This window comes from Phyllobates terribilis, unplaced genomic scaffold (assembly GCF_046119375.1).
Source record: "Phyllobates terribilis strain yellow unplaced genomic scaffold, ASM4611937v1 Scaffold_4__5_contigs__length_816908805, whole genome shotgun sequence".
Lineage (NCBI taxonomy): Eukaryota > Metazoa > Chordata > Amphibia > Anura > Dendrobatidae > Phyllobates > Phyllobates terribilis.
Genome location: NW_027362764.1, coordinates 642,921,562 through 643,209,919, shown reverse-complemented (window position 1 = coordinate 643,209,919; position 288,358 = coordinate 642,921,562). Strand labels below are relative to the sequence as shown.

At 42.0% G+C, this 288,358-nt stretch overlaps 1 protein-coding gene across 2 annotated transcripts; it reads left to right on the top strand.

The window, feature by feature from the left end:
- Nucleotides 1-115,368: 115,368 nt before the first annotated feature.
- Nucleotides 115,369-273,079, top strand: SULF1 (sulfatase 1). Of its 2 annotated transcripts, XM_073679420.1 has the most exons (21): nt 115,370-115,634; nt 136,329-136,431; nt 195,475-195,705; nt 198,306-198,545; nt 202,462-202,613; nt 214,899-215,068; nt 226,053-226,203; nt 227,898-228,073; nt 229,361-229,489; nt 232,697-232,753; nt 234,933-235,062; nt 246,961-247,177; nt 252,047-252,317; nt 260,107-260,203; nt 261,464-261,558; nt 264,827-264,892; nt 267,077-267,249; nt 267,555-267,697; nt 268,083-268,206; nt 268,943-268,976; nt 271,919-272,090. In XM_073679420.1, the coding sequence occupies exons 3-21, from the start codon at nt 195,546-195,548 to the stop codon at nt 271,947-271,949; spliced, it is 2,616 nt and encodes an 871-aa protein (XP_073535521.1). In that variant the 5' UTR covers nt 115,370-115,634; nt 136,329-136,431; nt 195,475-195,545; the 3' UTR covers nt 271,950-272,090. The 2 variants fall into 2 exon arrangements, with proteins under 2 accessions (XP_073535520.1, XP_073535521.1); XM_073679419.1 differs by lacking the exon at nt 268,943-268,976 and having other exon boundaries at nt 115,369-115,634; nt 271,919-273,079.
- Nucleotides 273,080-288,358: the final 15,279 nt, after the last annotated feature.

Below are 288,358 nucleotides of genomic sequence, written 5' to 3'. Positions count from 1 at the left end.
TCAAATCACTGTATTATCTACTTTGTTGCCTTTTTTCCTTAAAAAAACATTTTGAGTGTCTCGCTGACTGTTCAGAAACAAATATATCTGTTTAAAAGAGTCTGGTGTAGGCCAGATAACTAGAACTGTGGTTTTGCAGTTCCACAGTTCAAATCTCTGTATTATCCACTTTTTTTCATAAAAAAAACATTTTGAGTGTCTCGCTGACTGTTCAGACACAAATATATCTGTTTAAAAGAGTCTAGTGTAGGCCAGATAACTAGAACTGTGGTTTTCCTCTTCCACGGTTCAAATCTGGGTGTAATCCACCTTTTTGCATAAAAAAAAACATTTTCAGTGTCTCGCTGACTGTTCAGACACAGATATATCTGTTTAAAAGACTATGGTGTAGGCCAGATAACTAGAACTGTGGTTTTGCAGTTCCACAGTTCAAATCTGGGTGTAATCCACCTTTTTCCATAAAAAAAAAAACATTTTGAGTATCTTGCTGACTGCTGAGACACAAATATATATGTTTAAAAGAGTCTGGTGTAGGCCAGATAACTAGAACTGTGGTTTCCCTCTTCCACGGTTCAAATCTGGGTCTAATCCACCTTTTTGCATAAAAAAAAACATTTTGAGTGTCTCGCTGACTGTTCAGACACAAATATATCTATTTAAAAGAGTCTGGTGTAGGCCAGAAAACTAGAACTGTGGTTTTGCAGTTCCACACTTCAAATCTCTGTATTATCCACTTTTTTGCCTTTTTTCCATAAAAAAAAACATTTTGAGTGTCTCGCTGAATGTTCACACACAAATATATCTGTTTAAAAGAGTCTGGTGTGGGCCAGATAACTAGAACTGTGGTTTTGCAGTTCCACGGTTCAAATCTCTGTATTATCCACTTTTTTGCATAAAAAAAAAACATTTTGAGTGTCTCGCTGACTGTTCAGACACAAATATATCTGTTTAAAAGAGTCTGGTGTAGGCCAGATAACTACTATTGTGGTTTTCCTCTTCCACGGTTCCAATCTGGGTGTAATCCACCTTTTTGCACAAAAAAAAACATTTTGAGTGTCTCACTGACTGTACGGACACAAATATATCTGTTTAAAAGAGTCTGATGTAGGTCAGATAACTAGAACTGTGGTTTTGCAGTTCCACGGTTCAAATCTCTGTATCATTCACTGTTTTGCCTTTTTTGTATAAAAAAAAACATTTTCAGTGTCTCGCTGAGTGTTCAGACACAAATATATCTGTTTAAAAGAGTCTGGTGTAGGCCAGATAACTAGAACTGTGGTTTTCCTCTTCCACGGTTCAAATCTGGCTGTAATCCACCTTTTTGCATAAAAAAAAACATTTTGAGTGTCTCGCTAACTGTGCAGACACAAATATATCTGTTTAAAAGAGTCTGGTGTAGGCCAAACAACTAGAACTGTGGTTTTCCTCTTCCACAGTTCAAATCTGGGTGTAATCCACCATTTTGCATAAAAAAAAACATTTTGGCTATGTGCCCACGATGCAGAAATGAAGCAGAAAATTTCTGCAGCATTTCTGCATCTCCCTGGCAGAAAAAACGCATGCAGATTGTGCATGCGTTTTTCCTGCAGAATACATGCGGATCCACATGTGGATTCACATGCGTTTCCGCATGCAGATTGACAAGCGCTTTCCAGGCGATAGCATCACTTGGAAATTGCTTGACAACTAGGTCACACTATATAAATCCATGCAAACGGCATGGATTTATACAGTGTGAACCGTAAAAATTAAAACAAATAAAGCTATACTCACCCCCGATGTCCCGGCGTGGCTGCAGCGCTGCTTCCTGGCTGGTTCCCGGCTGCCGGCATATCGCGAGACAGAGCGGTGAAGGGCCTGCGGTCACATGACTGTGACGTCACCGCAGGTCCTTCAGCGATGCCGGCATTCAGAGAGAAGCCTTCGGAAAGGTGAGTATAAACTTTATTTGTTATTTTATTCTTTTTTTACAGGTACAATGGTACCCAGGTCTGGATGAGAGTCTTCTCTCCTCCAGAACTGGGTACCATCCGCACATAGAGACACATAGAAGCCGCTTGTACAAATGTACAGTCGCGGTTTCTATGCGTCTCAATGCAAGTCAATGGCGGGAGTTCCACTGCGCTTCCGCAAAATTAAATGACATGCTGTGGATTTTTGCACGCAGCATAAACGCTGCGGAAAAATCCGCAGCATGTGCATAGAACATGCGGAATCCCCTTGGGGACCATGGGGTGCGGATTACCTAGTGTTTCACAAGCGTTTACGCTGCGGAAATTCCGCAGCTTAAACGCTTGAAAAACGCTACGTGGGCACCCAGCCTTTGAGTGTCAGGCTGATTGTTCAGACACAAATATATCTGTTTAAAAGAGTCTGGTGTAGGCCAGATAACTAGAACTGTGGTTTTCCTCTTCCACGGTTCAAATCTGGGTGTACTCCACCTTTTTCCATAAAAAAAAAACATTTTGAGTATCTTGATGACTGCTCAGACACAAATATATCTGTTTAAAAGAGCCTGGTGTAGGCCAGAAAACTAGAACTGTGGTTTTGCAGTTCCACAGTTCAAATCTCTGTATTATCCACTGTTTTGCCTTTTTTCCATAAAAAAAAACATTTTGAGTGTCTCGCTGATTGTTCAGACACAAATATATCTGTTTAAAAGAGTCTGGTGTAGGCCAGATAACTAGACCTGTGGTTTTGCAGTTCCACGGTTCAAATCGCTGTAAAATCCACTTTTTTGCATAAAAAAAAACATTTTGAGTGTCTCACTGACTGTACAGACACAAATATATCTGTTTAAAAGAGTCTGGTGTAGGCCAGATAACTAGAACTGTGGTTTTCCTCTTCCACGGTTCAAATCTGGGTGTAATTCACCTTTTTGAACAAAAAAAAACATTTTGAGTGTCTCACTGACTGTACGGGCACAAATATATCTGTTTAAAAGAGTCTGGTGTAGGTCAGATAACTAGAACTGTGGTTTTGCAGTTCCACGGTTCAAATCTCTGTATTATCTACTTTTTTGCCTTTTTTGCATAAAAAAAAACATTTTGAGTGTCTCGCTGACTGTACGGGCACAAATATATCTGTTTAAAAGAGTCTGGTGTAGGTCAGATAACTAGAACTGTGGTTTTGCAGTTCCACGGTTCAAATCTCTGTATCATCCACTGTTTTGCCTTTTTTGCATAAAAAAAAACATTTTGAGTGTCTCGCTGAGTGTTCAGACACAAATATATCTGTTTAAAAGAGTCTGGTGTAGGCCAGATAACTAGAACTGTGGTTTTCCTCTTCCACAGTTCAAATCTGGCTGTAATCCACCTTTTTGCATAAAAAAAAACATTTTGAGTGTCTCGCTAACTGTGCAGACACAAATATATCTGTTTAAAAGAGTCTGGTGTAGGCCAAACAACTAGAACTGTGGTTTTCCTCTTCCACAGTTCAAATCTGTGTGTAATACACCTTTTTGCATAAAAAAAAACATTTTGAGTGTCAGGCTGATTATTCAGACACAAATATATCTGTTTAAAAGAGTCTGGTGTAGGCCAGATAAATAGAACTGTGGTTTTCCTCTTCCACGGTTCAAATCTGGGTGTAATCCACCTTTTTGCATAAAAAAAACATTTTGAGAGTCTCGCTGACTGTTCAGACACAAATATATCTGTTTAAAAGAGTCTGGTGTAGGTCAGATAACTAGAATTGTGGTTTTGCAGTTCCACGGTTCAAATCTCTGTATCATCCACTTTTTTGCCTTTTTTGCATAAAAAAAAACATTTTGAGTGTCTTGCTGACTGTTCAGACACAAATATATCTGTTTAAAAGAGTCTGGTGTAGGCCAGATAACTAGAACTGTGGTTTTCCTCTTCCACGGTTCAAATCTTGGTGTAATCCACCTTTTTGCATAAAAAAAAAAACATTTTGAGTGTCTCACTGACTGTTCGGACACAAATATATCTGTTTAAAAGAGTCTGGTGTAGGTCAGATAACTAGAACTGCGGTTTTGCAGTTCCACGGTTCAAATCTCTGTATTATCCACTTTTTTGCCTTTTTTGCATAAAAAAAAACATTTTGAGTGTCTCGCTGACTGTACGGACACAAATATATCTGTTTAAAAGAGTCTGGTGTAAGTCAGATAACTAGAACTGTGGTTTTGCAGTTCCACGGTTCAAATCTCTGTATCATCCACTTTTTTGCCTTTTTTGCATAAAAAAAAACATTTTGAGTGTCTCGCTGAGTGTTCAGACACAAATATATCTGTTTAAAAGAGTCTGGTGTAGGCCAGATAACTAGAACTGTGGTTTTCCTCTTCCACGGTTCAAATCTGGCTGTAATCCACCTTTTTGCATAAAAAAAAACATTTTGAGTGTCTCGCTAACTGTTCAGACACAAATATATCTGTTTAAAAGAGTCTGGTGTAGGCCAAACAAATAGAACTGTGGTTTTCCTCTTCCACAGTTCAAATATGGGTGTAATCCACCTTTTTGCATAAAAAAAAACCATTTTGAGTGTCAGGCTGATTATTCAGACACAAATATATCTGTTTAAAAGAGTCTGGTGTAGGCCAGATAACTAGAACTGTGGTTTTCCTCTTCCACGGTTCAAATCTGGGTGTAATCCACCTTTTTGCCTAAAAAAAACATTTTGAGCGTCTTGCTGACTGTTCAGACACAAATATATCTGTTTAAAAGAGTCTGGTGTAGGCCAGAAAACTAGAACTGTGGTTCTGCAGTTCCACGGTTCAAATCTCTGTATTATCCACTTTTTTGCCTTTTTTGCATAAAAATAAACATTTTGAGTATCTCGCTGACTGTACAGACACAAATATATCTGTTTAAAAGAGTCTGGTGTAGGTCAGATAACTAGAACTGTGGTTTTGCAGTTCCACGGTTCAAATCTCTGTATCATCCACTTTTTTGCCTTTTTTCCATAAAAAAAACATTTTGAGTGTCTCGCTGACTGTTCAAACACAAATATATCTGTTTAAAAGAGTCTTGTGTAGGCCAGATAACTAGAACTGTGGTTTTCCTCTTTCACGGTTCAAATCTGGCTGTAAACCACCTTTTTGCATAAAAAAAAACATTTTGAGTGTCTCGCTAACTGTTCAGACACAAATAAATCTGTTTAAAAGAGATTGGTTTAGGCCAGATAACTAGAACTGTGGTTTTCCTCTTCCACAGTTCAAATCTGGGTGTAATCCACCATTTTGCATAAAAAAAAACATTTTGGCTATGTGCCCATGATGCAGAAATGAAGCAGAAAATTTCTGCAGCATTTCTGCATCTCCCTGGCAGAAAAAACGCATGCAGATTGTGCATGCGTTTTTCCTGCAGAATACATGTGGATCCACATGTGGATTCACATGCGTTTCCACATGCAGATTGACAAGCGCTTTCCAGTCGATAGCATCACTTGGAAAGTGCTTGACAACTTGGTCACACTATATAAATCCATGCAATCGGCATGGATTTATACAGTGTGAACCGTAAAAATTAAAACAAATAAAGCTATACTCACCCCCGATGTCCCGGCGTGGCTGCAGCGCTGCTTCCTGGCTGGTTCCCGGCTGCCGGCATATCACGAGACAGAGCGGTGAAGGGCCTGCGGTCACATGACTGTGACGTCACCGCAGGTCCTTCAGCGATGCCGGCAATCAGAGAGAAGCCTTCGGAAAGGTGAGTATAAACTTTATTTGTTATTTTATTCTTTTTTTACAGGTACAATGGTACCCAGGTCTGGATGAGAGTCTCCTCTGCTCCAGAACTGGGTACCATCCGCACATAGAGACGCATAGAAGCCGCTTGTACAAATGTACAGTCGCGGTTTCTATGCGTCTCAATGCAAGTCAATGGCGGGAGTTCCACTGTGCTTCCGCAAAATTAAATGACATGCTGCGGATTTTTGTACGCAGCATAAACGCTGCGGAAAAATTCGCAGCATGTGCATAGAACATGCGGAATCCCCTTGGGGACCATGGGGTGCGAATTACCTAGCGTTTCACAAGCGTTTACGCTGCGGAAATTCCGCAGCTTAAACGCTTGAAAAACGCTACGTGGGCACCCAGCCTTTGAGTGTCAGGCTGATTGTTCAGACACAAATATATCTGTTTAAAAGAGTCTGGTGTAGGCCAGATAACTAGAACTGTGGTTTTCCTCTTCCACGGTTCAAATCTGGGTGTAATCCACCTTTTTCCATAAAAAAAAAACATTTTGAGTGTCTCGCTGACTGTTCAGACACAAATATATCTGTTTAAAAGAGTCTGGTGTAGGCCAGATAACTAGAACTGTGGTTTTGCAGTTCCACGGTTCAAATCTCTGTATAATCCACTTTTTTTGCATAAAAAAAAAACATTTTGAGAGTCTCAATGACTGTACAGACACAAATATATCTGTTTAAAAGAGTCTGGTGTAGGTCAGATAACTAGAACTGTGGTTTTGCAGTTCCACGGTTCAAATCTCTGTATCATCCACTTTTTTGCCTTTTTTGCATAAAAAAAACATTTTGAGTGTCTCGCTGACTGTTCAGACACAAATATATCTGTTTAAAAGAGTCTGGTGTAGGCCAGATAACTAGAACTGTGGTTTCCTCTTCCACGGTTCAAATCTGGGTGTAATCCACCTTTTTGCATAAAAAAAAACATTTTGAGTGTCTCGCAAACTGTTCAGACACAAATATATCTGTTTAAAAGAGTCTGGTGTAGGCCAGATAACTAGAACTGTGGTTTTCCTCTTCCACGGTTCAAATCTGGGTGTAATCCACCTTTTTCCATAAAAAAGAAACATTTTGAGTGTCTCGCTGACTGTTCAGACACAAATATATCTGTTTAAAAGAGTCTGGTGGAGGCCAGATCGCTAGATCTGTCGTTTTCCTCTTCCACGGTTCAAATCTCCTTTTTATTACCCTTTTGCCACTGATAGTGCGAGTGTAAGCTATTTTACTTCATTTACAATGGGCAAGGGGCGTGGCAAGGGATGTGGAACTGGATGTTCTGGTGATGGTGCGTGCAGAGGACGGGGTTGTGGCCAAGGTGAAAATGTGCCACAACCAACAGCCACATCTTCTCGCTCCCAGTTCTTGACCGAATTACTAGGGAAGCACACAACAGCACCACTATTGCAAACTGATCAGTGTGAACAGGTTATTAATTGGATAGCAGATAATACTTCCAGGCACCTGGGCACCACCACCTCCGGTCTGTCTTCCACACGGTCAAGTGTTAGTAGCCGTGAGTCTCGAATGCATAATCCTCCTCACCCTGATGCTCCTTCCTCCCACCATGCCGAGTGTCATCAGACAGCAACTGATCCCACAGTTGGACACTCTGAAGAGCTGTTCACTGGTCCATTTCCAGATTTGGGCCCCTGGCCTGCTCTGCTTGAATTGGTGGAAGAGGAGATCCCATGTAGCGATGGCCAAATATTTGAACAGCCAAGACCACAGAAAGGCGACGCTGGCAATTTGTCACAAGAGGTGGACGATGACGAGACACAATTGCCACAAAGTGAGGAGGAGGACCGTGGTGCGGAAGTGGAAGAGGAGGAGGTGGTGGATGATCTAGTAACTGACCCAACGTGGCAGGAGGACACGCAGAGCGAGGCCAGTAGCACACGGGGGGGAGGCAGAGTAGCCCAATAGGCAGTAAGAAGCAGTGTAGTGGCCGCAGACAGAAGGTGGGCAACCGTTCCCCGTAACACCAACACGAGGGACGTTGCCAGTACAACCGGTAGGTATTCCAGAGTCTGGAATTTTTTTAAAGACTCTGCTGATAACCCCAAAAAGGCCATTTGTACCACCTGCCAGGCCAGCATCAGCAGGGGTGACAAAACTACCAGCCTGACCACCACCAGCATGATTAGGCACATGTCAGCAAAGCACCCGACTTTGTGGGGCAAACCCCAGGGTCCACGACCAGTGTCAGCGGGTGTCACCACTGCTTCTTCCGCTGTTGTGCGTGTAAGAGAACCCGCTGTTGTGCATGCAAGGCAATCCCCTGTCCATACTGCATGCAAAGATGCCCCCTCCTCTCAGCCTTCACTTGTTATGGCAGTTTCTCAAAAAACAGCATTAACATCCACATCCACGTCCCACTGCAGCATTCAATTGTCCATATCCCAGACCTTTGAACGAAAGCGCAAATTCGCAGCCAACACCCCACAGGCCACAGTCCTGCTTACGTTGGAAATGCTGCCTTTTAGGCTGGTGGAGACGGAATCCTTCCGCAACCTTATGGCGGTGGCCGTCCCTCGGTACTCGGTCCCCAGCCGACACTATTTTGCCCGGTGTGCCATCCCCGCACTACACAAGCACATGTCCCAAAACATCTGCCGTGCCCTCAACAATGCAGTTACTGGGAGAGTCCACCTGACAACGGACACGTGGACAAGTGCTTGTGGCCAGGGACGGTACATCTCCCTGAAGGCACACTGGGTAAACATAGTGGAAGCCGGGACCCAGTCGGACCTTGGGACGGAACACATCCTCCCCACACCGAGGATTGCGGGCCCTATGTCAGTCAGAGTTGCTCCCACAGTGTACAGCTCCTGCGCGTCATCCTCCTCCTCATGTTCAGCCTCCATCTCAGATATCACCACATCAGTTACAAGTTGGAAGCACTGCAGTACTGCCTCAGCCAAGCGGCAACAGGCTGTGCTGAAACTCATAAGCTTAGGTGATAAACCTCACACTGCTTGTGAGTTGTGGACAGCTGTGAAAGAGCAAGCAGATCTGTGGCTGACACCGCTGAACCTACATCCAGACATGGTCGTGTGTGACAATGGCTGTAACCAGGTGGCGGCTCTGAGGCGAGGCGAGATCACACACGTACCATGCCAGGCTCATGTGCTTAACCTCGTGGTTCAGCGGTTTCTTAAATCGTACCCCAAGTTGCTAGATGTGCTCGTCAAAGTACGCCGCCTGTCAGCTAATTTTCGGATGTCGGCTACAGCTTACGCCGCCCTTGCTGTGTTGCAGCAGCGTTTGCAGCTTCCGGCACACCGACTGGTGTGTGATGTCCCCACACGTTGGAACTCTACCCTCCACATGTTCAAAGGATTTGTGAGCAGAAGAGAGCAGTTGTGGAGTACCAGCTGCAACAAGGCCGTCGATATTCAGGTCAGACTCCACACATAAGACCTCAGGAGTGGACCTGGATGTCTGACATATGTAACATCCTGACAAACTTTGAGGAGTCCACCAAGATGGTGAGAGGCGATGACACCATCATTAGTGTCAGCATCCCACTTGTCTGTCTTTTGCAACGCTCTCTGCAGAGAATAAAAGAGGAGGCATTGCAGCCAGAGTATGATGAGATGAATCAAGAAGCCGTAGCGGGAGATTACACACAGCCCAGCCTCATCTCATCCCAACGTGCATTGGGGGATAATGAGGGAGAGGAAGAGGAGGAGGAAGAAGAACAGGAGCTGGTATCATGCGCTGTAGACGGTAGTACCTGTACAACTGTCATACCGTCGATTCAGTGTGGGTGGCCTGAGGACAGGGGGGAGGAGGAGGAGAGCATGGATAGTCGTCATCTTGGTGAGGACACGAAAGTCTTGCCCGTTACCAGTCTGGCACGCATGGCTGACTTTATGTTATGCTGCCTTAACCATGACCCTCGCGTTGTCAAAATGTTGGGTGACAGTCATTACTGGTTGGTGACACTTTTAGACCCCCGCTACAAGGAGAACTTTCACTCTCTTATTCCTGAGGTGGAGAGGTCTACAAAAATGGGGCAGTACCAGAAGGCCCTTGCTGCAGAACTGTTAAAAAAATTCCCATCTGAACACGCTAGCGGCAGAGGTCACAGTTCGTTGCCCAACCAAGGCGTACAGGCGAGAGAGATGCAACTCCAATCCAGCAGAGGCAGGGGAACACTGTCAACGTTCTGGGACAGTTTTCTGAGACCCTCCCAACTTAGAGGCCCTGAGGCGTGGGGTACTCTCACAAGGAGTGGAAAGTTTCAAAAGATGGTGAGGGAGTACCTTGCCGACCGTACCAGCGTCCTCCGTGATTCCTCTGTGCCTTTTAATTATTGGGTATCCAAGCTGGACACTTGGAATGAACTCGCTCTGAACGCCTTGGAGGTCCTGGCCTGCCCTGCCGCTAGCGTGTTATCGGAGCGTGTTTTTAGTGCCGCTGGGGATATTATAACTGATAAGTGCACTCGCCTGTCAACTGACAATGCTGACAAGCTGACCCTTATCAAAATTAACAAGGGCTGGATTGGGCCACACTTCTCATCACCACCAAATGAAAGCAGAGTAACTTAAAGTCAAATCCACTGTGCTATTTCGGGTGGTGTATTCCCATGCACCGCTTCAAACCCACACATGGGTATACGCTTCCTCATTTCGGCTGTTTTTTGCTCTTCTCCTTATCCTCAGCCTCCACCACCACTATACCACCAGGGTGACCGTGGTCCGTGTTGCCAGCATTGCAAGTTCCTCCGTCCTAATTTTTGGCAGCTTTTGCTTGGAAGGCATAGGCAAAGACTATGGGAGACTCACTCCACAATAATGGGAATAATGTTTTTAATATGCTGTACTGCATGGCTCTTGTAAGGGGCATTGCAAGTTCCTCCATCCTAATTTTTGGCATATTTTGCTTGGAAGGCATAGGCAAAGGCTATGGGAGACCGACTCCCCAATAATGGGAATAATGTTTTTAATATACTGTACTGCATGGCTCTTGTAAGAGGCATTGCAAGTTCCTCCGTCCTAATTTTTGGCAGCTTTTGCATGGAAGGCATAGGCAAAGACTATGGGAGACCCACTCCCCAATATTGGGAATAATGTTTTTAATATGCTGTACTGCATGGCTCTTGTAAGGGGCATTAAAACCATCTTGTTAAGCTACTGTGACCTCCACGTCTCTTCCAAGGGGCATTGATATTGTCTTTTTATTCCACTGCGACCTCCACCACTCTTCCAAGGGGCATTGATATTGTCTTTTTATTCCACTGTAACCTCCACTACTCTTCCAAGGGGCATTGATATTGTCTTTTTATTCCACTGGGACCTCCACCACTCTTCCAAGGGGCATTAAAACAGTCTTGTTAAACCACTCTGAGCTCCACGTTCTCTTCCAAGGGGCATTAAAACCGTCCTGTTAAGCTACTGTGACCTCCGCGCCTCTTCCAAGGGACATTAAAACCGTCTTGTTAAACCACTCTGAACTCCACGTCTCTTCCAAGGGGAATTAAAACCGTCTTGTTAAGCTACTGTGACCTCCACGTGTCTTCCAAGGGGCATTAAAACCGTATTGTTAAACCACTCTGAACTCCACGTCTCTTCCAAGGGGCATTAAAACCGTCTTGTTAAGCTACTGTGACCTCCACGTCTCTTCCAAGGGGCATTAAAACCGTCTTGTTAAACCACTCTGAACTGTACGTCTCTTCCAAGGGGCATTAAAATCATCTTGTTAAGCTACTGTGACCTCCACGTCTCTTCCAAGGGGCATTAAAACCGTCTTGTTAAACCACTCTGAACTCCACGTTTCTTCCAAGGGGCATTAAAACCGTCTTGTTAAGCTACTGTGACCTCGACATCTCTTCCAGGGGGCATTAAAACCGTCTTGTTAAGCTACTGTGACCTCCACGTCTCTTCCAAGGGGCATTAAAACCATCTTGTTAAACCACTCTGAACTCCACGTCTCTTCCAAGGGGCATTAAAACCGTCTTGTTAAGCTACTGTGACCTCCACGTCTCTTCCAAGGGGCATTAAAACCGTCTTGTTACACCACTCTGAACTCCACATCTCTTCCAAGGGGAATTAAAACCGTCTTGTTAAACCACTCTGAGCTCCACGTCTCTTCCAAGGGGCATTAAAACCGTCTTGTTAAGCTACTGTGACCTCCACGTCTCTTCCAAGGGGCATTGATATTGTCTTTTTATTCCACTGCGGCCTCCACCACTCTTCCAAGTGGCATTGATATTGTCTTTTTATTCCACTGTAACCTCCACCACTCTTCCAAGGGGCATTGATATTGTCTTTTCATTCCACTGGGACCTCCACCACTCTTCCAAAAACCATCTTGTTAAGCTACTGTGACCTCCACGTCTCTTCTAAGGGACATTAAAACCGTCTTGTTAACTCTGAACTCCACGTCTCTTCCAAGGGGCATTAAAACCGTCTTGTGTAGCTACTGTGACCTCCACGTCCCTTCCAAGGGGCATTAAAACCGTCTTGTTAAACCACTCTGAACTCCACAGCTCTTCCAAGGGGCATTGAAATGTTGTTTTTAATTACCTCTAACCTTCACGACTCTTCCAACAGGCATTGCATTTCCTCCTAATTTTAGTCAGCTTTTGCTTTTCAATGCATAGGCGAACACTATGGGAGACCCACTCCCCAATAATGGGTAGAAGGTTTTTAGTTTGCTGTAATCCACGCCTGTTTCAAGAGGCATTGCAGTTCCTCATAATTTTTGGAAAGACTTCCATTCACTGCTTAGGCCAACAGTGTACAGGAGACCCAGTTGCTATAAACAGAAAAAAAGGTTTAGTTAAGGCCCTCTGACCTCCATGTCACTTCCAAGGGGCATTGGAGTGCCTCGAAATTTTTGGTAGGCATTGCACTCACTGTATGCCCTATAACTGTGTAGCCGAACCGCTCCTTTTGGTACAGAAACATATCCTACAAGACATGTGTGGTTGACTGGCCTGATATTGATGTGAATGGTCCCTGTTCCTCCTGCTCTTTCTCCTTTGCCACCACCTCATCCATCATTCATCACCTGAAGCTTTGTTTTAACGGGAGTCATAGAACTGGGATAGTAGCAGGAAAACATCCAGCAATCCTCGGAGGAGGTAGGATATGCGCCAAAACGCTGACCACCTCAGGCCTAGCCGCTACTACATACATGCGCTTGTAGTCCAAGGAACAGAAAGTTAAGGAGATGGATGGCCTCATGATCATGAATAATTTACTCGTTGTGTAGGAGGCCAACCACTGCTGCTGTCTACCTTCTGAACTTTGTGTTGAAGCCTGATTGACCCAGGACCCGCAATCCTCTATGTCTGGAGGACGTGTTGCATCCCAGCGTCCAACTGTGTCCCGGCTTCCACAATATTAACCCAGTGTGAAGGCGTCAGTGACATGGACCATCCCTGGCCAAATTCACTTGTCCACGTGTTTGTGGTTAGGCTGTCCTTCCCACTAAATGCACTGGGGAGGGCACAGGTAATGTTTTGGTATGCGCGCTTGTGTATAAGGCGCACCGGGACAAATAGGGGCAGCTGGGGACCGAGTATGGACACCCGTCTGCCCCCTGGCGGCTGGGGACCAAGCGTGGACACCCGGCCACCGGGCGGCTGGGGACTGAGCCGACGCAGCCATGACGTGGTGGCCAGATTCCGCCTCCACATGCCTAAAAGGCCCAATTTCAAGTGCAAGCAAGCTGTATGGTATTGCAGCCTGGGGGTGGGTGGGTGGCAGGCTGCATACGTACGCTTGCATTGCAAGGAATGGGGGAGGTACAATTGAACACTGCCCTGGACAAGGACTTGCACGGGGATAGTTGCAAGTCTGCATCTTCTGATGCGGCAAGGATCACTTCTGATGGGCACACTTTTAGGCAGTGACCTGGGTGTTAGAGATGCTTCGAGGGGTCTTCCCCATGCTGTTCCCATGTCTTTTCAGCACTGTATGCATGTGTCACACAGCACATCGCCATTCCCGGTGAATGCATTTGTCACGGTTGAAAGCAATACAAAAGTGCAAAAACGCATAAAAAATGTTACTTGTGAACATAGCCCAAGGTGTGGAGGAGTATTTTTGTTTTTGGCTATTTATTTTACCTTATACACAAGTCTTTACCCTGGAAAGGATGTTCCTTAACATATTTCACAGGAAAGCAGTTTCAGTTTAGTTTTTGAACGTTTTATTGTAAGCCCGTAAAAGTGGCTTAATACCTCTGACCACGTTGTTGACAGCAGTGACCTGGGGGTCAGAAATGCTTCCTGGGGTGATCCCCATGCTGTCCCCATGTCATTTGAGCACTGTCACTATCGTTTTGGGCACTTTTTAGGCTTTCTACAGACTGCCGGGGGTGCCGCCGCAAAAATGCTCGGGTCTCCCATAGACTAACATTGGGCTCGTTGCTCGGGTCGAGCACCCGAGTATCACGGTGAGCTTGGCCCGAGCTTCGAGCACCCGAGCATTTTAGTGCTCGCTCAACACTAATGATAATGATTTATTTGTTTTACTTAGCTGCCATTATAGGTAAATTAGCAACATTTAAGCAAAGTATTGCTTAATGAGTGGTGTAGATAATGTGGTCCTTGCCATTTTCAGCCCCTCATGACCAGTGATCCTTTTAGCTTACCTGGCTGTTGAGTAGACTTCTTGGTTTTTCGTACATGATGTTATGATACCAAGAAGGCATCCTTTTCATTGCATGACAGGTCTATTTTCTGAAGTCAGACTTTGTTGCTTACCTTCAAATATCTTAAATCTAGATACAACTTCCACTGTTGGAAGGTCCATGTAAAGTTTAGTGGAATACCTCTGGGGGGGGCTCCTCTGAGAACAAAAGTATTTATGACACTTGTGCACAATAAATGCTACTTTGCAGACGATATGCGCTGATTTACATTTGTACCATACAAAGGCTTATGCATATCTTGCATAGAGATCAGGCCCATTAGGGATGGTCAGTATGGAAATTAACCAAATGACTCTATTGTTAGATTTCACCTGGAGCAATTTATAGCCCTGCTATAAAACTCTTTGATTGTGAGATGGGGTAATAAGTAGTTTACTTCCCTGTGGGCTGATCTTGATGGCACTGCTAAACTTCCACACATTTCTTTGTAAAAGAAGATTGGCAAATGATTTATATACTGCACCAAGAATAACATCACAGGTCACTGTGTACCTGTGCAATGGGGTTAAATAGCAATATATGGAAATTTCAGCATCTGGTTACAAACAAGTGTGTAAGATCATAGAATGGTAGAGTTGGAGGGGACCTTCTGGGTCATCTGGTCCAACCCCCTGCTCAAAGCTGTAAATGGCCACAAATCTTTTGATAATCATTTGTCTTCATTTGGTTATTATTACCTTTATAGCATGAAGATTTACAGTAAAGCCGACCTTACACATTACAAGATTGCTGGGCGACAGCCATCGCAGCCGACTCTCCCAAACTCGGCATCTTTCTTGAGACAGTTCCGTAAGTCCTCTGCCACTGGGCTCCTCCCTGCCCATTCAAGCCCAGGGCATCTTTAGTTTCACACAGGGATGTCCATACTGTGCGGTCTGCAATCTTTATATACGTATCAAGCTCTCTGTGCACTACTAGGCGTTTGCTCTTCAGTCTCATCCTCCCCCTTTTTGTTTTCTTAGTGTTTTACATTCTTGTCCAGTTTTTCTATATTTTACTTTTCTGCTGATTTTCTCATATGTCTTTGGCAGTACTTCAATATGGTTAATATTTCAAACACAGTGCTTCTCCCTGACTTTTTACACCTTTCATGTTCTACTATAGTATACTATAGCTCTTGTCCTTTTCCTTACCTGATCATGTGTTTATTTGTCTCACCCTCTGTTCACCATCTTCATCCTAAACTTCTTTCCTAAGTTTCAACTACCTTGCCCGCTCTCTTTTCTCATTTTCTTCCTTCATTTACCTATTTTACTCCTTGCATGTTTTTAGCTTTATTATGCAGTATGTGCTGATTGATATTTTTTCACCTTACTTTTACAGTGCAAAAAGAGATTTCATAACAACACTGATAAACCACATCACCTCCCCATTATGTTCAACGGATGTCTGAAATTTTCTTTAAAATGAACAGTTAATTTATCAGATTCCGTTTTGTTCTCATTCACATTATGTGTCATAATTGTCATTTAGACTATTATTCCTTTGTCCATACAGTATTTATCTGATGAAGGTCCAAGTAGGACCGAAACGTTAATCTTATGGACAGTTCTGGATAACAATAAAACCATCACGTTTTCATCTAATTTCCTTCTGATATTTTTCTTTTATCTCCCATACACAGGAGCGCTCTTTCTGATAAATTCTCCTGTGTTCTCCATGAGAAAGACAAGGACTGACACGATGGCCGACAGTTAATTCCGGAAGAACAATGTGATCAGCAGTCCGAAATTGGACATGCACGATCGCTGTCTCTACCGATCATCAGTTGGTCAGTGTCCCCATATACATTGGACTGTCACCCAAACCTGTCGATATTGGTGGGTTCAGCCGATATTAGTCTAATGTGTATGGGAGCCTTAAGTTCACAGACAGTGGTTATGAAAAGTTGAGACTGCTGAGGTATTTTACTACAGTAATAAATAACATGTTATCTAGTAATGACCAGTTTAAAGGAAAATGTGCATAAAAGGGTTTCAAGACTTTAAGGGTTTGTACTAACCATGGAACTTGTTCGATAACCACAAAATAGGTGATAACTTCCTGGTCGCTGGGTGACTGACTCGCCCCCAGGGCCATGGGGTACTCGGCAGCCGGGCCTTATGGCTGCCAGGGGACATCACGGTGGCTGGCCCGGACCGTGACCCAGGGCGGTCAGTGAAATGGGGGAATACTTTTATATGGGGTTTTGGGGATTTTTCGTGACGCCACCTGTGGTGTCTGGTGAGGATCACCAGCCCTGCAACAGTCCTCTGAGGCAGGTGTTAGGGCAGCTTGAGATGGAACGGCTCCCCACAGGTGGAGCAGGTCTCAGGGCAGTGTAGATAAATGGAGGAGCGCTAGGTGTTGTAGTGCAGGGAGGGAAATGGCACCGGCGAAAGAAAGGAGCGGAGGCAGCTCGGTGCAGTCATTCAAGATTTACTCACAGTTCTTAGACAGTCCACAGGTGCACTGTACTGGTGCAAGCCTCCCGCGTCGCACTGCGTTCACCGGGCAGGGGTTCAGTCCTTCCTCAGGCAGTTCGGGTGTACCTGGCAGAACCCCACTTTCTTATGTACCTCTCTAGACCGACTTCACGCTGGGTCTTACTCCCTCCTGCCCTACGCTTCCCACTGTGAATCCTGTTCAGGTGCTGCGAGGTCCCCCCTGTCCGTCGGAGTTGCACAGACCTGCTTGACCTTACTTGGATTGAAGTGGGGGTTTGGCTCCTGGCTATAGAAGTCAGAAGCCTTCGGTTTTTCCAGTCGAGGCCTGAAGCTGCACGACTGGGCCAGGGGCCGGTCCCCTTCTTGCGGCCTAGATCCTCCTGACACTTGGCAGGTTCGGGGTGTACGGGTGCCGCCTGCACTCGCCGTACTCCCCTAGGATCCCTTCTGTAGAACGGAGCTTACTCCCTGCTCCCCTCCTGGGCCTCAGTCCTGGGCCCTTGTAGTGGAGCAGAGCTCCTACAGAAACTCTGCTCCCAGACTGTTCCTCTGGACCACACTCTCTCTACTCACCCTTACTGTTAAGATGTCTACCTTTTTAAATATCTACTGTATGAGTGTTCCCATAAACTACTTCCTCCACCCACACCCACTACTGGTTCCCCCTAACTTTTGGGTTCCCCCCACCCCAGCTAGGGTCAGGGCTCAGCAGAAAACTACATTGCGTCTTGCCCCTCCTGCTGGCCTGGGGTAGTGTAGTGTTGGATGTAGGTGTTGGGGTTCCGTGCAGCACTCCCTCCTTACCTAAGAGAAGGGAAACACCACACCTCTGGGTGAGGTGCAGTATCTCTGTGGCGACCGAACCCTCAGGGGCGCCACATGACCAATTGCTGGGACCTTACTGATCCTCCTGAGAATAGGGCTGTGATGAATGAATCGGGGGTCAAACATCCACACCCATACTATGTTTATCCTCTATGGGACTGCTGGAAATAGTCAGGGCTGTATTTAGCTATCTCCCCCAGTCTCATAGAGAATTAATTTATTGGAGATGCACATAGTTGACTTCCATTCTATTCAGATGGGGCTCTGCACAATCCTGTTCTTGGGATCGGAGGAAATCCCAGTGGCCAGACCTCCAATGACACTGAAAAAACTGCTTCTGGGACACTTTGGAGAAATGGAATTTCCTGGATCAGCAATTGCAAAGGGAGCTGTCAGCAGAGGATCTTGATGATTGGAGTGCGCAAATTCAGCATGGCAGAACATTCCAGACAACCATTAAGAACTTCATTGATAGTATGCTAAGGTATGTAAGAGCTTGTATTTTTGCATGTAGTGATCATACTTAATAATGAATAAATTGAGATGTTTTGAAAATGTTGTTTCGATTTTTTCGTTTGCATATCATTAACTCTTCATGATATGGTGCTGCTCTGTTGACGTGAGTTGAAGTGAAGCAGGGGAATCACCATCTGAACTGGCAAAAATTGTCCCCATGCAGAACAGGCAGGTTCTATAGTTAGCAAAAAACTGCCTGTTATTTCTTAGCCCTATACACAAAAGTAATAAAAGTACCCACAAAACCACACATTCATTCACTGAACCTAATCAAATTATCTATTAAATTTTAACAAACAACATGAAAACCTCGGTGGCCCTGTTGGCGTTGCTCTGTAAACATGACATCAGCGGAAGACGGGTTCTAAGCTGCCACAAATCATCAACGGGCAGAACAGGCAGTGGGTTAGCAAATACCTGCCTTTCAGTTCTTAGCCTCATGCACAAAAATAATAAAAGTCCCGGATAACCTCTTTAAGAATAAACAGCCATGCTAGCAATCAATTTTAAAAATTGCAGCTTGTTTGTATGACTTCACGGTTTTCAGCCACACAATGGCCGTCCCATCTGACTTTGCCTAAAATTATGATTTATAGTCATGGTCTCTAAAGACAAACAATCAGTGAGGGCCGACCACTGATATGAAGGGAACACAGTGCATATAATATACTGAGTGCTTTTGAAAGCACTTGGTCGTGTTTCTTACATGCGATTACTGGCTGTACCATTGGTAGTACTTCATTTACTGCCACATGATGTGTCTGTACAGCACCATTGTACAATATTCTAGGAGAAAATACCTCTGCAATTTGGCATCCGATCTCAGATTAGGTTAATACAAACATCAACAAAAAAAAACCTGTTTCAAATTGGAAGGTAAAATATGGACATACACTTCTATAGGTGCCCTATTACTGTTCTGTACAGCTCAGAGCCCTTAGTTCTGTTCCAACTTTCCCAATAGTTTTGTTCAACCCAATGTAAACTGTACCTGTGACACTCGGTGCCCTCCATAATCCCACAGTCGACTAATTAGGGATAGATGAAAGTTTTTGTGTCCATTTGAGACAGGTTCTACCGGCTCATCTGTTATAACATTCACTGGAAACTAAAAAACAAATATATTGTATGTGCTTGGGGTCAACGACTGGACATATCAGTCATTGATGTATATGAGAACCGTGTGCATTACTGGGGCTCTGTGGCTGCCTTTCTCTCACACTATGTGCTTCTTAAAAGGCCAAAGAGGGAGAGATGCCTGGGAAGAGTTGACTAAACCCTCTTAACCTCCCCACCCCTTGACCTGCTCCTGACAGACATGAGTCATCTGTGTCCTACTTCAGCTAACGGTAACTTGCTTTCTGAGTCATCCATTGTTACAGTATTTAAGTGGAAGAATGCAAAAAGGTTACCAGACATTTTAGGGATACTTCTACACTAGTAGTATCATTGGTATGTTTTATTATTAATAATAATAATATTGCAAACGTTTGTATTTTACCTGTAATTGTCCTGTAAAAATGAATAGGATCTGTCAAATTACAATAATCTTCATTTATATACTTATTCCGCAGCACTTTATAATTCAGAGGATACGTGTATAAACAATTTCAGACATTGAGACATCTGTTCTTTTCTCTGCATGCTGGATCAAATTTTCATCAGAGTTTAGTCAGTTTGTCCACTTTAAGGCCACGCTCCCACAACGGTATTTTGGTCAGTATTTAACACCAGTATGTGTAAGTCAAAACCAGGAGTGGGTGAGAAATACAGAAGTGGTGACGTGTTTCTATCAGGCTATGTGCCCACGATGCAGAAATGCTGCATATTTTTTCCGCTTCTCCCTGGCAGGAAAAACGCATGCGGATTGTAAATGCGTTTTTCCCGCCAGGTAGAAGCGTTTGTCAAGCGTTTTTGCATGCATTTCTGCATTCGGGTTATCAAGCGCTTTTCCAAGCGATTTTAGTATCACTTGGAAAGTACTTGACAACTTGGTCACACTATATAAATCCATGCAACCGGCATGGATTTATATAGTGTGACCAAGTTAATAGTTAAAAAAAAGAATAAGAATGGTGAAAAATAAAAAATAAAGATTATACTCACCTTCCGATGGCCCCCGGTCTCCTTCTCCGATGCGTTCGGTCTCCCCGGTGACGTCGGCGGTCGCGTGACCTGTCACATGCCTCAATGACGTCATGTCAGGTCCTCACACCACCGTGAGCCGCCCAACACACTGCACGCATCGCTGAGGAGACCGGGGGACATCGGAAGGTAAGTATAATCTTTATTTTTTATTTTAAATTCTTTTTTTATACAGTTTCTAAGGTACCCAGGTCTGGATGAGAGTCTCCTCTTCTCTAGGCCTGGGTACCATCCGCACATTGAACCGTATGATATCCGCACGTGCACATGTAGTGATGCAGATATCAAGCGTTTCAATGCAAGTCAATGGCGGCAATTACGCTGCGTGTCCGTAAAATTAATGGACATGCTGCGTATTTTTCCGCAATGATAATCCGCAGCGGAAATTTCCGCAGCATGTGCACAGCACATGCGTATTATTATTGTGGACCATGGGGCACGTTTTACCAAGTGTTTTTTAAGTGTTTTCGCTGCGGAAATTCCGCGGCAAAAACGCTTGAAAAACGCATAGTGGGCATGCAGCCTTATACTTTTCCTCTAATTGTTCCACTCCTTTTTTCTCTTAGAATTACTGATGTCAAAAACTGACCAGATACTGATGTGTGCCCACTATGCGTTTTTCAAGCGTTTTTGATGCGGAATTTCCGCAGCGTAAACGCTTGCAAAATGCTTGGTAATACGTGCCCCATGAGCCCCAATGATAATCTACATGTTCTGTGCCCATGCTGCGGAAATTTCCACAGCGGATTTTACTTGCTGAAAAATCCGCAGCATGTCCATTCTTTGTGCGTTTGTGCATGCGGATTTGAGGTCCCAATGCATTTGAAAAGCGCAAGTCAAATCCGCATGTAAAAACGCGTCAAAAACGCGTGTAAAATCTGCAAGCGTTTTTACTGCCAAGAACATGCAGAAATGCTGCAGAAATTTTCTGCTTCATTTCTGCATCGTGGGCACATAGCCTCAATGTGGCTTTACAGTCAGTATTTTTCTCCTATGTAAAAAAAAACCTTGCAAATCTTCGGTCACTCTATGTGACTTCAGACTTGTGATTACTCACATCCTGCACGCTGTGAGGATTCTCCAGTGGCGACAACAGAAACGGTGGTCGCCATCTTTTATAAGTTAGTATATGTAAAGTTGCATCAGCCAGATGGGGGAATCCCCCATGATGAAGCGGTCATTTATACAAGCGAAACGTGCGTAGGGGACGTGGGGAATCTTCTCACCAGGCTGACGGTCCCATTGGCATCCATCTCCAACTACTGGGTATGTTCATGAGTCCAATTATTTAATATGTATTCTCACTTGAGCCTATTGATAACTACCAAGATGCACTAGGTACTATACCTTTCCTTGGACTCAGGGTTTAACTTATGGACTCATTAGATACTATCAGTATGTACTATGTATAGGAATGCCTTTGTGGCACAGTCACTATTCATTATACCACATTGTAATAGCCTCCACTGGTTACTCACAGCCTGAGGTCTGTGTTGATCACATTGTTGTGCATAAATGTTATATGGGTGTTTTTTGTTACTGATTTTAATCTTTATACGCAATAAAATTTGAATAATTGTTCTAAGCTATTGAAGGCTTCATTTTTTCTCTTTGTTATAAAGTATCAGATGTACAGTTATGAAGGGTTACTGAGTGCATGGAGTGTGTGAGAAACTGTTGAAATAAGGTACCGTGTTAGATTATAGAAGTGATGTGACATACCTGTCTAAAAAGATGTGTTTTTAGATCATGCTTAAAACTGTGGACACTGAGAATTAGAGTACTGTAACTGTCAAGAGTCATGCATTCCAAAGAACTGGTGCAGCATCAGAGGAGTTCTGGAGATGGGAGCGGGAAGTTCAGATTATGGAGGATGTTAGCCTTAAATCATTCACAGAAAGGAAAGCAGCATAGGATGAGAGGTAGAGAAAAAGATGATAAATTGTTTTCATATACTGCAAAAAACATTAGTGAGCACATGCCCCAAAAGATAATAGAATGCTAGAAAGAATACTCGGGGCTCATTCATTCAAATCTCCTTGAAATTTGTATTTGCTCGATATATTAGAAGTAGGAGCCCTTAGTTCTTGGAAGTTCTAGGAGCCTAGAAAATCAGTGAATCAAAGGCTGAATTATAGGTTGTCGCATCACAAAGATTGTCTGATTGGTGGGCTACTGTCAGCTATAATCCCTGCAGATCACTAAAGTGATTGGCAGCAATAAAAAATCTTGGTGCTACTCTCTTTCAGCTCTGCTCAAGTTTTTCTAGAATGCTAATAGTTTCTTAAAAAAAAACATTGATCACTAGGAAAACTCCTTTCAACTCTCCAATTGTTTTATTAGGTGATATAACTCCATTGCCATCATGTGTAGAAAATGTATCTGTGATACACAGTAAATTTATACCTATGATTTATAATCTCTCCCCATAAATCCATAAAAATTGATCTGTAATTTATCTCAATTGATTTCATTGGGATAAAATAAATTCACAATAGACATGTTGTCAGTTCTTTATTCTCTACAAAATGGATCTAAAAGTCAGATATGCAGAATTACCACCAAAGCAAGAACCTGTGTAGGCAGGGCTGGCATTTCTATACATGAAGTCACTGGAAACGCTTTTTTATATGAACTCAATAACTTAAAGCTTTCCAGTTATACTTGTGTCTAAATACAGATGTTTCATGACATATTAATACTATTTAATAGCTGGAGGTTTTAGAATTAATGTAAATTTTATAATGCATTAGGTCTCAGTAAAATACCTGTATTAATAAACATTATTAAGAGGAGGGATCATGGGTTAAATGATAAAACCATATATCTTGTAATTGCTGGAAGATATTTCTTGCTATTGTCAATGTGTAATGCTCATTTATCATTTTAAGAGCTGAGGTAATGCAACATTGTATAATTGAAACTGGAAATATTAGATAAACCTTTGGCTTTTACCTTTCATTTTAGATCATATATTAGGGATTATGTCACGTATAGTGTTCTGCATATATTGCTTCACGATTATTATGATATTTACCACCAGTAATGACCATAACCATCATATACCATATCCGTGACTCACTCTGTAGAATGGTAGACTAGCTCTTAAAACTCTTTTAAACAACTCCATTAAGTAAAAATTAAAGCTCTTCTACACCCCATTGTATTCAGTCAACGGATTGGCAGGGAGAAATCACAGGATCAAAGTAAACAGAAATGAAAGCTAATTGCACTTATTGCTCCACATTTTGAGAATATCTTGCCCTAAACTCAAAGTCTACTCTCTTTATTGGGACTTATTATGACATAAACCCTTTAGTATGACATGTATCTCATTCTAATTACCAAAAATGCTGTAATGCACACGCTCGGGCTGAGTGGCGTGTGCGTGTATATGTAGTGATTCTACTGGACCGTGCCGGAGAGTGAATGCCTGGAGGGGCGTAACTAAGTATCCACCCGCCTGGAGCGGTGAGCGAGAGAAGAGCAGGACAAGGCCGCCTGGAGCGGTGAGCGAGAGAAGCAGGACGAGACTGCCGGAGCAGCGAGCAAAGGGTCAGAGCAGAGCGAGACTGCCGGAGCAGCGAGCAAAGGGTCAGAGCAGAGCGAGACTGCCGGAGCAGCGAGCAGAGGGTCAGAGCAGAGCGAGACTGCCGGAGCAGCGAGCAAAGGGTCAGAGCAGAGCGAGACTGCCGGAGCAGCGAGCAAAGGGTCAGAGCAGAGCGAGACTGACGGAGCAGCGAGCAAAGGGTCAGAGCAGAGCGAGACTGCCGAAGCAGCGAGCAAAGGGTCAGAGCAGAGCGAGACTGCCGGAGCAGCGAGCAAGGCAGAGCAGGCAAGAACCGCTGGAGCGGTGAGCAAGGCAGAGCAGAGGGGACAGGGCTCTGTTCACACAGAACAGACTGGAAGGGAGAGGCAGAACCAGGTACACACAAGATACTTGCAATGATGTAGCGAGTGGACTCTAAACTCACAAACGGGAGTACAGGGACAACGAGTAGGAGTTAGGTACAGGATCAGATTCTGCAGGAAAAGGGAAGGTACGGACATAGAGAAAAACAGGTAACAGGCTAGGAGAGTATTCAGACAAGAATAGACACAGCAGCAAGATACAGGAGCGGTTCTAGGTATGCGGCCCCTAGAAGGCAGAACGAACAGGCTAGGAGCGTGTTCAGACAGGAACAGGCAAGATACAGGAACGGGTCTAGGTATGCAGCCCCTAGAAGGCGGAAAGAACAGGCTAGGAGCGTGTTCACACTGGCCTGGAAATACAGCCTCCAGGATAGGCAGAAGACAACAGGCTAGAAGATAGTTCAGACAGGACACAGTTCAGACACGGAAACTGATACCGCAAGGCAGGAAACATAGACAGTACCTGGCACATCAGTGACTAGACGCCAACTGACAGAACACAATGCTCAGGCATGGATTCCAGGGAGGAGCTGGGTTAAATACCAGGTGACAGACAGCAATAGGCTGAGGATGCACAAGGGGTGTGCCTGCAGCAGCTACAAGAAGCAGGAAGTGATCGGGCGCCGCCCTTAAGCAGCAGAAACAGAGGCAAGCAGACAGCATGGAGGGAAGCCAGGCTAGCAGACTGGACTGGAGATCAAGTGCGCGCTCTTGCACAGTGGGAGATGGACCACTATGCAAGGACGCCGCCAGGTATGTTACACATGCCTTGTAAGTAGAGAAGGGCAGATCTTTTGAAATTTGAATATCCTAACCTTGCTGATTTTTTTCCCAAAAATTTTATTTGAGGCGAATAAATTCAAGGGAATATTAATTCTTATAATTGAACTGAAAATACACGTAAGATACAGAAGTGAGGGAAAGAAGCCCGCTGACCATAAGAACTTACACTATACAGTAGAGAAAAACACAGAGGACCCCGCTGGCCATAAGAGCTTACAGTCTACAGGAGATAGAGACTCACCCAGTGACTCTAGAGATGGAAAATGACTCTGTCATACACACTGTGCTCCACTGGGACCCACTCATCTGTGACGGCCCTGGTACTGACCACCACTGTACAAGGTATGATAATATATAAGATGTCATGGCTGGAGAACAATATGGAGAGTCCTGTGTGGCAATGAAAATTAAGATTTGCCAACTCTCTGATGCTTCAGCAGTGTAAGAAGTTGGGCGAAGAAGTTTGTTCTTTTTTTAAAACCGTGAATCGAATCTCAAAATGTTCGAATTCGCATGAAACCATGAATTTCAGAAAATTAGACTTGAGCTGATTCACAGATCATTCCATTCACTTTTACTTGTAATGTACCCAGGAATTTGGAGGTCATCATATGGCACATCTGATCCCATTCTTTTCAACAGAATTAGAAGTCTTTTTTATGAGCTACTGAAAATTGTAATCCCAGTGAATGTGAGTGTCCCAGAAAGGCACTGTATGGATCAAGAAAACCGAAAAATAAATATACAAGTATGTGCCAGGACAGAAATAATGATTCCAAATGCATAATAAACTTTATAAGTTTAAATTCATAAAAACAACGGGTGTAAATAATCCCAGCATTACAGATAAAAAATTAATTAAGATTGGTGGGCGAGCAACTCTGGGATCCCAATAGTATCAGGCATTGTTTACACATAGTATAACATACAATTACAGAAGGGTAAAACATGTATATGAATCAGAATTAATTAAATATTTAAATATATATTCATAAAAAATGTGCTCAGTGCAAATATGTAAATAAAAGTATATCTCACAGAGAGGTCACAGCAGGTAATGGTAATAAATCATAAGCTCACCCACCAAACACCCGACACGCGTTTCACAAATGCTTCATCAGGGGTCTTTTTTATAGCAGAGTAATTTAGTAAAGAACCATAAGGTCAATGTTCTCCTAAATGAAAGGATGGATTTTTCATTTAGGTTTCTTGTATGCATCCAGCATGTTCCTCTACAGGTAGAGGAAATACAATTCCCTTACAGATGTATGCAAACACAGCCTAACTCATTTTATCCGAGTAAAGCAGGAATATTTTTCCAAACAATGCTTCTGCTTTCTTCTAATGAGATCTGCTCCCAAATCTAGCCAAGAAATGTGTAGTCCTCGCATGGCCAGTTAATACAGAAAAGTGAGAGTAGGTCCCAATAATTACCAGTTTGCATTTTAGGTGGAAAGTTCCAAAATGTCAATGACACAAAAAGACATATGAGAAAAGAAACACAAATCACTTCTTGAATAACGGCTAAAAGAGTTTTGCTTACAGTTTTTCCTGCTGATATAATAAACTCCAGATTGTACTTTTTTCTACACTCATTTTTGGCAGATCTGCAATAAACTAAAGTTGTCAAAATTACTCCCCAAACACTAGAGAGGAAGTTATCACTGATAGCCCAGACAGTTCATATGTTCTTATCTGGCTGTGATAAGTGTGTCGAAAAGGTAATTTTTTTTCTATATGGTATCTTTCTACTTCACTTTAAATATTTGAATTTATTATTTGAAGAATTCCAGGCACAAGTATATGTGTGGGAATCGCATATCACAATACAGTGGGACATCTGATATGGTACCGCAGTGCACAATATGGAGGAGTACATAAATGCAAAATAACAATCGTTAGGCCATGTTCACACATTCAGTATTTGGTCAGTATTTTACATCAGTATTAGTAAGCCAAAACCAGGAATTGGTGATAAATGCAGAAGTGGTGACGTATTTCTCTGATTGTTCCACTCCTGGTTTTGGTTTACAAATACTGATGTAAAATACTGACCAAATACTGAACGTGTGAACTTGGCCTTATAATGAGAATATTTTACAGGTTCAGGCTATGTGCCCACGATGCAGAAATGCTGCATATTTTTTACGCTTCTCCCTGGCAGGAAAAACGCATGCGGATTTTACATGAGTTTTTCCCGCCAGGTAGAAACGTTTGTCAAGCGTCTTTGCATGCATTTCTGCATTCGGGTTATCAAGCTCTTTTCCAAGCGATTTTAGCATTACTTGGAAAAGTGCTTGACAACTTGCTCACACTATATAAATCCATGCAACCGGCATGGATTTATAGTAGTGTGACCAAGTTAGTTAAAAAAAAAAGAATAAGAATGGTAAAAAATAAAAAAATAAAGTTTATACTCACCTTCCGTTTTCCTCCCAGTGTTATCTTCGCTGCGTCCGGTGTGTTGGGCGGCTCGCGCTGTTGTGAAGGACCTGCGGTGACGTCATTGAGTCATGTGATGGGTCACATGACTCAGTGACATCATGGCAGGTCCTTCACAACAGCGCGAGCATTGCAATAGACCGGACGGAGCAGACAAAACACCGGGAGGACAACGGAAGGTAAGTATAAACTTTATTTTTTATTTTAAATTCTTTTTTTTACAGTTTTCTATGGTACCCAGATCTGGAGGAGAGTCTCCTCTCCTCCAGACCTGGGTACCATCCGCACATAGAAACGCATAATATCCATGTGTACAAATATACTGACACGGATTAAATGCGTCACAATGCAAGTCAATGGTGGCAATAACGCTGCGTGTCCGCAAAATTAATGGACATGCTGCAGATTTTTGAGCGCAGCATAAATGCTGCGGAAAAATCCACAGCATGGGCATTGACATTGCGGCTTGTCATTGGGGACCATGGGGTGCGGATTACCAAGCGTTTCCCAAGCGTTTATGCTGCGGAAATTCCGCAGCATATGCGCTTGTAAAACGCATAGTGGGCACACAGCCTCTGGGTTGACCATGTAAATCATATAATGTATAAACCTAAATGGAAAGAGGTAGAGAGAGTGTTTATAAAAGCTCAATACACATTATGAGTTATTGCATATGAGAAATTTGTGGGGGTGGATTTTGATCAGTGTTTTTTTCCAGTTACATCTATTTTTAGCCTGTATGACACTTTTTACCATCAGCTTGTCATCCGTTTTTATTGTATGCCAAAATTTTTTTGCAACTTTTTCTTAGCGAACAGCACTAGAATGCAACACAGTTGGCGTCCATGTGCAGAGGTGCTTTTTTCAAGGACCCATTGACTTAAATAGGCAATTTAGATCAGCAAATTGGATCAAAATTCAACATGCCTCTGTTTTTTTATTTTGCAGACACAGGGTCCACATATGAATATGACCATAGACCAAGGATAACCAACCTGTGGCTTGGGAGCCACATATGGCTCACGGGCCCATGATGTGTGGTTGGCAGCTATCTGCCATGTTGGTGCATTAGCATTAGATCTAGCAACCAGCTATAAAGAGAAGGTCTCCAGACGGTGACTTTTGTGAGCAGCGCTGCATAGAAGAGCAGATCTGGATGTGAATATACTGGCAGGAACATGGGGGAGAGAAATATATATTGTAAGCTGGAGATAAGAAGATACTGATATATAGACCAAGTGCTTGAAGCTGGACGCAAGTGTGATGAGTGTGCATGATACGGGAATATTGAATGGGGGTTACAGTGAGAACCCTAGGATGTAAATATACTGAGTATATGGAAGGGGGCACAAGGTCTCAGTTTGCTTTCTGTGGGGAAACTTTGGCTCTCATCACACCAGTCATGGCTTGTTCTGAGAGTCATTACTATGGAGGAGGGATGGCTGGATGTGGCTCACGACCATCTCTTAAGAGTTGAATGTGGCTCTCAAGGTAAAAAAAGGTTGAGAACCGCTGCCATAGACTACAGAAAAATGAATAGAAGATGTACTTGAAACACTGTCATGTATATGAATGGGGTTTATATATATATTCCCATAAAATCTTTATTTTAAACAGTGACCTCTGGTCTTATTTGCAGATACAAATGTTTACCATTTTGTATGTGCTATGTATCGCCAAACTTAAATTCTGTCCAACTGTCCAGCTTTTATTACTTCCGTGTATTTAAAATATTTCACAATGCAAAGTGTATGTATTATTTATTGAACTGAATAATAAAATTGTTTAAAAAAACTTCTCTAAGTTTTTCCTTTCTGATGTTAACCCTTTCCATACCTGGCAATTTTTTTGTTTTTGTGCTCTCATTTTTTCCTTCTTTTATAACAAAAGCCAGGTTTTTTTTACATTTTTGGTTGACAGACATATGAGAGATTTTTTTTTGCAGGAGGAGTTGTAGTTTTGAACGACACCCGTCATTTTACCAAATATGGTACTGAACAAAAACAAAAAATGCAATTCCGTGAATGTTTCTTGAGTTTTGTTTTTTTACGGTGTTCTTTGCGCTGTATAAATGAGCTGGCAATATTATTATCAAGGTCAGTACAAATACAGCGATACCAAATTAAAAAATATTTTATATATACATATATATATACAGTACAGACCAAAAGTTTGGACACACCTTCTCATTTAAAGATTTTTCTGTATTTTCATGACTATGAAAATTGTACATTCACACTGAAGGCATCAAAACTATGAATTAACACATGTGGAATTATATACTTAACAAAAAAGTGTGAAACAACTGAAAATATGTCTTATATTCTAGGTTCTTCAAAGTAGCCACCTTTTGCTTTGATGACTGCTTTGCACACTCTTGGCATTCTCTTGATGAGCTTCAAGAGGTATGCAATGCAAACCAAAATAATCGATCCAGCACAGGATAAAAATCTTGACCTTTTTTTCAATATGCATTAAAAGTTTTACAAAACATTCATGTCCAATAGAACCACAAGTCTCAGGAGAAGCATTTCAGCTCTCTATTGGACAAGAAATGGAATGTTTAGTAAAGCTTTTAATGTATATTTAATAAAGGGCAAGGTTTTTATCACATGCTGAAACTTGTTATTTTGGATTGTAACGAATGCTTTTTATTGCATTTTTTTGGAGGAGTGCAGTGACCAAAAATGGCAATTCATTTAATTTGTTATTGTTTAATGTACAGTTTAAATACTTTTATATTTTGATAGATCAGACTCTTATGGACACAATGTTACCAAATGTTTATTTATTTTTTTGTATATGTTTTTATATTTTTTAAAATTTTGGGGGGTTCTTTAATTCCTCTTAGGCCCTCTTCACATGTCCGTGTTTCCAGTACGTGTGGCATACGGATTTTCACGGATTCCACACGTACCTATTATAACCTATGCGGCTGTGCATGTCTGTTTTTTATCGGCTGCATGGATAACAAGGGCCAATACAAGTCTACGGGTCCGAATAAAACAAGTCCAGCACACAGATGACTTCCAAGTGCCAGCCATGTGCTGTACGTGTTTAACATTGCAAAGTATAGGAGAAGCTTTGTCAGTTCTTTTTCTTTAGCCATACCGGAAAAACACTGATGGCACACTGATCCAAAACACTGAAGACACTGGTACTGTTTTTTCCTTTACCGGTTTTATAAGGATGTGTGAAGGGGGCCTTAGTGGACTTTAATTTGCATTCATGCTATATACTGCAATGCTATGGTATTGAAGCATATAGTATAGCTGATGTTCTCCTATGAAGCCCAGTCTAAAACTAGGGTCACACAGCCTTGATTCAATCATTCAAGAAAATTGGACCGATTATGCTAATGTCACTTGGAACAAACTCTGTCAGAGATTGATCCAAGTGTCACCTTAGTGTGATCCAATTCGCTCACATGAGAAAATCTAGGGCACAGGTGCGGAGAACACTGAGAACTTGAAGAAGTTGTCCACTACTTTTTCATTGATGCCCTATCCGTAGCATCAATGTTTGTTCGGCCGGGGTTCTGCACCTGGCACCCCTGCTGACTAGCCGTTATCAATGCTGGCAGCAGTGGTCGCTGGCTGGAAGGACTTACTTGCGGTGCTTGGCCGTCCATCTGTAGTTGCCGCCACGGGATACTGCACTTCCGCCTCCTATTCAATTCAATGGGAGGCGGATGTGCAGTACCCTGCAGCGGCCACTACAGATGTACGGCCAAGCATCGCGCGCAAGTACCTCCGGCTGGCGGCCGCCGCCACCGGCACGAATAACAGCTGATCAGCAGGGGTGCCGAGTGCGGGACCCCGGCCAATCAAACATTGATGCCCTATCCTATGGATAGGACATCAATGAAAAAGTAGTGGACAACTTCTTTAATTTCTCCATTTTCTGCATTATCTGTGTCCGTGATAATTGGACTGTCTCACACTCACTTATAGAACATCGGATAGCATTCAGCCATGTAATACACTCGTGTAAGGCTGTGCTTCACAGGGTGACTACAATGGCAGCCATCGGGGTGTTATCAGTGAATGAAAGCAACTTTTAAACGGTTAAACAGCAGCGATTAGAGCTAGCTCTGGTCAGTGCTGTTAGAGACAGATGCTGGCTCCAGAGCCCACTCTAAATTCCCTGAATGTGACTTGAGATGAAAATGTACATGAAAGATTGTTAAGGGATTAAAACAGCATTTTATGAGTCCCATATTTATTGTACATTTGTTATTGGGTAATTAACAGCCATTCTGACACAGCTTTCTAAAGTAAGTAGACCGGCCTCATCAGGTCCAAACATGTCTATTTTTTAATGTATATCACCTGCATCATGAAATATGGTGGCAGATCTTCTTTAAAATGAAAAACAAAACTCAAAAGACAATCGCAAAACTATATTATATTATTCTTTGTTGGATTGAAGACGGCATTTTGGACTGTCACTACGCAGAACACTCCACAGGCAGGGAAGGATTTGATGGACCTCATTCATTCATTCACTGCTGTGGAAAAAAGAAAGATGATCTCTGATAGTTTGCTGTGGACAACAAATACAATTTTACTGTAGGACAATTTTAATAAATGCGGCCCAATAAATATTATCCAATACAAACTACAAAAGAGTCTATCTTTTGTGGCCTACCCTGTATAATATGTATGTAGCACATCTTTGAACGCCATTTTTCAATGCAAATTAGTCTGGTGGTCTCAAAGAAATTTCACGTTGTAACATGTACCATTACAAGCTGCTTCTGCAAAAAAAAATGGTATATGCACTGAAAGATTAGATCTGTCGTACAGACTTCCCTCCAGCTCAAGTTGAGACTGATTTATAAAGTGCAATATTTTAAAACGTCTTCATACTCGTCAATTTCATGGTAAAGACAAATGTGTCTTGCAAACAGCGATGACACTACATGATCCATAGTCTATTGAAAAAAAAAAACTTTCTTTCTTCTCCATCGTAATGCGGAACTCCACGGCACAGGGATCATTTTACTATTGTGACTTGAAATAACAAAAAGCATTTTTAAAATGAGCCGACTAGGATTAACCTTTCCTGCGTCTCCTGAAATGTCACTCCCGGGCCAGTGATTATTTATACAATGTAATGTAGATGATATCTACCTTAAGATAAATTGTTTTTCTAAGGAACAAGAGCTAGAAAAACTCGAGTACGGAAATGTTACATTCTAAGATGGTTATTATAGGATGTAATCGAGCTTTATATTGTATAAATCTATTCTATTACAATACAAATATTGCCATTGGAATGATCTGTACCATAGTGTTTGTGGACTTGTAATTATGAGTAATGATTTTTATGTAAATATTACCATTTTAAAGCATAGTGGGATGACACTTCCTATTTTTAGATAACTTTGTAGCAATTATCTTAATTAGAGGGTAGGAATACAAGGAAAGGTATCACCTCTATGATAAAGAAGCAGACAAGAAAGGATCCACCAGAGACACTATAGACAATAGGCTATGGTTATAGGCCACCCCCTCCCTGTACAAGGACCTCCACACAGATCGTAAAGCATTTCTAGAAAACTTTCTTCACTGAGTGAGTTGTTTTCTATTGGAGTTTTCTCACAGTCAGGGGCCATTTTGGGGATCAGCCATGTGTATGGCTGCGACCATAATAGTGTACAGAAAATAAAGTAAAAATATATATATAAATACAATCAGAAAATAAAAATAGATTGAGACTAAATGACAAGTTTAGTATATATATATATATATATATATATATATATATATATATATATATACATATACAGTGCCTACAAGTAGTATTCAACCCCCTGCAAACGAGAGTAGGTTTTATGAACAGAAACATAAATCTTACAAACCAAAAAGTTATGTTGCTCAGTTGAATTTTATTAAATTTTAAACATAAAAGTGTGGGTCAATTATTATACAACCCCTATGTTTAATATTTTGTGGAATAACCCTTGTTTGCAATTACAGCTAATAATCGTCTTTAATAAGACCTGATCAGGCCGGCACAGGTCTGTGGAGTTATCTTGGCCCACTCCTCCATGCAGATCTTCTCCAAGTTATCTAGGTTCTTTGGGTGTCTCATGTGGACTTTATTCTTGAGCTCCTTCCACAAGTTTTCAATTGGGTTAAGGTCAGGAGACTGACTAGGCCACTCCAACACCTTGACTTTTTCCCTCTTGAACCAGGCCTTGGTTTTCTTGGCTGTGTGCTTTGGGTCGTTGTCTTGTTGGAAGATGAAATTACGACCCATCTTAAGATCCTTGATGGAGGAGCGGAGGTTCTTGGCCAAAATCTCCAGGTAGGCCGTGCTATCCATCTTCCCATGGATGCGGACCAGATGGCCAGGCCCCTTGGCTGAGAAACAGCCCCACAGCATGATGCTGCCACCACCATGCTTGACTGTAGGGATGGTATTCTTGGGGTCGTATGCAGTGCCATCCAGTCTCCAAATGTCACGTGTGTGGTTGGCACCAAAGATCTCGATCTTGGTCTCATCAGACCATAGAACCTTGAACCAGTCTGTCTCAGAGTCCTCCAAGTGATCATGAGCAAACTGTAGACGAGCCTTGACATGACGCTTTGAAAGTAAAGGTACCTTACGGGCTCGTCTGGAACGGAGACCATTGCGGTGGAGTACGTTACTTATGGTATTGACTGAAACCAATGTCCCCACTGCCATGAGATCTTCCCGGAGCTCCTTCCTTGTTGTCCTTGGGTTAGCCTTGACTCTTCGGACAAGCCTGGCCTCGGCACGGGAGGACACTTTCAAAGGCTGTCCAGGCCGTGGAAGGCTAACAGTAGTTCCATAAGCCTTCCACTTACAGATGATGCACCCAACAGTGGAGACAGGTAGGCCCAACTCCTTGGAAAGGGTTTTGTACCCCTTGCCAGCCTTGTGACCCTCCACGATCTTGTCTCTGATGGCCTTGGAATGCTCCTTTGTCTTTCCCATGTTGACCATGTCTGAGTGCTGTTCACAAGTTTGGGGAGGGTCTTAAATAGTCAGAAAAGGCTGGCAAAAGAGATCTTTAATCCACACATGTGAAGCTCATTATTCTTGGTGCCTGAACTACTTCTTAATACTTTAAGGGGACCAAACAGAATTCTTGTGGTTTGAGGGGTTGAATAATAAATGACACTCTGAATTAACTTTTAACGTTTAAAAAAAAAAAAATTTTCTGCAGTGCATTTCCCACTTCCAGGCTGATCTACAGTACAAATGTCACAATGCCAAGTTAATTCCGCATGTGTCAACCAGCTAAATCTGCAGGGGGTTGAATACTACTTATAGGCACTGTATATATATATATATATATATATATATACACTGTGTGCAGAATTATTTGGCAAGTTGTATTTTAGAGGATTATTTTTATTATTGATCAACAACTATGTTCTCAATCAACCCAAAAGACTCATAAATATCCAAGCTTTATATTTTTGGAAGTTGGAGTGTTTTTTTTTAGATTTGGCTATCTTAGGAGAATATCTGTTTGTGCAGGTAACTATTACTGTGCAGAATTATTAGGCAACTTAATAAAAACCAAATATAATCCCATCTCACTTGTTTATTTTCACCAGGTAAACCAATATCAGTGCACAAAAGTTAGAAATAAACATTTCTGACATGCAAAAACAAAAACCAAAAAAATTAGTGATCAGTATAGCCACCTTTCTTTATGATGACACTCAACAGCCTTCCATCCATAGATTCTGTCAGTTGCTTGATCTGTTTTCGATCAACATTGCGTGCAGCAGCCACCACAGCCTCCCAGACACTGTTCCGAGAGGTGTACTGTTTTCCCTCCCTGTAGATCTTACATTTTATGATGGACCACAGGTTCTCTATGGGGTTCAGATCAGGTGAACAAGGGGGCCATGTCATTATTTTTTCTTCTTCTAGACCTTTACTGGCCAGCCACGCTGTGGAGTAGTTGGATGCATGTGATGGAGCATTGTCCTGCATGAAAATCATGTTTTTCTTGAACGATACCGACTTCTTCCTGTACCACTGCTTGAAGAAGTTGTCTTCCAGAAACTGGCAGTAGGTCTGGGAGTTGAGCTTCACTCCATCTGTTAGAACCCTCCTGTTAGTTTTTTCTATTTTGCTGGTCACATGACTTTTTGCCTATATAATCCAGCTCCGCCCTCCTGGCCTTGCTGGACTTCAGTGTTACATTTACTCTTAAGCTAGCCAGGTGCCTTGTACCTTACTCTGTAGTTTGCTTGGTCTTTTGACCACTAGTACTTCTGTTTGTTTGTTTGTCTTTGCTCTGCTACAATTTCTGCTAGGAGGTGTCCAACTATATGCCAGTCCTTAGTTCTTGTAGGGACCCCTCCCTTATATCTATAGGTCTGCGTTCAGACTAGCCGAGGACTTAGGCGGATCTGTTCACAAGGAACAGGTCCCCCGCTGCATCGTAGGGAATCAGCTTAGTCCTATTGTAGGGACAGTTTTCCTATCTTTCCTTAGTGTTTGTAGCAGTTCATAACAGTAAGTCCAGCCTAAAAATAAAACACTCTATGGAAAGAAATCCTGATTTCAGCATGGTGTCGGTTCAGGAGTTGGCTCAACGCCTGCAGGGACTGTCTTTGGAGGTGCCCGAGCTCCAGCTACATGTGAGTAGCTGTCCTGGAGCGCATTTTGTCAAACCGAAGGTAGGACTGCCAGATTCTTTTTATGGTAAACGGCAAGATTTTTTTTCCTTTAAAAACGCTTGTTTATTATATTTTCGTTTAAGACCCAGATCCTCGGGGAATGAATCACAGCGGGTTTATAATGTCACTTTTGCGCAAAGAACCACAGGGATGGGCCTTTTCTCTACAACCTAATGATCCGTGTTTTAGATCTATGGAAGATTTTTTTTCTGCAATGGGGTTGTTGTATGATGATCCTGATCGAGTCTCATCTGCTGAAACTGAATTAAGACGTTTGAAGCAGAGATCAGGTGATGTGGAAAATTATTGTACATACTTCAGAAGATGGTCAGCTGAAGTGGAATGGAATGACTCAGCATTAAAATGTTTGTTTCTTGATGGTCTAGGTGAAAGGGTTAAGGATCTGCTGATTGCCTTCCCAAAACCTGGAACCTTGCAGGAGGCAATGCAATTAGCCATACGTGTGGACAGGAGACTGCGTGCTAGGAGTAATGAAGAGAAAAATACTGCTATGGCAGCTCCTAGTTTTCAGAGGGTCTGTTCGGAGGGTGGAGAACCGATGGAGATTGGGGCGATGTCACCCCACTCTCAGGAAAAAGACCGCAGGTTTGCTAAAGGATTGTGTTTTTATTGCGGTAAATCTGACCACTTTATTAAGAACTGTGTGCTTCGTTTGATCAAAGAAAAAAAAAAGAGGTCAGTTACGCCCGCATAGCTTGTTTAAACTCAAAAGGAGTATTTCTATCTGGATGCACCTCATTCCAGGAGGAGTTGATTGAATTTCGGGTATTTGTGGATTGTGGTTCTACACTCAATGTGATTGATGAGGGTTTTTTGGAAAAATTTAAATTAGAATCCAAATTTTTGTCATCTCCTATTTCTGTGGTTGCTGTTGATGGCTCTCCCTTGAAAGGTATTACTCACAAGGTTTTTGAATTTCCCCTCACCATTAATGGTATCCACCAAGAGAATTTGGATTTGGCGGTATTAAATAATTTGCCTGCTCCAGTGGTTTTGGGGTTGCCTTGGTTAAAATTGCACAATCCTGTACTGGACTGGTCTACCAATGAAATTAAGTCTTGGAGTCCTAAGTGTTATGATAGATGTTGCAACGGTCGCATTGCTGCTGTGGAAAGAGGGGAATTACCTGTACCTATTCAGGATTTTTGGAAGTTTTGCCTCCTCATAGGGACTATGATAGTACTATTGAATTTGTCCCTGGAGCAACTCTTCCCAAGAGTCGCTTATTTAATTTTACTATCCCTGAGAGAAAGGCCTTGGAGGAATACATACAGACAAGCTTGGCCGCCGGTCACATTAGACCTTCTAAGTCACCTGTGGCTGTTGGATTCTTTTTTGTAAAAAAAAAAGGACGGCGGTTTACGTCCATGTCTGGACTTTCGCGAAATTAATAAAATTACAGTACGCAATTTCTACCCACTGCCATTAATTCCTGACTTCTTCAACCAGTGGAAAACTGCTTTTAACACTCCAGTGGGTCATTTTGAGAATCTGGTTATGCCCTTTGGTCTTACCAACGCACCAGCGTTTTTTCAGAACCTTATCAATGACATCCTAAGACCGTTGATCGGTAAGAATGTGGTGGTGTATTTGGATGACATTTTGATTAGCGACAATTCACTTTTTTTCTAAGCTGGAGAAATGTGAGTTCGCTGTGCAGAGAATTAGTTTTTTGGGCTACATTATCTCCAGCGAGGGCTTTGAGATGGACCCGGTGAAGGTTCAGGCGGTTCAGGAATGGCCTAGGCCTATTCGTTTGAAACCAATACAGAGATTTTGGGGTTTCACCAATTATTACAGAAAATTCATTAAGAATTTTTCTATAATTGTTAAGCCGCTGACCGATCTCACCAGGAAAGGTGCAAATACGGTCCAGTGGACTACTGAGGCCATTGAAGCTTTTGTGTATCTCAAGGAGAGGTTCAGTTCTGCCCCCATCCTTATGCAGCCTGATGAGACCAAGCCTTTTTTGGTCGAGGTTGATGCTTCTTCGGTGGGGGTCGGTGCTGTTTTGTCTCAGGAAAACAAGGATGGAGTACATCCCTGTGCTTTTTTTTCAAAAAAATTTTCTGAGACCGAACTTAATTATGATGTCGGTAATCGGGAGTTGCTGGCTATTAAACTCGCATTTGAACATTGGCTTCATCTCTTGGAAGGTGCTAAATTTCCCACTCAGTTTTTTACTGATCATAAGAATCTGATCTATCTTGATGCTGCCAAGTGATTGAATGCCTGTCAAGCTAGGTGGGCACTTTTTTTTTCGCGGTTTAATTTTTCTGTTACTTACATTCCGGGTACTAAGAATGTAAAAGCTGATGCTTTATCTCGCAGTTTTTCTCCCATGGTTGGTACCGAGGAGGAGGAGAGCATTTTACAGGAAGGTGTTGTGATAGCAGCATTGGACTCCGTTCTGGAAGATGGGATTCTGAAAGCCCAGGAGGATGCCCCATCTAACACTCCCCATGGGAGGTTGTTTGTGCCTAGGAATATTAGGAGAGATTTGTTTGTGGAGTGTCATGAGTCTCGGTTGGCAGGTCATCCAGGAATTTCAGAGACTAAGAGACTTGTAGGTCGCAGTTTTTGGTGGCCTGGGTGGTAGAAGGAAGTTATTAAGTGGGTGCGTCAATGTACTGTGTGTGCTAGATCTAAGTCTTCACATGCTCCTGCTGCGGGGTTGCTTTGCCCTCTGGAGGTTCCTAGTGCTCCTTGGACGCATCTTGCTATAGATTTTATTACTGACCTTCCTGCCTCTGAGGGTTTCACTGTTATCTGGGTGGTCGTGGACCGTTTTAGCAAGATGTGTCACTTGGTTCCCTTCATCAAACTGCCCTGCGCCAAGACACTCGCTAAGGCTTTTGTTAAAGAAATTGTCAGGCTCCATGGCGTTCCTACCGACATTGTTTCCGATAGGGGACCTCAGTTCGTGGCTCATTTTTGGCGTGCCTTTTGTGACAGGTTGGGAGTCCATTTGTCATTTTCATCTGGTTATCATCCTGAGTCTAATGGACAGACAGAAAGGAAGAACCAGGATGTTGAACAGATTTTGCGTTGTTTTGTGGCTGACAATCAAGAGGGGTGGTCTGAGTTTCTGCCACTGGCTGAATTTGCTCTTAACAACCATACATCCTCTTCTGCTGGGTGTTCTCCTTTTTTTTGTTGTACTGGGAGACATCCGTTGTTTGGGTCATTCTCCAAATTGGTATCGGCTGTGCCGGAGGAGGAGAATTTTTCCGGTGATTTGGAGAGAGTTTGGACTGATGTACGTCGTAACCTTCAAGAGGCTACCAAAAAATCTAAGAGGTACTTTGACAGGAAACGTCAAGAGGTTTTGTTTACTGTTGGTGACATGGTTTGGTTGTCCTCTAGGAATCTGCGGTTGAAGATTCCTTCTAAGAAATTGGGCCCGAAGTTTGTGGGTCCGTTTAAGGTGCTTCAGGTAGTTAACCAATCTGCTGTTAGGTTGGAGGTTCCTACCTCCTGGAAGATTAATCCGGTGTTTCATGTTTCCTTATTGAAAAAAGCTGATGTTTCTGATAGGGACGCTACTGTCTCTGTTCCTCCGGGGGAGGAAGACGGTGAATATGAAATTTCTCGCATTCTTAATTCTAGATGGCATAGAGGGAGATTGCAGTATCTCGTCGCTTGGAAAAGTTTCGGTCCCGAGGATAACTCCTGGGTAAGGGCGGATGATGTCTCTGATCCTAGACTTGTCGGAGCGTTTCACAGGTTTCCTGATAGACCTGGGTCTGGAGGATCCGGAGGATCCTCATAGAAGAGGGGGTACTGTTAGAACCCTCCTGTTAGTTTTTTCTATTTTGCTGGTCACATGACTTTTTGCCTATATAATCCAGCTCCGCCCTCCTGGCCTTGCTGGACTTTAGTGTTACATTTACTCTTAAGCTAGCCAGGTGCCTTGCACCTTACTCTGTAGTTTGCTTGGTCTTTTGACCACTAGTACTTCTGTTTGTTTGTTTGTCTTGGCTCTGCTACAATTTCTGCTAGGAGGTGTCCAACTATATCCCAGCCCTTAGCTCTTGTAGGGACCCCTTCCTTATATCTATAGGTCTGCGTTCAGACTAGCCGAGGACTTAGGCGGGTCTGTTCACAAGTAACAGGTCCCCCGCTGCATGGTAGGGAATCAGCTTAGTCCTATTGTAGGGACAGTTTTCCTATCTTTCCTTAGTGTTTGTAGCAGTTCATAACACCATCCTCAACCCGAAAAGGTCCCACAAGTTTATCTTTGATGATACCAGCCCATACCAGTACCCCACCTCTACCTTGCTGGCATCTGAGTCAGAGTGGAGCTCTCTGCCCTTTATTGGTCCAGCCTCTGGCCCATCCATCTGGCCCATCAAGAGTCATCCTCATTTCATCAGTCCATAAAACCTTTGAAAAATAAGTCTTAAGATATTTCTTGGCCCATTCTTGACGTTTTATCTTATGTTTCTTGTTCAAAGGTGGTCGTTTTTCAGCCTTCCTTACCTTGGCCATGTCCTTGAGTATCGCACACCTTGTGCTTTTTGATACTCCAGTAATGTTGCAGCTCTGATATATGGCAAAACTGGTGGCGAATGGCATCTTGGCAGCTTCACGCTTGATTTTCCTCAATTCATGGGCAGTTATTTTGCTCCTTTTTTGGCCAACACGCTTCTTGCGACCCTGTTGGCTATTTGCCATGAAACGCTTGATTGTTCAGTGATCACGCTTCAAAAGTTTGGAAATTTCCAGACTGCTGCATCCCTCTGCAATACATCTCACAATTTTGGACTTTTCAGAGCCCGTCAAATCTCTCTTCTGACCCATTTTGCCAAAGGAAAGGAAGTTGCCTAATAATTAAGCACACCTTATATAGGGTGTTGATGTCATTAGTCAACACCCCTCCTCATTACAGAGATGCACATCACCAGATTTACTTAATTGGTAGTTGGCTCTCAAGCCTATGCAGCTTGGAGTAGGACAAAATGTATAAAAATTATCGAAGTGATCAAAAAATGCATTTGCCTAATAATTCTGCACGCGGTGTATATATATATATATATACTGCTCAAAAAATAAAGGGAACACTTAAACAACAGAATATAACTCCAAGTAAATCAAACTTCTGTGAAATCAAACTGTCCACTTAGGAAGCAACACTGATTGACAATCAATTTCACATGCTGTTGTGCAAATGCAATAGACAATAGATGGAAATTATTGGCAATTATCAAGACACCCTCAATAAAGGAATGGTTCTGCAGGTGGGGACCACAGACCACATCTCAGAACCAATGCTTTCTGGCTGATGTTTTGGTCACTTTTGAATGTTGGTTGTGCTTCCACACTCATGGTAGCATGAGACGGACTCTACAACCCACAGAAGTTGCTCAGGTAGTGCAGCTCATCCAGGATGGCACATCAATGCGAGCTGTGGCAAGAAGGTTTGCTGTGTCTATTAGCGTAGTGTCCAGAGGCTGGAGGCGCTACCAGGAGACAGGCCAGTACACCAGGAGATTGTTAGAACCCTCCTGTTAGTTTTTGCTATCTTGTGTTTTGCGGTCACGTGACCAGCTGCCTATATATTCCAGCTAAGCCCTTCTGGCTTTGCTGGACTTCAGTGTTGTTTTGACTGTCTCTCTAGTCAGGTGCTTCGGTGCCTATCTCTGTCAGTTCTTGGTCCTCTGGGACCTTTAGTACTTTTTGTCAGTTTGTCCTTTTTGCTCTGCAACAACTTCTGTTTAGGAGGTGTCCCATTTTTGTCCCAGTCCTTAGTTCTTTTAGGGACCCCTCACTTAATTCTATAGGTCTCCGTTCAGAATAGCCGAGGACGAAGGCGGGTCTGTTCACAAGGAACAGGCAGCCCGCTACATCATAGAGATTCAGCTTAGTCTTACTGTAGGGACAGCTTTCCCTTTTCTTTCCTTAGTTTATGTTGCTGATCATAACAGTAAGTCCAGCCCCAAAAAAAAAACTAAAAGGAAAGAAAATTCGGGGATCAGTATGGTTTCCGTCCAGGATTTGGCTCAATGCCTGCAGGGATTGTCTCTGGAGGTGGCCGAGCTTCAGCAACACGTGAGTATCTGTCCTGGAGCGCATTTTGTTGAACCCAAGGTAGGACTGCCTGATGTTTTTTATGGTAAACAGCAAGATTTTTTTTCCTTTAAAAATGCTTGTTTGTTATATTTTCGTTTGAGACCAAGATCCTCTGGGAATTAATCACAGCGCATTGGTTTTATTATGTCACTTTTGCGCAAAGAACCACAGAGTTGGGCCTTTTCTCTCCAGCCTAATGATCCGTGTTTAAGTTATGTTGAAGAATTTTTTTCTGCTATAGGGCTATTATATGACGATCCTGATAGAATCTCATCTGCTGAATCAGAACTTAGACGTTTGAATCAGGGGTCAGATGATGTTGAAAATTATTGCACACACTTCAGGAGATGGGCCTCAGAAGTTAAATGGAATGATTCTGCGCTGAAATGTTTATTTCTTGCTGGTCTGAGTGAAAGGGTTAAGGATTTGCTAATTGCATTCCCTGCACCTGAGACTCTGCAGGAAGCTATGCAGTTAGCTGTTCGTGTGGACAGGAGACTGAGGTCCAGGGTTCATGATGTAAAGACTCCTGTAACTTCAGGTCCTAGTTTCCAGAAAATCTGCTCTGACAGCGGAGAACCAATGGAGGTTGGGGCGATGTCACTCCACTCTCAGGAAAGAGATCGGAGATTCGCCGAAGGTTTGTGTCTTTATTGTGGTAAAGATGATCATTTGATTAAGTATTGTGAGCGTCGTTTAAGTAAAGAAAAAAAAAAGGTCAGTTACGCCCGTATAGCTTGTTTACGCTCTGCAGGAGTGTTTCTTTCTGGGAGTACTACTCTGCAAGGAGATTTGATTGAATTTCAGGTATTTGTGGATTGTGGTTCAACACTTAATGTGATTGATAAAGGGTTTTTGGAAAACCTTAAATTGAAATCCAAACCTTTGTCATCACCTATTTCTGTGGTTGCAATTGATAACACTCCTTTGAAATGTATTACTCACAAGACTGCTGCATTTCCTCTCACTATCAATGGAGATCACCAAGAAATTTTGGACTTGGTTGTTTTGGACAATTTGCCCTCTCCAGTTGTTCTAGGATTGCCTTGGTTAAGACTGCACAATCCAATATTGGACTGGTCTACTAATGTGATTAAGTCTTGGAGTCCGAAGTGCTGTGATAAATGTTGCAATGGTCGCATTGCGGCTGTTGAAAAAGGGGAATTACCTGTACCTATTCAAGATTTTTGGAGGGTTTTTTCGGAGGAGGAGTCACAAGTTTTTCCTCCTCATAGGGATTATGATTGCGCCATTGAGTTTGTTCCGGGTGCTACTCTTCCCAAAAGTCGCTTGCTTAATCTGACTATCCCTGAGAGAAAGGCCTTGGAGGAGTACATACAGACTAGCCTGGCTGCTGGTCACATTAGACCTTCTAAGTCACCTGTGGCAGTTGGATTCTTTTTTGTTAAAAAAAAAGGACGGCGGGTTACGTCCATGTCTGGATTTTCGTGAAATTAATAAGATTACTGTACGCAATTCCTACCCATTGCCGTTAATTCCTGACTTGTTTAACAAGTTAGTGGGGGCCAAGTGGTTCTCCAAAATTGATCTCCGGGGGGCATACAATTTGTTACGTGTGAAGGAGGGTGATGAATGGAAAACTGCTTTTAACACTCCGGTAGGTCACTTTGAGAATCTGGTGATGCCTTTTGGTCTTACCAATGCACCTGCATTTTTTCAGAACCTTATTAATGACATCCTGAGACCTTTGATTGGTAAGAATGTGGTTGTGTATTTGGATGACATTTTGATTTATTCACCAGATCTAGAGTCCCATTGGCAAAGTGTACGTGAAGTTTTGCAGATATTGAGTGATAATTCACTCTTTGCTAAGCTGGAGAAATGTGAGTTCGCTGTGCAGAAAATTAGTCTTTTGGGCTACATTGTCTCCAGCGAGGGCTTTGAGATGAACCCAGTGAAGGTTCAGGCTGTGCAGGAATGGCCTAGGCCTATTGGTTTGAAATCTGTACAGAGATTTTTGAGTTTCGCCAATTATTACAGGAAATTCATTAAGAATTTTTCTGTAATTGTTAAACCTCTAACCGATCTCACCAGGAAAGGTGCGAATACGGCCCAGTGGACTACTGAGGCCATTGAAGCATTTGAGTATCTCAAAGAGAGGTTCAGTTCTGCCCCTATCCTTATGCAGCCTGATGAGACCAAGCCTTTTTTGGTTGAGGTCGATGCTTCATCAGTGGGGGTCGGAGCAGTTTTGTCTCAAGAAAACAAGGGTGGAGTACATCCTTGTGCCCTTTTTTTCGAAAAAAAATTCGGAAACCGAACTGAATTATGATGTTGGAAGTCGGGAGTTGCTGGCTATTAAACTTGCGTTTGAACACTGGCGTCATTTTTTGGAAGGCGCTAGATTTCCCATTCAGGTTTTCACAGATCATAAGAATTTGATCTATCTGGATGCTGCCAAGTGTTTGAATGCCCGTCAAGCTAGGTAGGCACTTTTTTTTTCTTGGTTTCATTTCTCTGTTACCTATATCCCTGGTACTAAGAATGTTAAAGCCGATGCTTTATCTCGCAGCTTCTCTCCTACTATCGGTGCCGAGGAGGAGGAGAGCATTTTGCAGAAAGGAGTTGTGGTGGCGGCATTGGACTCCGTTTTGGAGAATGAGATTCTGAATGCTCTAGATGATGCTCCTTCTAACACTCCCCATGGGAGGTTGTTCGTGCCTAGAGCTTTTAGGAGAGATTTGTTTGTGGAGTGTCATGAGTCTTGGTTGGCAGGTCATCCAGGATTTTCGGAGACTAAGAGACTTATCAGTCGCAGTTTTTGGTGGCCTGGATGGCAGAAGGAAGTCATCAAGTGGGTGCGTCAGTGTACTGTGTGTGCTAGGTCAAAGGCTTCACATACTCCTGCTGCGGGGTTGCTTTGACCTCTGGAGGTTCCTAGTGCACCTTGGACGCATCTCACTATGGATTTTATTACTGATCTTCCAGTGTCCGAGGGTTTTACTGCCATCTGGGTGGTCGTGGACCGTTTTTGTAAGATGTGTCATTTGGTTCCATTCGTTAAGTTGCCCTGCGCCAAGACACTCGCTAAGGCGTTTGTTAAGGAGATTGTCAAGCTCCATGGCGTTCCCACGGATATTGTTTCTGATAGAGGACCTCAGTTTGTGGCTCGTTTTTGGCATGCTTTTTGTGACAGGTTGGGAGTCCATTTGTCATTTTCGTCTGGCTATCATCCGGAGTCGAATGGACAGACTGAAAGAAAGAACCAGGATGTAGAACAGTTTTTGCGTTGTTTTGTGGTGGACAATCAAGAGGTGTGGTCTGAGTTTCTGCCTCTCTCAGAATTTGCTCTTAGCAATCATACATCCTCCTCTGCTGGGTGTTCTCCTTTTTTTTGTTGTACTGGGAGACATCCGTCTTTTGGTTCGTTCTCCAAATTGGGGTCGGCGGTGCTGGAGGAGGAGAATTTTTCGGTGATTTGGAGAGAGTTTGTATCAATGTACGTTGTAACCTGCAAGAGGCTAACAAGAAATCCAAGAAGTATTTTGACAGGAAACGTAAAGAGGTCTTGTTTACTGTGGGTGACATGGTTTGGTTGTCCTCGAAGAACCTGCGGTTGAGGATTCCCTCTAAAAAACTGGGTCCTAAGTTTGTGGGTCCATTTAAAGTGCTTCAGGTTGTTAACCCATCTGCTGGATTAATCCTGTGTTTCATGTTTCCTTGTTGAAAAAGGCTGACGTATCTAATAGGGACGCCACTGTCACAGTTCCCCCTGTGGTGGAGGACGGCGAGTATGAAATTTCTCTTATTTTCAATTCTAGATGGCATAGAGGGAGAGTACAGTATCTTGTCTCCTGGAAGGGTTTTGGTCCCGAAGACAACTACTGGGTAAGGACGGATGATGTCTCTGCTCCTAGGCTTGTTAAAGTTTTCCACAGGAGGTTTCCTGATAGGCTTGGGCCTGGAGGATCCAGAGGATCCTCATAGAAGAGGGGGTACTGTTAGAACCCTCCTGTTAGTTTTTGCTATCTTGTGTTTTGCAGTCACGTGACAAGCTGCCTATATATTCCAGCTCCGCCCTTCTGGCTTTGCTGAACTTCAGTGTTGTTTTGACTGTCTCTCTAGTCAGGTGCTTCGGTGCCTATCTCTGTCAGTTCTTGGTCCTCTGGGACCTTTAGTACTTTTTGTCAGTTTGTCCTTTTTGCTCTGCAACAAATTCTGTTTAGGAGGTGTCCCATTTTTGTCCCAGTCCTTAGTTCTTTTAGGGACCCCTCACTTAATTCTATAGGTCTCCATTCAGACTAGCTGAGGACGAAGGCGGGTCTGTTCACAAGGAACAGGCAGCCCGCTACATCGTAGGAATTCAGCTTAGTCTTACTGTAGGGACAGCTTTCCCTTATCTTTCCTTAGTTTATGTAGCAGATCATAACAGAGACGTGGAGGGGGCCGTAGGAGGGCAACAACCCAGCAGCAGGACTGCTACCTCCGCCTTTGTGCAAGGAGGAACAGGAGGAGCACTGCCAGAGCCCTGCAAAATAACCTCCAGCAGGCCAGAAACGGTTAGAAACCGACTCCATGATGGTGGTATGAGGGCCTGACGTCCACAGATGGGGGTTGTGCTCACAGCCCAACACCGTGCAGGACGCTTGGCATTTGCCACAGAACACCAGGATTGGCAAAGTCGCCACTGGCGCCCTGTGCTCTTCACAGATGAAAGCAGGTTAACACTGAGCACATGTGACAGACGTGATAGAGTCTGGAGACGCTGTGGAGAGCGATCTGCTGCCTGCAACATCCATCAGCATGACCAGTTTGACAGTGGGTCAGTAATGGTATGGGGTGGCATTTCTTTGGAGGGCTGCACAGCCCTCCATGTGCTCGCCAGAGGTAGCCTGACTGCCATTAGGTACCGAGATGAGATCCTCAGACCCTTTGTGAGACCATATGCTGGTGTGGTTGGCCCTCTGTTCCTCCTAATGCAGGATAATGCCAGACCTCATGTGGCTGGAGTGTGTCAGCAGTTCCTGCAAGATGAAGGCATTGAAGCTATGGACTGGCCCGCCCGTTCCCCAGACCTCAATCCGATTGAGCACATCTGGGACATCATGTCTCGCTCCATCCACCAACGTCACGTTGCACCATAGACTGTCCAAGAGTTGGCGGATGCTTTAGTCAAAGTCTGGGAGGAGATCCTGCAGGAGACCATCCGCAACCTCATCAGGAGCATGCCCAGGCATTGTAGGGAGGTCATACAGGCACGTGGAGGCCACACACAATACTGAGCCTCGTTTTGACTTGTTTTAAGGACATTACATCAAAGTTAGATCAGCCTGTAGTGTGTTTTTCCACTTTAATTTTGGGGGTGACTCCAAATTCAGGCCTCCATTGGTTAATAAATTTGATTTCCATTGATGATTTTTGTGTGATTTTGTTGTCAGCACATTCAACTTGGTACAGAACAAAGTATACAATGAGAATATTTCATTCATTCAGATCTAGGATGTGTTATTTGAGTGTTCCCTTTATTTTTTTGAGCAGTGTATATATATATATATATATATATATATATATATATATATATATATATACAGTACAGACCAAAAGTTTGGACACACCTTCTCATTTAAAGATTTTTCTGTATTTTCATGACTTTGAAAATTGTACATTCACACTGAAGGCATCAAAACTATGAATTAACACATGTGGAATTATATACTTAACAAAAAAGTGTGAAAGAACTGAAAATATGTCTTATATTCTAGGTTCTTCAAAGTAGCCACCTTTTGCTTTGATGACTGCTTTGCACACTCTTGGCATTCTCTTGATGAGCTTCAAGAGGTAGTCACCGGAAATGGTCTTCCAACAATCTTGAAGGAGTTCCGAGAGATGCTTAGCACTTGTTGGCCCTTTTGCCTTCACTCTGTGGTCCAGCTCACCCCAAACCATCTCGATTGGATTCAGTTCTGGTGACTGTGGAGGCCAGGTCATCTGGCGTAGCACCCCATCACTCTCCTTCTTGGTCAAATAGCCCTTACACAGCCTGGAGGTGTGTTTGGGGTCATTGTCCTGTTGAAAAATAAATGATGGTCCAACTAAACGCAAACCGGATGGAATAGCATGCTGCTGCAAGATACTGTGGTAGGCATGCTGGTTCAGTATGCCTTCAATTTTGAATAAATCCCCAACAGTGTCACCAGCAAAGCACCCCCACACCATCACACCTCCTCCTCCAAGCTTCACGGTGGGAACCAGGCATGTAGAGTCCATCCGTTTACCTTTTCTGCGTCGCACAAAGACACGGTGGTTGGAACCAAACATCTCAAATTTGGACTCATCAGACAAAAGCACAGATTTCCACTGGTCTAATGTCCATTCCTTGTGTTCTTTAGCCCAAGGAAGTCTCTTCTGCTTGTTGCCTGTCCTTAGCAGTGGTTTCCTAGCAGCTATTTTACCATGAAGGCCTGCTGCACAAAGTCTCCTCTTAACAGTTGTTGAAGAGATGTGTCTGCTGCTAGAACTCTGTGTGGCATTGACCTGGTCTCTAATCTGAGTTGCTGTTAACCTGCGATTTCTGAGGCTGGTGACTCGGATAAACTTATCCTCAGAAGCAGAGGTGATTCTTGGTCTTCCTTTCCTGGGGCTTTCCTCATGTGAGCCAGTTTCTTTGTAGCGCTTGATGGTTTTTGCAACTGCACTTGGGGACACTTTCAAAGTTTGCCCAATTTTTCGGACTGACTGACCTTCATTTCTTAAAGTAATGATGGCCACTCGTTTTTCTTTACTTAGCTGCTTTTTTCTTGCCATAATACAAATTCTAACAGTGTATTCAGTAGGACTATCAGCTGTGTATCCACCTGACATCTGCACAACACAACTGATGGTCCCAACACCATTTATAGGGCAAGAAATCCCACTTATTAAACCTGACAGGGCACATCTGTGAGGTGAAAACCATTTCCGGTGACTACCTCTTGAAGCTCATCAAGAGAATGCCAAGAGTGTGCAAAGCAGTCATCAAAGCAAAAGGTGGCTACTTTGAAGAACCTAGAATATAAGACATATTTTCAGTTATTTCACACTTTTTTGTTAAGTATATAATTCCACATGTGTTAATTAGAGATGAGCGTTGTTCTACTCGAACTGTTCGCCAATCTCAAATTCGAGCTGTTTTGGGCGGTGTTCGAGCCGGTCGGCGAACACGAACAATTTGAGAAAAATTCGGCTGTTCGAGGTTATGTTCGATAACTGTTCGTGCACCAAAATCATAACTGGATTTTTTCTCAGTAATGATGAAAATTAATGTTAATACGCAGTTTGAGTGTACAGCGGGGCGGGGGGAGGGGCAGGGGATGGATCTCTGCAGGAACAATGAAGATCTCCATTTTTTTTTCTCTTTCCCGCATTTGCAGTGGGGAGGTGCAATCTGTCAGCCTATCAGCAGCGCACACACGGAGCGAAGTGCTTTTTTTCACACAAGCAAGGGCATGTGTGATTGGCAGTGTATGTCACATGTCCTTGCCCTATAAGACCAAGCCATTTTCCCCGTCGCCACCATTTTCTCACTGCTGCAGCTGCGTGTTAGACGGCACCGCTGTTGCTGTGTGCGCTATACCTTGTTAATTTCAAGCCAATTTTCGCACAAATATACAGATAGCTTGGGAGTAGGGAATAGTTGTGATTGCAGTCCTTTTAAGGACTAGGTTACAGCATTTCCTACGACTTTTATCAGGCAGGTCTGTGCTCTTAAATAGATAGATTGTGGGAGTAAAGACTAATTGTAATTGGAGTCCTTTTCAGGACTAGGTTACATGAGTTCCTATCAGTTTTTGCCAGGCAGGTCTGTGCCAGTGCTGTGCAAGTTTTTTTCACAGCATTTGGCTGAATCTAGCAAAGCTAATCCTTTTTGGCCTATTGCAGAGTGTGTTAGTCAGTGGAGTAGCCTATCTGTGTTGCAAGATATACCACCTGTGTATAGAATACCAATTTTTTTACTGCACCTAGTGAAGTAAAATCTTTTGGGCATAGCATCATTCTATTAGTCCATCTATACTGACCTCCATCAGGTTGCAAACTGAATATAATTTTTTTCTGCATCTAGCTCTGAAAAAATATTTGGGCTTCTAGCAGTGTGTGGGACTTGGTCTATTAGTCCATCTATACTGACCTCCATCAGGTTGCAAATTAAAAATAATTTTTTTCTTCATTTAGCTCTGAAAAAATATTTGGGCTTCTAGCAGTGTGTGGGACTTGTTCTATTAGTCCTTCTATACTGACCTCCAGCAGGTTGCAAATTGAATATAATTTTTTTCTGCATCTAGCTCTGAAAAAATATTTGGGCTTCTAGCAGTGTGTGGGACTTGGTCTATTAGTCCATCTATACTGACCTCCATCAGGTTGCAAATTAAAAATAATTTTTTTCTGCATCTAGCTCTGAAAAAATATTTGGGCTTCTAGCAGTGTGTGGGACTTGGTCTATTAGTCCATCTATACTGACCTCCATCAGGTTGCAAATTAAAAATAATTTTTTTCTTCATTTATCTCTGAAAAAATATTTGGGCTTCTAGCAGCGTGTGGGACTTGTTCTATTAGTCCATCTATACTGACCTCCATCAGGTTGCAAATTAAAAATAATTTTTTTCTGCATCTAGCTCTGAAAAAATATTTGGGCTTCTAGCAGTGTGTGGGACTTGGTCTATTAGTCCATCTATACTGACCTCCATCAGGTTGCAAATTAAAAATAATTTTTTTCTGCATCTAGCTCTGAAAAAATATTTGGGCTTCTAGCAGTGTGTGGGACTTGGTCTATTAGTCCATCTATACTGACCTCCATCAGGTTGCAAATTGAATAAAAAAAATTTCTGCATCTAGCTCTGAAAAAATATTTGGGCTTCTAGCGGTGTGTGGGACTTGGTCTATTAGTCCATCTATACTGACCTCCATCAGGTTGCAAATTAAAAATAATTTTTTTCTGCATCTAACCCAGCCAATAGTTTTGGCCTAATACCACAGTTTGGCCACTCAGCTCTGCTCGGTTACCATCCATTGTTTTTTTGTGCAAACAACTCCAGAGTTGTGAATTAGTTAACCACCAAAATGAGTGGAAAAAGGCCTGCTGCTGGTGGAAAGGGGAATAGGCGTGTTGGGAAGGGGAAAAAAGGTTGTGTCCGTGGGGTAGGTGCAGAAGAAAGACCATCTTCCAGCCAAACTAAAATGTCTACTTCTTTTAGCGGACAATGTGATAAGATCCATTTCTTACGGCCACGCCAATCGCTACAAATTCCAGATGAGGCACAAAAACAGCAGGTGCTTCAACGGATATCAAGTGCTCCTTTAAGTGGGCTCTCCTCCACATCAACTTCAACATCACAAATACTCCAGTCCTCAAAGGTGTCACCCAAATCGCACTTGCTTCCTCACAGCTCCCAAATCTCCAGCTGCCCGTCTGAGTATGAGGTAGAACAGATGGTTGAGTCTGCAGAGCTGTTTACTCATACTATAGCCTGGGAATCAGAGGTCGACTCCAGCGCTTCTGTGAATCCAGACGAGGAAATGATCTGCACTGATGCCCAGAATCTTTATGAGTCGGATCCAGGACCAGACGCAGAAGGTTCTGACCATAATGTAGACCCTCATTCCCAAACTGTAACTCCTGTTGGTGGAGACAATGAGGAAGACGATGATAAGACTCAAATACCTGATTGGAGCGACAACTTTAGTTTTTTGTCAGGGCAGGAACAGGTTGGCTCTGAGGACGACGGGTGTGATAACGCACAGGGTGATGATGATGAGGTCGGAGATCCCACTTACTGTCAACCCACAGTCAGCCAAGAGATGAGGTCAGCAGAGGAGGTGGAGGAAGATGCTAGTGACGACGAGGTCAGGTTGCGCCTTCCTGGACAGAGACGTAGTACTGGAAGCACGTCAACAACTGCATCCTCAAACACAACTCTGCCTCTCACCACAAGTCGTGGTGGCTCTTCAGGTCGCATGGGTGCTAAGCCTTGCATAGCCTGGGCATTTTTTCAGATCGATAAAGATGACCCAACTCGTGTTATCTGTAACATTTGTCAGCAAAAGCTAAGTAGAGGCCAAAAAATACATAGTTTGAGTACTTCATGCATGAACCGGCACATGGACATGAAGCATAAGTTGCAGTGGGAAGCTCAGTGTGCTACAATGCGGTCTAGCCGGCCGGGCCAACCACCGTCTGCCATATCTTGTGCATCCGCGGCCTCTTCATCCTCTGTGACTGGGGGGACAGCAGTCACACCTGTTTTGGGGCGCAGACCTGCCACCTCTTTACCCGCAACAGCCAGCGTGATTGGCAGGTCATCATTTTCTTTGGAGGTGGTAACACCAGCTGGTCTTGAGCGCTGTCCGACATCGATAGCACCACCTTTGGATCAAGGCAACCTAACATGTCCGCCTGCATCTTCCTCACAGACCGGCAGTTTGCCGGGGACACCCTTATCAACCCCGTCTAAGCACAATAGCCAGCCCTCGGTCCCTCAGATGTGGACAAGTAAAAGACCATTTCCTCCTAGCCATGAGAAAGCTAAGAGGTTGAATTTCACCATCTGCAAGCTCTTGGCTACAGAAATGCTGCCTTTCCGCCTGGTGGACACAGAGGATTTTCGAGACCTTATGTCCGTCGCAGTGCCCCAGTACCAGATGCCCAGTCGGCACTACTTCTCAAAGAAAGGTGTGCCTGCGCTCCACCAGCATGTCGCACACAACATCACCGCTTCTTTGAGAAACTCTGTGTGTGACAGGGTGCATTTCACCACAGACACTTGGACGAGTAGGCATGGACAGGGGCGTTACATGTCGCTGACTGGGCACTGGGTAACTATGGTGACAGCAGGACAAGGGGCTGCTGTCCAAGTCTTGCCGTCCCCACGAGTTGTGCGTCAATCCTCTTTATGTCATTTTTCCTCCACTGCTTCTGCCTCCTCAACCTCCTCTCGGTCTTCCACCTGCACCCAAAGCCTGTCTGGTCATGCCACAAGCTTTCTAACTGCGTAGAAGGGATCCTGCACACCTCCTTACTATGCTGGCAGTAGGGCTCAACGTCATCAGGCGGTTTTTACATTGAAATGTCTGGGAAATGTGAGTCACACAGCTGAGGAGTTGTGGTCAGCTCTGGAGAACCAATTTCATGAATGGTTGTCTCCACTGGACCTGAAACCAGGGAAGGCCGTGTGCGACAATGCTGCAAACCTGGGTGCGGCCCTTCGCCGGGGCAATGTCACACACGTGCCTTGTATGGCTCACGTGTTGAACCTGGTTGTCCAGCAATTTTTAGCCCACTATCCCAGACTAGATGGCCTTCTGCAGAGGGCACGGTCGCTGTGTGCTCACTTCCGCCGTTCACATCCCGCAGCTCAGCGACTTACATCTCTACAGAAGTCGTTGGGCCTGCCACTTCACCGGCTAAAATGCGATGTGCCTACCCGGTGGAATTCAACTCTGCACATGTTGCAGCGACTGTGGCAGCACCGACAAGCCCTGGTGCAATACGTTCTGACGTATAGCCTGGGCCAACGAGATTCAGAGGTGGGGCAAATCACGCTGGAGGAGTGGTCTCAGATCAGGGACCTATGCACCCTTCTGCACAGTTTTGAAATGGTGACGAAGATGTTTAGTGCTGACGATGCCATTATCAGCATGACTATTCCGGTGATTTACATGCTGGAGCACATGTTAAACAGAATTCGGAGTCAGGTGGTGGCACAAGAGGAGGTGGAGGAAGTAGAGGAGGAGGAGTTGTATGCGGAAGGGCTAACATCTGCAAGGTCCAGACGGTCGGCAGCACCAGGGCGGCAGGCATGTGAGGGTGGGGGAGATGATTTTACCAGGGCGCATGGTAGCAGCCAAACTAGTGAGGAAGGTGCAGGAGCCCAGGAAGAAGTGGAGGACGAACTGATGGAAGACTCATCAGATGAGGGAGACCTTGATCACATTTCTGTTGTGCGAGGTTGGGGGGAGAGGACAGAGGAAGGAAGCATGATTGTTACCTCGCCACCAACACAACAGGGACTTGGTGCTCCTGGATGCGCAACACACATGAGTGCCTTCTTGCTGCACTACCTGCAACATGACCCTCGAATTGTGAGAATTAGAAATAATCCTGACTACTGGGTTGCCACACTGTTAGATCCCCGGTACAAAAGTAAATTTGCAGAAATTATTCCTGCCATAGAAAGGGATGCACGCATGCAGGAGTATCAGCAGAGACTGTTGCAGAATCTTACATGTGCTTTTCCACAAAATACCAGTGGTGCACGTAGTGAATCTCACAGTTCCAACTTGCCAACCGTGGTCTGTATGGAATTGTTCAATAAAGGGCCCAAAATTAAGATAACATAGATGGGAGAGGTCTCTATGAATAGGAATTCCTAAGTATTTGATACCCTGTGAGGGCCAGGCAAAGGGAAAGTTGGACTGGATGGAATCCTATATGGATTTAGGGAGGGAGACATCGAGGGCCTCAGACTTCGCTGCATTGATTTTAAAATTTTACCATGTAACAAAGTGATCTATTTCAGCCATAACAGCAGGGATGGATATATGTGATTGAGTGATATATACTAGGACATCATCAGCAAATAGAGAGCACTTGTACTCGGTGCCTCCCACCTCAATCCACCTAATATTGGGGTTATGGCGAATTGATGAGAGCAGGTGCTCCATCACTAGGATGAATAAGAGAGGGGACAGAGGACATCCCTGCCTTGTCCCATTGGTGATTGTGAAAGGTGATGAAAATGTTCTGACGCACCCCCTGGGCCTTGGGACACCCGGAGCCGGACCCTTTTTGGTGGATGCTGGTGGTTGTAGTCTTCGTGGCGGCGATCCGGTTCCGTGGCTCAGGGCGGTCAAACCAGTGGCGGAACTATTTATGTGGTTTTGATGTTTAAATGTCCGACTACGCCACCCGTGGATTGCGGTCAGAGTGAACCGCCGCTACAGGGCAGACCGCTAAGGCTGGTGTTGTGGGTGCAGCAGAGCGTAGCATAACTCCCCACGGGAGGAGTATAGCCTCAGGGCAGTGTATGCGGAGGATGGGGGTGATGGTGCAGGGCAGCAGCAGTAACGACACGGAGTCAGTGATGCAGTTCAGGGCCTTTACTCACAGTTCTTATTATCCAGACCACGTCTGCAGGTAACGGCTGCCCACGTCGTACTGTGCTCACCAGGTGAGGGGCTCAGACAACTCCCAGATAACTTTGGAGCGCTTCACAGGACCCCCTTTGTGTGTCCTTTGTCTGGCCTTTCTTACCAACACTTCTGTCCGGCTGCCTCGGGCCTCCTCTTGGTAAACTTGGCGCCAGTTTCCCTGACCCTATGTGGTGCCTTCCTAGCGGGTGGAGCAAGGGGCTGCGCCACATAAAATGTCAGAGCCTCCGGTTTCTAGCTGAGGGTCGTTTCCTGCCTCCACTAGTTCGGGGACCGGTCTCCCCCTTTGGCCTGACCCCTCCACGCAGGTGGATTCGGGCGTGCGGTGGCGACTCGCCCGTCCGCACCCCTGGGATCCCTTCATTCCTCGTTCCTGGAGCCTTCTCCGCTCCTCTTCCTTCCTTCTCCCTCTTGCAGGCCTGGGCCTCTGTTACTAGGCCCGCCTCCGGAGCAGAGCTCATGCAGAGCCCCTGCTCCCTGCCACTTCTGCTCAGACTTCTCTGCACTGAACTAAGATGGTGCCCACCTTTTATACTCCCTTCTCAATGCACCCAGGAACTGCTTCCTCCCTGCTCCTGCACTGCAGGGTTCCCCTTCCTCAGTGTTCCCTCCCCCCACTCCAGCCAGGGACAGGGACTGTCGTGCCCATCTCAGGGGCATATTGGTCGCCCTGCCCCACGGCAATGTGGTGTAATGCATGCAGGTGTCGGGTCCTGATCCACACTCCATCCTTATCTGAGAGTGAGATATCACACCTCTGGGTGAGGTGCAATACGTCTGTAGCAACCGAGCCCTCGGTGCTACAGTTCCATTTATCTTCAGCCTAGGTGACGTATTGTGATACAGGGCCGTGATTTTGGCTATAAAAGGGTCCCCTAGACCCCTACCCGAAGCTTTTTAAGAGAATCATATATGGCGTGCCAGGAGACTCTATGGAATGCTTTCTCAGCATCCAACGAGAGTATCTACTTACAAATTTTTAACTGCATCTAGCCCAGGAAATACTTTGTGCCTAGTAGCAGTGTCTGCTAGTCAGCGGATTATCCCGGCTGTTAAGCAAGCTACACCACCTGTAGTTTGGACACTTAATTTTTTCAAAGGAAATGCTTCGGGACCACGGGATACTTAGTGAAGAGCATCAGGAGGCACCCCAAGGCATAGGGGCTGGGACTGGCACTAGGATGCCTTGCGGTGGACAGCCGAGCTCGATCCTTATAAAAGCTTTTTAACTGCAGCAGCTTTAGTGGACGCTACTGGAGCTGGAATTACGCGGCTGCTGGCATGAGACTTGCCCTCCAATAGATCCTTGTAAATGGATTTAAAGTGTATTCATTCAAATTAGAGGGACAATTTAAATTAAAAAGCTTAGAGCTGCCTCCACCACAGGGGGGCTCTCTCGACCCACCAGCGGACAGGCACCAGTATTGGGAGAGGGGGGCTGGCCGTCAGGGTTCACCGCGGCTCTGGCACAAACCCGGCGACACGGAGGTGGCACGGGCAGGAGCGGACTGGCCGTCTCGGCTTCTCACTTTTTGGATTTTAGAAGGGCATGACATGCCTATATCTGTGTCTCCCCCTCCTTTTACTCCTCCACCTCTTTTCTTTTCGCATGACTATATGTACTTGTCACTTTTCCATGTGTTAGTTGTGTCTTCTGAGCAGTTTGTCAGCTTTTGGACACCTTTGAAGGTGTTTTCTATGTGTTTCTATGTGTTTTTGTTTGCCTGCCATTGGTTTTAACGGTGTTCGAAGGTGTTCGACGAACAGTTCGACGAACAGTTCGGCGAACACACGGGTGTTCGACGAACCGAACTCGAACACTACGGGGGTGGCTCAACACTAGTGTTAATTCATAGTTTTGATGCCTTCCGTGTGAATGTACAATTTTCAAAGTCATGAAAATACAGAAAAATCTTTAAATGAGAAGGTGTGTCCAAACTTTTGGTCTGTACTGTATATATATATACATATATATATATATATATATATATATACAGGTATATATATACACATATATATATATATATATACTGTATATATACACATACTGTTTATATAAAAACAAAAATGCATATTCACCATATATTCATATATATACATGTAAAATATATATGTTATGTTTAAGCTATCAAGTTGATGTAAGTGTTTTTTGTATTTTAAGAAATAAAAGAATTGTAAGTGCTAAGTATATTTCCTGACACTGTTGTGATCTTGGATATAAAATCTTTACAGGATAATACATTTGTGGAGTTATTATATTACACTATTACCTGTATGTACTTCCTAAGTTCTCCCCATACTCCAGAATCTTCCCTAAAATGTTCCACCCAACATTGAAATATCTGATTAGAGGGACCCCAACTACTATGACCCTCACCAGTTCTAAATAACAAGCCTCTGATGTGCTCCGTGGGAATGCATCAGTGGCCATAACTCCTGTTAGGTGTCGGGCGTCTGCTGGATTCAAAATGGGTTCAGAACCATCAGTGGATTCTGTGGTTTCCAATTCCAGTCCAGCCGGGGCTGATGCTGCTCAGCATCGTCGTCAGTCCCAGCGCCTAGCTGGTGCACGAGATGTACAAGTTGTCTCTTGGGTCTTTGTTCCCAGCAACATGAAGCGTAGGTTGCGGAGGGAAACAGGGCTGCTACAGCCTAAGTCCAGGATTCACTACACTGAGCATGCTCATGACATAGCAGACCGTGATTGGTGGTTTGGGAGTCAGCTGATCCGCTGACCTGGCACCGCCTGATTGGTTCGAGGGTGACGTCACCAATAGTGCGACGGTGGGCAGGGCTTAATCTTTAAATAGCCCGCCCACAAACATGGCGGCGCGCTCTGATCATTGAGCTGTGATGGTGTTGTTGTGTGGACGCTTGGTCGTTTGGGCTCCACGTGTGCTTTAGCTTCTGTCAGGCAGGTTTAGCGGGGGATAGGCAGCCTTATATGGAGGGAGGCAGGTAGCTTCGTCTGACAGTCTTGCTCCTACAAAGGGGTCGCCATACACCCCGAGCAGTCTGCAGACGCCGTATTCCCGGCACCGCCTGTAAGCCACGTGGAGAGATACTCCTCAGTCCGGTAGCACGCCGGCTGGGAGCACGTATACGCCGGCGTGTATCACACACGCATCCTAGCACTTGCTGTGTAGTCCCTGTGCTGTAAACAGGGCTACAGATACATTATTTATCGCACATCTCTCATGCAGTCAACGGAGATAGTGCGAATCCCTATTCCCGTTCCGGTGTGCAGTAACACGGAAGGGATTGTTATTTCAGTTGGTTGTTTTACCTTCTTACCCGGAAGGTGTTCGGCCGCAGTCCTCCAGGCTTTATCGCGGACCCCGGGTTCGGTTGCTTTCCATTATTTAATAATGTTGTTTGCAACCGACCCCTTAACAACTCCATTCATTTTCATCCACGAAACACTGTACTGTCACGCCGGTGGTGAGAGGATGCCCAGTGTGTGGTGCAAACACAAGGGGAACACCAGAGAAGATGTACAAGGAAGGCAGTGGCGATAGGGAGGGGGAAGAGGGGTTACCTCCTAATATAAACCTGAGTCAGATCCCTGCACTCCCTATCGTCACTAGACAGGTCCTCCTCCCCCCATGCGCGATCACGTGCCTAAGCCCTCACTGGCCCTGAACACCCTGTCTAATGCGAAGGCCATCGAGACACTAGTCCCACTACTACAATAAGACAACATGAGGAAGGAAAGACAAACAGGTGGGAAAAGACACAACAAATAGCACTCCTCAGCTTATCCAAAAGGAAACTTTGTTGCTGCAACAGGAATGAACATCACAGCTTATCCAGAGACAGGCTCTTTCAAAGTGGTCAGTATAGAAGATCTATAACCGGCAAGTGATGAAGCTAGGAGTGGGCTTATATAGTGGAAGCAGGTGACCCCAGGGTTCTGTAGCTGAGTTCTAAAGCTACAAATTCACAACCAGAATGGAAATTGTCAAACCGGCTCCAAGGAGGACCTGCGATCAATTAAGAGTTGTGACCTTCTGATCCCAGATCCCCCCTTCCCCCGGGGGTCATATCAGGACGTGACACACTCGTGACATGTACTTGGTACTACCATAGAGAATGCATGAAGCTGTGAGGAGCATGAATGGCACCCATGACAAATTTGTCTTACACTACCAAATTGGGAATCTATCCGGCAATATTCAGTGTATATTATTGTACAAGCAGACTCCTATGAATCTGGAGAAAAAACTAAGTGCATTAAAAAGATTTTTTCAATTCACTTCTATTGAGAGAAGTTGAACTCATCTAGTCAGCATGAGACCACAAGTACGCAAATCACACGTATACGGTCATGTGACTGCCTGCTCGCCCTGTCACTGATGGGGAATCGTGACAGCATACACACCACACACTGTCACGATTCAGCAGTCTGCAGTCATTCAAGTCTGGACAAACCCTGCACATTTGTTGCAGAAATTTCTGCAACTAAGAATATTTTTATGAATTTAGTTTTCTTACTAGCAAGCATGGATTGCTACAAGCTTCAATCAGATTAATGCAATAATTGAAGACATTGTTGCAACAAATTTGCTGCATATAAACTTATTCTATATATTTACATAAATTTGTTATATAGGACATTGTCATATAGGACTGAGAACTGTCTTATACAGATAGTGTAATTAAATGCCTTAAAACTGGACCATTACCCTGTGGCTCTTTAACAGAATATAACAGAACTTTCCTGCATTTCCGTTCCACACCCTATGATATAGGGAATTATTGCATCCTTCTGAGCTTGTATTACAAGATTACTGGCCTCATGAGATATGAATAATAGTATGTTTTGCTCATTAATACCATAATGAAAAGAGTATTTCAAAAGCAAACGTACAATTCCTAATGCATGTGCAATGTGTCAAAAGCAAAATGGAAAAAGACCCCTGATGAAGCAGTTGAAGTATAATAACACTTGTTGGATTGTTTATGCTTTTTCCTGGAGTCTTGTTCACAGGTTAAACTTCACTGTGTGCATTATCCCTGCACTGTGACATTGCTGTGCTCATTATCCCTGGACTGTGACATTGCTGTGTGGATTATCCTTGCACTGTGACATTTCTGTGTGCGTTATATTTGCACTATGACATTGCTGTGTGCATTATCTCTGCCCTGTGATATTACTGTGTGTATTATCCCTGCACTGTGACATTGCTGTGTGGATTACCCTTGCACTGTGACATTGCTGTGTGCGCTATATTTGCACTATGACATTGCTGTGTGCATTATCCCTGCGCTGTGATATTACTGTGTGCATTATCCTTGTACTGTGGCATTGCTGTGTACATTATCCCTGCACTGTGACATTGCTTTGTGCGTTATCCTTGCACTGTGACATTACTGTGTGTGTTATATTTGCACTATGACATTGCTGTGTGCATTATCCCTGCACTGTGATATTACTGTGTGCATTATCCTTGTACTGTGGCATTGCTGTATGCATTAACCCTGCACTGTGACATTGCTGTGTGCGTTATCCTTGCACTGTGACATTGCTGTGTGCGTTATATTTGCACTATGACATTGCTGTGTGCATTATTCATGCACTGTGACAAAAGTGTGTTTCAATATATTGTAACATAACGTGTTTATTATCCCAGTATATGATGCTGTGTTTTAGCTACCTTTTGCAAGATCTATTTTTTCATTATTCTTGTAAGTGCTGTGACGCCACTTTGGTTCTTAACTGTTAGCTGTAATATTAATATGGTTCTTGTTCGTTGATAATATCCATTTTGTAACATCACTGTTTAAAATTATCCTTTTTTATTACTTCACAGAGTTTATTATCCTTGCATTGTGACATCAATGTGGCTATTATTACAGTGCTGTTATTTTACCTAGTAATTTCTTGTCTCGTTTGATATCACTGTCTTTATTACACCTGTACTGTGTCATGATCAAATAATTCAGTCACTCATTACTCCTTTGAAGTGACATCTTGCATTTGCTACATTATCGCTTGTTGCCAATTATCCCTTTACTGTGACTTTACTTAGGTTATAATCCCAACATCATTGTTTTATTCATATCAGTAGAGTGACATCACTGAATTTATAATCTCTGTACTGTGACATCATTATCTTTCCTTGTGTCATCTCAGTGTTTATTATCTCTGTCTTGTGACATCACTGTTTATTATCTCTGTACTGTGATATCACTGTGTGTATTATTCCCGTAATGTTGAATTACTTTGTGTGCTGTCCCTCTACTGTGACATCACTGTGTGTATTATCCCTGTACTGTGACAACACTGTGTGTATTATCCCTGTACTGTGACATCACTGTGTGTATTATCCCTGTACTGTGACATCACTGTGTGTATTATCCCTGTACTTTGACATCACTGTGTATATTATCCCTGTACTGTGACATCACTGTGTTTGTTATCTTTGAACTGTGACATCACTGTGTTTATTATCTCTGCACTGTGACATCACTATGTGTATTATCCCCGTACTGTGACATCACTGTGTACTATCCCTGTACTGTGACATCACTGTATTATCCCTGTACTGTGACATCACTGTGTATATTATCCCACTACTGTGACATCACTGTGCGTATTATCCCTGTACTGTGACATCTCTGTGTGTATTATCCCTGTACTGTGACATCACTGTGTGTATTATCCCTGTACTGTGACATCACTATGTGTATTATCCCTGTACTGTGACATCACTATGTGTACTATCCCTGTACTGTGACATCACTGTATTATCCCTGTACTGTGACATCACTGTGTATATTATCCCACTACTGTGACATCACTGTGCGTATTATCCCTGTACTGTGACATCTCTGTGTGTATTATCCCTGTACTGTGACATCACTGTGTGTATTATCCCTGTACTGTGACATCACTATGTGTATTATCCCTGTACTGTGACATCACTGTGAATTATCCCTGTACTGTGACATCACTGTGTATTATCCCTGTACTGTGACATCACTGTGTGTATTATCCCTGTACTGTGACATCACTGTGTATATTATACCTCTACTGTGACATCACTGTCTGTATTATCCCTGTACTGTGACATCTCTGTGTGTATTATCCCTGTACTGTGACATCACTGTGTGTATTATCCCTGTACTGTGACATCACTGTGTATATTATACCTCTACTGTGACATCACTGTGTGTATTATCCCTGTACTGTGACATCACTGTGTGTATTATCCCTGTACTGTGACATCACTGTGTGTATTATCCCTGTACTGTGACATCACTATGTGTATTATCCCTGTACTGTGACATCACTGTGTGTATTATCCCTGTACTGTGACATCGCTGTGTGTATTATCTCTGTACTGTGACATCACTATGTATATTATCCCTGTACTGTGACATCACTGTGTGTATTATCCCTGTACTGTGACATCACTGTGTATTGTCGCTGTACTGTGACATCACTGTATATTATCCCTACACTGTGACATCACTGTATATTATCCCTGTACTGTGACATCACTGTGTATAGTATCCCTGTACTGTGACATCACTGTGTATTGTCGCTATACTGTGACATCACTGTATATTATCCCTATACTGTGACATCACTTTATATTATCCCTGTACTGTGACCTAACTGTGTTTGTTATCTATGTACTGTGACATCACTGTGTTTATAGTCTTTGTACTGTGACATCACTGGATATACTATCACTGTAAGGTTTCATGAAGAGAGGTATATTCATGGCACTCATCACATAAACCTTCATCCAAGATTTCAGTCTATTTATATAAAGTGCATACAGAAATTATACTGCAGACAAATGTGCAGTCGCAGTGAATATTGCCGTGAATATACCTTTCCTCATGAAAGATTTTGTTGTCTTCTGATTTACACAGAGCACCACCCATTTGAAATGCAGAGACCTGTGGATTTTGACTATTTTATATATTACATAGTAGTGCCGACCCTTTTTTCTTGTGGTGGATCATTGTAATATTGTTTTCCCTATATTAGGCCGTTACTGTGTATATTATCTCTGTACTGTAACATCACTGTTTTATAACTGTACTATGATATCAATGTGTCTTAGAGAAAAATTGTAAAATCCATTAAAACATCTCCATAGAGGGGACATATCACCCTCACATTGAACATATGGGATTACTTATAACTGGGAAGTGAGAAAGAGCTGACAGTCCAACCTCCATTGAAGTAAGACCTCCTGCCTTCAACATATAATTATAACAGGGGATCTGCTGAGAGCCAGCCACCAAGTCAAGGATTCATATACTCAGAGGCAGAGAAGTAGAATTCCCCAGGCAGGGGCTTTCTCTGTTCAAAGGAATTATCTCAGACACTCTGAAGCCAGTGGTCAGTGATGAATATTGGAGTTTGCATCAATCCGATATTTATGGGAGATATATTTTCTGCATCGTGGCGAAGTGACGAACATAACGCATTGACTCACATCACCGCAAACACCTCCAACTTAATAGATGGATCAGATGGATGATGCTATGCATGCCATGTTTCATCTCTGTAGAAAGATAAAATCATGATAGGAAACATGACAACAATATTTCCTGCCTGGGACCTCCAGGGGTGAAGATATCCTGAAAGCTGGGGATCTCATAATCTTCTAAAGATCTAGCACATCCCAGACCCTCATATGAGCTCACCAATGGGAGGTATGTGGGCATAACCTTGATCTAATAAAAATCTGAGTTTGGGTTTTTGTAATTTTTCAGTTCTGGAAGACACAGTGCTCGGTGGTTCTGTCTGTTGCATGGATTAATCTTTGAGATAAGCATATTCTACTGGCAGGATCAGCCAGGTAGCCCCCAACATAACGGGATGCATATTATTCTAGTAGTGAAACATCATCGAGGCAAATTTACGTAGCAAAATCCTTCACAATTCTGTTACAAAGGACCTGAATCATTATTGGATATGCTTCTGTTTTTGTACAGTTCTTGGTGTTTTGCGCCCTTTTCTTTAGTTGCACTAAATTCATCTTTCAATTTACGCCTTCATTGATATCTGTTTTGTATCTGTTCACCTGTTTATTGTTTTAGTTCTGTAAAAAAAAAATAAAAATTTGGAGCAATTTTTGCAACTTTTTTTTTTTTTAAATGATGAAAGACAGAAAAAAGACAATTTTTGGCATTGCCGAAAATACATGAACAGTCTGCACCATTTTGATAAATTGAAAGCTAAAAACGTCAGCTAATACAACAGGATATAGAAGGAAGTGAAGGGAAAAAAGCCACAATGAATAAATTGGATCCAGAATGCACCAAAAATTGTGTGCCAGATTTGGTGTGCGAACAACCTTGCCAACAAATAAAGTTTTTTGTTTAGTTGGATAACTCCTTTATGAATATAAAATGATACAGTTTCATAAATATCATATTTAGAATATATGCATAATATGCATTCGTATTATCTTGCTAGTAGAACTATCTGATTATTTGTATTCTAGAAGTTTTCATTACATTGCTGAAACATTAAATGTTCAACAATGCCAACACCAAGTATCTGTACCATGGTATCAGGGGGTTTCAAACTGACAATATCATGGAGAACTCTTGTTACTTCCATATCTGGAAGGATAAAGAAGAACTGTCTTACATTGGTTCCACAAAGTCAGGTAAGACTCATGGGACGGAAGCTTCAGCCCACCTTAACCGCTTACTACATTGTTAAATACAATGCTGCTTTCATTGTTTATCTAGATGAGGGAACAAAGCTTGAGTAAACACTAAACATCGGTAAAAGAGGTTTAAGAGGCTGAAACAGATACCACATAATCACTTTCCAAAAGAATACAGAAAATGTCAGTGGGTGGGGGCCAAGGGTACAAGCTAAAGTCATCCCTTTAGCTAAAGTTATATTTTTCTAAAGAATTTTTATTAAATTAAAAAAATATTTTCCAAGATACATGTTTTGTGTAAAAGAACACAAATTAGCTCAATATAAAGTTTTGTGTAATAGTACACAAAGTAGTTCATAAAAATTACAGAGAAGACCTGCTGGCCGCGCTGTGTTGTATATTTAGGTATGATATTCCATGTGCATGTAAGTCAAAATAGAGGTATTCATAAGAAATTTCTCAAGGAGAAGCGGAGCGTTGATGTTCTCCCTGGGTTCCCAAGTTCTTTCCTCAGGACCAAACCCCTTCCAATCCACCAGAAAAAAGGTTCTCCCTCTTACCCTCTTGGTGGCCAGGATACTCTCCACTTCAAAGACGTCCTCAGCAGAAACCGGAGTAGGAGGAGTACCTGGATTGTCGGAAAAAGTGTTAAGGACAACGGGTTTGAGGAGGGATACGTGGAAGGAGTTGTGAATGCGTAGGGTGGCCTGGAGTTTTAATTTGTAGGCCACTGGGTTAATTTGCCTGAGGACTTCGAAGGGTCCGATGAATCGAGGGCCCAACTTGTAGGAGGGTACTTTGAGCCGCACATGTTTGGAAGAGAGCCAAACCTTGTCTCCCGGACAAAATTGAGGCGGATCCAGACGTCTCTTATCAGCATATCTCTTCATCCGCTCGGAGGACAGAAGAAGAGCGGACCTGGTACTCTCCCACATAGTAGAAAATTCGCTGACAAGAGAATCCGCGGTAGGGTTGTCAACAGAAGAGGAGACAGGAACTGGAATCCAAGGATGTTGGCCACCGACGATAAAGAACGGGGATTTGGAAGAGGATTCGCTCTCATGGTTATTATAAGAGAATTCAGCCCAAGGTAGGAGATCCACCCAATCCTAATGGAGGGCATTAACGAAGTGCCGGAGGTAGCTGGTCAGGATCTGATTGATCCGCTCCACTTGACCATTGGACTGTGGGTGGTAAGCTGAGTAGAAATCCAGGGTGACGTCTAGCAGCTTACATGTGGCTCTCCAGAAGCGAGAGGTGAACTGAACCCCACGATCCGACACGATGTGGAGGGGTAGGCCATGGAGACGGAAGATGTGGCGAATAAAGTCTTTAGCCAGCTCGGGTGCATATGGGAGACCAGGCAGGGGAATGAAGTGGGCCATTTTATAAAACGGTCAGCGACCACCCAAATGACTGTACAACTGGCATTAACAGGAAGATCGGTGATAAAGTCCATAGCAATGTGCTGCCATGGAGCAGCAGGTACGGGAAGTGGCTGGAGATGGCCAGCTGGTAGATGTCTGGGAATTTTGTTACGGGCACAGGATGAACAGGCCGCGACAAAGTCCACAGGTGAGCGCTCCCAGGTGAGCGGGTTAGCAGGTACGGCAGGTAGCAGGCAGGTAATTGGCAGGTGCTTCCTGGTCCGCAGGTGGACTCACCCATAGACAGACTGGCGGATGCAGGAGGCAGACTGTCGGGCTGAAGAGAAGACAAGCAGGCAAACCGGACTGGTAGTCAGGCTGGCAACGGGACCTGAGGGCTGAAGCAGAGGTGCGTATGCTTTGCAACAACTTTCCTCGGGCACCTCCATTTTGGAGGAGGTGCTTTATATATGGGAAGTCCTCCGGCTATTGGCCGGGGACTCCTTAGGACGGCGCGCGCGGTCCCTTTAAGAGAGGGGGAGCGCGCCCTAAGCACAGTGCCCGGGGAGGAGCGCGCGCCGGCAGCAGCGAGTGAAGGAGCGCTGGAGGAAGGTGAGAGGGACGGCGTCTCTGCCTAACAGGAGGCAGAGACGCCGATGCTACAACAATATTCAGTATGATACAAAAAAATAACAATGGAGAACATGACCTCATAGGTAATAAGGGGCATACCACTAAATATCAGTTGAGCAAAAAAGGAAGACCATAAGTGTTTCAAACACCCCAGAATACGACATAGTTAGGGCACAATGTGATGGCTAAATAAATTTGATACTTTATTGAATATATTTAAAAAGACACACATTGTATAAGTTCTGTATAATATCAGACATAACATGGGTAAATGAGGCAACAGAGGGTAGATAGAGACACAGAAGGTATCAGATTTAAACCAAGCCTACAACATATAAAGTCACATAGTCCAACCAAAACAGTCCATTGATCACAGCAAAAAGTGTGTAGGTAAAGTCACAGTAACATTGATTATATGGCCCATATAAGGTCCGTGCAGACAATCATAAGTCATATCCTACAACACACAAAGATGCAGATATCACATGGGTAGGGCTAAATAAGACATACTTAGTAAGAGGTAGGAGATAACCAACAGTGTCAGGGAAGGCCCCGACACGTGCTTCCATACTTCCTCAGGGGGCAGTGGTGGGGTGTGTGTGGATACAGGGCCTCTTATATACAGTTATATGAAAAAGTTTGGGCACCCCTATTAATCTTAAGCTTAATGTTTTATAAAAATTGGTGTTTTTGCAACAGCTATTTCAGTTTGATATATGTAATAACTGTTGGACACAGTAATATTTCTGCCTTGAAATGAGGTTTATTGTACTAACAGAAAATGTGCAATCTGCATTCAAACTAAATTTGACAGGTGCATAAGTATGGGCACCCTTATCATTTTCTTGTTTTAAATACTCCTACCTACTTTTTACTGACTTACTAAAGCACTTTTTTTGGTTTTGTAACCTCATTGAGCTTTGAACTTCATAGCCAGGTGTATGCAATCATGAGAAAAGCTACTTAAAGTGGCCACTTGCAAGTTGTTCTCCTGTTTGAATCTCCTCTGAAGAGTGGCATCATGGGCTCCTCAAAACAACTGTCAAATGATCTGAAAACAAAGATTATTCAACATAGTTGTTCAGGGGAAGGATACAAAAAGCTGTCTCAGAGATTTAACCTGTCAGTTTCCACTGTGAGGAACATAGTAAGGAAATGGAAGAACACAGGGACAGTTCTTGTTAAGGCCAGAAGTGGCAGGCCAAGAAAAACATCAGAAAGGCAGAGAAGAAGAATGGTGAGATCAGTCAAGGACAATCCTCAGACCACCTCCAGAGAGCTGCAGCATCAACTTGCTGCAGATGGTGTCACTGTGCATCGGTCAACTATACAACGCACTTTGCACAAGGAGAAGCTGTATGGGAGAGTGATGCGAAAGAAGCCGTTTCTGCAAGCACGCCACAAGCAGAGTCGGCTGAGGTATGCAAAAGCACATTTGGAGAAGCCAATTTATTTTTGGAAGAAGATCCTGTGGACTGATGAAACCAAGATTGAGTTGTTTGGTCATACAAAAAGGTGTTATGCATGGCGGCAAAAAAACACAGCATTCAAAGAAAAACACTTGCTACCCACAGTAAAATTTGGTGGAGGTTCCATCATGCTTTGGGGCTGTGTGGCCAATGCCGGCACCGGGAATCTTGTTAAAGTTGAGGGACCCATGGATTCCACTCAGTATCAGCAGATTCTTGACAATAATGTTCAAGAATCAGTGACAAAGTTGAAGTTACGTAGGGGATGGATCTTTCAGCAAGACAATGATCCAAAAAAACGCTCCAAATCTACTCAGGCATTCATGCAAAGGAACAATTACAATGTTCTGGAATGGCCATCCCAGTCCCCAGACCTGAATATCATTGAACATCTGTGGGATCATTTGAAGAGGGCTGTCCATGCTCGGCGACCATCAAACTTAACTGAACTGGAATTGTTTTGTAAAGAGGAATGGTCAAAAATACCTTATAGTTACATAGTTACATAGTTTATAAGGCCGAAAAAAGACAAGCGTCCATCCAGTTCAGCCTATTTCTTGTGCACTGCAGTTATTCCGCAGCGTTGATCCAGGGGAAGGCAAAAAAAAAAAACATGCAGTATAGGCCAATTTACATCATTGAGGAAAAATTCACTTCCCGACACCAATCTGGCAGTCAGATTAAATCCCTGGATTAATTAACTAAGCATAAGATGTAATTTTATTGTTCTCAAGAAAGGCGTCCAGGCCTCTCTTGAACTCATTAAGTGAGTTGGACATCACCACTTCCTCTCCCAGAGAGTTCCAGAGTCTCACGGCTCTGACCGTAAAGAATCCCCTTCTATGCTGGTGCAGGAACCTCCTTTCCTCCAGACGCATAGTGTGCCCCCTCGTCTTTGTCACCATCCTTGGTATAAACAGGTCATGGGAGAGATCTCTGTACTGCCCCCTGATGTATTTATACATGTTTATGAGGTCTCCCCTAAGCCTTCTCTTTTCCAACGTAAATAGGCCTAATTTTGACAACCTCTCTGGGTAATCTAGTCCCTCCATTCCCTTTATTACCTTAGTCGCCCTCCTTTGTACCCTCTCTAGCTCCAATATGTCTTTCCTGAGCACCGGAGCCCAGAACTGTGCACAATATTCTAAGTGCGGCCTTACCAGCGCTTTATACAGAGGAAGAACAATGTTCTCATCATATGCCCCTATTCCTCTTCTGATGCATGCCATGACTCTATTTGCCTTCGCAGCTGCTGCCTGACACTGGGCACTCCAATTTAATTTGCTATTAACCAAGACGCCCAGGTCCTTCTCCATGTCAGATTTCCCCAACGGTTTCCCATTTAATATGTATGGGTGACTGCTGTTTTTCTTTCCCATGTGCATGACCTTACATTTATCGGCATTGAACCCCATTTGCCATTTTTTGGCCCAACTCCCCAATTTATCTAAATCCTCCTGTAGCTGTGCCCTATCCTCATCTGTATTAACTACTTGACAAAGTTTAGTATCATCTGCAAATATTGCTATTTTACTATGCAACCCTTCCACTAGATCATTAATAAATATATTAAATAATATAGGACCCAAGACAGACCCTTGAGGCACCCCGCTAGTAACCCTGACACACCCTGAGCTTACTCCATTGATAACCACCCTCTGCTTTCTATCACTCAGCCAGCTATTTACCCACTTGCACACATTATCCCCCAGACCAAGCATTCTCATTTTATATACCTACCTTTTGCGTGGCACGGTATCAAACACTTTGGAGAAGTCAAGGTATACAACATCCACTGACTCTCCCCGGTCCAGCTGTGAGCTCACCTCCTCGTAGAAGGCGATCAGGTTTGTTTGGCAGGAGCGATCCCTCATGAATCCATGTTGATATGGAGTTAGACAGTTATTATCATTAAGATATTCTACAATAGCATCTCTAAGAAATCCTTCAAACAATTTACCCACAACAGACGTTAAGCTGACTGGTCTATAGTTCCCAGGGTCACTTTTAGACCCCTTTTTGAATATTGGTACCACATTTGCTTGGCGCCAGTCTAGTGGGACAGTCCCTGTCCATAAAGAGTGCTTGAACATAAGATACAGCAGTCTGTCTATCACATTACTTAATCCTTTTAGTACCCGGGGGTGTATGTCATCTGGGCCTGGTGACTTGTCTATTTTGATATTATTTAGGCGTTTCTGAACTTCCTCCTGGGTTAGGTGGGTGATATTTAGCGGAGGGTTTACTATATCACTCTGCATTTCCTCCGATAAATTGTTTTCTTTTGTGAAAACAGTGGAGAAGAAGCTATTGAGTAGGTTTGCTTTACCCTCGTCGCCCTCTATGATTTTACCCAGGTTATTTTTCAATGGGCCAACTCCATCAGTTTTAATCCTTTTACTGTTTATATAGTTAAAGAACAGTTTGGGATTCGTTTTACTTTCCTTGGTAATTAGTCTCTCTGTCTCCTCTTTTGCTATTCTTATTTGTTTCTTACAGATTTTGTTTATTTCCCTATAAGATATTAGCGCTTCCTCGCTGCCTTCTTGTTTAAGTTTACCGAAAGCCCTTTTTTTGTTTTTCATTGCCCTCTTGACTTCCTTATTTAGCCACATTGGCTTCCTCCTATTCCTAGCCCTTTTATTCCCATAAGGTATGTACCTTCTACAGTGACTATGTAGGACTGTTTTGAAAATTTCCCATTTTCTATCCGTGCTCCTATTACTAAAGATACTATCCCAGTCTATAAGGTGAAGGGCATCTCTTAGCTGATCAAACTTTGCCCTCCCGAAGTTCAGTGTTTTTGTGACTCCTTTGCTGGGCACCCTACTGAAGCACATGTGGAATTGTATAATGTTGTGGTCACTATTTCCCCCCGACCTGCACCTCAGTTATTCTGTCTGGCCTGTTAGTTAATATTAAGTCTAAAAGGGCCGTCCCTCTAGTTGGTTCCTGCACAAGTTGTGACAAATAATTGTCTTTGATAATTGATAGAAACCTGTTTCCTTTCTGAGATCTACAGCTTTCGGTTTCCCAGTCTATATCGGGGTAGTTGAAGTCCCCCATAATAATCACCTCGTTATTTTTTGCTACTTCGTCTATTTGTCTCATTAATAGACTTTCCGTGGCTTCTGCTATATTTGGTGGTTTATAACAGACTCGTATGATAATTTTATTATTGTTTTTTGCCCCATGTATCTCCACCCATAAGGACTCGACCTCCTCATTTCCCTCCCATACATCCTCCCATATTGTAGGCTTTAGACACGTCATTACATATAGACAGACTCCACCCCCTTTCCGACTTCTTCAATCCCTTCTAAACAGACTGTAACCCTGTAAGTTAACTGCCCAGTCATAGCTTTCATCTAACCATGTCTCGGTTATTCCCACTATGTCATAGTTACCTGTAGATATTTCTGCTTCCAGTTCATCCGTCTTGTTTGTCAGGCTCCTGGCATTTGCTAGCATGCAGTTTACACGATTTTGTTTTGTTCCAATCTTCTCCCTGTGGATTGCATTAGAAATTTTCTTACCTCCCTTCCAAGTATCTTGTCTTGGACCTTCTTTGTCGCACTTCATATCTTTCATTAGTATGTTCTCTGGTTGCATGTTCATGTCCGGCGTTTTTCTTCCCATCCCCTCTTCTTCTAGTTTAACGCCCTCCTGATGAGTGTTGCGAGTCTCCTGGCGAATGTGTGTTTCCCGGGTTTGTTGAGGTGTAGTCCGTCTCTGGCAAGGAGTCCGTCATAGAGGTAATTCACACCGTCGTCCAGGAATCCAAATCCTTGTTGTCTGCACCATCGTCTCAGCCAGTTGTTCACAACAAGGATCCTGTTCCATCTCCTGACGCCATGCCCGTCTACTGGAAGGATAGAAGAAGAAACTACCTGCGCATCCAGTTCTTTTACTTTCTTCCCCAATGCTTCAAAGTCCTTGCAGATTGTCGGTAGGTCCTTCTTTGCCGTGTCATTGGTGCCAACATGTATCAGAAGAAATGGGTGGACATCCTTGGAACTGATGAGCTTCGGTATCCTATCGGTAACATCCTTGATCTTCGCCCCTGGGAGGCAGCATACTTCTCTTGCGGTTATGTCCGGTCTGCAGATAGCTGCTTCTGTTCCTCTCAGTAGTGAGTCTCCCACCACCACCACTCTTCTTCCCTTCTTGGCTGTCCTTTTTCTTGTCGCTTCTGGGTGTTTCTGGGTACTCTTTCTTTTTTGCTTGCTGGTAGTTCCTCATCCTTAGGTGTGCCATCTTCGTCCTCCACAAGTCCTTGGAATCTGTTTCTCAGTTGTGTGGTTGGTGGTGTCTCCATGGTCTTCTTGCTTCTTTTGGTCACTTGCCTCCACTTGTCTGCCTCTGGAGGTTCTCTGACGCTTCCTTCACTTTCCGTGACCAGTAGTGACGCTTCTGTTCTGTCCAGGAAGTCTTCATTTTCCTTGATGAGTTTTAATGTCGCAATTCTTTCTTCCAGTCCTCGCACCTTTTCTTCTAAAAGAGCCAGTAGTCTACACTTCTGGCAGGTGAAGTTGGTTTCAGCTTCTGGTCGATCTGTGAACATGTAGCACATGTTGCAGCTCACCATGTAGGTTGTCACATCTGCCATGCTGCTCCTTGTCCCTGCTGACTTGATGTCTGTCTTCTTTCTTGTGATACCCTAGGATTAAACAAATTAAACCGTCAGGCGACCGGTTTGGCGATGCTTTCCAAGCAGCTGGTCCCGGCTGTACCCAACGATCTTCTAGCTGAAGGAGACTCTTCGCTTTTCCCAGAAGGCACCTGGAATATGCAAATTGTCCTCTTCAAGCTTCAATCCCTGGTTTGGCGATGCTTTCAAAGCAGCTGGTCCCGGCTGTACCCAACGATCTTCTAGCTGAAGGAGACTCTTTGCTTTTCCCAGAAGGCACCTGGAATATGCAAATTGTCCTCTTCAAGCTTCAATCCCCGGTTTGGCGATGCTTTCCAAGCAGCTGGTCCCGGCTGTACCCAACGATCTTCTAGCTGAAGGAGACTCTTCGCTTTTCCCAGAAGGCACCTGGAATATGCAAATTGTCCTCTTCAAGCTTCAATCCCCGGTTTGGCGATGCTTTCCAAGCAGCTGGTCCCGGCTGTACCCAATGATCTTCTAGCTGAAGGAGACTCTTCGCTTTTCCCAGAAGGCACCTGGAATATGCAAATTGTCCTCTTCAAGCTTCAATCCCCGGTTTGGCGATGCTTTCCAAGCAGCTGGTCCCGGCTGTACCCAACGATCTTCTAGCTGAAGGAGACTCTTCGCTTTTCCCAGAAGGCACCTGGAATATGCAAATTGTCCTCTTCAAGCTTCAATCCTTGGTTTGGCGATGCTTTCCAAGCAGCTGGTCCCGGCTGTACCCAACGATCTTCTAGCTGAAGGAGAATCTTCGCTTTTCCCAGAAGGCACCTGGCATATGCAAATTGTCCTCTTCAAGCTTCAATCCCTGGTTTGGCGATGCTTTCCAAGCAGCTGGTCCCGGCTGTACCCAACGATCTTCTAGCTGAAGGAGACTCTTCGCTTTTCCCAGAAGGCACCTGGAATATGCAAATTGTCCTCTTCAAGCTTCAATCCCTGGTTTGGCGATGCTTTCCAAGCAGCTGGTCCCGGCTGTACCCAACGATCTTCTAGCTGAAGGAGACTCTTCGCTTTTCCCAGAAGGCACCTGGAATATGCAAATTGTCCTCTTCAAGCTTCAATCCCTGGTTTGGCAATGCTTTCCAAGCAGCTGGTCCCGGCTGTACCCAACGATCTTCTAGCTGAAGGAGACTCTTTGCTTTTCCCAGAAGGCACCTGGAATATGCAAATTGTCCTCTTCAAGCTTCAATCCCTGGTTTGGCGATGCTTTCCAAGCAGCTGGTCCCGGCTGTACCCAACGATCTTCTAGCTGAAGGAGACTCTTCGCTTTTCCCAGAAGGCACCTGGAATATGCAAATTGTCCTCTTCAAGCTTCAATCCCAGGTTTGGTGATGCTTTCCAAGCAGCTGGTCCCGGCTGTACCCAATGATCTTCTAGCTGATGGAGACTCTTCGCTTTTCCTTCATCCAGGATACAGGAAATCATTAAAAGCTACAGGAAGCGACTAGAGGCTGTTAATTTTGCAAAAGGAGGATCTACTAAATATTAATGTCACTTTTCTGGTGAGGTGCCCATACTTATGCACCTGTCAAATTTTGTTTGAATGCAGATTGCACATTTTCTGTTAGTACAATAAACCTCATGTCAAGGCAGAAACATTACTGTGTCCAACAGTTATTACATATATCAAACTGAAATAGCTGTTGCAAAAACACCAATTTTTATAAAACATTAAGCTTAAGATTAATAGGGGTGCCCAAACTTTTTCATATAACTGTATGTGAACCAGAAGGAAAAGAGGTGGGCACTGACCAATAGAGGCGCATAGCGCCACGTGCCCCCGGACATTGGTGACAGCAGCGCGGTCTCAGGCGGCGTCCCGGAAGAGGGGAGCTCCCCCATTGACGTCACATGTTCCGGGACGCCGCCCATCAGAGGCCGCGTCACAGTCACATGACCGCAGAACCCGGCGCATGCGCATAAGGTCAGCCCACATAACCGCAGAGGGTGAGGTACCAATCATGGACATGCAGGGGACAAATATGGGAGAGAACACGAGGTTGCTCCCACATAGAAAAATAAATACCCCGCACATGATATATACTTTAAACAACATATATGGTGCACAACAGATCATATTGCAATGAATGTCCATAATGTAGATAGATGTCCATGTTCATCATGTCGCTTGTTCTTTTTAAAAGGAAATCGAGTTCCGTTTAAGTCCAAATATGTTATCTGTCATAAAGCAATAGGATGATACAGTATGAGGAGAAATTTAGGTGTTGGAGGTGAGGTAAATGTTTACCTAATTTGCATTTCACTAATTTACTGCCCAATGGGATACATTGGTAAATTAATTTAACATGATTATGATTATTTTGGTCAATTTATGAGAGAAAAAGAAAAGGTTAATCGAGACGTCCGTTATATTCTATGAACCCTTGAGTCATAATAACAGCAAAACAGACCAAATCCAGCAGGATTTGAGCATGAGGCTCCATTTTGCAATTCAGACGCTATCTAAAATTAGCTCCCTCCTCACAGTTGGTATATTCCAAAGAATTAAAGCTCACGAAATTTTGAGTCCACTCTAGTAAAGTGAGAGTAACCCTTTGTCCCTGTATCACTTAGGGAAACCATCTGATATGCGAATGACTTGTATTTGAGAAAAGTGTTATCTCTTTTACTGTCACTTTTTATGTTCTTTTACATTACTGATAGGTCCTCTTTAAATGATAGTTGACAACTTTTCACATATACAGTCATGGCCAAAAGTGTTGGCACCTTTGAAATTGTTTCAGAAAATGAAGTATTTCTCCCAGAAATTTATTTCAATTACACATGTTTTGTTATACACATGTTTATTTCCTTTGTTTGTATTGGAACAACACAAAAAAACAGAGAAAAAAAGGCAAATTGAACATAATTTCACACAAAACCTCAAAAATGGGTAGGACAAAATTGTTTGCAACTTTCCAAAACAGTGGGTAAACAACTTTGTTCAAGCATGTGATGCCCGTTCAAACTCACCTGTGGCAAGTAACAGGTGTGAGCAATATGAAAATCACCCCCTGAGGAAGCACGTGTGAAATGCGCGTTGGAGTGAGGGGCGGCGTGGACACATCTCCAGCATGAATTTGTGTCAGTACTCTTATGCACATTTTGGTGTTATATATTGCCTACTTCTATATACTTGGGCACTTATCTTAAACCTTTTACCCTCGAAGGTGGTTTGCACGCTAATGACCAGGCCAATTTTTACAATTCTGACCACTGTCAATTTATGAGGTAATAACTCTGGAACGCTTCAAACGGATTCCACTGATTCTGAGATTGTTTTTTTCGTGACATAGTGTACATCATGATAGTGGTAACATTTATTTGATATGACTTGCGTTTATTTGTGAAAACATCTAAAATTTGGTGCAAATTTTGAAAATTTCACAATTTTCTAAATTAGAATTTTCATGCCCTTAAATCAGAGAGATATGTCAATGTCACAGAAAATAGTTAATAAATAACATTTCTCACATGTCTACTTTACATCAGCACAATTTTGAAACCCTAATTTTTTTTTTGTTAGGAAGTTAATAGGGTTAAAAGTTAACCAGCGATTTCTCATTTTTCCAATAAAATTTATAAAACCATTTTTTTAGGGACCACATCACATTTCAAGTGACTTTGAGGGGCCTTTATGACAGAAAATACCCAAAAGTGACACCATTCTAAAAACTGCACCCCTCAAGGTGCTCAAAACCACATTCAAGAAGTTTATTAACCCTTCAGGTGCTTCACAGGAATTTTTGGAATGTGGAAGAAAAAAATGAACATTACATTTTTTTCACAAAAATGTTGCTCTGGACCCAAATTTTTTTATTTTGGCAAGGGTAACAGGAAAAAATGGACCCCAAAATTTGTTGTGAAATTTCTCCTGAGCACGCCAATTTCCCATATGTGGAAGAAAACCACTGTTTGGGCACACTGCAGGGTTCAGAAGGGAAGGAGCGCCATTTGACTTTTTGAATGTAAAGTTTGCTTGATTAATTAGCGGACGCCATGTTGCGTTTGGGAAGCCCCTGATGTGCCTAAACAGTAGAATCCCCCCACAAGTGACACCATTTTGGAAATTAGACCCCTCAGGGAACTTATCTAGATGTGTGATGAGCATCTTGAACCCCCAGGTGCTTCACAGAAGTTTATTATATTGAGCCGTAAAAATAAAATTTTCACATTTTTCCCACAAAATTGTTTTTCAGCCCCCAATTTTACATTTTTATAAGGGTAACAAGAGAAATTGCACCATACCATATGTTGGGAAATTTCTCCTGAGTAAGACAATACCCTATATGTGGGGGAAAACCAGTTTGGGCACACGGCAGGGTTGGGAAGGGAAGGAGCGCCATTTGACTTTTTGAATGTAAAATTTGCTTGAATAATTAGCGAACGCCATGTCTCATTTGGAGAACCCCTGATGTGCCTAAACAGTGGAAACCCCCCACAAGTGACACCATTTTGGAAACTAGACCCCTCAGGGAACTTATCTAGATGTGTGGTGAGCAGCTTGAACCCCCAGATGCTTCATAGAATTTTATAACGTAAAGCATAAAATAAAAAAAATAAAACTTTTAAAAAAAATTATCTTTTGGCCTCAAATTTTTTTATTTTTACAAGAGTAAGAGTTTAGAAATTGGGCACCAAAAACTGCTGTGCAATTTCTCCTAAGTATGCTGATACCCCATATGTGGGAAAAATACACTGTTTGGGCACACGGCAGGGTTCAGAAGGAAAGGAGTACCGTGTGACTTTTTGAACGCAAAATTGGCTGGAATCAAGAGCGGATGCCAGTGTTCGCTACTTGAGTTTGCATCGGGTACTTGGGCATGCACCATGTAACACGGGTGCTCGAGTGACATGCTTGAGTCCCCACCCTGCATGTTTCACAGTTGTGACACCCAAAAAAAACATGCGGAGATCGCTCGTGCATGGTAGGCAATCACTGCGAGTTTCTTTTTGCTGTAAAACAGCCTCGAAACATATGGGGCAGAAACTCGAGCATATCACTCGAGCACCAGCGATATGCGGTGCATACCCGAGCACCCGATGCAAACTCAAGCAGCGAGCACTTGCGCTCAACACTAGTCGCCATATCATCATCATTTTTTTCTTTACTTTTGAAAAAATCCCAAACCCAACACAACCCTAACCCCAACCCTAATACAACCCCAGCACTAAAAGAACTCTAGCACAACCCTAACCCTAGCACAACCCTAACCCTAACACAACCCTAACCACTACCTTAACATAACCCTAACCATAGCACAACCCTAACCCTAACCCTAGCACAACCCTAACCCTAGTACAACCCTAACCCTAGCACAACCCTAACCCTAGTACAACCCTAACCCTAGCACAACCCTAACCCTAGCACAACCCTAACCCTAGTACAACCCTAACCCTAGCACAACCCTAACCCTAGTACAACCCTAACCCTAGCACAACCCTAACACAACGCTAACCCTAGAGTTTATTTTTTACGTCGTTCTTCGTTTGGTATAAGTGATTAGACGACTTTATTCTTTGGGTCGGTGCGATTACAGTGATACCAGATTCATATCGGGTTTTTATGTTTGGCTGCTGTCACACACTAAAAGATCCTTTTTTTTTGCAAAGCCTAGTTTTTGCAATCATTTTTCCATGTTTAGGCCAACAGACTCATGTAAGGGCTTGTTTTTATGGGACAAGTTGACGTTTTTATTGGTACCATTTTTGGGCAAATGACATTTTTCGATTGCTGTCTATTCCGATTTTTGGGAGGCAGAATAAACAAAAACCAACAATTCAGGAATTGTTTTTTTATGCCGTTCCGTGTGTGGTAAAATTGATAAGGTAGCTTTATTCTTCGGATCAGTACGTTTAAAGCGATACCACATTTATATCTTTTGTTATGTTTTGCCGCTTTTACACAATAAAAACTATTTTATAGAAACAATTATTTTTTAGTTTTGCTTTATTCTGAGAGCTATAACTTTTTTATTTTTTGACTGATGGCGCTGTATGGCCGCTTGTTCTTGCGGGACAAGATAACGTTTTCAGTGGTACCATTTTTATTTACATTCGTCTTTTAGATCGCGTTTTATTCCATCTTTTCTTTGGCATCATTTTTTGCTTCATTTTTTTTTTTTACCGTGTTCACTAAAGGCGTTAACTAAGGGGACAGTTTTATAGTCAGGTCGTTCCGGACGCAGCGATACCAAATATGTGTACTTTTATTGCCTTGGGTTTTTTTTTTCAGAATCATATTTATTTATGGGTACAGTATATATATTTTTTGATTACTTTTTCATTTTTTTATATATATTTTTACCATTTTTTTATTTTGTTTTGACTTTATTACACTTTTTTTTACTTTTACACTCTGTCCCACTATGGGACTTTCATCTTTTTCAGGCTGATCACTTGTATAGCATAGGGATGCAGCAGCATCCTTATGCTATGCAGGCTGTCAGCCCCTGCAGACACAAGTTATATAGATCGTGCACTGAGCATGATCTACCTAACTTGCTGATACCTGGTGACCCAGATGTCATCATGATGACATCAAGTCACCATGGCAACGATCGGGACCCAGCCCGGGACCCCGGATACAAGGTAAGAGGGGCGCTCTTACCGCTGCCTGCCCGGAAATGCTGCAATCAACTTTGATTGCAGCACTTTGGGGGTTAATGTGCCGGGAGTGGTGTGGGACTGCTCCTGGCACATAGTACCGTGTGTCAGCTGTGAGAATCAGCTGACATCCGGCGGCGATTGCCCCGCACAGCTTCTGTGCGGGCGCGATCACATTGTGCCTAATAGTACGTACCTGGTCCAATATGCCCAGGGCACAGGGACGTACTATTACTGACAATGTCAGAAAGGGGTTAATACACCTGTTCCTATACCTTGCATGTTGTCCCTTTATGTGCACTAGCACTTTATATTCTGACGCATACAATATGTTCTGCTTTATGATCCAGCAATATGCAATTATTATTCAAGGCTGTTGATGTTTCCTTGCCTCTCCTTTTTAGCATTTATATTCTTTTGTCAGGTCTTGCATGTCTTTTTAACATTTGTTTTGTCAAGTGGTGTCTTATACAATAAATTGATATGACTTTAACCTATTATGGTATCCTTACCTCATTGTCCCAAATAGTTCTTTAGTTTACCAATATGATAATCAAACCTGAAACTAGATAAAAAGGGGAGAAGTTGACTCAATTTTGCATTGTGTATCTGTGTGTGTTACACTAAGCATGGAGAACAGAAAGAGGAGACGAGAACTATCTGAGGAACTGAGATCCAAAAATATTCAATATGCACTTATAATTCATACTCTCGCATAGTCACAAAAGAGTTATACTTTTAGGAGATTCAAATAAACATTAGATATTGCTGTAGAACAAATGATGGGTGCACATAATGACATCAAGGTTTACACAACCATTATAATATATTACTTACACGTGAATTGTTTGTACTGGTATATGCCTGGAGGTCTCCTTGGAAAGGAACTGCCCCGACGACGCCGTTTCGCTATATGCTTCTTCAATAGGTTGTGTAAGCTTTGACTCTTTTGTTACTATGCGAGAGTATGAATTATAAGTGCATATTGAATATTTTTGCCTAAAGATATAGGGAGAGACACTTGTCCAAATATTTTCTCTGGCACTTTATATTTGTAATATACTATATTTAACATTATTTATTTATTTATTGGAGCACTTCACATTCATATATTATTATTGTATGACTCTATCCATATATAGGAAGTGATACTTGTCCAAATAACTTTTGCCCTATATCTGATTGTACTGTGCATAGCACTGTTTAAAAGGAAAAAAGTTTGTCTTAGCACTTTATGGGAGTAATGCAATATTAGCTGTTATAGTCATTTACCACTTGGGATTGGTGCAATATTGGCAACTTGGTAGATATTTTTCCAAGAATAAGTAATGTTACATGTGTTTAAGCTGCTTTGGAAAGGTCTTCTTTGATTAGTTTTCAAGGTACCTGCTTTTACTTGTCTTTTATCATGTTCTTAAATTGTTGAAATAAAAATAATGATTTTATCAGATTTGTAGTATATCTTCCTTTAAAACCAAGTTTATATAACTGTGGTTTATGTGTGTAATATATCTATATTAGAGGAATAATGCTTGACCTTTTTGATATAAACTGAATGGTGGATAAGCAGTTCCAAAGAAATTCAAGCTGTCCTGCAGGCTCAGAGTGCATCAGTGTCAGCACAAACTATCTGTTGACATTTGAATTAAATGAGACACTATCGCAGGAGACCAAGGAGGACCCCACTGCTGATGCAGAGACATAAAAAAGCTAGACTGCAGTGTGCCCAAAATGTATGTGAGTTAGCCAAAATCCTTCTGGGAGAGCGTCTTGTGGACAGATGAGACCAAGATAGAGCTTTTTGGCAAAGCACATCATTCTACTGTTTACCGAAAATGGAATGAGGCCTACAAGGAAAAGAACACAATACCTACAATCAAATATGATGGAGGTTCAAATATGTTTTGAGGTTGTTTTGCTGCCTGTGGCACTGGTTGCCTTGGCTTTGTGCAAAGCATTATGAAATCTGAAGATACCAAAGGATCTTGGGTCACAGTGTAGTGCCCAGTGTCAGAAATGTGGGTCTTCTAGCAGGACAATGACCCCAAACATACTTCAAGAAGCATTCAGAAATCGATGGAATCAAAGCACTGGAGAGTTCTGAAGTGGCCAGCAATGAGTCAAGAACTAAATTCTATGGAACACCCGTGAAGAGATCTTAAAATTGCTGTTGGGAGAAGGCACCCTTCAAATATGAGAGACCTGGAGCAGTTTGCTAAAGAAAAGTGGTCCAAAATTCCAGTTGAGAGGTGTAAGAAGCTTGTTTTTGTTGATGGTTATAGGAAGCGATTGATTGCAATTGTTTATTCCGAAGGGTGTGCAACTAGTGTTGAGCGAACATGTTCGACACTGCTCGGTACTCGCCCGAGCATCACGCTACTCGGGATGTTCGGCGAGCACCGAGCATTTCCGGGTTACTCGGGCGGGAGCTCGGGTCTACGCCCTGCATGTTTGGCGCTCTTTACAGAGCCAATAAACATGCAGGGATTGCCAGCCAGTCACTGTAATGCCGCAGCCATGTTGGTTGTGGGCATTACATTGATTGGCTGGCCACACAGCGTCACCTCGAGTATTTAAAACCGGGCGCCGCCATCTTTGACACAGACGGCTGGGATCAGACAGTGTAGGGACAGCGCTGCTGATTTAGGGAGAGATATATACTGCAAAATAGTTAGTGTAGGGTCTGTAAAGGCTGCCAGATCAAACAAACAGTCCTTCTCAGGACTAATATCCATCCCAGATATCAGGCAGGCAGGCTGTATAGGAGACGCAGTGGTTATACCAGCAAACGCTGCATTACAGTCCTGTGTGCTCCTGTTGCTGAAATTGCAGGACTTAGCTCCAGGTCTTGGGGGCCAGGAAAAATCCTTTTTTTTTCATCTAAATCCTATTTTTTTTTTCCTCCTTCACACTGTACAAATACCCATCTTATTAACCTTTTGGTGTCCCACACCCCCCCCAAAAAAAAAAAAAAAGTGTGTCTGTGACAGTTCAGACACAAATATATTTTTTTAAGAGTCTGTGGTAGGCCAGAGAAATAGAAGTGTGGTTTTGCAGTTCCACGGTTCAAACCTCTGTATTATCCACTTTTGGGCCATTTTTACCTAAAAATAAAACAGTTTGAGTGTGTCGCTCACTGTTCAGCGGCAAATATATCTATTTAAAAAAGTCTGGTATACACCAGTAAATTATAACTGTGGTTTTGCCGTTCCACGGTAAAAAATCTCTATTATCCTGCTTTTGGCATTTTTTGCCGTAAAAAAAAAACTGTAATAGTGTCTCCCTGATTGTTCAGACACAAATATATTTGTTGAAAATAGTCTGGTGTAGGCCAGAGAAATAGAAGTGTGGTTTTGCAGTTCCACGGTTCAAACCTCTGTATTATCCACTTTTCGGCCATTTTTACCTAAAAATAAAACAGTTTGAGTGTGTCGCTCACTGTTCAGCCGCAAATATATCTATTTAAAATTGTCTGGTATACCCTAGTAAACAATAACTGTGGTTTTGCCATTCCACGGTAAAAAAATCTCTATCATTCAGCTTTTGGTATTTTTTCCGTAAAGAAAAACAGTAATAGTTTCTCCCTGTTTGTTCAGATTGTTTAAAAGAGTCGGGTGTAGGCCAGAGAAATAGAACTGTGGTTTTCCTCTTCCATGGTTCTAATCTACTTTTTATTATCCTTTTTCCATTGATAGTGCGAGTGTAAGCTATTTTACTTCCTTTACAATGGGCAAGGCACGTGGCAAGGGATGTGGACCTGGACGTTCTGGTGATGGTGCGTGCAGAGGATGGGGCCATGGCCAAGGTGAAAATGTGCCACAACCAACAGCCACATCTTCTCGCTCCCACTTCTTGACCAAATTACTCGGGAAGCACAGAACAACACCAGTATTGCGAACTGATCAGTGTGAACAGGTTATTAATTGTATAGCAGATAATACTTCCAGTTACCTGGGCACCACAACCACCGGTCTGTCTTCCACACGGTCAAATCTTAGTAGCCGTGAGTTTCGACCGCATACTCCTCCTCACCCTGATGCTCCTTCCTCCCACCACGCCAAGTGTCGTCAGACAGCAACTGATCCCACACTTGGACACTCTGAAGAGCTGTTCACTGGTCCATTTCCAGATTTGGGCCCCTCGCCTACTCCGCTTGAAGTGGTGGAAGAGGAGATCCCATTTAGCGATGCCCAAATATTTGAACAGCCACGGCCACAGGAAGTCGACGCTGGCAATTTGTCACAAGAGGTGGACGATGACGAGACACAATTGCCAGGAAGTGAGGAGAAGGATCGTGGTGCGCAAGTGGAAGAGGAGGAGGTGGTGGATGATCTAGTAACTGACTCAACGTGGCAGGAGGACATGGAGAGCGAGGCCAGCAGCACACAGGGTAAGGGAGGCAGAGTACCCCAACAGGCAGGAAGAAGCAGTGTGGTGGCCGCACACAGAAGGCAGGCAACAGTTTCCCGTAACACCAACACGAGGGACGATGCCAGTACAACTGGTAGGTCTTCCAAAGTCTGGAATTTTTTTAAAGACTCTGCTGATAACCCCAAAAAGGCCATTTTTACCACCTGCCATGCCAGCATCAGCAGGGGTGACAAAACTACCAGCCTGACCACCACCAGCATGATCAGGCACATGTCAGCAAAACACCCGACTTTGTGGGGTGAACCCCAGGGTCCACAACCAGTGTCAGTGGGTTTCACCACTGCTTTTTCCGATGTTGTGCGTGCAATAGAACCCCCTGTTGTGTGTGCAAGGCAATCCCCTGTCCATACTGCATGCAAAGATGCCCCCTCCTCTCAGTCTTCACTTGTTATGGCAGTTTCTCAAGAAACAGCATCAAGGTCCACGTCCCACCGCAGCATTCAATTGTCCATATCCCAGACTTTTGAACGAAAGTGGAAATTCGCAGCCAACACCCCACAGGCCACAGTCCTAAATTCGCACATTTCACGACTGCTTGCGTTGGAAATGCTGCCTTTTAGGCTGGTGGAGACGGAATCCTTCCGCAACCTTATGGCGGTGGCCGTCCCTCGGTACTCGGTCCCCAGCCGACACTATTTTGCCCGGTGTGCCATCCCCGCACTACACAAGCACGTGTCCCAAAACATCTGCTGTGCCCTCAACAACGCAGTTACTGGGAGAGTCCACCTGACAACGGACACGTGGACAAGTGCTTGTGGCCAGGGACGGTAAGTCTCCCTGATGGCTGGGTAAACATAGTGGAAGTCGGGACCCAGTCGGACCTTGGGACGGAACACATCCTCCCCACACCGAGGATTGTGGGCCCTATGTCAGTCAGAGTTGCCCCCACAGTCTACAGCTCCTGCGCATCATCCTCCTCCTCCTCCTCATGTTCAGCCTCCATTTCAGATATCACCACATCAGTTACAAGCTGGAAGCACTGCAGTACTGCCTCCGCCAAGCGGCAACAGGCTGTGCTGAAACTCATAAGCTTAGGTGAGAAACCTCACACTGCTTGTGAGTTGTGGACAGCTGTGAAAGAGCAGGCAGATCAGTGTCTGACACAGCTGAACCTACATCCAGGCATGGTCGTGTGTGACAATGGCCGTAACCTGGTGGCGGCTCTGAGGCAAGGCGAGATCACACACGTGCCATGCCTGGCTCATGTGCTTAAACTCGTGGTTCAGCGGTTTCTTAAATCGTACCCCGAGTTGCCAGATCTGCTCATGAAAGTACGCTGCCTGTCAGCTCATTTTCGCAGGTCGGCTACAGCTTCCGCCGCCCTTGCTGTGTTGCAGCAGCGTTTGCAGCTTCCGGCACACCGACTAGTGTGTGATGCCCCCACATGTTGGAACTCTACCCTCCACATGTTGCAAAGGATTTGTGAGCAGAAGAGAGCAGTTGTGGAGTACCAGCTGCAACAAGGCCGTCGATATTCAGGTCAGACTCCACACATAAGACCTCAGGAGTGGACCTGGATGTCTGACATATGTACCATCTTGACAAACTTTGAGGAGTCCACCAAGCTGGTGAGTGGCGATGACGCCATCATTAGCGTCAGCATTCCACTTGTCTGTCTTTTGCAATGCTCTCTGCAGAGAATTAAAGAGGAGGCATTGCAGCCAGAGTATGATGAGATGGATCAAGAAGCCGTAGCGGTCGATTACACACTGCCCAGACTCATCTCATCCCAACGTGCATTGGGGGACAATGAGGGAGAGGAGGAGGAGGAGGAAGAACAGGAGCTTGTATCATGCGCTGTAGACAGTAGTACCTGTACAACTGTCATACCGTCGGTACAGCGTGGGTGGCCTGAGGACAGGGGGGAGAAGGAGGAGGAGGAGAGCATGGTCAGTCGTCATCTTGGTGAGGACACGGAAGTCTTTCCCGTTACCAGTCTGGCACGCATGGCTGACTTTATGTTACGCTGCCTTAACCGTGACCCTCGCGTTGTCAAAATATTGGGTGACAGTCATTACTGGTTGGTGACACTTTTAGACCCCCGCTACAAGGAGAACTTTCACTCTCTTATTTCTGAAGTGGAGAGGTCTACAAAAATGGGGCAGTACCAGAAGGCCCTTGCTGCAGAACTGTTAAAAAAATTCCCATCTGAACACGCTAGCGGCAGAGGTCACAGTTCGTTGCCCAACCAAGGCATACATGTGAGAGAGACGCAACTCCAATCCAGCAGAGGCAGGGGAACACTGTCAACATTCTGGGACAGTTTTCTCAGACACTCCCTTCGGGCAGATCCTGAGGCACGGGGTACTCTCACAAGGAGTGGAAAGTTTCAAAAGATGGTAAGGGAGTACCTTGCCGACCGTACCAGCATCCTCCGTGATTCCTATGTTCCTTTTAATTATTGGGTATCCAAGCTGGACACTTGGAATGAACTCGCTCTGTACGCCTTGGAGGTCCTGTCCTGCCCTGTCGCTAGCGTGCTATCGGAGCATGTTTTTAGTGCCGCTGGGGGAATTATAACTGATAAGCGCACTCGCCTGTCAACTGACAATGCTGACAAGCTGACCCTTATCAAAATGAACAAGGGCTGGATTTGGCCAGACTTCTCATCACCACCAAATGACAGCAGAGTAACATAAAGTCACATCCACTGTGTTATTTCGGGAGGTGTATTCACATGCACCGCTTCACACCCACACATGGGTATATACTTCCTCATTTCGGCTGTTTTATGTTCTTCTCCTTATCCTCACCCTCCACCACCACTATACCACCAGGGTAACCGTGGTCCGTGTTGCCATTATTGAAATTTCCTCCGTCCTTATTTTTGTCAGCTTTTGCTTGGAAGGCATAAGCAAAGACTGTGGGAGACCCACTCCCCAATAATGGGAATAATATTTTTAAGATGCTGTACTGTATGGCTCTTGTAAGGGGCATTAAAACCATCTTGTTAAGCTACTGCGACCTCCACCACTTTTCCAAGGGGCATTAAAACCGTCTTGTTAAGCTACTGCGACCTCCACGTCTCTTCCGAGGGGCATTAAAAGCGTCTTGTTAAGCTACTGGGACCTCCACGTCTCTTCCAAGGGGCAATAAAACCGTCTTGTTAAGCTATTGTGACCTCCACCACTTTTCCAGGAGACATTAAAACCATCTTGTTAAGCTACTGCGACATCCACGTCTCTTCCGAGGGGCATTAAAACCGTCTTGTTAAGCTACTGGGACCTCCACGTCTCTTCCGAGGGGCATTAAAAGCGTCTTGTTAAACCACTCTGAACTCCACAGCTCTTCCAAGGGGCATTGAAATGTTGTTTTCAATTAACTCCAACCTCCACGACTCTTCGAATGGGCATTGCATTTCCTCCTAATTTTTGGCAGGTTTTGCTTGGAGGGCATAAGAAAAAGACTATGGGAGACCCACTCCCCAATAATGGGAATAATGTTTGTAATATGCTGTACTGCATGGCTCTTGTAAGGGGCATTGCAAGTTTCTCCATCCTAATTTTTGGCAGCTTTTGCTTGGAAGGCATAAGCAAAGACTATGGGAGACCCACTCCCCAATAATGGGAATAATGTTTTTAAGATGCTGTACTTTATGGTTCTTGTAAGGGGCATTAAAACAGTCTTGTTAAGCTACTGCGAACTCCACCACTTTTCCAAGGGCCATTCAAATCGTCTTGTTAAGTGACTGTGACCTCCACCACTTTTCCAAGGGGCATTAAAACCGTCTTGTTAAGCTACTGCGACCTCCATGTCTCTTCCGAGGGGCATTAAAACCATCTTATTAAGCCACTGTGACCACGACCACTTTTCCAAGGGGCATTCAAACCGTCTTGTTAAGCTACTGCGACCTCCACCACTTTTCCAAGGGGCATTAAAACAGTTTTGTTAAGCTACTGCGACCTCCACGTCTCTTCCGAAGGGCATTAAAACCGTCTTGTTAAGCTACTGGGACCTCCACGTCTCTTCCGAGGGGCATTAAAAGCGTCGTGTTAAACCACTCTGAACACCACAGCTCTTCCAAGGGGCATTGAAATGTTGTTTTTAATTAACTCTAACCTCCATGACTCTTCGAACGGGCATTGCATTTCCTCCTAATTTTTGGCAGCTTTTGCTAGGAAGGCATAAGCAAAGACTATGGGAGACCCACTCCCCAATAATGGGAATAATGTTTGTAATATGCTGTACTGCATGGCTCTTGAAAGGGGCATTGCAAGTTCCTCCATCCTAATTTTTGGCAGCTTTTGCTTGGAAGGCATAAGCAAAGACTATGGGAGACCCACTCCCCAATAATGGGAATAATGTTTGTAATATGCTGTACTGCATGGCTCTTGTAAGGGGCATTGCAATTTCCTCCGTCCTAATTTTTGGCAGCTTTTGCTTGGAAGGCATAAGCAAAGACTATGGGAGACCCACTCCCCAATAATGGGAATAATGTTTTTAAGATGCTGTACTATATGGCTCTTGTAAGGGGCATTCAAACCGTCTTGTTAAGCTACTGTGACCTCCACCACTTTTCCAAGGGGCATTCAAACCATCTTGTTAAGCTACTGTGACCTCCACCACATTTCCAAAGGGCATTAAAACCATCTTGTTAAGCTACTGCGACCTCCACGTCTCTTCCGAGGGGCATTAAAACTGTCTTGTTAAGCTACTGTGACCTCCACCACTTTTCCAAGGGGCATTAAAACCGTCTTGTTAAGCTACTGCGACCTCCACGACTCTTCCAACAGGCATTGCATTTCCTCCTAATTTTAGTCAGCTTTTGCTTTTTAATGCATAGGCGAACACTAAGGGAGACCCACTCCCCAATAATGGGTAGAAGGTTTTTAGTACGCTGTAATCCACGTTTGTTTCAAGGGGCATTGCAGTTCCTCATAATTTTTGGAAAGCCTTCCATTCACTGCTTAGGCCAACAGTGCACAGGAGACCCAGTTGCTATAAATGGAAAAAATGGTTTAGTTAAGGCCCTCTGACCTCCATGTCACTTCCAAGGGGCATTGGAGTGCCTCGAAATTTTTGGTAGGCATTGCACTCACTGTATGCCCTATAACTGTGTAGCCGAACCGCTCCTTTTGGTACAGAAACATATCATACAAGACATGTGTGGTTGACTGGCCTGATATTGATGTGAATGGTCCCTGTTCCTCCTGCTCTTTCTCCTTTGCCACCACCTCATCCATCATTTATCACCTGAAGCTTTGTTTTATTGGGAGTCATAGAACTAGGATAGTAGCAGGAAAACATCCAGCAATCCTCGGAGGAGGTAGGATATGCGCCAAAACGCTGACCACCTCAGGCCTAGCCGCTACTACATACAGTGGCATGTAAAAGTTTGGGCACCCCTGGTCAAAATTACTGTTATTGTAAACAGTTAAGCAACTTAACAAAGAAATTATCTCTAAAAGGCCTAAAGTTAAAGATGACACATTTCCTTTGTATTTTAGGCAAATAAAAATTATATATTTTTATCTTTTACATTTTAAAAATTATAAAAAGGAAAATGGGCACATGCAAAATTTGGGCATCCTGCATGGTTAGTACCTAGTAGCATCCCCTTTTGAAAATACCACAGCTTGTAAATGCTTTTTGTAGCCAGTCAAGAGTCTTTCAATTCTTCTTTGAAGGATTTTCATCCATTCTGCCTTGGAAAATTCTTCCAGTTCTGTGAGATTTCTGGGTCATCTTGTATGCACTGCTATTTTGAGGTCTAGCCACAGATTTTCAATGATGTTCAGATCAGGGGACTGTGAGGTCAATTGTAAAACCTTCAGCTTGTTCCTTTTGAGGTAGGCTATTGTGGATTTTGATGTGTGTTAAGATCATTATCCATTTGTTGAAGCCATCCTCTTTTCAACTGCAGCTTTATTACAGATGGTGTTATGTTTGCATCCAGAATTCGTTAAAATGGCATTGAATCCATTCTTTGCTCTACCCGTGAATTGTTCCCCGTGCCATTGGCTGCAACGCAACCCCAAAGCATGATTGATCCACCCCTGTGCTTAATGGTTAGCAAGATGTTCTTTTCCTAAAATTCTGTGGGTTTTTTCTCCACATATACCTTTGATCATTGTGGCCAAAGAGATCTATTTTAACCTCATCAGTCCACAGGACTTGTTTCTAAAATGCATCTGGCTTGTTTAGATGTTCTTTTGCATAGTTCTAATGCTGAATTTATGGTGAGGACGCAGGAGACGTTTTCTTCTGATGTCTCTTCCATGAAGGCCATATTTGTGCAGGTGTCTCTGAACAGTAGAGCAATGTACCACAATTCCAGAGTCTGCTAAATCTTTCTGAAGATCTTTTGCAGTCAAGAGGGGGATCTTAATTGCCTCTTTAGCAATCCTACAAGCAGCTCTCACTGAAATTTTGCTTGGTCTTCCAGACCTTATCTTGACCTCCACTGCTCCTGTTAACTACCATTTCTTAATTACATTTTGAAGTGAGGAAAGGGCAACTTAAAATGCTTTGCTATCTTCTTATAGCCTTCTCCTGCTTTGTGGGCCTCCACCATTTTCATTTTCAGAGTGCTAATCAACTGCTTAGCAGCACCCAAAGCTGCAGTTTTTTGGCACAAGGTTAGAGGAGGCTGAGTTTTTATAAAGCTGGGAAATTTGCATCACCTGGCCTTTCCTAACGATGATAGTGAATAAGCCGTAATCCTAACAGACTAATTAAAGTCTGAAACCTTGGTCAAAGTTATCTGAGAACACAAATCTCCAAGGGTGCTCAAACTTTTGCATCAGTCCACTTTCCTTTTTGTAATTTTTAAACTGTAAAACATAACAAAATATATATTTTTTTGCCAAAAATATAAAGGAAATGTGTCATCTTTAACTTTAGGCCTTTTAGAGGTAATTTCATCTTCAACTTGCTTAACTGTTCACAATAACAGTATTTTTTTACCAGGGGTGCCCAAACATTTACATGCCACTGTACATGCGCTTGCATTCCAAGAAAACAAAGCAGATGCTAACTTCTATCATCATCAGGTGGCTGGGGACCGTGTGTGGACACCCGGCCGCGGGGTGGCTGGGGACCGAGTATGGACACCCGGCCGCCCTCTGGAGGCTGGGGACCGAGTGTGGACACCCGGCCGCCGGGCGGCTGGGGACTGAGTATGGATACCAGGCTGCCGAAGCAGCCATGAGGTAGTGGCCAGCTTCGGCCTACTCCAAACTAAAAGGCCCCATTTCAAGTGCAAGCTAGCAGTATGGCATTGCAGCCTGGGGGTGGGTGGGTGGCAGGCTGCACACTTACGCTTGCATTAAAAGAAAACAAAGCAGATGCTAACTTCTATCATCATCATCATGCTCCTCACCTTGGCACTTTCAACTCCCCTGATGGAGAAGCCAGGGCCCACCGGAGGAGTCTGGTTCTCTCGTCGGCTCGTCCAATGCTGCCCTAAAGCAGGCCAGGCTAAGAAAAGTGTTGGGGAAGGTGACAGAAGAAATACGGGCGGCTGGGGACCGTTTATGGACACCCGGGCCGCCCCCAGGCGGCTGGGGACCGTGTGTGGACACTCGGCCACGGGGCGGCTGGAGACCAAATATGGACACCTGGCCGCCCCCTGGCTGCAGGGGACCAAGCGTGGACACCAGGCCGCCAGGCGGCTGGGGACTGAGTATGGATACCTCGCTGCCGAAGCAGCCATGAGGTAGTGGCCAGCTTCGGCCTCCTCCAAACTAAAAGGCCCCATTTCACGTGAAAGCTAGCAGTATGGTATTGCAGCCTGGGGGTGGGTGCGTGGTTGGCTGCATATTTGCGCTTGCATTGCAAGGAATGGGAGAGGTACAATTGAACACTGCCCTGGGACAAGGACTTGCACGGGGATAGTTGCAAGTCTGCATCTCCTGATGCGGCAAGGATCACTTCTGATGGGCACACTTTTAGGCAGTGACCTGGGAGTCAGAGATGCTTCCAGGGGTCTTCCCCATGCTGTTCCCATATCTTTTCAGCACTGTATGCATGTGCCACACAGCACATGGCCAGATAAGGTTGTAAAATGTTAAAATGACATTTCCCGGTGAATGCATTTGTCACGGTTGAAAGCAATACAAAAGTGCAAAAACGCATGAAAAATCCTACTTGTGAACATAACCCAAGGTGTGGAGGAGTATTTTTGTTTTTGGTTATTTATTTTACCTTATACACAAGTCTTTACCCTGGAAAGGAAATTCCTTAACATATTTCACTGGCATAGGCGGATTATAATGAGGGCAATCTGGGCTACCGCCCAGGGCCCCGTACCTCCAGGGGCTCCGGGGTGTCTATAGCCAGATTGCCCTCATTATATGTGCGGCGCCGCGGCACATACCGGCAGACAGTGGCGGGGGGGCCCCTGACCGATCCCCCACTAGCGGTGCACGGCAGCTACTACTTCTTCGGCCGGGACAGCACTGCAGCAGTTAACTTCCCTGTGATGGCCCGGCCACGTCAATACTAGGAGACCGGCCCTGTGCGTGGCCATGTCTCCTAGCTGTGACGTCATGCAGTGCGCACCCAGCCTGCAGTGCGGCACCGGAAAAGAGCAGGAGGACTGGGGCTGAGCCGGGGGATGGTGAGTGTGTGTGTGGAGGCAGATATCATTGTGTGATGTCTGTTTATATGTATTTTTGTGTTTCAAATGTGTTTATGCGTGTATGTATATGTCTGTATATGTTTGTGCGTGACTGCGTGCGGCCTCCCGCTGTGTATAGATGGCTACGTGCGGCCTCCCGCTGTGTACAGATGGCTACGTGCGGCCTCCCGCTGTGTATAGATGGCTACGTGCGGCCTCCCGCTGTGTATAGATGGCTACGTGCGGCCTCCCGCTGTGTATAGTTGGCGCCGTGCGGCCTCCCGCTGTGTATAGGGCGCCCTGTGGCCTCCCGCTGTGTATAGATGGCTCCGTGCGGCCTCCCGCTGTGTATAAATGGCTACATGCGGCCTCCTGCTGTGTATAGATGGCTACGTGCGGCCTCCTGCTGTGTATAGATGGCTATGTGCGGCCTCCTGCTGTGTATAGATGGCGCCGTGTGGCCCCCTGCTGTGTATAGATGGCACCGTGCGGCCTCCCGCTGTGTATAGATGGCATCGTGCGGCCCCCTGCTGTGTATAGATGGCATCGTGCGGCCTCCCGCTGTGTATAGATGGCTATGTGCGGCCTCCTGCTGTGTATAGATGGTGCCGTGTGGCTCCCTGCTGTGTATAGATGGCGCCGTGCGGCCTCCCGCTGTGTATAGATGGCATCGTGCAGCCCCCTGCTGTGTATAGATGGCATCGTGCGGCCTCCCACTGTGTATAGATGGCTACGTGCGGCCTCCCGCTGTGTATAGATGGCTACGTGCGGCCTCCCGCTGTGTATAGATGGCACCGTGGGGCCTCCCGCTGTGTATAGATGGCGCCGTGCGGCCTCCCGCTGTGTATAGATGGCGCCGTGCGGCCTCCCGCTGTGTATAGATGGCGCCGTGCGGCCTCCCGCTGTGTATAGATGGCGCCGGATTTTTTTTTGAGCGTTTCTGCATCTCCCTGGCAGAAAAAACGCATGCGGATTGTACATTCGGATTGTACATGCGGATTGTACATGCGTTTTTCCTGCCAGGGACTTGCGGATGTGAAGCGTTCTTCACATGCATTTCCGCATGCGGGTTGACAAGCGCTTTCCAAGCGATTTTAGCATCACTTGGAAAGTGCTTGACAACTTGGTCACACTATATAAATCCATGCAACCAGCATGGATTTATATAGTGTGACTGTAAAAGAATGATAAAAAATAAATATGTAATTACCTTCTGATGGCCTGCCGATGTCAGCGGTCACGTGACCCGTTACATGACTAAATGACGTCACGGCAGGTCCTTTTCAGACTATTGCGAGCTGCCGGCAAGCCAGGACGCATCGGATAAAGACACCGGGGGCCATCAGAAGGTAAGTATAATATTTATTTTTTATTTTATTCTTTTTTTTACAGGTTCTATGGTACCCGGGTCCGGAGGAGAGTCTCCTCTTCTCCAAACCCGGGTACCATCCGCACATTGAAACGCATGGATTCTGCATGTACAGATGCAGTGATGCGGATTCCATGCGTTCTAATGCAAGTCAATGGCGGCGAAAAGGCAGCGCTTCTGCAAAATAATTGGTAGTGCTGCGGATTATCACTGGGGAACATGGCAGGCCTTCTACCAAGCGTTTTTTAAGCATTTCTGCAGCGGAATTGCCGCTGTGGAAACGCTTAAAAAACACATAGTGGGCACACAGCCTAAAAAAAATTATTATAATTAATATTGTGCCAAATTAATTTCACGTGAACTATCACATGATCTATGATAGGGGATCATGTGACATGTCACGTGATACATCAGGTGTGTGTGTGGGGGGGGCGCCTTCTAAACTTCCCGGGGCCCTTGCTACTCTTAATCCACCCCTGTTCACAGGAAAACCGTTTCAGTTTTGTTTTTGAATGTTTAAGGCTGTGTGCCCACGTAGCGTTTTTCAAGCGTTTTTGATGCGGAAACGCTTGTAAAACGCTTGGTAACCCACACCCCATGGTCCCCAATGGGATTCCGCAAGTTCTATGCACATGCTGCGGATTTTTCCGCAGCGTTTATGCTGCGTTCAAAAATCCGCAGCATGTCAATTAATTTTGCGTTTCCGCAAGCAGAATTGCCTTTGTCCAATGCATAAAAAACGCAAGGCAATTCCGCATGTGGAAAACGCGTGATAAACGCGCGAAAAATGCGCGATAAACGCGTGCGGAATTCCGCATGCGTTTTTCCGGGAGAGGACTTGCAGAAATGAAGCAGAAATTTTCTGCTTCATAAATGCAACGTGGGCACATAGCCTTATTGTGAGCCCGTAAAAGTGGCTTAATACCTCTGACCACCTCTGACCACGTTGACAGCAGTGACCTGGGGGTCAGAAATGCTTCCTGGGGTGATCCCCATGCTACCCCCATGTCTTTTGAGCACTGTCGCTATCGTTTTGGGCACTTTTTAGGCTTTCTACAGACTGCCGGGGGTGGCGCCGCAAAAATGCTTGGGTTTCCCATAGACTAACATTGGGCTCATTGCTCGGGTCGAGCACCCGAGTATCACGGCGAGCCCGGCCCGAGCTTCTAGCACCCGAGCATTTTAGTGCTCGCTCAACACTATGTGCAACCAAATATTTAGCTCAGGGTGCCAACAATTTTGTCTGGCCCATTTTGGGGGTTTTGTGTGAAATGATGTCCAATTTGCCTTTTTTTCTCTGTTTTTTTTGTGTTGTTCCAATACACACAAAGAAAATCAACATGCGTATAACAAAACGTGTAATTGAAATAATTTCCTGGAAGAAATACTTCATTTTCTTGAAGAATTTCAAGGGTGCCAACACTTTCTGCCATGAATGTAACTATTTTGTTTTGTTAGATGTGTTCAAGCTACAAGAAGAGTAATTAAATATAGACCACAAATGGTGACATATCATCACTAGTGCACTTATAATAAACAGACATTTCCTGCATAATTATTGTCACATGTACGTGTAATATGTGTGCATGTGAAAAGCAGCAATAGCAATGTATGTGATGTTTTTGTGGCCTGCTTTCCCATTATTTGGATAATAGATATCTTAAACCGCCCATATTACAGGCTGTCAACTGGTTTGAATTACCACCTCTCCTCCATATCCTGTTTAATTTCTATGGTTTCTTGTAGTATGTGCATTTTCAAGAAAATCATTATCAATTGCTCAAAAGAAGGTATTTACCTCCTATAAACAGAAATAGCAAACACACACTTGTGGTGGTCCAGTCATCTTATTAAATCTCGCAGGAGAGGACTAGAGAACATTGTAATTGCTCCTTTTTACATTTTACGTTGGACTTTATAGTCTAGAGTGGTATTAGCAGCCATTATCCAAGTATCATTCCCTTTACTGTTTTCCACTATCATCTACTTTCTGCTTTTACTAAAACTTCCATCTTACTAACTCATTTCCTCTCATGCCTACTGACAATTGATTGTGTGTGTCAATTATTAAAGGGATGGACCAAAGGCAAAGTTATTTTGTTCCTTAGGCCACGGCCCCACTATCAGTATTTGGTCAGTATTCGGTCAGCATTTTTTTCTCAGTAGTGGGAGCTGAAACCAGGTGAGGATCAATCAGAGAAAAGGTATAATAGAAACAAGTCACCAATTCTGCATTTATCACCCACTCCTGGTTTTGGCTCCCACTCCTGGGAAACAATACTGACCGAATACTGACCAAATACTGATAGTGGGGCTGTGGCCTTACTCCCTATCTACTAAGGGCATCACGGTGGCTCAGTGGTTAGCACTGTAGCCTTGCAGCACTGGGCTCCTGGGTTCAATCCCACCAAGGACAATCTCTGTATGTTCTCCCTGTGTTTTTGTAGGTTTCATCCCACATTCCAAAGATATACTGATTAGGAATCTAGTTTGTGAGCCCCAATGGGGACAGCGATGATGTCTGTAAAGCGCTGTAATATTAATGATGCTATATAAGTGAATACAATAAAATATTTGATGCTATAACATAAGCTATTTTCTAATTTGCTTGTTTTAAAACTTCCCTACCATTCCCTAACTACATTGTCTGACAGTTATTGTATTGTTTTCCCTACTTCCTGTATGATGATGATTTATTTGAGAATGCTCATCAGGGGGCAGAGGCTGTAGTCAGTGTCACAGCCCCTGCCCCCTCCCTAAAATGAAGGGTCATCAGTGACATTTGTTTCAGTGGTGGTGCTCTGCCCCTGCTGTCTCCCCCTTGCACGGTCTCCCATGGGCGATGTGCAAGGCGCGCTATCTCCCCTGTGTCAGCTCAGTTGTCTGCTTAGATGAATAACAATAAGCCTAGTGAGAACAAAGGATCGGACACGTTAAAATTCAGTATGCCTGATTCTTAAAAAAAGAATGTTGAATATGTGAATATCCTGCCACATTTAAAAGCACAAGGTGTGAGAAATAGCAGGAAGTGTCTTTATTATTTCACTGACACATATAAAAAACAATGTTTCGACCCATGTAAAGGTATTTTTCAAATGCACTTTATAACAATGCAAAAAGGTACATATTATTTGAACAAAAAAACGGCAAGTAAAGCTCCGAATGTATGGCCAAATTGGTCTATTTCCATAAACTGATTCTAAGCATTTTTAATGAACATTTGTATTTCTGATTTCATATTTTTTCCCGCTTTCTCTTACATAAAGGAGAAATGACACAATCGACCAACGTGTTTGTAGCAACAAGCGGAATCGTTCAAATCAGTTCTGCCATGCTGAGGGCTCGAATTCTATTCTTTCAAAGCTTCCATAGGATGCTCAACCCAAAACAAGCAAACCCTCATGCAGGTATTGGGTCAAACACCACTTATCTTAACCTACATCAAAGGAGAATATAAATGAAAGAATGACATCATAAACTGTGGTAAGATTCTATACAGAGAAGACTCCAAGACAAAGTTTCACACTTTAATTTCACAGGAAAAAGGGAAACAACTGTTTGTCTATCTTTTTTTTTACATATACTAGAAAAAAGAAGAAAAACAGGTATCTTCCTGCTACTGTTCCTTTTTTCTTCAAAGTAGGATTCTCCTATTATACTATTAACCTTTTCCCACATTACTGTATATAAGTAACTTAACAAAGGGTTTTTATCCCACATCTTGGCTTACAAATTTGAGATGTAAGCCGTGTCCATGTGATCACCTCTAAAGGACAGCTGTGATTGCCACTCTCCATCACTACTGGTGAAGATCTGAGAAAACTCTGATCCTGGCCATTAAATCGTTTGCAATGCAATCACTGAAAATTGCAGTGCTATCAAAGGGAGGGGGCTTCTAATGTCATAGCACCGCCAGCCCTAACGTTGTGATAACAGGTGATGTTAGATTTATACTATCAGCATTGGGCTTGAAAAAGGACCCAAGAACTGTCCAATGTAATTCCCTGTTATGACATATACTAAGAATTACCGTGCACAGAATATAATGTACCATCATATAAACATATTATATTACATAACCATATGTTGTTACATTAGTCCCTAATTGTACTAGAAAAATGTTAACAATTATTAAATGAAGTTTACAATTGAAACAATAGCTACAAAAAAACACAAATGAAACATGATTTTTTTTAAAAAAATATTTGATAAATATTAATAGCAAAACATATACATGTACATATTGGTAATGACGCATGCAGGAAAAAAAAATTCTGTATTATGGTAACAACTTAAAATTTTTTAAAACACTTGGCAGTATTGCATTTTTTATTAGAAACCAACATAAAAAAATATCAATCTAACATTATATTATATATACCTTTAAACAATCTCTATAAACACTTACAACTCGTCTGGCAAAAAAACAAAGCTCTGAATAACTATGTAGATGTAAAAATAAAAAAGGTTTGACCGCTCGTATGCTCTGAGACAAAAATGGAAAAATTCTGAGATTCTTAAATTTGGCTCCATTCATAAGGAAATTGTCCAGTTTCTCAAAACCTTTGTTCTTCAACCACAGTTTGTTTCATAAAACAAACTGTGCTTCCTTCAACCTCCCTGGGTCCAGAACTGAGTCTCTACTGCTGCTCTTGGTGTCTCTTATTGTCTGCAACACGTCGGCAGCTCTGCAGCTAATATCTGAACTCAGAGGCTCTGCACGAGTTGACGGCACAGAGCCGCTAAGGTAAGTTATTGCCTGCACCACTTTCACTGTGGTGTCAGTGCTACAGATAATAGCAAACACCAGAAACAGCAGAGGAGACTCAGCGCTGGACCTAGGGGTAGTGAGTCAAGCTGAGGTACTGGGGTTTTACAAATCTGGAATACACCTTTGAGCAGTTATATATAAAGGTATTTTGATGAATATCATCTGTGTAACATTCATGCCAGTACCTGTCCCATCTGCATCTGGGCGACGCAAGGCTGCTATGCTGTAGCCCATTTTTTATTCCGGGCATTTGTGGTATCACAAAGCCTGGAAGCCTGTGGGATATTTCTAGGCTTGTTAGAATTTCTCCCTGCTGGGAACCCTGAGTGGGACTGTTCTCTATTTAATCACCTGAGTCTCGGCCTTCCACTGCCAGTTAGGCCGGAGACACACTAGCGAATTTAAAATCAGTCCGATTTTGATGCAGGAGAGTCGGACGAGTTTTCTGCAATTTTGTTTCCGATTCTTCTGCGATTGCAATGCGATTCTGCAGGTTTTTTCCTATTTACATCCGTTTTTCATGGGATTGTGATGCAATTTCCTGGGACAGTGGAGAATGTTACTACAAAATCGCATGGCATTTGGATTACTCGAGTGCTGTCCGATTTAAAATCGCATCTATTGATTTTTATTGCTGAATGCGATCCAATTTGCGATTACATGCTGCGATTTTTTTCCAGTCCGATTCCGATCCGAGCTGGATAAAAAATCGCAGATAAACGCAGAATCATAGAATAACATTAGTCCGAATGCAATCCGATTTTTTATCGGATTGCATTCGTCCAATTTCATCGCAAGTGGGAGCGAACCCTTAGGTTAAGTTCACAAATGCTTGTTAATCGGTCTGCCATGCATAGCAATACGAATTTGAACGTGCCGTGCACATGATGCATTAATTAACACACCAAATTAGCATTACATTGCAAAACGCGCATGGCCATTTCTAGCGCGATCACGCCGCGAATTCGCGCCCACTGAGTTACACTGAAATGCAGCAAACCCGCAGGTGAATGTGGATTTGCTGCATTTAAATTAAATTCAATGGCAGCGAATTCGCGGCGCAAATGCGCTGCGTGTGCTACCCGAAATGAAGAGGAAGCTACAACTCCTCTTCTCCTCACTGACGCTCTCACTGATAACAGCGGGAGCAGCGTGGATGGAAGGAGCCGTAGTGTTCCCATTCAAGCCGGCTACCACACGGTGTAAAAAAAACAGAAAAAGAAAAAAAAGTAAAAATCAAAATATAAAACTCTATACTCACCTGTCCGGCGGCCCCTGGCGGCGATCTTCTCCTCCCGGCGGCCGGCGATATACTACTGGGAGCGGGCTCACTTCCAGTAGTATACTGTACTTACAGGACCTGCGGTGACATCAGTATCAGCTGATGGTCACGTGATCATGAGCTGAGCAGTCAACTGACCATCAGCTGAAACTGACATCACCGCTCAGCTGAGACTGACGTCACCACTCAGCTGAGCGGTCACGTGACCATCAGCTGATACTAACGGCACCGCTCAGCTGATGGTGACGTGACCATCACCTGAGCGGTGATGTCAGTATCAGCTGATGGTCACGTGACTATCAGCTGATCGTAAGCTCACTGGGGCTGATCAGCTGATTTTCAGCTGATCAACCCCAGTGACCTCCTGCAGCAATGTACACTGACAGGGGGCGATTTTACACCCCTGTCAATATACATTGCTGTCTTCTACAGCAGTGACATCAGTGATGAAATTAATAGCCGCAGAGGGGGCTAGTATCCATGGCCCCTTCCCTGGCTATTAATATCAGCCCGCAGCTGTCTAGTATGCCTTTGCTGGTTAGATTTTATAGGGCGACCCCACGCCAATTTTTTTCTGGGGTCCCCCTGTAATCTAGCTAGTAAAGACTAAACAAATAGCTGTGGGCTAATATTAATAGCCAGTGAACATTTTTGGCTAATGGCCCCTTCCCCAGCTACTAATATCAGCCCCCAGCGGTCAGCTTTCCCTCTGCTGGTTATAAAAATGATGCGGGAGGCCATGCCTTTTTTTTTTTTTTTAATTTCGGCTTTGTGCCCACGATGCGGACGTAGCAGTGCTTTCGATGCATATTTTTTGCTGCATCCAAAACGTTGCATTCTATTGCACACAGGTAAATCCAGATGTGTTCACTGAACCATGCGGATTTACCGCATTCAATACTTTCTAGTGGTCATATTTCTGTTGCGGACACTAGCGACTCCGCAAGAGAATTTGACATGCTGCGGTCCTGAAAAACGCGCCGCATGTCAGTGTCCACGAGTGATTCACAGCCTCTGATGCATGCATAGTGGACATAGGATTTCTAGAGATCCCATCCACTATGCTGTAACATTTGGACACTGCGGGTTTGACGCTGTATAAACACGCAGTGTCAAACCTGCAGCGGCTCCTGATCGTAGCCACGTACCCAAACTCACCCGCAGCATGTCAAATTCTGTAGCGGACACGCCAGTCTCCGCTGCAGATTTTGACCGATTGAAGTGTCATTATATGAGGTGGATTCACATTTACCGACAACAAAAGTGGGGCATTAGAACACCGCGTTTTGGATGCAGCAAAAATAAGCTGTGTCCAAAGCACTGCTGAGTGCTGATCGGGGGACGTAGTGGCTAATGAACCAGCTGTGAGATGTTATTAATGGCCAGGGACCATGGTTGCCTAATGGCACCTTCCTAGTCCCATTCACCCAATCTTCATTAGCATTTATATTCACGTAATTTATGCTGCTGCTGTGAGCTGCTATTTTTAGCCTGGGAAGGTGCCATTAGGCAAACATGGCCCCTGGCCATTAATAACATCTCACAGTTCGTTAGCCTCTACGTCCCCCCGATCAGCACTCAGCAGTGCTTTGGACACAGCTTATTTTTGCTGCGTCCAAAACGCGGTGTTCTAATGCCGCACTTTTGTTGTCGGTAAATGTGAATCCACCGCATATAATGACACTTCAATTGGTCAAAATCTGCAGCGGAGACTGGCGTGTCCGCTACAGAAATTGACATGCTGTGGGTGAGTTTGGGTACGTGGCCAAGGTCAGGAGCCACTGCAGGTTTGACACTGCGTGTTTATACAGCGTCAAACCCGCAGCGTCCAGATGTTACAGCATAGTGGATGGGATCTCTAGAAATCACATGTCCACTATACGTGCATCAGAGGCTGCGAATCACCCGTGGACAATGGCATGCGGCGCGTCTTTCAGGACTGCAGCATGTCAAATTCTCATGCGGAGTCGCTGGTCTCTGCAACAGAAATTTTAAAACTAGAAAGTATTGAATGCGGTAAATCCGCATGGTTCAGTGGATTTAGAATGCAACATTTTGGACACACAAAAAAAATGTGTCCAAAGCGCTGCTACATCAGATCGTGGGCACAGAGCCGAAAATTAAAAAAAAAAAATGGTGTGGGCTCCCGCGTCATTTTATAACCAGCAGAGGGAAATCCGACTGCTGGGGGCTGATATTAGCAGCAGGGGAAGGGGCCATTAGCCAAAAATGTTCCTGTTTGTTTAGCCTTTACTGGCTAGATTACAGGGGGGCCCCAGAAAAAAATTGACATAGGGTACCCCTATAAAATTTAACCAGCAAAGGCTAAACTAGACAGCTGCGGGCTGATATTAATAGCCAGGAAAGGGGCCATGGATACTAGCCCCCTCCACGGCTATTAATATCACCCCTCAGCAGTCCCAGAAATGGCGCATCCGTAAGATGCGCCAAATATGGCGCTTAGCCTAGCTCTTCCCACTGCCCTGTAGCAGTGGCGAGTGGTGTAATGGAGTTGGGGTTCACGTCAGCCTTGTATTGGCTGCTGACGTGAAGCCCAGGTTAGTAATGGAGGGCACCTATAAGACGCCCCTATTACTAACTGCGTAATAAAATGGTCGCCGCTTTTTCAATAAAAGACACGGCCAGAATAAAGTATTTTAATGAAATAAAAAACAAATTTTTTTTATTACATGCCTCCGCGAAGCCCTCGATCTCCTGAAAAATAGTAAAATAACAAACAACCATATTCCTCACCTGTCCGCCGTCAACTACGCAGTCCATGTACCACCGAGTGTCCCACGACGATTCGTGTCACTTCTACAGCAGTGACATCAGCCATCACTGATGTCACTGCTGTAGAATACAGCAATGTATACTGAAAGGGGTGTAAAAAGTATACATGCTGCAGGAGGTCACTGGGGTTGATCAGCTGAAGATCCGCTGATCAGCCCCGATGGGCTTACGATCAGCTGATGGTCACGTGACCATCAGCTGAGCGGTCACGTGACCATCAGCTGATCTGTGACATCAGTGCAGGTTCTGACGGTCACATGACCATCAGGACCTGCGCTGACGTCACCGCTCAGCTGATGGTCATGAGACCATCAGCTGATCTGTGACCATCAGCTGATCTGTGACATCGTCAACGCAGGTCCTGTAACTACCGCTGGTCGCCGGGAGGAGAAGATCACCGCTGGGGGCCACCGGACAAGTGAGTATAGAGTTTTATTTTTTTAAAAAATTTTTTACCACGCGTGGTAGCCAGCTTGTCTGGGAAGGCTACTTTTTCTCTGTCTGTTATCTACTTTTTCTCTGTCTGTTATCAGCGGGAGTGGTGGTCGGGATGAGATGAGTTGTAGTCTCCTCTTCATCCTGGGTACCACACGCACCATGATCACGCTGCAAATTCGCGGCCATTGAATTTAATTGAAACTCAGCAAATCCACATTTATCGGCGGGTTTGCTGCGTCTCAATGTAACGCGGCCGGAAAAACGCCGCAAAAACGCTTCAAAAACGCTACGTGTGAACTTAACCTTACTAGGTTTTCATTAAGGAAAGTCTGGATAAATCCCCCCCCCCTACCTTCGCTATGTTTTATTTCTGTTCATCCAGGAGAAGTTAGATTAAATTATGCGCTATTATTCTGAGGACTATTTTGGACTTAAACAATGGATAAGAATCTAATCATTAACAATACCGTGAATGAGGTTTATTGTAAGTCTTTAGATTTAGTAATTAAACAATTTTGCGACCTAGATAATTGTCACACAAATCCACACTCTGCTTCATTGTCAAGGCTATTGATTTGACTGATTGCATTTAGACATCATTATCTTACATACTCACAATAAACATGTTTTACACACCAGAGGATTTGCTCTTGCCGTTTTGGCTATTAGAAGTCATCACCTGGGATGGTAATAGGCTATAATGCTCAAAGGCAATAATTGCATTTATTCTAAGTGTATATACTATATACAATACATTATCACATTTAAAGCCAACCTAAGGCTTCCATTATTCAAATGTGGAGATAATTTATTTACATGGAATCCAGAGGAACAGAGGGGCAGCTCTCACTACAGTGACGGAAACCCCTCAGAAGATTTTTGCCTCCATTTTGGCCAAATTTTCTCAAATGTCTATGGATACCTACAGTGCTGGCCAAAAGTATTGGCACCCCTGCAATTCTGTCAGATAATACTCAGTTTCTTCCTGAAAATGATTGCAATCACAAATTCTTTGGTATTATTATCTTCATTTAATTTGTCTTCAATGAAAAAAACACAAAAAGAATTGTCCTAAAGCCAAATTGGATATAATTCCACACCAAACCTAAAAAAGGGGGTGGACAATAGTATTGGCACCCTTTGAAAAATCATGTGATGCTTCTCTAATTCGTGTAATTAACAGCACCTGTAACTTACCTGTGGCACCTAACAGGTGTTGGCAATAACTAAATCACACTTGCAGCCAGTTAACATGGATTAAAGTTGACTCAACCTCTATCCTCTGTCCTTGTGTGGACCACATTGAGCATGGAGAAAAGAAAGAAGAGCAAAGAACTGTCTGAGGACTTGAGAAACCAAATTGTGAGGAAGCATGAGCAATCTCAAGGCTGCAAGTCCTTCTCCAAAGACCTGAATGTTCCTGTGTCTTCCGTGCGCAGTGTCATCAAGAAGTTTAAAGCCCATGGCACTGTGGCTAAACTCCCTAGATGTGGACGGAAAAGAAAAATTGACGAGAGATTTCAACGCAAGATTGTGCGGATGGTGGATAAAGAACCTCGACTAACATCCAAACAAGTTCAAGCTGCCCTGAATTCCGAGGGTACAACAGTGTCAACCCGTACTATCCGTCGGCGTCTGAATGAAAAGGGACTGTATGGTAGGATACCCAGGAAGACCCCACTTTTTACTCCAAGACATAAAAAAGCCAGGCTGGAGTTTGGCAAAACTTACCTGAGAAAGCCTAAAACGTTTTGGAAGAATGTTCTCTGGTCAGATGAGACAAAAGTAGAGCTTTTTGGGAAAAAGCATCAACATAGAGTGTACAGGAAAAAAAAAAGAGGCATTCAAAGAAAAGAACACGGTCCCTACAGTCAAACATGGCGGAGGTTCCCTGATGTTTTGGGGTTGCTTTGCTGCCTCTGGCACTGGACTGCTTGACCGTGTGCATGGCATTATGAAATCTGAAGACTACCAACAAATTTTGCAGCATAATGTAGGGCCCAGTGTGAGAAAGCTGGGTCTCCCTCAGAGGTCATGGGTCTTCCAGCTGGACAATGACCCAAAACACACTTCCAAAAGCACTATAAAATGGTTTGCGAGAAAGCACTGGAGACTTCTAAAGTGGCCAGCAATGAGTCCAGACCTGAATCCCATAGAACACCTGTGGAGAGATCTCAAAATGGCAGTTTGGAGAAGGCACCCTTCAAATATCAGGGACCTGGAGCAGTTTGCCAAAGAAGAATGGTCTACAATTCCAGCAGAGCATTGTAAGAAACTCATTGATGGTTACCGGAAGCGGTTGTTCGCAGTTATTTTGGCTAAAGGTTGTGCAACCAAGTATTAGGCTGAGGGTGCCAATACTTTTGTCCGGCCCTTTTTTAGAGTTTTGTGTGAAATGATCAATGATTTGATTTTTGCTTCATTCTCTTTTGTGTTTTTTCCTTGCAAGCAAATTAAATGAAGAGAATAATACCAAAGAATTTGTGATTGAAATCATTTTCAGGAAGAAACTGAGTATTATCTGACAGAATTGCAGGGGTGCCAATACTTTTGGCCAGCACTGTATATATCTATATATAGGCCTGTGAAAGAGGAGACTATAACAATCTGGTGTTTAATGCATTATTATCGATAAGCACTTAGGCCTAGCACTAGGCTTAACTACTTGATCGTTTTTGCTTGGAGTTTTGCTTTAAGGACTCGCATTATTTGGACAAATACGTAAACTGGAAATAACCTTGAGAATAAAGGGAGTTGCCAGATATATTACTTATCGTGCTTAAAGCTCTCATGCCTAGTTATCTAAATGCTGGCACCAAGTACTAAAGAGAGCATATTTTATGTAAAATGTGCATTTATTTAGATCGCATAATGGTTTTTATGATATTCAGCGGTAAGGCATGAATTCAAAATAGAGAAGTCTGTCTGCTATTGCTTGCAATATAATCTAATATAATTGGGAACATACAGTGGACGGCTTTGTAGAACTCACATACAGAATTGTTTGTTAAAAATAGTGTTGCTGACTGTTAGATGGACTGGAGTGACCCAAAAATAGATTAACAAAAGCAATGGTTAAGGGTCAATTCACTCCATAAGTGGAGAAATACTCTATTATGGCCTTATCATCTAGACTTGTGGCCAAAGCGCTTGCCTTGTTAATTACAGCAACTTTGGGTCTGCAATCCCTTCTGTACAAACCACTACGATCAGCTCAGTGTTGCCATCCAGCTGCTGAAACAACTCATCACCAAAGGACTTTACTTTAAGGACTTTAAAGCCATAACATAGTATTACACGCAGCCCTTAAAATGAATGGCCTGCTATGTAATGGATCAAGAAGTCATATCTGCTATAGGAAGAGTTGTTTTTAGTAAGCAACTAAACTCCTAAGTTAAAAAGTCGCATACACTGGGATATTGCCTATACTTTGCACCTGCCATACGAAAACATGTACCTTCAGGTATGTAGGATGTGGCACTTCATGCCAACAGAGACAGAGAGAGATACAACCATTGTATGGCACAATACTATGGTTGAGAAAGTTGTAAAACGCTGGAAATATTTCTCATAAAACTTCTTTTAATTAGTGACGCGCCCCCTGGGCCGTGGGGTACTTGGTGCCGGGCCGGTCGTTGCTAGGGGTGATGTCACAGTGGCGGTGAACCGGTCCGTGACCCAGGGCGGTCAATAAAAGGGGACTTATTTACAGGGGATTTAATAGTTCTTTATATAAAGTTCGTGACGCCATCTGTGGTATGCGGCTATATGGAGCCGCCGCTGCGGAGCAGATCCTCTGGAGCTGTTGTTGATGCAGCAGAGTTGGTTTAGCTCTCCACAGGTAGAGCTTAGCTCCAGGGCAGTGTAGATGTTGTTATAGATGTTGTATATGATACTGGGTAGTGTAGTGCAGGGGGTGATGGCGCTGCAGTAATTCACAGAGACAATGGGGTGCAGTCTTCAGAGTTTACTCACAGTTCTTAAGTTCCTCAGGTTGCCCTGTACAGATTACAGCCTCCCACGTCACGCTGCATTCACCAGGCAGGGGTTCAGCAATCCCTCAGGTAATTTAAGAGTGCCTGACAGGACCCCGTTCTATGTGCCTTTCTCAGTCGTCTTCATGCGCTGGCTCTCACCCTCCTGCTCTGTGCCTCACAATCAGTGTCCCAATCCAGTAGCCTGGGGTCTTGTCGGGCGACCTGCAGTCCCCTGGACCCTCTGTGACCACCTTCTCGGCGATGTAATTGTGGCTGTGGCAACTGCACCCTAAAAGTACAGCAGCCTCCGGTTTATAGCTGAGCCTTGTAGTTCTCCACTAGTTTAGGGGCCGGTCCCCTCTCTGTGGCTTGATCCTTCCACACCTGGTAGATTCGGGCGTACGGGTGGCCTCCAGCACTGCCCGTACCCCTAGGATCCCATCGTTCCTCTTGGAGCCTTCCTTCCTACTCCTCTCTCTTTCTCCGTCCTGGGCCTCTCTGCGAGGCCCACTCTGGGGCAGCGCTTGTGCAGAGCCCCCACTCCCCTTACTTCTCCTCTCAGAATGGCCTGTCTTTCTAAGATAGTTCCCTCTTTTATATCACTACCTTTCATGTGCTCCCCTGAACTACGTCCTCCACCCACACCCACTACATGGTTCCCCCTCACTTGGTTCCCCTCCACTCCAGCCAGGGACCAGGGACTGTGCTCTTCTTTAGGAGCAATCTCGCCCTGCCCTACTGAAGTGGACGTGTTGGATGCAGGTGTTACGGTCCCGGGCAGCACTCTATCCTTACCTGAGAGTGGGATACCACACCTCTGGGTGAGATGCAGTACCTCTGTGGCGACTGAACCCGCAAGGGAGCCACATTAGGATAGTAGCTTTTCAGGAGTGACTATTAGTGTTCGGGGAAAAAGAGGAAATGTCCAGCGATAAAATAAAAGTATCTTCCTTTATTGATTCCGTTAAAATAATCCTGAGTAGGACAAACCACACCAACACACAACAGCTCGATCTACGCATTTCAACTTTAGCAAGTCTTTGGCTATGTGCCCACGATGCAGAAATGCTGCATATTTTTTCCGCTTCTCCCTGGCAGGAAAAACGCATGCGGATTTTACATGCGTTTTTCCCACCAGGTAAAAGCGTTTGTCAAGTGTTTTTGCATGCATTTCTGCATGCGGGTTATCAAGCGCTTTTTCAAGCGATTTTGAAGGACCTGCAGTGAAGTCATTGAGTCATGTGACAGGTCACATGACTCAATGACGTCATGGCAGGTCCTTCACAACACCGTGACCCATACAGCAGACCAGACGGAGGGGAGAAAACACCGGGAGGACATTGGAAGGTAAGTATAATCTTTATTTTTTATTTTAAATTCTTTTTTTTAACAGGTTCTATGGTACCCAGGTCTGGATGAGAGTCTCCTCTCCTCCAGACCTGGGTACCATCCGCACATTGAACCGTGTGATATCCGCATGTGCAGATGCAGTGATGCGGATGTCACGCGGTCCAATGAAAGTCAATGGCATGATTACGCTGCGTGTCAGCAAAATTAATGGATTTTGATTGGCATGATTACGCTGCGTATTTTTCCGCAATGATAATCCGCAGCGGAAATTTCCACAGCATGTGCACAGCACATGCGGATTATCATTGGGGAACATGGGGCACGTATTACCAAGCGTTTTTTAAGCGTTTTCGCTGCGGAAATTCTGCGGCAAAAACGCTTGAAAAACGCATAGTGGGCACGCAGCCTTAGTCATGATCTCTAACTGTTTGTGTTGTAAATTTGCCTCAGCAACTTGTCAACCAACAAAAACTAACTCTTGGTGTTCAAGGTAGAGTCCCTGACATTCAACACGGCAGCTGTCAGATGGACAATCGTCTATCAGCCTCAATTAACCCAGTGAGCAAAAATATGCTCTGCTAAATATGTGTTTCTCATGTTAGTAATGTCCACATATGTAAATAAAGTTGATTTTCCTCTCTGTTTAGGAAATATTTATTTTTCTTGCTTACTTATCACCATTCATTTCCAAAGGATTTCATAGAAATCATGCCTTATCAGTATGTCTTTGGAGTATGGGAGGAAACCGAAGTAACCAAAGGAAACCCACACAAACATGGGGAGAACATACAAACTCTTTGCCCCTGGAGGTGCCAGGTGGTAGATATTGTCTTCATGTTTCCTATTGTGATTTCCTTTCTATAGAGATGAAAGATGGCATGGATAGCATCATCCATCAGACCAATATTAAGTTGGAGGGGTTAGAATGGCCATTCGGTAATGTGAGTGAATGCGTTATGTTCGTCCCTTCCCTACGACACCGAAAATATATCTTCCATGAATATCAGATTGATGCAAACTCCAATATTTGGGGCACTAGTGCTTGAACAAAGGAAGCTATTGCCTTGGAGTGTACGTTTCTGCCTCTGAATACTCAAATCCCATGCTTAGTGTCTGGCTCTCAGAGAAGATCTCCTGTTGTAATTACCTGGTCACTGCAGGATGTCCCTACTTCAATGTATGTTGAAGTGTCAGCTCTTTCTCACTTCGCCAGTTATAATTAATCCCATATGTTCAATGTGAGGGTGATTTGTCCCCTCTCCGGAGATGTCTTTATGGATTTTAATTTTTCCCTATGACAGTGACCTATGCTTCTGCTCATTCTGTCTTCCCCTTGTTCAGTATTTTTGACATACATGCCTGGAGATACAAGTTAGAGGGAACCTGTCATGTCCCCAAACACTATTAACCAGAGATATAGGGCTAATCTGCAGGTTAATAGCGTTCTAAGGAATTCTAAAAATTACAAAAAGGAAAATGGGCAAAAGTTTGGACAACCTTGGAGATTTGTGTGCTCAGATAACTTTGACCAATGTTTCAGACCTTAATTAGCCTGTTAGGGTTATGGCTTGTTCACTATCATCATTAGGTAAGGCCAGGTGATGCAAATTTCCCAGCTTTATAAAAACCCAGCCTCCTCTAACCTTGTGCCAAAAACAGCAGCCATGGGTTCTTCTAAACAGATGCCTAAAACTCTGAAAATGAAAATGGTGGAGGCCCACAAAGCAGGAAAAGATAGCAAAGCGTTTTCAAGTTGCCCTTTCCTTAGTTCAAAATGTAATGAAGAAATGGCAGTTAATAGGAACAGTGGTTGTCAAGATAATGTCTGGAAGACCAAGCAAAATTTCCATGAGAGGTGCTCGTAGGATTGCTAGAGAGGCAAATAAGAACCCCCACTTGACTGCAAAAGACCTTCAGAAAGATTTAGCAGACTCTGGAGTTGTGGTACATTGTTCTACTGTTCAGAGACACCTGCACAAATATGGCCTTCATGGAAGGGTCATCCGAAGAACCTCTCCGGCATCCTCGCCATAAAATTCAGTGTCAGAAGTATGTAAAATGACATCTAAACAAGCCTGATGCGTTTTGGAAACAAGTCATGTGGAAAGGATGAGGATAAATAGAACTCTTTGGCCACAATGATCAAAGATATGTGTGGAGAAAAAAGACACAGAATTTCAGGAAAAGAACATCATTAAGCATGGGGATGGTTCAATCATGCTTTGGGGTTGTGTTGCAGCCAATGGCACGGGAACATTGAAAATCTGTGGCTAGACCTCAAAATAGCAGTGCATGCAGACGACCCAGGAATCTCACAGAACTGGAAGAATTTTCCAATGAAGAATGGATGAAAATCCCTAAACAAGAATTGAAAGATTCTTGTCTGGCTACAAAAAGTGTTTACAAGCTGTGATACTTACAAAAGGGGGTGTTACTAGGTACTAACCATGCAGGGTGCCCAAACTTTTGCACTGGCCCATTTTCCTCTTTGTAATTTTTAAAATATAAAAGATGAAAATGTTTTTTTGCCTAAAATACAATGTAAATGTGTCATCTTTAACTTTAGGCCTTTTAGAGATCATTTCATCTTCAACTTGCCTAACTGTTCACAATCACAGTAATTTTGACCAGGGGTGCCCAAACTTTTACATGCCACTGTATAGAAAATAAAAATAATAATATGGGCAGCATGGTGGCTCAGTGGTAAGAGGTGTAGTCTTGGGGTCCTGGTTTCACATCCCACCAAGGACCAGTAGAAGATGGTATGGTGGGCACTCAGCTGTAAGAGTAGATTTCATGCTCGATGAAGCACCATTGCACAAACGTGTTGCAAGTGAAAACATATTTTAATGCAGCAAAAGTGTCTGTACAGGATTCAGGCCAACGTTTCGGTCCTCAGACCTTGATGACGGCCAAGGCAGCCAGACAGACGTCTGTACACTTATATACTGGATATAAAATAAAGCCATCAAGATGTGATTGAAGTGTACACTTTAGCATTAATTTAAGAGGTTTCCAAAAATATTGCATTAATAGATAAGTAATTAAATCCATTTTTACACAGCCCCTCTATCTTCACAGGCCCAAATGTAATTGTAGCACAATGAATTAATTATGAAATACTTCAACTACTCTTGTACCCAACTGTATAGATGGTACTTGGTGAACTTACATTAACACCAAAGGTCTAAATGAGACAACCAATGCTACAAACGTCACATGAAATATGGTTCGACATGTTACAGATCTTGCTTTGGGACCAAGAAGCTTTAGGTTGCGGCTTTGAGTGACATACTGTATATTAACCATTTGATTATGTACTCAAAATATAGACCGAAATGCTAAATGCATTGTGTTTGTCAGTGGGTAATTTATGTCTTAGAGGTCTCTGGACTCAAGCAGATGCCAGTCCTACCAGATGTTACAATGATCTTTTATTTTTTTTTTAGAATTTGTTGCACAATATACTGAAGCTACTATTAGTAGCAGACACTGAGGCTGGAATCGTTGTGTTAGGGTGGCAATCAACAGTCCCTGGAGTTGCTGATATGCCAATGCTTTTGTTTCTTTCCATATGCACAAAGTGTCGCATTTCGAGGACAGTAAATGTGTGTGCCATCCGAGAGCTCCCGTTTCCATACAAAGAAACAAGACATCGTTCTAGGAAGCAAAAACACAAACAATGACTGTTACTTGTTGCAAGAGTCAGTCTACCTGGTTCTTGTATGTACCAACATGACAAAAAAACATCTTTTCATAAATTTGCAAACAAAGATAGGCCAAGTATGCATATTTACACCTATGTAGGCAAACAAGGAAAGCCCAAACAGCTCAGGCACCGGCTGATGGAGGAGAAAAACACAATTTTTACAGTCCTTGAGCAACACTGTAACATAACTCCATTGTGGCAATATAAAGCAGTGGCAGAAAAATGAAAAAAATATAAAAACAGTTAAAGTGAAAGTCCTCTAAATGATCCAAAATGTTTCAGTTTAACGATTTAAATGTTTCTCTCTGTCTCAGAAACCAAAATAGTAACATATTGTTGCCAATGTACAGTAAAGAATTAAAGTAAGACAATTTGTCATTTGTATCTTTTTAAATCACTTTTCTTTTTTTTTTGTCTTGTGGTACTGGTTGATGATTTTGCAGCAAGTTCTTCAAAATGGTGGATGGTGCACATTGTTCACGAATCTAGAGCAAAATAAAAAAAAATGCTCTTTGTTTTTTATCTTTCTTTAACCATTTTTCTGCACACAAAACCCACAGAAAATACGGAACACGTGAATATACTTTTAATGGTTATCCAGGCAAATATATATTAAAGAGTAACTGTCCTTTACATTTTTATTTCATAAATCAATAGTACAAGTGAAAATAAGAAACTTTGCAATATATCTCATCAGAGAAATCTGCTTCTTTCTCCTCTTGAAATGATTTTTCATTCTTAAAATTCTGAATTCCTTGGTGAAATCTGTATTCAGTGAGAAGATATTGTTACATTACTGAGATAGAAGATGGCAGCTGCTATTGGTAAGATTCTATGCAGATGGGAGGAGGAAGGAGGAGGCATGAGCTTTGATTCTAGCTCCTCTTCCCCCCATCACCGCTTCCTCTCTACATAGAGTCTTATGAGCACCAAATGTCATCTCCTATCTCAGTAATGGGAAAGTCTGTCTTTACTGAAAACAGATTTTACCAGAGAATTGAGAATTTTGAAAATAAATGATCAGTTCTGGTAGAGAAAGAATGAAATTTCTATAAGATATATTACAAAGTTGCTTATTTTCATGGGTACTGCTTTATGTAATAAACATCAAAAGAACTGTTACTTTTTAAAGATAGCTAGTCTCTACCTCTTTATCCAGTGATGACGTCCCCAACAATGACCATTACTTTTCTACACATCTGATGTTTTGCATATAGAAATACTAGGGCTCAATTTTTCACAAACTTTTCCCATCTCACATCTTAATCCCCTCCTCCTCATCTCTGTAGCACAACTCCTAAATGAAGAATTTCTTACCTATAGATCAAAAAGCAGCCCTAACCACTGTTTCCTAAGGTTAGGGCTGCTTTTTGATCTATAGGTAAGAAATTCTTCATTTAGGAGTTGTGCTACAGAGATGAGGAGGAGGGGATTAAGCAACCATGAAGAATGCCACTCCACCGCCCACTACCAAACCAGTGGGGGTTTTTTTGTGCATCATGATACCCAATTCAGTTAAGTAGTATTACGATTACTTGGAACCCTATGGAAACACTTTGTAATATTACAATTATAGGTTGTACCAACGTGCATCGATATTTCCTTCCTTCTAGGTAAATCTGAATTATTATTGTATTATTGAGTTGTCTGCGGGTCATTTATTTATTTTTTTATTTCTGATTCGATTTTTGATTCAGTTTTTGTTAAATTGATGTAAATGCCATTTTAACTAAAGTCCTTTCCCGCTGCCAGCAGCAAGACTTCATGATTATTCTATTACCCCACTCCCCTTTTTTTTTTCTTTTCAATTAGCTGAACTGTGAACTTGCATGCACCGGCCATGTGTTGTTACATGAAATCCTGCTGGCTGCCATTGTCCCCCTTCTCTTTGCAGCATGTTCAAGCAGTAATAAAGAAGTGAATGCTTGTGGTGATGTGTGAGGGGCAGACAAGCAACTCCTGGGATCCCCAATGAGTCCAATTGAATCACTGCTTCTCATTTTCTTTTTTTTTTCTCCTTCAAAGTAAATGCTGCTTCTCGGTGTATTTAACTGTTTACATGACTGGTGCATGTGCTGCACTTCCATATGTAACTGATGATTTCTTCCATTGATTCACAATGAGAACTTTGCTGGCAGCGCTGAAGTTGACATTAACTCTTTGCAGAATTTCTTCATCACCACAAGGAGTATTTCCACCTAAATATAAAAAAAAAAAACATTCAAAATAAAACTTTTTTTTAACCCTTTCTTAGTTATATCAGCTTCTGGAAAAGCTGGGTAACAGCTAATTTAGTCGCCATTTCTGTTCCCACAGGGATTTTCATCCTACTTGTCCTGACTTCCACATTGATGGATCTCACAGTTTTGCTAGAAACAGATATAACCAGGAAACTGCAGGGTAGATTTTAACTATGTAACAAGTGAGAATTACTCAAGGAGTTATTATGATACAGGAAAAATAGATGTGTTTGTACCCTGTTAGCCAGTGGATAGAAAAATATTACAATTTGAAGGTATCAACTCTCAAATTGAAATCTTTTTCAAGGAGTTATGTTAGAGGTAAATGCTCTTTATGATCATCTACTGCTGGATACAGACCATAGATGTAATGAGTGGTGTGCCAAGTCACAGAAGCCAAGCCCTGCAGTGTCTGGCCACTGAATGCTGAGTGCATGGCCCAGGTTGCATCTTACACAGGACTGCAGGGAGCAGCAGAGAAGGTGCTGGCCTCCAGGGATCAGCTCACAGCACCCTATTACCCTAGATCTGCCCCCAAAACTGTGCATCCAAAAAGTGTACCCCTCAAAGGAAATGACCCCCCTATAACCATAAAAGGATGATTTCAGTTGTAAAGGGTCCTAGTGGTCCCAGGGGATTGCAGGGGGGTTGCTGTGAGAATGAACACAAGTGGCCATCAGATGTGATCACACCCTCTGTACCTTCCCCAGCCAGCACCTCCCTCCCTCCCACTCACTCACTCACACTCTTCTTATAGAGCTCCCCTCTCCCTAGCTCAGGTTACTTGTGTGCAGACCTGCAGCTAGAGAAGACACATCCAGCCCCAGTGCTTGGATTGGGCAGCCTGTCCTGACATAGCAGAGTGTGCTGAGTGCTGCAGGACGTGTTTCAACAGATGGTTGGGGTTAGAGTGTGTCATCACGTTGGAGTGGGGATTAGAGCAGGGAGGCTGCAGTGCTGGAGCTGTGTGGTCTTCTGCAAGTGAAGGGGAGACACCAGGAGAAGCTTCTTCAGGTACAGTGCAATGTCTTCTAGTCCTTCCTGCTGCAGGAGGTGCCGGCTGAGTGCCGGCTGTGTGTGTGTGAGTGCAGCCTCCTCTCCCTGCTCCCAGGGTCTCTTGTTTGCTCTGGAGCCCCGGGGAAGGACATACATACATGCAGGCTCAGTTTACCTGCTGGCCCAGGCTCTGAAGGGTTAAAGAAGAACTTACTGAATTATTCAGAAGTGTTTGTCACCAGTTCTTCAGTGATTAATCTGCTGTCAGGACTTTGTGTAACTTTTTTATAGAGTGGATACAGTAATAACAATAAATTGGGATCATGTAAATATTGTTATTAGACAGCAAAGAGTAAAGTAGCTTGTATTAGGATAGAAGTATCGGGAGTATGACTATAGATGGTGGATCTGTTACTGTGTCACTATTCCAGCTGCATACATCTCTGAGTTATTGAAAGAAGTAAATCAGCAGTCCCATGCAAAAAAAGAAATGTGATATTACATTAAGTTGGGACAAATGACAAATGCAGCTCCATAAATAGCTAAATGCATGTTGTTGGTGTATTGAGTTACAAAAATGCAGTTCCATGCAAAACAATCACTTAGTGTAATATGTAATAGGTCAGGACTACTGTAATCTGCTTCATCTGGATAGAGAGAGGAGAGCTGACTTGTATGTGTAGTGTAATTACTGAGTTAAGATCATATAGCAGGTTCATCTGCAGTCCTAAGTTAAAAAAAACATTGAGTTGGGACAAATGCAGCTCTCCTAAATCTACATAAATAGCTAATTGTATGTAGCAGAGCTGTTTGTGTATTGAGTTAAAATAATGCAGAAGGATTATCTGCAGTCCCATGTAAAACAATTTTTTTGTAATATGCAATCGGTGGGGAATATTGTAATCTACTACATCTGAATAGAGGTAGAAGAGCTTACCTGTATGTGTATTGTAATAATAAGATAATATAGCAGGTTCATCTGCAGTCCTATGTAAAACCATTCATTGTAATCTCACACTGAGTTTATTCAGATTTCTGAGGTAGACCTGCTAAATCTAAAGATACCTGTGACAGAGATGACTGGTAGGCATTGTGTTAGTTTGTATTATTTTAACTCCACTATCCATCCATCTATCTATCCATCTCTTTCTTCCTTTCTATCTATCTATCTATCTATCTTGTAGAAATTAATAATTGTCTGCTCATTTAAAAGATGTGATAATATTTTCTAATTGACAATTGCATGCAGTCATATCTCTAATCATTCTGGAAGATGCTGGTGACTATTCCCTTAGCCTGCAGTCTTTGAGTGGCATTTTCTTCATGATTCACCATGATTGATGCTACAGAAGGATAACTGATTGTTACAGTGCATTCCTCACCAGAGTACAATAAATGGTTGTAATGTAAGGGTTAAGTGCCTCTTGGACATAGAGGAAATAGCTGGTGTTTTGTTGTCACACATCATTAGTACAGTATTATGTTCCCCCAGACCACATATAATCAGACACAAGAGGCAGTCATTATGTGTTTATTTACTTTCCTGTAAAGTGTAAATTCTGGATAACAATGTCTCATATCTCCTTCCAGTCATTGGGCTTCTCATATCCTGGGCTGGCTGTGAAGACTGACATGCTTTGATGGTAGTGGATTGTATGCAGTGTAACATTGCTACCTGGTGTCTTTCATTTATAAGTTAGTATTGTGTATATTTGGTTGGCTGATATCTGCTAAATAAGATCCTCCTCTCTGGGGACAGTGGTACCAAATCCCCAATGTATCATTATTCAGAATTAACATTGTGTGAATAAATGGCCTGTGACATCTTACCTGAGCTGCGCAGGTAATTCAGCTTTATTATTTATGCCTGTCACTGGATCTACCGGCATGTGTTTCTCTTGGTGTGTCAGGGCTTGTTTCTTTATGGCTCAGGGGCTGCTTCTGATTGCAATGTAAGGCAAGATGACAAATGTTATCAAAGGTGAAAAATGAATCAAATGTTCTCACTGTGTTCGGCTGGGATAATATACCTAAGTGCAAAACGAAATATTCTACATTTCTCATGTTTATAAAAAAAATATATAACATATGGCTGAACTTTGATAAAATGGCTTAAGGATGTACAAAATCCCTAATATAAGGCCTGTGCAATGGGGATCATGTATAGAAAATATTGCACAATACATTGTGCGACTGCTTAACAATGGCACATACTGAATACTGATCTCACAAATGAATTCAGAACATCTTGTAACTATGAAAGGTTTATGCCATTTAACTACAGAAAACTCAGAAATGTGGTCTCATATGTGACTTCTTCTGGACATGATGTCACATTTATGGGAATATATGTTGTCAATTGAAACAAACCTTTACCATATTTTGTAATAAATTATAGACGTGTTTCTAAATCCCAGAGACTTATTACTTGACCCTCATGATTTATATGTTACAGATTTAAGTCTTGTAGAATTCTCCGTATTTATGGTATAAGCAGTTACTAGCTTGTGCAAATAGATATAGGCGCATATAGAAAATAGAAATCACCATTATAAACCTTTTGTAGCTTTTTTTTAGGACTCAAAAGTATGGATCAGGGGGACACATATTTTGGGGATTTCTTTTGAGTAATCCTACGGGAAAAACAGTAAAGTTACAATTTTCTTGCTAGTTCACATGGATGAACAGGTTGTAATATACATTGTCTCTGCTCTTGTAATGTTGCATATAATTTATTGAATAGTCTCTGGGATATTTATTATGAACCACTTGTCATGTGTTTTTGCTGGATGGCAGAAAGTTAGGGACAAACATTTAGGAGAGGGGCCACATGGCATTACAGGTTCCCCATTCTAGGTCAGGAAGGTCCAACTATTTTTCTCTTACCTTCTACCTATTCTTGTAGCAGGAAGGATTGATGAATGGCATTTTGGTTTTTGTCCCTTGTTCATGGTACAGTGTACTCAAGCTCCCTACACTCATTGGCACATTAGGATAAGCTGGTTGCCCCCCACTCCCTCCATTCTCATTGGGCTTCAATGCAAACATTCAGTACATATACCCCTAAAATACAGCACACAGACAAGCTTGAGTCATGTAGTATCAAAATTCTTGCAATATTCTATTGATGGTCTTGTGCCAAAATGATGTTGCATTACATTATCTTACCAATGCAAAGGCTACATATAGTAACACTACCAATATTATAGAGAATGGCTGTCTAATCTTTACATAGACGATACTTGTAGTGCAAAAAATCTCATAGATACTGCAAAAACCCCAGAATTGACATTTACAATGTCCATGATTCAAAGAAATAATTCTTCCAATAGCTGCTCTTAGAACACAAGTGGTCGATATTTCCACTGCTGGTAGATTCGCTGCAAATCTATGGACTCAGTTGCCGTTTTCACTTATGCAATGGAAAATATGACATTTGTGGTGAAATTCTGCTGTATAAATTGACATGCTGCAAATTTAAAATCTGCATTACAGGTCAATTTTCAAACAGAAACCATATGGATTCTTTCTCTGCTGTGTTTGGATGAGGATTACTTTGGTGCTACTGTAGGATGCTGAGGATTTTGTGCCCAAAGAATGGTACCGAAAATTTCCAGCATATCCACGTGATGTGAACATGGCCTTACAGTCCAAAACTTTATTCCAGACATTGATCTTTTTTTACCTGTGCTCACAAGTGCCAGATGAGGACTTTACCAGCTTGAATAGTTTAATATTTAATAGCATGTGGTTTGTCAGTGAAGTGAAATACACAAGATACATTTACAGACAAATATTTAGAAACTCCATAAAACAGTGGTGAATAATAATAATACTGCAGGTTGCTACTTAATCCCAGACTACAATGAAAAGTGACCCTAGTCACTGATTAAAATGAGTAAGTCCTAAGGTAATTAGAAGCTTAGATCACTCCACAACATTAAGCTTTGGTGTACAAATAATTATGATTTTTACTTTCTACTGTATATTAGCCTTTCTCCAGTTTTACATGGCTACTTAGTTGGGTTTTGTGTTGCTATAGATGTTTTCATGTATAAAGAACACATCCATCCATACCTGAGAGCTAGCGTTACAGTGCCAGCTATGCGAAGAGCATTGTCTCAAGGATACTGGTATTTCAATTCGTGATATCACATTATTAGCGGTTAAGTCTCTGTCAATCTTACTTAGAGAGAACAGATTTGGTTTCAGAAAGCATTCTGCTGTTTCACAGAGATTGACATAGAAGCAAAGTAACACATGACAGCAAAATTTAGATAAGCACGTGAAGTATGATCAGAAACGTGGTGTGTTCTGCTTTTTAAAATTCAAGTTGTACTTTCCTGGGGGATTAAGTGTATGGTATACTTAGCTATCCACTTTAACCATGTAAATCATTCCAAGCATTTTCTAAGTGTCCTATTAAGCATTGAGCATGTCATATAGAGGTTACTTCATTTAACTCCCTTTATTAACTGGAGCATGGATCTGCTGCTAAGTCATGCCACCATGTATTATACCTTTCATTTGAATTGTCTTAGTGATTTTTCATCTGTATTACCACGTTTTCCCTAGTAGTGGCCACTCTAGGAGAAATGTAAGGCAGCCCCTCAGCTATTCAGATTTCCAGACCCTTAAAGGGAATTTGTCTGCAGGTTTTTGCTACTTCATCTGAGAGCAGCCTGATGTAGGCAAAGAGACCCTGAATCCAATGATGAATCACTTAGATTACTGGGTGCAGCCGATCTGACACAATCAGAGTTTTTAGATTTAGCAAGCAGCAGAGCTGTGGAAGCTAACCCCGCCCACACCAGGCTCTCTGTGCACATAGTTATAGATATGAGGTGTTTATCACAGGAAGGGGTGGAGTCAGATTAGCAAGCACATACTGCTGTGACTTCTGCAGTCTAGACAATGATAATCACTAGGTCCTAAAACCTTCAGTCTAAGTAAACAGCAGCACACATATGGACATGTGACACATCGTTGAAATCTGTGTTATAACCCCTACCTCATGAAGTCCTCAGATTACATAGCAAAAACCTGCTGACAGATTCCCTTTAATTTGACTTGGCAACCCATAGTATACAACAGCTGATTTGTGCTTTCTTAAGGGTAGCATATCAAGGGTATCTTTGGAGCCCAACTTGTTACTCTTTCGAAACAAAGTCCATGATTGTTCAAAAGTGATACATTTACAAGCTGTATGTCATCCAATTTACATTGATCTCATCGACATTATGGACGAGCCCCTATACAATTATCTGTTATTGCAACTGGTCCAGAAATGTGCTGGTCGCTATAAATGCAACATACCAACACTTTGTAAGTGTACAGTTACCCACAGCAAAATATCAATGTTTAGCCTGTTGATTGACACCAACTTGGCAAAGAAACAACTCTGGGTTTGGCTTTTGTCATTCCTTTTTTTATTATTTTTCTTGCCAGTAACCCAATGTAAGGCTGTGTGCCCACGTAGCGTTTTTCAAGCATATATGCTGCGGAATTTCCGCAGCGTAAACGCTTGAAAAACGCATGTAGATCCGCACCCCATGGTCCCCAATGGCATTCCGCAATGTCAATGCCCATGCTGCGGATTTTTCCGCAGCATATATGCTGCAGTCAAAAATCCGCAGCATGTTCATTAATTTTGCGGAAGCGCAGCGGAATCAATGTGCGGATGGTACCCAAGTCTGGAGGAGAGGAGACTCTCATCCAGACCTGGGTACCAAAGAACCTGTAAAAAAAAGAAAAAATAAAGTTTATACTTATCTTATGATGTTTTCCCTCCGTCGCGCTGTTGTCTGAAGGACCTGCCACGTCATTGAGTCATGTGACCCACCACATGACTCAATGACGTCACCGCAGGTCCTGCACACAACAGCGTGAGCCGCTCAAGACTCCGGACGGGGCAGAGAATGCATCGGAAGGTGAGTATAAAGTTTATTTTTTTATTTTTTACCATTCTGAACAAGTTGTCAAGCACTTTTCCAAGTGATGCTTGGAGAAGTGCTTGATAACCCGCATGCAGAAATGCATGCAAAGACGCCTCACAAACGCTTCTACCTGGCGGGAAAACCGCATGTAATATCCGCATGCGATTTTCCCGCCAGGGAGAAGCGTAAAAAATATGCTTCAGGTCCGCAACGTGGGCACATAGCCTAACACATATGGTGCATTTTATTAGATTGCAAAGTGCCTCTAACCCTGGTTGTACTGGATAAAATGCAGTTGAGTGCTATGGAATACATAATCTCCCCCGGGCTTATCTGTTTTGTGGTATGTTACAGAAATTCAAAGTGAGAACTTGAAACGCACAGATTATACAAGAATGAACTAACAAACGTATCTTCTGGTTTATGTGCAAAGTTCTGACACTGACATTTTTGCTAACTTTATCATAAAATTTCACCATTGGTACAAAACTAATCTTTCTACATACTTATTTAACAATTAGTAATTTTGGTTTATGAGCATTACTTTCTGGAACTAGTATTAGGCAGTGAAAATTGGTGTATTTGGATGCCTTCATAATAAGTTCCAACTGGTAATTTTTTTGGAAGAAGTTGTGGTATTACCAAAAATATTTTGCTTGGTAAAAAAAAATGAAAAATATTTTAAATTACTGTTCCTTTAAGAAGCTTGCCACTTTTACACAAATATCTTCAAGAGTACCCTTCAATTAATAATTTTTTCATAAATCAATAGTAGATGTGAAATAAAAAAAAAAGTAATATATCTTATCGGAGAAGTCTGCTGCTTTCTCCTCCTTAACTGATGATTCATTCTCAATATTCTTAATTCTCAGCTAAAATTTGTCTTCGATGAATAATGATTTTCCTATTGGTGGTGACACTTGGTGCTCATAAAGTTCTATGGAGAACTGTAACTGTCATTTTAGTGGAACTTGCAACAGAATGTGTGTCTACTTCTAGCTTCTCCCTCTCCATAAAATTGTAGACACCAACTTTCATCACCCAACTCAATAATGGGGAAATCTGTCTTCATTGAATTCAGATTTTACCCATAAACTGAGAGCCAAAGATCAATGCAGGAGAAAGAAGCAGATTTCTCTTATCAGATATATTAGAAATGTTCTTATTTTCATGTGTACTATTAAGTTATAAAGTACAAGTTAAAATAACTGTTACTCTTTCAGTATGTAGTAGAGTAAAGTCTATATACATTGCAAATGGTGATGAATTTTTGCTTAAAATAAGCGATAATAAAAAAAATAAAATTAAATTAAAAGTGCACTTACTAATGCAATTCATAGAAATGTATGGTCATATGAAAATAACGTTAATGAATAAGTAGGGATTACTCAATGACTTTAGATAAATGCAGATGGACAAAGGTTATATTGTCAGAGACTGTGTACATTAAAGCTCTGGCTCAAAGCAGACTGTGACTGTACAAAGATGGCAACAAATGTGTGTGAAAGTGGTCCTATATCTGAGGTACTCCCTGATTTCTTTTTCTTCTATGCAAGCCTCTTGTTTTCTGGGTGTGACTACTTCTTGTAGCACAAGTCAGAAGCTAAGCTTCTTTTAGCGGCTATGGAGTTATCATTTGGTGAAACAATTGCAAATACTTTATAGAAATTGAAGGCTTCTTGTCACGATTCCACCACTCACGGTGTCCTATGGACGCTGTGAATGACTGCTCTGCCACCCTATCGGATTGAGGGCTTGCTTTGCTGCCAGGAATGAGAGTGACAGCTCTACCGCCCAATCTGAGGCAGAGGTGTGCGAATTATAAATGACAGCTCAATCGTCCGATCTGTCATGGTCTATGGGATCTCCACTAGGTGTTATCCATTCTGTGTGATTACAGGTCTATTTAGCACTCTGACAATTGTCAGACCATTGCCAATTGTAGCTTTGCTCAAGTGGTGTGTGTATTTGCTCTGTGCTTGGAGTTGGATTCTGATCTCCGTTGCCCATCTTGGCTTTACCTTTGACCATCCGTTTGACTTACCCCTTTGTCATGATCCGCTACCTTCCTAATTCTCTGACCTCGAACAGTTACCTGACTACTCTTTTATCTTTTCCCTTTGTCTATTATGAGCCCTTTTATTACTGACCCAGACATTTTGTCTATCCTGCCTCACGGTAAGTCTGTGAGTAGTTACTAGCTTTACCCTTCTTACTTGCCTTTCCCTTCTCAATTTCTGTAGATCCTCATTTAAAGGCAGTCTGTCATCAGGTTTTTGCTGCTTAATATAAGAGCAGCATAAAGTAAAGAAATAGATCCTGATTGCAGCGATGTGTCACTTACTGGGCTGCTTGCTGTAGTTTTGATAAAATCACTGTTTTATCAGCAGTGAATTATCACTAAAGGACTAGAGAACCTACTGCCATGTAGGCACAGTCTCCTCTGGAAGCAGTTCAGGGAGAGTTGATCTAGGAGGGAGAGTTTAGATTAGAGCAGACATATAGGCAGTGTTTAATTGCTATTGCAGTACTTGTATATCGCTGCTGCATCATTAAAACAAAAGTCCTTTTCAGGGCTACATACTGTCCTCTCTCTAGTAAAACCGCTATTACCTGAATTCAATGTAGGGGTAGCTGGTGGAGGGGGGGATAGTTTTGGATTAGATGCATATAGGCAGAATTTCTTACCTTACAGTCCTTCTATAAGTATACTGCTGCTGACACCTAAAAACAAAAGTCCTTTTCAGGGCTGCATATTTTCTTTTTCCAATTAATAGAGGAAAGTTTGCAGGCATATATTATATACCTAATTTAAAATGCGCAAGGCATGCAGTAAGGGACAGGGAAGTGGATGTGCTGCTGATGGTTCACGCAGAGGCCGTGGGCCAGGTGAAACTGTGCCTGCTATGGGAGCACAACAAACACGCTCATCCACAAGACCTAGCTTCCTGTCTCACTTTGCAGGGGCGCGAGGAACACCAATCAGGTGGTCGGTTGGATGGCAGATTCTAAAGTTCCTTTTTTTTCTGGTGTATTCCCATGCACCCCTTCTCACCCCCAAAAAAGTATACGGTTCATGGTTTCTTGTCCTCCTCCACTATATCAGCAGGGTCATCATGCGGCCCTGGCTCCAAATTTTTAGAAGGTCATCAGGCGGCCCTCGTTCTTATTTTTTCTAGGGTGTGTTTGATGCTCTCTACAATTTTTACAGGATGTGTATGAGGCCTACCTCAACAATTTTCTTATATATTTGTATACCCCCCAGGGGTAAATGCTTTTCAGGCCTTGTACCTAATGCATAGGCTTTACCAGTCTAGGAGTCCCACTACCTAACAATTTTAACAGAATGTGTATGAGGCCTTCCTTTATGTCTAATACAGGGTGTATCGGAGTTTCTCTTCCTTCTAATTTTTGGCAGTTCTGGCATTGTCCTCAAAGGCTTTGTGAGTTTCAGAGTCCCTTCTTCATAAATTAAACAGGATGTGACTAACCATGTCACACAGTTTTATTTACCCCTCTACTATGACATCTACTGTAGTCATAGGGGACAGGGAAATACAGTAAGAGATACCCGGCTATTAAGGGGTGGAGCGGACATTTTTTTTTCTGTATTTAATTTTTGCCTTATATACAAGTCCGTGTACAGGAAAGAATGTTTCCGGTAAAATTAATTTTATCTGCGGTTTTGTATGTTTTATTTTCAGCCTGTAACACTGGAGTAATCCTCTGACAACATTGTTCTCAGCAGCGACCTGGGAGTCAGAGATGTGTCCCGGCGTCTTCCTCATGCTGTTATCGTTGAATTTGAGTGCTGTTTCCATCCATTTCAGCGATTTTCCTGCACCCCCCCAGCCCTCCTGTTCGGGTCTTCAGGAAAAATGCTTGAGTTTCCTATTTACTTCCATTATTCTTGTTGCTTGACTCGAGCGCCTCCGAGCGTCCGACCTGCTCAATTCGAGAACCGAGCACTCAAGCATTTTGTGCTTGCTCATCACTATTAATACAGACTTCATTTTTTTCCAATCATGTTATAACAGTGTAAAAATTAAGAGGATTGTGTTGAATTTCCATTCACCATCCTATTGGTATAGCTGTAATGTAAAGCTATGTAGCATTTACTGATTTAATTTTTTATATATATGGGTGTCTAGATTTTAAAGAGTCTGTCAAGTGACCTGAAATTTCACTGTGTGTGTATGTATGAATATCTTACTTAATTGTACTTTACTAATATACTTTTTTGTTCACAAGTGCCCTGATGATCCCGTCTGAGCCCTTCTTGCCGTCCTCGCAGTTCCACTTCCACATTTGTTCTGATGCAGGCATAGAGTTCTTCATGCCTGTGTGGATGACAGGGAGGCTGTCTTGATTATTTCCATAAGCCAGCCTCTTTTTTTGTCGTGACGTAGAGTCAGAAAAGGGGTTTTGCTTAGCTAATGAAATGAGCCATAGCCAGCCCCCTTTATCACATGTGGTCACTTAAAAAAAGAAGTGTCTGCCCTCTCTCTGTTAATACCAGCACAGAAGTTGGCGCTTCCAATTTGGCACAAGTTGCACTAAACTGAGATTTTTGTTCACATCTACTGGACAACCCCTCTAACCAAGCATTTAGTTGTCTTCCATACATAAGCTTTTAGGTTAAAAAGGGTTCACAACCATTTGGTAATATACACATTAATAAATCATTATAATCTAAGCAGTCTGTAGAGTAAGTCCGTCCTATAGGTGTTTACAGTAGTTAAACTATAGTTTTTTTAAGTAGTGAAAACCATAGCCATTGTGTAAATGCTTACAGACCACTTTATGTGTAAATACAGGATAAAAATATCAAATACAAAGGGAAAGTATGGATTTTTTATATTTCTTGTGACATTTTGTGAATCCTGCTGTTTGGCGTTTTGCATGTTTTCCGGTACTTTTAAAAGGGTCCGGCTGTACTGGTTTTTAGATTATTGCTTAATATGACATATTTACTGGAGAAGTCATAAAAGTCTTTATCAGTGGAACTCCCACCAATCCTGAGAACTGTGGACATGTCCTAGAAGTACCGTAATTCATCAGAACATCACTGCGAGATAATAAGTGTTTTAGAGCGTGGACAAGTATATCTTTATTTATTTTTATAGCAGATTTATCTTTTATCCTTTTGGTTAGGAAACCAGTGTTTGATCTTAATTGACATTCACATTTTAGAAGCATTTGTTTATGCTTCAATGTTACGATGCTGACTATAGATATATGCATTAATTATATATCACCAGATTAATGAGAGCTCTCTAAACATCATTATTTTATTGTGTAATTGTATGAGGCAGAAACATCTAAAATATCCCATATATGTGAAAAATAAACCATGCCTCCAGTGACCTGAATATTGCAAAATGTTTTCTTCTAATTAGATTTTGGTGCACAGGGGCCGGACTGTGCACTGGGTCTTCTCCTCCCTGTCTGTGATTCCCTGGCCCCTCTGCTGCCTCTGGTCTGTGAATGACTGGTCTCCTCTGTTTGAAATCTCAGACTTCAAATGGTGATAAAAGAACAATAAAGTGGATTTCTTTACCAATTGTATCAATATTATAGGCAGCACGGTGGCTCAGTGGTTAGCATTGCAGCCTTGCAGCGCTGGGGCCCTGGGTTTAAATCCCACCAAGGACAATATCTGCAAGGAGTTTGTATGTTCTCCCCGTGTTTGTGTGGGTTTCCTCCAGGTTCTCCAGTTTCCTCCCACACTCCAGAGACATACTGATAGGGAATCTAGATTGTGAGCCCCAATGGGGACAGCGATGATAACTTATGTAAAGCGCTGTGGAATTAATGGCGCTGTATAAGCAAAGCATAATAAAAATGTATGTATTTATTTATTTATTTCACTCACTTATATAGCGCCATTAATTCCACACCGCTTTACAGACATTATCGCTGTCCCCATTGGGGCTTACTATCTAGATTCCCTATCAGTATGTCTTTGGAGTGTGGGAGGAAACCAAAGAACCCGGAGGAAACCCACGCAAACACGGGGAGAACATACAAACTCCTTGCAGGTAATCATCAGTATTACAGCGTTATTACAGCGTTATTACAGCTATGTCTTTACTCTACATTTACAAAGTCGTCCTGGCAAGTTCTCTTCAATCAATCAATCAATCAATCAATCAATATTCCGATTTATTAAACCAGACCAGTGAAATCTCATTATTGATAGTCTAATAATTAATCTTCTGCATCCAAATTTTTTTTACAGAATAATACCAGAAATATGTGCTAGACTGTAAGAATATCAGATGTAGGATTAAATGAATTTACACTTTACACCTTTATTTAAAACCCTTTCTTTTAAGTATAATATTCTGTTTTGTGACCTTCACTTAATGGATTAGAAAGCATGTGATAAAGTATATTGGGCGCCTTGTTCCCAGGATTACAATATACTGTATGACTATTCAGACTATTTTGTTATATGATGAAGTCATTTGCTCTTAAAGTAGCAATGTCCAGGAATAGTGCTATCCACATGTAGCCACCAAACCCATAATCCAGTCTCAGAGTCTGAGAAGAAAACAAAAAGACACTTATTTGAGATTTATTAAAGGAATTACAGTAAAGCTGTTGTGTGAACTTAAAAGAAATGAAGTAATTGTCCCCCTGTGCAATAAATAAAGCAGTTAAATGGTGCTGCCTCTGGGGAAGTCCAGCTTATTGTCAAAGTATAATTTACTGTTCCAGGTGGTGAACACTCAGGCGAAATATTTATGGTGGATTCGGCATTCCTTACATGTGCTTTTCTGTTACCAGCAAGTGTATAAAACAGCCATGACAAGCCTTAATAAAATGCATAGAGAAAATAGGCGCAAAACACATTATTTTATATAGCATTTTACTTTTTATGCTGTTAATAATGTTGGAACTATTTAATACCAAGTTAGTAGCCACACATGCTGCCCATTGTGACGGTGATTGATTGACAAGTCCAGGGGCAAGCTTGTTAGGGAGGACAGAGTATAGGATGACTGTACTGTCTCTCAGACCTTTCTGTTCAGTTTCTGCTTAATGGGTGGTACGTGTCCATAACCCTTGGGGGTGAAAAACTAAACCAGTGATCTCTGACATTTTCAGAGAATCCTTTATTTTGTCTGGTAAATTCTGTATTATAACTCCTATGTGTGGATAAAACAAAATATGGATTTTAATAGGATAAGATCTATTATTTGCTATGGTTTTACATTCCAGGCAACAGATATAAATTACATGTTATGGATACGTTTGCATTGCATGTGTTTTGTAAAGAAAATTTCTGTAATTGGTTTTAAGAAAAAATGTTTAATCATTTTGCTTCTGAAGCCTGCATGTATTACAAAAGATTGCAAGCTGCTCAAAGCCATTCAGTGTCAGTGCTGACTGCCGGACTCCTAGAAGACTCAGTCTCCAGCGCCTTCTGTTTTCTGAATGTGAATATAAGCTCAATCCTGATTTAATGTCATCTAATCAGAATTGACCTTTGATTTAGAATGTATTAGGGGTTGAAGACTAAGCAGACAAGTAGCCAAGCAGTTGGTATTGACAAGCAACAGCATTGGGCAGCTTGTACTATATGGTAATACATGCAAGCTGCAGAAGCAAAATGGCTAAATATTCCTGATTAAAACCCATTACAGAAATTATTTTTTTACATAATACATATAATGCAATAAAAAAAAATTCAAAGCTGCCTTTTCCGTAATGCGGGTGGATGTGGACACACTGCGCCAGTGGCCAGGCTTACCCTGGGGGGGCGTAATAAAGTGGCTACCTGGTATTCACTAGAGCCTCTGATGGTGAGGATAGGCTTGGCCGCAGGAAGTCACCAGGTACCACTCCAGGGCAGTCCCCAAGTCTGTAGCAGCTGAACGGAGGGTCAGAGTCACGGGTTCGAGGTACAGGTGGATGAAGAAAAAGATGTGGTCAGACAATCTGGGGTCAGGGCAGGCAGCACAGGTTCAATATAATAGCCTTCTCAGAAGCAGAGAGATCAGGATAGACCGAAAACGAGCTGCGTCAGTAGCAGAAGAGACAGAACGAACATGCACCAATAGGATCTAGAAGTAAGCAACTAGGAACCTATGTTCAGGCAAACAGTGGTGGGAGGAACTGCTTAATAAACTAGGGACAGGGTGGGGAAGCTAACGTCTGCAGGACACAAGTGGTTAAGTTCCTGCAAAATCTGGCCTCACCTCCCTATAGCCGGGTGGAGGCAGCAGCAGTAGGATGCAGCAGAGCAGGAAATGCTGCAAGAAGCAGCTCAGCGATACAACCCGAGATTTGGGAGGAGCAGAGCGGTGACCACAGTAAGTAGGGCAGCACTTACCGCCCATGCAAGTCGTCGGCTTGACACCTTTAAACTAGTAAGGGACTCTTCTAGTTTAGGAACAAGATGCTGTCACTTGCTGTTTAAGGTTCCAACTGTAGAGACTCCCACTCATCACAAGAACATTGGCTTTTCCCGTGATAAGCACATCAAGTGAGTGGGCTGAGTGCGTCTATAAACTAAAGCCTCAGTGCTGACTGGTGCACAGAAGTGAATAGGGAGTCACTTAACAGGCCAATCATTGGCTATATTGTAGTGATTAAATTATGCAGCTAACTTATGTATCCTTACATTGGACCCCTGAATGAATATCCATGAGCAACTTCTTTGAATGCGATACACCAATATTACTAAGTCAGATCATTCTGTAATATATAAAAGTAATTACTTTTGTACAGCAATAATTTCAAACAAGAATTTTGCATTTTCATGACAGATTCATGTAACATACCTGGCGGCATTCTTGCATAGGGCACCATCTCCCACTATGCAAGATCGCAAACTTGATCATCAGTCCAGTCTGTTAGCCTGGCTTCCTTCCATGCTGTCTGCTTGCCTCTGTTCTGGCTGCTTAGGGCGGCGGCCCGGTCACTTCCTGTTTCTTATAGCTGCTGTGGGCACACCCCTTATGCGTCGTCAGCCTATTGCTGTCAGTCACTGGATATTTAAACCAGCTTCACCTGGAAGCTGGTGCCTGAGCAACTTTATCATTCAGTGTGCTTCTTGACTCTGAATGTGCCAGGTCCTGTTCTGTTTCTCCTGCCTGTCTGCCTTCCTGGAGGCTGTATTTCCAGGCCTGTCTGAACACGCTCCTAGCCTGTTCGTCCCACCCTCTGGGGGCCGCATACCCAGACTCGCTCCTGTATCGAGCTGCAGTGTCAGTTCCTGTCTGAACACTCTCCTAGCCTAGTTCCTGTTTTTCTCTTTGCCCGTACCTTCCCTTTTTCTGCAGTCTGTACCTGCACCTAACTCCTACTCATTGTCACTGTACTTCCATTTGTGAGTTTAGAGTCCACTCGCTACTTCATTGCAAGTATCTTGTGTGTATCTGGTTCTGCCTTTCCCTTCCAGTCTGTTCCGTGTGAACAGAGCCCTGTCCCGTCTGCTCTGCCTTTGCTCACCGCTCCGGCGGTCTCGCTCTGCTCTGCTTGTCTACCGCATCTGTGGTTCTGTTCCTGAGTCCAAGTCTGTACTGGACCTTATCCAGTCTGTGCTCCAACCTGCTAGTGCCTCCCTGTCGGCACTCCAGCCGTGCTTGCCAGTACCCCCTGCCTGCATCCCAGTCGTGCTTACCAGTGCCCGCCTGTCTGCATGCCAGCCGTGCCTGCCTATACCCACCACTCAGTGTGCCAGCCTAACCTGCCTGTTCCTGTATTCTCCGGTGTGGGTCAACAGCCGTGTCCGGGGTCTGACCTGGAGTAGCACCTGGTCCCTCTGCTCGGTTCCTCCCTGGTGCTCTGGGGTCGTTAGCCGTCGTGCGACCTTGGTCGGATCTGGTAGATACTTAGTTACGCCCCTCCAGGCACTCTCCGGTTCATGGTCCAGTGGGATCACTAAACACGCACACGCCAGTCAGTCCGGGCGTGTGCATAACAATTCATTTAATGGGAAATTATTCTCCTAAGTTGTATGAAGACTACAAACTATCTTATGAAATATAATGATTCTTATATGATATATTAGTATGTGTTTTATACTTGGATAAAGAACATCAAAGCTATGTTAATTGTAAAAATATCAGACATATTTATTTAACTTTTACAGCAGGTACATTGACCCTTCCATGTGGGAGGTATATCTTTTCAAGGAAAATTGCTAAGTGTAACCTATAAACATCACTTAAATGTTTAGCTTGGCTGCACTTACTCAAGAGGGAGCTGGTCACATTATAAACAGATTTATATAATTAAAATCCAGACACCTTTTTACAGCACAGTGCGCTTGTTAATAAAACAGTTTACCACTAGGGTACACACTTTGAATGGTACATCTAGATCTCGGGAGTAAAACTTTCCAAGCTCTAATGTATTGAAAGTTGAGTTGTAGTTTTACTGTACTTTTTTTTTTTTTTTTTTTTTTTTTAACCTTTTTGCTTTGACTGCTTTGCACACTCTTGGCATTCTCTTGATGAGCTTCAAGAGGTAGTCACCGGAAATGGTCTTCCAACAATCTTGACGGAGTTCCCAGGGATGCTTAGCACTTGTTGGCCCTTTTGCCTTCACTCTGCGGTCCAGCTCACCCCAAACCATCTCAATTGGGTTCAGGTCTGGTGACTGTGGAGGCCAGGTCATCTGGCGTAGCACCCCATCACTCTCCTTCTTGGTCAAATAGCCCTTACACAGCCTGGAGGTGTGTTTGGGGTCATTGTCCTGTTGAAAAATAAATGATGGTCCAACAAACGCAAACCGGATGGAATAGCATGCCGCTGCAAGATGCTGTGGTAGCCATGCTGGTTCAGTATGCCTTCAATTATGAATAAATCCCCAACAGTGTCACCAGCAAAGCACCCCCACACCATCACACCTCCTCCATGCTTCACGGTGGGAACCAGGCATGTAGAGTCCATCCGTTCACCTTTTCTGCGTCGCACAAAGACACGGTGGTTGGAACCAAAGATCTCAAATTTGGACTCATCAGACCAAAGCACAGATTTCCACTGGTCTAATGTCCATTCCTTGTGTTCTTTAGCCCAAAGAAGTCTTTTCTGCTTTTTGTCTGTCCTTAGGAGTGGTTTTCTAGCAGCTATTTTACCATGAAGGCCTGCTGCACAAAGTCTCCTCTTAACAGTTGTTGAAGAGATGTGTCTGCTGCTAGAACTCTGTGTGGCATTGACCTGGTCTCTAATCTGAGCTGCTGTTAACCTGCAATTTCTGAGGCTGGTGACTGGGATAAACTTATCCTCAGAAGCAGAGGTGACTCTTGGTCTTCCTTTCCTGGGGCGGTCCACATGTGAGCCAGTTTCTTTGTAGCGCTTGATGGTTTTTGCAACTGTACTTGGGGACACTTTCAAAGTTTTCCCAATTTTTCAGACTGACTGACCTTCATTTCTTAATGTAATGATGGCCACTCGTTTTTCTTTACTTAGCTGCTTTTTTCTTGCCATAATACAAATTATAACAGTCTATTCAGTAGGACTATCAGCTATGTATCCACCTGACTACTGCACAACACAACTGATGTTCCCAACCCCATTTATAAGGCAAGAAATCCAACTTATTAAACCTGACAGGGCACACCTGTGAAGTGAAAACCATTTCCGGTGACTACCTCTTGAAGCTCATCAAGAGAATGCCAAGAGTGTGCAAAGCAGTCATCAAAGCAAAAGGTGGCCACTTTGAAGAACCCAGAATATAAGACATATTTTCAGTTGTTTGACACTTTTTTGTTAAGTATATAATTCCACATGTGTTAATTCATAGTTTTGATGCCTTCAGTGTGAATGTACAATTTTCATAGTCATGAAAATACAGAAAAATCTTTAAATGAGAAGGTGTGTCCAAACTTTTGGTCTGTACTGTGTATATATATATATATATATATATAACAAATACATGACTCTTGTATAATCTTTTTAAAATTGATAAATTTTCACAAAAAATATAGTACAACTTTAAATGATAAAACTAATATTTAGTTTTAGATTCTGTTAAAAGAACACTCCTGGCAAAAGTGATACACCATACATTACACCTCTTGTATGACTTCTCTTTGGTGCTCTTTGTACTCCTGTGTCATATGTCACTCCCAAAGGCCTGGAATTAGGCATCACCCAGTTCATCAGTTCCACCAAAAGTGTTCCTTTATGATATTTTAATGCAACGTAAACATTTTTCTTTGTACATATTAACTACACTTTTACAGTTTGTTTAAAATGTCATAGGGACATCTTAAGTTTTCTTAAAATGGGGTATCCAGATTCTGAGACGCACACTGATAACTAAAATTAAGTGTTAGCAGTGCTTATCCATGAGCTGCTCACCTCTGAGACTAAGGCTGGCCCTACACATTAGATGGCTGTCAAACAATGCTTTGGCCGATTGTCCTCAGCTGACTCTCCCATACACAGGAGCGCTGTTCGGCCAAGCACTTCTAGGTTCTCAATGAGAAAGGCGCCGACTGCCATGTCGGATGGCGGCTTATCTCCAGGAGAAAAATATAATCAAACATGCCCGGCCTTTCCCTTGACAATTAGTTGTCCGGCGTCCCCTTACACATTATACTTTGGCCAAACCCTTCGATATCGGCGGGGTCATCCAACATTAGTCTAATGTGTATGGTGGTCCTTTAAGGTAGGATCTCTAGACAGTGTAGACCACACCTTCAGTCTCTAAGGAGAGCTGCTCTCTGATGACCACTTCTGCCTCTCCACTTTACCAATTGGTGAGTTTCTCTGCACCTAGACCACCATCGATCAGAACATCTAACATGTCCCTAGTTTCAAAGGGGTTGTCCAATGAAAACAAGTTGTCACCTATCCACAGATCTTTATAGCTGTATTTCTGTAGTAACCTCATCAGGGTCATTCAGGGACAAAGTAGCTGAGATGAACCAACTACTTATTTATTTAGGGTGACATAGAAATATGATTTACCGTACTTATTGCCTATTTTACAGTAATAAATGTTTTAGTGCATTTCTTTGTAATGTAATGAAACAAACATTGTAATTTAATATTGAAGAAAGATTCACTTTGAGATGAACAATTAATCTACTACTGCTGTCTATTATCATTTCTAGGCTAAGTCTTATTACCAGTGATTTATAATTACACGCTAGCAGAGCTAGAATAACAACAGAGCGAAAAATGTCTTTCTTTCTGTGTATTTAAATCTATTCAAAAAAATCAAAATCACATTCAACAAAGAATAAGCTTTATTTGCTGAAATCAGAATACCACACGGAGCCTTATTGCTCAGTTTTTGGAGCAGAAACTCAATTTGAGGAGTTTTGAGATTTAGAAAGTTTACTCTAAAAGCTCCAAAAAAAAAAAAAAAAACTCTGTGTGCACTTAGCTTATCAGTGTGCTGTCTGTTTTCAACACATAACCATAAAGTGTAATGGTACCCTTCACACATTCATTTTTTTTTAAATGATCCATGTGTCTGTTCAGTTAAAGTACCACTCCAGCGTTTTTTTCTGTTCTGGAGTGGTGCTACTAATCTAAGTTCCCTGACCCTTGTGTTATACGCCCCATCCGCCATCTTCAGTTGTTCCCGGCACCAGTCAGGTAACAATCTGCCATCTTGTGACCGCAATTTCTGATTGATGGGAAGTCAGAGGTAACGGTGACAAGCTCTCAATGTAATCTCTATCTCTCTATGAGAGCCGCATTCTGGCCTCATTCTGGCGACTCTCATCGACTTACATTGAGTTATGACTTCCGGATCACCCGGCAAACTCTGGAGCGATCCGGGAGGTCACAAACTGCTGGAGAACGGCCTGAGCAGCGCCTATAAAAGATGAAAACGGCTGCCTTTTCAGTCTAAAATTAGACCCAGGGAACTTGGATTAGTAGCACCACTCCAACGCTGCAGTAAAAAAAAAAAAATGCTTAAGAGGTGCTTTAAAGTCAGTTATTGTCCCATTCTCATCCCTTTTTGTGGACCAGACTCAAGTCTATGGGGATCTGTCTAAAACAGATGAAAAGTGAATTATTTCCATTTTTAACTGATTTATTGTGAAATGTCAATGGAAAAAATGCAGACAGTTTACCTCATTAAGGATTTGAAAAAAGATGAGAAAAAATTGGATGTGAAATGGATGATACATAGAAGAATAACGGTCCTTTTTTATGGATGTCAGGCTGGTTTGACATCACTTTTTTTATAATCTTTAATAGCTACACGTTTTTATACTATAGACAAAAAAAAAAAATAAGCTGTATCTAAAACTGATGCAAACGGATGGCAGGTAGCACTGTTTTTCAAAATATATATTGCGTCCATTAAAAAAAACATCGTTTTTCAAATGACTTGGTAGTACTGTTAAATATTATATGACTTATTTTGTGGAAAATAAAAACGGAAAAAAGGAATGAAAAAGAGATGCAAATGTGTATGTTTGCATTTATTTTCCAAAGATTGCAAATGTAATAAAAGGATACATTTTTCATCCGTTTTTTGTTTTTTTTTAATCAATGAAAAAGCTTAGCAGACTGTATTGTTGTGCATTTTGGTAAAAAAAAAGTGCATAAACCATGTCAAACATACACAGTTGACATAAGTTTGTATTTACCTAGAATATAATGTGAAAAACTTCTGTTTAAATGTTTTTTTTTTCTACAGTACTAATGGATATGTCAAGTACCCTACAAAAACATGTTGTGAAACAAGCCTAAAACGGAGATGGATATGTGAATGTGGCTTTAAGCGGTGATTTATATTCTAGGTTTTTTCTATTATTTTCTAACATACATATATTTTTTTATGACTTTAGGAAACGCTAAAACTTGGCGCTTGCTTTGCTGGAAGTCCTTATAATATGGGAATATCATGTTTTGTAAAGACGTTATTCCATGTTTATAGAGCTCTTTAACCAGGTAAGTGATTTATTTTCAGAATTATCATTATTTTCAAAATACTTGTATGTGTAAGACCGGTTTCATACTTCTGACGTAGACCATCTGAGTACGGACCACGATGTTTTCAGCGGCCGCATTCTCTTGCCCCGGAATCAACACTCTCATAGACGTATATGAGGCTGTTAAGTTTGGGGCAGGAGCATCAAGGCTGATCTAAACCTTGTGGTCTGTACTCGAACCGAGACTGTCGTAACTGTTGGACTGGCCCAAGGATTAGTAGTCACAGATCTCTCTATAAGCATCCTTTTTCATGATATCCCATTGCAGGGCTTAATTAGAATTTTCCATAAAATGTTATTAGTTGTTTTATTGGATGATGGCTTGGCAGTAAAACTTGTTTTTATAGAAGTCCATCCTCAACGTTACTGAATGTAAGTAAGCGTGTGATTTAATACAGTTTATGGAGAAAACTAACTATGCAATACACATTTTCTTGATTAAAGAGGTTGTCCACTACTTTTTGGTTGATGACCCATCCTAAGGACAGGTCATCAGTGTCTGATCGGTAGGGGTCCGACACTCGGAACCCCCGCCAATCAGCTGTTATCGGTGTCGGCCGGAAGTACACACTTGCGGAGCTTGCCGTGTTCTGGTAGTGACTGCCGTAGGGTACTACACATCCGCCTCTTGTTCAAATCAATAGGAGGTGGATGTGCAGTACCCTACGGTGGCCACTATTAGAAGACAGCCAGCTCCGCAAGTGAGCACTTCCGGCTGGCGACCGCTGCGGACACCGATAACAGCTGATCGGCGGGGGTGCCAGGTGTGGGACCCAGGCCAATCAGACATTGATGACCTCTCCTAAGGTCATCAATCAAAAAGTAGTGGACAATCTCTTTAATGCTCAATACTGAAATACCCTCTATAAATTTGCATTGTAGACAAAAAAGGCTTTTTTCAGATACTGGGTTTGGTTAAAGGGGTTATCCTTTTTGGACTATTCTTTTAAATTAGATGGCTTTCTAAAATATACCGGGGCCCTCTGTAATCTGCTATAATTGTTAGAACCTTGCTCTTAGGTTTTTTCCTTTGCTGGTCACATGACCTTGTTGGCCTATTTAATATTGCTCCGCCCTTCTGGCTTTGCTGGACTTCATTGTATAACTACTTTCTAGCTAGCCTGTGCTCTGTATCTAACTCTGTTAGTTTGCTTGGTCTACGGACCTCTTTGTTCTATATATTTTGTTTGTTCGTCTGTCTGCTACTATTTCTGTTAGGAGGTGTCCCATTTTCCTCCCAGTCCTTAGTACTTGTAGGGATTCCTTCCCCATATCTATAGGTCTCCGTACAGACTAGCTGAGGACTTTAGCAGGTCTGATCGCAGGATCAGGTTCCCTGTTACATCGTAGAGATTAAGCTGAGTTCTATCGTAGGGACAGATCTCCTCTCTTTCCTTAGCTCTGGTAGCAGAACATAACAGTAAGTCCAGCCTGCAAATTCTCTAAGGAAAGATTTTTCTGTTCCATCATGGTGTCGGTTCTGGATTTGGCTAAACGCCTGCAGGGACTCTCTCTGGAGGTGGCCGAGCTCCGTCAGCACGTGAGTAACTGTCCTGGAGCACATTTCTTGGAGCCTAAGGTATGTTTGCCGGATTTATTTTTTGGTGAACACCGAGAATTTTTTTCATTTAAAAATGCTTGCTTATTGTATTTTCGTTTGAGACCCAAGTCCTCTGGGGATGAATCCCAGCGCATAGGGTTCATAATGTCACTTTTGCGCAAAGAGCCTCAGGAGTGGGCCTTTTCTTTGCAACCTAGTGATACATGCTTCAGATCAGTGGATAGTTTTTTTTCTGCTTTGGGACTATTATATGATGATCCTGACCGTGTCTCATCAGCTGAGACTGAGTTAAGACGTTTGAGACAGGGATCAGGTAATGTGGAAAAATATTGTACTCATTTCCGTCGTTGGTCTACTCAAACAGGGTGGAACGATTCTGCTCTGAAAAGTCTATTTCTTGCTGGGCTCAATGAAAGTGTTAAAGACCTGCTAATTGCTTATCCTACACCTGAAGATTTGCAACAGGCTATGCAATTAGCTATACGGGTGGATAGGAGACTGCGTGCAAGGGTTAATGAGAGCAAATCCTCTGCTATGTCAGTTTCTGGTTATGAGAATGTGTGTACTAACAGTGGTGAACCGATGGAGATTGGATCGGTGGCACCTCGCTCTCAAGAAAAAGACTGTAGATTTTCTGAAGGCTTGTGTTTCTATTGCGGAAAATCTGGTCATTTGATTAAAGGCTGTGAGCTTCGTATGAAGAAAGAAAAAAAAAATGGTCAGTCATGCCCGTATTGCCTGTTTAAATTCCAAGGGTGTATTTTTAGCTGCTTCCACGATTGCTCAGGAAAAATTAATGGAATTTCGGGTGTTTGTTGATTGTGGGTCTACTCTGAATGTAATTGATGGGGGATTCTTGGAAAGACTCAATTTAAAACCCGAACCTTTATCATCCCCCATTGCTGTGGTTTCTGTGGATGGCTCCCCTTTGAAGAATATTACTCTCAAGGTCTGTGAATTTCCTCTCACTATTAATGGTGTTCACCATGAGAAATTGGATTTGGTAGTGTTGAATAACTTGCCTTCTCCAGTAATATTGGGATTGCCCTGGTTAAAATTTCACAATCCTGTACTGGATTGGTCTACCAGTGAAATTAAATCCTGGAGCCATAAATGTTATGACAAGTGTTGTAACGGGCGTATTGCAGCTTTGGATAGGGGAGAATTGCCTGTTCCTATTCAGGATTTTTGGAGAGTTTTTTCTGAGAAGGAATCGCAGGTTTTGCCTCCCCATAGAGACTATGATTGTTCTATTGAATTTGTCCCTGGAGCGACTCTTCCTAAAAGTCGTTTATTTAACGTTACTATTCCTGAGAGAAAGGCTTTGGAGGAATACATACAGACAAGTTTGGCCGCCGGTCACATTAGGCCCTCTAAGTCTCCTGTGGCGGTTGGATTTTTTTTTGTAAAAAAAAAGGACGGCGGTTTACGTCCTTGTCTGGATTTTCGTGAGATTAACAAAATTACTGTACGCAATCCTTACCCACTGCCATTGATTCCTGATCTGTTTAACCAGTTAATGGGGGCCAAGTGGTTCTCTAAAATTGACCTTAAGGGGGCATACAATCTGTTGCGCATGAAGGAGGGTGACGAATGGAAGACTGCTTTTAACACTCCTGTGGGTCATTTTGAGAATCTGGTTATGCCTTTTGGTCTTACTAATGCTCCTGCATTTTTTCAGAATCTTATTAATGACATCCTTAGACCTTTGATCGGCAAAAATGTGGTTGTGTATTTGGATGACATTTTGATTTATTCGCCGGATCTGGAGTCTCATTGGCGGAGCGTACGTGAGGTATTACAGTTATTAATGGACAATTCGCTTTTTGCTAAGCTGGAGAAATTTGAGTTCGCTGTACAGAGAATTAGTTTTTTGGGCTACATTATCTCCAGCGAAGGTTTTGAGATGGACCCGGTTAAAGTTCAAGCTGTACAAGAATGGCCTAGGCCTATTGGTTTGAAATCGATACAGAGGTTTTTGGGTTTCGCCAATTATTACAGAAAATTCATAAAAAAAATTTCTAGTATTGTCAAACCTCTGACCGATCTCACCAGGAAAGGTGCTGATGCGGTTCAGTGGTCTTCTGAGGCCATTGAAGCTTTTGTGTATCTCAAGGAGAGGTTCACCTCTGCTCCCATCCTTATGCAGCCTGATGTGACTAAGCCGTTTTTGGTTGAGGTTGATGCTTCCTCTGTGGGGGTTGGCGCAGTATTGTCTCAGGATAACGGGGATGGATTACATCCCTGTGCCTTTTTTTTCAAAAAAATTTTCGGAGACTGAACTGAATTACGATATTGGTAATCGGGAATTATTGGCTATTAAACTCGCATTTGAACACTGGCGCCACTTCTTGGAAGGTGCGGAATTTCCCATTCAGGTTCTTACGGATCATAAAAATCTGATATATCTTGATGCTGCCAAGCGCCTGAATGCCCGTCAGGCTAGGTGGGCACTGTTTTTCTCGCGGTTTAATTTCTCCGTTACTTACATCCCTGGTTCTAAGAATGTTAAGGCGGATGCCTTGTCTCGCAGTTTTTCTCCCATAGTCGGTGCTGAGAAAGAGGAGAACATTTTACAAGAAGGTGTTGTGATAGCTGCTTTGGACTCCGTTTTGGAAGGTGAGATTCTTAAAGCACAGGAGAATGCCCCATCTAACACTCCTCATGGGAGGTTTTGTGCCTGGGACCTTTAGGAGAGATTTGTTTGAGTGTCACGAATCTCGGTTGGCAGGTCATCCCGGAATCTCTGAGACCAAGAGACTGGTGGGTCGCAGTTTTTGGTGGCCTGGATGGCAGAAGGAAGTCATTAAGTGGGTGCGTCAATGTACTATATGTGCTAGATCTAAGTCCTCACATACTCCTGCTGCGGGGTTGCTTTGTCCTTTGGAGGTTCCCAGTGCTCCTTGGACACATTTGGCTATGGACTTTATAACTGACCTTCCCCCCCTCTGAGGGTTTTACTGTCATCTGGGTGGTCGTGGACCGTTTTAGCAAGATGTGTCACTTGGTTCCCTTCGTCAAACTGCCCTGCGCTAAAACTCTCGCTAAGGCCTTTGTCAAGGAAATTGTCAGACTTCATGGCGTTCCTACTGACATTGTTTCTGATAGGGGTCCTCAGTTCGTGGCTCATTTTTGGCGTGCCTTTTGTGACAGGTTGGGAGTTCATTTGTCGTTCTCGTCTGGATATCATCCTGAATCTAATGGCCAGACAGAAAGGAAAAACCAGGATGTTGAGCAGTTCTTGCGTTGTTTTGTGGCAGACAATCAAGAGGGGTGGTCTGAGTTTCTGCCACTTGCTGAATTTGCTCTGAACAATCATACATCTTCTTCTGCTGGTTGTTCGCCTTTTTTTTGTTGTTCTGGGAGACATCCGTCGTTTGGGTCGTTCTCCAAGTTGGGATCTGCCGTGCCTGAGGAGGAGAATTTTTCCGCTGATTTGGAGAGAGTTTGGACGGATGTGCGTGGTAATCTCCAGGAGGCCAACAGAAAATCTAAAGACTACTTTGATAGGAAACGACAGGAGGTTTTGTTCGCTGTTGGTGACATGGTTTGGTTGTCCTCTAGGAATCTGCGGTTGAGGATTCCTTCTAAGAAATTGGGTCCCAAGTTTGTAGGGCCCTTTAAGGTGCTTCAGGTTGTCAACCAATCTGCTGTTAGGTTGGAGGTTCCTACCTCCTGGAGAATTAATCCGGTATTTCATGTCTCTCTGTTGAAAAAAGCTGTTGTATCGGATTGTGACGCCTCTGCCTCTGTTCCTCCGGTGGTGGAGGACTGGGAATATGAAATTTCTCGCATCCTTAACTCTAGACGGTATAGAGGTAGTTTGCAGTATCTTGTGGCCTGGAAAAGTTTCGGACCCGAGGATAACTCTTGGGTGAGGTCGGATGATGTTTCCGCGTCCAGACTTATCAGAGCGTTTCACAGGAGATTTCCTGATAAGCCTGGTCCTAGGGGATCCGGAGGATCCTCTTAGAAGGGGGGGTACTGTTAGAACCTTGCTCTTAGGTTTTTTCCTTTGCTGGTCACATGACCTTGTTGGCCTATTTAATCCTGCTCCGCCCTTCTGGCTTTGCTGGACTTCATTGTATAACTACTTTCTAGCTAGCCTGTGCTCTGTATCTAACTCTGTTAGTTTGCTTGGTCTACGGACCTCTTTGTTCTATATATTTTGTTTGTTCGTCTGTCTGCTACTATTTCTGTTAGGAGGTGTCCCATTTTCCTCCCAGTCCTTAGTACTTGTAGGGATTCCTTCCCCATATCTATAGGTCTCCGTACAGACTAGCTTAGGACTTTAGCAGGTCTGATCGCAGGATCAGGTTCCCTGTTAGGGATTAAGCTGAGTTCTATCGTAGGGACAGATCTCCTCTCTTTCCTTAGCTCTGGTAGCAGAACATAACAATAATCTATAGTGACATCTGCCCTGAATTGTTTAATTTCTCTGTGGCACCACAGAGGAAATGGAATATTACATAATGGCCATGCACATTCATGGTCTTTTTCTATAATTTGCATACATGTAGCTGATTTCTGCCTGGGTTAATTGACAAAGACCCTCTATTAGCGATCGCGCTATTAACTCCAAATTCCCTAGCGGAGTATGTAAAATTCATATCTCAGACAACCCCTTTAAGTGGATTAATGTATTATTTATAGCCAATTATGATTTTTTTTTTTATAACAGCTTCTCAACATCCTCATCATTTATTTTCCATTTGAAAAATGGAAAAAAAAAAAATGAACATGTCAAAGAGGACATACTAGGAATAAACACATCACATTTTGCTGGTATCGGTCACTTCCTCTTTAACATGTATAGGAAAAACATGGAGACACAGGAGCAGAGCATATCCTACAGCACCAGAAGGCAGAACTAATGAAGTTCCGCTAATCATTTATTTATGAATGGAAATGTACACGATTTATATAGTGGAAAAGGATAGTCAAGGAGGTAGAAACAGAAGGACACGTTGATGGATCTACAGAGAGCAACCTATAGACCTGTATATTGGATCCCTTTGTCGTATGTGTAAAGTGAAAACTAAAGGTGATCAGAAGAAATGAGGAAATAAATAAACATTAGATGCATTGATAGTGAGTTGTGAACTAGATAGGAGACACAGCTCTTGGGGGTTTTCAAGAGGAGAAAAGAGAAGCTCAAATGATAACTGCATGGGAACCATTAGAATAATGTGCATTGTATGGACATATGTACATTAGTTATGCTCACTTATATAGCGCCATCATATTCCACAGCGCCTTACACACATCATCACTGTCCCCGTTGGGGCTCACAATCTACATTCCCTATCAGTATGTATTGAGTGTGGGATAAAAACAGAAGCCGGAGAAAACTCATGCAAACATGGGGAGAACATACAAACTACTTGATGGGGATTAATCCCAGGACCCCTGTGCAGCAAACTAACAGTGATAACCACTGGGCCACCGTGTTGCCCACTAATTTTAACCCCTCTATTCCCACCCAATTTCTGTTTTTCACCTACCAATCCATACTGAATGCATCAGAAATGATAGTCATTATATTAATAACTAGAACAAATGAAATAAGCTAAGCGGCCATCACAATGACCCCCTTTTCTGATCACTATGGGTCCAGTAGACACTGCACCTAGACTGGTATAGCTTTTACACGCTGATCACCGTTTTTACCAACTCTCCACTCAATTACTAATTTCTATGATGTGATTCTTGACACGGAGGCTACGTTCCCACGATGAACTTTGGGTGCATTTTTGACGCTGCGTATTTTTGCTGCTTACAATTCCAGCATGGTGGATAGGATTTCTAGAAATCTCATGCTCACTGTGCTTTTTTTTTTTTTACTCCGCGTAAACTGACCTGCGGTGCGTGTTTCACAGCCGAGGAATGTCAATTTCTCTTGCGGGTACGCTGAGTTTTATGTGCGGATTTTCCCCATAGACTTACATTAGATGTGGTAAAATCCGCCAATGCGGTTCCCTGGTGGAAACAGATCAAAAGCGCATGTAATCTGCATCTATGTATATCAATAACGTTTTGTCAAAAAAAAAAATATACCAGAAGGTGTAAAAACAAAGCAGCTTTATTTAAAGCATGACACACCTAGAGAAAAAAAATTGGTCAAGAATGCATGTTAAAAAAAAGAACACAAAAACGCAATGAAATTAAAATAGGTGCAGAAATTCTGCAGCGTCAAAAATGAATCAAAAGCTCATCATGAGTACGTAGCCTTAACCTACCCAGCACCAAAAAAAAGACCTTTTTTTAGCTCAATAATGAATTAGTCCCATAAAGAAAAAATATCACAGATGTAAGAGTTCATTACTGCACCTATTAAAAAGAATATTGTCACAATAATGGACTGCTTTATTTAAAGCGGTTATACAGGGCTATTTTTTTTTTTTATTACTATGGACATAAATACTAACAGGCAGGTAGTTGCTTCGTTCCTGTCTGCTGTGTAGCAGCTTCTCTTACGCTCTACTCAGTTGATGGCCAGCTCCCCGCTAACTGCAGGGAGCCGACTGTCAATCAGCATTAGAGGAATAGCTGCTTTCTTGACATAAAGCAGCTAAATTGCCTGCAGGGGCGCTCAACAACCACTCTGTGCCAGCGCCTGGTAGAAAAGGCAGGTAGTTAGCAACTACCTGCCTGTTAGTTTTTTAGACCCATAGTTAAAAAAAATATATATAATAGTTCCGGATAACCTCTTTAACCCTGTCTCATTGGCATTGCCCTGGTTGATGGGCCACACATGTTGTGTTATGTGTGACTAGTTTTTGCTGCCATGACAGAATCCATCTTTTCACTTCACCTTCTACCAAGTGTAGGATTGTACAGGGCAATAAAGATCTTTTGGGAGACAGAATGGCTTTCATAATGAACGGTGTTATGGCTGTCTGTGATGTTATGAATAACTTTTCTTGTTAGAGCTTTCCAAGTATGTTAGTGGAGTCAGACTGCGTTGTCCTTCAAACAGATTTGTGAATGTTCAGGTCTAAATACTACTGTTAAATGAGGATAAATTACAGCTTTTTAAAAATATACTGTAAGAAACAAAAATGTCCTGTTAAGTTAACATGAGTCATGGGAACTTTCCTCCTTGGCTATATCCCAATATATTCCCAATACACCTAGGTCTGCCAAGATCAAGAAATGGATGAAAAGTTGGTTGTGGGAAATATGATTTGGGATGCCCTCGTTAATGCACTGTGCTTTTTTGGATCAGTTTGATTTTATGACTTGTTCTAGTCCATTACAGTGTAAGATATTAATGGATGAAGAAATCCATTTTGTCACTGCATTTCTTTGCAATTGGCACACTCTTGTTTCTCATTCTATAACTTTTTCTAGCTTGGTTGTTTTTAAGTTGTTTTATAGAGTGCAGGTTAGTTCAGGTTCACACAGACAGTTGCTGCATTTAGTATCCATATTATGACTGCAACTGGGCCAAATCCTAGAACCCTGTTACTCGACATGTTAGCACTCCATAGCTCTATTCACTAACCATACCTTTCCTACTTTGTTTCTTGGCATCTTTTTCTGCTTTGAGCCCCACAGATTTAACACATCTTTGCTTCATTTTTGCCCTTTTTTATCTATCCATTTATTCATAAATTAATATTGATCTCTACTCCTTCATCTTGTTCTTCTTTTGTGAAAAATTTTGTTCATTTATCTATGTCTGATGTTTTTTGTATATTTCAATTTCTGTACCCTCCCAACAATGGGTCGTCCACATGTTTCTTTGCTCCCATTCTTGACTTTAAATTCCTCTATGTACCGGTTTATCCCATCTGTCATTTTTTTGACTTGATAAAGATGCCTGTCCTGCATCGAAATGCATTGCCCTGATAAGAGAATCTTCTTCATGTCCTTTTGCAGCAAGTCGTCTTCTTCCACTAGCGCAGCCTATTTTAATTGTTTTAGTGATGCGGAGTCACTTCTCTCGGAGAAGCCGAGAGTCAGGGTAGTCAAGGAATCCGAGGTCAAAGGTCAGGAGGGTTCATCATAAACAGAGGGAATAGACAAAGCGTAGTCAGGAGACGGTCCGAGGTCAGACTACCAGGAGGAAAGCAGATCAGAACAAAGGGAGGAGGCAAAACAGATGGTCAGAACGAGGTCCAAGGCCAGGCAGCAAAAAACATCCACAAGCAGAGTACAAGGCACAGAGAGCCAAACCACACAGAGCTGAACGTACGTCTGGCAGAGACCTGGGACTGACAGCCCAGCTAAGTAGCTGAGCAATCACCTGCGACAGGGAACATCGGAAGGCAGCCCAGAACCTCCCAGTCTCAGACTGGAAAACCGAGTCATCAATTAAAACACCATCAGCTCAGCAAACCCCTGTACCAGACTAGCCAACCAAGCCATCAGTCAAAACACCGTCAGCTCAGCACACCCCTGCACCAGACTGGCCGACCAAGCCATCAGTCAAAACACCGTCAGCTCAGCACACCCCTGTACCAGACTGGCCGACCAAGCCATCAGTCAAAACACCGTCAGCTCAGCACATCCCTGCACCAGACTGGCCGACCAAGCCATCAGTCAAAACACCGTCAGCTCAGCACACCCCTGTACCAGACTGGCTGACCAAGCCATCAGTCAAAACACCGTCAGCTCAGCACATCCCTGCACCAGACTGGCCAACCAAGCCATCAGTCAAAACACCGTCAGCTCAGCACACCCCTGCACCAGACTGGCAGACCAAGCCATCAATCAAAACACCGTCAGCTCAGCACACCCCTGCACCAGACTGGCAGACCAAGCCATCAATCAAAACACCGTCAGCTCAGCACACCCCTGCACCAGACTGGCCGACCAAGCCATCAGTCAAAACACCGTCAGCTCAGCACATCCCTGCACCAGACTGGACAACCAAGCCATCAGTCAAAACACCGTCAGCTCAGCACATCCCTGCACCAGACTGACCAACCAAGCCATCAGTCAAAACACCGTCAGCTCAGCACACCCCTGCACCAGACTGGACGACTGAGCTGGCAGTAACTGCATCCCAGACATATTGAGAGGTAGAATTGCGACATTTTTTGATTCCTTTATTTGTTAGCATTGTTGCCACAACAGCTCTGAACAATAGCTAGACATACAAATATAGCAAAACTCTGCACCCAGACCTGACCTACACTCCCCCTGTGAGACACAGCCAAACCCATCTATGTAATCATTTTTACAGTAGGTTATACTCAATGTATCCATATATATGTCGAATTTATATTTACCAAGAAATATCCGTATTGGAATGTAGCAGTGAGTTAGATTGGTTGCATACCAGAGATGGAGGTAAGGGAGAAGCATTTACATCTCCATACCCCCTTTTGTGGGAACAATATCCATGTGGAGGGTTTTCAGAGCCTTTCAGTATAGGCAAAAATCATAAATATGTTAGTCTTAATCTGGTGTCCAGCAGGTCCTGAGTGGGAAGGTCTGAAATGTCTATCCAAATAGTAATTTATCAAACTTACTAATATTACTCCAGACCCAGTTTCACTTCCAGTTTCTGCTTGACATGCTCATGACATAGACGGGAGCTGGCTTAGCTATTGTAACGAGCTGGTCAGCCTCCTTCACACACAGCACTGATTAAGTCCTGACATCAAGACTGGGTCAAAAGTGGAGCTGTTCAATCTAGGACTAGAGGGGATGAATAAATAAGTGGACACCTGTGATAATAGAAGAGCTTTAATAAGATGTACAGTATAAGGTCTCATTCAGGTGTCTGTTTTTTTGACATACAAGAAAATCAGACCGATTGTGATAGAGTTTGATCAGAATGTGGTATGAGTGTCATCCGATTTTCTGGTACATGGAAAAATTAAAAAAAAATAATAATTTCTCCATTCTGGCAATCTGTGAAAATCAGACCACACTCTGATTTCATCAGCGTGCAGTCCAATTTTTGTCACGAACCTATTGACTTGCATTGCTGATTTTGATCCGACCCTTGAGTAAAAATTGGATGTGTCTGATATTTTCCAAAGACCGCTCTGTCAGAGGAGAAAATTGGACATGTGAATGGTCCCATAGACTATCACAGGTACGAAGGCTAACTGCACTTGTACGCGAAAATTGGACGTCTGAATGAGCCCTAACTTACAACTTTAAGAACATTTAGGTAGTTTTTTCTCCTATACAGAGGACCATTAATTTGATCACAATACAGGATAAACTCAACATTTTTTTTCTAAGAACACTCTTTTTAAAAAAATAAGGTCATTAGGGCACTGTAAAGTCTGTGTATAATAAGTTACAAAAATATTAAATATATTTAAAAAAAAAAACATTGTATACGTGACATGCCTTTTCTATGTAATAATCGTATCCCACTAACATGAAGCAGAATTATATTGTTCCTTTCACCAAGAGAACAAAGAAAGCAGATCTCATAAAGAGCCGGTTAAATAAACTGAACTGTTTATTCTGTGACATCCAAAGCAATACATAAGGAAGCATGATAATAAAAGTGGTTAACTAGACTGAGCTGCGACATAGTTACTGAAGAAAAGGATTTTCTGTAAAGGAAAATCAAAGTTTAAACATGTTTCTCTTTGTCCTAAAACACAATGCAGACGAGTATTTTAATCATGGCTTTAATGTTATCACTTCTCTGCTACTGTCTGGAGTTATTATTCGTTTCCACATGTTTTGGGATTTTGGTGGTGTCTTAGGTTAAGCTGCACATGGGCTTTGATAGCAGTTGTTAAAATCTAAGCATTTTCTTTTCATCAAAATGACAAGTTGGTTTTGTGTTGGTGACTCAGCTGAACGGTCTCCGTGTGCTCGGTTAGAATATCTCCCATTCATTGACTTGTAACATGGCGTACTGCAGTCCTCTAATTAGGAAGCAATTAGCGATTGTGTAACAACCTGAAGCCATTTCAGGGCAGAAGTGTAGTGGCATTGGACTTTATTTGCATGCGGGAATATGCTGTATACAGAATAAATTATGGACCTGAGGTTAGACAGCTGTGATGGATTACTAAACCTCATATTGCCAAATAAAAGTACATACTTCATGTTTTGTCTTTGCTTTTAAATGTTAGTACACTATTAGTGGTATTTAAACTGAGGCTGTCGGCTTTTCAGACACAATGTTGTGTGGTTTGCAAGGAATATCTTCAGGCCTGTCCATATATTAGGCTTGGATATGCTACATCTTCTATTTAAAAATCATAATTGTTTTCTCCATGCAAATGGCAAGAACAGCTAAGTGTACCCCCTAAGTGCGTACTCAGGGGTTAGCATAAATTTTACCCTTTATGTGGGTCAACAAGCATGATTATCCTGGAAAACATCAGTCTGACGCATTAAATAGTCAATTACTCAAAATCTGACCAACCTTTGAACAGCCATGGATTGTTTTCAGTTTGTAATTATAATTATTAAGGTTAAAAAAGACAAAAGGTGCATCAAGGTCAACCTATAGTCATTACAAGTTGATTCAAAGGAAAGCAAAACCCCTGAGGGAGATTTTAAATACCCATATTAGGGGAAATATACTTTCCCACCTCTATAAACATCCATAAGGTGCACTAAACCACTTGTCTTGACCACAGAAGGTTTTTTTTTAATAAAAAAAAGTCTAACACAGCACGTTTCAGATTTGTCCACTTTTTCGAATGATAAGACTACACAGTGTATAGAATATAGTCTGTATAGTCTTGTCATTTTAAAAAGGAGCCGACAGCTCTGAAACATGTTGTGTTAGATTTTTGCAATAAAGAAGTCCCTTTTTCAATCAAGACGTGTGGTTTAATGCACCTTATGAATGGTTTTCTACTCTTCATTTGAAGAACAATTGATTTTCTTTAATGGTGTAGCACTTCAGCCATACCAGTTCGCAGCTAGAAAAAACATCTGGCAGCACATCATACATTATATAGCGTCATGTCTATGTTTGCAGAACTACATAAAGTGAAGTGAGCCTTTATAATTTGCCATTTTTAGCTTTACCAATATACTTGCCCTATGAGCGCCTCTTTTTGTGTTTATAATTTATTTTGCTTTACTTTTATAGCGCCATCATATTCCACAGTGCTTTACGTATATTATTATCGCTGTCCCCATTAGGGCTCACAAACTAAATTCCTTCTCAGTTTCTTGGGAGTCAGAGATACTACTCCTTTAGGACACAAATCTCTTATTAACTAGTTGCTTCAGCGATATCTTTTAATCTGGCCGCCTCTGTTTCCTGATGCGCTGTCCCCTCTGTACTGTAATTTACACCCCAGTTACCAGAGTTCCTCTGGTCGGCTCTAGGTCTCCGGTTATCTTGACTTCTCTGGTCAGATCTCTCTTTCAGGTCATCTCGATGTCTGGTCGGTGTTCTCTCGGGTCGTCTCTACTTCTCAGGTTAGCTCTCTTTCGAGTCATCTTGCTGTCTCTGGTCAGCACTCTCCCTCTTGCGCCATCTCAACTTCTCTGGTCAGCTCTCTCTCTCGGGTCGTCTCAATTTCTCATTCGAAGCTGAGGCTTCACTTTACTGGTCTGGCCCATGCTGGTAGCTACTTTTATGTCTCTCCTGATACAGGTTCAGCCATCAACTCCTTTCTCTGCCCACCTGGGCCTTTTATAATTCCCAACTGCGACACAGCTATCACCTGGCCTGGTGTCTCCTCCAATCCCCTCCTCCAGGGAACATTTTCTTCACTATTCAGCTCCTGCTAATGCAATTCTCTTGGCTTTCCCTATAATCTTTGACCATCAGATGGGGGTTGTCCACTTGTAGACACTCGGTCAAGCATTAACTGTGTAAAGGCCCCGTCACACTTAGCGATGCTGCAACGATCCCGACAACGATACGACCTGTCAGGGATCGTTGCTGCGTCGCTATGTGGTCGCTGGTGAGCTGTCAAACAGGCAGGCTCACCAACGATCAGGGGAGCAGCGACATCGTGGAAAGAATCTTTCCACGATGTCCTGCTCCGGTTACCAGCCTGCTGAAGCAGGAGCAGGCTGGTAACCATGATAAACATCGGGTTACTAGGGGCACACGTGCCTCTAGTAACCCGTTGTTTATCATGATTACCACTCTGCTACGGTGAGCGGGAGGTTACCGCTCACTTTAGCAGGCTCTTAACCATAATAAACAACGGGTTACTAGGTGCGCGTGTGCCCCTAGTAACCCGATGTTTATCATGGTTACCAGCCTGATCGTTGCTCCCGCTGGTCACACACAGCAATGTGTGCTGACCAGCGGGAGGGCAACGACCAAAAAATGGTCCAGGATACTTTGCAGCGATCAGCGACCTCACAGCAGGGGCCTGATCGCTGCAAAGTGTCACACATAGCGACATCGCTGGTGAGGTCGCTGTTGCGTCACCAAAACCGTGACACAGCAGTGATCTCGCTATGTGAGACGGGGGCTTTAGTCTTCTCACTTTTCCATCTCCTTACACTTGAGAGCCTCTTCTAGTTGCCTGAGAACACTCATGTTGCTTGAGTCAAGGGCCAGGAGGGATGTGCTCCTGCAGATAGAACATTAGAATAACCCTTGAATCATATGTAGCCATTCTTTCATGATGCACACCTCATAGTGATGCAGTTAAGCGAAGTCTCTGTGAATATGACTGTTCAAACCAAGCACAGGCATTCAGTGCACCCTTGACGTGGGCCATATAGTTTAGTACACTCTGTGCTTGCTTGTTAAGCATATAGACTCCCTAGTTCCTGATCGTTAGCTCTGACTTTACAGAAGCCAGAGGAGGGCGGATATAGATATTGAATAGGTAGGTGGGAAGATGCACTAAACTGATCAACCACATCAAAAGTGCCTCAAGCGGCTGTGCTTGGTTTGAATAGTTATTTTGTGTTGATATACTTCCACAAATGCCTATTGGATTTTTTTCTGGGCAGTATCCTCATCTGCTGACAGCATCCCTACTCTCTACACCACTAATCCAAGACAATTGTGCTTGATTTCATCATGTTTTCAGTCTCCTTCAAATTTCTATATCATTGGGGATTTTCAATTAAGTCTACATTGTGTTTCTTCATCAGTCCTGATTTGCACCACTTGATTCTGCTGAGCCTTACACACCCCATTCTATTTCTTTACTGTTTATTTCAGGTAACTGCAAGAACAGAATTTGATTGTGATTGTAGACCTCAGCCCCCGCTACAAAACTCTGAAAACAAAAGTGTCAACCCAAATTCTTTCCCATTCTTTGTTATTTTTTGTTAAATTAAATGCCAAAACCTGTGGGCTGCTAATTAATGTGCACTTTCTAGTTCCTGACACTGTTGTGTATACTGTAAACACGTTCCAAGTGAAAAGTTATGTTTGGAGAACCCCAGGGTCTACTTAGGACGACATAATGAACTGGTGACATGCTCAGTTAGCAAGTAGCTTACCAGTGTAGATAATGCTGCATGTCGCTGTATACATTCTTTGACTTCTGAATTCCTGGCTTTGATCCTTCCAGGCTGCATGGATGGAAGGAAAACAAAACAAATGTGGGCACATTCAGCTATAAGAAACATGTTGAAGCCATTCGAGATATGGCAATCTCGGGTGTCTTTAAATCGTCTCCTCTTTTTGTATAAATGGACTTTTGTTTTGTGCAGGCATGACCCATGTGTCCAATGACTCTACAAGGAGGTATGCAAAGGGAATAATTACTAATGCCCATATTGTATCCTTAATCTGTAATTATTCTCAAAATTCACAAATGCTTCTTTTGAATCCAAAAAAGTTGTATTAGATGTGTGTAGGAACATATCTTCAATGACCAACTGGAACATAATTCAATGAAATTAAAGGAACAATTGAAAGGGCATAAAGCTGTGAGTGCTTATCTGTGAGGTTTACAGAGGTTTTCAAGCATTATTCATTCAATGAAACTTCAGATTCACAAGTTGGTTATTTTACACAAATTTACATATGTTGATTTGAATGGAGTCAAACCAATTATTTTGATGCTATTGCTTAGAATCAATGGCCCTGATTCATCAAAATGCTGAAAGGGCATGCTGGAGTAAGACGCTCCTGATTCATGAAAAGGCATAAGAATCTGGAGCATTGGATGATCAACTCACCTGAAATACAACTCCGGCCCCGCTGAAGTGAGATTTGGGGCGTAGTGAATACCGCTGTTTGTCATGAATTGGACGGATGGCGGTCACCATTCCCCGTCCTGGCACAGCTTTGCCTCTTTTGTCAGACCTGGGAGAAACTAGCATGAGAATGCCAAGTCATTAAATTTTGGCGCAACTCCGAGTTGTGCCTATATTTTGCAACTTTTCAAAACTTTTATTACACTATTCTGTCGTGAAAGCTTTGATGAATCAGCCCCACTGTGTGACTTTACCAGATCTCTAAAGAAGTCACCAACTGGATAACTGGATCCTTCTCTTGCCCAAAATCATCTGCCATGTATGGGGTTCCTAACAGATAAATCAGCAGGTTTGGATGACTTTAATCTAATATTCATGGGGGGCCTTTAAGCCCCTCATACACAATATACTAATGGCTGAAGCCACCAGTAACGCCAAATTCGGCTGACAGTATAATGTAATGGGGGCCCCGGACTAGCGATTGTCAGAGGACATGTTGATCGGGCATTTCCGATTTTGGACTTTGTTCTACTGGAGATAAGCACCCGCCAGAGATGTCTGGCAACAACTGTCTCATAGAGAACACAGAGATTGATGTTTCAGAGTAAACCATGCTGCTGTATGAAGGAACCATTTCCAGAATGAAAAGGTAATTTTGTAGTTTTTATTTTCACGCGTTTCATGGTCGCACCGAGCCCTTTTTCTACCCTGAAACATCACTCTCCTTTTTCTACTAATCGATATGCAAAAGAGGATTTTCCTTCATTTGCAGACAGGACTGGAGAAGCTGTAATATTCATGGGGTTGTGACAATCACAACCTTTTCAGGTAAGCAACTCGATAACTCCCTTCTTATTTGTACCTTTCAATATCACCCTGTGTGTACTCGTATCCTCCCTATTTTCTCATGGAGAACACAGGAGCACTTGGCTGAATAAGCATGCTAGTGAGAGATGGCTGAGATGGCTATTAGCCAAATGATCTGCCAAACCATTGTTTGGCCGACAGCCAACTAATGTGTAAGGTGGCCATTAATCTTGGCAGGCACCTCTGTGGCTGTCTATGTCCTGGGAAACAGCAAGATCAGGTGTTGTCATTTGACAGGTCTGAACCTTATCTACCCTGACAGAAGAATCGGGAGACCTCAAAACATATTCAATGGTTGGCCCGGGTAACAAAAATCAACAGGGTTGGCCAACATTAATATATCATGACTGGGGACCTTCAATCTGTCTTGTGCTTGATACAATTGAAAAAATAATTGATTAAAATGTAATTGCAATTTGTAATTGTCCATTAAAATTCCACTTTTAGGCATAGTCTGTAAATTGTTTTTGTTCTTCAGTTACAACATTGTCATATTTTTTAAATCATAGGCCTCATTCAGACATTAGCGTTTTAATGTACACTAAAAAAAATGGTACTGGTGCCATCAGTGTTTTTAACATATGGATAATTAATTTACATACAGTGGATGAAATAGAAAATTGGTCACATGTTCAATACCTAAGTAAATATATTTCTAAAGGTGCTATTGACATGGAATTCTCACCAGATGTCCGTAACAACACATCCAATCCACACCGGTAAAGATATCAAACCATAGATGTCCATAAATTAACCGGTTCCCGACCGCCCACTGTAGATAAACGTCGGCGCTTGCCGGGCTCTGTGCAGCGCCGACGTTTAAAAACGGTGGGTGGTCTCGCAGTGCTCAGGACCCCCAGGGTCCTGCAAGCACTGTGATTCCGGTGCAGAGCGTTAGCTCTGACAGGGTACATCATCGGGACCTGATTAGATCAGGTCCCAGTGATGTTAACCCTTTGCTGTCTTCTATATGCTGCGATCTATAGTGATTGCGGCATATAGGAGACAGCAAGAGGAGAGGGGGTCGTCTTACTTACCTCCGAAGACCTCCGTTTCGTTTGAGGACCTGGGGTTGCTATGGCAGCTGGAGGTCACATGACCGCCTCCAGCTCTGCCATATATGGTGTCCTTCCTGTCTGGCTTCAGCCTGTATGTAGCGGATTCCAGACAGGAGACTGAAACAGTCAGTGAAGATCTCATGTAATGTAATATATGTCTATTACATTACATGAGATCAGTGATCAGAAAAATAAAAATTAATGTCCCATACAGGGACTAAGTAAAAATGTAAAAAAAAGTAAAAAAAAAGTTTTTAAACTATTAAAAAAAATCACAAAATAAATAAAAATAAATAAATAAAATAATAAACCAATAAATCCGTATATTATTACAAAACCAAAAAAAGTACACATATTTGGTATCGCCGCGTCTGAAACAACCCGAGCTATAAAACTGTCACACTAACTCCTTCTGTGCACACCGTAATAAAAATAAATAAAAAACTGAGCAAAAAAATATGCTTTTTCATCATATCGCCAAACAAAAAGTGGAAAAAAATGCGATCAAAAAGCAGAATAGAAATAAAAATGGTACCACTGAAAACTTAATCTTGTTCCGCAAAAAAAAGCCGCCATACAGCTCCATCAGCCGAAAAATAAAAAAGTTATAGCGCTCAGAATAAAGCAATGCAAAAAAAATATTTTTTTTTCTATAAAATTGTTTTATTGTGTAAAAGCGCCAAAACATAAAAAAAATACAGTAAGTGTAGTATCGCTGTAAACGTATTGACCCGAAGAATAACGCTGCCTGATCACTTTTACCACACGCAGAACGGCATAAAAAAAAACAAAAAAAACAATTCCTGAAGTGTTTGTTTTTGTTAACTTTACCTCCCAAAAAACGGAATAGAAAGCGATCAAAAAATGTCACGTACCCAAAAATGGTTCCAATAAAAAGGTCAACTCGTCCCGCAAAAAACAAGCCATCACATGACTCTATCGGCCGAAATATGGAAAAATTATAGCTCTCAAAATATGGTGATGCAAAAACTAGATTTTGCAAAAAAAGCGTATTTTAGTGTGTGACAGCTGCCAAACATAAAAACCCGATATAAATCTGGTATCTCTGTAATCGCACCGACCCGAAGAATAAAGTAATCTAATCAGTTATATCACACTAGGAACGGCATAAAAAATAAATAAAACAAATATTATTCACCTGCTACTGATTTGTTTATTATGTCTCCCAAAGATCCCAGTAAGGCTCTGCCCACATTTTTCCTGCGCTCTGCGCTGAGCACTTACACCCGAGTTTCCGTGTAAATCTCTGAAATACGTGATTCAGCCAGAACCCATGATGGAAGATTTCCTGTAATGAGGCAGATATAGGCCACTGTGGACACGCCGTCTAGCCTGGGATCCCACGGTGTCATTTGTTTTAGGAGTGCATAAAAGTGCGGTTGGCCACAGTTTTGTGCACTTCTGAAAAAAAGGACACCACTAAACAGAGGCCAGACGGAGTCCAGAGTAACTCTGCTGCCTCATTATAGTGAATGGATCCTGGAGGGGTTTCATCTGAATTACATCACTTGGAAATTTAGATGGAAACCCCGATGTAAGTGCTCAGCCTAGAGCGCCGGATAAATGTTACGTAAAATGTTCCCAATAAAAGCTTCAACTCAGTCCTCAAAAAAAGCTAGTCCCCACTCAGGTCCGTCATCTGTTAAAAATATAAGGGACTTCCAAGTTACTGGTAGCAGAAAGGCTCTGGAAAAGCAAAATGGTCCTTGCCCCCCAAAAGAAATTCAGAAAATTTTGTGCTCCCAAATCCAAATGCCTATTCTACAATAATTTGTTCTCCAATTGTCAAATAGCACTCCGTCCCCCCCAGATCTCACCATATGGCTGAGCGGTACGATACAGCCACATATGGGGTATTGCCACTTTTAGAAGAAATTTGAGTGACATATTTCGGCACCATTTTTACCCATTGCCCTGTGTGAAAATGTAAAATCTGAGGGTAAAACATTTTTTTGTGGTAAAAATATAATTATGCTTTTTTCACTGCCCAATGGTATAAATTTAAAAATTAAAAAATGCTCACTACTTCCCTAGATGAATTCCTTGAGAGGTGTAGTTTACAAAATGGGGTCACTTGTGGGGGTTTCTGCTGTTTTGGCATGTCAGCGACTCTTCAAATGTGACATGGTGTCTGCTGCCTATCCCAGCCAACATAGCGCTTCTTTCTCTTCCGAACCCTGCCGTACACCAAAGCAGTGGTTTTCCCCCACATATGGGGTATCGGTGTACACAGGAGAAATTGTACAACAAATTTCATGGTGCAATTTATCCTGTTACCCTTATGATAATGCAAAATTAGGGAATGAAAAACATTTTTTATGGGAAAAATGTGAAAATTTTATTTTTACGGCTCAATATTATAAACTTCTGTGAAGCAGCTGGGGGTGCAAGGTGCTCACCACACATCTAGATAAGTTCCCTAAGGGGTCTAATTTCCAAAATGGTGGCACTTGTGGGGGGGTTTCCACTGTTTAGGCACATTAGGGGCTCCCCAAATGTGACATGGCGTCCGCTAATTATTCAAACAAATTTTACATTCAAAAAGTCAAATGGCGCTCCTTCCCTTTCAAACCCTGCCATGTGCCCAAACAGTAATTTGTCTCCACATATGGGGTATCGGCGTGTTCAGGAGAAATTGCACAACAAATTTCATGGTGCAATTTATCCTGTTACCCTTATGATAATACAAAATTAGGGAATGAAAAACATTTTTTGAGGGAAAAATGGGAAAATTGTATTTTTACGGCTCAATATTATAAACTTCTGTGAAGCAGCTGGGGGTGCAAGGTGCTCACCACACATCTAGATAAGTTCCCTAAGGGGTCTAGTTTCCAAAATGGTGGCACTTGTGGGGGGTTTCCACTGTTTAGGCACATCAGGAGCTCTCCAAACGCAACATAGCGTCTGCTAATTATTCAGACAAATTTTACATTCAAAAAGTCTAATGGCGCTCCTTCCCTTCCGAACCCTGCCGTGCGCCCAAACAGTGGTTTTTCCCTCACATATGGGGTATCAGCACGCTCAAGAGAAATTGCACAAAAAAATTTGGGGTCCATTTTTTCATGTTACCCCTGTGAAAATAAAAAAAATTGGGTCTAAAGTAACATTTTTGTAAAAAAAGTTAAATGTTAATTTTTTTTTTCCACATTCCAAAAATTCCTGTGAAGCACCTGAAGGGTTAATAAAGTTCTTGAATGTGGTTTTGAGCACCTTGAGGGGTGCAGTTTTTAGAATGGTGTCACTTTTGGGTATTTTCTGTCATAAAGACCCCTCAAAGTGACTTCAAATATGATGTGGTCCCTAAAAAAATGTTTTTGTAAATTTTGTTGGAAAAATGAGAAGTCGCTGGTCAACTTTTAACCCTTATAGCTCCCTAACAAAAAAAAATTTTGGTTCCAAAATTGTGCTGATGTAAAGTAGACATGTGGGAAATGTTATTTATTAACTATTTTGTGTGACATATCTCTCTGATTTAAGGGCATGAAAATTCAAAGTTTGAAAATTGCAAAATTTTCAAAATTTTCGCCAAATTTCCGATTTTTTTACAAATAAACACAAGTTATATCGAAGAAATTTTACCACTATCATGAAGTACAATATGTCACGAAAAAACAATCTCAGAATCAGGGGAATACGTTGAAGCGTTCCAGAGTAATTACTTCATAAACTGGCAGTGGTCAGAATTGAAAAAATTGGCCCGGTCACGAAGGCAAAAACAGGCTCTGGCGCGAAGTGGTTAATTTATGTGCAGTAATGAGAAATGACACAGGGAAAAAGTATTGAACACATGAAGAACAGAGCAAAAAGCCATGAAAAGTCATGACACCGGCTGAAATCCATCAGTAATTAGAAGGCAATCCTGCTACTTAGTGGAAAATAATATCAGCTGGTTCAACTGATGTCCTATAAATAGGTGTCTCATTACCAAGGTACCACACCAGAAATATCTCATGATGGGTAAAACTAGTGAGCTGTCTCAGGACCTTCAAAACCTTGTTACAAAACATACTGATGGCATTTCTTACAGAATTTCTAAACTACTGAAGTGAGCACTGTTGGGGCCATAATCCAGAAGTGTAAAGAACATTATTTCACGATATACCGGCCACGACCAGGTGCTCCCTATAGGATTTCAGACAGAGGAGTGAAAAGAGTTATCAGAAGAGTTGTCCTAGAGCCAAGGACCACCTGTGGAGAGCTGCAGAAAGACCTGGAATCAGCAAGTACAATTGTTTCAAAGAAAACCATAAGTAATGCACTCAACCTCCCATGGCCTGTATGTACGCTTACCACGCAAGACTCCATAGCTGAACAAAAAGCATGTTCAAGCGCGTTTGAAGTTTGCTCAATAACATTTAGAAAAGCCTGTGAAATACTGGGAGAATATAGTCTGGTCAGATGAGACCAGAATTTAACTCTTTGGATGCCATAATATACACCATGTTTGGAGGTTTGGAGGCCAAAAGGCACTGCATATCACCCCAAAAAAACCATACCAACGGTGAAGTTTGGAGATGGGAACATCATGGTGTGGGGCTTTTTTTGAGCATACGGCACTGGCAAACTTCATATAATTGAAGGAAGGGTGAATGGACAAATGTACTGAGACATTCTTTATAAATCTGCTCCCATCTACCAGGATAATAATGAAACGAGGGTGGAGATTTCAGCAAGACAATGATCCCAAACACACAGCCAAGAAAACTCTCAATTTGTTTCAGATAAAAGCTGCTAGAACGGGCCAGCCAATCACCTGACCTGAATCCAATAGAAAATGTATGGAAGGAACTAAAGCTCAGAGTTCATAGAAGGAGTTCACGTAAGCTCCAGGATTTGAAGAGAGTTTGTGTGAAAGAATGGGCCAAAGTCAAACCTGAGCAATACATGCGACTAGTTTCTCCATACAGGAGGCATCCTGATGCCGTCATCACCAACAAAGGCTTTTGTGCAAAGTATTAAATACATTTCAGTAAGCGTGTCATTTCTCATTATTACACATAGCTTAATCTATGGACATCTATGGTTTGATTTCTTCGCCGGTGTGGATTGGATGGGTTGTTACCGACATCTGATGAGAATGTCATGTCAATAGCACCTTTAGAAATATATTTACCTAGAAAATTGACGTGTTCAATACTTATTTGACCCGCTGTAGAGTCTCCTATCCTTTGTGATGTTAAACATGGATGGCACACAGATTCCATCCATGTGCTGTACGTGTTTTTCACAGACCCATAGACTTGCATTAGCACATTTCATCAGTGATGCCGGAAATCAATGAACAGGTCTCTGAGTTTTGCACGGACAACATGGTCCGCAAAAAACATGGACATGTGAACAGCCCCATAAACTATAAAGGGTACATGTTTTATGTGTGAAAAACACAGAACACGGAAGAACGATATGGACGTCTGAATGAGGCCTTAGTCAGTACTGACACTCGACATTTGGCTTTCTCAGTGACCAGTAACTACTTTTAACATATCCATATAGAATATGCAAATAATTTCCTCTAAAAGTTCAGTAGTGAGCCAACAATATTAAATATGAAATTACAGTAAAACCTGGACTACTTTGAATCTGCTATATAACATGAGGGTTTAATAAGCCTCCGTTTGCCGGCCACATGTGCCTGAGACAGCCAGGAAAGTGAATCAGTGCAGAGAAGGGATTACAGATTCCTCTGAAATATGCATTGTTTGAAATGGCCTCTGGTGACCAACATTCATGAATGGCTGATTTTACTGCAGCGACAAATCATCTGTTTTAATTATATCAGCCTACTTTGTTTGACAAGTATATTTTTAGCACAAGATGAGACGTGCATTTCAAACCTCAGCACAACATAAACCACAGATCTAAAAATATGGAATTAAAAAATGGAACCAAATAATGATGCTGCAGTTAGGTTTAATTTCTCAAGAAAAATAAAAGAAAGTTGTTTTTTTAAAGAATCATCGGTCTTTCTTAGTCCTCATGGAAATGAGAATTAAAGGCCATCCTACAAGTAGGTCGAACTCGTCGATATTGGTTGGATGGGCCAACAGTTTAATGTGTTTTGGAGTCTCCTAACTCTCAGACATATGATGTTGAGGGACAGAAGGATCAGAAACATTGGATTTCCAACGGCCGATCATTTGTTCTCCGCAGAGAAAAGCCAAATGCTGGAGGAGTCTGACAGTGGCTTTCCCAAAGAGGACGAGCTTTCCTGTGTATGAAGGAGTTGGGAGAGGTAGCTTCAGCCGACAGCTATTTAATGTGGATGGAGGAATTTAAGGCTGTTTGCCCACTATGCGTTTTTTAAGCGTTTCCGCAGCGGCACTTCCGCTGCAGAAACGCTTAAACGCTTGGTAGAAGGTCTGCCATGTTCCCCAATGATAATCCGCATGCACATGCTGCGGAAATTTCCGCTGCGGATTATCATTGCGGAAAAATTTGCAGCTCTACCAATTATTTTGCGGAAGCGCTGTGTTTTCGCCGCCATTGACTTGCATTAGATCGCATGTAATCCACATCACTGCATCTGTACATGCTTAATCCATGCGTTTCAATGTGCGGATGGTACCCGGGTTTGGAGAAGAGGAGACTCTCCTGCAGGCCCGGGTACCTGTAAAAAAAAAAAAAAAAAAGAATAAAATAAAAAATAAATATTATACTTACCTTCTGATGGCCTGCGGTGTGCTTGTCTTCGCTTGCCGGCAGCTCGCGGTAGACTGCAGGACCTGCACTGACGTCATTTAGTCATGTGACGGGTCACGAGACCGCTGACGCCAGCAGGTCCCTAAATGTACCGCGAGCTGCTGGCAAGCCAATACAAGGACACCGGGGGCCATCAGAAGGTAAGTATACATTTATTTTTTATTTTTTAACATTCTTTCGGTCACACTATATAAATCTATGCCGGTTGCATGGATTTATATAGTGTGACCAAGCTGTCAAGCACTTTTCCAAGTGATGCTAAAATCGCTTGGAAAGCGTTTGTCAACCCGCATGCGACCCTTCACTTCCACTTGTCCCTGGCAGGAAAAACGCATGTACAATCCGCATGTACAATCCGCATGCTTTTTTTCTGCTAGGGAGATTCAGAAACGCTCAGGAAAAAATCCGGAGCATTTCTGCATCTTGGGCACATAGACTAAAGGTGTTGTCTGGTGAAGACTAGTCATCACCTATCTGTGGGATAGGTGATAACTTCTAGATCGGTGAGGATCTGACCCCTTTGACCTGTATTGATTATCAGAATGACTTTTATTCCTGTTAGAATGGAGGGTCTGTGCGCCTGCCCTACTGCCGCACCATTAATTCTTTATGGGGCTGATGGAAAAAGCTGAGCGCAGCATTCTGCAGCCCTGTAGGGAATGAATAGGGCATCCATAATGGGGATAAAAGTGCCCGATACTGGCGATCAATGTAGGTCCCAGCAGTCGGATCCCCACCAATCTTATCATCCAACCTGTGGATAGGTGATAAAGGGGTTCTTCAGTGAAGATAAAAGTTAAGTTTCATCCACAAGGTCTTAAGACAAATAAAAGTATATTCTGGACATATCTCGCTTGTATGGATGAAGCATATGTTAACAAATATCATTGAATTATATCCATCCATGTAGATGTAAAAATAAAGATTATTATTATGTGGATATATGTATTGATCAAATGTCACTAAAAGCATTTATTTTCTGTACCTGGCCTGACTAGATGCCCACCTTATTCTTAGGTTAGGCCAGCGAGTTGGGATATGTAAAGGTCCATTTACACTGTACGATTATCACGAATAAGCCTTCCTAGGAATGCTCCTTTCAAAATAATTGTGCAGTCTGCTGATCACCAGGCGAACAAGCAAAATTCATCAGGTGAAGTAATCTTTCGGTTTGTATGAAAGATCATTGTTCTTGATTGTCCTGTGTAAATAGGACTATTGCTGCCCGGAACAATGGTAGCTTATACTGTAATAGATTAGATACCTACTGAACAAAGTGGGGTCCCCCTGTATAAACAGGTCATTAAATTGAGTCTGTCATCAAGTTTTTGCCACCTAACCTAAGAGCAGCAGAACATAGTGGCAGAGACCCTGATTCCAGGGATGTGTCACTTACTGGGCTGCTTAGTGTAGTTTTCATAAAATCACAGGACCAGTAAACCTGCAGCCATGTAGTCCTCCATATTCATCAGATCTGTATAACCCCACCCCCAACATTGATTGGCAGCAGTGTACACTGCACATGGACAGAAAGCTGCCAATCAAGTGTGGGGTTATACAGAGATCAAAATGCAGATAACTGCTTGATCTGCAGCAGATAAAATAGTGACTTTATCAATATCAAGCAGATTAGTAAGTAACACATTGCTGGAATCAGGGTCTCTGGCAGTACATTATGCTGCTCTCACACTGGGTGGCAAAAAAACTTTTAAATGACTGCCAACTGGCAAGCCTTTTGGTAATTGCACAAATATTAACAATAATTAACACAAATATGTGTACATGTATTTTTATTGAGATTTGTCAATTCATGTCTTTAACCACTTGGTGACAACCGCAGCACGTACAGTATACCCCAGCCATGCACCATTACTAAATGAAGCTGGCGTGGGAGCTAACCCTGTTCCGTGTAGCATGGTAGCTGTTACATAGTCAGTACCCGACAATAGCAGATGTGATTGAATCTAGCTCCAATCACATTAGTTTAACCTCTTAAATGCCACTGTCAAACAAGGCAGCAACATTTAAGAGTCTGCAAGATGGTGACCATCACTTCTGCCGGCCACTGTCCCCCTGGTCAGCCTGTCGCTGGTCTTCATAGGAGATCATCTATTTCACGATGCACTGCAATACTGTTGTATTGCATAGGTAATCGGGCGATCATAGATTCAAGCGAGAACCTTAATATTGATGGCCTATTCTTGAATGGGATTGAGCTTCTGTACTTGACTCTGTTCCTATGTGAACATTGCATAGCTTAATAATTCTGCTAATTGGTAGATGTCATGGGGTTCCAACCATCAACAATCCTAATAGGCCATAAATACTTAAGCCCTAAGTAATATTTGCAGTTTTTGTATTTTCTCGTTTGCTTAGACATTGGCACAGATTGTGTATGCGCGTAGAACTTGTTGTAAAATACACCAAAGTTTGGGGAGGTTGGCTACATATAGTAGCTTGAAGCCTTATGGATCTATATCAGACCGGATTAGTAAATCTGCCCCATTATATTTTAGCTCTATATTATACAGGGGTTTTGTATTACATGTGCATGATGATGACTTCTATTTCATGTATACTTTACAAATCATATGCTGGAATCTTAGGACTGTGAATTAAGCCCAAGGTTCAGGGTTTAGTATACAGTTTCTATGCTCTGTCCTTCTGCCTGTAGACTGGAAATCCTGCCGGAAATTGAACTGGGATTTGTTTCCATTATTTTGGATGTTCTCAAGGCCATAGTTAATCTCCTGTGGTCTAGTCCACAGATAATAAACCAATGTCAGCAATTTTCCATTGGATATAAAATCCTTGCACCTGGCATTTAGTAATTGCATTTCTAAAATTGTATTTTTAGTCAAAGTTTTGTAAGAGTCAGGTATACAGAAGTCTGCCATACAATGCTGTAACATTCTCTGTGCTGTTCCTTGGATATATCTTTGCTCAAACCTGTTCCAGAATTTGTAGAAAACATGAGAGCATCTTCACTTTCTACCATGGTTGCAACTTCACAGATTTTTGAGACAAGTAAACTATTGACTGTATCTAATATAAAAGTTCATAAGATACAAATAAGGCACTCGCTAAAGATTTTATCTTGAAGGGATAACTTTTCATTTAGTAATAATTGAATAGTGTTATGGGGTAAATCCATCATCATAATAATTCAGATATGCAAATTGCCTCTTCAGAGAGGAAGAGGACTTGCACTCTAGTGCCACCTATTGGAAGCGGCGATCCTAAAAGTGGACATTGACTCTTTAAAGAGCCTTATCACATGACGTAGGATAAAAGCCAAACCAGAATTTCAATTTGCAGACAGTGTTTCGGGGGGGTTGCCCCTCGTCATTGCAAAGTATGAGATCTTATTTGGCTGTTTGAGAGGCTTAAGAATGGGATCTAAGGGATAACGTTTCTCCTTGTGGAGAGTGACTTGCCTGACATGTCAGTGTCAGGAGGCTTACACGTCATGACATGGTTACCCAATGAGAATTACATACCTTTTTTCTTCTGTCAAGGGGTCACCAGAACTACCTATAAATTCTTGGACGGTAACCCTGAGGTTCTCCACTCTGCAAAGAGGGGAAGCAGAAACTCATATCAAAGATAATGATAACTGCACAGTACCTGTCACACAGTTATAATGTATGAGATTACAGCCCCCTCCTGACTATATACTTATAATATATTAGCTTATTTACAATAACCATACAGCATGGATTGTTCAGCAACATTAATATCCAACTGAAAATTCTTACTCTTCTTAACCACAAAACATTTGTAAAAGTGGATTGCTAGATTTCTACATCTGTTTGTTGCTCTTTACTAGTGTTGAGCGAGTATGTTCTATTAACCCTTTCGCCGAGTATGCTCGGGCCGAGCTCCGAGTATTTACAGCTGCTCGGTGATATGGTTGAATCGCTCCCGTGTGCATGATTTGCGACTCTTTGACAGCTTTATTACATGTGAGGAATGTCTATTTCTTACACATTCCTCACATGTAATAAAACCGTCAAACAGTTGCAAATCATGCACACGGGAGCGATTCAACCATATCACCGAGCAGCTGTAAATACTCGGAGCTCGGCCAGAGCATACTCGGAACAGAACATACTCGCTCAACACTATTCTTTACTTTTTGTCACTTTACTATATTTACAGATTTACTTTCATTGTTAAAAATAGATGTCAAGTTTTTATAATTGCATGCAGTCAATTTGGATAAGTGGCATTGGGCTATTACAGAGACTCTCCTGATGTTGAGTACACTACTGTAGTAAATGAGCCATAGTAATACACATGAATTCATATAGGGCACATTGGCTAGTATTGGTACTGGTCCGATATTCGTAACTATGTCCCAATGTTTTCTGAAGACAGGGCCTTGCTTATTAGAGCTTCGGACCTGAGAGGAATGAGGTGCACTCACAGTAGACAGCGCCCAAACTCCAGGTGATGGATAGAAATGTAGCTTATTCTTCCATAAATACAAGTGACACAATGTTTCGACCTGTGTTAGATCACTTGACAAAGACATAACACAGGTCAAAACGTTGTGTCGCTTGTATTTATGGCAGAATAAACTACATTTTAATCCATCACCTGGAGTTTGGACGCTGTCTACTGTGAGTGAATATAATCGTTTCCAAGTCCATTCCCTGGTGTTTTGGACCTTGCGTCCTCCTGGAGAGTGCTGCCAGCCGCCTGTTTTTTCATGACGTCTGAGGGGAAAGAGTCATGGCGCAGAAGGCAAAAGGATTTGTTTGAACAAGTAGGGTATAAATAGTGTCGTGTGGCATTAGTGAGGGCAGATGATAACATTAGAAGAGCATATGTTACACTGTATAAGAAAGAAATAGTTGGAAAGTCAATACATACTTGCAGTGTTGATGAATTATATTAGCCATCTGGTGTCATACTAAGTGTATGTGCACACGTTAAGTATTTGCTGTGTTTTTGTTGTGGGGTTTTTTCTGTGCAGATTTGTCACAAAACTGAGCACCAGTAAAGTGAATGAAATCCTTGAAGTCTCATACACACGTTTCACCTATTCTAATGAAAGAAAAAAGTGACAAAAACACATCAAATGCATCTTAAGCTGCGGTTTTCTTACCAACATATCAGTATTTGCAGCAGATTTTTCTGCTGTAAATACTGAACGTATGCACATACCCTAAACAACAGAGCATTCCAGAGTACAGCTGCAGCACAGAAGAAAACTTGGGTACATGGATATTCATGAAGAAAGTATATGAATCTATTAGTTGACCATTTTCTATAAAGTTATTTTGATGTAAAGATAAATTCAGAAAGTCGTCACAACACAATTAAAACAAAATGTATATCTTACGTTATGAACCTTGAAAAATTCTCCATTATTCTTACTGTATATTACAATGTTTTGTTCTAAGAAGAAAGCAGAGATCATTACCATTTATACAAAAGCTTTGCTAACTCAACCAAACCAGCTCAAAAAGGAAGAGATAACGGCTACATCCTGGAAAGATTAAGTTCATAAAGTTTATACAACTTTTACCAAGTAATGGATAATATTTATATAAAATGGTACAGATGGAATTCATTACATCTCTGCTGTTACCTCATGTTGAACCTTGGGTCATTCTGTTTCCTTTTTATCTATGATATACATATCGTTTATCTGCAATGTATGTTTCCAACTTCAGACTTTCGTTTTTTTAATTCATTGTGCAAATGCAATTCATATGAAACATCTAAGGGTTTGGTAGAATCTGCCAATATTCTAGAGCAAATATTCTATTGTCTTACTCATCAAGAAGCACATTTTACTTTCTTTCCTCTTCTTTTAAGTGAGATCTGGAAGTCAGGGTGCAAGTTAGTAGAAAGGTCGGGAAATAAACCATTAACTGTATGAAATGGATACAGTTCCTGGAATTTTAGAAGGAACAAGCTGTAAAAATGTCACAGAATTTTAAACTATTCTCAGAGAAAAAGAAATATAACGCTTTTAAACTCTGTTCACCTTGTTGCTGAGATATGACTCCTAAAAGTTGGCATCATAATTACTGAGAAAGAAGAAGCATTTGATATAAAAGAATTCAATTCAATTGAAACGGATGAATTGTCATGTCAGATTATGGCAAAATTGCATCCAAATGAGCCTCGGAAGTGTCCATTGCTGGACCAGATGATCCTCAATCTCTGACTTTTTGATCAAATCAATCTCTTATTAAGGTTTCAGAGGTTCTTTTTTGGTTTTGCTTAATGGGCGAGTACTCTTATAGACAGAGCAAAGGAGGTCCTACAACAAGGCTTGATCTGATTATTATCATAGTGTGACAATGGCATCGATCGACATCTACCAATTTGCTAATATACTTCTGTTCTCTCTGCACTCTGACAATATAGTTTTAAGCTAAACAGGGCCAGACCTGACAGATTTGGTGTTATGGATGCATATTGTAAAAAAATAGAGATCAGAGGATCGATTGGCGGAGATTTGAGTTCCAGCCAAATTTCCGGAAATTCGCGGTTTCGCACAAATTCAAACATTCTGAAATTCGATTCATGGTTCACAAAAAATAAACTTGGCTAACACCATTTCCCACACTTCTAACATTGCTGAAGCATCAGAGAACCAGCTAATGTCCTTTTTCATCTCTGTGTGGGCTTCCTCTAAATGCTCTTCAGCCATTACATCTTATAGACATCATATACAGTGGTGGGCAGTAGTGGGGCCATCACAGATGAGTGGGTCCCAGTGGAGCACAGTTTGTATGGCAGAGTCGTTTTCAATCTCCAGAGTCACTGGCTAAGTCGTTCTCTTCTCTAGAGAGTCAGAATGTATGGTCAGTGGGGTTCTCTCTGTCTTTCTTGTTGAGTGTGGGGGTCCTGTCTTTTCTTCTCTCTCTCCTCTGTGTGTATTTTATGAGCAATTACAAGCTTTCCAGTATTGAAATCCACGCAAATTTATTTCCTGTCTATCAATTTTTGGGGGGAAAAGATGGCAAATTTGAATTTCAAAAGATCCGCTCATCTCTAGCAGAAACCATAAGGTTGTGATGCAGCACATTTCTAGCAATCAATGTCTTCATTCATTCAGGTCTTCAGTAGATTGCAGAGCTTAGACAAGTAGACCCTAGCACTTAGTGTGTGTATATATAGTATAATTTTGTAAAATATATACAGTAGGTGCATGAAAAAATATTGTTTTTTCCTGTTTCCCCTTGAATGTTGTGTCTGAGGCAAGTACCTCTTGTTCCAGGCAATTCTGATTGACAAGAGTGTTCTCTAAATGTTAAAGGCTAATGAAGTGTTGCATAAAAATTTACGTACATTATATTTGAGCACATGGCAATAATTTTTCTGCCATATTTGGGCAGGAGTCTCTTATATATACTATTTACTATTGAGTCATGCAAGAGAAAGCTTGGCTTATGCTAAACATTTTTCATAGCTTCTATGTACCATGGATTTGCTGTTGATATATTAAGTGGGCTGTAGTCAACCTCCATATGGAAAAATGTTTTACATCCTTGTTAGTGTAGCCGTAAATCTTTGCTTTGACTTCCACTGAAGTGAGTATTAAAGCCTCCCACACAGTCATCTCCAGGTCCCTGATGTAGTAGAGCAACTATTGTCAGAATTTTATGCCTTGCTAAAGATGAATATTGGAAATGTGAATAGTTAATATAGCTGGTAGTGTGGGCTGCAGAGTATATAAAGGGACTTGTTCGGAATGTGATGAACATCAATGAGCCCAATGACAACAAATGGAAAGTCCCCATAACACTAAGCCAATTCTGTATTATACCCTGTGTGGGGCCTGTGGGATCATTGTATGACATAGGAACTAAAATAAACACCCAAAGAGAATGATTTTGTCATGTAGCACCTCCTCATACCTTGTCGAGGCAATAATTTCCTGACTTTACTTTATTTATACCTGATTTTGGAGATGTACAAGGTAAAAGCATCTAAAAATTAGCAAGCTTTTGTACAAATGAGTGAAATTGTCTGCTCATGCCATAAAGAAGAATACCCAACTTTAATTATAAATAGCAGTTTATAAAAATGTCAGGAAATAGAAGTATCTGCTAGCCGGCAAAGAACTACAAAAGTTTGCATTATGTAGCTACTGAATAAGCTTTATTATTTTGTATTATTTAATTCACTTTATAGAGCTGTACATATGAAAGCACAGTTCAGCGTGCAATCATTTAGAAATACATAGCCATGTTTAGTTACTTTGATAAGTGACAGACTGTTGCAATGGGAGTGAGGACCCTGTCCATTAAGTCTTAGGGAGGGGAGAAGAAGACAGTAGGTGTCTCCGGTAATAGCAGCGTCATTGTAGGTTGTAGGCATTCTTGAAGTGATGGTTTTTTTTTGTTTAAAATTAAAGGGAACCTGTCACGTGAAAAAATGCTATTAACCTGCAGTTATGGGGTTAATCTGCAGGTTAATAGCGTTCTGAACCTGCCCGGCGCCTGCACTTAGACCCCCACTACTGGGAGGAAATGAATTTTATTCCTCCTGGTAGCATTCGGGTTTCAGTCAAGGGGGCGGCACCGCACAGTCACCATTCTGTGTTACGAGAGCAGCGGCTGTAACGGCGCTCCCCGTACTAACAGCCATCTCTAATGCTGAGCTGCTGTCAGTCAGTGCGGCAAGCATAGTTTACAGCCATCGCTCTCTATACACAAGCGGTGATTGAACCCACACTGGTGCCGCCCCCATGACAAACCCAAATGCTACCTGGAAGAATAAAGTTAATTTACTTGCAGCAGTCGGGGTCTAAGTGCCGACACCGAGCAGGTTCAGAATGCTATTAACCTGCAGATTAACTCCATATCTTCAGGTTAATAGCATTTTTTTCACGCGACAGGTTCCCTTTAATTTGAAAGTTGTGGAGAAACTGATCAGTTGGGTTTGCAAAGTCCACAGTATGGGAGAAGGCATCTGAGAAAACATTAAGACTGTTGTGTGAAGAGTAAAGAAGAAGAAAGAGGAGAAGGGGGTTTGCTGAGGACCAGATAATATATATTGGGAGGTTAGATCAGAGATGTATAAGTTAAAGGGGTTGTCTGGTCTAAAATGATAATTCTACAGTCACTCTGTGTGACCGCAGACTTATGAATCCTGAAACGAAGACTGTGCGCTGCAAGGATTCACCAGTTTCTGAGCCGGGAACGGCGGTGATGTATGTGATATGCACTCCCAGCCAGAACCCGACTTGTGGGCGTAGCCTCTCTCCATACACTTGTATTGAGTGAGGCCGTGCCCCACCTAGCGACGCGGCAGTCCAGTGGGTGTAGCCGTCTAGTGGCTAGTGGGTGCGGCCTCAATCAATACAAGTATATGGAGCGAGGTCACGCCTACTAGTCATCTTCTGGCCAGGAGTATGTATAACGCATACATCCTGGCGTTCCCGGCTCAAACTGGCGGATCCTTGCAGCGTACGGTGCATGCGCTGAGGGGATTCATAAGTCTGCAATCACAAAGTGACTGCAGATTTATTATTTTAGACCAGACAAGCCGTATAAGTTATTAATGGTTTTGTTAGTCATTGTTAATTTTGGAAGTCCCTTCTACGTGAAAATTTCTCTATGTACTCACTCTGTATTATTGTGTCCAATGTTCAACCAAATGTCCACACCATGGACAAAAATCTACCCAGATTTTTTTTTTTACCTGCTTATATCAATGATATATAAAGGACATCATTCACTTGCACTGTATGTGGAACGTTAACTATTTTGATGAGGAAATAAATCAAACTGTCTAAATGTAAAAATGAAAAACAATACTGATTGCTTCACAAGTAATCTCTGGTCCTCCTAAGATGTCCTTCTCTCCTCCACACCTGTACTTTCCTCATCCAATCGCCTCCAATACTTCTCCCGAGTGTCCCCCATTCTCTGGAATTCTGTGACCCAACATGTCCGATTATCCACCACATTTGGAACTTTTAGACAGAACTTGAAAACCCATCTCTTCAAGAAAGCTTACAGCCTGCAATGACCCCGCTGCCTCCTCACCACCATCGGAGCTGCCACAACCCTCCATCCTACGGTCTCCATCCCCATTATCATGTAGACTGTAAACCCACTAGAGCAGGGTTCCCCAACTCCAGTCCTCAAGGCCCACCAACTGGTCATGTTTTCAGGATTTCCTTAGTATTACACAGGTGATAATTGCATCACCTGCACAGGCAATAATTCCATCACCTGTGCAATACTAAGGAAATCCTGAAAACATGACCTGTTGGTGGGCCTTGAGGACTGGAGTTGGGGAACCCTGCACTAGAGCAGGGCCTTCTCCTCTCTGTACCAGTCTGTCATTGTTAGTTTGTTCAATGTATTTTGTATGTAACCCCTTTTCACCTGTACAGCATCTTCTGCACCATGGACTCAATGGTGCACTAAAAATAAATAATAATCTGATTTTTCAAAGAATTTAAAATAATATACCTACATGTGCTAGGAATAAAAACTAAAAGCATAATTGTGTTTTAACTGATAGGATTCAAAAGACATGGTGCAAGGGTGTGAATTTTATTACCATCGGGACATAGTTGTCAGCTCTTTCATACCATAGGGGGTTATTTAAACACTTCCGTGCCGTGTTTGCACAGTGTAGTCAGGATGACTGCACTTTCTGGGTCAACATTGTCTGAAACGTTTTTTTCTGCACTGTTACAAAAAATGGTGTGGGACATTTCACATGAAGTTTTACGGAGGTGAGTTAAACTCTTAACTTTTCCTCTGGGAATGATAATACACTGTGTGTTTACTTTAAAAAATGTGCGCTGTGTTGTAGGAGATGTGTACATGACTTAATGGATCTTTTGTTAACTTCTTTAGGTTCTGCCGGTTTATAATTCTTTATAGAGCATCTTAGTAGCTTTTTATGTTGTGTGACGAACACATCCCTGTATGCCTTTCCCAAGGAGAGCAGCTGGGACCTAGAAACGGCCCAGAGCAGAGCTGGCCGTTCATCCGTTCAGTTTTCTGGCTTCCATAATTGAATGAATGACTCAGATGCAATTGATTTTTGAAACTTTGCTTAATTATTCTGTTAATTTTCTGATGACTTTAAGATCTATTTTCTAAAAATATAAGCAAAACAAAAGTAACTAAAGAAAATCTAGTAAAAAAAAAAATGTTTTACACACCAGTGCTAGGCTTTAATTTTTAATTGTATTCATTCAGATAACATCTTGTAGTATAATGTAGAGCTCGCTTTAATTTGAAAAGTCTCTAAATCTTAGCAGAAATCTAATGTTAAGTTCCCATAATGAGTTTTTGTTGAGTTTTTGACACGGTGTTTTCGCTGCAGCAAAAAAATAAATGACCTACGGTGCTTGTTTTGAACTCTGCAACATGACAATTTCTCTTGCAAGTACGCTGAGTTTTATGTGCAGATTTTACTCATAGAATATCATTAGATGCCGAAAACCCAAAAGGTAATCATTAGAGATGAGCGAACCTGAACTTAAAAGTTTGGGGTTCGCACCGGACAGGCTATGTTCACACATTGCGTTTTTGCTGTGTTTTTTTTCTGCAGGCCAAACCTGCTGTGTTCTCTTGGCAGTAAAGAAGCTGCTTAAAAAAAAAAGTAGGTTTTGCTGCGTTTTTTTTGTTTTGTTTAATGCCTGTTCCTGATACCTGTGTTATTGCTGCTTTTTTGCACTTACGGGTAAAAAAAACACTGCAAAAATGCTGAAAGAAATGACATGCTGGAGTTTTCAAAAACGCAGCAGTTTTGCAATTCAGTCAGGAAAAAAAAACAATGTGGTTTCTGAAATCTCACAGCTTTTGCTGGTACTGTAAAACACATCTTTTAATTTGCATAAAAAAAATGCAGCAAAAATGCAATGTGTGAATATAACTTTAGTGTCCAGTGTTAAACGCCAAACACCGACTTTTCCAGGAGAAGAGATTTTTCCCAAATTCAAAGTTCGGGTCTCCATTGTTTTCAATGGGGCTCGGGTTCTGGTTTAAGTTTGGGTACAATTCTGATACTAAAGTTCGGGTCGTGAACCAGAACCCCGAACTTGCACAGGTCCGCTCATTCCTGGTAATAATGAATATGTGTTCTTAAATTGTTTCCACTGTAGAAACATATGAATTTATCAATAAAGTTTTGTCAAACCCAAATACCAGGAAGTATCAAAGGTCAAGCAGCTTTATTTAAAACATGACAAGTAAAAAAACCCTCGATATACGCACAATGAAAAAAATGCAAGTGACCTAATCTATTTAATACGTGCAGACAATCTGTAACGTGGAAAAATTCACCAAATACTCATCATGGGAACATAGCCTAAAGGTACAGTCAGTTTGTACAAATTTCTTAAACAGCAGCTTGTACCAAAATGTGCAAGTTTTGCTATAGATTTCCTATGTAATGAAAGGGTAAAATCGGCTGCATAAATTAACATAATGGGGATTTTAAATCGATTTCCACTGCAGATTTTGTTCCTTCACGGTGTTGATAACATTTGTTAAATGTCATCCAGTTTGCATCTTGGAAATCAGGACGGAAGATTATGTGTGAACATACCCCAATAGTTTTGTACTGGTCGAAAAGGGAAATTGTTAATTGTTGTTACTTAGCCCAGCAACTAATTAGCCTTATGATATTGTTGTTTGTGGGTTTTTTCTTCTTCTTTTTTCAACCAAAGGAAAATGTGCACAGAACAGTAAGAATGCATCCATGCAGGTGATGGCTCTGTGGTAAAATTTCATACAAAATGATACTTTCTTCACTGTATAAATTCACTGCGGTGTTTGCTGCAGATTTCACTCATGCATAGCAGTGATAATCAGCATTATATATTGATCAGCCCTGCAGATTTTCTCCACATCATGTAGATGAGGTTTTGTAAAATCTCACCCACAAGGCTGACACTATAATATTCAGTGACTGAAGAAAAAAGTGGCGTATCCTGGACGCTGCCAAGAAAAGTAGGAGTCTGGACGCGCGTCAATGTGGAGCATTTATTCATAGCAAGTGTTTTGGTTACGGTTCAACTCCTTCCTCAGAACTTGCGCCAATGTGGAGAATTTATTCATACAACGCGTTTCGGAGATGGTTCGACTCATTCCTCGGGTTTGAGGAAAGAGTCGAACCATCTCTGAAATGCGTTGTGTGAATAAATTCTCCACATTAACACACGTCCAGACTCCAACTCTTCTTGGCAGCACCCAGAAGACGTCGCTTTTATCCTCCAGTCTCTTCAATTTCTCCCCACCATGGTGGGCGTCAGCGGCCAGAGCAGCAGCCTCTCTTTGTGCCTCATCGCATTCTATGGAGCTGTGTCAGGTCACAACTCACTCAGGTCAGTGGTACTCTCCCTTACCTATCTACTTGTCATTGCAGTATTAAACATGGAACTCCTCTTTCCTTTCTTTTAACTGTAATATGCAGAAGATTTTTCACCGAAAACAATGGAGGATATATCTGCTGTATATCCAACCCCTGTCAGATGAGTATCCTCTAACAGAACCGAATTTCCATCATACATGAGGATTATCAGTCAGCTATGACTACTTTAAGATTTTTATTTGCCAAGTTGAAAAGTGAGGGCCCACTTTGTCGAGTTAAATATTGAATGTTGTAGAACATTGGCCGATTTCTTGTGTTTTGCCAAAGACCGTATGAAGATCTACTAACTTGTCACATATCTGTGGCCCAGAGACATAACATGTCTATATTTTGCACAGTCCGTCAAGCATTAAAAAACTCCACCCCAACAAACAAAGCAATTCTGAAAAAAGATACGTTTTCACATTCATTTTAATTATATATTCTACACAACATAATGTGTATATTCTTGTTGCCATTACATTATAGGGTTCTTTTTGTGAAAAAATGAGGATTCTCATGGCTATTTGGGAGTAACCTTTATCCCATAGTATCTTGAAGGTAGCACTGACTAATCACAATCCCTCTTACCCTATTGGCCTCATTCTGCACAGGAATGTGAATGGCAGCACTCCTATGTATACAGACTGCAGGGTGGCGTCAGATAGCAGCTCCTTCCAGGATTACATGGAGCAGTGGGAGGTGTATTCATATTTGGATTGTGTAGCCAAGCAGTTAGAAAGGATTATCATCTTTTTCAATAAGTGAACCCTGGCTTTTTTTGTGTGTGAATCCTTCTGGTATTAGGCCAGTCTCCTCTCGGTTTTCTCATATATATATATATATATATGTTATATGGAACCACTTGATGATTAAAGAAACTTTCTATTTTGAATTAATAAATTCTACTACATTGAAAATGAGATGTGTTTTCTTAAATGAGTTGACCATTGAAATCAAGTGACGTAACCATGTGTTGATCGTGGGGGGGCGGGGGGGGGGGGGGTTGGTCTGACCAAACAGGGCACTATGGGCCCCTACAAGGTTGCCATCAGCTTTTTCTGGCAGCCACATAAAGAATGAATGGAGCAGCGGTCGGGTATCCAATCTGCTGCTCCGTTTTGTAACTTGGATAAAAGTTTCCCATCGCGGATAAAAATGCAGGTCCCAGCAGTCAGATACCCACCAATCAAGCAAGTTATCACCTATTGTATGGCTAGGTAATAACTTGTTTTTAATGGACAACCCCTGTTAAGCTCCCACCAGACATCACAGCATGGAGAGTATTGTTTTTTTAAACATGTTTTACATCACAGAAAGCTGCAGCGGCGATCCAATGCTGTCCTGTCGGTATACTTTATTTTGTTTCCTCCCCTGCCCAGGAGATGTGGTATGATCAGACCATGTTCCTGTATGGTCAGACACAACCATTACACAGTACACAGCAGGGGCACATTTATAAGATTATCTCAGCACAGGAACATTTTAATTTAAACACATCCAACTGTGGAAATTATTATTCCAAGATCTATTAATTAAAATCTACATTGAAGGAAAACCCCTTTAATAGCCCACCATACCTGTCAACTTATTGCTAGGATCAACTTGAGCTCAATACAGTTTTTTTCTGATGCATCTGACACACCCCCTGGGCCGCGCGTGTGTGGGGATACCCGGAACCAGGCCTTTTGTGGGATGCTGGGGGTTGTAGTCTCCGCGTGGCGGTGACCCGGTCCGTGGCTCAGGGTGGTCAAACCAAATGGCAGTCTATAAGCTGAATGTCCGACTATGCCACCCGTGGATTGTGGTCAGAGTGAACCGCCGCTGCAGGGCAGACCGCTGAGGCTGGTGTTGAGTGCAGCAGCAAATAGTATAACTCCCCACGGGAGGAATATAGCCTCAGGGCAGAAAGTGGAGATGTTGGGGTGATGGTGCGCGGGAGCAGCAGTAACTACAGAGTCCTGTAATGCAGTCCAGAGTATTTACTCACAGTTCTTTATCCACGTTACTACAGCTAGTCATAACGTCCCTCGTCGCACTGTGTTCACCAGGTGAGGGGCTCGGCCTACTCCCAGATAACTTTGGAGCGTTTCACAGGACACCTTTGTGTGTACTTTCTCTGGCCTGTCATACCCCGCCAGTGACCTCGCTTCTGTCCGGCTGCCTCGGGCCTTCTCTGGTAAACTTTGGCACCAGTTTCCCTGACCCTATATGGTGCCTTCCAAGCGAGTATAGCGAGGGGCTGCGCCACGTGAAATGTCACAGCCTCCAGTTTCTAGCTGAGGGTAGTTCCCCGCCTCCACTAGTTTCGGGGATCGGTCTCCCCCTTTGGCCTGACCCTTCTACGCAGGTAGATTCGGGCTTGCGGTGGCGACTCGCTGGTCTGCACCCCTGGGGTCCCTTCGTTCCTTGTTCCTGGAGACTCCTCCGCTCCTCTTTCTTCCTTCTTCCTCCAGTCTCCGGCCGCCCTCTCTGGCCTGCCTGTGGAGCAGAGCTCGTGCAGAGCCTCTGCTCCCAGCTACTGAGCTGACTGACTTCACACTGACTTCTCTCAGAACTAAGATGGTGCCCACCTTTTATACCTCCCTCTAGGTGCACCCAGGAACTGCCCTCTCCCTCCTATGCACTACAGGGTTCCCCCTTCCTCGGTGTTCCCTCCCCCCACTCCAGCCAGGGACAGGGACTGTCGTGCTCTACTTGGAGCATATCGGTCACCCTGCCCCCCGGAAATGTGGTGTAATGCATGCAGGTGTCGGGGTCCTGATCCCCACTCCATCCTTACCAGAGTGAGATATCACATCTCTGGGTGAGGTGCAATACCTCTGTAGCAACCGAGCCCTCGGGGTGCTACACATCCATCAGCCTGTGGCTCTTTAGCTATTGGTCAACTACATCTCCTAGCATGTGGAAACATCTGGAAAATCACAGGATGGAGGCTATCATTATATGATATACAGTTATTGACTATGACTTTTTTCAGGGAATGACTGCAGAAAACTCAGTATATTTCCTAATGCATTTCTTTCTTAATATTTAGGGTTAAGTTCCCGCATAGTGGAGAGGTAATAGCGATGTCCACAGCAGCACTTACTGCTGCGGATATCATTGCGAAGAATGCAATGCAAACTGTGACATTCAGGGGTTGATATATCATTGGTGCAATGTGTGCAGCCGCGCGGGGGCCCAAGAGGCAATAAGGGCCACTTTCACCTTCAAATCAGCAAGCCGTTCCTGTCACAGACACAGAGGGGCCCATGTAATATTCTTGTACAGGGGCCCTCTTCTGTCTGTATCCCCCACTGGGGACATTAGTACCACATCGGCAGTATAAATTTACTCTCTTTGGATTTCACATCCAAATCTCTTGGCAATTTACGCTGCAAATATATTTTGCAGTATGAACATGAGATTTCTTAAAATCTCTTGCACTGTGCTGGTACAGTAGATTTTCTGCAAGCTAATATGCAGCAGAATATTTGCTGTGTTTTCACTATGTGGAAATTTACCCTCAATGTGACTTTTTTCAATAAAAATCGTAGCACACATACAACTCACGAAACCCCATAGACCATGAGTTGTTGCAGCAATAAATCAGTTAAAAGCTATGTGTTAGTCCTGCCAACACTTTCAATTTAAGGTTGGAATAATACATATTCCAAAAAAATGGAGCACAAAACTTTTACACATGAATTCCTACAGGCTATATACAAGTCTCTTAAGCGGCTTGACGCTTGCTGTATTTTACCACTGTTGCCAGATGTGCAGTATTATTGAATTGGGATTTATGAGCTCTCATTCACACTTTGCATATTTTTTTTTATTTTCTGTGGTTTTGTGTTGGTTTTAGCGCACACTGCACTTTGAAGTTACAGAATGCTCTATGTATAGTGTTGTTGTGGCTTTTTTTCCCCCGCATTGATACCAGTTGTGAAAAACAGCAGTGTGGAAAACCACATGTAAAAACTACTTGTGCTGATTTTACATTCAGTACTTCATATGTGGTTATGAAACCGTTCCAGGAATATTTCTCAGACCTGTTTCCTTAAAGAAACACTCCCATCAAGGTTTTTATCCTCTTAATATATTGCAATCATCATATTATATAGCACTGTGTACTTACAATTGCTCATTTTGCCTTTCTACCCAGTTAATTCTTCTCTTTTCACTACTCCATGTAGATACAGGAAGCTTCTTGTCCCTGCAGAAAACATTCCCCTCTGCAACTCCTGACCCAGCTGCTCCCTCCTCCCCCCTGACAGGGACTTTTGCAAAGATTTATGACTCATACATGGAAAATTGACCTTTTTCTACATAAAGCTTAGAAGGACATATACCAGGATAAGGGACATATCTCAGGTTGGGAGGACCTTAGTCCAAATCTTGCACCAGGGCCCTTCAGACACTAGTTACGCCACTGGTGTCACATTATTTAATATACATGTTGTACAGTATAAAGAATAAAAAGCATGGATATGGCAAATGCAGGAGCCTCACTTAAGATAACTGTATGAGGTATAACAAATAAAATCAAATATTTGTGTCCCACATCATTAGGGGCACATCTGGTTTACATGTCTGTCTAATACATGTAGCCTAAGGCTATGTGCCCACGATGCAGAAATGCTCCGGATTTTTCCTGAGCCTTTCTGCATCTCCCTGGCAGAAAAAACACATGTGGATTTTACATCCGTTTTTCCTGCCAGGGACAAGCGGAAGTGAAGCGTTTTTCACATGCGGGTTGACGAGCGCTTTCCAAGCAATTTTAGCATCACTTGGAAAGTGCTTGACAGCTTGGTCACACTATATAAATCCATACAAACTGCATGGATTTATATAGTGTGACTGAAAGAATGGTAAAAAATAAATATTATACTTACCTTCTGATGGCCCCCGGTGTCCTTATCCGATCCGTCCTGGCTTGCCGGCAGCTCGCGGTGGTCTTAAAGGACCTGCCATGACGTAATTTAGCCATGTGACGGGTCACGCGGCCGCCGACGTCCGTGGTCGCGTGACCCGTCACATGACTAATTGACGTCATGGCAGGTCCTTTTAGACCATCGCGAGCTGGCGGCAAGCCAGGACAGATCGGATAAGGACACAGGGGGCGATCAGAAGGTGAGTATAATGTATATTTATTTTATTCTTTTTTTGGAAGGTACTATGGTACCCGGGTCTGGAGGAGAATCTCCTCTTCTCCAAACCCGGGTACCATCCGCACATTGAACCGCATGTGCATATGTAGTGATGCGGTCCAATGCAAGTCAATGGTGGCGAAAACGCAGCGATTCCACAAAATAATTGGTAGTGCTGCCAATTTTTCTGCAATGATAATCCGCAGCGGAAATTTCCGTAGCATGTGCACAGCACATGCGGATTATCATGGGGGAACATTGCAGACCTTCTACCAAGCGTTTTTTAGGCGTTTCTGCAGCGGAATTGCCGCTGCAGAAACGCTGAAAAAATGCATAGTGGGCACACAGCCTTAGGCTATGTGCACACAGCGCATTTTTTCATGCATTTTTGATGCGGTAAATCCACCCGGAATTGGCTCCAAAAACACATTGCAAACCTTATCCCAGCAGTTTCTATGAGATTTTGAAAGATCTGTGCACATGATCAGGATTTTTCCTTACATAATTTCATGTGCGTTAAAAGAAGCAGCATGTCCATTCTTTGTGCGTTTTTCCTGTACAATCCATTAGAAAAAGTGCATGGCAAATCCGCAGGCAAAAAAGCATCACACATGCATGAAAACTCATCAGAAATTGAATTTCCGCAGCATTTTTGCTGCCAAGAGATGCAGAACCCTGCAGAAACGCTGCAGAAATGTCTGCAAGCAACACATAGCCTAAAAGGTGACAAGCAGGAGGTTTATACCCAGTGCACTACAACAGTCCAGTTAATGAGTCCTCTTCTCAACCCCTGGTTCCGCATTTTCTCTCTTAGGCTGTGTGCCCACGATGCGTTTTTGGTGCGTATTTGCAGCGCGTAAACACTCCAGAAACATTGCATACCTTATCCCATGACTTCCTATGACATTCTGCAAGTTCTGTGCACATGGTCCATATTTTTTCCGCGCAGATTTTACTCGCAGAAAAAATACGGACATGACCAAGTCTTGTGCGTTTCTGCATGTGTGGCGCCCCTGCGGGTTCAGTCGCCACAGGGGTACTGCACCTCAGATAGAGGTGTGGTATCTCCTCTCCCCCAGGTAAGGATGGAGCATCACTCAGCACCCCACTTCACACTCAACACTACACCACTCCTGTCCTGTAGGGGGCTTAAATGCACCAGGGTGCTGCCCTGTCCCAGGATAGAGGAGAATGGGGGAACCAAAGATAGGGGGAACCAAGTAGTGGGTGAGGGTGGAGGAAACACTTATAGAAACATATAAAACAAACTGCCATCTTAAGTTCAAGGTCTTTGATTGTGGTCTTCTGTCAGGGTCCAGCAAGAGTCTGTAGCTGGCTGAAGATTCACGGTCCTCGTTCTCTGGCCTAGAGGCGAGGAGCGGGTCAGAGTTAACCAGTGTCTCTGCCCGGTCAGGGTCCTGTTCTAAGAAGGCCTTGGAGGGGAGTAGAGGAGATAGGCTCCACAGGCAAAAGGATCCCAGGGGGATACGGACGGACGGAGTGGAGTCGCCACCTGTATTCTTCACTCTGGTTTAGCCAGAGGGATTCCTGCTGCAAAAGGGGTGACCGGCCCCAGATATCCGCCTGTGTACTTCATGTCACTGTTTGAAACGCCCGGCGGCTTAGTGGATCCCAGGGAGGAACACAAGCGGGAGGAGATAAGAAGGAGAGGAACACACCAGCGGGGTCTTGGCAGGTGCTCTTGATCTACCTGGGAAGTGCTGAACCCCCCTTCCCGGTGGCCGCAGTACACAGTGTGTAGCAGAGAGAAGCTTTGCGGCTGAAAGTACATCTAAAGTGAGTAAAGACCCAGATGACTTCATTCACCGCCTCCGCATGTTTATTCCTGCATGGCACTGCACCCACCATTCCTCCATACAGTTCACCAAACACTGCCCTGAGGCCTACTCCGCCTGTGGGGAGTAGTACCAACCGAGCTGCCAGAACACCAGCCTCAGAGGACTGTCGCAGCACTGGTGGCCTTCACCAGAAACCACAGGTGGCGTAGTCGAACAACCACTCATCCCAAAAAGCCCATTTTTCAGGTGACAGCCCTGGGCACGGAACAAGCCAAGGCCACGACTGCATCCCCTCCGACATCTGCAAGGCCCGGCTCAGAGTACCCCACCGCTCAGGGAGGGCGAGTCACTCGCATGCTTATTTGCCTATACAATGCATTGGAAAAACGCATGGCAAATACGCATGCAAATACGCGTCAAACGCATGTAAATACCACATGCGTTTTTCTGCCAAGGAGATGCAGAAATTCTCAGGAAAATTTCTGCTTCATTTCTGCATCGTGGGCACTAAGCCTCTAAGGGGTTTTCCCCATGAACAAAAGTTGATTTTAATCAATAGATCTTGGAATAATAATAAGTTCCATAATTGGATGTGTTTAAATTAAATGTACCTGTGCTGAGATAATCTTATAAATGTTCCCCTGAGTAATGGCTGTGTCCGACTGTACAGGGACACTGTCAGGATCATACCACATCTCCTGGGCAGGGGAGGAAGCAAAAGAGTATACAGACATTATAGCCGGGATCACAGCTGATTCTTTCTTTGAGGTAAAACATTGTTTAAAAACAGAGAAATGTTTTACCTCACAAAAAGAATCAGTTATTATTATTCCAAAATCTATTGATTTAAAATCAACTTTCGTTCATGGGAAAGCCCCTTTAAGGGAACTAGTTTCCCAATATGGCCAGTACTTAGCTTTGCTGCTTGCTGATGCCTTGGAACTCCCGCCCGGGGCACTCTCTTCAACTCATATCCTCTGTTCCATCCTGGACCGTTCCCTCTCCGAGTTATAAACTCTGAGCCGTACTGCTAGGCGTCCTGTCTCAGGACCTGTCTCCGGTTGATCACTCTCTCCTTCCTTAACTCTGGATCTCGCTATCCACACATATCAGGAACACTCACGTCATGTGGCTCTGTTGACTAGTAGTAAGACCTTAGGTCTGCTTTTGGGACATGCTGGGCCCTATCTGACTTCCTGACAGAAAACTGTCTGTCCCTTCACCTTAGCCCCTCCCATTCTGGGCTAGTCTCAATCATTAATCCTAACCCTCTCTACTGTCGGTCAAACTACAACGCTGTCACTAATAACATATCATAATTTACATTATGCACCATAACAGTACTCTTGCCTTCAATGGGGAACATGACAGTATGTCCATCTCCTTACATGACGTGGAGGTGATGGGGTGTGTCAAAGTACAGTGTGTAGCTGTGGCTACGGGGACTCCGGCTCCTATGCAGTAGCTATTGAAATTGTGAATGTAGTGGTAAGGGACTTGCATTGCCTGATATGGGGAGTGCTGTGATATAGGAAAAAGCACTAAGGGTTAAGACAAGAGGGGGAGGACAGTGGACATACGGGAACGGAGTATTAGGGTGTAGAATTTACAGAGGTGAGGGCTGGACCTAAAGTGGGGTTAACTCAGGGGCGGACACAGACTGTAGTGGGCCCCTGTGCAAGAAATTTTTTGGGCCCCCCCCCTGCCCTTCATAGGGCAACAAAGTTATGCAAACATAACCCCCCCATGTGCATCTCTCACCCCCCCCCCCCATGTGCAGCTCTGATTGCCCCGACTCCTAGTTAATTAATTGTATTTAAAAAAAAAAAAACTTGTTATACTTACCCCCATGCGATCCCTGCAGAATCCTGGCGCTCGTCAACGTCGCTGCCACCAGGTTCTCCTGACTTCCGGCCATGTGACGGCGCCGTCACATGACCGGAAGTCAGGGGAATCATGAAGGCGCTGCCGCAGCGGCGCTGCACTGCTACACAGAGGAAAGCAGCGCTGAGATGTCCCGGCGCTTATCGCTCAGCATGGGGCCGGGGGCCGGCTCCAGGTTTTTGTGGGCCCCGGGCGAAAGTCTCAGTGGGCCCCTTTAACACATACCACGATTCATGATGCACAGATACCGAAGAGAGATATATATAGTACAATGCAAAGATTTCACTTCTTACATTACATGAGTGATATCTATTGTAAATTCCACAATAGCTCAGAAACCAGCTAATCGCTCCATACAGGATACTGGCCCCCATATAACGCTCCATACAGGATACTGGCCCCCATATAACGCTCCATACAGGATACTGGCCCCCATATAACGCTCCATACAGGATACTGGCCCCCATATAACGCTCCATACAGGATACTGGCCCCCATAAAGAATACTGGCCCCCATAAAAACGCTCCATACAGGATACTGGCCCCCATATAACGCTCCATACAGGATACTGGCCCCCATATAACGCTCCATACAGGATACTGGCCCCCATATAACGCTATATACAGGATACTGGCCCCCATATAATGCTCCATACAGGATACTGGCCCCCATATAACGCTCCATACAGGATACTGGCCCCCATAAAGAATACTGGCCCCCATAAAACGCTCCATACAGGCTGTTCCCCACACATAATGCCCCACGCAGGCTGTCCCCCCCCCCCCATATAGGGTGTCACCCCCTCTTATAATGCCCCATGCAGGATGACACCCCCCTTCCTTATAATGCCCCATGCAGGATGTCACACCCCCCCTCCTTTATAATGCCCCATGCAGGATGTCACCCCCCCCCTCCCTTATAATGCCCCATGCAGGATGTCACACCCCCCCCCTCCCTTATAATGCCCCATGCAGGATGTCACACCCCCCCCTCCCTTATAATGCCCCATGCAGGATGTCTCACCCCCCCTCCCTTATAATGCCCCATGCAGGATGTCACCCCCCTCCCTTATAATGCCCCATGCAGGATGTCACACCCCCCCCTCCCTTATATTGCCCCATGCAGGATGTCACACCCCCCCTCCCTTATATTGCCCCATGCAGGATGTCACACCCCCCCTCCCTTATATTGCCCCATGCAGGATGTCACACCCCCCCTCCCTTATATTGCCCCATGCAGGATGTCACACCCCCCCTCCCTTATATTGCCCCATGCAGGATGTCACACCCCCCCTCCCTTATATTGCCCCATGCAGGATGTCACCCCCCCCCTCCCTTATAATGCCCCATGCAGGATGTCACCCCCCCTCCCTCATAATGCCCCATGCAGGATGTCACACCCCCCTCCCTTATAATGCCCCATGCAGGATGTCACACCCCCCTCCCTTATAATGCCCCATGCAGGATGTCACACACACACCCCTCCCTTATACTGCCACAGGCCTCGATGCAATAAAAAAATAAAAATAATCAAATACTCCTCACGTCTCACCTGCTGCCGCTGCTCTGGACTCCAGCGTCGCCAGCCTCGTCCCGCTCTGCGCTGTGACTGCTCAGGAGAGAGCGCGGTGTAAAGACGTCACCGTGCAGCAGCCGCGAAGGATGCAGGAGCTGCTGCGGAGGCACAGGAAGAGGTAAGTATTGTGCCAGCTGCCGGGGCCCTGAGCAAGCGGGGGAGCGGGCGCTGGCACCGCTCTCGGGTCCCATAGCGCGCGGGGTGCCCGACGGTGAGGGCCCCCCGACTGCTCAGGGCCCCGGCATTTGCCTGGGTGCTGACGCCGGCCCTGCGGGGGCCCCCATGAGGAGACGCACAAGGGGGGGGGGCCCCAATGAATGGGCTGCAGGGGCGGTAGGTCCGCCCCTGGGTTAACTATTAATGGCATGGGGCAGGATGGTATGGGCGAGCACTGTGGCAGTATATGGAGCAGTAGGAGAAATATAGACCCTATGCTGGGAGTGTCGTGATGAGGGAAATGCGCTATGGATTAGGGCGGGAGGTGGGGCGGAAGAAAGACAAATGGGAATATGGGGGATTATAGTGTGTGAGATTTGTCCGCTAAAGGAAGGTGGGAAGTGACAATAGCATGAGAGATCTGGAAGGAATGTCATCAGGTTGGGTTATGTAATTATGGAAAAATATAGAAGAATGGAAAAAAATATATACAAATATGTATAAAAAAAAAAAAAAAAAAAAAAAAAAAGGGCTTCTTACCTCCCCAGGCCCTGTGGGGAAAGTGGAGTATAGCCTGTGGCTGGGGGGGGGGGGGGAGGGAGGTAAGTGTGTCTGGTGAAAAAGAAGTCTAGTTAGCAAATTAATTTCTCTGTTGAGTACCCTTGGGGCTTGGGGCTAGGTTTTGGATGGTGTGGATCCAGTAGGTTTCCTATTGTTCTAATACCTGAAATCGTAGTTGGGATACCGAGTTTTTGGCTTCAGTAAAGTGATGTGGTAGTGGGAGCCAGGTTTTTACCTCTTATGGCTAGCAATGCGGTCCCTCGCATTTTGGGTGGTTTCCCTGAAGTAGAAAAGGCCTCAAGCATTCGACAACATGGATGACAAAGTACCACTGTGACAGGCCGTTTTTATAAATGTATATACAGGGATAACAGAATGTAAAACTGCCCACTGGACTCAAACCCAGAATGAGCAAGAACTAAAGTAAAACTTACAACTCAGGCTATTTTTGATCTGAGAGTTGTCCATGAAAAAAAACAAAACTGACAGCAATTAGACCATTGTTGTTCAATAGGTCTGTACAGACAGATGAACATTATTATTTTTACGAACAGAATTTCCTTGTGAAAAAATTGCAGCATGGACTAGTCTTCTCCATATTTCGGATGAGACTGGCCTATTCAAGTTTATGAATTCTCAAAAAAAAATATATATATACCGGATCCCATATGGCTCATCTGTATATCATCTGATTTTGACAGATACATTGCAATTCTTTAACATAGGAAAACTGTATTTGTTCTTGTAAATTTTAATAACTGGTGATATGTAAAAAACAAATTGCATATGAATAACAATACAGGTAAAAAAAAAATTCTCTTTTTTTCTGGATGACAGATGCACAATTTTTTTTTTTTTTTTTTTTAGAGGCTTGTTTGAACTTAGCTTAAGGCCTCATTCACATGTTGAGTATTTGGTCAGTATTTTACATCAGTATTTGTAAGCCAAAACCAGGAGAGGGCGATAAATACCGAAGTGGTGACGTGTTTCTATTATACTTTTCCTCTGGTTGTGCCTCTCCTGATTCTGGCTTACAAATACTGATGGATAATACTGACCAAACACTGAACGTGTGAATGTGTCCTTAGGGCTCCATCAGTTTTTTTCGTGCAGCTTCTCCTATCAAACAGTCCGCGAAAAAACGGACAGCACACGGATCTCATTCGAGTGCTGTCCATTTTTTTTCTTTTTTTCAACCAAAAATTAGTTCAAATTTCGGGTGGTTCAAATTAGACATGTGAACCACCCGAAATATTATCATAGATATGAGTGCTAATTGTGAAAAACATGAATAAACTCGTAGATGAAAACTAATGTCTGAAAAAAGTCTTCCGCCACCCCTCAATCCCACCACCCCAACAAATGTATTAATCTGCCTTACTCCATTTTCAATAAACTGCTGTCCTTGGATCAGATTATATGCTCAAGGCCTTTAAATGTGCTAGGGAGATTTGGATGATAATCCCTTGAAGTGTCCAGTGTCTTTTCTGTCCTTTGCTTTCACGCACATGCCCTTCCTGAATTTTAGATGATTTGCAGTGACTGATGTAAGCAGACAAATGGCGCTTCATTAAAACTGCATTTTACTTTGGTGTTGTAGGCAAGACGCAATTTTGTTTTTCACTGCCTGACAGAAATCCCCCGCGCTGACTACACAGCCCCTTCCTCTCCCCAACGATGGATATTTCTCACTTAATTAGTTCCACTTGCTTGTCTGATTCAGGTTAATGTTGCATGTCTAAACACTGCTTTGCACAATGTCTCAGGTGCCAAACCGCTGATCCGGTAATATATTTGGGCTTGTTTCCTTTTTTTTTTTTTCTTTAAAGGAAGGGAGTCGAGTGTTCACCTGCTTCATTCAACCAAGGAAATCATCAGAACGATGTCAGGAACAATTCTAATTACTTTTAGTTAATATTTCATTGTACCTTCTTTTTGTTTGCTAAGTAGAAGCCTGTAGGAACATCTGCAGTGATTAGATTTCCTTGGCCCCTAGACCAGGGCTGGCTCCAGGTTTTTCTGGGCCCCGGGCGAAAGAGTCTCAGTGGGCCCCTTTAACGCATACCACGATTCATGATGCAGAGATACAGCGGAGAAATATATATATATATATATATATATATATATATATATATATATACAATGCAAAGATTTCACTTCTTACATTACATGAGTGATATCTATTGTAAATTCCACAATAGCTCAGAAACCGGTGAATCGCTCCACACAGAATACTGGCCCCCATATAAGGCTCCATACGGAATACTGGCCCTCATATAACGCTTCATACAGGATACTGGCCCCCATATAACGCTCCACACAGAATACTGGCCCCCATATAACGCTCCATACAGGATACTGGTCCCCTTATAAAGCTCCATACAGGATACTGGCCCCCATATAACGCTCCATACAGGATACTGGTCCCCTTATAAAACTCCATACAGGATACTGGCCCCCATATAACGCTCCATACAGGATACCGGTCCCCTTATAACGCTCCATACAGGATACCGGTCCCCTTATAACGCTCCATACAGGATACTGGCCCCCATATAATGCTGCATGCAGGCTGTTACCCCCCACATAATGCCCCATACAGGCCCCCCCCCCTTTTAATGCTCCATGCAGGCTGTTACCCCCCACATAATGCCCCATACAGGCTGCCCCCCCCTTATAATGCTCCATGCAGGCTGTTACCCCCCACATAATGCCCCATACAGGCCCCCCCCCTTTTAATGCTCCATGCAGGCTGTTACCCCCCACATAATGCCCCATACAGGCCCCCCCCTTATAATGCTCCATGCAGGCTGTTCCCCCCCACATAATGCACTATGCAGGCTGCCCCCCCTTTATAATGCCCCATGCAGGATGTCGTCCCCCCTTTATAATGCCCCATGCAGGATGCCCCCCCCTTCTCTTTATAATGCCCCATGCAGGCTGTCCCCCCCCTCCTCTATATAATGCCCCATGCAGGATGTCCCCCCCCCTTTATAATGCCCCATGCAGGATGCCCCCCCTTCTCTTTATAATGCCCCATGCAGGCTGTCCCCCCCCCTCTATATAATGCCCCATGCAGGATGTCCCCCCCCTCTATATAATGCCCCATGCAGGCTGTCCCCCCCCCTATATAATGCCCCATGCAGGCTGCCCCCCCCTCTATATAATGCCCCATGCAGGCTGCCCCCCCCTCTATATAATGCCCCATGCAGGATGTCCCCCCCTCTATATAATGCCCCATGCAGGATGTCCCCCCCTCTATATAATGCCCCATGCAGGCTGCCCCCCCCTCTATATAATGCCCCATGCAGGCTGCCCCCCCCTCTATATAATGCCCCATGCAGGCTGCCCCCCCCCTCTATATAATGCCCCATGCAGGATGTCCCCCCCCTCTATATACTGCCCCATGCCTCCATACATTAAAAAAAAAAAAACAAATACTCACCTCCCGTCTCCTCACCTGCTGCCGTTGCCCGCCGCTCGCTGCTCAGCTCCGAACTCCAGCGTTGTCGGCGTCTTCCCGTTCAGCGCTCCCTGTGACGGCTCAGGGGAGGGCGCGGTGAAAAGACGTCACCGCGCCCTCTGACCTGAGACGTCACAGGGAGCGCAGAGCAGGAAGACAGCTGATCTGCGGAGGCACGGGGAGAGGTAAGTATCCAGCTGCCGGGGCCCTGAGCAAGCGGCGGAGAAGGGCGGGCGCTGACACCGCTCTCCTCCGCCCATAGCCCAGCGGGGTGCGCGACCGCCAGTGGGCCCCTCTGCCTGCTCAGGGCCCCGGCATTTGCCCGGGTGCGCCGGGTGCTGACGCCGGCCCTGCCCTAGACTATGAGTTTTCTATCACTTCTGATTGTGTATCATCCTAAATGACAAGCACTAAAGAATGCTGAGAGTATAATGGGTCTGTATAAACAGCAGGGAGAAACGAGGATCATCCAAGGCTCAGTGGATTATGAATAGAGCCGAGCTTCTGCCAATGTTGATTGATGAGATGCAGCTCTTCCTACACTGCTAAACCTGATCATCAATACTGTCATTCATTGAAGCTTCCCGGCCTTTTAGGACGTGCAGAAAATGATGCAGCAGATGCTTGTTTGGTCTCTGTGTTATTGCAGTTTTAATCACTTTTAGGTCTCCTATGGACTATAGAGGCAGCAGTAGAGCCCCCGTAGGTCCTTACTTTAGAGATTTGGATGCTCTTCTGTGAGCAATGCTCAATAATGAGGTGACATAACGAGCGCTATACAGCAGCACATGGCTGCAAAGACTCCATGTGCCTCCATATGGGCAACTACTCCAAGTGCCAGTTCTTATACATTTTCCTGTCGGTCATATTCATATTAGGAGCCTTTTTTACTTGCCCCACATCTCTCTGGGAATTTATGAACTCCTCTATTCCCAGCTGTTATGCACAGGGATGTCTATAGGTCTGGGATATCTTGGGCCTCATCCAGATGTCAGTTTTTTGACGTGTGAAAAAACAGACTGAGTTTCACCAGTGATTTTAATCAGAGTTTGGTCAGATTTTGATCAGTTTTTTTTCACTGATGAGAAAAAAATATATATATATAATTTTCTCCACCTTCTCCTATCTGTCATTGAAAAATTGACAGCGTACGGATGACATGCGAATGCTGTCAGATTTTTTTCACTGACCCATACACTCGCATTGCAGATTTTGATACGACATCCGGATCAATATCGGACATGTCTCTAATTTTTCACAAACCTTTCGGTCCGATGAAAACATCTGACATGTGAACAAACCCATAGACTGTCACAGGTGCGAGCGCTATCCGTGAACAAAAAACAAACACAAAAACAAAGCACTGGTATGTGTGAATAAGGCCTTATTTCTACCACACCACAGACCGGCCGAAGAGGATCCCGGATATAAACTAATGCAGACACAATATCGTGCAGTTGTCAAATGCAACCAGCCATGGCATTATTTCTCTTTGCTAACTTATCCAGCGCTAAAGGAGTAAGGCAACGTTCCCAAAATGAGCTTTTGGTGCAGTTTTGATGTTGCAGAATATCTGCACCTATTATTTAAATTAGGTGACTTGTGTTTTTTTTTTTTTTTACATGCATTTTTATTGCGTTTTTGAATCGGTAATTTTTGTCTCTTTGCTTTTTATCATTCTTTAAAGGTGTATTCCCATCTCCAAGATCCTATCCCAATATGTAGTTGGTGTAATAATAATAATAGCAAATGGCTCCAATTAGAAATGTGGTATAGTTCTTCTGATCTGCTATGTCGCTTACCTCATGTAGGACATTGCAGTAGCTTAGGTATCCATGGTTACGATAACTCATATAGTGATAGTTAGTTAGCTAGACTGCTCTTAATGGTCGTAACCATGGATACCTAAGCTACTGCAATGTCCTACATGAGGAAAGACATAGCGAATCAGAACTACTATACCACATTTCTAATTAGAAGTATTTGCTATTACACCTGCTATGAGAAGACCTATTTAAATAAAGCTGGCTTGTTGTTTGAAACTTTCTCATATACTTTAGGTGCAGATTTCCGCTGAGGAAACGCACTAAAAACATTTGAGCATTTTTTATCTGCAGATTTTCCGCATCTGATGCAAGTCTGTGGGGGAAATCTGCACATAAAACTCAGCATACCCACAAGAGAAATTGTCATGCTGCGGATTTGACGCTTCCCCTGGGCCGTGGGGTACTCGGTAGCCGGGCCGGTCGATGCTGGGGGATGTCACAGTGGCAGTGACCCGGTCCGTGGCCCCGGGTTGTCAAATAAAGATTAAAGAAAAGGGGAATAAAGTTTTTAGGATAAATGTTCGTGACGCCACCTGTGGTATGCGGCTATATGGGGCCGCCGCTGCGGTGCAGATCCAGTGGAGCTGATGGTGACTCAGCAGAGTTGGTTCAGCTCTCCACAGGCAGAGCTAAGCTCCAGGGCGGTGTAGATGATTTTAGGAGGTAGATGTTGTTGGTGCGGTGTAGTGCAGGGCGGGTGACGCAGCAATTAGTCAAGGACACAGTGGGGTGCAGTCTTCAGGTTTTACTCAGTTGTTCAGTCCTCCAGGTTACAATGGCCAGGTTAAAACCGCCCCTCGTCATCCTGTGTCCTCCGGGGTAGTGATCCAGCAAACTCTCAGGTACCTCAGGAGCACTTGGACGGGACCCTGTTCTGTGTACCTCTCCCGGTCGTGTCATTTCGCCTGCTCTCACCCTCCTGCCCTGCGCCTCACACTCAGTGTCTCAAGCCAGTGGCCGCGGGCCTTGTCGGGCGACGTCTGGTCTGTACCCTTGGTCCTCTATGGCCACCTTTTCGGCGATTAAGTGTGGAGTGTGTCTGCAGCACCTGAAATGCTGCAGCCTCCGGTTTGCTAGCCGAGACCAGTCCCCTACTGCAGCCTGATCCCTCCAAGTCAGCGTGAATTCGGGCGCACGGGTGGCCTCACCATGCCCCTGGGATCCCCTCTGTCTCTCTGGAGCTCTCCTCACTGCTCCCGTCTTCTTTCCTTCTCCTGGGCCCCTCTGACTGGGCCCGACTGAACTCCCCTCCTGCTCCAAGCCCTGGAACAGGAGGCTGACTGAACTGCTCCCTTGAGCAGAACTCTATCTAGAACTTTCCATCCCTTCCTTTTATACTCCTACCCTCTGTGCTCCACTGAACTTCTTCCTCCACCCACCTCCTCTGCCTAGTTCCACCCTCCAGCTAGGGACCAGGGACTGTGCTCTCCCTTAGGAGCAATCTCGCCCTTCCCTACTGAAGTGGAGTGTATTGGATGTGAGTGTGTGGGTCCCGGGTAGTACTCCCTCCTTATCTGAGAGTGGAGTACCACACCTCTGGGTGAGATGCAGTACCTCTGTGGCAACTGGACCCGCAAGGGCGCCACAGATTTGAAACATTCACCGCAGGTCAGTTTACGCAGCGTAACTGTAAGACGTTACGTTTTTGACTCCACAGCTTCATAGGCGTATACGAGGCTGTGGAGTTTGGGTCAGGAGAGCTGCAATTGTTCCAGGCATTATGGTCTGTACTTGGACAATGAAATATGCCACACCACTAAGAAAAAAAAACAACCTTTTTTAAGCCTTTGAAGACCTGGACATTTTTTCATTTTATTCTTTTGTTGATAATGTCTGCGAAGCGCTCTGGCATAAATGGCGCTATATACCGTAAGTTAGTAAAATATTATTTTTTGAATTTTAGTTTTCATGGTGTTCAATATATGGCAAAAATGACCAGGCGATCTGATTCTCCAGATCAATATGTTTATAAGCATACCAAAACAGTAGTTGTGGGTTTTTTTTGTTTCTTTTATTTTACTGGCTAAAAAATTCAGAGCCATGTAAATTAGCAATGTATTTTGTTGCCATTTTCTGAAACCTCTAACTATTTTAAGGTGCGCATACACGTTAAGTATTTGTGTTTTAGTCACGTTTTTTTCTGCACAGTTCTGTCACAAAAACTGAAACTTTTCTTAGTACGGGCGAGGTGATTGGGATTCCTGAAGTCTCATGCACACGTTGCTTATTTTTTCCTTTGATGCAGTTTCATATCTGCAACATGTTAATTCAGCATTGAAAAGCGATGCTAAACCCATTCCAATGCATGGCAACAAATGCGCAAGTAAAAAATGCAAGTAAAAACTAGTGCATTTTACGCAGCATTTTTCATGCTAAAAGACACATTTTTGGTGCAGAAATGTCTGCAGCGAATACTTCATGTGTGCACATACCCACCTATATGGGCAGTAAAATAAGGGTAACGATTTGATTTGCTGCATACAATTTTAGTGTATATATGATATCTTGAATGCTTTTTTTCCCTTTTCTGCATTTAACAATCATTTTAAATATTCATAAATTGTACTTTTTCGGTCATGAGAATATCAAACATTTTTATTTAAAGAAAAAAATATTTTCTTTACTTTTGAAAGGGGTTTTTGCACTATATACTACAATACCGCAGTGTATAGTGAAATTGCTGTTCTATGAAGCAAGTGACGCCCGCGCAAGTGACGCCACTGCTCTCTACATGCCGGGTATTCAGACACCGCTCTGTTGCCGGATCGTTACTGCTGATCTGAGCTGACAACAGAGCGTGCGCTGTCATTGTGCACATCATGCTGGGACTAGACAAGCCCTTGAAAGCGGAGGTCACTGATGATGCTTTGTTTCTGGGATGGGGCAGCGACTGCGGCACCGACCTTTATGCCCTCTTATGACACTTTTTTTTAATATCCCAAGAGCCATAACTTTTTGATTTTTCTGTCAGTGTAGCCGCATGAGAGCTTGTTTTTTGCAGGACGAGTTGTACTTTTGACACCATTCATTCTACCATCTACGGTAGTTTACTGGCAAATTGTAAAAAAAAATTCCAAGTGTGTTGAAATTGCAAAAAATACAATTCCACAAATGTTGTTTTTTTTATTTTATTTACCATGTTCAATATATGGTAAAACTGACCTGGCAATATGATTCTCCAGGTCCGTGTCAGTATGTAGATACCAAACATGCATAGTTTATACATTTGTATTTAAGTGGTTAAAAAAAAATTGGAAATTTTGTAAAAAAAAATAACTAAAATATTTTGCTTTTGTTGCCATTTTCTGAGACCCATAACGTTTTCATTTTTTGGGATCTGGGGCTATGTGAGGACGTATTTTTTGTGCCCTGAGCTGATGATCTTATTGATACCATGTTGGAGTAGATATGATGTTTTGATTGAATCACTCATACAAGTCTATGGGTCCATGATAATCTTGGACAGCGCAGAGTCATTGCAATTCATGGGTTGTCCGTTTTTAGCATTGCAATAAGTAGGAGAATATTTGCATTTTTTCTTTTGTCATATTGTTGCAATGGGATGACTAGTGCTTTTTTTATCAACAGTGTTTCTACACATTATTAATTTTAAGTTATACTTTTTGCATCGGAGTAAATCACTAATCAAGCACTAATGGCAAATACAGACTCGCTGACTAAACACTGATGAATATGGGACTTTTTTAACATGCGTGAAAAAATATAAAAAGGACATTTCCATGAGTCCTAAAATGCATAGCTGTTGTGTTGTGTGTAACTCTGTATAGATTGTTTCCACCCTGGTACAAATCTTCATGTTTCACCTCCCATGGCTGATCCCATTCCCCCAACTAATCACTGGAGATAATTATTTATTAGCTTGACCTGGTGGGGATCATTTGTGTCACATCCTAATGCATGGAAATTTATGCTGGTTTAAATGGCATAAAAATTACTTTTTAATAATTCTGTTGCAGCTGCAAATTGTCTACAAACAGAAGAAGCCGTAGCATCGTCTGTTCACATTGCATCAACCTGCAGGTCTACAATGAAGTATTACTGCTTTGCACTCCTCATCGTGCTCCTGCCAGCAAGCTATTGTACGTCGGTGAAAGCACCTAAGTTTAGAGGACGGATCGCACCAGATAGGAGGAATATCAGGCCGAATATTATTCTTGTCCTCACAGATGACCAGGATGTGGAATTAGGTGAGCAGTCTTTATATATATTTTTAGATCTTTGCAAAACTTCTAGGCTAATCTGAATAGGGCTTGCAGAAATCCATTAACATAAATCAGAAATAACCCAATTTAGGAAGTATAGAACTAACTTCCAGTTAAACATATTGGGCATGGTATATGCTTAGTGGTGAAAGGACATCTGGCCCTTTCCTTTCTGTGATGTATGATTAATAATGACAAAATATAGGATGTCAAAAATATTCTGCTTTTAAGGGCTCGTACAAACAATTGTAAAAATCAGACATGTGCTAGCCGATTTTATCAGATAGCACTCAATCGGGGCACACTGTGCTGACACTCGGATCAGAGTTTGAGCAGAGTGTCATTAGCATAATTGACCCGATTCTCTTGGATGAGAGAATCTACGGCCATGTGACCCCAGCCTAAAGCAGAATATATCTGACCCCAAAACTCCCAAGAGCGTCTACAAAAGTGCACTCATACTATGGAGTCTTACTGCCTCTGTGCACTGCCATACTGCCTCTGTGCACTGCCATACTGCCTCTGTGCACTGCCATACTGCCTCTGTGCACTGCCATACTGCCTCTGTGCACTGCCATACTGCCTCTGTGCACTGCCATACTGCCTTTGTGCACTGCCATACTGCTTCCGTGCACTGCCATATTGCCTCTGTGCACTGCCATACTGCTTCCGTGCACTGCCATACTGCCTCTGTGCACTGCCATACTGCCTCTGTGCACTGCCATACTGCTTCCGTGCACTGCCATACTGCCTCTTTGACTCTATGCATGAGCCATAAAGCACACTCTGCGGCCAGTGTTCCCTTTGAGCCGAGCAATTTGGAAAGGAAAGAGTTAAAACAACACACTAATGAAGGAAATGAGCCAGATTAAAGATATACCTGGATGCACAGTATGTTGTGTGTGGGGTTTTTTTTTGTTTGTTTTTAACTCAATCATTCCCAAAGCGCACAGAATAGAGGGAACAATGCCTGAAAAATCACTAATAACATTTGAAAAACTCATGTTCATCTCAATAATAAAACTACTTTGCCGGTGACGTGATCAGTGCTTTGAGCTTTTTTTTGTTTTTTTACTACTTTGATTTTTGAAATAAGTGCTTGTCTCTTCTTTGTAGTGGATCATGAAGGAGTCCACTCGATACTAGAGAAAATTCGCCGCACACTCCAAATGTGAATGCAAGAACTTTTATTACTTAATTGCAAGCGCAGGTAGATGACAAAATTTGAAGTGATGGAGGCGACTTAATGTTTCGACCCGATCCTGGGTCTTGCTCACATACTCGCTCTTGTTATATGGAGATTTTTTTCATAAAATGTTTTCGATCCCTGCTGGGATGTGGTGTGGGAGTATCCCCTTATTTTGAGTGTCTTGAGCGCTCCTGCGCCTATGGTATGCGTGCCAGAGGCGCAGGAGCGCTCAACAAGACACTCAAACCAAGGGGATACTCTCACACCTCATTTCGATTTTGTCATCTACCTGCACTTGCAATTAAGTAATAAAAGTACTTGCATTCACCTTTGGAGTGTGGCCGAATTTTCTCTACTTGATGATCCAGGCGCTCCCCACTCCCTTCCTCCTGCACCTCGCCTCATTTGCTGTGTGCACACGGCACGCCAATTCTCCTCTACTCCACTCCATACTACGTACTGTCCAATCAAAAGGCAGCAAAAAAAAAACACTTCCAAATCTTTTTAAAACCACTTAAGGAAAAGAAAAGCTGAACCAAAAACTCCCCCAAAAAGAAGTGCTTCTGTAGTGGATTCCGCTTGAAAACTTTGTCGTTTTAGAATTTCTCAAAAAACTATGAGAAGCTAGCCTCATAGGTATAATATGTGGGATATGTGCTGTGTTTTAGGGCTCGTTCACACTGGCGAGTAGCATCCGATGATTCATGTGAGAGAGTCGGGTGCTAAATTCAAATGACCCTTGGCTCAAACTCTGCTGCGAGCGTGATCAAAGTAATTTTACTGTGATCCGATTCTCTTGCATGCGCGAATTGGATCACAGGTGCGGAGAAGATGGAGAACTTAATTTCTCCATTTTGTGAGTCGGTGTAAATTGGACTGCAATCAGATGACATCTGAGTGCAATCCGAGGTTTTGCACACACCTTTAAACTTGCTTAGATGCACACCGTCCAATATACGCTGCCAGTCACAACATGCAGCGATTTTTTTTATTTTTTATTTATTTTATTTATTTATTTTTTTTCTTCTTGCCGACTTTGCATGAGAAAATAAGTGCTAGTCGGCACTGCTCCATAGTATAACATTGGAGCGGTGCTGTCCGATGAAACTTCAGATAGCACTCGTCCGAGTTATTCGCTGGCTACTCGCCAGTGTGAACGAGCCCTTCTAATACAGCGCTATCCTTGACCATGGGATGTGGCTAGTATTGCAGCTCAGACTTGCAAATGGTGTATAAATACTTGACTAAGATGTAAGAGATCCAGTGTCCTCATTTTGCCTCGTTTGCTGAATGTATAGAACTTACTGCTTATAACGGGATGACTAAAAAAATTATATTAAGCTGCCTTACAAACATGTCTGTCTTGTACATTAGCAAAGAGTATTATTTATTTCAGGATCGTTGCAGGTGATGAACAAGACCAGAAAAATGATGGAAGAAGGAGGTGCACATTTCATCAATGCCTTTGTGACCACTCCGATGTGTTGTCCTTCGCGTTCGTCTATGTTAACTGGGAAATATGTCCACAACCACAACATTTATACAAACAACGAAAACTGCTCCTCTCCTTCCTGGCAAGCCATACATGAACCTCGCAGCTTTGCTGTGTATCTAAATAATACAGGATACAGAACGGGTAAGTACTGTCACTAACCTTATCTAATGGCTTTTAAGACACATGAATGCAGAATCCACTGTAGGGTGCAAACTAGTAAAAACCTATTAAGTAGAGATGAACGGATCTTTTGAAATTCGGCTTTGAGGAATTTTTTCCTAAAATTCGATTTGCTTCAAATAAATTCCAGCAATACTGGAAAGTTGGTAACTGCTCAGAAAATACAAGTGGGAGTGAGAGCGAACCCCACTGACTGTAAAAGCTTACATTCTACAGACAAGGAAGGAACCCACTGACCATAAGAGCTTACAAACTACAGGAGAGTGAGAGTGGGGACCCCGCTGACCTTATGAGTTTACACACCACAGGTGAGCGAGAGAGCGGAACCTGCTGACCATAAGAGCTTACACTTTACAGGAGAGAGAGAGAGGACCCCTCTGATGTTATAAGCTTACGCACTACAAAAGAGAGAGCCCTGTTGACCATAAGAGCTTACACACTACAAGAGAGAGAGCGAGGACCCTGCTGACCATAAGAGCTGACATTCTATAGAAGAGAGGACCCTACTGACCTTCTAAGATTACACACTACAGGAGAGTGAGAGTGGGGACCCCACTGACCATAAGAGCTTACACATCACAGGTGAGCGAGAGAGGGGACCCCGCTGACCTTATAAGCTTACGCACTACAAAAGGGAGAGAGAGAGATGACTCTGCTGACCATAAGAGCCTACACTCTACAGGAGAGAGAGGACCTCACTAACCATAAGAGCTTACACTCTACAGGAGAGAGAGGACCCCACTGACCATAAGAGCTTACACTCTACAGGAGAGAGAGGACCCTGCTGACCATAACAGCTTACACTCTACAGGAGAGAGAGGACCCCACTGACCATGAGAGCTTACACTCTACAGGAGAGAGAGGACCCCACTGACCATGAGAGCTTACACTCTACAGGAGAGAGAGGACCCCACTGACCATAAGAGCTTACAGTCTACAGGAGAGAGAGGACCCCACTGACCATGAGAGCTTACACTCTACAGGAGAGAGAGGACCCCACTGACCATAAGAGCTTACACTCTACAGGAGAGAGAGGACCCCGCTGACCATAAGAGCTTACACACTAGAGACGAGAGAGGACCCCACTGACCACAAAAGCTTACACACTACAAGAGAGGGAGTTGTTTTGTCTTTTTTGCAGACCAGAAATCATATCTCAAATGTGATTGAATTCGAGTGGAACCAGGTATTTTGGGAACTTCCACTCTAACTTACTCTTCTGCAGATCGATCCACTCATTTCTACTATTAAGGATCTTTGGAGATCATATTGGAGCACAGATGGATGTGATTTGAACCATAAATATATAATATGGTGATAAAACAGTTTTGTTGATTTGAGTCCACAATACTTAATAATCATCACTGCAGGTGTCTAAGAGAGAGCCCCTGTGGGGCCCCAGGTCAGACTGGCCTTCCTTTTCCCATGAGAGGTAAGTTGGGGGTTCTGCATGAACTTTAGACTGTGCTCTGTAATCACACGAGGCGGGAGAGCGGTGACTCAACATGGGGCCAGCACTGGATCAGGGACTTTCTATTTTTCATATGGGCCCTCTTCTCCTCTGTATATACCCATGAATGCAGTTCTATAGGGCTACTGCAAATATTATGAACTTTTTTGTCTAAACTGTGTTTCTAAAAAGCTTCATTTTTCATGCATTTTTATAAAAAATGAAAATAAACGTACCGCTAATTTACTTGCAGTTGTTGGTATTCATCGAGACATTTTGTGGACCTGCACAGCTTGCCAGCAAAATACTTTTCTCATTGTCTCAGTCTTGTCCTGAACTTTGAACCCATCACAGAGCTCCTATTCTTAAAGAGATAGCATTCATCAGAAAAATCTGCATTCTGTCACAGATGCATCAATGGTTCCCTTGGTACAATAATGCAATGGGCATTTAATAGGCTTCGAAGTATTTTCAGCGCTGAATAAAAACGGAAATTCCATGTTAATTGGAAAGAGATTTAGTGAAATTAATCCAGCCTGCATTATGATCATGTGCTATTCTTATTCTCTTTATTTTTATGGATTTTACCTAAAATATTTCCAGTAAATCAGGGATTAGTTTCTTTGTACCATTTTTTTCAAGTAGTTGAATATAATATATATATTTTTAAATGTAGTGGATCATATGAGAGCAGATTTAGAGCCTTTTTACAGGCTATGCAATGGTTAAAAGTGTTATCAAGATTTAAAGCGGTGCTATCCAGCATAAACATTTATGGCATGTGAATTAAATACATTTCTTTTCAATTGTGTCATGAAAGCAGCACTCGTAACCTAAGGACGCACCGAAAGTGAAAAAAGATGCCACAAAAATGCAGTGCTTGTAGTGCACGTACTATTTTCCTAAATTGACTGATGGCTAAAATAATGTTTAGGGGCGGCTTTTTTGCTTAAAAATATTTACAAAAAAAAAGAGAAAAAACACTTTTGGCATTATCATTTTTTTTTCCTTTGCATCGTGGAGAATAACAAAAGCTGGAATAACACACATCTGTTGTGGAACTTTTTTAATTCACTTTTTGGAATCACACATAGGCATGTTTACGAAAGAGCCGACAACTTTTATCTGCTTTGGCTGAAAAATGCAACTTAAATTTCATCCTAATTCCCTATCTATTTAATGCCATAATCTAAAAATTCCATATCCTTCCCTAGCTACATTATCGAACTACTTCTTCTCTTAGATTTTTTTTTCTACAACTTCCTTTTTGGTGACTCTTTGAGAATCACCAGTGCATGCTGTGTTACTCAAACAAAGCATCATCACAGGGCAGAGGCTGAGGTCACTGTCATAGCCTCTACCCCCTCCCTGAAATGAAACGTCATCAGTGATGCTCCCTTCAGGGGCTGGGCTAGTCCCTGCACCATGTACACAATGACAGTGCACTCTCTCGACGGCTCAGATCAGCAGTAACGAGCTGGCAACAAAGTGCACTGTCAGTGCGCATTGTCAAAATAACCAGCATGCAGAAACTGTCGAAGCCCACGCAAGGAACATCACTTGTGGGGGCAACGTTGGTCTATGCATGCCGGGTATTTTTACATCGCGCACGGTTCTCTGCAAGCCGGGTATTCGTCTCACAACACACACTAACAGTGCACATCGCATAGGGACTAGCTCAGCCCTTGAAATGAGCATCCCTTATGATGCTTCGTTTCAGGCAGAGGGCTTGGGCTCTGCCCCCTGATGACACTTCATTTGAGTATCCCAGCTTGCAATGGGATTCTCAAACAAAGTGTCATCAAAAAGAAGGTTGTAAAAAAAAAAAAAATAGAAAAGGAGTGTTATAGTGTAGTTAGGGAAGGATAGTGAATTTAATTCAAGTATATTAGAAAATAGTTTAGATTATGGCAATAAATAAATGGGTTTAGGATTTCGGACCACCCTTTATATCTGTGCTAGACATAAATGGATAAACTTCTGCAGCATTCTATTCATTTAAGCATTATTTCATTTTTTATTTTTTTATAAATACATTTGGCAGAAGGTGACCTCTATCAATCTGCTAAATGCATCAGATGATGCTAGGACTGATACAGCCACTGGCACATTACATAGTAAGTCTGGATCAGGAAATATTTGGCAAAATGAGGTATTTATTTTCTGATTTTCCAATGCCAAGTGGCAGAAATACAACTTGTATGGCATGCAGTGGGTAATTGGACTGTTGTTAGAATAAAAGTCATTGATGTGGAATTTGTATGTTCTAATTCTGACCTTTTTTGAATATATTTTATTACTATAACATGTGCACAGTTTCTTTTTTTTTTTTTATGGAAATCAAAAGTATACAGCAAAATGTGCATGAAGCCTCATGTGCTGAATTCTCATTGAGCATTTTTGATCTATTTTCTTTGTTTTATTTAGCATTTTTTGGAAAATACCTCAATGAGTACAATGGAAGCTATATACCCCCGGGCTGGAGAGAGTGGCTGGGACTGGTCAAGAACTCCAGATTTTATAACTACACAATATGCAGGAATGGATACAAAGAAAAACATGGATTTGATTATGAGAAGGTATTTTCTTTTCTTATTACTAGTCCTAACATTGAGTGTTGAGTGTTTCTGACTCCACTAAAGAAGCTCAGACGACAGTGTATTATTCCGTGGTGTTCCTGTAGGACACGCGCTCTGATACATGAATATCTACTTTTGCTTTCGTGACTATGTGATAAAATCCTGAAACAGTAAAAGTATGTCAGGAATTTACAAGTGGAAACTAGCGGCCTATAATTTAAATCTTCCAAATTTTCTTGTTTGAGTAGCTCTTTGAAGTAACCAATGAGTAATAATTTAATGATCACTATTAGTAATCTGCAACTTTATATTTTCATGAAAAAAATACTTTTCCATGTAGGTGAAGTATAGATGAGCAGCGTGCCCCAGACTATTTAACAAGGCAAACCCTCTATTGATATATTAATACCAGCCATGAACTATCTCGAAAACGAAGCCCACTTTTTCAGAAACCTTAATATGTAGTGGAAATAGAGCTGTTGATAGCTGTGCAATTATGCATAATAAGGATTTCTGATTATTTCAGTAGGAGGGTAATCACTGTTGATGTTACATGACACTGTAGATCTTAGATCTGTACTTCTCAAACTGTGAGGCAATGTAATTAGTGTCAATCCATTTTTGATGAAGAGCAGTTTAGTAGGCAGTGGTGAAAGAAGTGATCAGAAGCTGGACAGGCCTTTGTCTGGGAGCACCCATCTCGGATTTACCAAAATACAGCTTTAGCAGCTGCAAATATGATGCCTTCGGTGACATTGCCAGACACATGTCATTTGTGTAACAGCTCATTCACATGAGTTGAAAACATCCGTTCTACGCAAACAATTACCCATGTCACCAAAATGGTGACAGTCGTCCTGACTCTTATTTTGCCCTTGGTGTTCTTTTTGTTTCTTTAGATTCATTTTGCAGGGTACATATGAAAAATGGCAGGTTATTATTGGGTCAACCAGCTGCCCAATCAGCACATGGACAGGACACTGACCAAATATACTCACCTCTGAACCAGCAGTCTACTTCATGATTGTTAGTCACTTAACATAGTCCTTGTTTCTATGTGAAAATATCATTTGCATACCTTGGCCCGCGCTGGATTGGTTTAATGGACAATTATTTTATTTTTGAGACTTCCTGCTAGATAGGCATGAGTCAAACAATCCCACATGAAGGAAGATGGCATTCAGTGTTCCTTTAGGCATTAATCAAGTGAATGGGAGCTGAGGTGCAGGACCCAAGAATGGCCACTCCACAGTGTACGGAGGTGTGATGTCCCGACTCTATATACATTGCTCACATTTGGCCACCGCAGAACCTAAAAACAGATGATTGTGGGAGAACCGGTTATCTGATCTCCACTGATAAATCATCAAAATCATAAGTTTACAAGTTTAAGATATATATGGCACTCTTGGTTGAATGGTGCCCAAGTAGGGTTCTGCTCTGTATAAATCATAGATGAATAACTCCAATAAATGAGAGATGTTCCTATTCTTCTGCGACCACACGTATGTGTGATGTTTCGATCCACAATTCTGGACCTTTGTCTGACCACATGTTTGTGTGTATGAAGAATAGATGGAAAACAGATAGATAAATGACTGATGAGCGCTAGAGCAGCTACGCTGTCTGTGACCTAATCACACTGATCAGACAAAGGTTTGGAATTGTGGACTGAGATGTCACACCTATATACCATTGTGGAATGCACAAGAATGAACACATCCGTCTCACATATTGGATTGCAGAGTTGAATCCTAAGTTAGTCATCAGTTTTCTAAGTCTGGACAACCTCTTTTAATATAGTGTAAAACCAAACTAGAATTTTTTTCATGGAACTGAAAACGTCCTTCAGGCCTGCAGAAAAAATATATCTTTGTACTGTGTTAGCCAGTAGATAAAAAAAAAATATATAAAAAAATTGAGAATCCTCAGTGGTTTATACCTTTTAATGGCTAAGGGCTCGCTCGCCAGAAACTTTACCGCGGACGGATGCTATCTGGTGTTTTATCGGATAGCATTCAGACCAATGTTATTCTATGGGGCAGTGCTGATCAGAATTTTTTTTTCTTATGCCAATTCGGGTTGGTGCAAATCGGATGGCACTAGGCCATTCAAGTCTATGGGTGCATGGAAAACATCGAACAGTATTTAGAGGACATCCAAGCGCAGTCAGATTTCCGCCGACTCATACAATGGAGAAGGTGGAGAAACCTTGTTCTCCATCTTCACTTGTGCTATGAGAGAATTGGATCCCATTAAGTTGGCGCTCTGATCAAACTCTGTTCATCGTTAGATTAGAGTGTCATTTACATAATCGATCCGATTCTCTTCCATGCGAGAATCGACATTCGTGTGACCCCGCCCTAACTGAAAAGATGATAACAAATACCAAGGGTTTGAGGCTACTGGGTCTCCAGAGACCTGAGTAGTTTTGAAAGTTAGCTATTTGTTACCATCTTTTTTAGCCTTTAAAAGGTATCAACCACTGAGGACTCTCAATTTTAAATATTTTTCAGACCTGTCATGCACTTATTTGAGTGATAAACCATTATTCAAAATTGAAAATTTCATAGAAACTATTGAAAATTAAAGCAGTTATAGCTGCCATTTCTAAGAAGCTCTTAGAATAACTTGTTTGTTATCAGTGTTGCAAAGCTCAGCTTTCAGCAGAATCGTTCAGCAGTCGGACATTGTGGCAGAGTAAACTATTTTACAATATTATGGCTTGTTCACACTGCGTTTTTACCGAAGTACCAGGAAAGTGACCTGAGATTTCCGAAGTCTCATACTTGTGCTACCTTTTTTTTCTTTGTAGATATATACAGTACAGACCAAAAGTTTGGACACACCTTCTCATTTAAAGCTTTTTCTGTATTTTCTTGACATTGAAAATTGTACATTCACACTGAAGGCATCAAAACTATGAATTAACAGATGTGGAATTATATACTTAACAAAAAAGTGTCAAACAACTGAAAATATGTCTTATATTCTAGGTTCTTTAAAGTAGCCACCTTTTGCTTTAATGACTGCTTTGCACACTCTTGGCATTCTCTTGATGAGCTTCAAGAGGTAGTCACCGGAAATGGTCTTCCAACAATCTTGAAGGAGTTCCCAGAGATGCTTAGCACTTGTTGGCCCTTTTCCCTTCACTCTGCGGTCCAGCTCACCCCAAACCATCTCGATTGGGTTCAGGTCTGGTGACTGTGGAGGCCAGGTCATCCTGCGTAGCACCCCATCACTCTCCTTCTTGGTCAAATAGCCCTTACACAGCCTGGAGTGTGTTTGGGGTCATTGTACTGTTGAAAAATAAATGATGGTCCAACTAAACGCAAACCGGATGGAATAGCATGCCGCTACAAGATGCTGTGGTAGCCATGCTGGTTCTGTATGCCTTCAATTTTGAATAAATCCCCCAACAGTGTCACCAGCAAAGCATCCCCACACCATCACACCTCCTCCTCCATGCTTCACAGTGGGAACCAGGCATGTAGAGTCCATCCGTTCATCTTTTCTGCGTCGCACAAAGACACGGTGGTTGGAACCTAAGATCTCAAATTTGGACTCATCAGACCAAAGCACAGATTTCCACTAGTCTAATATCCATTCCTTATGTTCTTTAGCCCAAACAAGTCTCTTCTGCTTGTTGCCTGTCCTTAGCCGTGATTTCCTAGCAGCTATTTTACCATGAAGGCCTGCTGCACAAAGTCTCCTCTTAACAGTTATTGTAGAGATGTGTCTGCTGCTAGAACTCTGTGTGGCATTGACCTGGTCTCTAATCTGAGCTGCTGTTAACCTGTGATTTCTGAGGCTGGTGACTCGGATAAACTTATCCTCTGAAGCAGAGGTGACTCTTGGTCTTCCTTTCCTGGGGCGGTCCTCATGTGAGCCAGTTTCTTTGTAGAACTTGATGGTTTTTGCAACTGCACTTGGGGACACTTTCAACGTTTGCCCAATTTTTCATACTGACTGACCTTCATTTCTTAAAGTAATGATGGCCACTCGTTTTTCTTTACTTAGCTGCTTTTTTCTTGCCATAATACAAATTCTAACAGTCTGTTCAGTAGGACTATAAGCTGTGTATCCACCAGACTTCTGCACAACATAACTGATGGTCCCAACCCCATTTATAAGACTAGAAATCTCACTTATTAAACCTGACAGGGCACACCTGTGAAGTGAAAACCATTTCCGGTGACTACCTCTTGAAGCTCATCAAGAGAATGCCAAGAATGTGCAAAGCAGTCATCAAAGCAAAAGGTGGCTACTTTGAAGAACCTAGAATAGAAGACATATTTTCAGTTGTTTCACACTTTTTTGTTAAGTATATAATTCCACATGTGTTAACTCATAGTTTTGATGCCTTCAGTGTGAATGTACAATTTTCATAGTCATGAAAATACAGAAAAATCTTTAAATGAGGAGGTGTGTCCAAACTTTTGGTCTGTACTGTATATGAACTGTTTCTTCAAATCGACAGCACGTCATTTCTTTCAGCGTTTTTACAGCTTTTTTTTCCACCCATTTAGATAAATGGGGGAAAAAACACAAGTAAAAGCTCATAAATGTTAGCAGGAAAAATATATACTTTGAGTATGTGCAGCAGATTTTTACGCAGGAGAAACCAAATGTGCACATACACATAGATGAGAAGGAGCAGAAAACCATATTGCATAACAGTTTATATTGCATTATTCAATTTCAATCCTGGTGCTACAATGATCCAAATGTATAAAACAGAGTGGAGCCTGGAGTGGCCTGGAGAATATTTAGCTATATAATAACATCCAGAGAACAGATCTGTATGAGTGCTACTGACGTTAATGCTGACTTATAAATTACATTGCTCTTTGCAAGGTTTGACCTGACTTTGAAGTTATTATCACAGTTGTCTCCCTTCCTCTCTGTTTATTTTACCAGATGTTGCTAAATCTTCGTCATACTTATCTATTTGGAATGTAATATTTTTAGTTTATTGTCATGAATTCAGTTCATTTGCCTGTGAACGTCCTGATCTATTCTGACGTCCAATGGAAGGGGGAAAAAAAAAAAGTTTCATCCTGTGAAATTTCAGTCCGCAGCGAGAGAATCGGGCAACATATGGTGTTCTTTGGTTCTGTAATGTTGGGATGGATGATGTTACCGGGTATTTCCATCTATAAAACTCATAAACAAGACCTGGACCTTTTGCTGTTTTTCATTATGCTTTGGAAAAAGTGTTTTGCGCTGTCAAATCTCAGGGTAGTACAATTGGAATAGACGTGGAGAAAAACTAACAAGGTTCTGGGAAGATTTTCGACATTTAGACGTTTCTTGTAACAAAAGCTGGGAATGTGTGCCAAGGTGACCTGCCCACAGCCATGAGATTTCACAGAGCCTCTAACTGCTGCAAAGCGTAAGCCTTTTCAATGTGATGACAGCATGCTGGGATTCCGTCAGCCAGTGACACAGATGTTCCAGTTATGGCATTTGACCCATGTAATGGGATTGCACATAAGATTACAAGCTTAGTGGTGCTCATCCCCTTAGGTCTTGGAAGATGTATAGCTTGAAATTAATTCGGAATAACCTCCTTTTACTACTCTGTGATACGTTCTAATCGTCCTTTATTTTACTTTTATATGCGCATAATCTACTGGTATTTTAATAGAAAGCCAGACTGCATTCTGTTTAATATCACCCTCTGTAATAGACACCTTTGCTATTAAGTTAATTGTCTGTTTTCTATGCTGTGGATTTAATTAAGTAGAACAAAGGTATTAGGAACTTTAACACTACATAATGTAAAATGATATGGTTGTGTTGGGTGGCGTCCGTCTAGTTTTCAGGAATTTGTAGGGCACAGGCATGGGAATACGGATATGTACCGTATGTGGGATTCTAATGGTCTGTGATATTGTGGCACCTGGGTAAGTTAGAATGCGACCTACAAATTTGCTTTATTTAAAGGGGTGGTCCAAAATACAAATGAATTTTCATCCTTAATCCCTATCTATTTAATAATAATCTAAACCATTTTCTAGTACACTTGAATTAAAAATCCCCCCCCCCCCTTCGCTAACTACATTATCTAACTGCTTTTCTTCTTTTTTTCCTATTTCCTTTTTGATGACGCTTCGTTGATAATTCCAGTGCGTGCTGGGATACTCAAACGAAGTATCATCGAGGGGCTGCGGTCACTGATGCAACCCCTGCTCCCTGCCTGAAATGAAGCATCATAATTGACCTTCATTTCAAGGGCTGGGCTAGTCTCAGCACGATGTGCACTGTGCGATGTGCACAATGACAGCACGCTCTCTCTCAGGCTCAGATCAGCAGTATCAAGCTGGCAACAGAGCCCACTGTCAGTTTCTTACAGAGTGAACTGACAGTGCACTCTGTTGCCAGATCATTGCTGGTGATCTGATCCAGTGAAAGAGTGCACTGTCAATGTACACATGGCGCAGGGACTAGCCCAGTCCCTGAAATGAAGGTCACTGATGACTTTGTTTCAGGGAGGAGGCAGCGATTGCAGGTGTGACCACATTTTTTACCCCATGATGACACTTGTTTTGAATATACCAGCATGCACTGGGTTTCTCAGATGGAACATCATCAAAAAAGAACTAGGGAAAAAAATAAAGCAGTTAGATAGTGTAGTGAGTGAAGGATGGGGAATTTTTAATTTAAATGTATTAGAAAATAGTTTCGATTATTTATGACATTAGATGGGGATTAAGAATGAAATTTAATTTACAATTCGGACCACCCCTTTAACTTGCCTTACTAAAGCCAGTGGTCAGTGACAGAGAAGGAATTAAAGAATATTTTACAATGGCACTACACACAAGAATATTGGGGAGAATGTATTAATGTTGCATAAAAATGAGCTTCATTCTGGAGAGCATTTGGTGCAATATCAATAAACTCCAACTGACTTGTAAAGGGAATGTTTCACCTATATTTTTAATAATTAAAACAAGCCAGATAAAGATGCATATTCTTTTTATCTAGTCTACTTTTTTATCACAGATTTTATTTTATATTCAAGATTACTGGGGCAGCCATCTGTTGAGCTTCTGTTAACAGTATTTAGAGAGAGTACCATAGACGTGCTTTGACTCATTGACTTGAGATGAGAGTTTTCTAGGCTTTCTCTATAATCTGTACTGTACTGAACATTGACTATCGCCTATTGTGAATGGTGGATCTTGTGTTATCTGCTGGATATTAAGGTGTTATCAGTTATCATTCTACCTGTGATGATATGACTGCTGAGAACTTAAAGCAAACCTGTCAGCAGGATTTTGCTAATTAAACTACAGGCAGTGTCATGTTGAGGCTGCTGCACTGATTAATATGATACCTCAGGTGAAGAAATCCGTCTTGTGTAATCAGGGTTTGCAGTTTTGAGTTAATGAGATGCTCGCACTCTGGGGCGGGACTGTAGGCAGGGTCTTATCTTGGTGCTCTAGGCCAGATCAGCAAGAAAAGACCGACCCACAGGCCTGCCCCTATCTCTCTGTGTCTAGCTGTCTCTATGATGAGGAACATACTTGTGCTTTGGGGCGTCCTGTGGGTCGGTCTTTTCTTGCTGATCTGGCCTAGAGCACCAGGATCAGACCCTGCCTACAGTCCCACCCTGGAGTACGGGCATCTCATTAACTCAAAACTGTAAACCCTGATTACACAAGAACCACAAGATGGATTTCTTCACCTCAGGTATCATATTAATCAGTGCTGCGACCCCAACATGACACTGCCTGTAGTTTACTTGGCAAAATCCTGCTGACAGGTTTGCTATAAAGAACAGGAAATCTGAACTCCATTTTAGGTTTAGTGGCCACTGTGAAAATAGCAAGATTTCAGAATTTTTATAAATGGATATATAGAAAATTTATTTTTTTAATCTAAAAAACATGATTTAAACAATCTATTGTTTTCTGATGACTTGAGGTGGACAACATATCAAACAGATGAACAAGACACATTTTTAGAGCAGAATCGGTGAACGAGCATTTGTATGAACGCTTTTTCCCAATCGCCCAATGAACAAGGAAAATGCTCATTCATCAGGTGATCAGATAATTTATACTGGCACAACAACCATTACCAGCAACACCTTGCGTGTGTAAACAGGGCATGTGCTGTTGACAACATGAAGCTGTAGAAGTGACAGAATGGATATTTAACAATTGCTCAAATTTTATTAAAAATTCAAATTCACCGGATTTGATTTTAATTATTTTTTTTTTAATTCACTTCGCAATTTTGCAGCATTGTAGAGAGACGTGAAAGAGATTAACAAAAAAAAAACTGTTCACCTGTCCAGCTCCCTGCCGGGTTCTCCAGTTTCATTCTTTTCTGGTCTTCTGAGATAATGTTCCATTTCTTCCTTGCCAAATTCAAGCAAACTGCTGAAATCGAATTTTGTCAAAACTGCTAAATCAATATAAACTGATGGAAACAGACTAGTGGACCATTTAAACGAGTGCCCTTTACTTGTATAGAGTCGATCTGTTAATGGCCCAAGATCAGCCATCTGAATGCACCTTTTATTTTCCTTTTTTTGCTTGGGCTATCTACAGGAAATAGAGTGTAAAGGAAGTGGATACAGAATCTGAAAATAACCTTTAGGGCTGGAAACTTTTTGACATCAACGGCTGATGAAAAGCTTTTTCGGTGTTCAGGCCTTACTTTGCTAAAAGTGTTGCCTTCCAGTGCTTATGAGAGTTACGGTAGTTCTCCAACTTGGTGGAATTTTCACCCTGATCTGGCCAAACTATTACACCGTGGCCAGCTGTACTTTGCAATTAAATACTAATAATGAACAAATCTGCCAAATTTTGTATTCAGAAGTTTTTCTTGAATTTGACTAGGAAATTATGTTTGCATCAAAGTTATTCGATTAATCAAAAGGTGAAAACAATGTAAACCATACCTTACCACTCAACTATCCCGCCACCCCAGTCCTACTCGCCGATAGAGGAAGATGACGTTGCACGGCATGGAGAAATAAAGAATAGGATTGAGGGAGTGTTGTAGAGGCCAGGAGAGGGGAACACCAAGATGGGTGTTATTTGTTTTTATTTTTTGCCCCTTCCCTGGCCCTCTACAAATTCGCAAAATAGCTGATAGCCATTTTGCTGGATTTGCACAAAGCGAATCACAAAAAAACATGTATTGTAGAAAATCTTCAGATTGTTTTTTTCTAGAAAAATTTGAGGCAAATTCAACTCCGAACAGATTGTGCACTTGTACAAAATATACTTTATATGGACAATCCCTTTCTGTTAGTGTCCCATGAAAATAGGTAGATCTAAAAGGTATTCTCATTCTCCAGGTAACCTAGTGGCAGCTTTCCACCAATGTTCAATTTCCCTGCAGTGCCTCCACAGGGCAAATGAGGTATGACACAGGTCTTATTAAAATCCATGGGCTGACCATGTAATGCATGGACATGCTGAATCTTTCAAAGCAAGAGGCGCCGTCTGCCCTGGCTTTCTTTTTGAACAATTTGAAAACTTTTTTTTTTTTTTTCAAACTATACCACCACTTTAAAATACCACATTACTAGACCATAGTCCATATAGTGGTCACTATTTGTGCTTTAAATTATTATTGGAACTATTTTCCTTTTCATTAATTGGATATCCTATCAAACATTCGGAGATGTCCAGTTTTTGAATCCACACTTGGTAGAGCATGAAGCTGAACACTGGTCCTTTTCCATTCCTGTTATTTGACCATCAAATGAAGTTGCGAGGTCTGACTGTGTATCCATTGTAATATAGCAGGTTTTGTTCTCTATTGTGTCAGCCTAAAAAATGCAGCAATATATCATGATTGTTTTTTTTAAATTTATGTTTAATAGTTACTGGATTTCCCTACCTAGATGAAAAATATAATTGTAGATGAGCAACATATCATTTTTCATTAATCCCAGAATGTCATATTTTGGGGGGAATCCCATTATAACAAGCCTAATCTTTTCATATTGTAAACTAAGGACAGAAAGGTGGGAGGGGGTAGGTGGCAACACCTGGTTCACTTATGCAATACAGCAAGGAACACAGAACAGCTGCATAAGCACGGCCAAGGAGACAAAATCTAAGTCCTAAGTACAAGCCACCTGACCACTTGTAATGGAGTCATTTTCCAATGAAGTTTGCATGAGACTGCAGGCAAGTAGTGGTGGCAGGTGGTTTAATTTAAAAATTCATCTTCATCCCCAACCCCCTCCTCTTTTGTTCCATTTCCTCAATTTCCCTGAACCACACAATTTCCGTGAGATTTCTTGGCTATAGGTTAAGTATACTTATTTGGAAATCAGGCTCTTTTAATAACAGCAGCTGCGCTAACCTAGTGATCATGCCGGTAATAATGATCTGACCTTGTACACCAGAAATGCTTTTGCAAGTCTGTTTGCCTATGTTATGGTTAAAATCCAATTATTTGCACCTACTGAAAGCCTTAAACCTGATTTTAATAGCTATTGTATAAAAGATAAAAAAAACATGAGATCTTTTCCTAAAGGCAATTCTAAAATCAAGACACAAGTCAATGTTTTTAGTAGAGTTTTTCAATAGATCATATCTTGATTCAGTAGGTGCATAGTTGCACCAGAAAATAGATTTGAAGTTTCTACCATACTACCATGTGCCTGATCAATTTAATGCAATATAATCCTTTGATCTTTGCTTGAATAGAAATTATTCAGCAAAGGGAATAACTTGTAGGTTTTTCATTTTAATTTTATGAATTTGACTGTGTCAGACATATAATTTTTGTGGGTGTTTTAGATGTTCTAACCAATGGCACACACTTTATTCTGACTCCATAACTAGGCTGCGAGTGTAGGCCGCTTTAGACACTGTTTCTTGGTTGTCTCTATGTACGAGTACACACACAAAAAGATTTCATCAGATAGCTTGACTTGGCTGAAGAGGCTCATATGAAGATTCCAGAAGGTTTATTTTGAGGCTGAATTCTTGTAGATATGCACAATTATAGTAGTCAAAAAGGACTATTTTGAACCAGAAATGCAAGATATGAACTTCTTAAAGCAATTGTCCGGTCCAAATCGATAAGTTTGGTCGGCTGTGTCGCTAGTCAGGGAGCGGCCTTGCTCAACACAGAGTGACTACAGACTTATCACTTTTGACCGGACAACCCCTTTTAAGATGGCTGACATACTAAAAATGAGGAAGATGAAAGGAGGGGTTACTGACATCAAAGCTAAGGAGGCAAACAGGGAGAGAGGGAGGACAAACTGCGAAAGGCAAACCTATTGCGTAGCAACATAACAGCAACAGTACAAACAAATATTGTATGATTACCAAGTCATGGAACATGACACACTTTATTCTTGCATTATTTGTACATAGAAAGTACAGCAGGAGGATGTGCTTTATACCAGCTGCAATGAATGGAAGTCAATGGTCAGAGAATGTTGTTGTATAACGTTTTCTAAGAAATTTACTGCTTCTACAGAAACTAAGAAGCCACAAATGAGCTTCATATAGAGCACTACCTGTTTATAATTTTATGATCATGTCCTATCTAGACCTCCATGAGTACAACAGAGCTTTCACCTTTCATTAAAACCTCCACCAGCCATCTAATGATAATGACATGACTCTGCTAGTTGTGTCCTGGTCTACACAGCAGAGCTAAAAAAAAACACGAACAGCAGGCTGTGAGAAAAATGTATTGAAAATGTATCTGTATATCAAAAACATAATGTGAATTAGAAAAAGAGCAGAATAAATGACCCTGCCTTGTCCCCTATACTATAACCACCTTATCAACTTTCTTTGTACTCTCAGGATATCAGATATTTAGCTTGGCATGTGCAGAGAGGTGTAGTCCTGAAGTTCATATGAAACTCATCAGGGTGATACACATCCTTTATTCTTAGTGATATGTTTTGCGTCCACCCAAGATCAAAAAATCATGTGGAAATTGTTTTCTTTCTGTCAACTTGTTAAACAATTTTTAAAGCTTTTTTTTTTCTGGGGAAACTAGCTAATGCATAATATAGCTGCTCATACAGATTTTTCCATGGATAGTCAGACAACTTTCTCAGATGTTACTGTACATCTATATTAGTTAAAATGGCAGAGTGGAAAATGTAACAAATTGACAGCTCCATGACTTATATTTACTAGTTTTACTGGATATAGTAGTATTGCTAATGGTTTCTAAAAGCGACCTGTAATTCAGGAGCCAAAAATGACACTTATTTAGTAATAATAGATCAAATTCGCCTCTAAGTAATTTTATTTTCCCTTTTTGTTTTCTAAGGATTATTTCACAGATCTCATCACCAATGACAGCATCAGTTACTTTAAACAGACAAAGAGGATGTACCCACATCGACCAATTATGATGGTCATCAGTCACGCTGCACCACACGGCCCTGAAGATTCTGCTCCTCAATTTTCAGAGCTCTTCCCAAACGCTTCCCAGCATATGTGAGTTTAATTCTGCAGTCCAACAAGAGGCTAACAATGAATTTCTTGTAACAAATGTATTGATTTAAGGATGAGCAAATCAATCGTAACTAATCAAATTTGTATAGAATTTCACAAATATCACAGATTCTATCAATTCTGAATTTTTGGGAATTAATTTTGCACAAATCCTGCAAAATAATGGCCAGCTGGCTGAAATTTCTTTGGATTCATATAGTTCACAAAGGGGTTAAAAAAATAAAACTCATACTCATCTAGCCCCTCACCTGTCCCTGCCATCACAACTCCTGGCCGATCATCCTATGTCTTTCAGAGCTCCCATTCCACTCCACCGCTGGCTCCTCTTCACTCTCTGCAGGCGCTGGTTGGGTCTCGAGTGACATTGAAGAGGAGACCGGTGCCGGAGTGGGTTGGGACTTTGGAACCCAGAGGAGAAACGGTGAGGAAGTGGCTTCAGGAACAGGGAGACGCTAGGTGAGAATTAATTTAGTTTTTTTCACCACTTCCTGGCATATCCACTTATTTTGCATTAGGGTCAAGAAACCAATCAGAGTATAATAAAAAGCATATTATTGTTATATTTTTAATGGCAATTTGGGCTCTTTCGATTTCACATCAGATAAATTCCATGTGAATTGAATTTTCCAGTGGCCAATTTTGAGCGAATCTGCCAATTTAGAAATTTGGCAGATTTGTTCATCTCTAATATTGTTTCTTTCACATTGAGTCTTTTACTTTTCCGAAAAGATTTCTGTGATTTTATTTATTTTTTGCTCAAAATATATAGAATAGATTAGATTATAGAAATGATTTTATTTGGATTGTGTAAGCCCGAGAATGAGTGGCCTGTTACATGAAGTAGGTGAAATTTAAAGGTTTTCTCTTTGTAAAGTTAAATCAGTTGATTCTCATGATCCTAAAAGGATCTCAAATTTCTATTTAGATGGTTGATCTACAAGGTGCAATGTTAAGACATTGTTATCCTTTAGGGTGGTTCAACTATGGCTGTGGTTCCCTTCCACACTACACTCTAAATGAGTTAAAGAAGATCTTCAGCAGTGGCTGGTCCAAAGATCTCATCACATTTTGTCATCAAATTATAGTTTGGGATGTAGAAGAAAATGTGTAATATCTCCATTATTTCTGCTGCTTATACACCAATCTCAGCTTTCCTGGTTTGGTCTTAACTAGTGATGAGCGAGCACTAAAATGCTCGGGTGCTCGAAGCTCGGGTCGAGCACATTGGAATACTCTGGTGCTCGACCCGAGCAACGAGCCCAATGTAAGTCTATGGGAAACTCGAGCATTTTTCTGGCGGTCCCCCCCGGCGGTCTGCAGAAGGTCAAAAATTGCCCAAATCGATGGGAACAGTGCTCAATTAAACGTCAGGCAGGCAGGGTATATAGGAGGGTGCATGAAAAACATAGCAGGGCTCTTGGAACACACTAGTGCCCTCCTATTTTCATGCACCCGTCTCTTTAAAAAAGCCGGCCGGCAATTCAGCAGCGGCTTTCACCGGTACCCGACAATTTAGAACAGAAAGAATAGAGCATCACACATAGATTAGATAGATAGAAACATGTCAGTCACATATATAATAAGTACAGTGACAGTGTTGGTTACTGTACTTGTCATTTAGTGTTAAAATAAAGGATTTATTAAAAAAAAATTGGCGTGGGGTTCCCCGTAATTTTAGTCTCTAGCGGAGGTTAAGCAGACGGCTGAGGCAGATGTTTGAAGCCTGGGAAGGGGTAATACCCACGGAGCTTCCCAGGCTACTAATATCAGCCCCCAGCTGAATACCTAGCCTTTACTAGCTATTAAAATGGGGGACCCAAAAAAAAAATGACGTGGGGTCCCCCCTATTTTAATAGCTAGCAAAGGCTCATGCACGTCACTGACAGCGTGGGAGCATCTTATGGATGCGCCATTTCTGGGGCGGCTGACGGCTGGTGTTTCTAGCCTGGGAGGGGGCCAATATTCATGGCACCCTTCCTGGGCTATTAATATCAGCCCCCAGCTGTCTGCCTACCTTTGCTAGCTATTAAAATAGGGGGGACCCCACATAATTTTTTTTTTGGGGTCCCCCATTTTAATAGCTAGTAAAGGCTAGGTATTCAGCTGGGGCTGATATTAGTAGCCTGGGAAGCTCCGTGGGTATTACCCCTTCCCAGGCTTCAAACATCTGCCCCAGTCGTCTGCTTAACCTCCGCTAGAGACTAAAATTACGGGGAACCCCACGCCAATTTTTTTTTAATAAATCCTTTATTTTAACACTAAATGACAAGTACAGTAACCAACACGATCACTGTACTTATTATATATGTGACTGACATGTTTCTATCTATCTAATCTATGTGTGATGCTCTATTCTTTCTGTTCTAAATTGTCGGGTACCGATGATGAATTGCCGCCCTGCTTTTTTAAAGAGACAGGTGCATGAAACCACTATTATTTTTTTAATAAATCCTTTAACAGTAAATGACAAGTACAGTAACCAACACTGTCACTGTACTTAGAAACATGTCAGTCACATATATAATATCTATCTAATCTATGTGTGATGCTCTATTCTTTCTGTTCTAAATTGTCGGGTACCGGTGTATGCCGCTGCTGAATTGCCGGCTTTTCGTGTTTCACTGTGAGCACTGTTCCCATCGATTTGGGCAATCACTGTAATGCCACAACCACCATGGCTGTGGCATTACAGTGAGTTGCAGACAATCCCTGCATGATTGGTGCTCTAAATAGCGCCAGACATGCAGGACGGGGACCCGAGCTCCTGCCCGAGCATCGCGCAAGGACTCTGCTTGCTCCAAGCATCTCGAGTACTGAGATGCTCGGGCGAGTACCGAGCAGTGGCGAGCATGCTCGCTCATCACTAGTCTTAACCCCTTAGTGACAACTAGACGTCTTTTTACTGACCTGCGATATAAGAGACTAGCGTTCCCCGACAGGTGACAATCCTGTAACTGTCATCTGTACATTATAGCTGACAACTTGCTGCATCAGCTACGATCAGTGTTGGCAGGGATCATGGACGTTTAACCCCTTAGATTCTGCTGTCAATAGTGACTACAGAATCTAAATAGTTAACAGAGTGTGGGGGCTTCCTCTTTAACCTCATCGGCACCCTGAGATCTTGATTGTGTGGTCCTGATGTTTGCCTTGACAGTTCATAGCCAAATAACTGTGGGCTATAGCGGCCTGTTCAGAAGTTATCAAAGTTTAGGTGGTAAAAATAAACTTTTTCATTCTTATCATGCCACTTTCCATTACTTCCTGAAAAGAACCAGAAGGGTTAATGAACTACCTGAAAGCAATTTTAAATACGTTGAGGGGTGCAGTTTTTAAAATGGTATCACTTTTGAGTGGTTTCCAACATATAGGACCTCCAAAGTCGTTCAAATCTGAACAGGTCCCTATAAAAATAATTTTTGTAAATTTCCTTGAAAAAATGAAAAATTACTGCTGCATTTTTAAACCTTCTAAAATGCTAACAAAATAAAACAACACTTTACAAATGTTGCTGATGTAAAGCAGACATAAGAGAAATGTTACTTATTAATGTTTTTGTGTGGTATGACTATCGGGATTAAAGGGATAGTCATTCAAAGTTTGAAAATTGCAATTTTTAAAACATTTTTGTCAAATTTTTGATATTTTTATAAATAAACGCAAAACATAGCAACCTAAGTTTACCATTATTATAAAGTATCATGTGTCACAAAAAAACAATCTCAAAATCAATGATATGTTGAAGCGTTCCAGAGTTATTACTACATAAAGTGACACTGGTTAGATTTAAAAAAATTGGTCCGGTCACTAAGGGCTTAAAGAGGTTGTCCACTACTTTTATATTGATGGCCTATCCTTATTAGCTTATCCAGTAGGAGGCGGATGTGTAGTACTAAGCCTCGGCCACTACAAGAAGACGGCCAGCTCTGCAAGTATGTACTTCTGCCAGGCGAACGCCACCAACGGTAACAGCTGATCGGCGGGGGTGCTGGGTGTCGGACCCTGGACCATCAGACGTTGATGAAAGGAAAGATCATCAATGAAAAAATGTTAGACAACCTCTTTAAAGCAGTTGTAGCTTGGTGTTATATTCAGAAATTGATCATATTAAAGCCAATATGTCAATTTATCGGTCGACCATGACAGCACCACTAGAGAGGGGATCCGCCCACCAAGGACAGGAAACCTACAGGCTTAAAAGGGGCGGCCCTCTCTTCTCGCCTCAGTTTGGTTTCCTGTCCTTGATGGAGGGAACCTCTGACAGGCTTACCTGTGAAGATGTCCGGAAGAAGCGTGCTGTCGAGCTGCGCCCCTGTCTGGGATCAGCAGCTCCAGTACCGTCCTGTGCCCTGGGCTGTGGGAGCTGCACCCCTGTCTGGGGTGGCAGCTCCAGCCAGATGGATCATGGGGACGGCAGCCCCAACTTGAGGTGGGCACAGCATTGGGGGGCTGTGCCCCTGTCTGGGGTTGGCAGCCCCAGACCTGCGCGTTGGACACTGGGGGAGCGGCACCCTGGCCGGGGTAGGGCCACCCCTAGCAGCAGGTAAACACTAGCTGGAGCAGGCAGCTGGAGGGAGAAAGCGCCGATTACAGGAGCAGCTCCTCTGACAGGCGCCGCATGCTTCCGGTCTTTTACTAGGCTGGGGGCGGGGCCTGATGCAGGGCGGTCATGTGACCAGACAGGAAGCCCGGTCCACATGCATGCAGACACCGCGTGAGTGCTGCATTCTCCCCTCCAACCAGCAGATGGCAATTAAAAAAAAAAAAGAGGGGGAAATTAAAGGGAAGTAGACCCTCCTATTTAAGCGTCCAGATATCACTGCTCTAGGCTTCCCAGCTAGTTCAGAACTCTATTGTTAATGGATTCTGAAGACCAGCAGCAGCAAATCCAGATGCCGCTGCTTTCTCCATCTCAGTGGTCGCCTGGGGAGCCCCAGGAGACACGACCCCCTCGAGTCACCAGCAATTCTCGGACTGCAGGAAGACTAACCCGGTCCGGCCATCGTGACTCTAACAAGACGGACGAATCTGCAGCCCCTAGGGACAATCCCCCGGCTGAGAAAGGTCCTCCAGCTAAACCGGTACTGGCTATTTGAGCTCTGGGTAAGTGATCTTTGAGAAAGTTCACTTGGGTAATAAGGTGAAATATTAATTATCCCTTATCTGGATGATTTCCTGATAGTTGGTAACTCGGCCCTTCAATGTAGTAAGCATCTAAAAATAGTGATCTCCATCTTAAAGAATCTGGGCTGGGTCCTCAATTTAAATAAATCTAGGTTAACGGCCACAAAAGTACAGCAATTCTTAGGAGTTATGCTGGATTCAGATTCTCAGACTCGTTACCTCCCTGAAGCCAAAAAACTAAAGATCAGGGATCAAGTAAGAAGGGCAGTGTCAAACCCAGTCATGTCCCTGAGAGCTGCGATGTCCCTGTTAGGTACCCGGACATCTTGCCTTCCCGGGGTTCTGTGGGCTCAATATCACTCCAGGGTTTTACAATGGGATGTACTGCATAATGAAGTTATGTTGAAGGGGCGCTTGGAGGGGAGGTTTTCCTTGTCTTCCCGGTCAGTTAAATCCTTACAGTGGTGGGATAATGAAGTGAAGTTATCCAGAGGGGTCCCCTGGGTTTTTAGAGCAACCCGAACAATTACTACCGATGCCAGTTCCAGTGGGTGGGGGGCCCATCTGGGAGATATGGTAACCCAGGGGTCATGGTCTAATTTGGAAAAGAGTCTCTCCTCCTTCGCTAAAGAGTTGCTAGCGATAGACAGGGCAGTCAATTATTTTCTAGTTTTTCTTCAAAATCGTGATGTAAAAGTTTTCTCTGATAATAAAATCACAGTAGCTTACGTGAACCACCAAGGGGATACACGATCAAGATCTCTGAGATTGGCGGATCATCTCTTTCTGGTCTCGGAATGACATCTTCGTTCCCTAACAGCCCTTCATATCCCTTCATAGGGGAAAGAAAATTCAAGGCAGACTACTTAAGCCGCTATACCCTGAGACAGGGGGAATGGGAACTAAATCAGGACATGGTCTCCCAAATTGTCCAAAGATGGGGACCTCCAGTAGTGGACTTTGCTACAAAGTTAAATCGGAAAACTCAGCTCTTCTGTTCCCTGGATCCCAAAGAAAATCCCCTGGCAGTAGACGCTCTCCAGATACCTTGGGGGTTCAGTCTAGCCTATGCCTTTCCTCCATTAACCCTTCTTCTTATGGTTATCAGGAAGATCAGGGAGGACAAGGCGAGAGTTCTGCTGGTCGCACCCTTTTGGCCCAGGAGGCCCTGGTTCTCATGCCTCAGGAGCATGTCTGTGTCAGATCCTTGGGTTCCACCAGAAGTTCTGGATCTCCTCTTCCAGGGTCCTATAGTCCATCCTCAAGTGTCTGGCCTCCACTTGACAGTATGGAACTTGAAGGGGAGCTATTAAGAAAAAAAGGATTCTCCCAAGGCTTAGTGACAACCTTAATGCGTAGCTGTAAGCCTATTACAACCAGAATTTATGCGAGAACCTGGAAGAAGTTTTTATCTTTTTCCGGTTCCAGAGTCGGTGAGGAGGCTCCAATAAGTGAAATTCTAGAATTTCTGCAAAAAGGTCTTAAGTTAGGGATAGCCACTAGCTCCCTGAAGGTTCAGGTGTCCGCCTTAGGCGCCTTTATATAGCTGTGATCTGGTGAGTAATTATTGGATTTCTCGTTTCATTAAAGCCGCCTTTAGGTCCAGGCCCATTGTCAAAAGCAAATTGGTACCCTGGGATCTAAATTTGGTTCTTAAAGCCTTAACTGGTCCACCCTTTGAGCCAATAGTTAGCCACTCTTAAATCCCTCTCCCTTAAAACAGCACTTCTGATAGCTTTAACATCTGCTAGGAGAGTTGGTGATATTCATGCCCTGTCTTCAGCCTTGCCCTTCACTCAGATCCTGGATGATAAAATAATTCTTAAACCTAATCCCGCCTATCTCCCTAAAGTAGCTACCCGTTTTCACAGACTCCAAGAAGTAGTCCTACCCTCCTTCTGCCCTAATCCGGGTAACCGGAAAGAAGAGTTTCATACACTAGACGTAAGGAGATGTGTAATTAGGTACCTCTTGGTCACCAAAGAGTTTAGAAAAGATAGTTCGTTATTTATATCCTACCAAGGTGTTAGGAAAGGCTCTAAAGTCACAAAGTCCACCATAGCTAGATCGATCAGGGAGGCTATTTCCCTAGCTTATACATCCAGTGGTGAGGAAATACCACAAGAATTGAAGGCTCACTCCACCTGGGCAGTGACTACCTCCTGGGCGGAGAAGATGGGTGTCTCGATAGAAGACATATGTAAGGCTGCTACCTGGTCTTCTCCATCTACCTTTATATAGGCACTATAGACTGGATTCGGGTGTTTCATCTGATCTTGCTTTCGGGAGAAGGGTGCTACAAGCTGTTGTCCCTCCCTAAACTTCTTCATCTCTGTAATTCTCTCGTGGTGCTGTCATGGTCGAATGATAAAGTCATAAGTTACTTACCGGTAACGGGATTTTTCGGAGACCATGACAGCACCCTTATATTCCCTCCCTTCACATTGGTGGGAGCACTCCTTGTTTATTAATTTTCACTCTTAAGTTGGTGATTTATAGAAATGTTGGTTTATCATGTTTTGCTATGTCTAATAACCTGGTGGTCCTCTCAATGCTCTGTAATCCAAACTGAGGCGAGAAGAGAGGGCCGCCCCTTTAAACCTGTAGGTTTCCTGTCCTTGGTGGGCGGATCCCCTCTCTTGTGGTGCTGTCATGGTCTCCGAAAAATCCCATTACCGGTAAGTAGCTTATGACTTTCTTTTACATTTTTATTTTCATTTAAAGGACGTTTGCACATAGGTTTGCTTGGAACCTGTAAACCAAACACAAAATGATAGGATATTTTAAATTAGGGCGAGCAGAGCTTCTTCATAATTGTTCTTGGGTGCCCTTAAAGGATATGGAACCCTGTAGGAACATTTTTAATTTTTACCTAAATGCATACAAAATTTTTGCACTGAGATCTGTAAAAAATTTTGCACCGCAGGCTCTTTAAATCCCTACACATTGCCTACTGCTGCAAAATTTGTTAACTGAGAATCCATCAGTGAGCTCATTATGACAGGGGGTGGGTTGTAACTCTTTGACCCCCATACACCACTTCAAAGTTGAGTTGAACTTTGATGTGGCCGAAACTCAGGTGACAGGAGCTCAGAAAAAGGCCCAATATACAGACACTCGGTCAGAAGGAGGTTATCGATGGATTTTTAGTAATTGTAAATTGTAAACAATTATAGCTCAAAATATATAAATTTTAATAACAAAATGCCACAACGGTGTCTGTATCCTTTAACCCATACATGTCAAACTTCGGCCCGTTGGCCAAATTTTGCCTGCAGAGTGGTTATTTTTAATTTTGGCCCTCTGTGTGTTTAAGTTTGACATCCCTGCTTTAGCAATATAATTTGTATTAATATTATAAATACCCTTTAAAGAATTCCAGTTTGTGCTATTATAAGTTGAAAACTATTGCCTTTTTTACTGTATATTTGCCGGTGGATTTGTCTGCTTTTCTTGTAATTATCCTTTACAACGTTCCTCTGGTCTAGCAGTATACTCCAGTAATAACACAAGGTTTACTCTCATACTGTTGTGCTTATCTCAAGCATGATGACAGCGAAAATTGTTAGCATTGCTCGATTTCAAGGGCTATTCATTTGCTGGTATTTACTTCTTATGAGAGTTATGTAGTGCTGGTTCCGCAACGTCAATCGCCTTCATAAAACTCTGCCTCTAGGGCCCAAGTAATAAAATGTTGAAGCCGTCACAGACATTCTTTGAAAACAAAAAACCTGAATTATTTTAAAATATTTTCTACTTTTTGTTTTAACTTTTTTTTTTTTAATTGTTTACTGGTTATTTACTTATTCCAATGTACTCTTGTCAGATAAAATAAAAACAACTCAAATGTAATTGGCTTAAAAAAAAAAAAAGCCGGAAAGAAATAAAAATATTTTCCAAGAACATTTGTCCAAGTGATAATATACTTGAAATAATCCAGCTGGGGTGTAACTGCTTCAAGGATCCAAAAGATGTTCCCTCCAGATTGTTAAACCGGAGCTGTCTGTAACCAGTTTATTTCCAATTTCCTTCCCTCACTTCATTTTCATTTGTATTTATTTCTTTCTTTTCTAAAAAAGAGAATGTTAGCACAGAATCAAAAAAATAAAGAGTAAAGTTATCAAAATGTTTGTCAATTTATACTGTGTGTGTGTGTGTGTGTGTGTGTGTGTGTGTTTATAAAATATATATATATATAATATATATTTATAAATAATTTGGTATTGTATATGACATCAATGTCAGATTTATTTCTAGATAACACATACAACTATCTTGAATCCCTTAACACAGTTGGACCAAGATTATGAAACTGTAAAATTGAGCTGAAACTTGGGCCTCATTCAGACATCTACGAATCATGTATGTTTTCTATCCGTGATTTTCGCCAATAGAACTTGTACCCGTTAAAGTCTATGATGGTGTTCATTTGTCTGCGTCTTTTTGCAGAGCATAAGTCTGATCAAAATAAACATGTCTCCATGATTTTTTTTTATTTTTTTGCGGCTTCACAATTCAAAATTACCCATACAAGTTTATGGATATGTGAAAATCACGGCATCATTGCGCTGTCCATGATTAAAGAAGCACTGCCAGCTAAGTTTTTATTCCCTTAATATATTGCAGTCATCAAATTATATAGCACTGTGTACTTACAATTGCTCATTTTGCCTTTCTACCCAGTTAATTCATCTCTTTTCCATTAGGTCTATGACATCACGTGATTAAAAACTGACTACCTGAATCCTTCTAAGCTCTATGTAGAAACAGGAGTTCCATTTTCCCTGTATGAGTCATGAGTCACTGCAAAAATGACTGGCAAGGGGAGAAGGGGGAGCAGCTGGGTCAGGAGTTGAAGAGGGGAATGACTTTTGCAGGGAAAAGAGACTTCCTGTTTCTACAAAGAGCAGAGGAAAAAGAAGAATTACCTGGGTAGAAAAGCGAAATGAGCAATTGTAACTTTACTGCATAGTGCTATATAATATAATGATTGCAATATAATTAATAGGATAAAAACTTTCAGATTTAAGATTGTAATGGATAGAAGCTTTGACATTTATTTTTTCATATGTAAAAATTGCTGATAAAAAAACTCTGATGGTGAAGACTGAAACACTGATGAAAATTTGATTGAAAACACTGATGTGATTTGGACAATTTGCTGCGCGCATGAAAACTTAGACATCTGAAGTGGGCCTTTAAAGGGTTTGTTTGCCATTTTCAAAAATCTTATTAGGGAAGTTCCTTGGTCAAAGCTAGAAAGTATATCTCTAGAGCATGGATCGGCAACCTGCGTCACCCCAGGCTGTTAGAATATGCTGGAAGTTATGGTTTCACAGCAGCTGGAGTGAAGCAGCTTGTTGACCCCTGCTTTAGAGGGACTTACACATCCCTATATTACATGGCTGACCCATTGATTTCAATGAGCATCTTCCAAAGTTTTAAATCCCCTGTGGTAGCACTGTCAGAGAATTAAAAACATGCTCCTACATACAGCCCCCACTACTGGCGGACACAGACAGAAAATGGCCCCTGTGCAAGAACAATACATGGGCCCCTTGCAGACCAAGAGCTCCTAAAAATGCAAAATTGCACCTGCGTTGGAGGTAGAAATGGGCCCCCTTACCTCTTGGGCCCCTGTGCAGCCGCACAGGTTGCACCAATGATATGTCCACCCCTGTCTCCCACATATTGCAGCTGATCAATGGGATTCTCAGCCGCTAAACTTCAAGTGATTAACTTAATTTTTCATGGAAACTCTTGAACAAAAGGAGTTCTTAAGAGATCAACATTTTTGAGTCTATAGAAGTTTTTATGATTGTACATATATCTTACTCCTCAGAACTCCAAGCTACAACTACGCACCAAATATGGACAAACATTGGATCATGCAGTATACAGGGGCCATGCTACCAATCCATATGGAGTTTACAAATGTGCTTCACAGGAAGAGATTGCAGACACTTCTGTCTGTGGATGATTCAATGGAGAAGGTATTTTACCCTTTTTCTCCTTTATTTGCACTGAATAAAGTTTTGTATATGTTAGTTATATGCCACCTATAATCGTCTTCTAATGCCAGGGCTGATTAAAGACTATTGCTCTATCCTATGGTTCTTAAAATAACTCAAGATTTTGCAGCTGTTGGGTTCTGGTTTTGTTTTCTCTTCATTTTTTTCATCACTGGTTTTCTAAATAATACTTTGTTTCTAGTGTTGCCTCCCTCTACTAACCTACCTATGCCCAATATTGCAATTTCCTTGGGTGGTTCAACCATAACTTCCAAGCAGCACGTTCACTTTCTTGGGGTCATATTTGACACAGAACTTTCCTTTATTCCATAAATTCAATCACTCACTCGCTTATGTCACCTGCACCTTAAAAACCTCTCCAGAATCTGACCTTTTCTCACCTTAGAAATTGCAAAAGCTATTACTGTCACACTTTTTTTTTATTTTTGTCTGAACTACTTTAACTCTCCACTAATCACTCTCCCTCTTACTAAACTTTCTCAGCTCCAATCCTTCCTGAATGATGCAGCCGGGGTCGTATTTCTATACAGCCACTACACTGATGCCTCCACCTTGTTCCACTCATTGCACTAGTTACTCATCAGCTACAGAGTACAATATAAACTTAGCCCTCTCATCCACAAAGCTCTCCACAGTTCTGCACTATCATATAGCTCCTTCCTTATCTCTGTCTCATCACCCTACCCATACTCTCTGTTCTGCAACTGATCTAAGACCAATATCCTCCATAATCCAAACCTTCCACTTCTGTTTGCAAGACGTCTCTTGAGCTGCTCCAGTTTTTGGTATGCACTACCCTAGACAATCTGATTTAATACCTAGTTCCCACATTTGTAAGTGTGATATAAAAACACATCTCTTTAGACAGGCCTATCTCCTCACTTCACTAATCTAGCTCTTCCCTGTTCCCCATTTCTAAACTCTTTACAGAATCTGTTCCCTCCTATTCATCTGTCTCCACATCCTCCATGCACTCAATAGCCCTTGGTAACTGTACTTAGACAGATCCTGGATGATGACCAAATCATGCAGCTTTATTTTAAAACCCCTATTTATTACAATGATGTCTGGACCATACATGACGAGCACTTTTTACCTTTTGTGTTCATTCTATTTCCTAAGAGTATGTGCCCACGGTCAGGAGCCGCTGCGGGTTTGACGCTGCGTGTCTGTGCAGCATCGAACCCGCAGCTTCCAGATATTACAGCATAGTAGATGGATTTCTAGAAATCCCGTGTCCACTATGCATCTCTGTACACCTGCGGATCACCCGCGGAAACTGACATGCGGCGCATTTTTCAGATCCACAGCATGTCAGTTTCCTTTGCGGGTTCGCTAGTGGACTTTCCCCATAGATTAACATCTATGAGGAAAGTCCGCATGTGAAAAAAAAAAAAAAAATCACACAGCTATTCCGCAGCGTTGGGGCCGTAGGCGGCTCCTGACCGTGGGCACATGCCTTTATAGATTGTAGCTTGCTAGCAGGACCCTCAATCTTCCTGTAACTGTTGAACTATGTGTTACTTTGTATTGTCATTATTGCCTGTACTTCTTCTCATTTAATAGTAAAGTGCTGCGGAATGTGTTAGAATTAAAATGATTATTATTAGTTTGGGTTCTTGATGTAACATCTGATTATCCTTTTTATATTTTAGCTGTATAACATGCTGGTTGAAACTGGAGAACTTGACAACACTTATATAATCTACACGGCCGACCATGGCTACCACATAGGACAGTTTGGCCTTGTAAAAGGAAAGTCCATGCCATACGACTTTGATATTCGAGTCCCATTTTTTATTCGTGGTCCAAATGTGGAGCCAGGATCAATGTAAGTTGTTTTTTTTCTGGTTTACAGCTAATATATCTATCCTATACTTTCAGATAAATGGTTGTCTCTTTCAGATACCCTGTCCTGGACTTCATCGGCATCAAACTACTTAATTAATTTATTTAGACAAAGAAAATAATTTTTCTTTTAATTTTTTTTTTTTTTAAACTTGGTTAAATGCAGTAAATACAAATACCGAACCCTGGGGGTCTGCAGTGTATTCTCTACAGAAATAACTGTGTACCGTAGGGAGGGGATATTATATCAAAGGGGTCTAGTTAAATAACTAGCGATGTTTTGCAGAAACGTAGCAATTGATTGTAACCAAACTCTCAGTGGCCAGCACCTGGTCCTAATGATCAGTTTACGGATTGTTCTATTTGTTATTTTTCAGTTTCCGAATCAGACAAAACGTTACTAATTGTGTATAATTTGCTGTCTTGGAAACAAATTGGAACATCTACAAATACTTCTAATATAAATGAGGGGCTGTGCTGCCTGACATTTTTTACATTGCTGAATTTGTAGGCCAACCACAACCAGATTAAGGGGACCATACACATTAAATAGGAGTAGGTTGATGGTTAAACAACTGTTGAACAAATAATCATCTGGTGACTGATCATTTTTCTAAAGCAGCCGTACACCTTTTAGTTCATATTAACTGTTCCACCCTTTCAATCTGGCCACATGTTACATGACACTGGCCGAAAGATGAACAATCTTTCTGGAAAGAAGGATCTTTCGTGGACTAGCCACTTTTGGTCAAAAATGGTAAAAACTGCAATTTCTTTCCAGACAGTGAGAATCTGTTGTAAGTTGAGTGATATGATTATATGCTGTTAAATTTCACTCAGATGATAGTTTAGGTTGAAATATTTCATATTACTCAATTTTTATGTGTGGCCACCTTTTATTGAGAACTGCCCAAAGTAAAATGTCCATTGTGTGCCACCTTCTAGATCCTTTGTCTCAGGGATTTTTTCTTATATTCTTTCCTTCAACATGGGGTATAGAAGTACATAAGTGATTGCCCCCCAGTTCCCTTCTTATTCCACTCTTGACTATGGTAACTTGTACAATGATTCCACAGTGTTCGACCATTTGTAATAGTTCATCTTCTCGTTATAGGATCGGGAAATGTATAGAATGACCAAAAATCTGCACTTATACTACTATATTTTAATGATATACCTTGCAATATAAAGTGTGATCAACATTTGGCTGTATTATCAACCTGTCCTATTGTACAATTATAGATGACTTTATTGTCTTTCTATTTTGCAGTGTTCCTCACATTGTCCTGAACTTGGATATTGCCCCTACTATTTTGGATATTGCAGGATTGGACACTCCTCCTGACATGGATGGAAAGTCTGTCCTTAACTTGATGGATATAGAGAGACCAGGAAACAGGTTGGTGTTTCTTATATGTTTAATGTGTCTCCATAATTATTAGCTCATTAGGTTAGCAGATTAGATGACCGCATCCAAAGAATTAGGTCAGAAGTGTAACTCCTGGGTCCTAATGTAAAACCTGTAGGATAGCTCCAGATTACTAAATGCTATTTTTAATACTGGTAATTTAAGTGACTGAGTCCCCTCAGGAACCAGGGCCCGGGTGCAACTACTACCTCTGGATCTCAATAACTGCCTCCCTAGTTTTGATTTGGGGTTTACGCAGTTTTAAAAATTATTTAAGTCTTTTACATTCAAATTTTTTTTTTTTTTTTTTTATGTAAAACCGTATCTAGTACATCTAGTAATAATATTAGCTAGATATGGTTTTACATACAGTTGTGCTCAAAAGTTTACATACCTCGGCAGAATTTTTGCTTTCTTGGCCTTGTTTCAGAGAATATGAATGATGACAAACAAAAAAAAAATTCTCCACTCATGGCTATTGATTGGGTGAAGCCATTTATTGTCAAACTATTGTTTTTTTCTTTTTTTTTTAAATCTTAATGACAACCAAAAACATCCAAATGACCCTGATCAAAAGTTCACATAACCTGGTGATTTTTGCCTGATAACATGCACAGAATTTGACACAAGTGGGTTTGAATGGCTACTAAAGGTAACATCCTCACCTGTGACCTGTTTGCTTGTAATCAGTGTGTGTGCATAAAAGCTGAGTGAGTTTCTGGGATCCAGACAGACTCTTGCATCCTTCATCCAGCCACTGACGTTTCTGAATTGTGAGTCATGGGGAAAGCAAAAAAAATTGCCAACAGATCTGCGGTAAAAGGTAGTTGAACTGTATAACGCAGGAAAGAGATACAAAAAAATATCCAAGGAATTGATAATGCCAGTCAGCAGCGTTCAAACTGTGATTAACAAATGGAAAATCAAGGGCTCTGTAAAAACCAAATCACGGTCAGGTAGACAAACAAAAATTTCGGCCACAACTGCCAGGAAAATTGTTCGGGTTGCAAAAAAACCCCACAAATAACATCAGCTGAAATTCAGGACTCTCTGAAAACTAGCAGTGTGGCTGTTTCAAGATGCACAATAAGGAGGCACTTGAAGAAAAATGGGCTGCATGGTCGAGTCGCCAGAAAAAAGCCATTACTGTGCAAATGCCACAAAGTATCTCGCCTACAATATGCCAAACAACACAGAGACAAGCCTCAAAATTTCTGGAACAAGTTAATTTGAAGTGATGAGACCAAAATTTTACTTTTTGGCCACAACCATAAACGTTACATTTGGAGAGAGGTCAACAAAGCCTTTGATGAAAGGAACACCTTTCCTACAGTAAAGCACGGAGGTGGATCGCTTATATTTTGGGGATGTGTGAGTTACAAAGGCACCGGAAACTTGGTAAAAGTTGAAGGAAAGATGAATGCAGCACGTTATCAGCAAATACTGGAGTCAAATTTGCACTCATCAGCCCGGAAGCTTCGCATGGGACGTACTTGGTTGGACGTTCCAACATGACAACGATCCAAAACACAAGGCCAAGTCGACCTGTCATTGACTTCAGCAGAACAAAGTGAAGGTTCTGGAGTGGCCATCTCAGTTTCCGGACCTCAATATCATTGAGCCACTCTGGGGAGATCTCAAGCGCGCAGTTCATGCTAGACAGCCCAGGAATTTACAGTAACTGGAGGCTTTTTGCCAAGAAGAATGGGCAGCTATACCATCTGAGAAAATAAAGAACCTCATCCACAACTACCACAAAAGACTTCAAGCTGTCATTGATGTTAGAGGGGGCAACACACAGTATTAAGAACTGGGGTATGTGAACTTTTGATCAGGATCATTTGGATGTTTTTTTTGGTTGTCATTAAGATTTAAAAAGAAAACACAGTGGTTTGACAATAAATTGCTTCAACCAACCAATAACCATGAGTGGAGAAAATTTTTTTTTGTTATCATTCATATTCTCTGAAACAAGGCCAAGAAAGGAAAAATTCTGCCAGGGTATGTAAACTTTTGAGCACAACTGTAAGTAAAAAAAAAAAACTTGAAAGGTGTTAAGCTCAAGGCCCACGGGCCAAATCCAGGCTGTCATGTCATTCTATACGGTCCGTGAGGTCAGGACACACTTCAACACTGCTCTGACCAGCTCTCCGTACAGGGAGCTCAAAATCTAAGAAGGCAATCGCCCCCTGTGCTGGCTCCACTGCCTATACTAAGTACTGGCTGCATTCTACATTGACACAGACTGTGCTTAGCAGAGGGGGCAGTGCCATGACAGGGAGCTGATGCAATTTTCGAATCTGAGCAGATGCAACCACAGAAGATGCAGCCGATAGAGGGGGCGGCTCTAACACAAGGAGCAGGTGCTATCTTTGTAAGTGAACCATTGCTCACCGTGAACACAGTCAGCCTGCACAAACGGTGAACGCAGTGATCACAGTCAGCCAGCACAAATGGTGATCTCAGTCAGCTAGCTCAAACTGTGAATGCGGTGCACGCAGTCAGCCAGCACAAATGGTGAATGCAGTGTACGCAGTCAGCCAGCACAAAAAGTGAACCCAAAAAATGCAGTCAGTCAACACTTTAGTGTGGATCCATTTTTGAATCAGAGCAGAAGCAGCCAGTACTTAGCATAGGGAGCAGTCCATCTTGGTTTCTGAAGTCTGGCACAGGTCTCTTAGCCCTACTACCCAGGGGCGGCGCTCTTAGCCCTACTACTCAGGGACGGCGCTCTTAGCCCTACTACCCAGGGTCTTATAGCCCCATTCAAACATTGTGTGTTGTATTTTTTTTTTCTAAACATTTCTTGTAGTACATTCAATAACAGTAAAAGTGTTCAGCTTTTAAAAGGGTATTCCCATCTGGACACTAATGGCAACTGTATCGGGTATACCTTAATCACCTGATAGATGGAGTCCCAACTATCTCAGATATGCAGTCCCCATTCATACCACCAGGAATGGCTTGACTCTTGGCATTTACTGAAATGTAGGCCAATGGTCTTGCAAGGGGTACAGTTTCTTAAACACTTACCACCCTCATATAAAAGGAGAGTTAATAGAGGAAGAGGATGGCAGAACTAGTTAATAATCTTAGATATAGAAGATTTTCTTAAATGTTTTATTTCTCAGCTACATGCGTTCTATAAACATTATGGACAACTCGTTCTTATTCCTACAATCCTGTCTTTATTTTCAGACTTCGGACAAGTAAAAAGCCCAAGATCTGGAGAGATACGTTCCTGGTGGAAAGAGGGTAAGAATGTATTTATTTTTTATGCAATGACTGAATTCATCTAACATGTCTGTGAAATATAAACATGTCATGGAGTAATAGTACATTTGGCACAAGGTCAGTCTGTAGCATTCATCCTCATTTTTCTTCGCGGTTTGTGCATCGTTGGGGCTATAACCCCGCATATCTCATTCCAGCTATGTGTAAACCACATATTATTAAGCTGGCAATAGTACAAATAGTAATGTAAAGAATTATTTGAAAATAACAAATGTACTTAAAGGTGTTGTATGGTTCACACAACGCATTTATACATTTACTATGGCATAGAGAACAAAGGAAGGTGGTCCCTTGACCTATAGAGCCGTAGACGTATCCAGGCTGTTTGTCAGTGGAGGACTTGAGCTGTTGAATAATTTCACTGGTTAGAAGTTCTACATTATTATTATTATTATTATTATTATTATTATTATTATTATTATTATAGCACTATTTATTCCATGGCACTTTGCATGTGAATTATGCCATTCATTGGCTCCATTTACTGTCTATGGAACTGCAGGAGATAGACGTCAGTGCTTTACACAATGGTGGAGGGGTGACACATGCCCCATTTTCATGATTGGTGAGGGTTTACCGGTCAAATCCCAAAGATTCAGCAAGTTATTACTTAGCTTGTGGATAGGAGATAACTTAACACATTGTTAATAACCCTTAAAGCTTATACTATTTTAGTTACCATTTTCACCACCCTAAGGGCTCGCCCACACCATCGAGCCTGTCCAAGGAAAAAATCGCAGCAAGTCAGAGTTTCCTCGATATTTGGATTGTGTTTGGCATGCAAGTCAATGAGTGCGTGAAAATCATCGGACTGCACTCTGATGACATCTGAATGCAGTCCGATTTCTGCGTTCTAACAGAGTGGAGAAGATGGAGAAATTTTGTTCTCCATCTTCTCACAGAAACCAATCAGAAAAAAACAACTGTTTAGTCATAAATAATCCCTTAGATCTCAATAAATAAAATATCTTTATTGAACATATAATTGGTTATTATTTTGGGACAATAGAGTGTATTTGTATGGGACCCATTGTGATATATAGCTCCTGAATATTTATTTTGCCCATGTGCCATATTTGGTTACAATTTAACCACCTAAGCATGTTATTAATCATGCATTTACTTAACACATGGGCAGTGTAGTTTCTATATTTAATTAAAACATCATATTGAGATTTTTTGAACATACACACCTTGAATACCTTTTTACTTAAATGCGTCCAGTTATGTATATATTTTTAGATCCGTGATTTTATGTTTTTACTATGGTTAGATTTTTGTATATGTTTTATGTGATGTGTGTGTGTGTGTGTGTGTGCATCTGTCTTCCTCAGTGTCACTATTTAACCAATTATATGTTCAATAAAGGTTTTATATTTATTGATATCTATGTGATTATTTACGACTAAACAGTTCGGGATTTTTCTACTTGGTTTCTGTGCTTCTTCCGAATGGTCCCAAAGAATATATGTGTCCCGCAGATGTGTGTGTATATAATGATGGATGTAGTATCTGATTTACCTATCTAGGTTATCACGTATATTACCTGCCCCGTTCAGGATTTATTGCTTAATCTTCTTCTCACAGTGTACTCCAATTCTTTCATCCGAGAGTATGGGATCACATTATGCTGACTGTGTGATCAGAGTGTGTGATCAGAGTGTGTGATCAGAGTGTGTGATCAGAGTGTGTGATCAGAGTGTGTGATCAGAGTGTGTGATCAGAGTGTGTGATTCTCTTGGATGAGAGAATCTACAGCCATCTGACCCTAGTCTTATCCTGGATATTCTAACACAGTGCTGACTATAAATGCAGACTTCGAGCCTTTATACTAGCGGGCCACAAAAGAGCAATCTGTCTCCTTGACTAAGACATAATGTATCATGTGGAGCCCTACAGGTGACCATGTTTTTTAGGGGATGGGGCATATGTACAATGATTGTACATTGGAACAAGCCATTTAATATTAAGATACAGGCACACTGTGTCCATCGCACAGAGAATCACTTCATGTTGTAACATCAAAGTCATACAGGGATACAATATAGGCCCATAGATCTTAATGCTATATTCAGGATCATGTCAGTACCCTGTAACTCAATCACTCTCTCTTTCTTTTATACATTTTATTTCTTAACAGAAAGTTTATCAGAAAGAAAGAGGAACCAAACAAAACTACTCCCCAGTCCAATCATTTGCCAAAATATGAGCGGGTAAAGGAGCTGTGCCAACAGGCTCGGTACCAGACAGCTTGTGAACAGCCTGGCCAGGTAAGGAGAACATTTTTCAATGTCACTCCCTTTAGTTGATGGCAATCATGGTGGTTGAGTTACTTGGATTGTGTGAAAAGAAAATACAAATATTTCATGTATAACAGTAGAGCAAATCATTTTGGCCATCTTGGGAAAACACACACATAATATATAATAGTTTCTGACTCATCATGGTTTCCTTCATACAGTCTAGCTTAATGAACATCCTATGAGTCCAAACCTATCAGCAATCAAGAAGCTAGATTGTGAGTTCCAGAGATTGTTGTGAAAGAGAATATCCGGTAAGTAACTGCTTAAAGGGAACCTGTAATGTGAAAAAACAGTATTAGCAAGCAGATATGGTTAATAGCGTTCTGAAGCTGCCCAGCCGCTGCACTGAAAGTCCCACTGACGGGAGGAAATTAACTTTATTCCTGCTGGCAGCCTCGGGCTTCCACTCATAGGGGCGCGCCTCCACTCACCCCTCAGGCACAGTGAGCGGCAGCTGTAACTACACCCCAGCACTGACTGACAGCTGGTTTTGTACTGATGCACTGCTGAGCTGGGTGTCAGTCAGTGCTGGAGCATGGTTTCAGCCGCCGATCACTGTAATTTGATTGGTGACTGATGCCGGGCTGACCTCGCTCTTATGACTGAAAGCCCGAAGCTACTGGGAGGGTTAAGGATCATTTCCTCTTCATAGCCAGGCTTTCAGTGCAGTGACCGGGCAGCTTCAGAATGCTAATAACCAGCAGATTAACCTCCATATATGCATGTTAAGGGCTTGTGCACATGGTCGTATTTTTGGTCAGAGTGCAAGTTGACAAAATGTTGGATAGCACTCGGACCAATGTTTACTATGGAGCTGAGGACGATTTGTGGATGATCCGCGCTGCTGGTAATCAATGTGATAAATCCAAATCTGGACAAGTGGTGTTTGCGGTTTCTTTGAAATGTGTTGACTAAATAAAGTACTACAGATCTTCATCTGATGAAGTCTGTTGTAACTCGAAAAACATGTTGACTACAGTAGTGTTCAAAATAATAGCAGTCCAATATGACTAACCAGATTAATCACTGTTTTTGGTATAAATTATATTACCACATGTCAAACAATTTACCAGTTGGTGCAGTAGATTCTAAGGAAACCAACAGACTCAGCATTCATGATCTGCATGTTTTTGAGTCTGTTTATTTGAATAATTAATTGAATGGGGTGTGTTCAAAATAATAGTGTGGAGTTCAATTAGTAAGGTCAATCATTCTGTGAAGAATCGGGTGGCTCTGCAAGCATCAGGATATGGGCATGTTTCTCTTACTATGACGCCGGACCTATTTACCGCATCCAGGCATCATGGACCAGTTTGCATATAATAAAATACTTGAAGAGGTCATGTTGCCTTACGCTGAAGAGGATATGCCCTTGAAGTGGGTGTTTCAACAAGATAACGACCCTAATTCACCAGTAAACCAGCAAAATCTTGGTTCCAGTCCAGCAAAATTGAGGTTATGGAGTGGCCAGCCAAATGCCATTTCTGAGGCAAAGCCAACAAATGCCAAAAAAATTGTGGGCTGTAGTCAAAGCATCCTGGGCTGGAATAACAGTTGACAGTAGTTGGATGACTCTATGCAACATAGATGTGAAGCAGTTCTAAAAAAAACTGTGTGTATACAACTATATATTAGGTTAGTAATTCACAGGAATGCTAAATCCTCAAAAAAGTACATATTGTGAGTTTGGAAAGACAAATGCAGACACTGCTACTTTTTAGAACAGCCCAATGTTCATTTTTTGTTATTTTCTGTAAAGTGGTTAAAAATTATATACATTTCTCTTCATGTTTTGAATTAGAAAACAGTGTGCAGTGTTCCCAATGCATGGAAGTAAAAACTAGTAGAAAGATTTAGTGCTTAACTCATGTTTTTGAACACACTGCTATTATTTTGAACACTGCTGTAAATAAAGAAACTAGAAATACCACTTGTCTGGACTTGGATTTATCACATTGATTACCAGTAGCGCGGATCATCCACAAATCTTCCTTTCCTGTGTTTCTTCGGTCTGATGACCTGTTGGACCTGCAGCAGCTCTATATGTCATGAAAATGTTGTGTATACACAACTGAATCAGGTTAGCATAACTTTTTTAAACGCTCTTTATTTTCTCCCGGATAAGACGCTATTGCGCTGTCCTCATCGGACTGCATTCGGTCAGATTTCCACGGAATGACAGAATGGAGAAGTTTTTTTCTCCATCTTCTCCTCATCCGAGAAAATGGGATCACACTATGATTAGTTTTATCAGAGAACACATGGTTGTGTAACCCTAGCCTAATAGTGTTTTTTCACATGACAGGTTCCCTTTAAACAAACCAATTAAAAGTCATTCATTCGACATTCATCTGGCAGACTGCGGAGTTCCTTAATTTCACTTATGTTTGCAGTATAGATATTAAGTGTTGCTGAAGTTATAATAAATGTCATCATTGCAAAGCTTAATTAAAAAGGTCAGAGCAAAGTACTGCCAAGTAAGAGGCCATACTATAGTCTATTCCAACTTGTCTGGTGCATATTACACACTGCTTGCCCTTTAATTAAGACAAATAGATGCAAAAGAATAGACTCTCCAAACAATGGCTGTGGTTGCAGATGCAAAGACTTATTTATAGCATAGGCATAGATACTATGGAGTCCACCCAATCCGTTCCTGTGGAGCCAAAAAAATGCAGCCCCATTTCTTATTTTTTATAGGTTCTGAACAGGTAGGTACGAAGGCTTAACCTATCCGTAATCCCAGCAATGATGGCAAAAAGGAAGCTGAGTTGACCAGATTATACTCCTGCAAAAAAATAGAAAGGGGTAACAAGTTCTATGCAAGTAGTGACAGAGTGCAAAGAAGACCCCATTGAAACGAGGCTCCGATTGGCTCTGCTTCTAAGACTGTACTTTCTTTCATTATAAAGATGTATTTAAGGAAAATTGACCACCATATGGGCCTTTGGCTATGGGAATGATTAGGTGGTCTGGAAGCATTTGGGTTTTTTTTTGGTAATTTATTTTAAAGCTTATTTACAATGAAAAGAAGAAAAGTCTTTTTCAGAGATTCCAAGTTCTGGCGGTTTTCTCTTCCCGTAGTGGAGGTCTATAGAAACAGCATGTAGAAATAACGAACAAATAAAGGACATTTCTTACTACTCATTTACTGTCGGTGTGCAAATAAATAAACCATCTGGATTACAGAAGCAGCTCTTGTCTGCAGATGACCATGTGAACCAGTGTGTAACCACCACTAAACACAACTCCTGTACCGAAAACTCTTGCATCATGATCCTTAGATCACTTCTTTATGTTCTTGAAACTTGCTTGATAATAATTTTCGATATAAGACTTCTCACGCTTATTCTTTTGATCTTGGAACTACCTGTATTAGGAAATGTTGCCTCTAGTGAATGCTGCTTACTTATTGAAAAGAATTGCTAATAGAGGCGTCTAATTTCAGATTGCTGTTTTCTGACATATACCATTATTAATATGTCTAACTTATCCTTGTTCTTAGAAATTCCTGTGCAGATTAACATAGGATTGCATTCCAATGGCCAATCGTAAGCTTATTGCTGAGCCCAAATCTCCCAGGAAAGAATTTCCTACTTGCCACACAAATGATTAGTTGTTAATCTCTGTAAAAGTGCACACCAAGCAATTTCTTCTATAAACCATTTCCTCTGAGGATTGTTGCTCCCTCCACCTGCTGTACTGAGTTTTACTGTATAAGCACCAGCGCATTATACAAGATGCAGGAATACCTTTACAATGAAGTTAACGGCTGCTATTATGCCTTTTTACAGTGGTCGTAAAGGGACCTTATAAGCTCTAGAAAAAGGTGGAGCTGAGGAATAAGCAAATAGCGCCCCTGACAGGCAAAAGTACAGCGGGTGTCAGCTGTATATTATAGCTAACATCATGCTGCATCAACCAACATTGGTTTTCGCATCCATAATGGCCATTTAACTTCTAGATTCCACTGTCGACTGCGCCGGCATCATCTAGAAGGTTGACATACAAACAGTGCTCCCTCTTTAACCCTATTCTCACCCTGCAATTGCAGCAAATTACCTCAGGGTTTGAGGGCCTGTTAGGCCATTGCATATTCCAAGTCTAATGGGCGGAGGCAGTGTAAGACTGACATGTCTCATGCACCGCAGTAAAGTATTGACGTGTATGAGACCAGTGATCAAGGGGAAAAACATTCAAGTCCCGTATGGGGCTAAGTAAAAATTTAAAAAATAAATTAAACAGATTTGTGGAAATTTAATGAAAAACACACAAATAAGGCAAGCAAAACTTTTTCCGCTAAAAAAGAAAAAATAAACAAAAACAAGTATCACTATTCAGAACGACTCAAACTATAAAACGGTCTCATTCATCTCATACAGTGAACACCATAAAAAATTACATGAAGAAAATGCCAAAGTTTTTTCTTTTGAATTATACTATTGTGACTATGTGGCGCCCCTGAGGGTTCGACCGCCACAGGGATGCTGCACCTCTTTAAAGGAGTGTGGTGTTCCTCCTCTGAGGTAAGAATGGTGCAATGGTCAGGACCTCACCTCCACATCCAACACCACACTTCTCCCACCAGAGGGGGCTATTAGGCACTAGAGTGCTGCCCCTACTGGAAATTGGGAGACTGGGGAACCAAGAGATAGGGGGAACCAATTAGTGGGTGAGGGTGGAGGACTCACATTTAGTGACACTTAATATTTGATATTTAATAAACAGCCATCTTGGCTCATGGTTCTTTGATTGTGATCTCCCTGAACGTGGCTTCTGGAAGAACCTGCAGTGGATGGGGACACGATCCTGGGTCGAGGGGCAGGTTGCAGATAACGTATGTCTCAACCCGGTCAACGACCATGACCAAGAAGGCCTGGAGCTTAAGAGTGTAGCTCCACCGCAAAAGGACCCCAGGGGGATGCTGATGGAGCAGTATACGCCACCTGTCCTCGCTATTCTGGCCTAGCCAGGGGGATTCCGGCTGCAAGAGGGGAACCGGCCCCCGACACCTGACCTTGCTACTCTACGTCCTGGTCAGGGAAGCCCGGTAGGCCCAGAGGATCCCACCGGGTAACGGAAGGAGCGGAGCTGCCACCCGTACCCTTTTTTCTGAGCGAAGTCCAGAGGGAGACCCGGCCTATCTACATACACACAGACAGGAAAGGACCCGGTCTGAAGTCTAGGAACACTCCGGTGCGGGGTCCTGATTAAGCACTTGCATCACTCGGAGGTTGTCGGACCCCCGTTCCTGGTGACCGCAGAACTCCGCGAGGAGCAGGGAGAAGCCTTGCAGCTGTACTCTCCACCGTGAGTAAAAACCCTGGAAGTCGACCCCTATGGCCTCCGGACTCTTTATTCTGCACTGCACCGCACCACTTAGCACTGGACCTCCTACACTACAACCCCCTCCATCCCTGTCGCTGCCCTGAGGCCCTGCTCCACCTGTGGGGAGTAGTATCAACTTTGGCTGCCACAACATCCCGCCTCAGAGGACTGCTGCAGCGCTGGTGGCCTTCACCAGGTACCACAGGTGGCGTATTCGATAGCAACCACTCAACCCTGATAAGCCCGTACCACCTTTTTTTAATGTGACGGCCCTGGGCACGGAGCGGGTCCTGGCCACGGCTGCACCCCACCGACAACATAGGACCCGGCTCCGAGTCCCCCATCTCCCAGGGTAGGGTTGCGAGCGTCACAACTATTTGTTTTTTATAAAAAAATGTATCACTGAAATCGTCAACTCTCACAAAAAACAAACCCCTACAGTTCTGTCGGCAGAAAAATAAAGTTACAGCTCTAAGAATATATTAGACTATATTATTTTTTGTAAAATATTTAATTTTAGTGTCATGAATTATGTAAACCTAGTATCAACTGTAATCTAACCTAAAAGAAGAAATCGGTCTTATCACTTTTACTGCATAGTGAATTGCATAAAAATAAATAAAATAAAAACAATTCCTAAATTGATGGATTCTATTCATTCTGCTCTTATTCATATTTTTTGGGATGCAGAATGAACTCCGCAGAAAATGGGCATCGTACAGGTAGGTTTTGCTCCAAAGATGAGTACTGCCAAAAGTTTAAAGGGAACCTGTCAGAAACCTCTGCACCTCCAAACAGTTTAAATATCTGTGAGTCATTTAAAAGATAAGCAAATTGACCCCTTATGACCCCAAAGCAATGCTCAAAGATTGAGAAATCTCGTTGTTAAGTTTTGTACATGTGTGTTCTCAAATGCATTGGGGCATGATGATGGACTTACAGCTCCTCAGCCTCACGCTGCATTCCTCTGCCATGTATAGGAGCCAATGACCTGTCAATCAACCAGAGGAACTTGGCGCTAGGCAGGAAATATAGCGTGAAGTGCTGTAAGTGCATCGTCACTGCCTACTGCACTTACAGACACACATATACTGAACTTCAAAAAGGGAGATATCACTTTGGGGTGATAACCAAGTTGATATTTTTCTATCTTTTAAAGGGCAAGTCAAACATATCAATGATTTGGGGGCGTAGAAGTTTCTGACATGTTCTCTTTAAGGCAGATGCACTATAGATATAACACGATGATCGAACAGATCAAGGATGATGATTGGGCAACACAAAATACCCCTTCAAAACTTCACAGTATATATTTGCTATTTTCTCTGTGGGTCAATTCTGTAGGCAACCGTTGTGCTCCCTACATAACAACATAAAGGTTTAAATACTATTGGAGCGAGAGAAGGAGAAGATAGGTCTGTTGTAAAGGTTGTGTCCTCTTTTAAGTTGATTGGATTGTCCAGTGTGCCATGGTCCTTTACTCTGGGATGCACCGGAAGTGGTAATGGCCGCAAGTGGTACTGCTAACTCTTTGTCATGCAGTACAAGAAAATGAAAGACGGCTTGCAGGACCGTTCAGCCATTACACAATGTCCAGAGTTGTGCCGTTTCCAATGTTCTATAGTGACTTCAGTCATCTGACTGGTTTGACTATTGACAGTCGGACACTCAAGGATCTGCTAGGTCATCAATGACAAAGTCTTGGAAAATCTATGTAAAGTAGCAAAGGCTTTTACAACATGACTCTCTGTCAATCAGTGCTTTCTTTTGAATGCAATAAAACCATATTCCTGGCATTTGAACACTTTCCTGCTTTGCCCGGGTTCACAGTATAGTTTTTCTGCATTTTGCACAAAGCTTGCAGTCTGAATAGTTTCCATTCTGCAGGGAAGCATGGTCCTTCTAATAATTCTGACAAAAGCTCATGCAGTCTGGTTTGGCTCATCCATGTGATTTTTCTCATAAAATAAACATCTTTCCAACCATACATTTGTAAACTTCCAGTCTACGGCCAGCTGTGGATTCTGTAGAAAACCACACATGTCTGGGATTGAGAGGTGGAGGTGTCAGATGGTGAAGCAGATACTGACAGGCAAATACCAGACAAATATTTCGGTCTTATCACAACTGTGATTCATCCCGCAAGGGAGAAGCTGTTTCTGATCAATTCACTCCCTCTCTATTCCAGCTACTGCATAAAGGGCATAAAAATGCTATAATAGAAGACAAAAACAGGAACTCCTTTTACTTCTATGATCCAAGGATAAGTGTTTTATCAATATTAAAGACCTGTGTGTTTAGCTGGACTTCAGCCATTTTTAAATTTTAAAGGTTGGATCAGAATAAGTTACATACTTTTTACACTTTCATATCCTATTTAATGTAAGACCAGTTATGCCGGATTTTGTTTTTGTTGTGGTACAATCCAAAAATCTTCGCATTTGGGGTAAGACCGTATGTGAAATGACTGTTGGGGTGTGTGTGTGGATGATGTTCATTAGTTCCGGGACATTTTAGTCATTTTTACTTACTTTTACTATATTCAAATACTATTCTATAAAGCTACAACTACACCCTTGGTAGGAAAAGAGGCCAAGTAGAGAAGTAACAAATTTAGCCAAGAAGGGAAACCATTGAATAGACCTGCTGTAAAGGGGTTGAGAATTACATCTACATCAAGTTTTGTGCTATACTGTACCTGGACTACCGTATCTGCTCTATGTAAAGGCAATCTATTTTTCAACTCCGTACTGAGACTAGCAACTTAAGAATGATTAATGATTAAGAATGATTAATAATAATAATCAGTTCCGACTGTTGCTTAAAAAGGTTTTCCAGACACCGTAATTGGTACATTAGCTCGTTTGTGACATCCATATATGTAACATAGCTCTGTCAGTGGTCGTTTGGCAACTCTAAAATGGCTACCACGGACAGGGTTCGTGCAAGCCAGTCTGCTTACCAGATCTCGGTGGTTGCCCTGGCCTTCACCCTCTAACCAGTGTACAGTGATCTGGATTTAAACAGGGGTCCTTGGGCTGGGGCCACGGAATAATCTGCTCCACGGTTGTGCAGCCCTGCAGGTAGCTGGGCCAGAACCAAAAGGGCAGGAAAAGTATGAAATCCAAAGATGCAAAAATAGTCAATAATAGAAGCTGACATAAAAAACGGGAAACAAACACACTATACTAGAGCTGAACTAAAGGGCTGAACCAGAGAAGCATAAGACTATATCTGGCAGCTTCCAGCAGTAAACTGGAAGTTTAAGTAGGGTGTGGTGTTCTCCAGTTGGGTGGAGCAGCGAGCTGATAACTCCAGCTGGACAGCACACCCTAATCTTAGTGCCTGGGCAGAACCTGCATTGTCCAGAGCTTCTGGTTCCAATGTCTGTTTTATCGCCTGCACCACCCATAGAATGAATACAGTGGTACCTGGTGACAGAAGCAGACGTCGCAGGCGCAGGTCCTGGTGGAGATGTGACAATATGTCAGCAGTCATTTCTGGAAGTTCAACAGTTCCTGTTGTATACTTCAGCTTTCAGCAGAATTATTTAGCACTCAAACATTGTAGGGGAATAAGCTGTGGTAAAGGAGCAATAGACAAATCACTGAAAACCTGATTTTTAACAATCTAGGGCCCATTATTACTAAATGCTGTGTGGTTTTTTCGTTTGTTTGTTTTTCAGCATTAAAAACCCATTTTAAAGCTATTTCACTCTCAAAACTGGGGAGGTTAAAACGTAAGAGTTGAATAATGTTTTTGAAAATATGGATAAATATCAAAAACAATAAAGAAATTGATAAAACAAGAATGTAAATGTGAGCCAATAGTGATATAGCCCTGACAGATATAGTTAATAATGTTTATTAAAATATTTATTAAAATAATTGCAATTTGATGTATGAGCAATCCCTATGAAACAAACAGAATGTGTCCTTATGGCTTCTGCTCTGTATACAGAACACCTCTCCTAAAATGTTTAATCTAGTAAATAATCTTGTTCCCTATAAAATCACAATTCTAGAGCATCTTTTGTTCTCTGCGCTTTACCGTTCCTATGTTCTTCCTACTAGAAATGTATGAATGAATTGACAACTGGGTGTCTCTGACACTACCGACACTGTTGAACAGGGGATGTTAATGCTCAGTTGTCAATATATTCTTAACTATTCACGACCAATATGAATTATTTCATGTGAAGTGCAAGTATTTGCTAAAACACTGAAGAGAAATGAGGATCGACTATGGACATAGTGCGCAATATACTTTGTCATTTTTTTTTTTAAGATTTGTTTCTAGTAAAAAAAAAAAATGCTTAAAAAAATACTTTTTAATCATTTCTGAGTGTGACTTAAAATGAAATGTCACTTATGGTTCTGACAGCTGTTCTATTGACGATGTGTTTTATAATGTGCTACCAGAACTCTGTAAAAAGATTAATTTCCCAATCCTGGCAAACTGTTTTGCCTGAGTTGCGAATATTTCTCTTTCCTGTAACAAACTATTATAAACAAACTGAATCTGCTTCATTCCCGAAGCTGGGCTTAGTTTAGATAAGATGGAACTTTTCCTGTTTACTAGCACGTAACCCACGCTGAGGTGCAGATACAGAGAAGGCATGAAGGTCCCCAGCTGAGTTATTTTCACCGCCCTTAGACTAGACATCTATTTACTTGATACTGTACATTTTTAAGAACAGCATAGATTTAATTACACAGCTTCCAGAAAGATTGTGTTTTTCTTTTTCCTCAGCTGCCATCAATCTCTCTTGCAAAATCGTATAAAAAATGCCAATAGTAACAGATTCACAGGAGACTAAATTCTGGGCAAGTTAAAGTGTCCATCAAGTGAATGTATCAGCTGTTGAGTTGACTGTTCCTGTCCTAACCATTGTACATAAATATATCATGGCTGCCCGACACTTGATCTGAAGGCAGTAACACGATACTAAGGCTGAAAAGACACTTCATCTGGTCTAGTGTATATTAGACTGAGATTCCCACTCTCACGTCTATTTAGGAAAGTAGTAGAAGTGAAGAAGGTATGTATATCGCTACATACCATACAGTGATCTGATCCTGGCGTTGACGTTCATTCTCACTTATAGCTTTCAGTGTGTGTAATAAATAAATTAACAAAAAATTATATATAATTTTTTTTTAATTGTCTTTTAATCTTCCTGTGTTCCATCTATGCCTCTGGGCTTCTCTCCTGCCAGTAGCATATGCTTGTCTCAAAGATGAAGCCATGCCCCTTTTAAGTAGTACACATGGGGCAGTACAGCTAACCTGAGAATGGTTTATTAAAGGAAACCTGTCATGTGAAAAAAACATTATTAACATGCAGACATGGGGTCAATGGTGTGCTGCCGCCCTTGAGTCCTGGCTACCCGGGGGGGGGGGGGAGTAAACTTTACTCCTCCCGGCAGCCTTTGGCTTTGGGATCGTGCAGACGGCCGTAGAGTCTCTCATCCAAGAGAATTGGGCTGATTATGCAAATAAAACTCTGATCAAACTCAAATCAGAGTGTGAGTATAGTGTGACACGATTCGCTCAGAGCACACTGAGGAAAAGATGGAGAAAAAAATTTCTCCATCTCCATTGTGCACATTGAACTGCACTGATATGTCATCCGAGTGCAGTCTCAGGTTTTCCATGCACTCATTGACTTGCATAGCTGAGTGCAATTCGAATATTGGATCAAACTCTGGCATGCCGCCATTTTTTTTCTTTTTTTTTTTTTTCTCCTACAAATCAGATGTGCACGGCCCCATAGACTAACATTGGTCTGAGTGCTATCCGATGTTTTGTCAGATTGCACTCAGACTGATAATACGGCCGTCTGCACCCACCATTTCAGTCCTAGAGGTGTGGCTTCAGTTACACAAAAATTCTTTGCTTTTTTTTCATTGCAGTAGAAAAGGGTTGACAATTTTTAAAGAGTATATTTTCATGTTGAACTGGACACACAATGTAATATTGGCTGCAGAGCGAAATAAAACATTTTTTGTGTTTGTGTTTTTTTTGTTTTGTTTTGTTTTTTAAAGTTTGCTTTTTTCGTTGTGGAGATATTGTCAAAGTATTTGGCACCTAATGACCTAATGAATTAACACCCACTTAACTTTAGTTAAGTCTATCAGATAGTTTGCACTGGGGGGATGCACTTCTCTCCCTCTATAAGTTTCTATTTGATAACACTCACTTGGACTTAGCAATCAAAGTATTTGGTACCTAATCGGTTAACTTTGGTTAATATCTCCAGAATGGCCTGTGTGAAACTCAACATGAAAAATTTTGTGAAAGGTCCTCGAAGTAATTTAGTTAATTTTTACTTATGGATTTTGGGTCAGGCAATTCTAGAATGAATAGTTTATTTTCAATATTCCCCTATAGTGGTAGTTGTTGAGCCGGTGTTCCTTCCCGCTGCCCGCACGTCTGGCCATGGACAGGAGACTATCAGATGTGTGGGTGGAGTGGTAACACTGCCCATTGACCATATCTGCTAACTGTATTTCCTACATCTGTTGTTTCTTCTCAGAAGTGGCAGTGTATAGAAGATATGTCTGGAAAACTGCGAATTCATAAGTGTAAAGGATCCACAGATGTTTTATCACTAAGGAAGAGAACACGAAGCATAAATTCAAGGGGCTATGGAAGCAAACACAAAGACTGTATCTGTCCAGATACGGATTATAGAACAAGTAAAAACCAGAGAAAAAAACAAAGGATTTTCTTGAGAGCTTCCAACTCCAAAAGTAAGTAACCAGGTGACTTCAAGTCAATAATCCCATCCAAATTTCTATCATAGTAGGATCCACTTAGAGAAGTATTTTATCGACTCCAAATAAAGAAATCTTTAGAGGGATTGTCCAGGCTTGGTGTTCAAGTCACTTTGTGACTGCAGACTTGTGAATCTTCACACTGTGCACACTGCGCGCTGTCATGATTCTCCAGCGCCGGGAGTGAGTAGGATGCGATTTGCATAGATGCGATCACGTGCCGACTAGATGGGCGTGGCATCGCTCAATGCAATGCAAGTATATTAAGTGAGGCTGGACATGTCTAGTTGGAATATGGCCGGATGTACGCAATCTGCATACTTGCAGTCGCATGAGCGCTCCTGCTGCCAGAGAATCCTGAGAGCGCACTGTGAGGATTCGCAAGTCTGCAGTCGCAAAGAGTGACTGTAGACTTGAACCCCAAGCTTGGACATCCCCTTTAACATGTAACCATAATATCGAACAGTAACTGATATTACTCTACCTGATCATCTACTGAGCTGCACCATGCACATGTCCACAATGACTATCCTCGCAGCCTATACTGCCCTATTAAGGTATATTCCAACAGAGGTTGTTGTTTTTTTTTTTGAGACTGATAAATCCACGTCAGGAATGTACTGTTTTTTTGATTTTCAGACCTGATGCAGTGTTTTAAGTTTATTTTTTCCACACAAGGTTGGAGAAGATTCCATGAGGAGTCCACATCAAATACATGACATGCAATTTCATTTCTTTTTTTTTTTTTAGTGGCAAGGTTTTCAAAATTTTGTTTTAAAAAAATACTTGCAAATAAACTTGAAGTATGAACAAGGGCTGTGGAGTCGATAAGCCAAACCTCCGACTCCTCAATTTCCCTGACTCTGACTCCACAGCACTGCCTCACTACTGAGCGTGTACATAAAGTGCAGCACTGCCTCACTACTGAGCGTGTACATAAAGTGCAGCACTGCCTCACTACTGAGCGTGTACATAAAGTGCAGCACTGCCTCACTACTGAGCGTGTACATAAAGTGCAGCACTGCCTCACTACTGAGCGTGTACATAAAGTGCAGCACTGCCTCACTACTGAGCGTGTACATAAAGTGCAGCACTGCCTCACTACTGAGCGTGTACATAAAGTGCAGCACTGCCTCACTACTGAGCGTGTACATAAAGTGCAGCACTGCCTCACTACTGAGCGTGTACATAAAGTGCAGCACTGCCTCACTACTGAGCGTGTACATAAAGTGCAGCACTGCCTCACTACTGAGCGTGTACATAAAGTGCAGCACTGCCTCACTACTGAGCGTGTACATAAAGTGCAGCACTGCCTCACTACTGAGCGTGTACATAAAGTGCAGCACTGCCTCACTACTGAGCGTGTACATAAAGTGCAGCACTGCCTCACTACTGAGCGTGTACATAAAGTGCAGCACTGCCTCACTACTGAGCGTGTACATAAAGTGCAGCACTGCCTCACTACTGAGCGTGTACATAAAGTGCAGCACTGCCTCACTACTGAGCGTGTACATAAAGTGCAGCACTGCCTCACTACTGAGCGTGTACATAAAGTGCAGCACTGCCTCACTACTGAGCGTGTACATAAAGTGCAGCACTGCCTCACTACTGAGCGTGTACATAAAGTGCAGCACTGCCTCACTACTGAGCGTGTACATAAAGTGCAGCACTGCCTCACTACTGAGCGTGTACATAAAGTGCAGCACTGCCTCACTACTGAGCGTGTACATAAAGTGCAGCACTGCCTCACTACTGAGCGTGTACATAAAGTGCAGCACTGCCTCACTACTGAGCGTGTACATAAAGTGCAGCACTGCCTCACTACTGAGCGTGTACATAAAGTGCAGCACTGCCTCACTACTGAGCGTGTACATAAAGTGCAGCACTGCCTCACTACTGAGCGTGTACATAAAGTGCAGCACTGCCTCACTACTGAGCGTGTACATAAAGTGCAGCACTGCCTCACTACTGAGCGTGTACATAAAGTGCAGCACTGCCTCACTACTGAGCGTGTACATAAAGTGCAGCACTGCCTCACTACTGAGCGTGTACATAAAGTGCAGCACAGATTCATCTCAACTAAAAGCTGAGATCTTTAAATCAGGAACACAACAGACATTTATAGGACATTTCACAACTTTCCCAAATTCTTGTGAAAACATTTACAGCACATCCTGCATTGTACTACTGTACCCAATTTATTATATATTTTCGGAGTCGGCCCATTTTATACCAACTATGACTCCACCAAAATGAACACCGACTCCACAACCCTTGTATGAACAACATTGTGGATTTAATATAGAAATCAATAGGTAGAGTACTTGCATTATTATTATTTATATATTTTTATGTGGATTTTACACTAGAGCCCAATTCATAATTTGCGGGGGTTTTATCACTTTTTTTAGAGCAGTTTTTAGCACAAAATTCTTAAAAATGGCGCATGTTGGGCTCTTCAATTTAGCACACAATAAGTAATCCTTTTTCTGTGTTTTTCCTATTTTTTGTTGTGCCTTTTTTTACAGCAAAAAAAAGTCATACGGACCATTAAAATATTGCAAGAAACTCTAACATTTTGGAAAAAATTCTGGAGTACAAAAAATAAAAAAAATCAGTCCTAGGGAATACTGTGGTACACTTGTGCAAAATGTTTGACCTTTTAAAAAGTTAATAATAATGAATCTGCTGCAAACCTCTGGATTTAAGAAAATACAACAACCAAAAAGAAATATGCCCACAACGGCGAACAGAGAAAAAAAACAGACAAATAAGTAGCAGATAGACTTCAAAATAGGCGCAACTTAAAAGAAAAATGTGGGGCACAAAAATATGTCCCTTAAAAATAGAAAAACTAGACAAAACATATGAGTTAATGCAATAATGAATTGGGCCCTAAATTCCCTCACCTGCTCTATAGCTGAAGCCTATTAATTCACTCGTAAGTTAACACTTTTTTTCTGTTAAAATTGAGATTCCCGACCTGAACATCTTTGGGTTTTAAATGATTTTTTACAGATGTAGGAGTGTGAAAATATGCCTGATTTGTATTTCCTCTTAGTCTTATTTTTAATACCAAATCCTAAAAGTTTATTTTTCCATAAATCCTGTGAAAACGTGATCTAAAGTTGTAGAATTTGGTTACATAATACCCTAATTCATCTTAGTCTCTGAAACTCCATAATCGCCACTCTGCTAAAGTCTGTGACTTAAAATAATTAAATCTGGAATTAATGAAGGAATACGCCAAGCGCCAGAGTATGATTAAGCAGTAGTGGCCCCTAGTGGATTTTTAGGAAATGGCATAAAAAAAACCTTTTGATCATTCTAATTTATGTCTAAGGACTTATAGGTAGCAGAATAGCTGCCATATCAATAAAGGTTGATTTTTACTTATGGTTTACATGAAAATTAGACTTTCACTAATGCAATGTTTGTCTTCTTTTTATAGCCAATACCATAAATCACTGTGGTACCTGTGTTTTATTGAGGCTATTTTGTAATTAGTATTATTGGCCCTTGTGATGAAAAGGGCACTGAAGGGGACAAAGGTCAATGTGCTTAATGAAAGGGCAGCAGATGTTCTGGGTTAGAAAGTATACAGCGGGATTGTATGAAGCTGGTAATATCCTACAGCAAACCATTTTGTTTCACTAAAGGCTAAAAGAGATACATGTTGTTGTACTTATTTCTTTTTTTATTTTGCAAAATTGTGAATAGTTCAGCCAAATAGCAAAAAAAGAGAATAAATTGCTCAATACCATCCTTTGAAAACAAATTTCCTTTTTCTCTTCTTTGCTTCATTATTTTTATCACATGTTAAGATAGATATATTTGATTTCCCCTTACTATATACCACAAAGGCAAAGCAGTGTTGATGCTCTTATTGTTGGGCAACATGTATAAAATTTCAGCGCTCCTTTTCGGCAGCAGCGCAGACCTCTCAAATGGACGTGTATTTAGCTATTGAATGACCACTATTGGTAACATTTCCATTGTGCACTTCAAGCTTTTTTTCTTTTAGGGTCACCTCTGATTTTTCTCAGTAATAACATTTCAGACAATGGTATTGTACATTCCTAGCAAGAGTACAGCCGTTTTGCTCTGGACAGTATTTAAAGGGGTTTTCCAGCCTTAGGGTACAAGTCTGCTATCACTGTATGTAACTGCAGACTTGTGAATCCTCACAGCACGCTCACTGCACACTGTAACATTCTCTGGTGCGAGCGCCTGGATGCAGCAGGCTTGTGATTGTAAGTATGTGATATGCATGCATGCGGTCACGTGCTAACTAGGCTTGTGCGGCCTTGCTCAATGTAAGTGTATTGGGTGTGGCTGGACATGTCTAGTAGGCACTTGACCGCATGTATGCACATCAGTCACTTGACCACCCGCTCCCAGCATCGGTGAATCCTCACAGCACGCAGGGAGGGCGCTGTTAAGATTAACAAGTCTGCAGTCACATAGAATGAGTGCTGACTTGTACCCTAAGGTCGGACAACCCCTTTAACTTGGTCTTCACTCTGCAACAAGGGATAAAAAGCTGCAATTATAATTGGACAGATGAATTTTATGGGACCTAGCCTTAACACTTTTTTTTTCTCTCTTTGCCTTGGGTATTTAATTCTCAATCTCACACTAATGTACTACTTGTGTAATCTTATAGTGTCGTATGAATGCACTTATTCTTCTTGGCCTACATTTATTTTAATGGTGGGTGCAACATGGCTATTAAATAAGATATTTTCACACATAAATATACTATGTTAATCGCTACTTCTGTCAAACACATATAGCACATAAAAAAATTAAATTTACTTTCTGAAATGTTGTTGCACCCTGCAGAATTCAACCCTCGTTTTGTTCACACACGTCAAGCACGTTCTTTGGCTGTTGAGTTTGAAGGAGAGATTTATGATATAAGTTTAGATGATGAGGATAATGGGCAGGCTTCAAGAACCAAAAGACATTACACCTCTGAAGAGGAAGAAGAGGAGAACGAGGATGAAGACGAGGAGGATGAAGACACTTTCACAACCCCAAATGAAGATGATGTAATGGTGGCTGATGGGGTGATTGAAACTAGTCATTCGGCATCTGTTCGAGTCACTCACAAGTAACTATTTTTTTATTTTTGTTATTATATGGATAGTTTTAATCAATTTTTATTCTGCAATTAGTGTGACAATTTATACTAGAAAACCCCCAATTTTTTTGTTTTAATGATCTGATTCAGTATTTTTGCGTATGAAGTTTTTAAATGCTGCCAGGATTCACTGAGAAAGCCAATGTACTACATTTCACACCCACAGAGTGATTGATTGACAGTTTTTCTTGTATATCAACACCTATATGAGAAGCTGTCAATCACTGAGTGTGGGTGAGGAGGCTGAAGAAAGGCTTTTGCAGCATTCTAAATTTTTTAGTAAAACGTTTTTAAATCAATTCATAGAAAGCTTTATAGCCACTAACTCCGCATACTTTCAACTATTTTATGCTTCTTTCAGATAAGATAGCACTAGAGTCCTGATAGTGTCAGTTACAGTGGATGTAAAAAGTCTATACACCCTTGTTAAAATGCCATTTTTGTTGTGTAAAAAATCATACCAAGAAGAATAATCTCAGAACTTTTTTCACCTTTAATGTCACCCATAATAATTTGTAAAAATTCCTTGAGGAATAAACTGAAATATTTTTTGTTTAAAAAAAAAAAATAATAACTAAAATAATGTGGTTGCATAAATTAAAAAAGTATTCGTTTGACAGCATTCAGTCTTTTTTGAGTCGATCAGCATGGCACATCTAGAATTGGTACTTTTTGTTCACTCTTCCTTACAGTAGCGCTCCAAGTCCATCAGATTGCGAGGGCATCTACTGTGTACAGTGGCCACAGATTTTCAATTGGATTCCGGTCTGGGCTTTTGCTGGGCCATTCTAAAATGTTGATCTTCTTCTGGTGAAGCCATTTTTTCTTTAATTTTTTGGTATGCTTAGGTTTGTTGTCATGCTAAAAGGTGAAATTCCTCTTAATCGTCAGATTTTTAGTAGAGACCTGAAGGCTTTAATGAAAAATTGACTATTTGGAACTATTCATAATTCTTTCCACTTTGACTAAAGCCCCAGATCCAGGGGCCAAAAAGCAGCCCAAAGCATAATGCTGCCTCCGCCATGCTTCTCTGTGGGTTTAGTGTTCTTCTGGTGATGCGCAGTGTTGACTTTGCGCAAAACATAACTTTTGAAATTATGGCAAAAAAAAATCATCCTTGGACTTATAAGACCAGAACATGTTTTCCAACATGCTTTTGACAGACTTGATTATAGATTTTGATAAAACACAACTGGGCTTGGATGTTTTTCATTGTTAGAAAAGGCTTCTGTGTTGCTACATTACCCACTTTTTATCAATTTTTGAGCGACGTCCAGTTCTAGGGTAATGTCACTGTTGTGCTAAATTTAGGCCATTTCTTGATGACCATCTTCACAATGTTTCATGGTTTATCTAATGCCTTGGAAAAAAAATTATACCCTTCTTCTGACTGATAACTTTCAGCAGTGAGATCCATTTGCTGTGTTGTAAGCTGTTTACAGACCATGGGTTTTGCTGGAAAATAAGACTAAGAAAATGTCAGGCAAATCCTGCTAGAACAGCTAAACTTTATATGGAGTTAATCAGCATCACTTTAAATGATGTTAACTGTGTACCTACTACTATTTAAAGGGAATCTATCAGTAGGATCATCCCTCCTAAGCCATCTATATGAACACGCAGGATGTAGGAAGCTGAATAAAATGACACTATGATATTTGCAATCTGATGAATTATTCCAGAGAAATCCTCATTTTCCTTACATGTGCTGTTCAGGACTATGGGCCGGACATAGATCTCCCTGAGAATCTGCCTCCAGAGCTTCTTATTCATGAAGGGGGAGTTACCAGTGTGATGTGTGATGGCCGCTCTCTGCTCTCCTGATCTCACTGCAGAGCTGTGTGTGATTATACCTGACACATCTGCAGGTTCCTCTCAGCTTCAGCCTCCAGCTCACAGGCAGACGCTTATAATATTGTTACAATACAGCAGAGCTCAGAGAGCTGCAAAAAATGTGTTTGTAAGGAGACAAAGTTCATTTCTACGTTTTTATATTAATTACTTGTCTCACTGGTAACTCCCCTTTCTCAGGGAGATCTATGTCCGCCCCATAGCCTGGAACAGCTCATTTACATATGAGAAAAATGTGGATTTCTCTGAAATAAAACATCAGATATCAAGGTGTCATATTATTCAGCTTCCTGTGTCCTACATGCCTGTATAGAAGGCTTAGAGGGATTGATCCGACTGACAGATTCCCTTCAACATGAGTTTAAATGTGATTGGCTAATTCGGAACCATAAACTATAAGAGGGTGTTCACACTTATGCAACTACATTATTTTAGTTTTTGTTATTTTTATTTTTCCCAAAATAAATTACTATTTTAGTTTGTTTCTCAATGGATTTGTACAGATTATTGGTGACTTTTTTTTTAAAGGTGGAAAATGCTCTGAAATGATGATTCTTGGTATGATTTTGTTATTTGACAAAAACTTGTCATTTTAACGGGGTTGTTTTATACTTTTTCTCTCCACGGTTTTTCAGTTTATTACACTTTTATATAGGGTCTTGAAGGGGTTTCCAAGAACAAAAGGGGTGGAAGTGATAAAAAATAAAAGATCTATGACCCACACCACAGGATAAATTCCCTTCATGCCAGCTCTGCAGCAACACAGTAAATACAAACCTGCAAGTATTGGCTATGACATCCCTCACTGCCCATATGACTGCTGCCCCCAATCACTAGTGTCAGCAGTGTTCTCATGTGACTTCTGGAGCCAATTGCTGGCCTCAGCAGTGCATCGCTATGGCCTGTGATTGGCTGATACGAGTTGTGGTTTACTTCTGCCACATGATGGTGATGGGTGTCATCATCACTGCACAGTAAAAAGGCCAACTGGGAGGAGCAACACTGAAATGCAGAGGATGTAACTAGTGAGTAATGGATCTTTTATGTCGTTTCTACCATCCTCCACCTCCTTCTGGCTCAATTTCTAGTTATGGAAAATCCAAAACTAATAACGTTAATGATTTTGAAATCCGGAGTTAATTTAAAAGTGGCATTCTTCACACTATTCTTCATCAATCTCTGTTTGGTGAATTTGGCTCATGATGTGGCTTACTACCGGGAATGAGGATTTTGTTCTTAGTCATAAATGTGTGAAGAATGAATCCATGCTCTTAGCATTTGATTCATGATTCACTTTGACGAAACAGCTGTGGATTTTTGGTCACTAGCCGAAGTTAGTCCAGCAAATTTCAAGGCAATATGTAGCACAACTGAGCTTAAAGATCACTGATCTAGAGTTTTTTTAGGGAGTAGGAAGCAGGTTGGATAATTAAAGTACAACAGTTAAAACTTCTGCTAGTGCTGAAAGTGAATCGACCTTGTGTTCATGATGTTGAACATACAGATGATCCCATTAGCAAATACAAGAATCAAGGCTAGTGCAGAAGTAATCATAGAATCATAGAATCATAGAATCATAGAATGGTAGAGTTGGAAGGGACCTCCTGGGTCATCTGGTCCAACCCCCTGCTCAAAGCAGGATTCACTAGATCATCTCAGACAGATGTCTGTCCAGCCTCTGTTTGAAGACGTCCATTGAAGGGGAACTCACCACCTCTCGTGGCAGCCTGTTCCACTCATTGATCACCCTAACTGTCAAAAAGTTTTTTCTAATATCTAATCTGTGTCTCCTCCCATTTAGTTTCATCCCATTGCTTCTAGTCTTTCCTTGTGCAAATGAGAATAAAGATGATCCTTCTACAATGTGACAGCCCTTGACATATTTGTAGACAGCTATTAAGTCTCCTCTAAGTCTTCTTTTTTGCAAGCTAAACATTCCCAAATCCTGCAACCGTTCCTCATAGGACATGGTTTGCAGACCAGTCACCATTCTGGTCGCTCTTCTCTGAACTTGCTCCAGTTTGTCTATGTCTTTTTTAAAATGTGGTGCCCAAAACTGTACACAGTATTCCAGATGAGGTCTGACCAAAGAGGAGTAAAGACCGATAATGACTTCACGTGATCTAGACTGTATGCTTCTGTTAATACATCCCAGAATTGTATTTGCCTTTTTTGCTGCTGCATCACACTGTTGACTCATGTTCAGTCTATGATCTATTAGTATACCTAAGTCTTTTTCACATGTACTGTTGCTTAGCTCTATTCCTCCCATTCTGTATATGCTTTTTTCATTTTTATTGCCCAGATGTAGTACTTTGCATTTTTCCCTGTTAAAAACCATTCTGATGGTTGCTGCCCACTGCTCCAGTTTATTTAGGTCTTTTTGAATCCTCTCTCTCTCTTCTCTAGTATTAGCTATCCCTCCTCGCTTTGTGTCATCAGCAAATTTCATCAGTTTACCCTCAATTCCTTCATCTAAATCATTGATAAAGATGTTGAACAATACAGGTCCCAGGACGGAGCCCTGTGGTACCCCACTTGAGACATTCATCCAGCTGGATGTGAAGCCATTTACAACCACCCTTTGAGTCCGATCACTAAGCCAGTTATGAATCCACCTAACAGTTGCCTGGTCCATTGCATACTTGGTCATTTTTTCAATAAGGATGGTGTGAGATACTTTGTCAAATGCTTTGCTGAAGTATAGATATACTATATCTACAGCATTTCCCTGATTCACCCAGTCAGTGATTCTGTCATAGAAGGAAATTAAGTTAGTCTGACATGACTTGTTAGTTACAAACCCATGCTGACTCTGGTTAATCACTTCATTCTTATCCATGTACTTACATACATGTTTAATAATTTGTTCAAAGATCTTTCCTGGTATAGAAGTCAGACTCACCGGCCTATAGTTCCCTGGGTCCACCTTCTTCCCCTTTTTGAAGATAGGAACAACATTTGCTCTTCTCCAGTCTTCTGGGACTTCTCCTGTTCTCCAAGAATTTTCAAAGATTATGGAGAGTGGTTCTAAAATTTCTTCTACGATCTCCTTCAGTACTCTGGGGTGTAATTCATCTGGACCTGGAGACTTGAACTCATTTATGTTAGCTAAATATTCCCTCACAATCTTTCTGTTTACAGATAACTTGGATTCCTCTATTCCTTTAAAAGGACAGTGAAGATCAGTTGATGTTACATTTTCTTTCTGAGAGAAAACAGATGCAAAATAGGAATTAAAAAGTTCGGCCTTCTCAACATCCTCTCTTACCATTTCTCCATTTTCATCCTGTAAAAATCCTATAGCATCTTTGACTTTTCTTTTACTTTTGACATACCCCCAAAATCCTTTTTTATTGCTTTTGACATCTCTTGCAAGCCTTAATTCATTGTCAGCTTTAGCTAACCTGATACGTGCCCTACAGGATCTGCAGACTGCATTATAATCTTCTTTAGATATGCCTCCCTCTTTCCATTTAATAAACATTTCTTTCTTTCTTTTTAGCATGTGTTTAAGTTCTGTGTTCATCCATCCTGGTTTCCTTAAATGCTTCCCATTCTTCCTACTTTTCGGGATTGTTAACGATTGTGCTTTGAGAATCTCATTTTTAAAAATTTCCCATCCTTCCTGGACATTTTTGTCCTTAAGGACATCCAGCCATTGGATCCCTCCTATTCTCTTTCTGAGTCTCTTAAAATCTGCCTTTCTAAAATCTAACCTTGAAGTTTGAGTCTTCACATGTCTTCCTCCTCTAGTTATCCAAAATTCTATAATAGCATGATCGCTGCCTCCTAGGGTCCCAGCCACCTTTACCTCCTCAACCATTTCCTCCCTGTTTATAAGGATTAGATCCAAAGTAGCAGATCCCCTTGTTTTCTCCCCTACCTTTTGGAAGATAAAGTTGTCAGCAAGAGAGGATAAGAATTTGCTTGACCTGTTAGTTTTACTTGAGAGAGATTCCCAACAAATGTCTGGATAGTTGAAATCTCCCATGACCACTACGTCATATTTTTTGGAGAACTTGGTCATTTGATACATAGAGTTCATCCATATCTTCAGCTTGCCCAGGTGGCCTGTAGTAAATGCCTACAATGGTGTCCTTTCCGTTGTTCTCTCCTTGTATTCTTACCCAAACAGTTTCCACAGAACTCCCAGTCTCTGAAGCTTCAATCTCTGTGCAGATATACGCTTTTCTAACATACAATGCGACACCTCCTCCTCGTTTATCAAGTCTGTTTCTTGCAAATAAGTTGTATCCTTTTAGCCTTTTATTCCAATCATGTGTATCGTCCCACCAAGTTTCAGTGATTCCAATGACATCATATTCCTTTTCCTGCATTAGTAGTTCCAATTCTCCTTGTTTGTTGCCCATGCTTTGTGCATTTGTATAAAAACATTTTAGTTTGTGATTGGTTTCTCTTCCTCCCATATTTTTATTATTTAGATTTTTTTGTCTTTGTTCTTCCTTTCCACTTCCAGTAGCAGAGATCTCAATAGTATTTGTCAGCTGTATGGCTTTTTCTGGCCTTTTGCTTCCCTTCCCACATTGTTCTAGTTTAAAGCTCTTCTGATGAGTGTAGCAAGGCGACTTCCAAATACATGTTTTCCAGTCTTCGTAAGGTGCACCCCATCTCTAGCAAGTAGTCCATCGTATAGGTAATTCATTCCGTGATCCAGAAATCCAAATCCTTGTTGACGGCACCATCGACGTAGCCAGTTGTTCACCTGTAGAATCTTATTCCACCTCATTGTTCCATGGCCATCCACTGGGAGAATGGATGAGAAGACCACCTGCGCTCCCCATTCTTTCACTTTCTTGCCTAAGTCTTCAAAGTCACTGCAGATGGTTTCCAGGTCCTTTCTTGCGGTGTCATTTGTCCCCACATGTATTAGCAGGAATGGGTAGTGATCTGTAGGTCTGAAGAGTCTTGATATCCTGTCAGACACATCTTTAATTTTTGCTCCTGGAAGACAGCACATTTCTCTTGAGGTTATGTCTGGTCTGCAGATAGTGGCCTCTGTTCCTCTTAACAGGGAATCCCCCATGACCACCACTCTCCGTTTTTTCTTCACAACATTCTTCTTTCTCCATCCAGGAGGATTCTGAGGGCTTACAAGGTTATTCATTGCTGGCAAAGTCTTATTTTGCTGTATTTCTTCATGGTTCTCCTGCGTGAGAGCCTGGTACTGGTTCCTGAGCAGTATGGGTGCTGACTGCCTCTCGATCCTCCTGCTTCTGTGGGTCACATGCTTCCATTCCTCTGTTTCGTCAGGTGCAGTTCGAATTTCTTCTCTTTCTGAATCATGAAGAGATAATTCTGCTCTGTCTAAGAACTCTTCACCTTCCTTAATGATTTTCAAGGTAGTTAACCTCTCTTCTAGATTTCGCAAGTTTTCCTCCAACAGGGACACAAGCTTGCATTTCTGGCATGTGAAGTTTGGCTTTTCCACTGGCAAGTCTGTGAACATGTAGCAGGATATGCAGCTCACCAAATGGCTCCTGGACTCTTCCATGTTCTTATTGTTAATGTTCTGAAAACAGTGAAAAAAGCTTAAAAAAAAAGCTTCAAAATGCGCGCGTCGGTAGGCGCGCGGTTTACCGATGTCCTCTTTTCAGCTCCAACAGCCAAAATCCAGTGTTCTTTGAGCTCGCGGAGACTCTTCACTTACCCCAAAATGCAGTGGGAATATGCAAATTATCTCCTCAGGACTCCTCCCCTGGTTAATGTAAGGCATGGCTGAGATATTCCGGATTAGCCACATTGCCAATCTCAAACCACATCAGCATATGTTACACTTACATCGTACAATTCTGGGACAGTCCGTCTGGTCTCCAGCTGGTAAGTGCCTGCTATTCTGTAGATATTGTGCTGCTTGGCGTTCATGGTATTTATTTGCCTCACATAGGTGTTACATACTTACTAATGACACAGTACATTGTGAGAGGGAACTGTACCATTCAAGCAGAGCCTGGAAGGATCACAAAGCTTACATTGACAAGGAGGTAAACTGATTATTAAAGACTTTGCATGTCACTTGTATTTATTGTTCTAATCTGAATAGTCCAACTACTCTGACTTTTTTATTATGTTAAGATTACCATCATTGATTTCACAGTGTGTGGATTTTCCTGCAGTCCCAACGTAGAACTAATTTTGCACATAAATCATACAACTCTGCTATTGTCACTGTCAGTACCCCACAGACACTGTCAGTACCCCACAGACACTGTCAGTACCCCACAGACACTGTCAGTACCCCACAGACACTGTCAGTACCCCACAGACACTGTCAGCAGGATCTTGCAGATCTCGCCATGCATCTGCGTGTAACATAACTATCATTTTCACATCCTTCCGGAAAGCATGATACTATCGAATGTGCAATCATGCTTATGACAATTGTAACAATGCTACTTACTTTGGTGCGATATGCGTTATCACCGGAACAGTTTCTATTTAAAAGTCCGGCTGGTTCATTTCAGTCCTCATAAACCGCATAACAGGAAAAGCCGAATACAGCCTTTGGCACAAAAGTAACAAGTCCTTACAATAGTGCGGGTTCGCCCGCTTGGGTTAAGGTTCAGCTTCCTAGTCCTTTAGCAAAGGCACTCAATACTGGAGATCCACAAACCTCTACAAACACTAACTTCTGTGAGACAAACAGGCCTCATTTTACAAAGTGAACCACACCCAGGGGTGGAGATATGGTGAGCAGCCTTCTCTCCCAACTCCTCAGCTGCACCCAATCAACTTGTCATGGCCAATTATCCCCTCATTACTCCAGGTTTATATCACAGAGGACATGCACCTCTGTGATACATATCTCCCATCCACTATGTGTCCGGCAGCCACCTTACACAAGCAAGAAGTTTTTTTCACCTATGGTGCCACTTTCCCACAAAGTAATGTATAGAAATTGCTGTATTCTGCCATGCATATTTAGATTTTTCACTTTAGTGGCCTAATTATCAGCTTACCTTGACCTTGTACTGCTGCTGCTGGATAGGGGGTTGCATTCTCCTACACAACATCAAATGGGTCTATTGCCGAAAAGATTTGTCATGTCTCCATCTTCAAAACTTTGCCTTGACTTTAGCAGTGGTGTCCACCTACACCCAGGAAATCTGCTAGTAACCTTTTATTTGCTAATCTGCCTGTCTCTTGCGCCTATGTATTTTTATTTGTCATATTCCACTCATATGAGTGCCATTGTTCAGTGGAAACTCCTTAATATGGATGTACTTACTTATTGGGTTTGTCAGATTGAAGCGTTACAAGACAAAATAAAGAATTTAAGAGAAGTAAGAGGACATCTGAAGAGAAGAAAGCCAGATGAATGTGACTGCAGCAAGTCTGGGTGAGTTACATTATCTATGGGCATATACATTTCTGTTGCTTTGTTTGTGATTACAGAACAGAGCAGAGCTAAATCTCTGCCTAGTCTAAATGTAATAAACTGATAATATATAAGCCTGGTAGTTCAGCTCTATTACTAGTTTTTTGGTTACCTGTTTATTTATTTTACTCACTTCTATAGTGCCATTAGTTCCACAGCACTTTAGAGAAGTCATAACCACTGTCCCCATTGGGGCTCACAATCTGCATTCCCTATCAGTATGTCTTTTGAGTGTGGGAGGAAACTGGAGAACCCGGAGGAAACCCACACAAACACGAGGAGAACATACAAACTGCTTGCAGATGTTGTCCTTGATGAGATGTGAACCCAGAACCCCAGCGCTGCAGTGCTAACCACTGAGTCACTAAGCTGCAGATTATCATTAAGAGTTTGCAGCGTAGATTCTGCACTTTGCTTAGTGCTGTATACTGATATCTAGATTACCCCTTCAAGACCAGGCGATTTTCCATTTATCTTGCGGGACAATTTGTAGTTTTGAATAGCACCATTCATTTTACTCTTTGATTTACTGGCAAACGTGACAAAAAATTCCAACTGCAGTGAACCTGCGAAAAAAAACCACAGTTCCGCAATTATTTTGTTTTTACAGTATTTAATGTTTGGTAAAAATGACTTGTGAACATGATTCTCCAGGTCCTTACGCTTACACTGATACCAAACTTGGTGTTGAAATAAATTTTGAAAATTCATAAAAAAAAATATTGAGTTGCCATTTTATAAGACCCCTAATGTTTTAGTTTTTTTTTTCAATGGGGCTGTCTGAGAGCTTGTTTTTATGCAGGGCGAGCTGATGTTTTTATCGATACCATTTTGGGGTAGATACGTTGTCATCGTTTCTTACTGGATTTTTTTTTAGAGTTGCGGCACTCAAAAAACTTCAATTATAGTCTTTTCAATTTTTTTCTCTCATTACCGCATTTACCAATTGGGTTAATCCATTTTATATTTTCATATGGACTTTTATGCACACTGCCATACCGTGTTTCTTATTTACATTTTTTATTTTTATATATTTTTAATAGAGAAAAAACGGGAGATTCAAATTTTTTTTGAAGATTTGTACAAAGTTTTTTATTTCATTCCCTTCAGTGAACTTGAACCTGTGATTATCCAATTACTTGTACTATATACACTGCAATACTTCAGTACTGTAGTATATAGTAAAAATCACAGTCTCCTATGAAGCCCAGCTACAGACTGAGAAAATAACGGTGGAATGGTGCACTCCTGGTTCGCTCACTTTAAATGTCGCTGTTAGAAATTGACAGTGGCATTTATGTGGTTAACAGCAGCTAGTCTCCACATGTTGGCAGATCCTGGTTGTGTACCTCAGCCATTATCTGCCGGTATTGACGCAATAGTCAAGGTCGTATTTGTCATTCATGCTGGTTATCATTCAGACTAATAGAGCCCATACTCTTTAAATACTAGTTAAAGCTGTCATACACCGTAAACTAATGTTTATCTGGGCCCCTAGCAGATGATTGTCAGCAAAGATAAGGATCAGGCATGTCCAATTTGGCACTGCATATTCTATTGTTCTCTAAGAGATAAGACGCCACAGAGATGTTTAGCAGCAGCTTTCTAGTAGAAAATATAATTACATAGAATACTGATTAGGATAATGGACGAAATTCACACTAGTGGTCACCACTGATTCAAATAGCTAGTATAGATTGGAAAGGGTATAAAGAAAGAAAAAGATGTGTGAATAAAATTTTGCTTTAATTAATATAATTAAAAAACTCTTGTTTTATAAAAATTATTTATAAATGAATATTCATACATCAAATGATGTATCTAGGGATACTGCTAAACCGCATATATTACCCACATTAGATTAGTGCTTGGCTCATAGATGTAAGTTCAGCCATATAGCTGTTTCTTTTATGTCATCTATAGCAGTGAGATCGCACAAGCATAATATTTTATCTCCCCATTAATACTGTTAATAACTCACTAACAGTGCAGAGAATATAAGAAGCCACAAGAGGCTCACTAGTGGAGAATTAATTATTATCCCTCACATTTTTACGGCATCTTATATATGGAATTTATAATAATCAAATTATTTGACAGAGAGGGTTGGGATACTTGGGACACACAACTTATAATACCCAGCCAACAATTATAGGGACATCGGCTGTGGATAATTTATTTTTGTGTCCTCACATTTAAAATAAGTAACTTGTGGGCTAGAACTGCTTAAAATTATACAGCAGTAGCCCTATATACATCATTTGATGTATGAATATTCATTTATAAATAATTTTTATAAAACAAGAGTTTTTTAATTATATTAATAAAAGCTAAATTTTATTCCCACATCTTTTTCTTTCTTTATACCCTTTCCAATCTATACTAGCTAGTAGAAAATATAGGAGAACACCAGAACCACCATCTGTACATGAATACAGCACCAGAACCACCATCAATATATGAATACAGCACCAAGCTTAGTACAGCGATCAGTTGCAAAGTCATGACAGCCCCTGGAATGTACAATTGTCTCCCATGAACCGGCCCTTAACTGGGAATTGGATGATTCGCCCCCGGGTACATTTCGCCCCCGCACATTTCGTCCCCAGCATTTGGCCCCCAGGATGTTTTGCCCCCGCACATTTCATCCCCGCACATATCGCCCCCAGTTCGCCCCGGTCCGGGGGCGAATCTTCCTGGGGGCGAATCTTCCTGGGGGCGAACTGCTGGGGGCGAAACTTCCTATAACCCCCTTAACAATGGTAAGGAAATGATGGGAGTTGTTGTTACTAGCCATCATCAGACTGCAGAACATGCAGGAACTACAGTACTGGTTACATTTTTAACAGTGCCTGTCTTCAACTAAAAAGTAACTTAATTTGTAGGAAATATCTTTTATATTTTAAGCCCTTTAATTCTGAGCAGATTGATATGGGTCTGGTCTTTAGACCTTCCCCGATCACGCAAAAGACCTCTAGGAAGTGCGTAGCTCAGGAGTGAAAAAAGAAGGTACGAAAATAACATAAGAATTAAGTCACAGGTTTCACGAAAAAAAGTTGCAAAAATTACTGAATATCTGAATAAGTAAAATTTTTTACGGCTCTTTAAACCGCATGTCCCCCAAAAAAATGTGATTGGGAGAAAAAGAGCCTGGTCTTGAAATGATTAATTGTACAGCTTTGGAGCATCAATACATATCAACTCAAGTGTTATCCTGTTTGATTTGCAGATTTTACAAAAAAGAGAAAGGAATTAGGACTCAAGATAAGATAAAGAGCCATGTCCATCCATTCAAGTAGGTATCATTAGTTCTCATTGAGTAGATGTTCACCAGTTAAAGGAACACTGAATAAAGATAAAATACATCCTAGTACTTCCTTCACTAATCTCTCTCTTATTTTTTTTGTTATTATATTTAGTCTCAAATTCAGGGGTTTTCCCACTAACAAAGTACATTTTAATCAATAGATTTTGGAATAATAATAATGTACACAATTGGATGTGTTTAAATAAAATGTTCCTGTGCTGAGATAATCTTATAAATGTGCCCCTGCTGTGTACTGTGTAATGGCTGTGTCTGACCGTGCAGGAATATGAACTTTCATTTGTGGAACTTATTATTATTATTATTCGAAGATCTATTAATTAAAATGTATTTTGTTCGTGGGACAACCCCTTTAACCCATAAACCGGTGTCTAAACGTGTTACGTTACATGAAACTGATTGTAAAACCCTCATGAACAAGCTTAATCACCATAACAACCCTAAATCCTAGTGGTGTCAGGAAGAAATGAGCTCCTTTCTCCACATGTGGGTGGTTCTGCACTAAAATTGAGGTCCATGAAGCTATCATGCTTTGGGATTTCTATACCCTTTTCCCCTAAACTGAATTTCTTCCACCTATTCACTGATAACATCCCCAAACATAAACTCTCGCTTTTTAGATGCTCTGGGGAACAGCTAGAATATTAATCCCTGCTCGTTGAACATCTGCAAATCCCCCATCTCTTCTCCATTGGAAATCTGGAGTAGAGTTAATCTACAGAACAACTTGTGAGTTGGTAGCTTAAGCGACATATACTGTTCAATAAAATCTGGGCCCCTTGTTCTCTTAAACACAATCCATTTTAATTCCCCATACAGGACCAAATGTTTTAGAGACCTCCTCTTAATGAAGAAACGTGTAAATCCTAAGATGACACCTTTCATTAGATGCAATCACAGAAGTAAACACCGTCAAGAAATAGAGCTAGAACACCTAACTTTTAATTTAAGACCAAGTAGTCACAGCTACTGACGGGCTTTAAGTCCCACTTCAATACCCCCTCCGTACCCTCCCACCTTTTCTTCCCCTTATTACATATAATTACAGTCATGTTCTGTTTAAATTTTTCTTATTTAACGGAAGACAGATGTTCAGTTTAATTCCATTTATTAAAGAAAGCGAGAAATGGGCAAATTAAGAAGATCTGCCTCTAACACTCTGAGAGACTCTCAACTATTTCTACTCTTGAATTATTCCTAGAGAGACTTCAATCCTTATTCACTGTATAGCTTAGTGTAATTCAGTTGTATGCTGTCTATATTCATCAAGTCTTTGTTCACTGATCTTTTCATATTTTTGTTTTTCCTGTTTAATAATTCTGAAAACCGCAAAGCTGGTTATCAATTCCAAAGCATGTTCAGTGCACTCTCCTTTCAGTGTGCACTGCCAGTGTGCCCCTCATCAGCTATAAAGAGGAAAGTTGAGCTGGCGAGGGAGCACATAGACAATGCGCATTGAAAGGGGAAAGAATGCAACGAGCGAATGCTGAGCATGCATGAGGATCAACAACTGGCGCATACTCAGTAGAAGAGAGACCAACTAGCCCCTTAAATGGGCGTCAGTGATGATGTCACATTTGAGGGTGGTGATAGCAGCTGAGGGGAGTGACTACAGTGCCAGCTCCCTGATAAAGGCGCATTTCAAGGTGGAGAAAGAAGCCAGGGAGCGTGACAGCAGCCTTGGCACTCTGACGTTCTGATTGAGAATTCCCAGGGCATACTGGAAGTTAAAAAAAAAAAACATACAGAGGAAAATTAAAGTAAAGAGGAAGCGGTAGGGAATTTTTAATTTATGTACATTACAAAAGTAGTTAGTTTTTTTAATTAAATAGTTATATATTAAGTACTCAGTTTACTGTTAGGAAAATTGGAATTTAAAGTGGTTGTCCAAAACCTACTTGGCTATACTGGTCATCTTATAGACTAGAGTGGGATGTTTGAAAAGGAGAAGTCAAAGTTTGTAATATGATTAAGTTAGGGCATTAGTAAGGTATTCACCTGTGTTTACTAATAACTTGCATATAGGTATCCCATTTTAGCAGCTAGAGGAAAAGATACAAACACAAACCAACGTACACGAACATCTCAAAAAATGAATAAGACATTTTTTATTACTGCTGCTTGCATTAGATTCATGTTTTTTTCCTCCCTCAGGGAAGGTGCTCAAGAGGTTGACAATAAGCTTCAAATCTTTAAGGAAAACCGTAGACGGAAAAAGGAGAGAAAGGAAAAGAAACGTCAGAAAAAGGGAGAAGAGTGCAGCCTTCCGGGTCTCACCTGTTTCACTCATGACAACAACCACTGGCAGACTGCTCCATTCTGGAATTGTAAGACCTCTCCCCCTCCCTCTGTTTCCGCAATCCTGAACTGTAAAATGGATTTCCAGGAGAAGTCTATGTTCGGAGTTCAGCACCGGACACTAGGTGTCTGATACAAGCCTCAAACTTTACAGTTTGAGTTCGCTCATCTCTATTCATTAGAAAAAACACCATACCTGTACAGTTATGTAGTTCTATTGATATTTTATATTGTAGTATTCTAATTATCCTCTAATTATCATATTTCACAGTTTGCTGTCCAGCTTAGAAATCTCCTATAAACCTGCTGTCATGTTTGTCCTCTTTGTTCACAGTGGGGTCTTTCTGTGCCTGTACCAGCTCCAATAATAACACGTACTGGTGTCTGAGAACCGTCAATGAGACTCATAATTTTCTATTTTGCGAATTTGCTACTGGATTCTTGGAATATTTTGACATGAACATCGACCCATATCAGGTAAACATATGTGGGCTTGTTTAATAACTATAGATGCAGAAAATATGTCTAGTTATAGTACATTTCTTTTTCTCCGGGTCCCTTAGTACGGAGACTGTCTGAGTGCCATATTACCATCCCATACAATGTAGAGTGCTATGACTTGAAGCTTGTGGCCCCAATGCAAAATCCCCAGAAAGGCCCCCACAGGTCTTTTTAATGCATCAATCTTCTTACATTGGTCAAAGGGATCTTATGGAGCCCTCCTAGGCATCGGACCTCTGGCGTGACCGCTACCTCTGCACCCACTATAGTTATTCCACTGTGTTCAAAGCTGCAATTTGCATGAGGCTTTATCGTAATGGAGCATTTTAATTTACAGAGACTGTCATACTTTCTTTTGCAGTTAACAAATTCTGTACATACGGTAGAGAGAGGAGTATTAAATCAGCTTCACGTGCAACTGATGGAGCTACGGAGCTGCCAAGGTCATCGACAATGCAACCCAAGGCCGAAAGGATTGGAAACAGGTAACTTTAAGTTATGATGTTTGCATATATCTTATGATAATTGTAATGGCAGATACAATTGTTTTGGAGGCCCCTTTAGGGTTTATTACAGGGGTAATGGAAACAGACCACTGAAGGATAAAGCTGCACCTTCCATGTATACTTGTGCAGTGGACTACTGAATCCTTACACGCTGAGCTCTTCAGATCTTCTCCAAGGGGTTCTTAAGAGAAAGGTCTCACTGACCTAGACAGCAAAGCTTACCGCCACCATTGACCTCTTAGCTAACAGTTACTAGGCTGAACTTAGCCAGGGGCTGCCAACTAACCCGCTGACACCTTGTATAGTGCAATGTATCTTTTCCAAGACTTACACTATTATCTTCACTCAAACATCAGTGGCCTTCAAACATATATTCTATGTGACTCTCATAAATTCTCAGAAATTTTTGCCTTTTTTGACCTTTTTTAGTCAATGGCTCAATACATTACCCATTTTCAGCTACTGCTGATCAATCTAAACTCCTATTAAAGTGAATTCAGTCATTTTGAAGGAATGGTCAATATGCAATTTGATGAACTTGAAAAGGTCCATGCTCATGGCTATTGGTCGAGCCTACAAAATGGCAGCCTATTCTGTGTTTAGGCAATAGGTACAACTTTAACCCATCTTTCTAGAAGACGTGGCAATCTACTTTTTGTGATTGATTTCTCTTCCAAACGTTAACAAGCGTTACTCTTGTATTTTCCTATATCAGGAAGTAAAGATGGAGGAACCTATGATCCACACAGGTATATGTCCTTTTTTCTTATTTATCTTTCTCAGCAGCTTCTCCCCAAATAATTGCATGATCAGCCCATTCTGACTAATGTTTGTACCCTGTCATATGGCACGCGGCATAGTTTTTGGTGCATGCGACTTCTAACCATGGTTTCCTTTAATGGTCAGTGGTCTGAGGTCTACCATTCACGTAATCTCATCTTCACAGCAAGACCTCATGCATCCCATTTCATGCTTGTGACTTGTGATTTTTCAAAATGAATTTCATAAGATACTTTGGTTTCCATTACGAATGGTGAGAGCCTGCGTATGATTCCGCTATCCTTATATGTTCATTTATTTGGCATTGTCATTATTCCTCATGTTATAACATTTTTGCCCTACTTACTGTATATTTACGTGCTTGCTAAACATACATGCATGTAAAAGCAGCTGTGTAGAAATGCAGCATTAGGTAATGGAGGTGGCGTTATTATGACATTTAATGACATCCAAATTACTGAAAAAAAATATGTTGCTGGCAAACATTATAAACCCTGAAGCAGATTTAGGCATGTATTCGCACCAGAATTCTGGCATAATTTTGCTGCAATTAATTTTGCCAAATTTATCAGTGAAATGCAGCAAAAAAACACGGATGTTTGCAATACGCTTGACAATGTCTCAAAAAAGGGACATGGTTTTGTTAGATTTATTACTGGCATACACAAGTTTTTAGCCGTAAAATAGTGTAGAAGAGGTAGCATAAAGAAAAACAGGTTTTGCACATCTTCTGACTGCCTCTTCTATGGCACACGCCGTTGTTTGGAAACTCTGAATGTGGTGGGTTCTGTCTCTTTATTCCAATGGGAATGGTCAGAATCAACTGAGGCCATGTCCTACTCTATTGTGATTTTATATATACAGTGTATATATATATATAATATATATATAATTGTATTGCTAGGTGAGCATTTTGGTGATCTGTGCTTTAAAAAAATGTTTAAGCAAATCCTTTATATTGGGCATGTTTAATTAATGTATGTGATTAGTAGACAACTTTTTTTTCTTTTCAGCAAGCGTTCAGAAACCAATTCATTCAGTTTCCAGGTCTTAATCTCAAACATGTTAAAGGGGTTTTCCACTACAGCTGAATTGAAGCTGTTCTGCAGTACACAGGAGTGGCCACTAAGAGTGTAAAGAGCTGAATACCGGCGCCCCATCACGCTGTTTACATCCAGCTGCTATTAGAGCTGGTAACAGCTAAATAAGGAGGGGTGTCGGGAATTCAGACTCCCACATTGAAGACCTATCCTAAGGAGAGGACATCCATATCATTGTAGTGGAAAACCCATTTACTGCATAAGGAGTCATACGAATAGCACTAAAAAAATTAAAAGAATGCAAGTCAAGGTTTATTTATTTATTTTACTTACTTATATAGTGCCATTGGGGTTCACAATCTACATTCCCTATCAGGATGTCTTTGAAGTGTGGGAGGAAACCGGAGAACTTGGAGGAAACCCACGTAAACACGGGGAGAACATACAAACTCCTTGCAGATGTTGTCCTTGGTGGGATTTGAACCCAGGATCCCAGCGCTGCAAGGGGTTGTTGATAAAAGGGGTCTTCTGCAATAGACATTTATGAGATATATAGTATATAATATCTATATATATAGGTGTTATGAAAAAAGCTAAGAAGAGTTGTCAGACATGTACTGCAGATCCTCAAAGGAGTTGTGCAGCTCCGATCTCTTCTACCTAGTTAGTATTGAGCTTGGACAGATGCTGTGTAGGTGTCCTGCACTGGTGCTATTAGAATGCTGCTTAGTGAGCAGCAACATCCCTGTGCCTGAGGCCACATGTCCGTATCAAACCTGTACCGGAAAAAACAGGACCGGTGTCATCAGTGTTTTGGATCAGTGTGTCATAGGTGCTTTTCCAGTATGGAACAAGAAATGACTTAGCTTCTCCTGTACTTGCAATGTGAAACACATAAAGCACACCGGTGGCACACGGATGCCATCCGTGTGCTGTACGTCTTTTACACGGACCCATAGACTTGAATTGGCCCTTGTCATCCATGCTGCCGGTAAAAAATGGACATGTGTCTGTGTGGTTTATTTGGACACACGATCCATGCAAACACACAGACATATGCACAGCAGCATAGGTTATAATGGGTACGTGTAGCATCCGTGAAAAAAAAAAACGTATGCCACACGTACCTGAGACACGGACATGTGAAGTAGGCCTTGTCAGATTGAGAAGAAGAGCAGGTACTACACACCCTCTTTAGATGGGTCATGCGCTCCACTCACTTCATATAGGGAGGCTTGTGACGTCACATGTAGATGGCTGCCTGCTCACCTGCATGAGCACCAAGTATCGTGCATCTGTCCAATTCTAATGCATAGGACATGTGCGAGATATCTGCCACTTGCAATCGCAGAATTTTTTCACGATCGATATTAATTGGAGAGAAGAGTGAAGAGATCTACAACTCCTTTAAAGATACCCAGATCCTTCCAGATACGTCACTAGCGCTGCTCACCTCCCAATGTGGAAATGAGCTAAGATGACCTACACCTCAAGATATGCCATAGGTCTTATTAGCTTTTTGTATAAAGCATAATGAAGACAAAGCTGGAGACGTTTCCTATATCATTTTCCAGTTAAAATTTGAAACTAGTAAGTTATAATTTACCATCATGCTGGTTTTTATGCATAAAGTATATTGTACAAATGAAATCGAAGACTTGCACCCTACTGCCTAAAACGTGTTATACGTTTTTTGGTAAGTGATTTATCCATATATAACGTATCATTTTACATTCTCATGCTTTCATAATTTCCAAAAAATAATTTCTCGCATTTGTTAATTTCATTTCCATTATAAGACGCAAAATTAATTCAGTTGGTGGAAAAAAAATTGTCCCTGAATCTCACAAATCCAATTTGTGTTTTCACAGAGGACAACTATGGGACGGATGGGAAGGTTAACCTGCCAAATTTCACAGAGGATGTTGACTGGAAAGGACTAGAAGATTTGTACAGCATAAATGAAAGCTTGTATGGCTACAGAAACAACTATGGGCTTAGTCCGGATGACTGGACTAATTACTTGAAGGATGTAGATAGAATTTTTGCACTGCTGAACAGTATCCCTAAAAAAAGTACAGCAAAAACAACTGTGGTTGAACAAATTTCTGGGCTTTCCGATTCTTCAACTCTGGTGGAAATGTCCTCTGCTGATTCTGAAGATGAATTTAGTGGTGTAGTTGCAGAAGAAAGGGAACCTAAAATGGAAACCAACGTTGGTATCTTGAATTTGAGCACAGTGATATTGAATCACAAGAAAAAACTTGAAAGAAATAACGATATTCCTCAGAGGAAGAAAACAAACCAGGCACACTGGATCAAGAGTAAAACAGAAAAATGGGGAGACCATGCGGATTTAGATACTTACGAAATGGATTTCAGTGGAAATGGGTTCATGGAACTAGAATCTAAGAGTTCTTTCAATGTTCAGACTATTAGTTATCTCCCTACAGAAACTCAACAACATCTCAGTCATGGAAGAGAAGATATTTTTAAAGATCAGATGTACCTTCCCATTGACTCCGTGACTCAACAGAAAAACAATGCCTCAGCTGCAGATCAGGCGTATGATTCTGAACATCAAGAAAGCACAAAAGTTAGAGCTACAAAAAAATCTCCAGAAGAGATTAACACAAATATTGATGTAGAAGGCAGTGGCTGATCCCTGGCCACTTCTAACTAGGCACCATGCATGATACAAAAACAGCAGGCAACAATTTGTGGCACTTGACATTCCAGATTTGGTACTCTTAACTGTTTCTCTTTATTGCATCATAATTTGTGCAAGTGGTTTTGTCCATCAGTTCCAATATGACATTTGCTATGTACATCACCACATCACAAAGTTTTACTACAATACCATATTGTTAAAACGTTCTTTTTAGTTCCTGTTCACCATTTGGGCTCATAATTTTTTTTATTTTTCTTTAAACACCACAAATTATCTTTCATCTCCACTAAATATATTTTTGTTATATTTTATTTTCTAACCACTGGAGTTTCTTAATTAAACTAATTTTGCACTTTTTAAAGCTTTTCGAGCTTGGTCACAAAGTTTATCCCATTACTTTAATTTTTTTGTGTCCTGTTTGTATTAAAAGCTGCGCATCGAAAAGAAAAAATAAAACTGTGCCAAAATTGTGCCTTAAAAGGTAGCATTCAAAATTTGCATGTACCTCTTAAAATATGTGCAAACAAACATTCAATGAGAGTAGTATAGATGGTAATCAATATAGACAATTAGTAATGGTCCATTGCACGGCACATTGTATAAGAAAACCTCAGTACTCGCAGGTAAAAAGCGGACTGATCTTAAAAAGCATATTCACTGCTTACCTCAAAAGGCTTGTTTTACCAGTTTTATCCTCAAATTGTTGTTGGAATTCACGTAAGACATAAAAACCTTCTTTATCGCAGTTGATCCATGGAGTTACGAATATTGAGCAGTCCTGAGATGGTCTATGTACATATGCTAAAAGTTACTTGTTACTGTGCATGTCATCAACATGATGGCAGTAGAAACATATTTATGGTGATGAAAGTACTTTTTCCTCTTTTGTAAATAGATTTCAGATTATAGGTTTTGTGTTTTTTGTTTTTTTTTCTTTTTTAATCATGTATAGTATGTTATACTTTTATAGAACAACTCGGGCTTCAGGAAAGTCGCGAAGCAACGTTTCCTCAAATAAAAAATGTGCTTTAATTTTACAAGCTAAAACTTTCCTTTTGTTTACAGCGTACCTGTCAGTTTTTTTTTAGAATAAGCTAAAGTGTGAGTGTATACATGTCTGACCATCATATGACTTTTATATTGCATTTTATCACCAGTTTTTCAAAGGCACCACTTCATCACATATCTCAAAGGCAAACACTTTTCATTTATTATGTCTAGAGGACACATCCATTAAAATGTTCTCTTTTTGCCACAGTAACCAATCCATGCATTGAAAAGTATAAAGCATGCTTCCCTAAATTGCAATGTCCCCTGACATGCGATCTGATGTTTGCCTGGCTCCAGGGGTAGACACAGGATTACCAGCACGGTTACAATGTGAAAGGATAAAATGGACCCAAATAGCCATTATTGTGTTGGGCTTTAAATAAATAGTTGCACACAAATAAACCTTACCAGACTGACCTTAATTGCCAACATGGTAGTTGCTACATGGTCTGGCAGCTAGTATGTATCAAGGAGCCATAATATATATTGTATACCCTACTGGAACCCAAACAACCTATAAATTTAAATACACAACACAAATATTTTCAATTTTAATAAATCTGTATTATAACAAATGAATCGTGTTAGAAAGAAAGGAGGGGACAAGGGAAAATGCCCACAGGTTCGCAATTTTTTATCCACCTGTGCACATTTTCCCTTGTCCCCTTCCCTCTTTCTAACATGATTCATTTGTTATAATAAACATTTATTACATTGAAAATATTTGTGTTGTGTATTTAATTTATAGGGTATGGTCTGCTAGCTGTGGATAGTGAGGGGCAATGATCTGCAGTGGAAAAGGGGAGGAATCTGGTAAAAGGAGACAGAATAGAATTTTTGTGCAAGAGAAAAGTATTGTTTGTAATGAACCCAGCCAAATAACAGGCGAAGAGAACAGACTCAAAAGACAGATTGGGGGGCACTTCTAAACCTCATTTTACCAATAGGGTAGACAGAGTATCAAATGTACAGGTTGGGGGTAGGTAATAGTGATCACAAAATAATAAAATTTTACTTCTTCTTTAATAAGATGTTTAGTAGAAGTGTTACAAAACAACTAAACTTCAGAAAGGAAAATTTCCATTGGTTAAGAGATGATCTTATTGTCAGAAACTGGGATAATGTCCTCAAAAATAGAAGCACACAAAGCAAATGGGACACCTTTTTTTATAAGAATCCTAAATCACATTTGTGCACAATATGTACCTTTATGAGAATAAACAAAATAGAGGAGAAAACCACTTTGATTGAATAGGTATAAGGGGGGCAATAAATGAAGCCTTTAGAAAATGAAAACAAGAGGATAGTGACAAGACATTAAAAAATTTATACAGAGAAAAAGTGTGTAATAAAGGCAAATTAAGGCAGCAAAGATTGGAATAAAAGAGTTTAATTGCCAAAGAATCTAATAATAATCCAAAAATATTCAACTACATAAACAGTAAGGGTATGTTCACACATTGCATTTGTCGCGATTTGCTGTAAAAAAAATAGCCTTTAACTGTAGCAGCAAAGCAAATGAGATTTTTGAAATCTCAGACACATTCTGCTCATTTTTACTTGCAGATTTGAAGCAGTTTCAAATTTGCAGCATGTCAATTCTTTCAACATTTTTGCAGTGTTTTTCACCTATTTAAATGAATGGGAAAAATGCAAAGAAAAAAAGCTTTAAAATGTGTTTATTTTACACAGTTTTTCCAGTATTTGTAGAAGAAAAATCTGCTGAAAATACTGAACGTGTGCACATACCCTTATCGAATCCAAAATTATAATGTTGGCCCCTCTATAAAATAGTTTGGATGAAATGGTTGGAAGAGGATGACGGAAAGGCCAATCTATTAAAGAGTTCTCCAAGGAGGAAAATGGCTTCCCTGATAGAATTCAAACTGTAGCCCATCTTAGTCACGTGGCCATACGGGCTGCAGACTGAAGATCTACAGATCTCGAGACTGTATCACACATATGGCGGATGGGAGTACGGCTGTGATATGTGAAGAAATATGTTTTAACCCACGAGCTCAGCGAGGAGATCTCCAGCTTCACTTTCCTCCTCTTCCCATCAATTTGATAGCTTTATAGCAGTGTACAGAGACTGACTGCGCCCACCTGGAAAACAAACACTGAGAAGGATGAAGCTGGAGATAACTCTCTTTGTGCTCAGCAAGGAAGAAATATATTTCTTCACATATGACAGCCATGACCTGGTATGTCTTCAGTCTGCAGCCTGTACTGACATGTGACTGGGACGGACTGCAGTTTGAATCATATCACGGATGGCAATTTATCTCATTCTTGGAGAACCTCTATAAACGACTACTTTTCTACACTCTTTATCCCATGGCAGAAGACATAAGGAATACCATACATTCTCCATTAAATATGCTTAAAGGGAACCTGTTACATTTATTGCTAGTAAACTGCCCCCAGTGTCTTGTTAGTGATGCACATTGCATCACTAACATGTTTATCTCAAGCAAAACGTCCTTGTATTTAGCTCAAAAATAACTTTTTACACTTTGAGTGCCCCACATACCTTTGGATTCAGTCATAGGGGTGGGCAGCTCTAACTTTTCAGTCACCCTACATCACCGCAATCTCCCAGCAGATATTGCGCAATGACGCTCAGCTTTCCAAGCATGCGCACTGAATATGGGTGTACATCCCAGCTTCATATCCTATGTGCGCATGCTCCGGAGACACTAACTAGACACTGGGGGCAGTTTAATAGCAAAGGACATGACAGGTTCCCTTTAAACCAGCAGGAAATACGGTGCTCCCTCAAATACACAAAAATAGACATATCAACAGGCCCGGATGGCATACACCCCCAAGTACTGGAGGAATTAAGCAGACCAACATACAATCATTTTTTATATTCAAGGATTCCATAATAACCGGTGTCTGTTCCGCAGGTCTGGTACATAGAAAATGTAGTGCCAATATTCCAAATAAGGTCAAAAACTGAGCCTGCAAATCTATAGGCTGGTAAGCTTAACTTCTACTGTGTGCAAAATCTTTAATGGTTTTCTAAGGAATTCTATCCTGCCATATGTCACACAAAAATGACATAATAACCAACCATCCACATTGCCTGATGAGGGATCGGTCCTTTCAAACTAATCAGTCAAGCTTTTATGAAGAGGTAAGTTGCAGACTGGACCAGGGTAAGGTCGTGGATTTTGTCTATCTGGACTTTTCAAAGGCATTTGATGTAGTGCAACACAAAAGGTCGGTACACAAAATCAGAACAATGGGACTTGGGGAAAATATGTGTGATTTGGTTAACAATTGGCTTAGAAATAGGAAAGTGAGTGGTTAATAAGTTACAGTTGACCACAGGGGTCAGTATTGGGCCCTTTCCTTATAAATATATTTATTAATGTCCTTATAGTGGACATAGAGTACAATTTCAATATATGCAAACGATACTAAACTCTGCAAGGTAGTTAACACCGAGGAGGATAATTTAATACTACACAGTGATTTATATAAGATGGAGACTTGGGCTGAGAATTAGCAATTGAATTTTAATATAGATAAATATGAGGTCATGCACGTGGGCCAAGGAAATAAAATGTACAATTATTTTCTAAATGGTAAAACACTGAGTAAAACAGTCATTAAGAAAGACTTGGGTGTTTGAGTGGACAGAAAATTCAATGTTACTTACCAGTGCATGGGTTACTTACCAATGGCACAGTTATACAGATTAAATAGATACCTTTAGTGAATAAATCTGCATAGTGGTTATTCTTTAATCAGCATTTGAAGTTTTGGTGTAGTAAGCTTTAGATTTAAAGGGCTGGGATTGTTGGTAGGGTTTTTGGCTCCTGCCCTGGCCACCCTGCCTGCCTCTTGTATCTTTATCTGTCTCCTGTTTGAAAGTTTGCAACGTCCTCACCATGGATGGCATTTTTGTTGATTGATATGCCGGTAGTCTTCAATAAAGTGGCGGTGAATGCGAAGATTGACCTCCAGGCGTTCTTCAGTAAAATGGCGGAGCATGCGCAGATGGAGATCTCTGTTCAATGACCGCCAGGAGGTCAGTCGGCACATGCGCCAGCACGATGCCAATTTATTAAAGACCACCGGAAGATCAATCTGCACAAGCGCCTCCCGCAGCGAGAATGCCGCTGGCGCAAACTTTCAAACAGAAGGCAGATACAGACACCAGAGGCAGGCAGAGGTGCCACGGTAGGAGCCGAAGACCCTATCCACAGTCCCATCCCTTTGCACCTAAAAGCTTTTTACAGGAAAGCTTCAAATGCTGATTAAAGAACAACCACCATGCAGATTTCTTCACAAAAGGTATCTATTTAAACTGTATAACAGTACCATTATGGCACATGCACAATTGTGCTAATAGGTTCTCTATAAAACCATAAAAACTATGAATCATCTGCATTTTTAACATGGGTGGTCATCTCACAGTGGAGAAGGTGATGCGATAAAGCTGGTGGAGCAGTATGCTGATATCTTTACTATATGAGGGCTGAGAAGAGTTGATATAATAGGTCCATCACCCCCTCAAATTTAAGATACTCAAAGTATCTGCATCACTGTTGCTAACTTTTAAAGACCCCTGAAATGGATCCAGGTTAAGAATACATTGTCCAACAACTGTTTTTCAAAGGTGCTGCCATATAGCATGTTCTTAGCAACCAGTCTCATACGAGTGTATACTTTAGCTCATAATGGTATTGCCTCTTATATCTTTATATCTGCCTTATTAAAAAAAATGGTGAGGTGGAGAACCTCTTTAACAACATACAGCTTTAAAGGGGAGTATAACATATTCACAGATTGGTCTTTATTAAAGTTTCTTGTAGTTCACAGTCAATTAAATCTCTGGATGCAAAATGACTTCTGCGCACGGCAGGGTGGTGTTAAGGGAGCCTTTTTGTTAGAATAGTCAAATGCAGTAATTGGATCAATTCATAAAGGAAACAAAAAATGCCACAATTGAAATACACAGTATGAACATTTCTTCTTTATTACATTATAATATATCAAGTATCGAAAAGGTTTGTAAACAACATTTTGAATTGAACAAACCAGTTTGAGGTTTTCCAAAAATGATTTCAAGGTCATCAAAGAAATAAATATCAAGTTTAAAAACAAGTCTAACGAGCAAAAACAAGATTTGTATGAGCCTTGTCCTACAAGTGAAACACATTTATACGAACACTCTTGTGCCGGAACCAATGTGATAATACATGTCCTTCACCAATGATTAAGCAACAACACATTCCTCAGACATCTGCAATTAGAATATTGGCATTTAATGTGCAAGCAGAGATACACTGTCCTTAGACATAGCACCAGCACACATTCATTCATTCCGAACCACAATATATAATGCGCTCTATTTAATGATAGCCAAATGTCTTATGAAGTCAATTGCAAAAACAGTCATTTTACGACCATCATTGGCAGACATTAGGTAAACCATTTTCTTTATGTACAAATTTCCAAAAATGTTCTCTGGAACTTTAACTTTTTTAGCTATAGCGAACAGTTTTAATTTTTTTTTATCTGAATGATAGTGAGAAGTTTTGGTAGAGGTACTTGATACAGCTTATGGCAATGCCCTCTGTACTACATCCTTCTTCCTGGAAACTGACCCTTCAATTAAGAAAGCTGTGACATTCAGTTTGGTGATTTGTGACCCCATCTTTAACCTTGATTTATATAATCTATTTGAAAAGTCATATGATATTAGAGATGAGCGTACCTGTCGAGTATTCGGTAAAACATTTGGGTTTTCCTTTCCAGCAAAATTATGCTCTGTGAACTTAATATTCCTTATCACACTGAAGGGTCTCCCCAGACCCCAGAGCATAATTAGCATAAGATGTTAAAAAGAAAATAATACCTCTCCGGTCACCCTGCTGCTTGGTGTCCAACATCCGTTTGTCAGGGCCTCTTCTTTCTGTCGTCACATGCCGCATCGTCGATGTCTTCACTCTAGACTAGGACTTCCAGCCATGACCAGACTTCGGACATCCCAGTGCATTACAAGGTCATGACATCACAACGTGCAATGCCACCTGCAGTGGCCTCCGAGGCCTTGTCTTGGCCTGAAGTCCCAGCTTCCTACGAATTTATGCAGCACGTATTACCAAATATCCATATTGTGGAGAATATGGATGTTTGTAAAATTCAAGTGGAATTCAATTTCATCCAAATGAATTCGCCTGTCTCTAACTTTAATTAACAAAACTATTATCGACACATGATGTCAATTGGAGAAAGAAGGGTAAACATTTAACAGGTCATGTAAAAAATAGTATGATGTTTAGGTATGGGAGGGTTACTGTCTACTAAGTCTTGCACTCTAGTCCTATCACAGACCATTAGCCTCTAATGTCTCATATCAATATACAGTACATATCCTGGTTATGACATGAAGATTCAAACACAAACAACCTATGCTAATGAAATGTAAGTCATCGGGTCCTTATAAACAAAATACACTGGAAATAATGATGTTAAAAAGACATAAAAACCTGTAAGTAATAACGTATCTCTAAAACAGTTTTATTTATCATTTTAATTCAAAAGTCTATATGGGGATGAAAGGCTCCATACCACTCAGGACTCAATCAGGAAGAGCTGGGAGCCACTGCAAAGACTCTGTGATATCAGGTATTACATGGTAACGCAATCATTCATGTAATTTGTATGTAATAGTAAATCTGCCCTGCAGTAATGTGCAGGTGCTCCCATTTTTTCTTGGCAGACTAATTTAAGGGGTTGTCAAACCTAACCCGCTATTGATGGTCAATTGCTTCCCGGCTTTGTGTCTTCCCTTTAGAACCCCTTTAATAGAGTTTTCCAGAGTTGAAAGCTATACCCTGCCCATAGGATCTAGCACAACATATTGTTCACTTGGGAGTTCAACTGCCGGGATCTCCAGTCATTTTACCAATGAGGCTCTGACCCTGAGAATGGAGATTTGCAGAGCCCTATCTTGAATGAAGTTGAGTTGCGCATGCTTGACCTTCACTTTACCTACTGTCTATGGGACAACCGGATGAATCCTAGTACAGTGCTTGGCTATTTCCCATCAGTCCCTTTGCTAATGAATGAAGCAGAGGTTGAGCATACGCACCTCCACTCCATTCTCGGGATAGTAAGTCATTTCCAATCCATTAACTTTAAATAATGGGAATACCTTCTTAAGTTAACCATTAAAGAAATTCTTCCAGAAATGTTGTAATATTTATAATTAAAATGTTACATTATTATATACAAAGAACTGTGATGAGGGCTTAGACCCCTACTGATGTCACAAATCAACAACTTCCACTGCTCTGCATGTACAGTCATATAGCCAGTAAAAACAATTGGCTTTCCATAGCTGATCGATTTGGGGGCATGTTCGTTCCGTAAGTTTATTTGATTGAAGACTGCATATGTCTCCATTAAAATCCCTGCTGGAACCAATTTCTTCTCATTATCGGTGGAGGTTCCAGTTCACAGACCATCTCTAACGTGACCCTAACAAAGGTCTAATTATCTTGTCATTAGAGTCTACTATAGAAAAACTCCTTTGGTTATTTGCTTCTAGATAACCAGATCCAGGAACATTTTCTTATGGAAAATGCATACTGCATTCCCGCTTGAACCCAAGAAATCTTCTCACAAATGTAATCAGCTTGTGAAGTCATCGGTGTGCCAAACGGTCTTGCCCTTTAAGTATAGTCAGACTTTGTTCTACTGCACAATTTATTTAACGTTCTATGTCGTGGTAACATATCCTTTACTTATAAGTCTATAGATGAACATTTTAGATATTTTCTCTTAAGATATCATTATATAAGAAGATCTAGATTTGAGTGTATAGTTTTTAATTAAAAAAAAAAAAATCACTTGCAATTGGTTAATACTGGCACATAAGAAGTATTACGAAATGCACACTATCTGAGAAATCTATATCTAATTCAAGGACACAATGATTTCATTCTGATAAGAATAGAAAGATTTTCATGCAACATTCCCAAGTAATCATGCTTGTTCTTACCCTATGATTTTTAATATGTAATGTAAAGCATTCTGGATAATGTGGTTTAAGATTACATGGTAAACTACGTATTATTGCATATTGTGTTTTGTTCAATCATAAGCAGCAATGTTAATATATGCCATTAAACTAATGTAGGAAAAGGCAAGGCTGGAACCAGAGGATGGCTAATTTTCGGTACTATGAAGAACCTTTCATTTTTATGGCAAAAAAAAAAGTAGGAGCAATTTTTCAGAAAGGTTTCCGTTTGACATCTAAAATATATACGGTGTTTGAATACTGATTTTGGTTGCTGGAAAAACCTTTCCTCTTTCCTTTCTGTCGGAGCCAGAGCTATTACCAGATAATTAGTAACGCTTTTCAACAAGTTATAAACTGCCATGTGTTCGTAGCAAACCACCATTATATTACAATTGCTGCGACTTTGGTTTACTTCGGTCTATATTAACAATTGTGTGCACATTTTGTAAAGGGGATGTATAAAAGGGGTTATCAATATGAGGAAAAATACCTAATTTTTCCAGAAAGGTGGGGGGTAGATGACCTATTTTTCATATAATACAGCACTTTCAATATACAGTAATTTATTTATAGGTTTTGCTACATTATACCATTTAGTAATATAAAAACATTGAGGCAGATTTATCAATCCTGTCAAAAGACTGGACAGACTAAAAAGGGACCAAATTTATCACAGTGATTTAATAGAATCTGACCCATTGTTTCTAAACATTCAAAGCCATCTAAACAACCCATCCTTAAGCCCACCATACACGTTAGATGGCTGTCAGCCGAACAATGGTTCAGCCAACAGCCATCTTGGCCAGCTCTTCCGCGCTCTTCCGACTGAGTGAGTTTTCACAGAGAAATCTGTCTCTAGACTTACCTGGCAGGAGGCGATACGATCGTCAGTCTGAAATCAAGCATGTCTGATCAATATTTCCCACAACATTAAATTGCCCATGGCTCCCATAGAAAAGTTGGGTTAGACTGTTGGCTGATCCCATCGATATCGGAGGGTTCGAACAACATTGCTCTAGTGGATATGGTGGGGGGGATTTAGCTTCTTGGTCCCTGTGCAGTTCCAGTCTGCACACATGGTATGTTTTGGCATGTTTGTGCCTTCTGTGCATTATGCACATCTAAATTGCCCATCTACATTTTGATACATTGGTCATTTTGTTCTGAATGACCTGCCATTGTTGGACAGGAGAATTAGGACAAAATGAATAAACATATTTCACTGACTAATCCAATTGAAGTATTTAATAAAAAGTAACTTTTATTTTTTAAGAATAAAATTCCCAACATTACCAAAAAAAAAGTGAAAAAAATACACAAACGTTTATCAGTAACTATTCAAGGGAGGTATCAACTGTCTATATTCCCCTTGTTAAAGTGCTTTATGTGCAGGATATAGTCATAGCCTATTCTATTCGCTAGTGAAATAAATCACAATCTCATAGGCGGCAGCTTCTGTGAAGCCTAGCAGGCACGGTCATTAGCATATCATCGTCCCATTAGCGTGCGAGGCTATGTGATATCCTATGAGAGCGGATAAACAAATTTCAAGCTGAGAGAAGTCTAATATATAACAACAGGAGGGGGGATAACTTATTGGGGTCCAAATATAAGCAGCAACATAATCAAAATCAGTTTGCTGCCGAGATGATTTCTCACTATAGGAATGTCAATATGTTCCAGAGAAATCCTTTTGGTGATTTATTTCATTAGCGAATTGAATAGGCTATGACTATATCCTGCACGTACAGAACTAACAAGGGGATACCTCCCTTGAATAGTTGCTGGTGAACATTTTAGTGTATTTCTTCACTTTTTTCATCTTTTCACTTTTGGGTTGTTTTTTTTTGGTAATGTTGGGAATTTTATCCTTCAAAAATAAAAGTTACATTTTATTATTACTCCAATTGGATTAGTCAGTGAAATATTTATTAACAACATTGGAGAAATCCATAATGTTGTTTTTCAGAAAATTGATAAACATGTTAATAAATGCAACACCTTTAGTCTCCCATCTTTAGCCATTGCAAAACTACAACAAGCATGTCCAGATGCCCACAAAATGGGAATTGATTTTTTGCAACAGATGGAGAGCAATAAGTTGGAAACCACGAGCTGACCTTCACCGTTTAATTAAAGGGAACCTGTCAAATAAAAACAAAATGCTATTAACCTGCAGATGTATGGTTAATCTGCAGATTAATAGCATTTTAAAGTCGTGTGGCCACCGAACTGAAAGCCAGGCTACCAGGAAGAAATAAACTTTATTCCTCCTGACAGCCTCAGGCTTTCAGTCATGGTTGAGCGGCTTCAGTCACCGCTCAGTACATGCTGAGCGTTGGCGGTAATCAAGACCCGTCACTGACAGATAGGCATCACTGTAGTGATGCAGTACTGAGCCAGCTGTCAGTGAGTGCCAGGGAGTGGTTACAGCCACAGCTCACTATGTTCTGAGCCGTGACTGAAGCCGCGCCTCTATGACTGAAAGCCGGAGGCTGCCAGGAGGAATAAAATTAATTTCTTCCCGGCAGTTGGGCTTTCAGTGCGACGGACATACGTCTTTAGAATGCTATTAACCTGCAGAATAACCCCATAGCTGTACAGTCATGGCCAAAAGTATTGAGAATGAGACAAATAGTAATTTTTTCAAAGTTTACTGCTTCATTTTTTGTAATGGCAATTTGCATATACTCCTGAATGTCAAAGAGTGATCAGCTTAACAGCAATTACTGTACTTGCAAAGTCAATATTTGCCCAGAAAATGAACTTTAACCCCCAAACACATTTCAACATCATTGCAGTCCTGCCTTAAAAGGAGCAGCTAACATCGTTTTAGTGATTGATCCATTAACACAGGTGTGGGTGTTGATGAGGACAGGGCTGGCGATCAATCAGTCATGATTAAGTAAGAATGACATCGCTGGACACTTTAAAAGGAGGCTGGTTCTTGGTATCATTGTTTCTCTTCAGTTAACCATGGTTATCTCTAAAGAAACACGTGCAGCCATCATTGCACTGCACAAAAATGGCCTAACAGGGAAGAGTATCGCAGCTACAAAGATTGCACCTCAGTCAACAATCTATCGCATCATCAAGAACTTCAAGGAGAGAGCTTCCATTGTTGTCAAAAAGGCTCGAGGGCGCAAAAGAAAGACCAACAAGCGCCAGGACCGTATCTTAAAACTGTTTCAGCTGCGGGATCGGACTACCAGCAGTGCCGAGCTTGCTCAGGAATTGCAGCAGGCTGGTGTGAGTGCTTCTGCACGCACTGTGAGGCGGAGACTCTTTGAGCAAGGGCTGGTTTCAAGGAGGGCAGCAAAGAAGCCACTTCTCTCCAGAAAAAACATCAGGGACCGACTAATATTCTGCAAAAGGTACAGGGAGTGGACTGCTGAGGACTGGGGCAAAGTCATTTTCTCTGATGAATCCCCTTTTTGATTGTTTGGGACATCTGGAAAACAGCTTATTTGGAGAAGAAGAGGTGAGCGCTACCACCAGTCTTGTCTCATGCCAACTGTAAAGCATCCTGAAACCATTCATGTGTGCGGTTGCTTCTCAGCCCAGGGAATCGGCTCACTCACAGTCTTGCCTAAAAACACAGCCTTGAATAAAGAATGGTACCAGAATGTCCTCCAAGAGCAACTTCTCCCAACCGTCCAAGAGCAGTTTGGCGCCCAACAATGCCTTTTCCTGCATGATGGAGCACCTTGCCATAATGCAAAGGTGATAACTAAATGGCTCATGGAACAAAACCTAGAGATTTTGGGTCCATGGCCTGGAAACTCCCCAGATCTTAATCCCATTGAGAACTTGTGGTCAATCATCAAGAGACGGGTGGACAAACAAAAACCAACAAATTCTGGCAAAATGCAAGCATTGATTATGCAAGAATGGATTGCAATCAGTCAGGATTTGGTCCAAAAGTTGATTGAGAGCATGCCAGGGAGAAATACAGAGGTCTTGAAGAAGAAGGGGCAACACTGCAAATATTGACTTGCTGCATTAACTCATTCTAACTGTCAATATAACCTATTGGTACTCATAATATGATTGCAATTATATTTCTGTATGTGATATAAACATCAGACAAACACTAATAAAAACCAGAGGCCAGCAGATCATGTGAAAATATAATTTTGGTGTCATTCTCAAAACTTTTGGCCATGACTGTAGGTTAATAGCGTTTTTTGACATGACAGATTCCCTTTAGTAACGTGTGTTCATACCAAAGAACAGCTAGCAATCTTTTTTTCTAAACTAATAATTCCAACTGATCAAGATGATCAGGTCAACAATCAGTCCTCAGCGATGTACAGAATATTGTGAATTATCCAAAGATGTGAATGATTTGAGAGCAATGAGAACGTTTTCAAGACAATTTTTGCTTTTCAGGTTAGCCCATGTCTTTCCGACACTTTGAGTGGTTGGCTTTAGACTACTACAGCTATTTTAGCTAACACATTATTTTTATAATCATGTATTGGAGCCTCTGTTCACTCTTCATTCCATCAGCTTTTTGTTGTTTTCATAGGATAAAGTGTAATCTGCTTTGCAATTCTTTCAGGCGTGAAAAAATATAAATCTGTTGGAAAAATCGTATCTAGGCTCATTTCACTTTCTTCAGATCCTTTAATAAAAGGAAGCTTAGACAACAGGATGAACAGAGCACTGGATTGCAATTTTTTTTTTCCAAACTGGCCACGAAGATCCACAGAAAGAAATGAATTTGCGATATGAGTCAATATTGACTAGGTACAGTGATAATGTATTATTTTATATAGAGGATCAAATTCATTTCTGTAATGAAATGTCAGAAAAATATTTTCTGATTTACATTCTATTGTTTACCTATAATCCATATAGTTAAAGTATCTGCACTTTCAGAAAATGTTTAACTTATAAGAAATACATGTCAAAAGTTATGAGTCCCTCCCCCAAAATTGCTAAAACAAAGAGACAGAAAGTGCTCAACCAAGTATCCACCATCCCACCATCCCTCCAATCGGGGGAGTGTCTGGGCTTTAAACAGCCAGCCCTGACACTCAGGTGTGGTCAGCAGGGCCGGCGTCAGCACCCGGCGCACCCGGGCAAATGCCGGGGCCCTGAGCAGGCAGAGGGGCCCACTGGCGGTCGCGCACCCCGCTGGGCTATGGGCGGAGGAGAGCGGTGTCAGCGCCCGCCCTTCTCCGCCGCTTGCTCAGGGCCCCGGCAGCTGGATACTTACCTCTCCCCGTGCCTCCGCAGATCAGCTGTCTTCCTGCTCTGCGCTCCCTGTGACGTCTCAGGTCAGAGGGCGCGGTGACGTCTTTTCACCGCGCCCTCCCCTGAGCCGTCACAGGGAGCGCTGAACGGGAAGACGCCGACAACGCTGGAGTTCGGAGCTGAGCAGCGAGCGGCGGGCAACGGCAGCAGGTGAGGAGACGGGAGGTGAGTATTTGTTTTTTTTTTTTTAATGTATGGAGGCATGGGGCAGTATATAGAGGGGGGGGACATCCTGCATGGGGCATTATATAGAGGGGGGGGGCAGCCTGCATGGGGCATTATATAGAGGGGGGGGCAGCCTGCATGGGGCATTATATAGAGGGGGGGGGCAGCCTGCATGGGGCATTATATAGAGGGGGGGGCAGCCTGCATGGGGCATTATATAGAGGGGGGGGCAGCCTGCATGGGGCATTATATAGAGGGGGGGACATCCTGCATGGGGCATTATATAGAGGGGGGGACATCCTGCATGGGGCATTATATAGAGGGGGGGGCAGCCTGCATGGGGCATTATATAGAGGGGGGGGCAGCCTGCATGGGGCATTATATAGGGGGGGGGACAGCCTGCATGGGGCATTATATAGAGGGGGGGGACATCCTGCATGGGGCATTATATAGAGGGGGGGGGACAGCCTGCATGGGGCATTATAAAGAGAAGGGGGGGCATCCTGCATGGGGCATTATAAAGGGGGGGGGACATCCTGCATGGGGCATTATATAGAGGAGGGGGGGGACAGCCTGCATGGGGCATTATAAAGAGAAGGGGGGGGCATCCTGCATGGGGCATTATAAAGGGGGGACGACATCCTGCATGGGGCATTATAAAGGGGGGGCAGCCTGCATAGTGCATTATGTGGGGGGGAACAGCCTGCATGGAGCATTATAAGGGGGGGGCCTGTATGGGGCATTATGTGGGGGGTAACAGCCTGCATGGAGCATTAAAAGGGGGGGGGCCTGTATGGGGCATTATGTGGGGGGTAACAGCCTGCATGGAGCATTATAAGGGGGGGGCAGCCTGTATGGGGCATTATGTGGGGGGTAACAGCCTGCATGGAGCATTAAAAGGGGGGGGGGCCTGTATGGGGCATTATGTGGGGGGTAACAGCCTGCATGCAGCATTATATGGGGGCCAGTATCCTGTATGGAGCGTTATAAGGGGACCGGTATCCTGTATGGAGCGTTATAAGGGGACCGGTATCCTGTATGGAGCGTTATATGGGGGCCAGTATCCTGTATGGAGTTTTATAAGGGGACCAGTATCCTGTATGGAGCGTTATATGG

Bases quoted from the DNA above. Each gene is read 5' to 3' on its own strand.
- SULF1 (XM_073679419.1), top strand. From the start codon at position 195,546: ATGAAGTATTACTGCTTTGCACTCCTCATCGTGCTCCTGCCAGCAAGC. The intron at 195,706-198,305 runs GTGAGCAGTCTT...TATTTATTTCAG, and splicing joins TGACCAGGATGTGGAATTAG to GATCGTTGCAGGTGATGAAC. The intron at 228,074-229,360 runs GTAAGTTGTTTT...TCTATTTTGCAG, and splicing joins AATGTGGAGCCAGGATCAAT to TGTTCCTCACATTGTCCTGA.